At 44.1% G+C, this 288,358-nt stretch overlaps 2 protein-coding genes across 9 annotated transcripts; one reads left to right on the forward strand and one right to left on the reverse strand.

Annotated features, from left to right (window-relative positions):
• The first annotated feature begins 49,307 nt into the window (after positions 1-49,307).
• Positions 49,308-170,200, forward strand: TSPAN18 (tetraspanin 18). Of its 4 annotated transcripts, none has more exons than XM_077180011.1 (10): positions 49,328-49,466; positions 110,620-110,750; positions 143,699-143,778; positions 149,051-149,142; positions 149,890-150,084; positions 155,573-155,647; positions 161,283-161,381; positions 162,597-162,776; positions 165,580-165,663; positions 166,610-170,200. In XM_077180011.1, the coding sequence occupies exons 4-10, from the start codon at positions 149,080-149,082 to the stop codon at positions 166,655-166,657; spliced, it is 744 nt and encodes a 247-aa protein (XP_077036126.1). In that variant the 5' UTR covers positions 49,328-49,466; positions 110,620-110,750; positions 143,699-143,778; positions 149,051-149,079; the 3' UTR covers positions 166,658-170,200. The 4 variants fall into 4 exon arrangements, with proteins under 4 accessions (XP_077036129.1, XP_077036126.1, XP_077036127.1 ...); XM_077180012.1 differs by lacking the exon at positions 49,328-49,466 and adding an exon at positions 49,681-49,995; XM_077180013.1 differs by lacking the exon at positions 49,328-49,466 and adding an exon at positions 74,643-74,732.
• Positions 170,182-194,215, reverse strand: TP53I11 (tumor protein p53 inducible protein 11). 5 transcript variants are annotated; one of them, XM_077180016.1, is made up of 7 exons: positions 194,086-194,215; positions 177,250-177,619; positions 176,654-176,712; positions 176,054-176,102; positions 175,525-175,621; positions 174,876-174,977; positions 170,182-173,958 (listed from the first exon to the last, which is right to left on the reverse strand). In XM_077180016.1, exons 2-7 carry the CDS (start codon positions 177,376-177,378, stop codon positions 173,825-173,827), a joined length of 570 nt encoding a protein of 189 aa, XP_077036131.1. In that variant the 5' UTR covers positions 177,379-177,619; positions 194,086-194,215; the 3' UTR covers positions 170,182-173,824. The 5 variants fall into 5 exon arrangements, with proteins under 5 accessions (XP_077036131.1, XP_054491527.2, XP_077036133.1 ...); XM_054635552.2 differs by lacking the exon at positions 194,086-194,215 and adding an exon at positions 193,813-193,969; XM_077180018.1 differs by lacking the exon at positions 194,086-194,215 and adding an exon at positions 193,573-193,595.
• Positions 194,216-288,358: the final 94,143 nt, after the last annotated feature.

Raw genomic sequence — 288,358 nt, forward strand, 5'->3', positions numbered from 1 at the left:
AAATACACACAGTCAGCAGACCCATGAAATCTACTGTCCAGAAGATTTGTTGCAATGGTTGGAAGTGTCTTAGGAAAGAGTTTTCTGGTGGCAAGTGTGTTGTGGGTTTGGTCTTGGGTCACTGCCCAAGTGCACTGAAGGGACAGCATGAAACTGAAGGTCAGGGAGACCCAAAGCTCTGAGGGTAAGCACCAACAGGGTAGCTGTTCCTATAAAAAAAATAACTTTTATTGCCATTTTCTTTTACTGCAATTTTCCTTTTCTTTTCCAAATTGTGTGTATTAACTCGGAAGAAAGATCACACTGAACACCTGAACTGTCTTCAGTGGCCTTTCCTACCTTTCAGAAAATGACTTCTTTCTTCACCTTGCATGGCTGTGCCTGCAAATCCCATCTTGCACATTCCCATGAGCGTGTTTACAGTGCAATTTCTGCTTGGCAATGAACTGCTATTTTTTCTGCTTCCCCTCCCATCCCCCTGCTCATGTTCTAAGCAGCTGTGAGGTGGGCTGATCCTTCTCAGAAAAAAATCTAGCTGCTGGTCTGTCAAAGGAAGAGAATGAGCTCTCCACACTGCTCTGCATCCCATGGTCCTTTCTTCTTTCCTTTTCCCTTTCCCTTTTCCCATTCATCTCAGCTTACCTTTTTATTTCCCTGTTGCCACCTTAGAAACTGTGGTGCTCTCTCATTTTATTCTCTCCTCACCCATCTTTGTGAGTTGAAGACATCAGAATCACGAAGGAAATTTTTCCAAGTCCAAATAATTATTTTGAGAATGACTGGTAATTTTTTACATATTGGGTTTTTCTAGGGAGATACTTTACAAATATGCTGGGTTTGATTAAAATGGCAGCTCATATCAGAAAAGTGAGAAAGGCACCAGCGCTGTCTGACATTTACCTGGAAGGCAGACATGGAACTTGAAGGTGGATTTACAACATTTCAGGAAGTTTCTTCCAAGTCCTATGCATCTCCCTCTCTAAAATACAAGAAGTGTCAATGATTCCCACATATTAGAAAATGGTTTCCTTACTAGCTGTTGCACATCTGTGATTAGTTTATAAGGGTTTCATTTTGGTCCTAGCTCCTTATCCTACAGTACACTGAAGTGTTTGAGTTGTTTTGTTTTGTGACACTGCCAGTGGCTACAATCTTTATCCACAGAATCTTTCTTGTAGGAGTTCTCACCATTGTGTTTTGCAGTGGATGGCACAGTCTTGGGTGCTACAAGAACTTGCAAAACTACTGGACTAAGACAAGGAAGATGAAGATTGGTGCTCATTAGAAAGCCTCAGGTAACAGTGACTGCAAATGCTCCTCATTAAGGGATGTGTGTTCCTGGATGTCTGGCTTACTCAGTTCCCTTACAGCACAGTTGTGTGCTCCTGGGTGCCATTTCAGTGCTATGATTTACCCTTTTCTCAAAATGTAGATTAATAATGGGATGCTGGCCAGCACACAGGGAAGCAGGCTGAGAGTGGGAAATGGCCAATTAAAGGATCAAAGTCAGGGAAATTAAGCCTTGAGAGGAAAGGGCACAAATAGGGTGGGGTTGGGAAGAGCAGGGTAGTAGTGGCCCTCAGGGGACACACCAGAGTAGGAAATGGGACCAAAATCAAAGCAGCTGAGGGCAAAATGCAACTGCTGTCCCTTATAGGAATTGTCTTGGAAGGGAGAGAAGCAGCACAGGAAGAGAGAAATGGAAAAACTGTGTAATATGTATACCAACTTTGAGAATTGTTTATCTCCTACACCCTCAGTGGCACTCCTGGTGAGCTGGGCTGTGCACACAGAGCTTCCCATGTGGTTCAGCACCTGCATTAGGTGCCTGCAAGCTCCTGCTTCCCTTCTTGGCACTGCTCCACTTCCCCTTACTCTCCTTACTTGCTGCTGGTGCCTGCATCCCTCCTTCACATGGTTCCTCTCTGTCATCTTGCCTCTGCTTTTGAAGTAACAAAACATCCTTACTGATAATTCCCCTGCTTTTGACAAGCTAGATCCTTCATTTTAAAGCCTTAACTATATGTAGATGTTACCCTACTAAACTAAATCAGCTATTTTCAACTTGGTTCAGCATGGCAGTGAGAGCATTCCTACTTTGGACTAGAGGGAGCCTACACTTACGCTGCTGAAGCCAACATGAGGTGGCTTGAACAGCACTGAAATAGGACATTCCAAAGAATGTGCTCATATTGTGCACAGAGTGAAGTTACCCGAGAGACACTCCTGTTGTAAAAGGGTTTTTATGGAAAATTAGATGTTTACAAAACAGGGGAAGTACTGAAATATTTGTTTGGGTTGATTTCCCCCCCCTGAATCATTTAAATGGCAATATGCAAAGCAAAGTAATTTTTCTTGTATGTCACACTGTTTCATTAAGGCACTAACAGAAGACACTTGATCTAGAAATTAAGATAAGTTGCTTCAATCAGTACTAAGTAGCAGGTGCCCTTAGTGATTAAATGTAATAGAGTATTTCCATTATTCTATTAAGCTTTATGTCAGCAGTTGTCATAGTTCCTCTCATGTACTGAAATACTGTGAAAACACGTTCAGAACAACATTTTGAGATCTTGGAATTAATGCTTTCTGAGAGTGTAGACGAATACGATTTTTCTTTTGCATGGAAAATTTACAAAATTTGTGTTGGGTTTATAGCAGATTAAAAACCAGGAACCAAAATATTTTCTTTTCCTGTGAAGGATGAAGTATTAGGTTTAACAATACAGTATATTTCTGACACAGTGTAGGGGTTGTTTTGCTTCTTTATTTGCTATATTATTTGTGAAGAGCACAGAAGTGCCTTTCTCTGAGGAGTGTGCTCTGTACCTGTCTCAGGGTAGTGTGCTCTTTCCCTGCTCTTTGGTGCTTCTCACTTGTATTGAGTGTGTTTGGGATAAAACTAAACCTACTACACAGCAAGATACTTTATTATTTAGGCTAGAAAAGACCTCTAAGACTACCAAGTTCAACCCAGCCCTGCCAAATCCACCATTAAGCCGTGTCCCTTAGTGCCACACCTGCTAAATGCCTCTAGGGATGGAAACTCAGCCACTTTTCTGGGCAGCCTGTTCCAATGCTCGATAACTCATCAGGGAAGATATTTTTCTTGTAATCCAATCTAATCCAAGTACAGGGAGACATCACTGCCCTGGTCCTGCTGGCCACACTGTTACTGATAGAGGCCAGGATGCCATTGGCCTTCTTGGCCACCTGGGCACTGCTGTCAGCCAACCTTCCTAGGCCCTGCTCTGCTGGGCAGCCTTCCAGCCCTGCTTCCCCCAGCCTGTAGCACTGCATGGGGTTGTTGTGACCCAGGGGCAGGACCTGACACTGGGCCTTGTTGAGCTGCACACAGTTGGCCTCAGTCTGTGGATCCAGCCTACCCTGATCTCTCTGCAGAGCTTTCCTCTCCTCTGGCAGATCAGCACTGCCACACAGCTTGGTGTGATTTGTGAACTGAGGGTACACCCAATGCCCTTATCCAGGTTGTTGATAAAGACATTAAACAGGACTGGTCTCACCACTGAGCGCTGGGAACATAACTGTGACTGGCCACCAGATGGATGGAACTGCAGGCATCACCTCCCTTTGGGCCTGGCCATCCAAAGAGATTTGTACCCAGTGAACAGTGAACCCATCCAAGCATAAGCAGCTCATTTCTCCAGGACAATCCTATGGGAAATGGTGTCAAAGGCTTTACTGAGGTCCAGGCAGACAACATCCACAGCCTTTCCCTCTCCTTTTAGACAGTCACCTTAGAAGACCAAGTAAGTCAAACAGGACCTGCCTTAGAGCAGCAGATACAGAAAGAGAAAAGCAATAGAAAAAATACTGATGATTAGGTCAGTACCCTGGGCTTTTAGCTGCCATTTAAATTTAAATATGCACTGCAATGAAGTAAATAGGCCAAATGAGTCTACAGAGTGCTTTGGTGATGTGCAGCCTGAGACATTCATAGCAACATGTCTTTGCAAATGCTGTGGTGTGGCTTCCTGTGGCCAGCCACTGGGAGTGAGTGGCCTCCACACTCCCTCCTCTGTAATGCATTGTGAGGAACAAAATACAGCTGTAAACAATACCCTGAGCTGGGCTGTTGAGGCAACACCAAGGGGGCTCATACCTGGTGCACTGATCTCCCTCAGCCCTCTGAGTCACATAATGTCTATATTTGGTCCTGACAATGTCTTTTCAGGAGATATAATATATTACAGAACCTGACATCTGTAGAATTTCAAGTCTGATCATCTTGTGAGTTAATAATGGACTTTTTTTTTCTTCAAAGTAACAGGAAGGGAGACATAGACAGTAACTTATCTACTTAATTGAAATCTGTGGAGTTCTGGTTTTATTTCTGTCAGCACAATCCCAGGGAAGTCAATCATATGGGACCAAGTGTGCAATTTAATTCTAAAGTATTTGTTACATTCAGGGTGTCTGTGTCCACATGGGGTGGGATCCTACTAATTCAAACTGAAACAGTTTAATTTCTTTCTCAGCTGAACTTTTACTGATTTTAAAAAAGCAAAATTTTCCAGACAACTGGTGCAAGACAGGTGAGGTAGCAATTGTGTAGGAAACGGGGGTGGGATACATCACTCCCACAGCCTCCTTGAGAAGTGGGGAGAAGGGGGAAAGGCTTGTGATAAGACATGAAACTCATTTTGATTCATCTGCTATCAAAACAGTAATGTGATTCTGTTAATTTAGATAAATATCTAAGGGCCTGCTTCTATTCTGGCTTACATCAACTGTATATTATACTAATGTGTAATACATATACGTGGCCAATTCTGAGATAACAGCTGTAGTTTAGTGTCCATTCTGACTTGAATTACTGTTTAGAGAAACATGCTCTTTTCTCAAAAATGTTACTGAAAGAAAGAAATCCACAGGCCAGGAAAAATAGGATTTTCTTGAAAATGTTTCTCATATCTCCAGCTAGGCCCATGCTGACTGAATTCAAGTGGACTGATGGGATCCTAACTGCTGTTCCACATATTCAAAACAAAAAAGCAAATTCAGCAGTCATTTGATGGCAGGAATAAGTTCATATTCCTTTTCCCATACTCCCTCTAAGAAGGCTGGCCTCTGTCAAGAAATGCCTGACTGGGTTAAACAATTCCCTGGCTGTGGTCAGGACAGAGATCATTGACTGAAATACAGGTAACTAAACTGCTGATTTTGCATGGGATTATCTTGTATCAGCTGAAGGACTTTTAATTTGTCTTTCTTGAAACTCCAATAAGTTCTTCTCGATTCATTATTCTGGCTTGCCAATGTGCCTTTGAATAATAACCCTGTCCTGTAACACTGAAATTTGGTACCATCCACAAACTTGCTGAGGTGCATTCTGTCCCAAAGTCCATCTTATTAACACAGACAACACCTGACATAAAAAAAACATCGTCCCCCATATTGATCCCTAGGGACAACCAGTCACCAGGCACGACCTTTTGAGCCCAGACATTCCTTCTGTTTTTCTCTTCATAGTCTACCTATTCAAACAAAATGTCATCAGTTTGATTATGAGGACACCATGGAGACCATGTCAAAGATATTTCTGTACTTCAGCTAAAACAGTATTCACCACTGTCCTCTCATCCACAAGTAAAGCATACAATTTGCTAAAATAGTGGTCCATTCATGACAAAATCCAGTCCTTGGGGAGAAGCAGTGCTGAGCATGTTCCCAGCGTTCCCTGGCTTCTGCCTTCCCTCCAGAGGTCTCCCATGTATGAGATCAGTTCCAGCACATAACTTCATTCTTCCAGTGCCCAAAGCTATACACGAGTTTCCCATGCAGAACTCAGCTTCCACATGCTTTCCTTCTCTTAATAGCAGGAAGGAAGGATGCCAAGAACATGGGAATGTGTGTCCCAGACCACAGTCACACATAGGAAGTTTGCTTTTGGCCTCACTTGATAGCACTTTGTTTCTGTCGAGTCTTTGTGCATAAAGTGAAGATGTTTCAGTGAGCAAAGCATAAATGCTCTGTGTCAACCTGATAATCCCATCTTATTTTGCACACTCAGCTAGGGATGTTTCTCCCTCCCTGCCTCCCTCCCTTTGTTTCCCAGCATCCTGCTAAGTGTCTCTCCCATTTTTCTCTAATGTACTAATCAGTGTGATCTTTACAGAACACACTCAATTATCATTATTGCTAAGGTGTCTGGATGTGCTGATGAAGTTCATGATACTTCTATAGCAGGTTGTATCCAAGCATGCTTTACCCAAAGGTTTTTTAGCTAAGACAAAGGCAAGACAAAATCAGAGCAGTGAAGCAAATTGCACAATATTGTTTAAATCAGGTGCAGAACCAGGATCCACAGATTTAAAATCTGTTTGATCACCTGCTAGATCACAGTTTCTGTAAATCCATGTGGTGGTTGTCCACATGCCTGGGTTGCTTGTCCAGGTGACAGAATGTTTTTTATATTCCTTTAATCCTATGCCCATGCCCCAAAGTTATTCAGCTCTTCCCAACATCTTCCAAACATAAGGTGATTTAATTCACCTCAGAAGAGCACAGGACTTGTGTAAATAAATCTTAATCCCTGTTCTTCCAGCAGATTCTAGAACCCAGGTCCTGTGCATACCAAGTTTTACCTCTGAGCCCTTTTGTTTGCCTTCTCAGTCTTCTGTGCAGTGATTCAATGCCATGAATCTCCATGCTATAAATACCACATTCATCCTCTGGTCTCAGGAAAAGCCGATGCTGAAAATGTATGGAGACTCTGGTGTTTGACAGAGCAATTCCTCTACTACCTGCAGAGGAATGACTTCTCTTGTTTTTCTTGCCAGTACATTTTTCTTCCTTCCAAAATTTAAATTACTATATTCTGCCAAAATTTCCTTCAAGGAAAATCCAAAATATTCATGGTGCAGTGTGATGAATCACCGGAGCTTTTTGCTAAGGTGTGCCCTCTGGATATCTTCCTATAATCCCTACAAAATCACCCTGGATGTGGCAATAAATGCAGCCTGCATTCAGCCACTGAATTGGTGTCCATGGAGCCCTGAGTAAGGGGAGCTGGAGTGCTGGTGCTGAATGTTTACCCTGAGTTGTGGGTTTGGCTTCTGTAGGACCTGGAGGTGGATCCTGGCTGAAGAAAAAAAATGACCCAAGAACATGTCACTGCTGCTACCACAACCTTGATGGGCAGGAAAACAAAAGTGAGCAGGAGACCAGGGTGGCCTTGAAATGCTGAGCAGGGCTTTTGGAAGGAAAGGAGAGGATAAGGTGCTTGGGTTGTTTAAACAGCTGCAATGAATCAGCAGCTCTCTTTCCCCAGTCCTCCCCTTGCTACACAGCAGCCCCTGCTATGCCAAGGAAAACAAGGAAAGCAATCCCAAAAAGTGCAATCTACCATAGCACAGCTGAATCACACTGCGGGACAGAGCCAGCCCTTAAACTAGAGAGTTAGAGATGTTTTCAGATGAAGCCTAACAAGAGCTGCAAAGACTTGTTGCAGGAGCAAAGGAGAACAGGAAGAAGAATGGAGAGGAAAACACTGAAAAGGAAAGGGCCAAACTTGGCTTTGCTGTAAGCAGAGCCAGCTGGGCTAATCACAATGAAAGTTCCTTTCAGCTGTGGCAGGGTGAGATGTGCTGCTGCTGCCACCTGTAACTCGTGGTTCCATAGCTGGTCAGCATCACCAGCTAACAAAGCTGCTGCTAACCAGTGGGGCAGCTTCTTTGTCCTGAGTCTGAACAGCTCTCTGGGACCTTAGAATCTATGGAACCATATCCAGGCCACAGCCAGAAAGTTTGAGACCTTGTAAGAACCACATTTGTTATGGAGAGAGCTCAGGAGCTGCTGTCCCATGTGGATCAAAGCAGTGTTTTGAGGACAATCCCAAATATGAGGGTCCATAGGAAATCTGCACGAGAAGCAGGTGAGTGAAAATTGCTACCACTCAACATGCAGCAGCATTCAGGTTATTGCTACAAGGCATCCAATCCTCACCTGCCCCCCTGCAGCCGCCGGGCTGGGCTGGGCTCTGTGCCTGCCTGTGGCTGGAGCTGCTCGGCCAGTGCCCATTTAAGGGTAGTTACTGCCGGGAGTGCAGTCACTGACTTTGTAATTGCTCAGCTGATGCTGTAATGGTCTCTCTGAGGATTCAGCCCAGCAAACGGTAATGATACAGCTGGCCTGCCTTGCCTGATGGGATCATTTCCACTTTATTATAACTGTGATTTTCAGCTCAATAATTCCAGAGTATTTTTAGGTCCTTTGAGATGAAAAAAATGTGCTGAATTTACAATGTTGGCTTTTTGTTGTTGTTGTTTATTTTGCTTTGTTTTTTGTTTCCTCTTAACTAGTGACCATAAGAAAAATAATTTTCCAAGGAAAGTCAGGCAGGGGCTGCCCACTTGAGCTTTCTTCCTGCTCCCTTTCCCAAAAAGAAGGGAACTCTTAGTAAGCTGTGGAAAGAGGTCAGTTGAAGGGGTCAGTATGTTTTTTGGGATGAACTGGGGGGCCAAGGCATAAAATGAAGAGGATTTTCAGCCAAGACTACCTTCCATTCTGTTGTCTTATGGAAAAAAAAATCTTCTGAGAGAAGTGAAGTGAACTTCACTTGTCTATTTAAAATTAGACCATAAGAATTTCTGACCAGAAGACCTCAGCAGAGAACAGAGTCCTAATTGTCAGCACCAGCACCCATCCCTGTCAGCCTCCAGTTGCTAGAATCACAATAGCCGTGTCCTTCCTCCAGGCCATTTGTGTCCCATGAGCCCCCAAAAGCAAAAGTGAGCTGTTGTCGTTTGGCAGCTCCCAGGGACACTTCTTCCTTCTGGCACACATCAGGGTACCACAACTCTAAATTGGTTTTTTGCACCTGCTTGATGTGGGATAGAGCCATGTCCTGTTACAGCTCGGGGAGGGGGATACAACTGTGAAAGCTGCTTCTCCTTTGTTATGTATGGATCAGCAAGGGATATCCTGTCAATTGTCATTTCTGTGAACGTCTGCTTCATGTTCTGGTATTAAAGCCCAGAGCCTCAGGCATTTATTGGATTTTGTTTAAATGCTTTATTGGATTTTATGAACCTCAGATACACCAGACAGAGCATAGGAGACATGTCATGGTGCTATCCACAATAACCAATTAAAATCCCAGCCGTGTTTTAACTCCATTTTCAGTAAACTATGGAGACACAACCCTCTTCTCTATAGGGTGAACAGAGATCTCATTAACTACATTTAATTGAGAATGGCAGCTAGTGGATTTTATACATTAGGGAGCACTTCTGTAGACATTGCATCTTTCAAATGCATACACTGAAAAATTATAATGAATCCTATGATCAATAAAGAATCATCTTTCTTGTTTCCAGTGTGGTTTCAGTTCCAAGGTTACTTGAATAGACGAGTTTCAGTTAATAAAATTCACATTTTCTTCACCTTACAATATTTTTTACAAACTGACTCCAATTCCTTTCTTTTGGAATCATCTTTTATCAGCTGAGCCTTCAAAAAAACTGAAAAAATTTCTCTTTCTCATCTGCTTCATTTTGAGGATTTCAAAGCTCTCAGGATCTACAGACAAGATTCTTTTTAAGTGTCTGATATGTATGATATTGTGTCTGTGTTAAAGAAAGATTAAAGGAAAGTGAGGTTAGGTGTTTCCCAGTGTGGCACACACAAGGGCAGTGGTTAAGCTGTAAACTAGGCTGTGAAGCCCCAGGACTTGAGTACAGCACTAATAATGACTTGTCTTTCCTACATAATTCATTAGAGATTCCAGAGAAGGTGTGTGAGCTTCTTTACGTTATTGAGTGAGAGAACACAGCAAGAATGTCATTTGAGGTCAGTGATCCACTGACGGCAATGAAAAAGTTGCAGGAAGAGCAGCCATATGGCATGTGTGCTCATATGGAGACAAATACACACAACCCATACACCCACTGACGTGCCTTCCCCTACCTCACTGTGACTCAGCCACCGTAATTCCTTGTGTCACCTTCCCTTGAACACTGTATGAGTGGGAAACAGTGTAAGAGAGTGTATTAGAGACTGTCTGAGATGGTGCAGCCTTTCTTCAATGGACTGTGCTAACCCACTTAATTCTGTGAGAGGCAATCATTGCTTTGGTCATTTCCTACACGGTCTTTAGAGAATCGTTCACCACTGTAGGTCAGCTTCATCCTGTGGGTTATCTCTTCATACATGGATGTTAATTCCCTTTTGAGTGTGATAGCTTTGTAAAGGTAGTTGCACACTTCCTTCAGGACTTTCTAAGCCCCCTTTTGATGTATGTGCAGAGTTTTTAAAACATCTGCTTTTTGACTGAAATGCTCCAGGCTTGGTCTCTGTTTGAAGCTTAATTGTTTTGGAAAGTTTGAAGAAATTCTTTTCTTCTGGTCTTCTTTGTTGTTGTTTTTGGTTTTGGGTTTTTTTAGGTCATGAGAGAATGAATGTCCACTTGAGAATCTAGTAACAGTAATAACAGTATTCCGCTGGGGACGTGCAGGTAGCAGATTCCCTCTAGCAGGGGAAGGATTGGGAGCAGGAGAGCCAAATTGCTCCTTCTACCTCTCTTCCTGGTCTTCTGTGTCCTCACTGACTTCCCACCTCGGAGCAGTGACAGGAGGTGCATTTTGTGCTTAGGAAAGCTGGGGCCAGCGGGGCTCCCTGGCAGGAGAGAGGTGTGAAGTAGCTGCCAGGCTCTCATGCCGTCAGCTCAGTGCCTAATTGTTTGTGTAGCTTTGCCTTTCCCAGTGATCTTCCCCGTGTCCTGTGTTCCTCATGTGGTTTCCATTAAGGTCAGGGTGTGGGGGAGGGGAAGCATGTGAATTACTGCAGTATTTACTCTCACTTATCATTCCAAAGCTCGGAGTGCTCTGAGCTACAGAGGCTGTACAGGCAATGCACAGAAGCAGCGTTGGGTATTAACTGCACCAATTGAAAGGCAGGAATCTGCCTCTTCCATCCCTTCAAAAAGCCCTGACCATCTCCTTTTCTTACTGCAAGCTGCACAGCAATGACTCTAAGGTGCTTGAGGACTAGATCCTCCATCCACCTGAAGGGAACATGATAAGCTGAACAAATAATAAGTAAGGGTACAATTTCCTGGTGGGAGGAATTGAAGCTGCCAGCAGAACTGGCATGAGCTCATCCACAACAGCTCTGATCTCCCTGTCTCCCCTCTGTGTGTGCTCTAGGGCTGGCCTAAGGACTGAACTGTTCAGTGGATTTCTTCCTGAGAGATGAATCTTCTGGTAATCATGGAATCTCTCAGAGTATCTCAGTTGTCACTTGGCCTCATCTTTTGCATAATATTAACGTCTTTCAAGCCTTTACTTCATACAGCACTCACTTAAAATTACTTTCAGGTAGCTCAAGTAGGTTTTCTTTCCTCTCCTTTTCCCTTTCTCCTTTCCATGGGTGAGTATTCCTTGCCTTTAATGCCCATAGTGTGGGTCACTGCCAGAGCAAATTGGCAACTGGCACTGTGGGCCTGCCAACTGGTCACTGCCTTTGTGCTGGAGGTGCTGCAACTGCTGGAGGTGGGAGGATAGTCCTCTCTTGGGATGGGGTCTGATGATCCTCTTCTTAGATGTGGTTCCCAACTGTGTGCCTCTCCAGGTATTTTGGATACTCTTTTGCTAAGCAGAGTTCAGACTAGAAAGGGTACTGAATATAGGTCAGAGATGCAGAGCACCTTGATGCTGACAGATGCTGAGAACACAAAAGCTTGAAAGGGAGATGATTTCAGCCTGGCAGATCCTGGTGGGGTTTGCCTAGACAAATCCTCATGTTTAGTCTTTACTTTGATGGTAGAAAGGACAGCATAATATGTATGAAGCAATTTTCTTTCTGTTACCTGGATAAGTTGCTTTTTGGGGGAGGTTCAACAACTTGCAGGAATGAAAAAACTGCCCAGTGTAAAGATGGCAACAAGGAGGGAAAAGTAGATGAACTGGGAGCTCTTCCAGAGACACCTGAAGAAGTGGTCCAGTCTCTGTGTGTGTTACAAGCCTCTGTAACACAGAGGAGTTGTTCCTAAAGAGTGAATTGTGTCTCCCTCCTGCTTTCTTGGGCAATGGTTACAATGGATCAATTCAGAAACTGGACTATCTCTGCCCAGGCCAGGAAGAGGGAACAAAAATCAAGGAATGGAAGGCAGAAAAGGTCAACTTGTAGTATCTGTACAGGCTAGAAATGAATCATGAGGCAGACATAGCTCCAGCAGTAGCCATGTATCAACTGCTTTATATAATGAACTTCACCTTGTAGTGGCAGGAATATCCTGACATTTCCTTTGGAGCAGTTATGGAAGTCTTCACACTCTAGGGCTAGAGTGATGCAGCATTCTTTGTACAAAGATTAACATAGAAGCTATTCACAAAAATGGCAGCAAGCCCAGAGCAAATTGGTGCTCTGGGTCTGGAGTGCATCTGGGACTTGGCACATCAGTGCTTGTACCCATGAGGTTGGTGTGTGCCAGGGTACCACTGATGGTGGGGTCACAAGTGGCTGCATCACTGGGACTAGATTGTACCTGTAGGTGGCAAAGCCAGCTGCAAGCTGAAATGAGCTATCAGTGTTTTCAGCCTATTCATGGTGCTGGTTTCCAACTGGACTGATTTTGTGTTCTTAACACTTTCTGCAGAACTATGATCCTCAGTGCAATTGCACCCACATGTCTTTTATGTTCTGTGAAAATGACTGTATGTGTAAAAAACAATCAGCTGTAAATAACTTTAGCTGTGAAGGAATGCAGGTGGGTCTCCAACAGGCAGAAAGGACAGTACAAAGTACTGGAGGGATAGAAGCCAGGATGTCTAGGTCCCAGTTTCAGATCTGATTGTGCTATTTCTCTGTTTTTTCAAATAAAGATGCCTGCATGCATCTCTAATAGTTGTAGAACATCAGTCATACAAAAAAAATTATTGCTAAAAATACATTGTTCAGTGAAAATCTGGTTTTAGTTAACATTATAGCTCTGCAAAGCAATCTAATAAAAAAAAACCCTAATAGTCACATTGGGCTAGTGATGCCTGGCTTTCTGCAGTTCTCTCAAAATTGACAAGGTTCTCTGATGTGTGATAACAGGTAAGTAGCTTTCAAAGGTGTTCTTATGGTGGGAGCATTTATAACAATGTTCTCTCCCACAGAGTCTCTGGTATCTCCTAAGTCCCAAGCTCACACTGCAATTTTATTCAGCGCAGGATAGATGCACTTGGCAGGGTTGCTCTCCTACACCCAGATACTGATTTTTTTATTTTTCTGAACTTCCATAAGCTGCATAGCATGTGTACAAAACCCCCTCTTCAATTTGGCTTAAACTAGCCAGCAGAATCAAAGTTTTGCTGGGATGGTAAATGGACAAAAGGACAACTGTGTTTCTTAATCCTTGTTTCCTTAGTAAACCAGGCTAAAAACAACTTTGAATGAAAAATTCCAACCAGCTCCAGTCACTACTTGGCATATCATCAAAAGCTGTTCTGCTGTAGAGAAACAGGACTTCATGGCTTCATGAAGCTTAAAGAATACACTGAAGCCATCACTGTTGTATAGACTATATTGTCTCAGATTCACATTTTTCAGGGTCACGAACAGTAGAATTAAAAGACAATACCTGATAACAGGTTTTTTTCTGGGAATATTTCTGAGTCCTTATTAGTGTGCTGGGATGAAGGTGGGGAGGGATAAAGGGTGCAATTTTATGGTTTTTAATATTCCTGGATACATAGAAAGACACCTGCAATTTGTTAGCAAGTCAGTAAAGGTAGACTAGAAGTTTTGACCTTTTCAGTTAGGAATGAAACCCATAACTAAGCACAGCTTATGGGGAGGATGTGGTGATGGTTTGTCATGGACTGGGCCTGTGCCTTTCAGTATGAGATTCTGCAGTAACCCCAAATTCCACACAAGGCAGCAAAGCCTCGTGTGTGTCTCACACATGATGCATTTTCCTCTTGCATCTCCCGATGAAGATTTGCTTGGTACAGGAGAATCTCAGGGATGAGACATTTGCTTGCAGGTCCAAGCTTTTGTAGGAAAGAGCTGCTTGCACATCATTAGTTTGTGGTAAGCTGAGTGAGCTAAGCCTCATGGTATCCTAATCCTTGTCCAGGAACCACTTGATACAAAGATGGGATCATTTTGTTATTCACCAAAGCTTTTTGTATGTCTTCTTGCAAGTGAAGGCAGACTCAGTGCCCTGTAAGGGACAGTCTGGCACTACCCCAAGCCTAGGCACCCTGACTAAACACTGATTTGGCCAGGAGGGTCTGAGGTGGCTGTTTCAGAGAGTGCTCTGAGCAGCACCTCTGAGCAGCAGCAGAGAGGCAGACTGCAGGCAAACAGGGGCTCTAACAGGGATGGTAGATTGGTGGCTTGTAGAGAATCAATTACATGCACTCATAGCTGCTGTTTGCAGGGGGTAGGCATGCTTGGAAAGATCCTACAACATATTCCTACTTAAGAAGAATAGAAAGGCTTTATACTTAGGTGATTCTGTGGCAGGCCTTTGATTTCTGAAGGAAACACTTCACTAAGTCTTTTGTCTGTGGTGGGTACTGGAATTTTCAAGGATAGTGAACCTTTCAGTGATTTTAGAGATCATCATTATAAGACAGATCTGTAGAGCATACTTTGCCATACAAAATATATACAATCTGTAAGCAGATGCAAAGCAGGTTTCTCACAACCCAACCTTCACCACCACAAGCTGCACAGGAGTTTGTGAGACCCTTGTCAGGTGTTGAAAGCTGAATCAAATGTTCTAGGGCACTCAAAATTTGTGAGATTTTCCAGCATGTTTTAGTGGTAGTTTTTTAAACTTTTAAGTTTTTAAAGCTTTTTATAGAATTGGGAAATCTATCCACATTTTTTGTTTAAGGGACTCCTACCTGCCTATTTCATCCAGTAGGACTAAGAGTTCCATTATCCTGGGAGGAAATGCTAACTATTTTATTCATTCCTTTTTTGGAAGAAATGCACTCTCACTGGAATTCAGTCTATATGCAATTTCTCTGAATCATGATTTGGGAATTTTCTTGTATGAGGTTCCTCTATTATAAGTTTGCTTCAAAAAGAAATGAGGATTAAATGTTGCTGGAGAGAATTAATGACTTTGGACAGAGTTAAATATCATGTTTCTCTGAATTTCCAAAATGTTCCTGAAAGCATTTCAAGCCTTTCAAATGCAACTTTAATATGTCAGTCCAGGAGAAATACAGTAGTTAGGTCATGAACTGCCTTATGCATTGTTCAAAGCAAAGGAAAGGTGTCTTTGTGTTTTACAGACACTGCACATGGGCTGAAGCAGAGTCTGAATTCACCAGCCATCAGGACCTGAAGTTTTAAGCCTCCTGTTTCCAAACCTAAGATGTAATGAAAATTCAGCAGACAGGGAGGTAGTGGAAGTGTGAACTAGCATTTCACCTCTGCAGCTTTGGGATTATGCTTTGACAAGCTCATGGCAGGAGAGTTTGTTTATCTGATCCTCTCAAAGTGTCCTGCTGCTGCAGGCTCCCCACAGACGTACTCACACTGCTTTGCTTCAGTCAGTAACTTTTAGTCCACTGAGACTTTGGACTGGAACAGAAACAAAAGAGCTCAGGACTGAATCTGAAACGAGACAAGACAGGTCTGGCGTGCAGGAAGTCCAGTCCAAGGGCAGGGTCAGTCTGTGTGCACTGGCTGAGCTGAGGCACAGGGTGCAGTGGGCTCTGAACTGGAGCAGTGAAAGCTGTAAGGACCCAATGTGGTTTCAGACCACATTGAAACCACCCTTTCCTTTCATTCATTTGCAATGATGCAAGGTTTTAAATGTGAGTGCAGGGTGCCCCAGCTCCTGGATGGACTTACAGCAGACAGTGGCTCAGCCTCTGCATGTGATTTACAGTATTCTGGGCCAAGAAACAGCTGGTTTGCTGTTTGGATGTTAATCTGATGTCTTGGTCATCTGAGGGTTTTGTGTGTGGTTTCCTGCAAGGCTCAGTCTTTAAATATGGCCACAACTTGTGCAGCCACTGCCATCTTTCCTTGGTTCAGTTCCCTGCTGTTTTCTCCAAGCCTCCCTCAGCAATCCTGTGATGGACACCTCAGGCAATCTCATTGCTCTCAACCTTTTTTGCTCCATTAGAATAAATATTCCTCTAAAGGCACTTCCTTCAGAGGAGCCTTCTCTGCAGTTGCCCTCAGCACTTGCAAAGTCTTCCTTCCTCACACAGGACTTCCTTTTCTATCATTTCCTTTATTTGGGGGAACATCTGGACAACTCCAGCTGTTTCTCTCCATGAGCACTTTGGGAAATGAGGTGATAACCTCAGCCCTTCTTGAGCCTTGAGGTTAGCTGGGGGAGGGTTGCAGGTTAAATTAACAGTCTGCAAAATATTTGAGGTTAAGGGCAGAGAGGCTGAGAACCAGTGAAATTTTCCATCTCACCTGGGCTGTGTCCCTTTCCCCCTGTGCTGCTTGTCAAGCTTCAAGGGAGCACAGCTTGCCTACTTTTTTTGAATTATTTTAATCCTTTGGTAGTGTTAGAAGGGGAGGCTTCTAATTAAAATGGGGCTTTGCACCTGAATTATCCTTTAAGGGCCAGCAGGATGCACTGTGAGAGGGGCAGCACATTCTGGGGGGAAGGCAATACTGAGAGATGGACTTGCTCGGGTGCAAGGCCTCTGGATTTCTCTTAGAGCACCAGTACTAAGGGAAGGGTCTGAAGGGTTACTTGCTGGATAGGAAATGCAAGTTAAAGGAAGTTTCTTTCCCTGTCTATGTCCAAAGTGGAAATAATGTGCATCTGATCCATACTTAGAAAAGACAAAGAGCATTCAACAGCCTGTGTTAGGGCTTTGGGCCTTCTGCTTAGACTTCCTCTTTTGTATGGTAAGAGGTAGTGATGAGCACAATTCAAAGACAATCATGATGAGGGTGAAAGAAGTAGTTTTGGAAGACACCTTTTATATATCTAAGATGTCACCGAAAGCAGAGGAAGAAGGTGACCTATTGTGTGTTTTGTAGTTCCTGACAGCTGTCAGAAATGTATTTCATCTTCTGGAAGTGTAAGGGATAGCATCATCTGTCAGGTGATACCCTGCAGCTCCTCGATATGCAATGTCATTTCTGGAGTGCTGGGAGGTCTGGAAGGAGTCTGGTATGACCTGACCTCATACTCTGCCCCCTTTTAAGGTCATGACCACTGTGCCACTGGTCTCAGGGGGCAGATACTGTGGCAGCATTTTCTGATCCTTGATGCCCTGAGCAGTAGCCACCCCATCTGTCCAGGCTGTTCTTCTTTTGGGAGGCACATGACTCCTGCTATCAAGAATCTGCCTGGAGCAACATCAGACAGGCTGGAAGTGGCCTGCTTTCTCCATGACTAAGGGTACATGTGAGGGAAGACTACTCTGGTTACTTACTTGTCAAAAAAAGGCTTAACAGGTGGCAGTATCCAAATGTCCTTTATAAGCACAGTGAATGACATGACAGTGGTTTTCTCGTGGCCTGTCTATCAATGGGTTGTTACTTTTAAATGGTCAGTGAAAGGTAACTGAGAAAACAAATCACCTGACTGACACTCGCTATGTAGGGAAATTAGATAGCAACCTGCAAATTAAAAGTTCCTTTTCTTTGCCTTTCTGGATCGTTCCTCAATAAAAATTAAGGGGAGAACAAGTCTGTCTGCCATGTCATCCCTCTTACTCCATTTTTTGAGAATCTGGGGTAAGTATTTGTGTTCATAAAACAGAATAATGAGGGTTTAGCGGTGTTGCCAGTCATGATTGTGTGGAACTACAACACACTACTGCTGAATGCCCCTCACAACAATCTGAAACAGATTATGAGAGTATGAGTTGTTTATGGCCCTATGACTTGGAGCCTGCCTTTGAGTTGAAGCACCACTTGTTTATTTGCAACTGGAAGTTCCCTAGGTGTTGGTTGCCACAGACGAGAGAAGAAAGACACAGGCTGGTGAATCCAGGCACATAAAAAATAGGAGCAGAGAGGGTTTTACTGAATCATTGAGAAAGATCTTGCCTTAATTGATGACTCTGCTTCTTTCAGGCCAGTGTTATCATTATGTGAATGCACATGTGAATGCAGTCTAGTTCATAGTTTTGCCATTAATATAACAATTTTTTAATGAGGGTGATCAGCAGGAGGCAGGACAGCAGACGAGATTGGGAAGTTTTTATCTGTAACTTGCCATTTCAAATCCAGTTCAGCTCAGCAGTGACTGGTGGTTATTAGTGTCTTATATTTCTTGGTAGGCCCTGCATGAAATAAATTAGCAAATCCTTCATTCAGTTGCCCCTCAGAAAAACATCACCCATAGCTGACACTAATTAGATGCCTTATGGCAGTCTTGCAGGGAGAGCAAAAACTGGTAGAGACTGTGCTCCCTTTTTCCCTTGAGTTATCAACAGCTTCAGGCACAGAGTCCTTGCAGGTCAGGTTGAGTGTAGAATGGTGACCTGAGCAGTAGCCTGGAAGAACTTATCCTGATGTAGAGTTAAATGAGATTTAGATTTCCCATGCTGCAGTGAGACTAGCACTGCCTTGTAATACACCAAATATTTTGTTTGGCTAGAGAGCTGGCAAGAGGTGCAGCCACCTACTGCTGGTGCCAGCTCTCTGGGAGTCTCTTAATCCAGGAGTAAGTATGTAGATGGTGAGCATCTCTTTCTTCTCCAGGAACCCAGCTGGCTCAAAGTTCCATGAATGAGAGTTATGTGATTTCCAAGGGAGATGAGGATTTCCTATAAGGGCACACAAGTACAGACTCAGATGCTGATAAGAATGCTGCCAGGTTTTGGTTGTTGGAGATTACTCAATGAGGCATGGGAGAGTCCTTCACCTAATAACTGAAAAGGTGGAAGTTTGGAATTAGCTACCAGCAAGTGAAGACCATCCTTTTTTCCTTACAGACACATTTCTCCTCCTGCTTTACCTTGGTGGCTTGTTTATTTCTTTAGTGCCTTTACAGTGCAACTGTGGGATCCCTTGGAAAGTGTCCCACTTACACACCTTTTCCCTAGGATATGAGTCCCAGGGGGAGGCTTCCTGCAGACTGTTTGCTTAGGCACCTGTGTGCTATAATGTATGTCTAATTGAAATTGCATTAATGGTATGATTCCATTACAGCTGAGCAAGATGCTTGCTGCAAGAACGCTCCCAGTGGGCCTTGAATCAGCTGCAATAGATAATTTATAAAGTGCTGTGGATCCACTCAAAGCTCCAGTGTTAAGTACAGGAGACACAGGGCTGTTCATTATTAACACGACATTATGCTTTTTGCTCAGCAAAAAGTCTGGGTCTGGGTTGAGCTGGGCTCTGTTGAAGGTGAGGTTTGGGACTCTCGGTTTGACCAAGCTATTCCTCAGACACTGCCTCTAAGTCTGTGACAGCTTTTGAATTCTCTTTGAAAGGTAACTCATCTCTGCTCTGCCATGGTAGTCTAAGTATTTTGTAGATGCTCTTTGGATTCTCTTGCTTCTCATTGTAATTTTTCTGAAAAGAACCATCACCTGCTTTGAGGTAGCCTGGTGCACAGCCTCCAGGTACTGCACACCTCAGTTTCACTCCTCACTTCCACATTCCTGCATGTATTTCCTAGTCTGCATCCTCCAGAAGCTTTTGCTATCACAAACATTGACTACCAGTGTTCTTACAGCAAGAAAAGGGTGGAGAGAGGAATGGGGTTTTTGCTATGACAGTAGGGTAGGGAAGGGTGTTTACCTTAGTGGTGACTATCCAAACTGAACTATGGTCCTACACTATCAAAGTGTCCAAGTGGGAGGAGGGCAAAAAGTGAAAGAAAGAGGATGCCATCTGCTTCTGAATCTTCAGCTTCCTGTTCCTGTTGCTGTCATGCTTTCTCCCCAGAGCCTGATGTCATCCATGCCTGGTCAACACTGCTCTCTTTGGCAGCTCCCCTGTCTGAAGCATAGCCCCAGCTTCCCTTTGTGGGAAGTTCAAAAACACAGACACAGGCAGCACTTGCTCAAGAGTCAGAGAGTGTGAAAGGGAGAGAGATGAAAAAAAATCTCTAGAGGCAAATTTGCCCTCACTGTGTCTTGCATCCCTTCTCTCCAGAACTCTGTAAGTGTGCCTGTTCCCCTGCACTTTCTGTTATTATTCATTCTAGTGTCCTGTTCTTCAAGACAGCACTGGTAGGAGCTCCTCAAATGGGTGTACTTTATTGAAATGTACAAAGGTATATTAGCAACAACAGCTGCTTCAATTTGGAAATTAAAGCAAAATTCTGTGAAAAAAGGACTTTCCAAAAACGTTCTGCATGCCTTCGTGAGGATGTTCTGGGCTATTAACCCTCTTCTCAACACACTGTAGAAAACATTACATGTTTTAATTTTCTAAAGACAGGAATATTCTTTGCAAAATTCTCACCCTCTTGACCTCTTTGTAATTAGCTGTACTAGCAAGTCATTAGCAATTATTTTTACAACAAAGCTTGAAGTCAGAAGTGGAGAATCAACATGACCTTCTGATTCTCCATTCACCTCTCCTCCACTCCACATGTGTAGTCAGAGCTACCACCAATGTTTTTAGTAATATTTTAATTTTAACTGTGTGTTTGTGAGGAGAAGAAGGGATGTTCTTTTGGCACTGAATCTTCCAAGTCTACGCAGAGCTTTGGGTATCTTGGCAGGAAGATGTGCATTTTTAAGGGGTCACAGATTGAAATTGTCAGCAGACAATTTGCCCTCTAAAAGAAAAAAAACTTAGAAAAAAGTTTTGAGGCTTTTAAAATGACTTTTTCTTTATAAATAGAATGAAAGTACAGGCTTCAGAGCTCAAGAACTGAGATCAGACACACACCAGGAAGCATGGCCTTTTCAGTTATTTATTGAGTTGCATTTTTCATTTGTAGTGCTTGATAGTTGCTCTTTATGAACTTCTTCCTTTCCTCCCACTGTCTCTTCTTCATCTGCCCTTTACACAGCTTGAATACTTGTGGGAGCAGCTGGATGAACAGCTCTAGAAACTTGTAGAGAGAGGGGAATGTGTGCATTTGATGGCTCCAGCAACTGAGAGTCTGATGCAAACTCCACTAGAAGTCAAGGAAAAGAGGAAAGGATTGAAGTAGGGTCAGAGGAACACAGTGCATATCAGGTCTATCAAGACATACACCTGCATCTGCAGAAACCTCTCTGCTGGCCTCCTGACTCCCTCAGGAGATCACTAGGGAGCATGGCTCTATCTCTGTTATATTGGCTGTCTGATGTTGTCTGCTGCTTGGCTGGCCACTTGGATGCTTATCACTTTGGATTTTTTTTTTTAAGGTAATTGGTGGCTTTTGACTTTCTGCTTTGGTTCTTCACATAACCTACCAACACCAGTGGAATGAGCAGTGAAAAATCTCTAAGAAGATAAATGTGGCCCTCCCTTACCACCTGTCCTTGAAAAAAGCCCAGATAGGCTGCTCTGAGCACAAACAGGTTCAGAGGCATTTTCACTCCTCCTGCTGAATTGGTCTTGTTTCCTCTCTCCCATTAAGGTGTGAACATGAGCCAACAGGGAAAGAAAGACAGAGGGTTGAGTGTGGGTCTGCCTGCAGCCCAGAATCCCACCCTGGGAAAATGTCAAACAGCAAAACTGTTTGTCTTCCATTAGATCAAAAGCTGTAACTTCCAGTGGCTCAACTTGAAAAATGCCATCCAAATGCCTTTCTTTGAGTTTTTGTTTGTTTGTTTTGTTTTGTTTTGTTTATGAAGCAGACCTGTCCAAGAGGCTCAGAGTTGCCATGAGTTTCCTGTCAGGACTGCTGCTACACAGCTGGGATCCTAGCAATGCTGATTGCTCCAGCTCAATCAGGGCTCCTTGGCTTCCAGGCTTCCTGCCAGGAAAATCTTTAATATCCCAGCTGGAGCTAGGTATGCCAGGCTCTCAGTTCTGCCCACTGATCAGGTAGACAGGAGAACCTGTGAGGAAACAGGCAGATTTCTGCCAGAAAATTCAATTAAGCAAGTACATTCCCATGAAATAGTTTGATTCTGTTAAACTGGCATTTTTCAAATGGAAAACTGTTCTATCTGAAAGCTTATGTCCAGCTTTGCTCATTAGTGCATCCATCCATGAACAAAAGGTAGGTTGTGCTGGAGACCAATAATTGAAATGCTTAAATCTCTTCCATCAAGAGCAGAACAGAGTAACAATTCAGTGTCTGGTTGTATTTTACCAGTTTAATTTTTTTCTGCAGATATTAAATCTTACAAGCCCCCTGTTAGACAGGGATTAGTGTTCCCATTAGCAGACAAGACTGGACTGAGATAGATAGGGCAAGGAATAACTTGGTCTTTATAGAGAGTCAGTGGAAACTGCAGAAGCATCCAGTTCTGACTGAGTGTTTTTAGAAAAAGGGTCCTTTTCTTTTAAAGGTTCTTCAGGAAGACTTCTCAGGACACTAAGAATTTTGGGTGGTTTTTTTTGACATGGTATTCAGGAAGGGTCTTGCCTCATCCCCTTTACTCAAGGCTGAAATTGTTTGTCACACACTTTCCACGTGAATCACATTTCCATAGTGACTCTCTTTCCATAGTGATTCTCTCAGCTGCCTCTGTCGTTGTTTGCTGTCTTTACACCCTCCAGTGGAACTGGATCACACACTTTTTGTGATAGGCCCAGGGCAAGAATTTGAATGGGAAACAGGAAAGATTCAGCACGTAGCTCCTGTTGACATCCCACACAACACTTCTATCACTGGCTGATTTAAGTGCTTCTTGTTGGTAACTATTGCTTTACACATTACAACTTTGAGAGATTTCTTAATCCATTTCATCCTGATTGATGGAATATTGCATATGAAGTGGATGCAAGACATGGGAGGAAGGACATATGAGAAGGGCCTCAAACTAAATTGCATGTGTGTAATGAAACTGGCTTTATCCTACTACTCAGATTTTGTGCTGCACCAGTTAACAGTGACATATTGATTCCTCACTGCTGCAGAGAACTGAGAGACTGTAGTGTTAAAAGCATCAAGACTCAGCAACGTTGAAGATCTAATTTAGCAGGCTCAAAGGTAAAATGCAAACTCTTCCCTGGGACTGCAAGCAGAGATGAAGAGTGGGACAGCTTCATGATTTAACACCTTGTGATTTTTACATCGATGCAAGCTGCTACCATTCTTACTTAGCATCACCTTACAGTCACTTTGCACCTGATGTAAATGACTGCTGACAACTGATAGTCACACCAGCCATCCAACTATGAGGTTAGTGGGAGTGTGTAGGCAAGTAACAAAAGATTCCCTTTGTTTTCTCCTGTCTGGAGCAGAGTAGAAGATGGACAGAGACACTTCATCTGCAAATAAAATCAGCCTCACTGAACAGTTGCTATTGCTCCTTGAGGACAAAAATCAAAATGGGTTCTGGAGAGAATGATGTTGATTATTTCTAATTAAGATTTATTGGCTTAGTAGTTACAAACACACTACTAGAAATCAAGGCATTTAGTTTGGTACAATTGCATTTTAATTTAGCCCTGCTGCATTTTAAGTGCTCTTTAAGTGGTGCACAGGTTCTGAGTTAGGTTGAATTTCCTAAATAGGATATATCAGCTCAATGCTTTTTAGCAACAAAGCAAAGTTCCTGTTTAGGGAACAGGACTCGGGAACATGTTCATAAAGCTTTATTATTCCTCCTAGAGAGAAGGGATAACCTTCCTTCCCACTTGCTGCTGTTCTTGTACCAAAAGCTGAACAGAAATGTTTTGCCACATTTTTTTTTTTTGCTTTTCCCTTTTCCTGCTTACTTTCTAGGGGACTTGCTTTATAAACAATAATATAATAGGGCTGTGAGGCCTTATACACACAGAGATTGGTCCCAGTGAAGACTATCTCCTCCATATGGCAGCATATGTTTCTGTGCATTTCCTGATAGAGCAGCCCTCTCCCTGTGGCATTTAAGCATGGTATAATTAGCTGTGTACAGCAGCAGAGTGTTGATAAGGTTTTGCTGGAAGAGTGCCATCAGCGTGCCTGTTCTCACTGTTGGTTGCCGTCAGTAACGCTGTCTGCAGAGAACACTCACTGCAGATCTGTGGGCTGCTCCTGCACACCCTGAGCTCTTCCATAATTTTATCATTAGTGCTGCCTAGAGAGCAGTCCTCTGAGTTTTGGATGTTTAACAGGAGACAGGTTCTGGCCTGTGTGTTTAGCTATGTATCTTCTTGATTGCAGTTTGACAGGACTAAGCCCAACTGCAGACTGGCATCACAACTGGTCTACTCCCTGTTCCAGCATACTTGCTCCCTGTTCTCTCCCAGCTTCTCTTAGCAGTACAAGAGTTGGGAAAAAAGGAAAAGTGAAAAAATCCAGGAATATTTCTCCTTAAAAAGTTCAATCCCTTGCAGCTCCCTGCTTTCCCTATAATCAAACCTTCCTGTTGTTTTGCCATTCCATGCAGACAGAAACCAGGGGTTATGGAGGACCATGCAATAACTACCCAGGGTGAGATATGAAAATAAGATACATGTATGTGAAAATAAGCCTGTCTCAGAGAGTACCCAAAAGCAGAGATTCAAAGAAGAATGCAGAAAATGTAGGGTCACCAATCATGACTAGGGCAGGGCAATTTCCATTTTCCTATAAGCAATTATAGCTTGGTTTATAGGATTATAACATCTTTATCCATTTTCTGCTGCTTACAATAACCTTGCATGTCCCATTATCCATGCAAGCATCCTGTTCTGGGTACTTTCAATCTGTTGACTTCTGTGATAATTGTAGAAGTCAATCCCAATAGCTAATAATATGATGGTCAAAATATTTTCTGATCATAAATGTACTGCTTTTGGCTTCCTGTTTCTCAATCTGTAAAATTTCCTTCTGTGCTTACACATTGCTCAGCTTTCAGCAAAGCTGCTGAGGCATGTCTGTAGCTTCTGTGGGGAAGGAGGTAAAGAGTTAGTCCTGAGTTCTGAACCCACAGGTCTCTGCAGCAGAGCACTCTGATGGTTCCCCTGTTTATTCACTTACCAGTAGCCCTGAGTGCTGTGGCTGTGCTCCTCCTGAACCCAAGCTAATTCACAACTTTGATGCCTCAGCTGTGCTGTGCTCTCATTTTTTCAGCTCTGAGGCCATCAGGCAAGGTGTGGGCTGGGTGTCCCCATGCCCATGGGGCATTGATGTCCTGCTGGTGGTCATGACAGACAGCCAAACAGCACCAGCTCCTCAGCTGAATGCTCTTTAGCAACAGAAGTAATGCCAGTTCTTCTGTTCTGCAGATAGTAGGGCTATATAATTTCATACACAGCCATAGCAGGCACCCTGCTCAACAGATATTCTTGCACACTACATTGTCATTGGATTTCCAATGCAGATGGATTTTCAAAAGTAACAAAGGAGCCAGAACTTTGGACTGGGAAAGGAGTTCTCTCTATTCCCCTGCCTTCACTTGAAATATGTCAGGGCCTCCAAAAGAAAGCTAAAGACCCACACTGGTGGTTTCAACTCAGAAGGGCTTACTGAGGCTGAGGAAAGGAAGATTGAGTCCTTGAGGACCATGTAAAATCTATGCAAAATGTGTTTCATTATGCAAAGCGATACAGATTTTAGAACAGAGTCCTTAAATGTATTTTGCTGAGGTACTGGTGACAAAGACAACAGCAGCTCTAGTGTCTGAATGTGTACTGGAAGAGGCTTTTTTTGTGCTATGAGTTTTCTTGTGAGTTTAAAACAACCTGTACATCACACCAGAGCTTGATACCCCAAATAGTCTAGATAGTGTATGGAAGGAGAGTGGCAGGGAGCATATGCCTACTTCTCTGTTTTATTTGTACTCTAATCCTGGGGGAAGCATTTATTTTGACACGTTGCTTGGCTTGAATTTGGAGAAGCTATCAGGTCAAATGGGTGCAGTATTTCAGTTTGTTCTCTGTTTGTTAACATCTTCTGAATAAATCAGCACCCAGGAAGAGCAAGTCTTATTGAATATTTTTTCTGTAGATGTAGATAAATTTGGCCTGACCTTTTGTGGTTTTGCAGTATTAATAATGGTTTCTTCTTTGCTGTGTGTGCAAATGTGAGTCTGACTGCTTCTGTGTTCTCTGTGGTAGGTACATTTGCTGGTGTTGTGTGTTAATCCTGGAGTTTCTGCAATTTTTTTCACTTTATTCCCCAGCCCTTTTGTAACTCTAGAAGCTGAGAAAATTAACTTTTAGAGAAAGTATGGCTGCAGCCTCTATAACAACAGAACAGAAAAAATGGTTGAAAAGAATAAGATACTTCATTTTCTCAGAGGTTGTCAGTTCCTCAGAAAACCCCAGGGGTGCATAAAATTCTGCCTTTTGCTAGCAAAATCACTAAAGAGATGCCTGGGATTTGTGAAGCCAGAACGAAAAAACAGTGTTTTGGGGATTTCTGCTGTGACATTGACTGGAGAGCTCAGGAAAGGCAAGGTCAAGTCCTCCATGTGTCCTGTGGCTGTGAGGCAGGAATGCAGTCTGTGCCCCAGCTCCCACCCTCACTTGTGTTAGTCTGGGCTGCTGGTGTCGAACAGCCACGAGTGCCCAAGCACACTCTACTTGTCCAGCACTCTCTTCCCCACACAGCCTTGCCCCAGAGTGCAGTTGGGTTCCATCTGATGCACGGCCCTTGGTCACACCATGGCAGGCACAGAGGTACAAAGAGATTTCCGGCCTTTCTGACCTGCAGTCTTGGCAGGAAATACACTGGAGGGAAAGATAAAAACAACAAGAGAGCGAGTGAGGTTTTCTCAAGCCAGGGTTTCTCTGCCTTGAATTGCTGCAGATAGAAGAATGGGAGGAAGCAGCCTTTGAGGGCTGCTGGAGAGGCAGGCTTCTATTAATAACCTTGTTTATGTGATCCCAAGGCATTGTTAGAGGAATTTCTGTAGGCTGCAGGTTTCTTCTCTTGTTGCTTAGGATTTACCCACCTCAAGTTTTGACTTTATTCCAAGCAGAGAAATTTTAGAGAGCACTTCTTCGGAAGAGACTGTCTTTATCTCCCCTTTCCCCTACAACCTTTGGTGTCCTCTAAATAGGCATTAAAATCCTCACATTGCCTCATACTTAAACCTTGAAGAGCTTCCCTTTTCAGCCCCAGTCCCAGCTGAGAAGATTCCCTCCTTTCCGCTGCAGAGCAAAGAATGTTGGCATGGAATTGCAAAGCCTTTCCGTGCCAGCTCTTCCCTCACCTGTGCTATTTGCAGGCAAGGTTTCCTTTGAGCCCTCCCTATTTGTTCCCACCATAGCAAGCACTCAGAAAGGAATTGTGGTTGTTTGTTCCACATCCTTGTGAACTGCCATTGTTTGAAGAAGCCTTTGGAAAAAGGTTTGGAGAGTTAAAAAAGAACATTCTGCCAAGTAATTTCTGGCAGTGTAGTAGAGTTGGAAAGAGCTGCTTTTAGGTAGTGATACTGTTTAGTGGGATATATTCTGAAGTATTGAGTTTGGGCCCTCTTTAGCCCTCTCAAAACAAGGCATCTGTGATAAACTACCCTGCTATCGCTTTATTTCCCTTTTTCTGCTCTTTCCCCTTCTCAGAACAATGATATATTCTGCTATTCTGTTATACTCCACTGATTATTACTCTATATGCAAAAAAAAAAAAATAAATTCAGTGGTACACCACCGGATGTTCTAAGCAAGTAAGAGGGTGTCTACAAATCTCAGCTCCTGAGGAGTCTGTGAGTATCCCTTATACCTGCTGCTATCAGACCAGTCCTTTCACACCAGAGCAAGAGGAGTTTTACGCCTTCCCAGAAAGTGACTGAGGGGATGCAGAGGTGCACAGCTGTACTTGAAATGAGCACTTGAATTTGGTAAGAGGTCTGTAATCTTCAAGTTGCTGCTGAAGAACTTTGAACACAGTTGAATGAATTGGAAAAGATGTTTGGTGCTGCTAGGATGGGAGAGCTCTTCTGCAGGGCCTGGAATTTTTTTTAATCTTTGCTTTATATTTTATTGAGATACTTTCTGCATTAAATTAAATGGGCAGCTGCATTTATTCAGACATGCAGCTTCCAGGAGAGGTCCCAAAGTCACAGGAGTTTCTCTCTGCATTAAGATATCTATGTTTAAAGCTAGGCCATCTCAGCAACTTTTAGAGAAATATACTGTATAATTTAACAGAGAACAGAAATGTCACAAAACAAAGAACTATGGTATGAGAGAGAAAGGAAGGAGAGAATATTAAGAAAATCCTTTAAAATAGTACATTTTCCCCAGAGTGAACTAGAGGAAAAGCCCTACAGTATGCTCATAACCCCAGCAACTATGTAAATTTGTGCCACTTTGAGGTCTGCTGGCAGCAGCTTCTTTTCAGTTTTGAAAAACTCAGAGGTCCACAGGCTGACCCAGCTGTTTGAGAATGGAGGCAGGAGCATGTTTATAGGACATATATTAAGTGCATCTGTTGTCTGGTGACCAGGCTTGTACCTGTGGTTTGGTGTAGTGTGAAAGGTGAATCCGTGCAATGTGGACTGCAGCCAGACGTACAAAGTTAGAATCTTCTGCTAAAGCAATTTTTTTATTTTTTTTTTTTTGCCATGCACCTTTAGCTGCAGCCAATGTGAAAGATTTTCAAAGGAAGACAAATATGTCTGAGTGCTGCCCTTGACTCAGTGTAGTGAGTGGGTGGCAGATATCTCAGGAATTCTTCCATGGTGATACTTAAGATTATTTTAGAGTGCACCTGTAAAGCTCTGGGATATCAGAAGTCTCATGTGTGTCCTCTCATGTGCCTCCTAGGAATCCCCCACATCCTAAAGGAGTTGGCTGTCTGAAAGGTTTACAAAAGAGCCCTTCCCCTACAGCCTCTGCAGACCTCAGCCAGAGCAATGTTCTGCTGGGGGTGTGCTTTGTGCCTGGGCCCACAGGGAACCTCTAGGAAAATCCTGCCTTCCCCTGCTAGTAATGAATGAGTGCTGGAGGCACTTTCCTGTAAGTATTGATGCCATGTCCTTTGAAGCTGCAGTTCCCACAGTGCATAAAGGCTGTATCCCTCCCTTTGATGCCAAATGAAGGCTAGGGTCACTGTATTTGACCTCAGTAACTCAAGGTTTGAAATGGAACAAAAAAGAGTCAGTAACCACTCGAAGTGGCCCGTGAGGTTTGATCTTGTGTAATGTAATACTCCATGACAAGAGCTTCGACTGTTGCAGAGGAAGGAGTGTGACATACAACACAGGCAATCTCAGTTCTTCACAGCAGAGAACTGGGGCAAGCATAACTAGAGAGACTCAGAGATAAACATCTCCCCTTATCCCATCTGTAAATCCCTTCAATGTGATGAAATTGCCACTACAGGTCCAGTAGCAGAATGTGCAAAGCCATCTGGCAAAATTAAAATTAGTGGGATTTTCTCCTTTGTGCAAAGAAAATGTCTGTGCACCAAACTCCACAGTGTTTCCAAACTGTTTTACATGGGAGAGGGCTGTAAAGGGCTCCTTCTCCAGCTGAAGGTCTACTAACTAGCAGTGCTGACTTTAATTTCTTGAATAAATCATTCTCATCTGGGTGATGATGCTTCCCTGGACTGTGGCATTATGCCATCTCATTTTCCATAAGCCAGCCTGCAAACACAAAGGCTCTGGATTGCTGGCCAAGTGTTGAACAAGGAGAAAATCAACAGTCTAATGTTGAAATTATTGATATGATTTTAAAGCAGTCTTGTAAATACAGTGGAATTAGTCCTGTCATCTCAGTCAGAGCAATCAAAAGAGTCATTAAAGTTTAATAAAGTTGAGTGATTCTTCTTCTGCTGTAATATTTTCAAATAATTATCCTACTTAAGGTTTAAGCTCCTTGATAGTGTAGAATCTAGGCAAATGTGAGAAGGGCTGAGAAACTCTGAATGCAGTGTTACCTCCTGCTACCTATTCTCTTCTAAACTTTGTACCTTTTATTCCTAATAATAATGTTTTGCTGTACTGAGAGTTACAAGCTTGTTCTTGGGGAACATGTTCAGGAAGCTGCAAAACCCAGATGAGTGCTTGGCCTAAATAGTCTGGGAGCTTACCTCTGCCAGCCCCCCATCACACCATGCCTCCTTGTACCCTCCTGGTGGCAAACATCCAATGCCCAGGATTCCTGGGGAACACTGCAGCCCTGTCACATGCACAGTGGTGCAAAGCAGGTGCTGCCCAGAGCTCTGCAGGTGTGGAAGCCATTCCAGGGACACCTACAGCCTGGGAGAGGAAAGAGCTGCACACCTCAGCTCTCTGCTGCAGCAGATGGCAACAGCCACTGTTGTGGTATGTTCAATGGTTAGATGTTTCCAGAGCCTCAGGCTGCTGCTTTGCTTGGCTGAATTCCTCTTTGTGAATGTTTGCTTTTGAAAGAGAATTATTTAGAAGGGGGAAAATATGGCACAGATAACTACAGTCACCAGAAGAAAGGAGTTTAAAGGCAGGTCCTTACTTCCATCAACAATAAAAAGACTCAGCAGGTTAGCTATTATATCTGTGTATTAAATAAAGGCATTCTCTGTGAGCAGTGTGCACACTTACTTCAGTGCAGCTGATAGACACTCATTAAGCTGTAGTGACTAATTTACTTACAATTGTTTCTCCAAGCCCTAAATAAGAGTCTTGCAAACTGCTAATGCCACACCTTCCTTTCCCTGGCCTAGAAGGAAGGGCTAAGACACCGGTTTATCAGACACAGGAAAAGCAGCCTTGGCTAAACCTGAGTTAAAAAGCACACCTTAGATCACAACTAGGCTTTTTAGCTTTTTCTCAACCCAAATAGGAATTGAGTTCATACAAAATTTTGGTCACGGGGTCAAAATGTACTTTCCAAGTTTTTCTTTCTATGTTATGCATAATCCTTGGTGATGGATCACTAGAAAATGTCCCCATATCTATTTTGCTCTAATGGAGGCTTCCTGCAGAAGGAATCCCATGTGCTTTTTTTTGTGCCCAGGCTGAAATTACATTTGTTGTAAGATGGGCTTTTAAACACTGGAAATCTTTATTGTTTGCTAAGAAATGGCACCAGGCATCTTGATAAAGACTGGACAGCTTATCTTGTTCCTCAGCACCCCTGAGTAAGCAAGATTCAGGCACATGCTCAGACCCTGGAGTACAAATCAGCCTTGCAGTAATGACTCCAGCTACTTTGATAATGATTGTAACACACAAGGGCTAAGGAGTGACTGAAGAGCAGGTGGAGTGGCTTGTTCAGACCCCATCTCAGCCATTCTGCTGTCTGCTGTCACTGAGGCACCAGCCTGGCTGGGTATGATTAACCACTTAGAACTCTTTCTTCACGCTGATGGGAAGTGATTCAGAGCTGCATTTCTCCCCTTTGAGCGAAGTAGAGAAAGTGTGTGGAGAAAACAGGCACCGCCTTGTTGTATTTCCTGATGGCTCCACAAAAATGGAACTGCCTATGAAAAATGTTCTACCAAGAATGAGGGAGGATTTGGCTTCAAATCACCCTGGTAAGGTGCTTTAAATCCCCAAACTAGATGGTCAGATATATCTGGCTTAACCACAGCAGTCAGAGACTCAAATATGAGATGTCTTTCTTTGAGAGCTGTGCATCCACTCTGCTATTCCAGGATTATCTAGGATTGTATTGGACTGATAATGCAGGAAAAACACCATTCTCTTACGTGAGCCATGAGCTTGACCCTTAGCTAGAGAATTTTGCTTTTCACCAGGGAGATGGCATCTTTCCAGGTAGAATGGAAAATCCCTTTCTGGGGAAAACTGGTTCCTCAAATGTCAGACCTTGTGTTAAGACAGAATTAAGACACATCCATGCAGCTCACACAGAAATTAAGCAGCACTAGATTGCAGTTATCTAGCTATCCAACAGTGAATTACATTTGGGTTTGAAAAGCACTGCTTTCAGTGAAAATGGAAGTCTGTTAAGGCAGCCTCTGGACACATGCATTTCTGTATTCCCAGTGCCTAAATGTTGCCATTTCCCACATGGGGATGCTGACATGGCATTAACTTTCTGCAAACATTGCCTGAAATGGCAGTCTGGGGACATTCAGCAAAAGGCTTAGTCTGGGTTATGGAACTGAGTGTGCTGTGCTCTGCTGCTTGAATCAGCAAGAGAAAGGTTTAGGCCCATTGTCCCCACACAATTATTTTTTTCACTTTGTGCAACATGTGATTTTTGGCAACTATATGCAAAATAAAAGCTTTCCAGAGCAGTTTTAGGGTTTTATCTTTATTTTCAAATGTAGGGGGGGAAAAAGCAACAAGCAGCAGAGGATGGTAGTCCAAGATTAAAACTTAGGATCAGCTTCTCCATTCTTATTCTGCAAGGGGATTTGCTGGGTAGCTTGTACCCTTTTACCTTGATTTTCTCCTAGCAGCTCCCATAGTTCTGACTTTGATGCTGTCCCAGCATATTTTTCTTTCTTGTCTCTCACCAGGAGGCAGAGCATTTTGTCAAATGGAGTTTGGTTTTTTTACCTCCATTGAGGGATGGGTAGAAAATGCAGAGTTGGAAGATTCAGCAGGAACAGCAAGCACCAAGCCTTTTCCTCCCTGATAAGCACCATGAAAAGGAAGTAATCTTGACCCTGTAGAAGAATGGCTGCACCATAAAAAGTGCCTGGAAATCCTTGGCCCAGCAGCAGCAGCAGCAAGTAGCATAGAAATATTCCTGCTGTTCACTCAGAACTCCTCCCCATGTGTTCAACTGGCTTTTTCAAAAAGCATACACAGCTCTGTGTGATGCTTGAGAATTTACCCATACAATTCCACAAGAACAGAGACAATTGTACTAGGCCCAATATTTATGTTCCAGGAATAGATGAGAAGAGAGAGTGCTTAGCAGTGCTCCCCATCCCTGCCTCTTCCTGTATCCTTAGCTTCCATATAGTGGTGTCTGTTTATTTGACACAATCCAGAAAATGTAAACAGTTGGTTTAAAATTAGATAGAAAACCTCTAGGGGAATGATGAAATAGAAACATCGTAGATGGCTGCACTTATGATGTATGTTCACTTAGTAAAAGAGGCACAAAGATGAATGCAGTGGCTTGTTTATCACTCACTAAGTGTACGTGAACAACTTGATGAAGTGACACGAGCATGATGTGCCCCTTGCCAGCAGTCAGCTGAGACTGCACCCTCCAGTGTCTCTGCCCAATCAAATGGAGGTTGGAAGTAGATGATCTTTTTTAAGGTCCCGTCCTACCCATCATTATTGTATGATTCAATAACTTTGAGACATTAATTTATTGACAATTAAAATTTAAAATTAATTATTAATTTTGGTAGTGGAAAGCAAAAAATACCAAACATTAAAACAACACCTTCATCTGCTCTTGTTCAGGCTCATCTTCACTCTTTCAGCAAAGAAACTGAAGAAGCCGGTGCTGGGACTGAAGTGATGTCTTGGTCATGAGTTTTTTGTGTGGGTTTTTTTCTTCATCCACTAACCACACCAGAGCCACCCCCACTGGTTGCTAGGTGATATTTTCATTATGTGGAGTCATCATTTTGTGTGAGAAGTGGCCTGAGCAGTGAACCTTTGAGAGAAAAAGCACAGGAAGCTGTGTGCAAGAGATGATAAATCCAGGGAAGTGAAGTAGGGTGGAGACAAGAGGAATATGCCAGTATCATGAAGGGAATGATGACTGGCAAACTTTTCCCAAATTGCCTGTTAGCAGATGTGTAGGATGAACACAGGTGTTTGGATCTACTGAAGAAGATTGAAGATTTACTGATATCTGAACCTTGGATCCCTGGTGGGTACAGTTATCCTCTTACCCTTCTTCAATACCACTTCCTTTTAGCCTGTTTTCAATCCATCCCTCCAAACCTATCACATCCCTGTAACCACCATGATTTCCTTGTCATACTGTATCCCTGTCAGTCTTATCTCTTGACTAGTGCTTCAGCTATAAGATAAGATCTTTGGGATAGGAGGACATGGGTTTTATCAGTGTAATGCAGGGAAGGGTGGCACAATCCACAACTTAAGACTTCTAGAGGATGCAGCACTATAAAGACGAGACTGAATCCAAACTTCCTGTCATTCTGCATCCCTGTATCCACTCATTGGAATCTACCACTCTAGTCCCAAAAATCTTGTCATCTTCAACTGAAAATTCACAAAATCCAAATGTAGTTTATAAATTGAAAGCTTGTGGCAGGGCAGCACTAAGAAAGCAGCCTGCTGAGCTGTGACTGTGCAGATAATGAGAGAAGTGAACCTGGCCCCTTTGTAGCTCCCTTATGCTCTTCTTCCATCCAAACCCCAAAAATGTAATGGCATGTTTGTGGCAAGGAAGTAGTAAATTACTTTTTTTTCCACCCTTAGCTACAAGCTGCAGCAATCAGACCCCTGGGAATTCAGATTTCTTCTCCAACTCAACTGGAAGGATTAATGCAGCAGACTTGAGGGGGTTCCGCTTCAAATCCCAGCTCCCTTGCCTGCCTAATTACTTCCATGTGTATTTGTGCAAGGCTGCATGTTGTCTGGGGTCTGCAGGTGGCACAGTGACCTTTGGGCTGTAGGTGAGCTTTCCATACCTTGCCATATGTTTCATGAATGAGCCAAGCAGTGAGAAAGCAATTGTAAGCATCCACAGCCAAGCAATCTCTCTCTGTACAGTGACTGATGGGTTCTGTTCCTCTAGCCTTGCTTCTCCTTTATGCTTTCTCCAGCTGTGAAAGAAGAAGGAATTTCTGGCCTTAGTTTATAATGTTTAATTAAAAAGAAAACTTTCATGCAAAGATAGCTTGTTTCCACAGCTTTGATGTTGGTGCCTGTGGGAAATACATGAGTTGGAACTGCATTCTGGGAAACAAAATGCAAATGAGCAGCTTCAAGCATTCTTGTGAGTTTTTCAAATCTCAGAACCCAAAGAGCCAGATCAATATATTTTTCCAGTGAATTCTATTGTGCTGGTGCACTTGATGGTATTGCTTTCTTCAGCTTTCTTAAAGGCCTTTGCAGAGGTCTCCTCAGATATATTTTAGTTTGTCCTCAGTGAGGCAGCTGCACTCCTGTGTGTGTGCTCTGTAGGGAATGTTGTGTTTGTAGGGAAAAAGAAGCAGCAGTGGGTGGAATTCTGCCCATAAGTGCTCCTAGGGATTACCCTGTCCCTGGGGAAGCATCAAGCTTTGCAATAATTTCCCAGTTGTTCCTTACTTATGATGGGGTTGGGTAGTGCAACAGAAATTCCTCTTTGGTTTTTGCCCTTTTTCATCTTTGGGAAGTCTGACAGAGAAAAAAAAAAAGGAAAAAAAAAAGGTGAACATGTATTTTGGAGAATATGGAAAACCTGTCAAGGGCTTTTGGGGCAAAGGAAGTGGTTCAAAAGAATGCTTCATCTCAGAAGTTTGGAGTGCTGGCTACTGATTCCAGTGGGACAATTCACATCTGCCACACAGGGATATGTATGTTATGCCTTTTAGGCAGCCTGGAATAGAAAACGTGATAACTTCAAATTTATGTTTCTCAGCAGTTTCTTCAAATATATTCTGCTAAGATTTCTGGTCTAGCTTCACAGGATTTCTCTTTTCACAGTTTTGTTAAACTCACCTACGGCATGTTTTATACATGAAAACAGATGTATAAAGGGAATATGTTCACTGCCTTTGACTCTTCCTGGAATTAATAGTTGCCCCTGGTTTGTCTCCTTCCTGCTGTAAGATTGCCTCCAGGAGGGATAGGGCTGAATGAGGAGGACTGCCCAGTAGGTCAGAGAGAGCTGCCCTCAGTGGGCATTGCCACAGGAGATGGTTCAAGTGTCCTCCTGTCTGAATGGCCATGTGGAGAAAGGTTTTGGGATGGGCTGTGCTAAGAAAGATAGATTTTTTTTTTTCTTAGTGTCTTTGCAGCCCCGATAGCTACCTAGTTGCTGAGCCCTGATTTGAAACTCCTGTGTGTGTGTGTCACTGGTCCTACAGCCTATCTCTGAAAATGTCCTCAGAGCATCACCCAAGAGCTGTCTTCAGGCAAATCACCATTCCCCCAGATCTGATGGCAGTGCTCTTTGAGCCCTCTCACACCTGCACTGGCTCTGATCCTCTTCTGCCAGGCTTTCCCTGGGAACCACCCAAGGAAGGCTGCCTAAGATGTGCTGCCTGACTTAAGCTGTTCTCCATCTGTGTCCCAAGAAAAAGGGCATTTCTGCTGGGGACTGCTGGGTAGGGACAGCCCCCAGCTTCCCTCTGTGTCCATGTCCTGTGAGCTAGCAGGGATTGTGCCTGGTCTCTTCTGGCTAAGAGAAGGTGGAGCATGGGAAATGTATCTGAATAGGAGTCAGGGGTGTCCAGCAATTTCTGACAACCTCAACTCAATGCTTGGTGTTAGAGGAGGGTTCCCAAACAAGTCTGTGCTGTGTATGATGGCAGTAATAGGGGCAGCATCTGTGTCTGTGCCAATCTGCCAGCAAAGAAAACTTCCTTCTCCTCATCACAGCTGGGTTCTTCTTCTGGACAAGTCAGATGGGGAATCCCACTTTGATGTGGGATTTCTTTTTACTGGCATGCATTCTAGGACAGACGTAGCTGACCAGTGGGCCCCAGAAATGGAAGCACTGACAACTTCCCTGTGGTGTAAAGGAAAAATCTTCACATATGGAGTGGCTGAAGTGATTCAGAGCCTTCCAGTCAAGGTGCTGTGGAAGTTATTTATATAACTGCTTTAGGTAGTGGGGCTTGTCCAGACTGCATGTGACAGTATACTGCATCACCTCTGTGCATGGGGAAAATGGAATGAGTCAAGGTTACACAAGCTTTCTTCCTAGGATTTCAGCTGAGGCATTCTTCCCCTTTCCTTTAGAGCTCAGCAGTGGAGACAGTGAGAAAACTGGCCCCAAAAGCACCGTGGAGGCCCTGTAATGGTCTGTTTGATACAGACCCAAATCAGTGCTACTCCTGCTCTGCAGGGTGTCAGGCTCCCCACTCCCCTGCAGACCAGATGGGATCCTGACGATGCCCTGATTGTGTTTGTGGGTAGGCTGAACTGGAGGGAGCAAGCACAGAGAACAGGGTCTGACTAGATTAGGGCTGTTTCAATCCATTTGTTTTCAAATGCACCATGTTTGGTTTGGGCCATGTGGGGTTTGTTTGATAAAGGAAGAACCATCCTAATTGAATTCGCTGGGTCAGTGGCAGTTCACCCGAGGGGGAGGGCAAGGACTCTGCTGGAGGGATCTGCTCTTAGACAGGAAACTGCATGAGCTTGGCTTTTCATCCTGGCAAAACTCATGGGACGTATCCCCCAGGGAGCCTCACGTAACAGTGGGAAGCCCAAGACCACAGAGACTCACTGCATTACAAAGGCCTTTGCCTGATGCAGGAGGATAAAATGAGTTCAGGTTGAGCCTCTGAACTGCGGGTCCAGTTTTGGTCATGAGGAAAGGACCAAAGCTGGCTGAAGAAATCTCCTTAGGCATTTCAGGGCCAGTCCCTTTCCCTTGCAAACCTTCACAAAAGGAGTCTGGGGAGCAGCAGCAGGTCCCCTTCCAGACTCCCTTAGCACAAAGGCTCTGTGTGCCTGCACTAGTTGTGAAGAGAGTGAGGAAGTGAACAGAAAAAAATCAGGCAAATAGGGAAGAAAATAATTTGTCTCTACCACAGACTGGAGATGGGATTAGTACGACTAAAAGCAACAAGTGATGGAAATCATTATTTAAAAAACCCAAACAAATGAGAATAGCATCTTTCATTTATCTGCTGGAAATTGCCACAGGCTATGTTCAAAGGCAAAATCTATAGCTCTGCGTGTGCATTCTAGTGGGGAATATTCCATCTGCCCCAGTAACCTTTCTTAATAGTCCCCACTGGCTTCAGGGGAGGCTGGCAGTGTTCACTGAGCACAGCTCTTGTCTGATGTGATTGCCCTACAAATGGGAGGCGAGTGGAGAAGCAACGGGGAGTCCCTAATTACTTCCACAGAATATAAATCCATGATGGTTTTGACAGCTTCTGGAGCTGAGGGCAGTATCCCACTGCCTGGCACACCTCGTGTCAGAGAACAGCTGGCTGTAGTCCCACCTTCATCAACAGCACCATCAACACCCCAGGAGGAAAGGGCAAAGCAGGAACATGTGAACAGCGTGACACTTGATGGAGAAATTGCCTATTAGCTATAGCAGTTCTGACCTTATGGATCCTGAGGCTCTGACACTACCTGAATTGCAGTGAATAGCTCTGCCTTTCCTGCTTGGCCTGTGATTTGTGCTCATACCTAATGCTCCTGTGAAAGGCATGGCCTCACACGTGTGGAGAGGCTGTCTTGTTATTGTACTATCACACTCGAATGTGAAGATGTTGGTCACCCATTCCTGAGGACTCAGTCTCATTAAAGTGGTGGATAAAATTCATCTTCAGGACAAATCCTGGAAAATGGCATGTCATAAGTCTGTACCCCTTTTTCTCCTCTACAACTGCCCTTTATAGTCATCCTGCTAAAGGAAACAAGCTTTAATGAACACGCCTGATTGATGAGGAAACCCATTGTGAACAGAGAAACAACATTTCCTCCTGCCTGCTTTGGGAGCTGTTACATCTTCCTCAGGTACACTGACATATTCCAGTGCAAATATACAGGTAGCAATAAATTGCTTTGCTGTAGTTTTACCTTTAATTCAAGGAATATGTTATGACAAAGCATTTGTGTCACCTAACAGTGTCTGCAAGTCATTGTTGAGATAAAACTACCGTGTTATAGAATCATAGAATGTTTTGGGTTGGAAGGGACATTAAAGATCATCTCATTCCAACCCTGCTGCCATGGGCAGGGATGCCACCCACTCCACCCACTAGACCAGGTTGCTCGAAGCCCCATCCTGCCTGGTGTTGAACACTTCAATATGTGCAGCAAATGTAGCTGTATGTAACAGGCCAGTATCTATCACAGAATCATAGAATTGTTTAAGATGGAAAAGCCTTTTAAGATCATCATGTCCAAACAAGGCAGCAGCATCAGGCTGGTACCTCCTGTTTGGAGGGCACTTCAGTGCTGTCTCTAGGAGTTGTTTCCAGGTGATAGGATTAATGGTTACTGGAATGTGAATCAGAGTGCTACAGGAAGAGGGTCTTGCCATTGTTCTGAGAAAATTATTTTAGTGACATGTACTCTCCAGATACAGACAAAAATGCTCATGTCATCCATGTATGTAACTGATTTGTTGCTTTTTTTCCTGTAATAAAGGGTTATTGCTAAATTCACTGACCAAAATTATACTGAACTACTGCATCCATGTAGCTTCTTGACTGTGTACATAAATCTCATTTAGAATCACAGAGTTTGGGCACATCTCTAATGTAGTGGAGTGCTTTAGTCTTCACTGAAATGCGGCTTTCTTTGAGCAAATCACAGTAGACCAGCAAAGCAGTGTTAAATGACACTCTGGCAGGAAGTAAAGAGGATAATATTTCACTGAAGGAAAATTGCAGGAAGTCAGTAGAATGTCTGTTATCTTAGCTGGGGCTGGCATTTGGCCTGGTTACTAAAGATAACACCTTTTTTTTTCCTCCAAGACTTGTCACTTGCTGCTTTATGACCAAGTATCTTGATTTACATCTCATTCAGAACACCTCCAGCTGCAGAACATCACCAGTGCCTGGGGGTGTCTCCAGGCTTCTCCACAGCAAACAGAAAGTTGAATTTTTCAGCCCTCAAGATGAGGGACTGGTGTGAGTCTGCTGTTTCCACAGGCAAGAGAAGAGTAGCTGGAAGAAGTGCAACCAAAATTGCAGGCTGAAGAGGTGAGCACGGGGGAACTGGGATTGCTACAACCACTGCTGCCAGAGAGAGAGAGATCCTCCTACCAGCTGAGACAGATCAGGTAGGTAACTGCTGCATCTGCTCTGAATAGCCCTGACTTCTGTCTGAGCAGCCACAGCCACAACCAGCCTGCCTTTGCAGAGCTCCCACAGAAACTAAGCAGGCACCATGGTGTCCCTGAGTACATTGCTGTCCTAGGCAACTCTGTGTTTTCTTATTTCTGTGACTGGCATCACAGTTAAGTTGTGAATTCTCATCTGGCACAAAAGAAGAAAATCACGTTTGACTCATAGCGGTTGTTGAGATCTGGATTTATTTCCCAAGGCCTAGTCAAAGGTAGAAGCTCCTTGATTTCCAGGATCTAATGGGACTGCTATCCCCAGAGGATGAGTACAAAATGTGCACAATGATCAGCTGGATGCTTCTGATAATTTTTAGCAAGAAGAGTAAATAGTTAATTTTCTAAATTGTCGATTATGGAGGGAGGTGTATTTTGTGAAATGCACACTGCCTGTCATGCTGAGCACTAAGCAAATACCACTCTTGCTTCATAAATGGTTGATGCGGTTACCAGGAAAAGTTACTTGTCGAGGGACATGCATTTACTCTACGGTTTGGAAAGTAAAAAGGTTATACCTCCAGCTGATGTTCTTGTAAATCAATTTGTGACCAAGTCCCTGCTGACTTTGACAGGCTGTGATGTGAACCTACAGCTTCTATTGGTGGCTGAGGGAAGTTGTTTCATTTCTACCACAAAAATCTCTACTGACCTTGACAGCAACTGATCTTGGGTGACTGATAACAAAGAGTTTAGAAGTAGATACTTTTCTGTTTGTGTATTTTCGTTCACGATCCTCTTCTGAACTCTTTTCGTCGTTTCCTTGAACTTCTCTCTCTCTGTGTTGCCAAAACGTCATGTGTGCATCTGGGAGGCTTTCCAGCTTGCAATTGCAGAAGTGGGTCAGTCCTCACCCGTGCACATTTACAGTCTTTAGCAGATGCCCAGGCACTCAGCACAGCACTGGGAGAACTTGAGCAGTGCTGTCATAGCCTGTTGCTCTCAGAGGTTCACAGTATTGCCAGCCAGCATTAACTCTTACATTTGTTCTCTATGACTGTCTGTCTACAGAAAGAGATCTTGTAATGATCGCCCAGCTAAGGATGAATTATTAATTTGAGATGCTGAAGGAGATTTGTGTCAGAGCCCAGCTTTGGATGGGTGACTTGCACAGAGCTTAAAAGCATCTCTAGCTCATCCCCCTGCCTCATTCTGCATTCTGTGCCATTTCTCTCACTGCCTCAGGGCAGAATGCTTCAGAAAGTTGGAGTGGGAATATTTTTATTCATCCTGTTACATGAAGTTAATCTCGTGTAGCAAAGCAGCTGTGTAATGTTTTGTATTAAATCTCATGTCTTCCCTTGGGTATGATTAAAATTCAGGTGAAGGGTTTCTTTAATTTTATTTTATTTCCCCCCTCCCAGGGTTCTCAAGAGGCCATTAGGCTTCATTCTTAATAGCTTGCCATCCCCTTGCCTCTGCTCGTCCTGCTGCACACACAACTGCACTTGTCTGACTGATGAAGGGTGAAGGCTCTTTAGTGGCTTGTGCACATGCTGCACATTAGTGAAGACATTTCTAGCTCAGGTGAAGGGATGGCTGCTCCCTGGCACATGGAATAAAGCCTTGGTTGGCAAATTCTCTATTTGCTTGATTATAGCCCTGAAACACAGCAAATCCCAGTTGGAAGGAGACCAGCTGGTCTACCAATACCCTGGGCTTCCCAAAACTATTGCTTCATTTCAGTGGCTGCTTCCAAGAAAGGCAGAGTTCCCATTCTCATCCTTTCTAACATGTCATTATTTTTACTTGCAACAGAGGGATTTGCCCCATATATCAGATTAAAGAGGAAAACCTCTTCTGACTTTTTGTGACCCCCATTCCTTTACTCACTCTCTGCTTTGTGTCTTTACCTGTAGAACCAAAATGAGACTGCCTGGAAGACAACATAGAGACCTGATAATGAGAGAGGGTTATCACAGGGATACACAGGGGAAAGTAAAGAATTAAAGAGCTTCAGAGAACACAACAGGGCTGGGGATACTGAGAGAAAATGTGCCTAGAGAAGTGGAGATGAAAGCAGGAGAGTGAGATGTACTGAAAAGGAGGAAGATAGAAATGTACAGACTGGGTTGTATAATGCACAGCAGGAGCTAACCTGAGGGCTTGCACCACTTCTTCCACTCTGTACCTCTTCTGGAATCACCTTAAAAGCAGTGCTGCAGAAGTGGTTTGGGCAAACTCCTGTTTCCCTCTAAATTTCCTAGTCTTGACTCTGCTGTAGAGGATTTCAAGAAAATCCAGTTAACAATTTCTTCTTAAAGCCTTTAGCTTTCACAGCCACGTCTGCAATTTGGTATCTCAGCCAGGAGGATCAGAAAGTGCCAAAACATGGCATGGAAGGTTGCACAGAGGGCCTGGTTACATCAAGAGGGAAGTGCAGGAAGCTTTAGAGCCTTTGCCAGGCTTTCCACAATTCAAGGGCTTGGTGGATTCAACCTTTTAGTGGACTGTAAGTCTACAGGACTAGTCTTGGTGATCCTTCAAACAGAATCTGGATTCTGAATCCTTCACTGAGGGTAGCTCAGAATACAGGAATCAAGAAGATGGTTCTTTCCTCTTGCTTTGTAAGCTTTTGTGATGTATGTACATTAAGTTAAATGCAGTAGGTGGCTAAGGGCTACTTAGCTAAGAGAATGTGTCCTTGGCATTGTTTTATTGAAATCAGTCCAGTAAAACCATGGGTGAAATTGGCTCCAACATTTAATAAATCCACAGTTTATCTCTTCCTGATAGGAAACAGCAGCTAATAACTCACAATGTTGTTTAAAACATTCGTGGCAGGAATCAGTCAGATAAGTGGCTCCCATAGTTCCAACCTGTGTTCCATGGTGGTCTACAAAAGTTCACATTTTAAAGCTGCAAAATAACATTATTTCTATAGCAGTTGTTCTGACTAATGAGTGCCTAGCCAATGAAAGGATTTTCATCTTCAGATAAAGAAAACTCACACTTGAAGTAACTGACAGAAGTGCAATCAAGTTTTGATCACAGGTTAGGAGCCCTAAATTCTAATAAATCTAATCCAACTGCCCACTTGGCAAAATCACTGCATATTCCTGGCATTCATTTGCTCTCACTTGTAAAAACGGAAGGCTGATTAATTAGTGCCTGGTGAAGGGTTCACAAGGACCATTAATTTTATGACTACATTTTTAAAAATAACTGATCTTGCCCTGGTACCGAGTCAGCCTCAGTCCCGCTATAGAGCATTCAGGAATTCCACAGCTCCCATACCCCACATGGCTGCTCTGTTCACTTACCAGTTCCCTTTTGTTGACAGAAGAGCAGGGCTGCCTTATGCACAAATGCACAAAAGGACTCTTGAGATCGAGGAAAAAAGAAGCAAAACTTGTGCAGTTTAGTTCCTGCCCTCACTGTGTGTATGCTTGGAAGGGGTGTGAATGACAAGTGAAAAGAGGTCTGCAGAGAAGTACTATCTTTTATTATAGAAAGTAGCATATCTGAGAAAAACAACAGAAGCCTCAGGAAACAAAAGAAAGCTGTGTAGTTTTTGACAGTTAACCCAATGAGGTTATAGTAGCATCACCATCCCATCATTGCTTTGTGGTCTTGTCAGGATATGTCATCTCCATTTGTCACTAGAGAACAGTTCAGATCTGGAAAGCTACATCCCACTTAGGGCATGGAATGTGATCATGAAAAATTCTGGGATCGTGTGTCATGTCCAGCAACCTTCACACCATGAAAATTGACTGTCACCACTCCAAGTCATGCAATTTACAGCCTTTCTGAAATTGTTTTACACAGCCATGAATGTTCATCCCAGTGTTTAGGCATTGGGCAGTCCAATTTTCTGGATGCAATAACATTCTATTTTGTGTGATAGTGGGAAAAACATTAGGTCCTTCCATGCCCAAGGTCATTATTTCAGCAGTCTCCCAGCCAACCTGGTAATGCCCATGTAAACTGAGCTCTGCAGAATGGGGATCAGTTTTGCTGCAGACCCCCATGCTACCTCCTTCCACCTGAGGAGGGGGATGCCTGCTTTGGAGTCCTGGTGATGTGCTGTTTTATTTTTATCCTTAACCACGTTACCTGTGCTTCAGCAGAATTTACTTGGATAGGACCTTCTCCCAGTTCCAGGGGAGCTATCACCACTTTTCTGGCTAGGGATTCCTTTCTACATATAGACATTGGAATCCTTTTCTTCAGCTGGCTCTCTGGAGGGAGTCATCTGGGGAGAAGGGAGGCAGTGAAATAGTTTGATGAATGGCATCATCTTACATCCCCCAGGAGGATTCCATATGTTTTTAGCAGATGTTTAACATGTTATGGCAACACAACTGGCTGTGTTGAAACAAATTGCAGGGTGACCATCTAACTGTTGTCAGAAGTGAAGTTTTCAACACTTCCAGCTCCCCCCTGGCAGTTACTGCTGCTTTCTGTAGATACCTGTGAACTACTTACCACATTTTTGACAGGAAAATTGTGAAGAACTTTAACTGTCCAACAAGGTGTTATTTAATTGGAACATCTCAAGGAACAATAAACCCTGAAGCTATTTTTGTTAGTTTACCTATACTTTTTTTTCTTTTTTAAAGGAGAAAGGTGGTTTGTAAAATCTTATGAGAATAAAAATAGCTTCTCCATTTTAGTGTCATCTGGAGCTTTAAAAATGCATTTGAGCCTCCTCCCTTTGTGTTATAAGAGAAATGCAAATGCCAAGAAGAGTCAAAACATTTGAGGATAGATATTTGTATGAGTAAGGCATTTGTCTGTGATCCAGGATCTCCCAGCTCATGTCCAGGAGCTGACACAGACCTCTAGTACTTCTTCAGCTTTCATTCTTCCTGCTTCAATTTCCTGTTTGTAAATGGGGATGACTGTTCCTCTGTGTTTGTCTCTCTTGTCATATTTAAACATGTAAAGAACTGCAATTCCTGGTACAATGGGGATCTCCATTTTGCTTTTTCTTAGTGAAAATTACTAAAAAGTCTGTGAGAAACAGTTAGTTTCCATAAGGTTTCAAGGAGTACAGAAAAATCTCAGCTGCACATTTCAGAGGAAATGTGAATGCTGAGAATTTTCTCAAAATATACATAGTTGGAAATCTTGATGCTTTGGTTTAATCTCCATTTTAGAAAACTTATGGGAAAAAACCCCCAACCAAACAGGGGACAGGATATTTTCTGTTGCTTTTTTTGTTTGTTTGTTTTGTTTTTGTTTTTGGTTGGTTTTTTTTTTCCCCAGTGATTTACAGCTTTACCTGCTGTTAGCTGTGGAAGTGGCTGTCATCGTAAATATGTTCATTTTGCCTTTAAAGTATCTCTTCAATGCTACAGATTAAAATTATTACAAAGAATTCTCTTAATTGAGATTTTTCTGGGCAGAGTCCAAGGGTTTGTTCAGTCATTGCTGCTACAGTTTTGGGTTTAGGCACTGCTGCCAGTTCCTTTGTGTAATCTTACAACTTCAAAGACAAGGAAAGAGGGAGGTGAGCATGAAAGCTTTTAGGAAAATTATGTCTACCTATTTGAGTATCTCAGTGAGCATAAAGTGTTGTTCAGGGGTTAGATAATCTTAAGAATAGCATGTCTCTTGTCCTGGAAGCCTGCTTCCAATCTTGTGGTCTGTGGGTCAGAAAGACATGAGGAGGTGATATGTGAAATAATGACAAAATATGATTTTTCACTTCAGAAAAACATGCATGTATGTTACCATGTGATCAAGTGAATATGAAAACAAAGCTGGGAGAAATAAATCTGTAAATGAATATTCAAAATGCAGTTTAGTTCTTGATTTAAGAAACAAAAACAAAAACAACATGGCAAAGGGAGGGCCTGTGATTTTTTTTTTTTTCCCTCCAGAATGTTAGCTGTTGCTTGGATGAAAATGATTGGGATATGCTGATATTGACAAAGAAACCAACTCATAAACAATTTAGATTCAGTTTTCCCAGCTGAGCCTGGGAAAACAAAACTGGGTTGAAAAATACACTGGCAAGGTTTTAATTATGACTTTAATAATGAAGCTTGAACAAACCTCTCGCTACCAGTACATCAACTGCCCCCTCATGCTGTTTTCCCAAGCCTAATGGAGGGGTCCTGGAAAAGCAGTCTGATGGCAGATGAGAGAACATACTGATCAGTGTAACTTCAGTCAGCACTATAAGTGCTTGACATTTTGGAAAAACAAGATCTCTTACTTTGCTGTCTTCATCTGGGAGCAGGTGATCAGGTTCAGACAGTCAGTTTGTCATCCTAAGCTCTTTGTGGCTGAGACCTTGTTTGTTTTGTGCTCTCAGAAGTGCCATTCAGTTTCATGGCAGAGTTAATAACACTGTGTGATTTCTACTGAGCACAGATTGCTCCTGGAATGTGCTATGGTTATCTGGAAATAGATTGGCATTCAGGTTCCAGCATGCAGATGCCAGAGAGTTTCCTTCTGCCCATCTGTCTAGGCAATGAGCTGGGCTGTGTGTTGTCAGTCCAGCTCTAGGAATCACAGCCAAGCTGGATCAGGGTTGTATTCCTGCTTTATCTGCCTTCACAGCAAATTGAGATAGGCATTAGTAGAAATACTGAGAGAATAAAAGGAAAAGAAAGAGAACAATCTGAAGGCAGAGGAAGCAGGAGGAAAGCTGGGGAGGCCGGGGAAGGAAGGAACAGGGAAACTGTGAAATTGAGAACTAAGATGTGAAGCACAGAGAAGAAAGCTTTCATAAGTAATGAGTGAGTTCTGTGGAGTGAAATTTATCTCAAAATCCATACAGTTACACCTATGATGAACCTGCCATGATTTGTTCATGGTTTCCCAATATTGCAGTTTCTGCTGCTGAAAACTCAAGCCTATCAGAAGGGTAGCAGAGAGGCTATTTGGATTGTGATACATATGATGTAATATTCAAGGGACAGGTCCTTCAGACAGTGGGAGGGCTGCAGCTCTAGGCTCTTCTGAAATGGGAGATAGTGACTTTAGTGTTCTGGGCTAAACCATGGAACTCTTTGCTTGTTCTGATTTCCAGTCAATAACCTATTTATCAGAAAACAAGCAAAACAGCCGTCTCACATGTTGATCTGTGATAAAATTGGCTTTATTCGAGGTTGCTGTTATGCTTTAAGTTCACAGAGGATATACTATATTCTTTACACATAACAAAGAATGTAAACCCCAGCTTTAAATGCAAAACTCGGTTCAGTGCTGGCTGGGATTCACAAAGCAATTCCTTCATGACAGTGAAAGCACTATGAACTCGAGAAGCTAATTTTCAATAGTGGCCTCTCAAATTGCACAGTTGAGCATGTAAGAGCACTATTGTGTCTATGCTAGCATGTGGAAGATTTGAAAGCTGGGGTCACATATAGTTGACTTTTGTTCATTTACAAAACAGTTTCATAGAATCAGGATGGAAAACAGAAAACACATACAAGTCTTTGGATACATCACCCTGCACTTTTTTTTTTTTTTCCAAAATATCAGAATAATGATGTCACTGGAGAGGAAAGGGGTGGCAGTTGTTGGAAAAAATGCCAAGAGTGTTCCTGATGAGGAGAGGATCTTGTCTGTAGAATCTGGGGCTATTTAAAATGGTGGTGTTCCCATCAGGACTAAGCCCAGCCAGTTTAATGGAAACCCTCCAGGTGAGGGCTAAGCATTAGGCCCTAAAACAAAGGTAAGTGTTGGACAGCCAGACAGATGCACACACTCTTTCATGGTTTATTCACTGGTACAGCAAAATTGCTTGGCATGTGGGGTTCTGCAGCAGTCCTGGACAGTGCAAGGGTACATGTGTGAGATTGTTATGGAGGTTGCAGGGGGAGGACCAATGGACCCGATTTGGCAGGTCTGTAGAGCAAAAATGTAATCTTTGCCTGAAAGAGCTATGATCTGCTGCTTAAGGGGCATGACAAACCAGCCTCCTGGAAAATAGCACTGTGAGTCCTTTGCAAAGGAATCAAATAAGGAACAAGGCTATTACCTCGTGTCACACTGTGTCTAATAAAGAAATGGAAATCCCCTACTCTGCCACAAAGACCAAGCAGAGCTAGGATCATGCTGTGTGACACAAATAAATGAATAGCAAAACAGAAATGGAAAAACATGGGCCCAAACATTACAAGAAAATATCAGACCCTGAAATGATTGCCTGTCTTAAGCAATAGACTATAACAAAACATATGCTTCAAATACAGTCTGGTTGTGTAATCTAGTTTTGCCATAACACAGAAATAGATTTGGGACCATAACTGTTACATTCTATGTGTATCTCCCTATTTTTATTTCACATAAGGAAATAAAAAAAAGCCACCGCCAACAAATATCTGCACCTGGGGAGCCTTGTAACTGTTCATTACCAGATATATGGGGCATTAGCAGAGATTATGCAGGGATGCTGGCACATCTATTTTTCCCTTGCATTGCACTGTTAGACATTCCTGTTGTCTCTTGTTCTTCTGCTAAGCTTTGAGGGTGCAAATCTGCATCCCTCATCTTGCAAAGCATCATGAGATAAGCAGGACTTCTTATCAGCACCAGGACACATCTGTATATCACTTGCATGATCTGGCCCTTGTAGGACTGTTCTCTCTGTTGTTATATAAGGATGTAATGTCCAATTTACCAAAGTCCAATTTACTAATCCTGAGCTATTGATTGTTATTAAGAGTAGCAGGGTTACTTCTGCACTCTTTTTACTCTCTCAGTTTCTTTTGCTCCAACCCGGTAAGGACCTTCTAAGTATTAGGAATAGTGAAGAGTAGTTTTCCTAGGGGATAATTGAAATGAATCCCCTTGTGGGTTCCCTTGTCAGATGCTGTTGGACTTGAAATACAGTCAGTCTATGTGCAAGAGCAGTAAAAAAGATGACCTCTTCTAGACAGTTATCTATTTCTATGGAATTTGTAGCTGTCAAATGCTATTGAATTTTTTGACAGGCTCGGAAGTTATTGGTACGCACACACAGCACACACCACACAACGGCACAAGCCTTATTTCCTTAGGCTTTTCCCATGTTGCAAACATGGGCTCTTCCTTTGGTTTGATATGCATTTTGGAAAGGCTTCCCAGTCTCTCGGCGTCATCCTTTGAAGTTTCTCCGGCAGATCTTTGAAGGCATTTCAGCAGCTCTCACTGAGGTAGCGGTACACGAGTGACCTCTCTCCCACCTCCCTGGTCTCCTCATTTTGCGTCCCAAGGATCCCCCCGGTGCATCAGAAGCCCATTGGATGTTACCGGGGTCACCCTGCAGACGAGGAGTAGGCAACTCTCTTTCCCACCGGTGCCTGCTGCCCCCTCAGCGGGCTCAGGGCTGCTCTCGGGTCCCAGGTTAAGCTGCCCCTGGGCCGGAATTCCTGCACCCCGAACGGCCGAGGCACGGTACGGGAGGGACGAGTCACCCCGGGCTGCCCTTGCCGAGGGCACCCGGGAAGTTTTCCGGCCAAGGAGAAGGCAGACGAGAGGCACGGGCGGGAGCGGCGGAGCGCGGGCAGGGGCGCGCCCCGCCGGAGGGGCCGGGGCCGGGGCCGGGCCGGGCGGGGGCGGAGGAGGGGGCACGGCCGGGAGGTGGAGCCGGCTGCGCTGGCGGCTCCGGCGCTCCGCGGCTGCCGGGCACGGGGCGCGCACGGCAGTGGGAGCCCAGCGCTGCCGGGAGCCGCCGCCGCCGCTCGGTCCGGCCGGTCCGTGCCCGGAGCCGCCGCCGCGGGAGTCGCCGCCGGAGCCGCCAGGTAACGGGCGGGGCTCCCCTCTCGCTGCCCGCGGCCCCGGTGCCGCTCCGGCTCGGCGCCCACCGCCCTGCCGTGCCCCGGGGCGCTCGGGGGTGCCACGGGGGGCTGCTCGCCCACCCCGCCGCTGCGCCGTTCCCTCGGGGCGGGGAGGGTGTGCGGGAGTGCCGTGACTGCCCGGGGTGCTGGGCGTGCAAGTTTGTGGGGCTGAGAAGCCAGCCCAGCCCGCCCGCCAGCACCGCCGGCACGGGAGCCGGGGGAGGGCGCCCCGGCTGCCCCAGCCAGCTGAACTCGCCCCGCTGGTAACACCTCTCCGGGGTCGGGCCTCGGGAGCGTCTTGGGGAGCCTCAGAGCCTGTCCTCGGTGTTTCTGTATTCTGCTGCCTCCGCCCGACACCTCTTCCTCCGGGATCCCTCTTACGGTCAAGACGAGCGGAGGAGCCGGGGAGCGCGGGGGCTGTGCCCGGAGCGCCCTGCGCTGCGTCTGTCGCGTGTTGGGGTGTGCCACCGCCCCCGAAATTCGGATGAGGAAGGTGGGACGGTTCCCCGTGCTTTTTACTTCAGCCTGGGCTGGGAGGAATTTTTCCCTTTCACACTTTGCTGATCTTCCATCCCGCTACCCTGGGTCAATGCCCGCTCTTTAATAGAGATTTGTAGCTGCAGCATGTTAGCGAGGTACCACATGGGGGTTTGGTAAGCTGAACTGGGCACTTCAAGTTTTGTCGTAACTTTTGTATTTAAAGGTTGTAGTGAATGAGTAAATAGCATTTTCATGTGTGTTGTACTTGGGTGGTTTTCTGTGAAGTATGTTTGATAATAATTTTTTTTTTCTCTAGCACTTCTCTCAGCAATTAGTAAGCTCGGCCTGATTACTGTTTGTATTTCTATAATAAGAGCAAATTTGGACACAGTTAATAGACTCTAGGCACATAATTCACTGAATAGCCAGTGGCTACCAAAGCTGGTTGGGCAGAAGTGTGCTGGAGACGATTGTGTGCCTGACAGGGTGCATGCTAATTGTGACCATGGGCTCGCCTCGGACTTCTGCTAGTGGGTAAAAAGTTGGAGTTGTTAAAGAGTTGTCTTAATTCAACAGGATGTATGCAAGTGTTTGATGGATTCTACCGGTAAAATGCTTATTTTGATACTCGGTGGTTTTTGTAAGGAGCAGTAGTTGTTCTGTCACAAAACTATAGAAACAGAGCAAACGGTAGGGATGTCATTTGGAGAAATAGGTACATTCTTTATTTTTTTTTGTAATTTGGGGAGAATCTTTCAAATTCGACCGTGTAGCATAATGTAAATATGCGCTTCTTTATCATCTGCTTTCACTGAAGTATTTTTATAGTATGTTAAAATGATTCGAATGTTTGACCCTCCTTGGAAGGCAGTTAATGTTTCTGTATTTGTTGTGGCCGAGGTACAGCTTTTGTTGGCGCAAGCTAAAACACCATGTGATACAGTTGCCACGAATTCAAGCGTAGCGGGGTGAGGAGAAAGGAAGAGCTTTAACTTCTCTGAGATGTTGCAGACTGCCAGCAAAATCCACACAAAATCTCCACCCTTTCTGCAAGGCAGAGCTGTGCCGCAAGTCGCCCGGCTCCCCGCGTTGTGTGCTGTTTAAGCCTGCGAGATGCGCAGGTGAGCGCGGAGTTGCTCCTTGGGGAAGGGGCGGACGGCAGAGCCCGGGGGAGCGGCGATCAGCGGGCCCGGGGCGGCTCGGGTGGCTGATGCTGAGGCTTTCCACGAGAGGGCTTTCTCGCTGTGCCGTGCCAGCCCGGCCGCCCCTCCGCTCGCTCCTCCACACGGACGGGCAGCATGGGCTCGGGGGTGGTTTGCGCTCGCAGGCTGTTTCAGATTTCCTTTGTAAATTATGGGGAAATCCCTTTATTGCCCCTAAGGTGTAAGGATAAGACATCCTGGGAAGAACACCAGTCTTCAGTTTCCAGGCTCCCTTAAAACTCAGAACGATCCCAGCAAGTTAATTTCCCCACAGTGGAAAACCGAGAAGAGGCTGAGTGTGTTTCTCACAAAAGAGGAGAGGGGTTAGAGTGTTCGCATCCTCGTCGCAGATGATGGCAACGAAGTACTCTATCCTGTCGTGATCTCATTTTTGGCTGCTTTAACATCTATTCTACTTCTCAGGGTGGGGCTAGGCAAAAGGGAAACGGGAATCATTGTGTGAGTGAGAAAATGCTATCTGTAAGTCCTTTGCCAAGTTGTCTGTGTGTTAGTTCAAATAATTTCACACGCACAGCGTTGCAGGTCTGTTTTAAAAGGCAGAAAGTGTGTCTGTAACTAGTAATAATATTGCAGTTCATAAAACATGAGAAACATCTGTTACTGTGACTTCAATTTGTTTCTCTCTCCTTGGAATAACCGAGTTGACAGCTCAGTCAGGTTTAATGTCCTGTGCTAAACCTTTGGTCGTGTGTCCCACGGCTAATTGTGACTCACAGAATCAATAAACCCAGCTCCTGCTTCTCTGCAGCGCCTCAGCAGGGGAGTGGGAAGGGCTTCAAATCACAACAGCAGACCACGGGGGACAAATACGGGTTTTTGCAAAGCTAGGCCTATCATGTGCCCTTGCCTCTTTCAGTGCAGCAGAGCTGGCTGGGGTCTCACTATTAGGGCTGAGCAAGTGAGGGAGATGGTCTGCACTGCTCTAGGGGCAGTATTTTCCCTCATAGCACCTTTTGTCTTGCCTTAATCTATCCCAGGTTGAATACTGTAGGCAGTTGAAGCAGAGCCATCTCATGCTTTGATGTGTGTTTATTGGCTTTAGCATCTCATTCCCTTGCCTGTTGTTTTTTGGTTGTTTTTTTTTTTTAAGCTAGGTTGCTCTCTTTGCACCCCACCTCCCCAAACAAAAAGAATTAGAACAGAGGCAAAATGTGAATGAAGTGACTTTGTATTTTTCGTGAATGAGTTTTCTTGCATTGCCCCTGCCTTCCTTGCTGCCTTCTGTAAGATCATTTCATAATTAAAATATTATGACTGTGCTTATGGTAGCCCTTCACTCGTGGCAAGGATCCGAATTTGACGTCAATGAAAAAAATAGTAGTTTCTGGCATAAGGGCAGATGACATTTCATCAGCTAGTGCATGCCCATTTTTTTCAAACCACAGTGCTAAGACCATATGGACAGATAATGAGTTTAAGCTGATAAACAGCTTACAGATTTGCCCAACTAAAGGACTTTCTTCCTAGAAAACACATTTTCCTTTAAAATAAATAATGAAGTTCCTGTGTTTTTATTTAATTATCTTGAGTCCTGTCTGTTCTCACCAGGCTGCAGGAAAACAGGCACAACAGCTCTGGGGACAGAAGCTACTGGATTTATGGGCCTGTAGGTCTTAGAGGAGAGGAAGGACTTGAAAAGAAAAGTTCAGATGCTACAAAATTGAGGCCTGAGGGGCCTGAGGTATCTAAAAAAAGCAGATGGTGGTCCAAGTTGTATTTAAAGAGTTTCCTGAGGTAGTGCATAGTTCTTGACATCTTGAAGATGAGTCATTGCATGAGGTGGTAGTAGGTCTGAGGTCTGTTTGGGAGTTATAATTAAAACAGATGGATATCTATACTCCTTTCTAACCTTGTGAGGCTGCTGAAGCAGTCCTTGTCTGGGAATACTCTTGCGAGACAATCGCTGCTTTTACTTTCTCAAGGATTTTTGACTCATTTCAGTATGATTTGTTTGTTTGTTTAAATTAATAATTGACATCAATAAAATAGATCCATTTTTCTTGGTTTTTACAGGGGGGAAAACCCCACAAGTGGTACACTGAGAGTTGAAAGTGACTTGTTTTGGGAAGGGGTGGTCTTTAGTTGTCACTTTAAAATAATGACTCAAAAGCAAGCAGTGTATTTGCATGAGAGGGCAAAGCCTGTGTGTTTCTCCCTCAAGAGGCATAGAAATGAGCTGTTTCAGATCTGAAAGTGCTCATTCCCTTTTAAGCTGCTTCTTATGTGTTCTCTCCTTTTCTTCCTTTTTTTTTTTCCTCCTGGAAATAATTATTAATTTTAATTGGAAGTGGCAAATGAAGGAAGAAAATAGTTGCACAGAAAAATCAGTACAGACAACTCCATTCTTTGTCATGCTCCTTATTCCTTCTAAAACTTTAATGTTTTGTGTTGTTCTTTCCCTTCACACTGTCCACTTCTCAGCACTGGGAAGATGATTGGGCTTTAATTATATTTCATTTGAATGGAATAAATACAATAATTTCCAGACATCTGGGATGGCATAAGATGATATAAGAATATAGTAAATATATTCTTATATCTTAATTATATTTCATTTGAAAGGAGTAAATATAGTAACTTTCCAGACATCTGGGATGGCATAAGATGATATAAGAATATATCCAGGGCCAGAGCTTAGCTTTCAGATGGTCACTGCTGCCTCACTGGTAACTGATGTGGCAGCCAGATTCTGTTTGGTCCTACCTTAGCTCATGACTGCACAGTTCAGCATTCCACTTGTGTCCATTCCTTCCCCTACACCTACATTTCTGATTTTCTTTTCACTGTTCTTTCAGTCTTGAACTTCCAAACTGGTGAATGAGTTAACCCATACCCTGGGAGTTTCAGGGGACTCAGGTGAATTCAGTGCCCATCAAACAGTCCATGGGTCTCTTCCCCATCCAATCTCTTGTTTTGGAGCATTTAACAGCTGCTTTGCTGTTTATCATTTCTGCATTGGTAAATATCTGTCATGGGCTAATGCAATGTAAATCTTCTGAGACTGAAAGAAGTGGCTATAGGAAGGCAGTGCGTTGATCTTTTTGTGTTAACCACACCATCTGCTAAACCAGTTTGTCAGCATGTTTTCATTTATTTTTGCACAGATAAAATTTAAAGAAACAAGCTATTATAAAGATGTTTTGCTCTTACAATGGGATTTGCTTCTGCACCTCTGCCACCTTCTGTTCTTTACCAATGGGCTGCCCTTCACTGGTCTTCCTCAGAGCTAGAGGCAGAGAGTCTCACCGTCCTTGTGAGCTGTGTGTGTGCAGGGTGTTTTGGATTTGGATTGCCTCTGCAGGTGTCTTGATACAGGAGGCTCTGGGTGACCAAGTGCCTAATCTGAATGCTTCTTTTCTGGTGGACTGATATGCAGCAAATATTGTATGACAATTGAGAGTAGTCATGTGGTGTCAATCTATCCCCACCAAGTTAATTTCAAAGAAAACCATAACCAGTATCTTGTCATTGTCCTCAGAGGTGTTGGAAGTGGGGTTCTGACTGTCATGGGTTTTTAGTAAGGATCTTTTTTCTGCACAGGAATCTCCCTGTCTGTGTAGTCCTTCCAACAAGGACTCCAATGACTGATAAGTCTCCCGGGGTTCTTGTGTTTTAGGCTTTATTTATTCATTTATTGCTATCAGGATCTTCCCTTTGCTATGTATTTACTAAATAAGCCTGGTCTAAAATGGATTTCTTGTTTCTTGAGAAATAAATTAAAATCACTGTAGAAGAGCCAGTTTTTAAACTCAAATGGAGTTCAGATTTTTTTTAGACCAGTCTATCACTTCAGGCAGAAAGAGAGGATGCTTTTTGATGAAATAAGTAGTGCTGAAACTGAATTTCATCTGTGTGCTTGATATGACTTGGTAATCAAAATGTTGCATTATTATGTGAATTAGGGTTTAGGTTTTAGTTTGCTTAGTAGCTCAGCTTCTGATCAACCATGTTTAGTTCATCTCTATTCCTGCTTTTCTTGCCCTCATCTAGTTGGTGCATGGCTGTGTTAGAGAAGGACTTTGTTGGGTCATCTGTGGTGCAGTGTGATCTGCAGTTTGCCCTGATTACTCTTCTGGAAGCAGTATAACCAGTACCCTCCTTACTGCTGTTGCTGTGGTCTTACTGTCAGGAAATAAACCTTACAGTGGTTGTTGGTTCCAGGGAGGTGGAACCAAACCAAACTGCTAATGTGAAAAGTTGTGTAGTACAGCAGAGTTAATAACAGCCCTTATATTTTCTCAGGCTCCTCACTTGAGCTGTAAACAGCTTTAAACACATCTTATGCCATCCCAGATGTCTGGAAAGCCCACAGGACAGAGGGCTGGAATGGGGTATGGGACCGTATGGTGACTTGTTGACTGTGGGTCAGTGGCACAGCTTGGCAGGGGCTCAGGAGCTTAGAGGCCCTGGCTGCAGCTCGGGCTCTGTATATTGTGCATGATTACTGTACTGACTGTTTCTGCAGCTCTGTGCTGCTCCTAAGGCTCAACACTGAAATTGTAATGCTAGCAGCTTTCTTTTCATGGCCCAATGCCCAGTTTGAAGAAGGGTGATTTTGGTCATGTTGTTAGACATACGTATTTATGGCCCTGTTTCATCTGTTGAATTTAATCTGTTGGGGTATTTTTAACATTATTATGGAAACAGTTACTATATTTACTCCTTACAGAAAGCTCAGTGTAAGACAGTCTATGAGGAGAGTGTTCTAGAGTAATAAATATTGCACTAAATTATGATGTCTACACTTCTTCAGGAAAAATGGCCCAAATGAACTGACTGGCATTTTGCCTGTTCATGAGACACGGACCTCACAGGGCACTGAACTGGAACACTCTATGCTGGGAAAGCAATGATAGAGTTTGTTCTTGGCACATCTCATTTTCTTGTGGAGTGAAAATAAACCAGATCTTCCTGTACAGAGGGATCTTGTGCCTGTACTGGACTGATTTCTCAGGCCTGCTGAGAACATGTTTCCCATGGAAGTCTTTGGGACCTGTGGGCATCTTTCAGATGAAGTCCTCAAAACTTGTTGCCAGTATAAATGAGACAATGGGATTTCCACTGAATGGAAATTCAGTGGATTTTGGAATGGGAGTCACTGTCACTGTTGATGTGTTTATTTCTGTGGTAATTTGAAACTGGAATGTGTTTTAATGTTGGTATTGCTGATAAAAATTGATGGAGCATTATGGTGATAATAATGTCTTGGGTACAACATGGACATGTTTGAGAAATGATGGCAAATAAAGGATTGAATGTCTCAGAATATCATTGAGAAGGGTGAACTTTAGATATGATGTATTTTTAAACTGCTGACTGCCTTTTTTTCCTGTTAATGTCAGAGGGGATTCTCAAAGCTGCTTAAGTTGAGACGCTTATTTTGTGTTGATCAACAAAACTTTTCTTTCTGATGGGAATATGGCATGTAACATGAATCTTCTAGAGTTACACTAAGCTGTTTTTCAGAATAAGTTACAGGAAAAACTGAGAGATAATTCTGGAAGTGCTTGAGGCACAATGCTCGAAGCACCAAAAGATCTCTTTGCTTTGGCAGCTTGAGAGTTGACAATGTAATACCTTGCTGATGTGACAAATCACTCTAGGTTCATAGGATTGGAAAAAACCTGCAAAACTGATAAGGATTTCAGCTTACAGTGATGCTTTGTTAATTAGGAACTGTTTTTCTTCTTTTAAATGTTAAGGGAAACATCAGTCAGGAACAGCATTCTGATGCGATTAAGAAAAAAAAAACCAGAGAAGACACAAAACAAAAGAAAAAATCTTGTTAATCCAGCCAGTCTCTTGGAAGTCTTATTCTATCTCCTCACTGTGCTGAAGGGAGCAGAAGGTTTCAGGCTTTTCAGTTTATGTGTTCATATTTTGATACTGCAGTGGGGAAGGTTTGGCAGGAGAAGAGTCAGAGTTAGTTTAAAAACATTAATTTTCTTTGTTAATGCTGCTGCAGATAGTTCCAAGTTTCAGTTTATAGAGGATTTCTTACAGTATTTCTGTAATGTGATGCTCTTTGGGAAGTGCTTTGAAGCTCTGCATTAGCCTTGGGGAGCAGAGGGCTTTGGGAGGGGGGTTGGACTCTCACTCCCAAGCGCTATCACGGATTTTAGTGCTCAGAACTGAGGTGGGTGAATGCCAGCATTCCTAACATCAGCCTGCTGTACACACTCCTTAGCTGTGGGAAAGTTGCATTGCTTTTCTGAGCATCTGTTTCACCAGCTGTGAAAATGAAGACAGTACCCTCAGCAGTGGGTATGATGAACGTTCTTGTTAGCTAATCTTGCTAAAGTGCATTGGAACTGTGAAGCATTGTGGGTTGTTGTTTGAAAGTGTGAAGGTTTAAAATGGTGTAAGCCATGAGCTTGCATCTTTGTTAGGGAAGAGAAGTATCAGCTGGGAGACCTTTGGCAACAGGCAAAAAGGGTTTGTGGGAAAGAGGGGACGTATCCCTGTAATGGAGGGACATGAGTGAGAATTATGCCTCATTCTAACCATTTACACAAAATCTAAATGGATTTATTTGGAGCTTTTTAAAGCACCCGTCCAGGGCTGGATTCTTCCCTAACACCAGTTGCATTTCCTTTTGCTGTTTTTGCAGCCCCCCTCTCCTCCACACATTTGCTTTTTATGATCAAAGCTCCATTCTTTAAAGATATGCCAATGCCTTGTAATAATGCTCAGAAGGTCCCCTATGGACAGCAGTTCTGATTAGACACTGAAGAATTCTTTAATTCTCTTCATACTTATTAATGCTAGGAACATTGTGCTGATAAAAGGTGTGGCTTTTCTTCCTATTGCTGTTACTACTTTTTCTTTGGCTCCCCTCCTCCCCAGACACTGCACTTATTCTCTAAGCTTTCACATTTTCTTGTCTTGTATAAACTTGGTTCCTTGGTTCTTGCTTTCAATTCATTCTTTTATCTTCTACAGCACTCAATGAATGCTTAAAAATAATAAATATTAATAATAGGGCCCTTTGAACCAGCAGGTTCTTTGCAGCTTAAACTCACCTTTCCCTGCTGCTTATCCCCTATTAGAAGTTGCTATAATCTGCAGATTGTAGCTGTAATAAGTTCTGAAGCAGTGGCTGGGTTTGTGACAAGCGTAGGATTATAGCTCCAGGTGGGGAAGTGGCAGCAGGAACAGAGAACCTCAAAGGCACAAATATGTTGTTCCAGTTGAAATATTCTTAGCAATAAAGGAAGAGAAGCCAACAAAATTTAGTGTGGGAATAGAGCTATTTATCTAGGTTTCCATGGAGTGGCAGTGACCTATATAGGGTAATCCTGTACTGCACATCAAAAAATGCTGTGTTTAGAAGTAGAAACACATTCTTTCTGGAGGACACAGTTTAAGAAGACTGCACCTTTGGAGATTCTTTCAAGCCATTTCATAGGAAGTGTCTTAAATCAGCAAGACAAACTATGGGATACATCTGTGGTATTACTGTGTTTACTTTGAATTCCTTGTAGAGACAGGTTTACTACTCCTTAGAGCTACAGTAGAAAAAGAGGCTGTCTGCCCCTGGTGGGTAAAATTGACCACATCACGTACAGTCCAGGCTCCAAAGCTTTTGCCACACACATACAGGCACATGCTCTTTTGGATATCAGCAACATTTTTACAGTCCCAGACTAAGGAATGAATAAAGTAAACATGAACAGAGAGCGCAAGGTTTTCCTACCATACCTCCTTCCCTCTGTTTAACAATGCAAGCTACTGGAGTAGAAGAAAAAGACAGAATCCTGAGTTGGCAGGGCAAATTTTATGAAGCTTTATTTGCTTCTTCTACACCGTGTTGCAGTGGCCCTACTCAGGGGAGACAAGCTGTTCCTAAGCACAGCCTCAGCTGGGTGGGTTAATTCCAGGCTTATGTCTTCAGCAGAAACCAACTGGTTGCTGCTTGAGGCTAGGACTAGCTAGGAGTCTTCAAGGAAACAATTTGCCTGCAGAAGATGCTGATTTACTGAAAGCATTACTGCTTTGTGGGAAAGGATTGGTCTCCACTTGGTTCTCCTTGGGAGAATTTCTTGCATATAGGATAGAATTTCTTAGTCAAAACAGACAGGAGCCAAGTGGTTTGGGGTTTTCACCTATGCTGTCACAAATCCAAAACAGGGTCCTGAAAGCAGGTTTCCTACATGCCAGAAATACCAATCCTAACCACAGAACTGCTGTTCTAGAGCAGATCTGTTTATGTATGAAGAATTCCAAGTTGTATTCCAAGTTTTTGTCCCTACATGAAATAAAAATAAAATATTTTAAATCTCAAAAAATATGGTTCCCTCCAAAAACTGAGTTCCTATCCAGGTGTCCTTGCATCTTCTTCAATGGTCTTTCCTCACTGGTTCTGCAGGTTTTGTCTCTCCTGGATGTGCTCTTATAGAGTGGAGCAAAGAATCCCTGAAGTCCCTGGCAAAGCAATCAGCTTGTCAGTGACAGGAGGGGAAAGACTGACCCTGAAGCACTGCTGGTGTATTTTGTCAGGGTCAAGGCTGTACAAGGATATATAACTCCTAAACCACTGCTGCCTCTGAGGAATATTATTAGAGAATTAACTTGGGCAGCCAAGGAAAATAGAGCTGAACACTGCTGCTATGTTTGGGCCATTGTTATTGGGCAGGGTAGGAAAAATAATGCTTGGGGCAAGAGAGGAGCTTCTTGGAACAGCATGAAACACTCTAGTGCTGATCTGATTGCAGTGAGCCCAGCAAAGGCAAGGCTAGCACATGGTTTCAGTAATAAGCCTCTTTCTTTCAATTTCTTCTTTCCTTGTGTTTTATAGAGAGGAGGAGAAAGTAGTCCTGTCTTGATCCTTTCTTAATTCTCCTAGGAGAGTAAGGAGATAACAGGAAGAAAGTCAAGAGGGGACCTCAGCTGAGCTGGGTGTGTGCTTAGTGAGGGTGTTTGTTCTCTGTGGGGTGCTCTGTTCCACCAAAGACCTGAGCCTGGTTATTCCAGGGCAGCTCAGCTCCCTGAACCATGATGTGCTCTGTCCTGCTTGGCTGCCAAGGGGACCTTTCAGGGGACCCCTCTGTTATAAAAGGTGGGATTGCAAAACTGAGGTGCACACTCCAGTTCTGATTATATGGGAATGCTACTCTGCCTTTACTTCGTATTTTGTTCTTGCCATTTTTAGAAGAGGGAGGGGAAAAGGCTGAAGGTTGAAGCTTCATTGCATAGAGAAAGACAAAACACTCCTCTTAAAGGCAAAAAATTCCGAGCCCTTGCTGTGTACTTGAGGTTTAAATAATGGAAGTTTCCTGTTTTAGGGAAGCCAAATTCATCCTCAGATGGCCTCCACTAGTCTGTTTTAAGAAGACTTGTGTTCACCTTGTGGTGGATGAGGAGTCTGAGCTTGCCCTTTTGGTTTCACCCCTTCTTTTCATTCAAGTTAAATGAGGAGGCATAAGGTGTGTTTACAGCACACAGGAGCAGCAGTGGAAGGCCTGACCTGGTGGAAATCAGAACCAGGATTACCATACAGTTTTTTTGGAAGTAGCATAGCATTTGGATCCACAACAGCCAGCTCTGGAAATCATATAATGTCAAAGCAGTCCTGGATGTGAGATGAGCTCCGCTCCACTGTGTCTGTCTGCAGAGATGCAGACCCCAGATACAGAGTGTTTGAAAGAATAAATTTAAACACCATAAGCCTTGCTTTTATGGTTTGGGGTGGGGGGTTGTTTTTTTTTTTTGGTAATAAACAGGCAATACTTATCGTAAAATATAAGATAACAATAATATCTTAATAAGTTTTTGATAAAAAAAAACTAAGAAAATATTTCTCTTAATCAAGTCTAAGACCTCTAGGGCTAAATGACAGCAGATTTTTGGTCTTGCTTTTAGTTACAGTCATCAAAGGACCCTTTAAAGGAACCTCTAGGAGGCTGATTGCTAAGACTCCACAGATCCCCAGAAAGACAAACTTGTTGTAGTGTGTTTTTATACTTTGTAATACTATGAAGTAGTTTGTTTTGTATCCCCATATTTTTCCCAAATGGTTTATCCCAGACTGTACCCCCCTCCCTTTACCTGTGTTATTCCTCTCCCGGGATGAGATCATCCCCAAACCCCCACCCTGGCTCTCTGTCAGTCACTCAGCATCCCATCCCCTCCATCCAGAAGTTTCGGTCCAAGTCTCGAGTGATCAGCCAGAGGCCAGGGGTCAGCCCCCCAAGCCCTGCCCCATGCGCTGTCCTATATGTCTATCCCCCAGTACCCATCCCTTAGGGTCACTTATTGGTTGGTAAAATGTTCTCTACTTTTGGTTTCCACCTCCCTTTAAGTGTGACCTTGGTACATCTCCCGGCTCTCGGCAGGAGGCCCCTGAGGTGCAGGAGCTCCTTTGGAATCCTAATAAAACCTTGGATTAACCCCTGCAAAGAGTCGGCCCTTTCTCTTCTAACGATGTCTCTGGTGTCTCTTGTGCTGCACAGGCGCCCAGCCCAGATGCCCTCAGTACCCTCGGGGCACACACAGACAGTGTCTCCCTGCCAGCCCAGGTGCCCTCAGTACCCTCGGGGCACACACAGACAGTGTCTCCCTGCCAGCCCAGGTGCCCTCAGTACCCTCGGGGCACACACAGAGAGTGTCTCCCTGCCAGCCCAGGTGCCCTCAGTACCCTCGGGGCACACACAGACAGTGTCTCCCTGCTGTCGGCCGTGTTGGGGCTGCCCCCCAGTGTCTGCCGACTCGGGACTAGCCCAGGGCTCCTGAGAGGCTCCCAGAGAGACTGAGACAAAAGGTAAGCTGCTACCTTTCTTCAGAGCCTTCAACTGTGAACCTGTTCTCTCAATGATAGCTGTAATATGAGGCCTTTTCAAGGACTGCACCTTTTGCCCTATAAAGTCACTTTGCATCTTCTCATCACAGAATGACCTGACTATTTGCATCCATTTCATGTCTAAATTCTGCCCATTTTTAAGTATACCTAAATTATTGGGAAAAGCAACTATTGATGTAAGACTTCACTCTTTCTTCTGAATCAGGGATGGTGAATTGAAAAAAAAATAGGTTAGTCTGAAAATAGTTCCAGCAAGCTGAGGTCTTAGATGTATGATTGAGCCACACTCTACATTTGTCCTGTTGAAATAAAGTCAGGCTGCACTAGGATAGTGAATCTGTTCCCCTTAACTTCCTACAAGATTACATCTGTAGACTGTGCTTTAACAAGAAGCTACAATCTTCACCTGTAATCCTTGATTCTTTATGGAGTGCAACAGTGTGGAGTAGGACCAAACACAGATTTTTTTAAAATAGAATATGATTAAATGTTAGACTGCTTGAATCTGGCTGTCCTGTAGCTTCATAGGTAACTCTTCATAGACAAGATTTGTTTCTTCCTTTCCCCTTTCTGCTGTGCTATCCCTGAGCTTTATTCCTTGAGATGAATTCTGCCTAAGTGAAGCAGAGATTTGTCCAGATACACTAATGTCTAGCAAGGAGGTGGTGAAACAGATGCAGGTAATTTTCTCACCCTTCCAAAAACTGCAAATGTGTTTGAAGGAGGATTTGTGGTGCTGGTAGCATTTGGTGTTGTGTGTGCACCCTGAGATAGAGATCAGAGCTTGGCTGCTGGATAATGAAGCAGAGCAGTGTGCCTGCAGGAACAGATTGGGCAGGCATCTGAACTATCCTAGACTGGCCCACCAGGATGAGTCAGTTGCTCAGAAATTTTCTGGCAGATGCAGCCTCTCTGTTTCATGTCACAGCAATTATCTACCACTTGTTTATTGAGTGTCTGTGTGGTCCACATTATCTGAACCTCTCACAGTTGCAAATGGCTTGTATCCTTGTAGCACCTTTTTGAGGCAGAGAATTCCCATTTTACTGATGTAAGTGAAATCTAAATAACTTGCTGAGGGTACTATGGGAAACCTGTAACACACTAGAAAATAACAGAATAACACCTATCCAAATTTTACTCCTAGGAAAGATAGCTCATGTTTAAAAAATTGGGAGGGAGTATTTCCTGTGTCATAAGAAGATTTTTCCCAGCTAAATTTATCCCTAATAAATGATTTGCTTTGCTGTGCTCTTGGAGCCAAATGTCCCAAGTAACTCAGTGATGTTTCTAAGGCCTTTTCTTCTTTTTGCTGTGTTAATTGTGCATTTACTAAATTTGGATAGGACAACTTTTTCTCTGTAAATGAAGCTCTATTTGTGAGGTGTTTGGAATTTTTTTGCAGGAGGAGGTTAGGGGCAAGGCTTGGTTGATTGGTTTTTTCTCATAGAAAATAAAGAGCTTCTGAAGTTTTAAGGAAAGAATGGAGTTAAGGGTGGGGAAATTTTTACTTCAGCCAAAATAGTCAATATTTCATGGTTTGGAATATGCATTAGAGTGTGGGAGACTACAGGTGGTGGCCCTGAGATCTGAACCTTCTTTTCCTCATAGTGCTCCAGTGCATTCGCTGCTACTCTTTCTTTGGAATGTCAACTTCTTGCCTGTTAAACTTCCTTAGAAGTGTGCTGGGGTTCATAACAAACATTTTCCTCTGAACAGACTGGTTTTTCAGACTGATTTTCCCCTAAAATAGTGTTTGGGAAGAGCATATTATCATGCCTAATAGCCCTTAACAAGTTAGTGACTCCTTGAGTCCTATGCTTTAGTGGTATCTGAGGAGTGATGTGGTCCTGCAGCATCTGCCTGTTTTCACTGCAGCAAACCTAATCAAAGCCACAAAGCGAGATGGCCTCTTTCCCTGCCCCGAGGCGCTCCCGGGTGCTTCCTTGAGAAAGCAATTTGCTTTGGAGTTATTAAAACAGCACATGCTGTAAAAAAAATAACATCCCAGGCACAGGTGGGGAGCTGCTGAGTATTAATGCCAGTTGTGCAGTTCAAAATCACAGCTTTGTTCTCGAGATTTTTTTACACTATTAAAAAATTCAGCCTTGATCTTGATGAGAGCTCGAGTCCCTGAGCTTGAGTGGAATCAGGGTCAAGGTTTTTAATTTGTTCATTCCTCAGAGATGCTGAGCACCTTCTGTGACAGCTGAAATTAGTGGGAGCTGTGTGTGCTCAGCGTTTTGGAAGGAAAACAGCGTGTGCATGTGTTGTGAGCTGTGATGTACAGCAGTATCTAATAAGATGCCCCCTACAGTTGTTTCTTAATTAAGCCCCAGACACCTTACATGGCTTCTCTTGAACTTCAGGACTCTCCTTTTCTTGAGCATATATGAGACTTCTAGCCTGGCAACTCCTTGGAGCTTTCTATTAAGGTATTAAGGGGAGGAAAACCAGTTGGTTACCTCAAGCTGAGGAGGAAATGCTAGACTTGAAGGATTATCTCAGTGCAATGAATTTTAAAGACTTTTTGCTATACATGTGTGGAAAGCTATCAAAATGCTAATGGTTCTGCTGTCTTTTTTAACCCTTTCAATATATGGAGCTGATGGAGAGGAAGTGAGAATGATGATATTCAACTGTAAATGGATGGTTTAGTCAGAAATTAAGTTTTAAGTAGCTTTTCATCTGTTAGCCACTTCTGCCAGTGATAAGGAGGACTGATGCACCCATCATTTGGATAGACGAATTCTGTATGAGCAGTTGAGCCCATCTGCAGGTGTGGTGTAGGCCAGGTACTCCCTGCAACCAGCACCCTACAGGAAAGGCTGAAGAGCTCACATTGGGGCCCCTCCTGCCCCCCACCCACTTTGTAGGACATGCCTGCAGTGCCAAGGACACCTCTGTTGTATGGGAGGTCTGTGCCTGCCACAGCAACTCATCCAGTCATGCACACTCCTGAGGGCCCTGGTTAGGTCTGTGCAGGAGCTGCTGTTCCATTTATTTAAGTTTTTGGCTGAAGTTCTTGACCTGTTAGGAATATCTCATTCAACTCTACCGAGATTCTGTTAAAGTTCTGCTTTGGAACCAGGTAAATACTTGGCTAGCCAATGATATAAGTGGCTGAAATTGTGTATTATTAGGCTCATGAGACTCAGTCATTCCTTTAGCTGTCTTGGAAATATTTTAGAGCAATGGATCTGTCTGTGCTTATCTTTTTAATCAGGACTAGTCAGGCAATTTTAGCCCTCAGGAGAGCCCAAATCATTGAGCTGCAGGGCTATCTAGGCCATTAAGCTTATGGCTTTCAGGTTTCTGTGAACCTGTAATGTTATTTATTTATTATTTTAAGGCATATTTACTGTTAAATAAGAGCTGCCAGCTTATTTCAAATCTTCAAAGCATCAGTCTTTTCCATTTTGCAGCTGAAGTGTTTGGTTGCTCCTGGGGGCAGGAGCAAGGGCAGGCAGTATGGAAAGGACTGCTGCAGAGATTTGTTTGGGCTTGGGACTAAGGAGACACTGGATGGAGCAAGGTAAAGAGAGCAGATAGCAGTGATACACTGTGGAACAGGCTTTTTCTTTCTCATTTGCCATGAGTTTGTTGAGGTGTTGTATAGCTTGGGGCATCCTAAAGTAGATTGGATAGGATATTTGGGAAGCCAGCTTTAGGGAAAGCTGTTTTAATGTGGATTGTTCTAAATAACATGAAAATATGGCTGGTGCATTGTGCACTAAGCATCATGTTGACCATGGTTTCCTGTTTGGTTTCCAGCAAATTTATTACTTTAGTCAGTGTGTGTGTGAGAAGAAATAGCTATTCAGCCCATCTCCTTGTATTTTTCCCCATCCTAGACAGTTACAATTCACTTGCCAATCTCCTGTATATTAAAAGGCTGTTTTCAGTGGACTCTTTTTTCTTTAATTTTTACATTTCTCTCTGGGTGGCTTTAGAAATTGCAAACAATTTTTTTTTTGTGAGAAATTATTCCCCCTGAAATTTTTGTGATCACTGGGAAAAAAATCTCTACCCTTTTCTAATTCTTATTCCTCACAAAAAATGCTTTTTGCTTAATCTTGAAAATTTAAGGTTGCATGAATAAACAGGTGTCACCTAATGTGTCCATAGTTGGTTTGCAGACATGAATTTTAAACTGTGCAACTCTGCATTTTCCATTTGGGTTTTCGTGTGTGTGAAGAGAAGGGAGCTTGAGCTGTATTCTTCCACCACAATCCCTCCTTGCATGCTACAAGATGAAGGTGTTGGCAGTGGGAAAAGCAGGATTTACAGTGGAGTGTAAGTACATGGCACGTCAATGTCACTCCTCTGATTAAGTATGCAGGTAATCTCTGCAGATTAAATGCTAAGTACCAATGCAAAACAAAATCCTCTACTATGTCTGAAGGAATGTGCCATGCAGAGTCAGGCTTTTGGATGAGCCTGTGAAGCAGGTTGTTGGACTAGCCAAAGGGGCAGTGGGATATGCAGGCATGGTCTGTAAAGGGTATTTATTGGAAGGGAACAGGTCACCCTCTTTGATAGGAGGCTTCTGCCTTTTTTTTTTTTTTTCCTTTTACATGCCTGCCTAGTTCTAAAACCATAATTCTCCTTTCTTTTGACTGCATGAGCAAAGAAGGTGTGTGGAAGGCCTGGTTAACAGCAACCACAGTCTTGATCTTGCAAGTTGCCATCTTTCAGAAGTTGGCTGTGGATTCTCTGAAGGTACTAGTCTGTTTCTGAGGTGAGAGGAGTTGTAGGAGACGCCGCCATGACAGTAAACCGGCAAAGTTCCCTGTTTGCTCATACTGGACACATCCTCTCAGAGAAACTGACGTGGTTTAAAGCTTTGGAGTTGTTGTGCTTTAAAAGATTTCAATCTTCAGTGTAGCAGTAATTATTTCCACCAAGAGTCTTTGTGTTCCAGATTCCCAAGACTGAAGATACCTTACCCCAGGACATGTAGCAGCATGATGGGTAGAACACCTTCTGGGAAAGAGAAAGTTCTCAGTTCAAATATTGGCTTGAACTTTAGGCAAAAAGTCTATACAAACCAGTCTGCAGTATTTCAGAAGCCAGGCACTCAGTCAAATTATTTGTTGGATGAGCTGTGGTTGTTGTCCATGTGTGTGGTCTTAGCCCATGGCAAATGAAAGGTAATGCAATTTAACCAAGCTCTATCACTGCTAAATTAAATTACCTCACATCATCCTCAGAAGATGAGCATGCACACGGAGAGTTACCACAGCTCAGCTGATGCCCAGCCTACTGTTACTGCAGTGCACCACAACTTTATTGGGATCTCCACTGGAGAGTCCCAGTGGGCAAGCAACAAGTAATAGCCAGTTGCAAGGAGAAGGGATTATAGCTGTGCCTCCATTTGGAGAGTATAGTCCCTAAATCTCATCACATTTTTAGTTTGGGAAGTTCAGGTGGCTTTTTTTTAGAAGTTGATGGAAAGAAAGGTTTTCACCAATTGCTGTACTTACTAAAAAAAAATAATAATTGTTGTTGGCTCCCTTGCCTGTCCTTTTGCTTGTAACAGGCGGTGGTGCCAAATACATTTTTTGTTCTCTTGGGAATGTGTTTCCTGAAAGATTCCTTTCATCTGCAATGAATTCTTGTGCTTTAAACACAGGAAATATTAATGGTTTTTTTTCAAATATCTGTGAGATCTTCTTTGTAAATGAACAGAAATTGTCCCATTTGATAGCAGATGAAGCAGCAGTCTGTCCTCACTTTCAGTTGCTTTGTCTCTGAGATCAGTATTCCTTGTCTAGGAATACCAAGAGGCACTGAATGATCTGACCTTGCCATGGATGATCCAGCAAGCTTGGCAGCCTGGAGATGTGTCCAATTTGGCTGCCAACACAGGATTTGAAAGGGAATTTCTGTAGGGTGATGTTAGAAAGGACATAGGAATATCTGCTTTGGCTTCTTGACCTTTACACTACTGTTTTGGTTTAGGGCAAATTTGGGAGGAAACCTCCAAAGGGGTTCCTCTAGAAAGCAGATTTAAGTGACCGCTCCCCCAGCTGGTTTGGGAAAAAATTTCCTTGGAGAAAAGTAGGAAAAAACCTATTTATTTAACAGGCAAAGCATTCAGCAGCACAAAAAACAAACAAACAAACAAAAACAACAAAAAAAGAACAATATTAAGCAATAAAAACCTCTTGCCAATCTAAAGAGATGACAAACTCAGAAAGTCCCCTTGGTGGGCTGTAGCTCAGCTCACTCAGTCTGCTATCAGGTGCGAGCTGCTGGTGCTCCTCTGGGTGTTCTGTCCAGAGTAGGTTTAAACAGTTCCAAGAAAAAAGACAACCACAGTCCAGGGAACTTCTCTGTCTCAGGTAGCTAAAAACTAACTAAAAGGAAAGGAGAGCTCTGTCCTGCTGTCTGTCTGTCTGCAGACAGCACAGTCCAGGAGCAGGATGCAGGGAGCAAGTGCAGTTTCTGATAACAAACTCCGCACTTCTTCTTCCCCACTTTCGCTCTTGGAACCAGTCTCAAAGGTGCAAAACTTATTTCTGGGCTAAACAGATGAGTGGGGATACAAGCATCATAAAGACACCCCAGGACTGCTAGGAAGAGACAACTTTAGCAAAAGCCTCTGTAGCCAGTCTGTCAGCTCAGCCTCAGGAGACCATGGCAGGTGATGCCTTTATTCTGGTGGGCCTTGCCTAAGTTTGACCTGACCCCTGGGGCTCGTGGTGAGAGGGTGGCAAGGTGGGCTGTGCCAGCTGCAGAACCTCTAAGAGGCTTGCTCAGGGGAAATGCTGAGTCTCTTGTCCCCAGACTTATCCTGGCAGTGACCCTGATCATGGTGATGACGGGCAGTGCTTTCTGTAGTCCCAGTGGTTGTCATGCGATGGTTTGGTACTGGTGGGGTGATGCTGGCAGCACCACTGCACCTTGATTATGGAGTCAGGGTCACAGGTGCTTCTGTGTCCTTGTGACCTGGTTGTTCATCCTGTTTTCTTCCAAGCCAGGACTGAAATCTCCTGTTATTGACTGATAAAAGCTTTTGTGCTGAAAATTTCCCATTCATGCAATCTCTCAGAAATCATCCCTGTGTGACAAACTCTTTCTAGCTCCAGTCTCTCTTTTGCTGTGATTTTCTGTAAACCAGGGCTGGAATGTGTTTCTTAAACATACATGAAGCTTAGCATCTGTTGTTGGTGACACAGATCATTGCACATGGAAGAATGAATGTGCAAGTTCATGTACAGCCTGCTTTCACTGCACAATGAAGATGTGGGTAAATGGGAATTAGGATTAATACTGGATTTAAGATTCTCATAGCTGGCTGGTAAAAGCCTAATCTCCTCAAAGGCTGCAGGCAGGCTGGCAGCATTCAGCTCAAGGCCAATGTTGTTTGCAAGACCAGAAAGAAATTGAATTTTGATTCTTAGAGTACTTTAATCATAGCCTTTCAAGATAGGGATGGGAAGAGCATATACTATCTCAAATGCAGCCTTTTAATTTCTTTAATGTATGACAGTCACCTAGGCTTCTAGGTCTGATGGACGTTTGACAGTAATATTTTTCATTTCCTTTTGTAAAAGCTTAGGGATTCTGATTGATTTTAGAAATGTATAAATTGCATTCGGAAAGTTGGTATACCAAAGTTTCTGTATAGGCAGAGTGAGATAAATCCAAACAGGGTAGCAAACACTTCCCAGTTTAAAGTGTTAAGAGTGATAAATGTCTTTCAGGTAAGCAGGCTCAGGAGACCATAGAAGTGTGGAGCTCCTGGGTGTGGTGTGGTCAGTGCAGTCCAGTCTGGTTTGTATTTTGCTGTGGTAGAGATGACTGGTGAGAAAGGCGAGAAATGCATTGCTGAGTCTGTGCAGGTCCTAAAATGAATCACTACATTTGACATTAAGGCCCATGTTGAAAAATAACATGTTTTAACATGAAGTGTTGATGCTTCTCCTGTTTAGTGTGGCTGCAATTCTTCTGTGTACCTATTCTTTTCTGAAAGTTGGACATTAAGTTATCTAAATAACTTTTCAGTTAAATCTTGAGGTAGACTTTATGTAGGCTTTGTCCTGCATTGTCAAACAGGACAGAGGTGTGTAGTTTGCCTGTATAGCTACTTCTGATTGCTTGTTCCCAGCTTTCTCTTTGATAGCAGTTTTGATTGGCTCTGCCAGTGATAGCCTGGCAAAGTGTGTCTGCTTTTCTTTTGTTTTAAATCAACAGCCCATCCTGTGGATGGGTCCCCTTTATGGGGGGTATCAAAGATCTCTTCAGTATGATCATGGATGCCACTGTCAGTCAAAAGGGCTCTGAGCCACTGAGGATGGAAGGAGCAGGGATACATTGACTAGATTTGAGTGGAAAGCTTGTGGAGTGCTGCTGATACAATTCAATATCCATGTTGCTAACAAGAATGACTTTTCTGCAGATGATGCAGAAACATGGTGATAAAGGGCCTTTAACTAGACCTGGATTCAGTCTTATCAATTTATTTTTTTTCAAGCCTCTGTATTCAAACTCCACCTAGATAGATTCTTTGGATTTCTCTTTCCTTCTGTGCTGGTCCTCCTTGCTTAGGCTGCTTTTCCTCTCACTGTTGCCTTGTGCAGAACCTGTTATCAAATAATCCTATTACTCTTTTTAGTAATCTCTAAAACACTTACCATCAAGCAGGACATTTTTTCTGAGGTATGAAGTTTCCTTGCATACCTTAAGTCACCTGGCTCTCAGCATGTGAAATTGAGAAGTACACTGAAGGTTGTCCTTTCCAAGGCTCAGGGCCCACACGATGACCTGATTAAAATTTGAAAGACAGTGACTTTATTTAATTTAATAATGCGTGTCTCTGCCCCCATTGTTCTCAGAGTTAAAGGGAGCATCTCAGCCATTAGGCCAGCTGGAATTCAGGTCTCTACGGTGCTCTCAAGTCCCTAAAAGCACAAGCTGGTTGGGGTCATGTTGATGGGAAAATTTCTGCTCTGTTTTGTAACAGCCAGGAAAGTCTTTGGTCTTTCAGTTCTACTCCCTTTACTCTTCAACAGAGATTAATGGTAAGGAGCAGTGGATAGAGAGGGTACCTGGGCAAGCCTGGCATCCAGCAGCAAAGTTCAGTAAAGATGCCTGAGCTCTACCAGCACAAGAAGGTTTATTTCAGTCGGCAAAAGTCATCCAAACTTTCGCTGACTGTAAGAGACCTTATCCCTCTGCAGAAGTCAAACAGCTTGGTTTAAAGCATGCAACAATTCATGGAAGTGCCTTGTGAGCATCTTAAAACTGTTGTTTTGTTCAGTATTATGGCTGGTTGGGAGGTTTGGTCTGTGGTGTTTCTGGAGTGTGGTGGGAGTTGGCAAAAACTGCTTGGAACAGCAGTGTGTAATGAGACAGTGCCATGCTGGGCGAACCTCAGGGATTTTTAAGCCTATAAAAATTCAGGAGAACATGCATTAATGCTATTGCTTGTTGTTGTAGCCTCTAGCAAGCAGATAGGGAGCTATTAAACCTCTCTGAATAGAACTAAGGGTGAAGGGGAATATCTGATAACTTCAGCTGGTATCAGTTGTAAAAATTACTTGGAGGAGAGCAAGCACAGGCATAGCATTTAAAAAAAGAAACAAACAACAGCCAAACCAAACAGAAAAAACCAAACCAATTGGAACAACAAAGCCCTTTCGACACATGTCAGTGTGTGTCCACCAAAAGGGTACAGATTTTCATGCTGGCTGAACTATGCAAGGGGGAAAAAAGTGCCATGCTGACCTGTAGTTGCATCCTACCATGTAGGTTAGGCACTATTTGAAGTCAATGAATTTTTGATTGCTGTTTTGGCCAAAGCCTTGTCATTATAAAAAAGCAGTTGTGCTGGTAGAGATGAATGGGTGTGAATAAACTTGTGTCTTGCTCCTTAGAGGGCCCAGTGATAGAAATGCACCTTATGATTCCACAGCAGCAATTCTTATTATCCACCAATGAGTCCATTCTGTGCTCAGCACTGAGACTGGCAGAGACCCTTTATCAGCACTGAAGCTGCACCTCAAAGCTAAATCTGCTTGGAGCAGATCTCACTGGCGATGCTGTGCTTTTCAAAGCATTTGCAGCCTTGCTTCTGGAAGGCCAGCCAACATCACCATGGCTAGTGCTGCTCCTCCACTTTTTCTTTCAAATTCCCCAGCTGTGGCCAGGAATGCACAGCCCCTGCACCCTGCCAGCCCGGTGTTTTGTTGCAGATGAATGTGGTGGGAAGATCTGTAAACACTGCTGTGTGTTCTGATGGTGAATGTTTGCAAGCTGTTTGCACAGCGTTACTCATTTATCCCCCCAGCCCCTCCAAGATCAGCCTCTGCTTTATCACTCCCGATAAGCTGGTGTGTGATCTGAGGCACAGCCACCAGCCAGAACCAAAGGCAGGCAGGAGTCCCGAGTGCATAGTTTGGGGGCAGCTCGGTTTCTTTCCTGATAAGCCCGAGCCTCTTGCGGCAGTACAGCGCACACTCCTTTTAAACTGTGATCATAATCCTCTTTGCAGCCGGTGCTGCTATCCCCACAGGAAGCATTAGCAATATCACAAAGTGCGGAGACTTCATTGTTTTCCCCTAATCTGCAAAGGGAACTGAGACAGGACAGAGGAAACTTTAACCTATTCCATGCCTCAGTGGCAAATAATTAGTTTCTTACTGAGTGAGAAAACGGGGGAAGCCTCTTAGTTAAGATAAAGTAAGCGCAAGGCTCGCAGGCTTATCTTGCTCTGTGGAATTCGGGAAAGGACATGTCCTTGAATTCGCCTGTCTGGCGTGCCCGGATTTTGTATTTGGGAGTAATGAGTCTATTAGAGCTGCCCTAAGTGATTGCTGGGTATGAGACACCTCTTGCCAGGAAATGCAGTAGCCATGCTTTTGTTTAAGGACCTGAACAAAAGGCTCTGGATGCTTAATAATGTGCAAATTTGGGTGGGTGGGATATAGAGAAGGTTAATAGGGCAGGCTAACAGAGGAGGAGCTGAGTTAGAGAAAGGAGAAGAAGAATGCTGAAGACATGGCAGCAGACAGAGAGAAGCAAAACAGAAAAGGCAGCCCCTTTTTGCCATGTTAAAGTTAACTTAGTCCCCACTGAGATTTTTGGGTAAGTGTAAGCTGTGTCTGATGAAATAATATTTTCAGCCATGGCTGTGTGAGAGGTCACAGTGCAGCTCCGAGGGCAGTCGGTGTGCAAGTCTGAGTGCTGTGTACGTGCTGTCCAGACACTGACCCATCACAAGGTGTGACTGGCTGTGAGGGTGCTTTTGTGGGTGGGAATTCACTTTGGGTCAATGCTTTACCTTTGCAGAACTCATCTTGGCAAGCTGCCTGTCATGAAATTTTTCTTGTCGTGCTTGGGTCTGAGGCTGGGCTGTGCTTTTGTTAAAAAGGAAAAGCTGAAGTGGGGGGAGTTGCCCTGGCCTGGCATGGGGGGCACAGATCTGGAATGGTGAATGGTTTACTTGCACATGTGCTGCCTCTGTGAAAGTCCTTTAATCCAAAAGATGACAAGAGCAAAGAAACAAAAGAAAACACTCTCAAAAATATAACGAGATAAGGATCTGGAGAATTTGCTTTTTATTTTGCTCACGAGTCCCTGGAGACTTCTTCTTTTAAGGGAAGAAATGCAGCTTTCAAGGTCGAGCTTTTTTTTTTTTTTTTTAATATGCTCCCCCAAGCCCTCCCACCCCTCCCTTTTTCTTCAGACTTCAAAGGCAGTCAGCTGAGAGCTTCTTAGGAATGTTACATCTGTTCAGAGTAAACGTGGATTGGTGGAAATTCTTCCTCCAAAGTGTCTGAAATTTGTACACAAATTTTCTTGAGACTGTGGTAAACAAAACACAACCTCAGTGGGGTCAGGGCTGAGTGATGTGCAGTAGTGAAGGGTGGAAATCCAGCAAGTGAGAGTAGTGTTCTGCAGAGGCATTTAATTTAGACACAAGTGGGGTATTTTTCTTGATGCCTTAATAGAAAACAGTTTAATGTCTGTTCCTTTTAATAAAATTGTTTCAGAAATTGAAGCTGTACAAATGGACTGAAATGTGAACGAATACTTGGCCACTCCTCCTCAAACCCTGCTTGTGCTAGCTGTGTACCTGCTGGCATACCTGCCTTATCAGTTTGCTTTCAGTCTTCATCTGTGTATCAAAGAGTGAAATCAAAATTTTGCTTTTTGTGTCTAGTGCTTGGTCCTTCACCAGCTGATCCAAAACCTATTGGCAGTGGAGGGGCCATAGATCAGGGACTTGATATGACACAGAAAATGTCACTAAGCCTGGAGGATACAGCAGCTGGGTGTAGGAACTGGACTTAGTTTAACACTGCTTTGCCTGTTATGGATGGGAATTTATTGCTGATTTTGATGAAAGCTGATGAGTGGCATTGCTGGGAACATTTGGAAATCCTCTCCACAGCAGGACTTATGGACACGGTCAGGTCCCAGACAGCCTTGTGCATAACTGCCTCTTCACATCACAAAAGTATAACTGAACTGTAAATGGTTTTCACACCAATTATTTCCCTCTTGTTTTTGAATAGAACAGGGAGGGGGTTGTTTATCCCATTTCCCTGGTGCAGCTGAAACTCAGAGCAGCAAGCCTGTGCTGAAGCTGTTGTTTCCTCTGCGTTTCCCATAAGGAGGCCAAGGAGTGTGAGATTTGTGATTCAGTGTGTGGCTTTGTCACATGCCTACCCAGGCTGAAGATGATAGAAATCTTGGTGCTATCTCACTTCAGGTTGGGTAAGTATATTATGTTTGTTGCTTTTGTGGGATTTTCTTTTAAATTAGGCTTCTTAAATGAAGAGTAGCAATATTTAAGCTTGTGTGTAAATAAGCAGAGAACCCTCACTTCATCTTGTCTAATCTGTTTAACCTTCATCAACCCAAATATTTACTCTAGGCATTGAATATCTAGGCAGTGTAACTCTGATGCTAAAATTCATGCCCTGAGAATGCTGTAGATTGACTAATCCTGCAGAATTCCCCAAATCCCTGTCTGTATAAATAAACTTCCTATATGAAGGATTATGACTAAATGCCATGAATTCAGATCAGCAAGGCAGAAGTACAGCAGTTGGCCTATTTCTTCTGCTGCTTACTTATGTATTTTTATAAGGTTATTCATCTTAGTCTAAATAGATGTGTAAAGAAAACTGCAAATACTGAAGCACAATGCTGTCATACACTGCGTGAGGAAAGTTTAACCCTCTGCCTTTTACCAGTTTTCAAATCACCATCAGCTTGATTTACCCAGATTGTTGAAATTGTTATTCCTTTTGGGTATCGCATTTCTGGTGAATCTGTGGGGATTTTTTTTGTGTCTTTGACCTATTCCTGCAATTGTGCAATGTAAAGAGTTCATTAAATAGTACCAGCTCCATTGCTGAGGGTGTCCCCACCCCTCCACAGAGCAGAGTCTGCAGCATCTGGATTTACCAGCCTTAAAGCTGACATCTCAGGGCCCGTGTGCCGTGCCCACTGCAGGCAATACTTACAAGACCCCTGTGTAAACCTCTTGGTAAAGGCATGGTGCAAGCAACCTTCTGAGCAGCTAGGCTTCTGTCCTGTTACTGTATTAATTATCTGTCTTTGTGAGATTAAAGTGCAGACTTATTTGGGATCCTTATCTTGGAGAAGTTCTGTTAATATCCCATCATGTTGCCCTGTCTGTTACTGTTCATTGTTCCAGACGTGTGAAGGCAATAAACACTCTGGGGACAGGAGTTAATTTGGCTAATATTAAATGGAATAATTAAAAACAATGAGATCAAGTTACAGAAGTGCAATCAAAACTGTTCATGGAGGATTTCACAACAGTATTGGTCATTAGGTTCATGAGAAGTTAATTTGTACTTTCTGAGAATTTTGAGAGTAGACTTGAAAAAATTAAATAACACAAGAGGCAGCAGGATGGGATTGTTCCCCGTTGGCAGGGAAGGGTCCCAGCCAATTTTACTCTGGTTTTGCTTACAAGATTCTAACAGTTGGAAACTAGAGGGAACAAATTGCTCAGCTGCTGCAATATCGGGAACATGTCTAGCCTGGAACCTGTGCTGTTCATGGTCACTGGGTCCTAACAGATAATTCTCTTTGATGGAAAAGGACTAGCAGGGGAAGAATTTCACCTCACTTTACTTGCCAACAGCTCCATAGGGACTTCCTTCCCTGTCCCATGCTGGGTTAGTCAGAATTTAACAGTGTATCTGGGTAAGAATCACTGCAGTTAGGCCGCTAATCTCATTTCTGCCTCAGATAAGATTGTTATCAGAATAATTGTCTGTTTGCTCCCCCTTCTGAGTCTAATCAGAGTGGATTGTACCTGTACCTCCTGGGGCAGAGGAACTTGGATGTTGATTACTCTCAAAAGAAAGAGAAAATCCTCAGTGTATATTTAATGTAAACTTCACTTTTGTTAGGTGTTCACAGGAAAATCATCTGGAAATAACTTGCTCAGACGTGTCTCGGGCTTTTCACAGCAATATATTTGTTCTGGTTTAGAGTCCAAGTTTAGTCAGGCAAGTGCATGTAGTGCATGATGTGGTGAGTTTTTCAATAGATAATGCTGTGCACCAGCAAAACTGGTATTTTCTCAAGCTCTGGGACAGAGCAAGTTCATGTCTGCAGAGAATGCATACTCTTAGGTGCTCCAGCAAATAAATCTGAACAATTAGTGCTTTTCCCCTTATTTCAAAGCAAATTGCAGGAGTGGGCGGATTTTGCTGGTGGGTATAAAGGAGACTCAAAGATATTAATTTTCATATATCCTTCAAGTTGGGACTAGAACTTGTCTCTTGATGTGCTTACCTGAGGAAATGTGCTGTTTGGTCTCTCTGTAGGAGTGAGCAAACCACAGGTAACACAGCACTCCAGTGAGATACAGAAATGGTGCGTGCTGCCCATGGTACAGGGTGAGAAAACTGAGACCCAGGTGAACCATGGGCTGCTATGGGAGCTGCCAAAGCAGAGCTGTGTGGATAAGGTCTGTGCCAGAGCCACACTGCTAGTGAGTGCTCCTGATTTTTGGTCTGGATTACCATCTCCCAGCTCCAATCACCAGCACTGCAGGGAAAACAAGATGTGGACCAGCCCTTAGTGGTGTTGCTGCTGTAGAGATGATGTCTGGCTTGATCAGACCTGTGTCCCTGGATGGTTTGAAGAATCTCTAGAGCTTTCGAGTGTGGTACCTAAAGCAAGCTCAAAGGGCAAGGGCATGATACTGAAGAGAGTGCTCACAGCTGCTGAACTTGCATGGCTTGTGTGTGAGAACCACTGAAACTGTCTGATTCAATCAGGTTTAAAGGATGTTGAATGAAGCAGGTTCTTTCAGGCACAGGCAAATTTCATTTTGGGGACCTTGAATTTGGTATGGCCACAGCTGCTTCTAGCCTAATGTGTGCTTAGTGTGGATATTCTCTGGAAGTTTTATTGCATACTTTGCTGCTTCCTGCTCCATTAGACTTCAAATCACTGCTTGTAGTGGTAGTTTCATGGCTACAGCATCCCTTTCAGCAGAAACTGTAACCACTTTCCATTTGCTGGATGACTTAACTGATGTTGCACTTCTTTGTACAAAGAGAGAAACAAACTTGCAGAAAGAGAGGGAGATAAAATGAGATGGAAAAGCTGTTTATACCTTTGCCTATATTGCACTGAAGAGATGCCAGAGAGAGTGTTTAGAAAAGTGCTTCTGGAAGTAATACAATGGCATCAGGACAACCAGTAAACAGAGCCTTAGATGTGTAGGATGCTGTGGCCATCCTACTGCCTCCAGAACTCGAGTTTGCATCTCCACACAAAGCTGCAATATTACTTGGACCTAGCTGTGGTGTGTTTGACTTGGCCCTGCTGAACATACCACAGATGTCAGTGTCCAGCAGTAGAGCTTGTGGTCTTGAGGGCCCCTTTGTATGGTTTGTGGCCTCACACTAAGGAATTTATTTTTTTTTACCCCTTTTCCATTACATCTGTTGCTTATGGTTTTTTGGGGTTTTGTTGTTGTTTTTTGTTTTGCATTTATGTTTTGTTTTTTCACTTGAAGCATATTTTTGGCACCCCTTGGTCCTTTAATGGGCTCTCATGTTATCAGACACCACAGCTCTACATACATTAGCTGTGCTTTTTTATCTGGATTTCTTTGTGAGCCATTCATATTCCAGGATCTTGTCTCCAGCTGTTCTTTCTCTGTAATGATCCTGAGGAGAGTGTTGTAATTTACTCAGCTACTTCTGCTGGCAGAGCACTCCGGAGCCATCCCTGATTGGATGCATCTCTGCCCATGTTGTGGTGTTGAGGGTGAAGTTGCACATTAAGGAGCTGTTGGCTGATTTATGAAAAGCATGCTTTTGGAGGCTGGGAGCAGATTTCCCTGGAGGGGCTGGTGAGCTGCAGTCCCTGCCTGCCCCCTTTCTCCAGCCTTAGCCCTGTGCAGTGCCCACAGCTCAGGATATAATCCTGTGTCTGCTCCCTCCCCTCCCTCAGCTCATGGCTCTATCTGCCCTCTTTATCGCTACCCTCCCATCTGGCACCCACTGTTCTGCTTATCCAGTCCATAGTAATGATTTTTGATGCCATAACTTTAAATACCAGTCTATAGCCCCTTCATGATGGGCCTTGGACTGACCCACCAGTTTTCAGAGTGGAGAATCACAGTTACTCTTTAACAAAATTACAAGGCTGGGCTTTGAATCCTTTAAGGTACCTGTCCCTGTCTAATCTGGGCATTCTCTAATGGAGTCTATCCTGAAAATGTATGGAAGTACCTCACTAAACCAAACACTAGCAAAATAAGTGGAGCATGAACCTGTCTTAAGTTACTACTATGGCTTCTGTCAGCTACCATAAAAAGCTTTTCTAGACTCTATTGACAAGAGATGTCACCGAGCTGTCAGGCCCAGACTGACAGCCTGGTCTTGCCATGCTCAGGAGTACAGGATGTGACTGAGGAGTTCCTCTGTCGGAGTTGATCTGAGGACAACTCTCTCCCTTGACGCCTCCAACTGATATGCTGCCTTTCAGTAGCAGTTGGAGATGCTGAGATAGTTGAGAATTCACCATAAACAAGTTCTACTTAGCTATAAGAATAGGCATGCACAGTGTGAATAGGGGTAACAAGTCTTGATAAGCAGGAGTTTTAAGAGAGAATACATAAAGAGATTTATTGTTGAGGCCAACAACAAATCCATGTGGGAAGCATAGTATGAAAGAGCAGAAAATAAAAGAGTAAGAAGAAATATTTTACTTGTATCCTCTTAGATGTGTTGCAGGGAGATTTGTCTCATTTTGTAGGGGTCTTCATTTATCTATGATAATGATCTTTATTTGGTTGGATTAATCGTCAGAGGATCTGTGAGAGCTATGGACAAACTTTATATGCATACACACCATTTCAGTTAAGATGGCTCCAGCTGGGAACTTGGTAGAAGAACTACAGCTGATTTCAGTGAGAGCTGCAGAAGGCACTAGCCTGCTTTTGAAAGAGAACTTCAGAAGAAATCATTTTGTGGAGGTGGGCACTTGAGTCCTACAGCACACTTCCCTCACAGAAGTTGCCTTTTCCCCTTAAAGCATAAAGGTCAGGAGAGAGGAAATACGTTTTTAACTAATTACAGGGAGGCATCAACAGCACATGGGAAAACACAGAGAACAGAAAATGGTTCAGGTGATCTGGGGAGTCAGGATTCCTTTGAAGTGAAGCCAAATGTAAACTTTCTGGTTACAACGTGTCATGGTCTTTCCAGGGCAGAGTTTCTAGCCTTGCTTCTTATTAAGCATATCATGTTGTGAATATTTAAGGCTGGCTTGTGCCTTTGGGTATTTCTCAAATGACAGATGCTAAAGAACCCTCCTTTTTTTTGTTGAATACTAGAAAGGAGCCCAGTTTATCTTGTTTTTCAAGATTTATTTCTCTTCCATTGCTTACAGCAGTTTAGGTCTGTTAGTAGTATCACAGCAGTGGTGGATCACAGCACTGGCAGTATTTGTTCACAGTTTGTTCCTAGTGAATCTCTTGTCCACTTGAGCTCTGTTCCAAGAGAATTGTGGCAGAGGAAATCTAAATGGAGCCCTGTCTTCCTCCTTTATCCTTCTGCAGGGATCATGATTCTGCCATTATAATTAGTGCTGCTCCATAGGTTAAACACCATACTGAGAAGTTTCAGGTGAAGCTCTGGCTTCCCAGAGATAGGAGTGCTGGTAAAATGTGGCTGTGGATCCCAAAAGCATCCAGCTTTGCCTTGGACACAGTTTGTAGGAGAATTCTTCAGTAGTAGGGAGAAGACTGATGCTCTGCCAGACTTCTGAATTAGAAATGCTGGACTAGAAACTCCCCAAGAACCTTTCAGTAAGGTCCCTGATTCCTCCAGTAATTTCTGTGCTCTGTTTTTAGCTCTCGCTGCCTTTGAGACTTGTACCTGAACAAAGACTTTGTTCACCCCATTCAATTGTAAAAATTGGCAGCTCAGTTCCTCATGGCTTTTTGCTTCATATTTGCTGCTGCTTCCCATCAGCAACAGCAGTAAAGTGCCATGGGGTGAAAATCAACACTAATTTGGGAGTTAGATTGCCTGTGTAATAAGCTTCTCTGTTATTCTTTGGCAGGAGCAACAGCTAATATAAATTTTTTACTGTCACTTCTTCATGGGCCGTGTACCAGCGTCAAAGTTAATCCCTCAAAATTATGTTCCATTATAAATCTCTCTTCACAGATGAAGTGAGTGCAATTAGGCAGAGAGGTCCAGAACCATTACCAAACAAAAAAAGCTCTGAAGGACAAAAACAGTCTCCCAGTGCATCACAAAATGATGTAACACCTTGCCAGTGACCTCCAGAAAACAGAAGCTCCTTGGCCACAGTGTTCTTAGGGCTTGGCAGTGAAAATATGTTCTGAGTTGACCAGAACTGAGTCCCACCTTTTTGTAAATATGAGGTGTAGAATCTTAAGAGGAATTTGAAGCAATTTGTGTCAGTTTTCTCTTATTTCTTTTCTTCCAGTAACACACAGAATGTTTAATGTCATTATTCCTGCCTGAGCCCTGGGAATGCAGAAAAGATCATCAAGACCTGAGTAATAGGCTGAAAAAAATCCCCAGCATATTTAATTGGAGATTATTCTTTTGATGTTTGGGTTGATTTTGAGGTTTGTTTTTTATCAGGTTACTCTTGGGTAACCCTCTGTATACAGAACAACTTCCCTGCTTTCATGAATGTCAAAGACTCTCAAGGCTTAAATATACTGGTGTGGTTAAATCACTTTTATTTTTTAAGTTTCATGTTGAATTCTTTTTCATTAGAGAAAGTGAAAATATCCCTTTACTGTAACATTCTGAATACTCTGGGCAGGGCTGTACAATGATGGACTTCTTACACCCAATTTAGAAACCCAGCTTAAAATTTGTGTTTGCTGAAAGATCCTTCTTCCCCCTTTTTATAAGGAGATGATAAGTGCCTTAGTTCTTGGGGGTGAGGTTTGGTTTTCTCTCTTTTTTCTCTCTTTTTTTTCCTTTTTTCCTCTCCTTTTCTCTTTTTTCTCTTTTTTCCCTCTTTTTTTATTTGTCTTTTTTCTTTTTTCATTTTTTGGTTTAGTTTGGGGGGGATTTTGTTTGTTTGTTTTTATTTTGCTTGTTTGTTTGGGTTTTGTGTTGTTTGCTTGGTTTTTGTTATTTTTGTTTGGGTTGTTTTGTTTTCCCTTCTGGAATAATCCTTAAATATATTTAATTAAGGTCCGTTTCTATTCTTAGGGAACACAAGCTCTCTTAGTTCCTGATTGGTTTTTTTGGAGTGCTGAGCAAATGCTATCAAGTTTACATTGAGAATGGCACTGGCTATGCAGAGAAGTGAGGAGTTTGTTCCAAAGTACAGTAGGGAGAGTGCCCTATTAAAAGTCCCACATGTGTGTGGCTACATGCATTATCTACCCTTTTTTAAGTGTGAAGCTTTAGAGACATTGCACATCTGCTATAAAGTCATTCAACTTTATTCAAACTTTTAAGATCAAAAATGATGATAATATTTTGCTTTACTTTCTGTTCACAGCAAACATTCTGAAAGGTCTTACTTTGAGCAATATTTAGTATTTCAGTTTGAATTCGATAGAAATAATTTCAGAAAATCTGCAAAAATGTGTCTGCTTACATGGCAGTTAAACATGAGTTACAATGCCGAGACAAGGATGAGGTAGACATGAGAAGCTGCATCCAGTTTTTGTCATAAAAAGCTCAACACAATAATCTGGTTTGCCAGAGAAAGCTCCTTTATTTTGTTCATATCTGGCCTCTTGAGCAAATGTGGGAAATAAATTTATAAATGAGACTGGCTTGCACATGAAGTACTTACTATTCTGCACATCAGTCATCTGCCATCTTGTTAAATTCAAGTGTACTAAAGGTTTGCTTGGCGTGCTCTTGGCTCTGTTCTATCCTCTTCCATGGCAAGAGGATATGTGTGTCCTCCTCTTAACTTACATAACCTCCAGAGGCTCAAGTCTCCTTCAGGCTGCTGTGTTCTCTGAACTGGGCAAGCAATCATCACTGATCCTTCTTGAGAATCCAGTGGCTGCTCACTCCGAAAAAGCCTCCTTGACTCCTCTTGCTGTGTTTTGTCAAGTACCAGGGGGAGCTTGCAGCAAATGATTACAGCCTGCATCTGCTGTTCTTCTCCACTTTGCCTGTGAGTTTTCTCAAAGTGTTTTCTCCAAGCATGCTAAAATGTCTAAAGAAAGGGTCAAAGTTCTTTATATATTAGAGTAAAATTGGGTTGAAGTTCTTTTTCTGTTAGAGTAAAACAGGGCTGAGGTCACCACCCAGTTCTTACTGTTGTCAATTATGACTTACTGCATCTTTTGTCAGCTACATGTGAGAAAAGTGTAGGGAAACTAAGTGGGGTTTTTGTAGTTGATAAAATCTCCAACTGTGGCACTGAACTACAGAGTAACAAGCCGACTAACAATGCACTGACGTCAGGCTGCCTTGATGTGACTGAGAGAGTTTTTGTCTGCGAAGACAAATACTGGAATAAATCACTAACTGGGTTTTAACAACTGTGGTGGTTTTGGCCTGGTTTCTGAACTTGGAGATAGACAAAGGATTTCAACACAGCATCTCATTTTCAATCTGTTTTGACCAACCAGCAACAGAGTCCTGTACATGCTGGGAGTCTACCAAGACACAAATCTTGACAAGGTCCAAACCAATTAATTACAATTGATAGCTGATGCTGGAATATGGGCCGTGTCAATCACAGGAATGGTTTCCTCCTGCTGCTGTACCAGAACAACTCCAGGCTGCTATTTGGAGTGGCAGAGAGAGTTCAGCTGCCTTCCACACCAGACAGCTTGAGTGGTGAATAGCTTTTGTACACAGAATCCATCGTCTCTCCTGAGGGATGTGACTGTGAAGTAGCTGACTTCTGAAAACAAGCTTTCTGCAGATACTTTTTTCCACCCAACAACAAAGGTCTTGTTTGGGAATGCTTTTTGGCTGCAGTCTTTGTGACCCCCCTGGGAAATGCACTGTGCATTTGACTTGCACTCACCAAAGGAAAAAGTGAAAGTAACACAGCTGTAGTGATTTACTATGAAGTTTTGAAGCTAATTGCCTCATATGTTTAATTAATAACTGACACATTCTGTCCCTCAAAGAGCTTGGAGAACTTCCATCTGGACCCCTAGTGATTACAGCCTGGAAGCCATCCCTGTAATTAAGGAGCAGGCTATAGGAGGCCTGTTCCCATTATGGGCAATTATTGTGCTTGCTACTTTTCCCCTCCTTTCTTACAAAAGGACTCAGAAAATAGGACTCAAAGACTAATCTGACATAAAACCCTGACTAAAGAGGTGCTTTGTGCTACACCATGGTAGAATGATGGGTTATATTTTGGTGCCAGCACTCTTTTTTCCAACAGGCTGTCAGGGGACAGGTTCTCCAAAGAGCAAAATGTGCCTTACACCAAACTGAAGGACACCTTGGTCAATATGAACTGCCAGTGCAAGAGGATTTTTGCAAAGAACCAGGCAACTGAGTATCTCTACTATTACTTCTCTATCTCTCCCTCCCAACTTTAGACTTCCACTAGATTTGACAGCTGCTCATCTGCAGACTCTGGCTAGCTCAGGAGCCCTCAGAGTAGAGGATGCTGTGTCTTTAAGCCTTCCATACAGTGCTGAAATGTTATGACAGAGCATCTCACAGGGGGATGCGGTTTCCATGGCAACCCCACACTGTAAGATAAGCAAACTGGATTATTTTTTTTCCTGAGAGGTTCAAGAGCAAGGAAGGAATGAAGCGATCTGTCAGCAGGCAAGACTTGAAAAGAGGAAACCATGTTCATTAATCCTGTAGCCCTGGCTGCTTTGTGTTTTAATTAGAGAATGTTATTATGGCAGAAATCATGGGTTCCTCACCCTGTTATGGGGTTTTAAGGACTTTTTTGTTTGTTTCTCTTTTTATATCTCCAATTAATAAAGGGCAGGGGGGTGGCTGGGGGGAAGGAGGAGGAAAGAAGATTTACTAAGGCATAAAATGAACTTCTGAAATAAAGAGCCTCAGGATCCCTGTTCCAGAGCTTGTATCCCAAGCCAGATATAGGAGGTAGTGGGAATGAATCTGCTGTTCTCAAACTGAGAGTACATATTAAATTTTTTTTTCTGTCTTCCTGCTGTGTTTAGCAAAAATGGAAATCCCCTACACCCTTGCATCCTGCACATGTAACCATGTGAGTGTGGAGTAAAGTAGGGGAGTTGTGACTTGTTCTTGTCTTCCACAGTCTGCCCAGAGGCATCATACATCAGAGCTATACTGCCTTCCCCTGCCTTGGTTTTGGGGTAGCTGATAACTTTGGGATCACTAGTTACCCCTACATGAGAAATCCTCCACTTCCTGAATGCTGCCACTTGTGAGAATGCAGGGCACTGTGCATGCTGAGAGATGTAAGGACAAGGAGGGGCAATGCTTCAGCCCATCCTGACAAGGCAAGCCCCCACACAAGCTGCAATGGCATCTTAGTAATCAGATAATATCTTGATAGCAGCTAGTGCACCAGCTGGGTAGGAAACTGTGCTGGTCTTGTACATGTGCTGTGCGTAGGAGTTTATTATGGAAAATATTTTGACAACCTTTATTATTTTCAAACACTTGTATGTGTCACCAGAAAATTAGAGTTAAAGTAAATGTTAACCCAACAGCAGTCTTGTCTGCATAGTTTCCATGTCCACCCCTTATGGAGTACTCCCTGCTCCTTTGCAGGGAATAAGAGCCCACTATAAATCTTCATGTGTAATGAAAAGAAAGTTATTCCAATCCTTTAGAAAGCAATATACCGAGAGCATTCATTTCTACTTTCCTATAAGCAGCAGTATCCCAGTCTGGTTTTCAGGGGCTGGTGCTTACGAGGAATTCTTGTAAATGTAGTTCTCCCTACTTTCCTGTCAATGTCTTCTTCAATGTCCTTGAAGAGTTCAGCAAAACAAGGTGCAGAATCAAGAGGGCCAAAGAGCCTCAGAACCATTGTTCTGGATTTGAGTAGCTCCTACCCAAAATAATTTTCTCCTATGGGAATGATCTATGTAGCAGGAACAGTTGTTAGCAAAGTCTGAAGTTGTGGGCCAAGCAAAAATGATACCTTGAGTGGGAATTTAGGGCTAGGGCAGAATGATATTTAGACCTTTGTTGAATGAGCCATCAAATGCTCTCATTGACAATAAGCAGGGTTGCAGGCAGCTTAATTTCTTTGGAGACTGCTCTCTTTATTCCTTTTTTCTGGCTGCATAGACAAATTCAACACTTTGGTGCTGATATCAGCTTTATTTGATGTTTTGAGCTAAGCTGCCCAGAGGTGACTTTTTGGTTGTACTAATAAAGAAACTGCTTGGACAGCTTAGGTCAGTCGTACTTCACTGCCAGCCAGCACCAAGTGGCAGGCTGGGTTTGTGGTCCTGGTGGCTGGGGCAGAGTTGCCAGCACAGCTTTCTCTGCCCCTCACCCCTCCTCTCAGGACCTGCTGGGCCTGCCTGTGCCCTACCAGAAGAACCCCTCACACATCTGCTGCCTAATGGGGGCTTCTCAATTCACACCGCTCTGTGGTCTTCATAATTTGCCTTGGCCTGAGTGTTGTTAAACCCTTGAACACTGCTTGGGTTTGTTGTCCCTTGAGGCACTGCCAGATCTGAATCACTGCCAAACAAAATTATTCCACCTGCTTCTTGGCTCTAAGCATTTAATCACGCAAGCCCAGCAGAGTTTTGTTTAGAGAAGAGAAATAATTGCGGTGCCGCACTGGTTCCCAGCAGAGCCAGCGGTGTCCATGTCACCTGGAGAGCTGGGAGTGAAGGAGTAGCTGCATGCCTTGTTTCTGATGGGAATATTGCTAGGACTGACTCTCCTGGGCCTGCCCCAGCCCTTTTGGTCAAAATTAGTGCCCCTGAGTTTATGGTGGAAGGGAGCAGCTGGAGAGTATTAGGCTCTGCTCCAAGTATGATTTTGAGCAGGCCAGTGCCTCACAGCTAAAGCCAGAGGTTTTAACCGATTATTTGCTGACTCATCACTTCTCCTGGTTTCTTTCCCACACCATTATAGTGCCACACCCCTCTTCCTAGAGATAATGCATTACTTGTGCATCTCAGTAGCTCGTTCTTGGATAATTATTCTAGCTAGTTCTGTTTCACACTCCACTTCTTCTCTCAGTTTTTCTCAGCACCCCAGAGGCATCCAGAAACTGGATTTTTGATGATCCAGATATATCCCTTCCAACTCAGTATATTCTATAATTCTAAAGTAGATAGATTTCTGACCATGATTGAAATACAGTATCTTTTAAATCAACTAATGTTATCCATCTAAGCTTTTTCTTCCTTGACCTGCTTGCCAGCCAGAATTCCTTAAACAAACTCTACAGGAAAAATGCAGGTCCTTAAATTCTTAAGCCTTTCTTTCTTACCTTCTGCTGATGGTCCTGAATTAAGTGTGTGTACCTGCACACCCTAAGGAGCATAGTGCTGTTTTAGGGTCTATCACAGCTGACTTGGAGAAATTTTGCTTACTACTGTTTGCATGCTATCTTAGCCTGGAAGTCATTTAGACTTAGAAATACAGAGTTCTGCTTCTACTAATAAAGAAATGTCTCCAAGAGGCTCATTAGTGGGGCTGCTGGCAGGCACTACTCTGGGTACACAGAGACCAAGCATGTGGTTGCAGAGTGGAGGTGCAGGGATTTCTGGGCAGCCAGAGACCTCTGAGCTCTGTTCAGATGCTCTCTGTACTGTCTTCAGTTCCCCTGGCTGGTAAAAGAATTGCTAAGAGAGAATACACATAAAATACTGTAATCCTGGTGCAGTAAGAGAATGCACAGTCTTGAAGCAAACTTTTCTTTCATATATTTTGTATTTAATTTCAACACATGCCATACTCGTGCATCCTATTTACATTCAGGTCTGTTTTAGACATCCGGCATAATTCAAGAACACTGTAGCTCTGAATGCATGCAATGAAAGTATTTTCATACTCTTTTCTACAAAATAATCCTTGGGTCTGCAGTTTGCCAGTTTGTGGTAGCTTCAAGGCTTTTCCTAGAGTACAGAAGTTTTTGAAAAAGGAAAAATGTCTGGGAGTTGTATTTATGTTCTACAAGTCCTTATAATAAAAGAGCACTAATTTCTTTTAAACCACTCCAAGCAATTTCCCCCAAAACTTCCCTGTCCACAGTAGTTTGTTGAAGCTTGTGTGAATGTATCTATGCTCTTTAACAACACACTAAAGAAATATTTTGGTGCTAGGACAAAGCCAGGACCACAAATTAAATTAGATGAAAACAATTAGGTTGATATGTTTCATGACATAAATGAAAGATGCTTTGGAAAAAACAGAGAGGCAGTATTCCTTCTGGATAAGGCCTCAGCATGAAAATATGAACAGCAAATGAGTTTATTATTGAAGACACGTACATCAAAGCCAACTTGACTGAGAAAGTTTTTGGCCTAACCTACAGTTGTTGTCTTTGCTATTATTAAATGTCATGTGTTGGTGAGTGGCTAAGAAACCAGGATATTTTTCCCATCTAGAGTTTTTAAAATCTGATGTAAATGGTCTTGGTTTCAAAACCCGCTTGATCTTTGCATTAAGCCTGTATGACTTCAGTGAACCCCAGACCTCAGGCTGGCCTCTGCCTGGGGTGACTTTCACTCTTAGAGGGTGATGGTGCAGAGCCACAGTAAGTGGGGAGTCACCAGCTGGAGGAGAGAATGCCCTCAGGGTCTTTGGATTAGAGAAGGTTAGAGAAAAAGAAATAGAGGTAGGTTAGAGAAAAAGAAATAGAGCATTTCCCTAAGACAAATATTTTCTTTTGACTATTCTAGTTGATGGCATTTGTAGGGGGAAAAGGCTTTCTTCAGACAGAGCAGAGACCAAGTGTTTGTCTCTATTGGCCTCTTACTAACATCAGACTGTGGAAGTCTTTGAGACAAGTTTATTTTCTGCAATTAAAAATAATTAAATAAAGCCAGGAACTGATCTTGATTTCCCTGCTGCTAGAGCCTGTCTATGACCCGGACAGAGGTTTTAGATTTAGAAATATTCTGAGACCTTTTTTTCTCAAAAACTGTTCAACTTGAATTTCAATGTCTTTGGGAGGTGCAGTGAGGAAGGGAGCCTGCCCAGTTTCACGCACATTCATTGATTACAGCACTGTAGTGCTCAGCTCTTCCCAGACGTCTAAAATCATTGTAAGTAATTGGGTTAAAGTCAGAATTTATCATACTTAGTTAGCCCAGATCTAATCGTTCTTTCCAGAATTGTTTGCTGAATCGCTTGGCATGTCTAACCTTATCGGCCCCGTTAACTTCTTATCCCCATTTGACAAATCTAATCTGTCTTTACTTCTGCAAGGAGAGAGACAGGAATCATTAGAAACTTCTGTGGCTTGCTGTGCAGCCTGCCAACAGGCATCCCAGAAATGATTGGGAAGATGCTTGCAGCTGCTGGAGAAGATTTGGAAAGGTTTAAGGTTTAATGGGCATGGAAAACAGGGTTTCTTGTCAAGATGGTTTACTCATTTACTCATTTTTATCTATTTTAAAAACAGAAAGTCTGCTAAAGTTAACAAATGTCAGCAGTCAGAGATTGCTACACCGAGCCTAGGACGAAGGGTATAGATGGTGTTTTGTGCCTTTCACAACCCACGCCATTGTATCTTGCTTGAGACACTTTCCTCTAAGCTTATAAAATCACTCTTGGCTCTAGTTATTTTCTGAGAGTATGACTGAACCACTTTACAGGAAAACACTTACAGTGTTGTGCTTGAGTTGCACACTGGGGACCTGAGATTTCCCTTCCTCACAAAGCAGAAGTGACACCACCAAAGCAAACGGAGGCACAGGGTTGTGAAACTGAAGTCAGCAAGCAGAAATCCAGCTTATATTCTCTAGTGTATGCTCATTGCTGGCTATTTTTGCTAGGAGAAATTTTTGTGGAAAGGAGGGCAGGGAGAAGATAGGAATATGCAAGGCCAGAAGGATATGCTTTGAGGATTTTAAGGAGTTTGCAAGCCCATGCTGAAGAGCTAATGTCTGCCACAGCAGAAGAAGTTGGATGTCCTCATCCCCTGTGTGTTTGTGTGCATAATGTTACATAATTCATGTTCTGATGCATAATGCTGTCATTTGCCACCCTGACTTCTTGGCTCACCTTGGTGAGTTGGAGGATGTTGTTACCCTCAGATGGAAAGGAGGCTCATCTTCTGCACACACTGGGCACCTTTAGAGGATAGCTGTCCATGCACTGGGTGTGATGATCAGTAAGTGCTTGATTTGCTACACTGCCAGTTGGGACTCTAACTTTCAGTGTGCTTCAGCCTGCTCAGAAAGGCGAGGGCTTAATGACTGGTTTGGATTTTCCAAAGGGATGTTTGCCCGGATGTGAGCATTTCCCCCGAGATCGCTCGCTCACAATGGAGCTCTGCGTCAGTGCTGGGGCTGGAGGCCCCAGGGATGGAGCCTGGCCAGCAGCACTCGGCCCTTCCCTGCATGACTTGGCATCCAGAGACACTGCCTGCACCCAAATGTAAACCTGAAATCACAATCTGAATGTAGCCTTGAGTTCAGCTCTGTCCCGGGCTGCTGACTCTGCTGGTGGCTGTCCTCTCTCCGGCAGCTGTGGCTGGGCTCGGGCAGCACCCTCTGGTATTTCCTCTGCAGAGATACGGGTGGGGCAGAGGGCCAGAAGTCTCTTCTTTTGCTGCCTAGTGGAGAGTAAAAATAGGGAATACAGTGTGTACCTGCTAAACTACTGCCTATCTCCCCTTTGACTGCACCTATGGAGCATGCCAGGGCTGGGCTATGTCTCTTTTTAACTTTTAAATTGACAATTTCACACTGGTGCGATGTCACGTTGACGTGGCTGCCCACAGGCTCCAAAGGGCATACTACCCTTCCAGGAGATGCTGATGAGGTTAAGAGCCACTCCTCCCAGCCTCTCTAAAGTGCCTGGCAGCACCCATGGTGTTTGTGCCAGGAGAGCAGGCAACAAACACAACTCAGTTCTGCCTAAGCTGGCTAGGGTGAAGTGGCATAAAGCTACAGGAGGGATAGGGCAGTCTTTCAAATTCAGAGGCAACAAATGGGATGCTAGAGAGAAGAGAAATAAGGAATTGCCCATGGAGTAAACCCGGTGTCTTGTGAGAGAGTAAAAACTTCCAGGCTTTTTGAACTTCCTCCAGACCTACTTCTGAATCTTTTCCTTGATCTGAGCTCTCCTTTACACTATGTGTTTGAACAAAGACCAAAGGGGAATAGAAATCTCCTTGCATTGCAGGATACTTTCTTTTTAGTTACTCTGCTATCCCTTTCTGCTCTCCATGAAATAAAGTCATTAGATATTTTGCATCAGAAACGGAGGAATTTCAGTATGTGGGGTTCACAGTCAAGTTGATTCAGCATAGCTGTTAGCTACTCCTGAATGACGGAATGATTTCCACAGAATGGGAACAACTGCTGGCGAAAGAGCCTTTGTGTTCAGGGGGAACAGGAGGTTGTTTGCATTCTGACAGCACCATACTGATGGGTGTTTGTAGCTGTGGTCTGGGCATCCAAAAATTATATCCATAAAGGATAGATCTGATTGTTAGAACCAAGGAAGTGATGGAGAAAATTGTAGCAATGTAGTCAGCTGCTGTGGCTGCATACATGGTTGGATCTCTGCTCCCTCCAGCTCCCTTAAGTGGGAATTGAGGCAGGTTTCCTTTCAGTAATGTTTAAAGCATTTCCCTTGCATTCATTCTTGTGTATACATTATCACAGACTTAACATCTTGGAGAAAAAAACCAGGCCTGTTTATTCCTATCTACCCTATCAGATGAAGGCTTTAGCTCATCCTCATCTGTGGCCAAGAAGAGAGAAGTTTGCTTTTGCAGCATGGCTTGGCACTGGTGTGGCTCACAAAGTGGAGCAAGTCACACTCAATTGCTGGCTGCCATGGGGGACTGACCTGGCTTGTGGGTGTCAGTCAGGTATGAGGCTGCAGCTCAGCACACACAGGCTTTGCACATCAAGGTGTGAGAAATGCTACTCACTTCCAAAAATTTAGAAAGGTTTATTAAAACCTGTGTTTATCAAAAACACAACAGAAGACTGAATAGAGAAAATATTACGGCACTGGGAGCAAAGGATCTTTCTCACCATGTGCTCACCCACACAAAGCATGTTTCGACTTTTAGCCCCTCCCAAAGTTCTGTCTGTTGACTCCTTCTCTGTCCAGTGGTGGAGTCTTCTTCCTTAAATCTTGATTGGAAGTCAGGTGTTGCCATAGTAGCAAGCTGACCCTCCCAAATGTCCCAAATCCAGGCTGTCCCCTGATAACGCAAGGGGCGGTGGGGGGGTAAAACATAACTATAAGTCTATAAAACTTCTCTTAACATATATACATGATATTTGCCTTGTGAGAGTCCACCATCGCATTACTCATCTGTCACAAAGGTCACTACCTTGGCTAAGTCAGCACAAAGTTTCTTTCCATTTACCTTATCCTATCCCCATAAATTAAGATACATTTTCAACTAAATCTACCAAGTTTAGAGTGCCTCATGCCAGCCCTGCAGAGGGTTCCTGTCTCTGCTTTTGTAGCAATCACATTAAAACCAGCACCTCCTTACCAAGTGAGAATCAGAATGCTTCGAGCTCTGCTGGTTCCTCATAAGCTGTGCTCTGTTAGCTCCAAATATTCTTTGAACACTATCTTCTTCAAAGCTGCTTTTCAGGTAGAGTGAGTTGAAAACCAGGAGAGATTACCAGGGGGTGTTTTTTTCCTCTCTCATTTTGAGAGGAAGTATGAATTCAAAATGTTTTGACCAGCTTTGTTTTCATAAAAGAGTCCCTAAATGTAGCTGTGTTCTCTTTAGTATAAGAAAGGTAAAAAGGATGCACTGCTTTGACAGTTATCTATCTGCTGATTGCCACGTGTACCAAGTGTCAGAATGAGATTGATGGCCTTAGAAAATAAATCCACCGGAGGCAGGAAGAGTACCTTCCTTTGCTTTTTTACAATGCTAAGTGTGTGTATTGTCTGTGCTGAGCCAGTGCTGAATAATAATGAGTGACTACAGTTAGTGTCTAAGCTAAGGGAAGCCAGGCCTCCAGCCAGCCTGGGGTTAGGAGCTCTGCTGATTATTCAGTTTGAGCCAGCAATATGCATTTTGCCTAAATGCCTGAGTCTTTTCTTCCCAATTATTTTGAGTTCTAGGAGGGTACATTCTTTTCTGTGGAATTTCTATGAAGTCAAAATGTTAAAATCTAAAACCTGTAAGATTAGTGTTTTAATGCTTTGAGCATGTTTGTTTGTTTGTTTTTAATCTGAGAAGAACTTCTGGCTAGAAAATATCAATTAGACCTGTGATTGGAAAAAAAAGACAATCACTAAAACAAACAAATAACCTCTCCTCCTTCCAACTTGCTTTGTTTTGAAGGGGGTGGAGTGTGACAGGATTTTGAGTCTGTTCAACATCTGAAAATCAGAAACTGAAGGTTTCTTGCAAACTCTTCTTTCCTGTCTACTAGGCCTCTGTTTTTCTAGCCCACACAAGTCCTGCTGTTGTGCTTGTGTCTTATAATAGTGCTCATCTGGTCCATCTCTGGGGTGCCAGTGAATTTGCATCCTGTCATCTAAGGAGATGACTAAGGTAAGGAAGTTCTAATTCCACCTCTCAGATCTCATTTTAGACATCCGTGAAAATGGATCTCTGGCAGTCCAGGATCTGACTGGAGTGGATGGAGGAAAAGGGTCAGGGATTCTGCCTAATCCAGCTCAAAACTCCTGACAGCACCCAATAAAAATGATATCCTGGCTGCTTTTGAAGTTTATTTCCTACTCAAAGCAAGGATTTGTCCATGGTGGCCACTGTCAAGTAAAGAGTTGGAAGTCTGACTCTGTATCCCTGAGTGACTCTGTATTTCATGGCTACTTGGGGTTTTGTTAGTTATCAGCTCTTTATTATCAGTGTTTCATTTTGGAAACAGGATTGACTCCCTGAAATACAAGGCTCCTGTTTCCTTTGGGGAAGGGTGCTTGGTAGGTCTCCATGTGCTGGCAGGTGGGTTTTGGCAGCATGTTTTCCATCCGGATGCTTATGATTTTGAGCAGGTTCATAGCTGCTATTTGTAAAATCCTCTTCTCATTAGGTTAAAGCACTTCAGAGTTTCAGGACCTGCTGCCTTCTTCTCTTATCCCTTATGTCTTTTCCTCCCCAAGCACCTCCTGGTGTCTCTGCACTGTGGTGAATGAGCCCTGTTGCTCTTGCCTGCACCTGGGCGCTGCCCATGTTATCAGCACAAAAGCCTCTGGATGGAGGAGCCCCAAGGAGAACAAGCTGGAGCAAAGATGTGGTGGGAATGTTTTGCTGGACAATCCAGCTGGCTCTTTGGCTTATCCTTGCTTGGTGGACTGAGGTGGCTCCTTCTATTCCTTACCTTGTTGATATCTAATGAGAATTTTTGCTGCTTTGGTTCGAAGGGGCCACTGTTCTGAGAGTTTCCTGACTTGGGCAGAACAAGCTGTGCTTGCACATCTGCTGGGTGCTGTTTTAGCATGGAGAAAAGGAGAGAAAAAACACCCACCTTTTGTTAAGAATGCAACGTAATATTTAGAGTTTTCTCTTCCATCTTATTTCGAGGATTTTATTAGCTTGTAGGAGTTCTGGTGCCCATTGAAGTTTGGAAATAGGATATTATGTTCTGAAAATATAGTATTTTGCTATAAAGTCAGTGTGGCTAAAACACAGAACTTAGAAATAAATTTTTGAGACCTGAATTTCTAGTGGGAAAGGAATTATTTTTGCTTCCTTGCTAGCTGTTTCTGCTGGACTATGAAGACAAATTAAGGTGAGACTAGACCAGCAGAGCTGTAGTGGGAGGAAATGAGAAGACCCTCTTTGATCCCTAATGCTCAATCAAGAAGCATTTGCCAGCACTGTCAAATGAGATTTGTCAAGTCCTAGGTAGAGGCCAGCGAGGCCTAGAACTGAACAAAAGGAGGAGGTTTCATACTATAAATTTGGTTTCAACATATTCAGAGTTAATCTTCCTTTACCTACATAATATGAAGGTTATTAACCTCACTGCAAATGGACCTACTGGGGAGTTAAGAGTCACGTGGACAGGATTACTATGTTTTGAAAAGAATTTGTGCTGGTGACTGTAACATAATAAATGTAATAAGTGCCTCTTTAGATCTTCTATAAGTGGTAAAGAATCATTGATCACGCTGTGGGATGGGGGCTGGGGAGCTTGTTTTTGATGTTTTAGTTCCAAGTCAGAAATGAGAGCTTAGAGTTGTTGATGAAAAGAGCACATAAATTTGTTATTATTATCATTATTATTATTCATTTTTCTGTCTTAAAGAGACCGAGAGGGAGTTGGTGCCAAGGGGTGAGAAATAAATCATTAGCATCTTCACATTTGCACTGCAGATTAATCTGGGGAAATGAGGCTAGTAGTTTTTAAGCCTCTTGCATATTTGCTAGGTGAACTATTTAACTTGATCTCTCCTTTTACTTTTTTTCTAACCAGAGAGTTTCCCATGTACAGATTTAAAAGGTCACAAGGTTAAGCAGAAATCAGAAGCTGATTTATTGCATAAATAACCTTAGCGGGCATTTTGGCCAATGCTGTATTAAAGTTTGTTTTAAATTAGGCTATTTTTTTTCCTTCCACTGAAAGATGTGATTTGATTTTTTTTATATTCCTGCTCCTCTTACCTTGTGCTCGCTTTGCTGAACCTGACAAGGTTCTCAGTGCAAGAATGATTTTCTGATTGTTTCCAAGTAAATGTCCAGCTCGGAGGGCTGGTGGTGGCTGTTGTGACATTACTTTATGCTGCCCTCAGTATTCACACTTGATTTCTCCTGCTGGTCAGTATGTAACAGGTGAATCTTGGAGCTGCAGGAGCGGATGGCAGCTCTGAGCAAGGCAAAGGAAAGTGGTGGCTGTAGCAATACAACACGGAGTGAAAGCTCTGGCTGAGGGAGCTGTGTTGGGTATTTAGAAATACATCTTTAATGGAGACATGAAAAAGAGATCTGACTGCTTGTGAGCACTAGAGATCCCCTAACACGTCTTCCAAAGCAAGAGTCTTAGCCAGAGTATTGGAGGTAATTAGTCAGTCTGCCTGCATTCCTTCTGCAGCCTCAATTAATTATGAGGCTCTCGCTAACTTCTGGATAAAACCATTCTGTAGTGGTGTTAGAGGATGTTAACCAGCTGCCACCTTCAGTTTCCATTGATGCTTTATAAATATAATGTACAAAGGACTTGAAAGCAAGGACTCTTGCTTGAGGGTGCAAGCTCAGCTCCTGCTGATCTCTTCCTTCTTGAGCACTTGGTCTAAGAGGAGGAATACACAATTCTACCTGTACTGGTAGCAAATACAAATGCTACAGCAAGAAAATGCTTTGGTATGCTTCAAGGGGGAAGCTGTTGCTTTTAGTGTTTCATCCTTTATTGACTGAAATATGAACACAGGCCGGCAGAGACATGTAAGCAGATTCAGTGGGAAGAGCTGTACTGCAACACAACTATCAGTGTCAGTTTCTTGGATAAGGTTGACAGGGAAAATAGGTTGGATCTTTTATTAGGTCTATTGATACTGTTGGGGGAGGTGGTCTTTTAAACATGTAAATGTGGTTTCTCATATCTGAAATAGAAGCATCAGGCTTTGAAACTAAATAAGTACATGTTGAGAACACTTTCCCCAAGTTTAGCAAAGTTATGTTAATCACTTAGACCATCTGCTGGAGAAAATGTAGTTGTGAAGCCAGGATAGGTTAGTGGCACATTAGTGAGAGAGGAGATAATAAAATTGTTTGTTGCTCTACGACAGAGTAAAGTTTTTGAGAATTACTTGTTTTTCCTGGTGATGTTACAGATCCTTTTTAGAAGTAAAAAAGATGTTTTGTTCATTTTTTAAAGATAAATTTTCTGTGAGGTTCCAAAATTGTGCTGTATTGGCTTGGTGTTCTCATGACAGCAAAGTTCCTCAGTTTAGCAGGAGGATGAGGTTAGGATCTTACTTGCTTGTAGCCCTGCCTGGGCTGGGAGATCTCCAAGGTTTCCTGGGCAAACTCTGCTCAGCCTCTGCAGCTGGGGAGTGTAAAACAGCTACACTGCTGCTTTATCCTGAGAGGCAGGAGGGCAAGAAGTGTACAGAAGAGTTAAAGTCAATCACCCCAAGAAGTGTGGCTGGCTCCTAATGGCCTGCTGCCTGAGCTTTTCAGCCTGACAGCATCTCTCCTCCTTAAACACGTTGTGAAATGTTGAAAAATGATTTGAATGTCTTTATGACAGTGGCATTTGCTCAGGAGGAGCTGTCTGTTTGTTTAAATACAGCCCCAAAGGAGGTGCTTGTTTTCCTAGGATTTCCTCTAACTGCTGACCGAAACAGGAGAAGAGAGTGTCCAGGGAAGGGACATCACTGAAGCCTGGCTGAGTGCTGGCAGAAGTGTGATTAATCTTGACTAGACAGCTGTGCCAGAGCCTCTTCCAAAGTGCTGGACTGCAAACCAAACACATAGTATGCTTGTGATGACTCTCCTGTCCTTTTCAATTACTTTGTCTCTCTCTCAATTCCAAATACATCAGTCTTGTTTGAAGGCTTCATTACACCCCACTGATGTGCTAATGCAAGTTGTAATCTGTCCTTGTTACAACATTTACTGCCAGTAAAGCTCATGTGGACAAGGAGAGGTACAATTGCAGGGAAAAGCAGTATTTAGCAAAAAGCAGCCATTTTCTTAAGTTGCCCTCTTGCTTTTTGGGAGATATCAAGATACACCTGAGAGCAAGTTCTTCATCTGGTCTAGTACCTGACTTGAAGGGAGCAGTACGGGTGTTTGAGACCACTTGTAGAACATTTGGGGAAATGCAACAAGTCTCACAGTTGTTAACATTTCCCCAAATGTGTAATTCATGGAAGGCTGTGGAGATATGCGGCACTGCTCTGGTGTAACAAGTAGGGATCCAAACTCTTTAGGAGGGGCAGGTGGTAGAACCCCAAATGAATGAAGATACATGACGCAATGTAGAATCCCAAAGCCCTCACATTGTGTGGGAGGGAGGTTGCTTCTGCCCTTCTGCTGCTCTGGTTTCTGTGATTTAGCAAACTGGGTTGTTTAGTCAATGTGATTCATTCCTCTCAGACCATCCACTGCAGTGCTCCTAATTTCAGGTCAAGAGGAAGGAAGCAAAGGCTTCTGTGTGAAACAAAGGATGTCACGTACTGATCTCCATTGTTACAGCAGTAGAGGAACTGCTGGAATAACCAAACAAAGATCAAGTGAAATTCAAAATTGATGAGAGAAGCAGAATGATAAAATAATTTTAAAATGTTGCAAAATCTCTGCAGCAACGTTGGCTCCTGCCATTTTATCACTGAGGTTAAGGAAACCTAGTGTTTTTGCAAGATCTGTGGCTCCAGGAATTCTCCTTTAGAATAAGACCCTTCTAAAAATGTATTTCCTTTTTCTCCTGGAGTAGATCTCATTAAGTTGAACAGGACCAGATTTCCTTGTATTCCATAACCTGCTGTTTTCCTCATGAACTGGGAGGCTCATGAATTTTCCATCCGGAACTGCTGCCATGAACCTGGGGAACTGAGGCTTGTTGGTGACTGCTTGCTGCCTCTCCATGCAGTATTGTGGTAAATTCAACAAATAATTGATTTAACAGTGCAGGAAGGTCACCAATCCTCTTTTTATAGCTGTCATGTACAGCTTGAGATCCCTGTTCTGCAGCTCTTAGCTCTTGGAAAATACTTCACTAGGAGGGCTTGTGGTCTTTTTTTTTCCCAATGGCACAATGGTGGCAAATTAGGTGCTTTAAATTTTTAAAGGAATAAAGAGGGCTGTGCTGAGTATTGAATCGCAGGTCACTGCTCTTCTCCAAATCAAGAGAATGAAATTGTTATCTGGTATGGTCACCTGCAGGAATGAAATTGAATAATGACATTAGTACATTCAAGTACAGATTCATTGACGTCAGATTTTGCTCAAATTTGGTGGGAGCGAATCAGATTACTCAGCCATCAAGTTTCATCATCGTGTCTGCATCACACACTAATGGCTTATGCCTTGGGGATCAGCAGAAGTATAACTAAAGGTACTATTCTAATGTACCTCCTTGGTTATAGAATATAATAACAGAAAGAAAATGCCTTTTCAACCCCTGGTATAATTACTTATGTCTTTTCATGATGAATCATAGATGCTCTTTTGATATCTACACGATAATTTCTAGAATTTTTAAAATGAATTTTTATGTGAGTTCTTCTATTGACAAACTGTCTACAAATAACTTACTGACTTTTCAACTGCACAACTTATTTGAAATTATTCATAGATTGCTTCTTGGTTTGCTGATTGTTTACAGGCAATTCCTTTTTAGTATTCAGCGGCTGGTATTCAAGTGTTCAGCTTCCAGCTGCACAATTCAGTTCGTATTTTGACACATAGGTCACACAATAGTATTTCTGCTCCCTGACTAAATGCGTATAATTCATAGGATCTAGCTTCTTGCACGAATATTTGCATTGAATTACAAAATTCTTATTCTGCAGCCATTCTTTAGCACTTGATTATCATCAGAAACTGAAACAATCCTTTTTAATCTTATTTACAGAGTATTTATGGAAATGCTAATGCACAGTGGACATTTCCATAAATGAACAAATTTGCTGTAAAGCTCCAGCTATGCACTCAGCTGCATTTTTATTAATTTCACTTCTTTGCCCCTCTTCCTGCTATGATCTCAAAATATTAATCATTTAGATATTTATTTTTGGCATATGTGAAATTAAGTAATTTTCTGCAAAATTTATACATATAAATTATTGAGTTATAAACATTCTCTATGGAAACTGCATATAGTGACCTCCACCCTCAGTGATGGGTGCAGAGTGCCCTATATGTGCCCTTCCATCTGATTTTTCAAGACTTTTCCTGTTATATGTTGCTAGAACTCCACAGTTCTGTTTAAAAGCACAATACCATAAAATCAATAGACAAAAAAAAAATCCAACACTAACTGGACCAGCCAGAGCCGTTAAATGAGCAATAGCCAGTTGCTCTTATGGGTCCCAGTCTTTGGTTTGTGGTCCCACAGATCCCTTTTACCCCTGCTGTCCCCAACTGCCCCTTGCTCTGTAGAGATAAAATGATTGCAAATGTGGAGATATTTCAGTCCAAGGATTGCACTGGAAAGCAGAGAGCATGTTTGAAATTCTTGTACACATTTCTAAAATAACATTGAGAAACATGCCCTTCTGCTGTTCAGAGATAAGAGAAGACTGCCCTCGAAGAACTAAGGTGTCCAAAATAAAAAATATCATTGCTGTTTCTTAGTATGGTCCACAAACCATTTTGAAAACACTACTATTATTTTTCTTCACATATTAAAATAACCACAGTGCAAGGCATCTGGCCTCTCTGGATTCTGTTTGCTGTGTGTTCCTACACCTCTCACTGGTCCCTGGGGGTCAGGAGGGTGTTTATTACAAATGAATGTTTAATGTCTGCCTTGGAAAGCTTCTTGTCAGGCTTGGAATTTCTGGTTGCAGTGGAGAAGGGCCCTGTGGAGCATCATCTGGGCCCTGAGAGTAGTTCCTGCATCTTGTTATTGCTTTTAGTGAGGGCTTCCTTGTCTTACTGGTTGCCAGCTCATTTGGCAGAGCTGACACTTTTTTTGATTATTTTGTTTGACCTTCTTCATTTCCAGTTAACCCCTGGTACAGGAGTCCACTGCAGTGAGAGTGAGCTGTGGAGACAGGACAGTCAAAGGAGATCCCTGACTCAGCTGCCCTGGGTTCCAGCAGGACGCTGTGGCAGCTGTTCAGAGGAGACACTGAGAAAGCAAAGCCCAAAGTGATCCAAATAGTTCCTCCACCTGTCTTGCTCCTGAGGTGAGACCCAAGAGGGAAAGAAGTCTTTAGCTGTAGACACTTGTGCCGTAGCATGGCTCTGACTGCTTTTACCTGGGATGGCAGCTGGTGCCTGAACCTTAGCTTTCTTTCCCACCTGCCTTTAATTTAAGTGCAGCTGGTTTCTGCTGTAGCTAGGAGATAGAGTGTTCTGAATGCTCTAGCAGCATGTAAAAACTCTGGCAAGCTCCCTCTGAGGTGTACTTAGGTGAGGGATATGCATGCTACACCTCTCCTTACTGTCTTGAGACTGACATGCTTGTGCCTTGGAGGAGCTGTCTGGTAATTTGCCCGGATGGGCTGGAGCTGTACAAGTGTTGAGAAAGCTTTCAAAGGCTGTGAATCTTGATTGCACCATCCATCGGTGTGAAAGAGCAAGGTTTCACAGCCGACCAAGGCTTTGTCCTTTCTCCCAGTTGCTGTGCTCACTTTCCATGCTTCAAAAAACATTTTTCTGATAGAAAGCTCCTCCATGGTCCTAGCTTGAGCTCTGTGCAGACTGCAGTGCCTTGCCAGCTGGTAGCTAGACATTAGAGCTGACTTAAGTAATCATCTATTATAAGTAGCAGTTTTCCCCTGGTGAGTCAAAGGGAACAAAAGTTTCCCCTTGCAGGAGCTCCCTTTGGCATCTTGCAGCCAAGAGCTGCTTTCTGAGGGCCTTTAAACACCTAACTCCACCCAAAATGAAATACAGCTGTCTGTCCAGAGCAGCTGTCTTAGGAGCTATGCTACAGCTCATCTGGAAGCCTTTTTATGTGCTTGTGTGGCCCAAGAGACCAAGACAAATAATGCAGGGGAGAGTTTTTGTGCAGTTGTTTCCTTGTCATGTTTTCCTGATGGCAATGCCTACCTAATTAGTTGGGATGTTTCCTCCTCTAGATTCTTGTGGAATGCTGCAGTTAAAAGCTAAGTACTAGTAAAAACTCTTTTTGCCAATTATAAGGCCAATAGGCTTATATTAGTTCACACTGCCTTTGCCAAACTGTTTTACAAGTTGTGTTGGTCTTTTCTTTTTCCCTCTCAGTTTCACTGTTTTTAGGCTAGTGCAAAACACTGAATTGCAGATGTGCCCTTTATTGAAGTGCTGAAAAAAATTGAAGCTGAAATTATAGAAAAAAACACAGGGGAAAGTCAGGCAAAAGATAAGGCCATGTTTATTTTCAAGACATACATTTGCAAGGAACTCTGTAATAGAAAAACAGAATGCAGAGTCTTGGTTGGAAGGAATAGCGTTGGGTCCCACTTGTCTGGAGGAAACGTGAGAGTCAGAACCCCTCTTTATTGTTCAGGCTGGTAAAAAGTTGCATTTTGGCTTCTACAGACTATTACATGACCAGGCTTGGAAAGACAGGCATATCAGCATGTGCAGCATTTTGGGAGTACTACTAAAATTGTGGCTAATGAGCAAGGCAGAAGTCCCACCATTTATGTCAGTGACATCTAAAGTTTTGAGAGTGGGACAGATTCTTTTGGTTTCATTTGAAACACTTCCAGAGGGCCAGGTTTTTCAGAAACAGTTAAGTATTTCTTGCCTCAGGAGGCTTGAGCACCCAGACTCAGACATTTGTACTAATGCATCCCCAAACCACTGACCACTTCTAAAACTTTGTGAAGCTAGCCTCTATACATCTGCTTGGGATATGTCTATGGTCCTATTGCAGACAGATTGTTTTGCCCTCAATGGAACTGTAGTTTCTCTTGGCATCCCTTCTTCTCTTGTACTCAAGGCTCAGAATTGCTCCTTCTCTAATTGCCTGAGTCATCCAAAAGGGTATTCACTGACAATAGAGTGTTTTTAGAACAGAAAACATTGTCTCACATTTTAATAAGTGTATTAATAATTGGGAAAGCTAGAGAAAGATGTTTCTTTGCTAACACACTGTGACAGTGAACCAAAGAGCTTGATTTCTGCAGCTTTCAGAGGGGTGGCATCCCATTTCTCCAGTTCTGGGAGATTCTTTGGGATTCATCCAGCATTGTTGCAGAATCTTCAGAGTATTGTGCCATATAATAACAATTGTCCTTGATCTAAACTGCACGAGCAACTCCACACTTGCAACTTCCATTATGCTACACTGTTTTTGATTACTAGCTCTTTAAACAGCTGAATGAGAGGACACAAGAGAAAAACAGTGGGGATGGGTTGGGGGGAAAGTTGGTGATGAAAAACATTTGCAAATAGGGAAAATGCCCTTGTAATGAAAGCTGGTATGAGTCCTTAAAAGCACCATCACCAGAAAATACCAGCAAGAAATTAAAATCTGCCTTCTCCCTAGTCAGTCCATTCTCATGTGCTGTGATTCTCTGAATGCCATGCAACACAAAATGGCTGTAAGGTGCTCAAACAATTGAGCCTCAGCTAAAGAAACAATTACCTCATCCCTATGTTTCTAACATGTGCTGGAGTTGCTAATACACTTACTGATAGTCATGTTTCTTTTGGACCATTGAAAAGTTTTGAAGTTTTGACCATTTTTAACACTAAATTCCAGGAAAAAATTCTGTCAGATTTGTTCTTTCATGAAAGATTGCTGGTCAGAAAGATTGTTGTATTTGTTTTGGGTTTTGGTGTTTTTTTGTTGTTTTTGTTGTGGTTTTTTTGTGAGGCTTTTTTTGTTGGTTTTTTTTTTTGAGTTTTTTTTTGTTTGTTGGTTTGGTTTTGGTTTTTTGATATTTTTAAATGTACAGAGAGTAGAAGGGAAAAAGAAAAACACAGCTCTTATGACAACTTTTTATTGTTTGTTTTCTGGAAGAGGAATAGAATGGATGGATATCTTTGCCTGGTGTTAACTTAGAGTTCTTTATCTTGCACAACTCTTTGTTTGGTTGATTCTGTATGTTCTTCATTCCTTCCAGTTACAGGAAGGAATTTCTGTCATTTATAGGTACCTCTCTGTTATGCAGACAGAGCAAACCCTTCTGAGGCCTTTAAGATTTAAGTTGTTAATAATATTTACATTTTGGCATCTGATTCTTAGTACTTGAAAATCTAGTAGCTATTTCTGTAGGGCTCAGTTCTGCCTTCACTCAGTTTTCTGCCATGGACAGCCCTATTGTTCAATGACAGCATGATTTCCATCCTAGCCAGTTAAACTGTACTTCCATGTGTGGTGTGTGGCTTTGCTGGCTTGCATGTTCCAAGGAAGTTTATTCACTGGTAATTTTTCAAGTTGTTCTAATTTGACTTATGGTGGTGTATTCACACTATACTCTTAAATGATAGCCTTTATTCAGAAGTAAAGCTCAGTAATTTGCAAGAATTAAAACTTTATTGTGGCTTGCTTGTACCTGTGCACAGCCAGAGCTACCCCAGACTCCAGGAAGAAGCAGTTAAGGACAGCACAAGTTTGGACACTGAGGTGATGCAGAAATGATGTAACTTGTGGGCAAGGAGACCTGACCTGCTCAGTGAGGAATATAGAGAAGGATTTGAGGGGACAGGGTGGTTTTCTCCATGTCTTGGAAAATCAACTTTCTTTTCTCTTCGCACTTGGCAATTTGATTTCATGTGCTCATCACCAGTTTCATTACTTTGAAGGACCAAAACCTTTGAAGCATGAGCTAGATGTTGGGAACATGATGAAAATGTCAAGATGTGCTATAGAATGGCTTTGTTGCTGTGGTCAGGAGGATTTAGGGGGAGTAGCAGGCACTGGAATGGAATTTTGCAAGATTTAACTCTTCATTTCAAGAGGATAATGGAACAACATTGCATGTCCTTTTCCATAACTGACTGTGGCTTTCTCTTTGGCCTTTATCACTTGATTATTGGGTTTTGTGTACTTTTTCCTCTTGAAATACTCGTGCTAAGCCCTTTAAAATTATTGTGTTTCAAGAAAAACAATCGGGACTTAAGAGACATTTTTTTTGGGAGTGGGGGAATCTGGAGTTTGTTTAAAGAAAGGGGATCTGAAGAAGATAAAACAGAGATATCAGTTATGCAGAACTAATGACACATTCCAAAGGAGAGTTGAAGGCTATACAACTCCATGAAGTGCTCTATTCTGTTTTAGCTTTTTCACTGGGTAATCTTTTGAAGGACCAGAATCACACACACATGTATTATACATAAAACTCTGTAATACATGAAAGTATATTTGAATCTAACACTGCATGAGGAAGCCCATGGCATTCTCATGGAGCAAGCAAACTACACTAAATTCCCTAGGCAGGAATCAAAGCCTTTCCAAACTAACCTCATTACCAGCAGATGTTTGAATTGCTGTAATAGACATACACCCTTGCTGCACATACAGTGTGTGCTGCCTTGGATATCTGGGGTTTTTTCTCCCCTTAGATGCTCCTGTAATTCTGGGAACATCCTGCCCAAAAATTTCAGTGTTCCTTCCCAGGTGAATCTGAGGAAAAAGCTACAAGAGATAGATGAGAGCCTTTAAAAGGTAGGAGAGAAAACTGCCAGATTGTAGAGCTAATAGAGTGACAGCTTGAGTGTGAAAACCCAAGTGCTGTGCTGCAGTATCCCAGGGTTCAGCCAGCCCTTTATTGAAGGAAAGAGGAGAGAGCTGCAATAGCAAACCTAAATTAACAATTCAGGCTGACAGAAAGCATCATTTCTGAGTCAAACAAGAAAAAAGACTTGAAAAACAGTTAGATTGACAATTGTTTATGCACTACAGATATTTCAAACTCAAGAAAAACTGAGGAAGTACTGATGGTTGTTAAATGATGATTTAAAATTATTTGAAGTAGCTATTAATATTGCAAATGCTTCTGTTAGGCAACCTGCTTCCTTGGGGCAGGTAATTTAATCCTATTGCTCAGAAGTGCAGTTGGTTTCTTCTTCCAATAGGTTTAGGGCACAGAGGGCATTTGAATTAATGAGAGGCAGACATAGTGGGGAAATACTCCATTATCCTTAGCCTTTGGTAAGTCTGGCTAATTAGTGAAACCCTTGAAAGAGATGTCTTTCATTTCCATGCAATTTCAAAATATTTTTTTCATCTGGTGGGGTTATCATGTGTATTGACTGGTAACACATGGGTAATATATGAAACATCTACCTTGGAAGTACCTGCACTAGAGTGGTTCTGAGTTGCTAAGTTGAAAGCCCCATGATTAGGTATATTAAAAAACTTCACAAAACTGCACCTGCCAGCACTTGTTCATTTAAGGGGATTGGGGGGTGGGGGGGATTTGACCTCTTTGGGTGCCAGCTACGAATTCCTTGTGCTTATTTACATCAGAATCCCTAAATCTCCTCGCCGTGAAAATGAGAAGCATCAGTAGCCATCAACTTTGCTCTTAAGGGTGAACTTTACAAGCTGTAAAAGGAACAAATTTGAGTGAAAAACAGGAGAACAGGAAAGGAAGAAACAGTGATCTCCACACTGAAGGAATAAGCTTCAAGACTGAAGTTGTTTTCTTTCCAGTTCATTCACTGGCTTCTTGCCAGGTCTTTACTTCCAATGTCTCTCTGGATTTCTGCTTCCCATCTGTAACAGGGGAAACAGAATTTTTTTCCCTGCTTTTTATTTGTTTAGTCAGCTAGCTTTTTGGGCAGGGAGCTCTTTTATGCTGTACACAGTAAGAAGCTTGGTTCTGTGGGACCAAGGGATTATCACCTCTTGTGATATGAACAGTAACAAAGGGGCAGGAAGATGTGCAAAGGCATGTTTGGGAAAGATGGCCAGTAGTTCACTTTTTTTTTCCCCTTTCTCTTTTGGGGGGAGGGGACAAATTCCTTCGCCTTAGTTGCCAGGGAAGTTGAAGTATTTCTGAAATGTAGCTTTGAATAGTTTGCCACAGTTCAGCATGGTGCACAGTAGGCCACATGGCTTCTTGGTGGTAGGATCCCCAATTGCAGTGGTTACCATGAATATGGTTGCCATTCTTGTAATTGATCCCAGATTGGGTAGTTTTTCCATTTCAGGGTATGGAGAAAAATCTGTATTATTTTGTTAGCATTAAGTAGTAATTGTGAGTGTTAACAGTTGAGCAGGCAGCAGTGTCGGTGGGGAAACTCCTGGGTGAGGGGCTCAGTGCAGTGCTGTGGGTAGATGTGGTGGATTTGGCCAGTGTCTGATCATGTCATTTGATGTGCACCCAGACGTGTGCTGGCTGTTCCCCACAGGATGTTGAAGAACTCTCTCACACACTTGACATACCTAAACTCAGGTTTCAGAGGTGAGTCAGATTAACCTGAGTCATTGGATGTTGTGACCTACAGTCTCCCTGGGCATAATTTCTGTGGGAAAAAATTATTGTGTAAGTAGATATGTACCTTTAATTTTCAGACATTGTCACAAGACTGTTTTCAGCAGGGCAAAATGCATTTTGCCCATAGTCTGGTCTGTAACTGGAGTTGCATCTGGTGCTCCTGGGAATGCCAAATCTCACATCTGATCTGAAATGCCAATGAGCGCATATGAAGCTGTTAATGTTTGTGTGAGGTTTTTTAGTCCTCATTACCAACCTGATAGAAAGATAATTCCTCAGCTGTTGTTCCAACCTGTGGGATTTTATCCACTTAATTAATTTTCTTTCTCGTTAAGAAAAATCTCTTTATGCAACAAGGAGCTGCACTTGACTTGCTTTTCAGAGACCCTTCCCATGTCTGTGTCAAAGGCACAGAGGCTCCAGAAACTGGAGGGTGAGCCCTAGGGGGCAACATGCTTGTGGAGGCTGAGCTTGGAAATGCTGCCTTGTATGCTAAGGGCAAGCTCCTGGAGGGGAGTTAAGTCTGCACAGTGGATCCTGGTTCCTTCCCTGCTCCCCTCTTTTGCTACCACTCAGCAATAAAATGGAAGCTAGTGACATGACCAAAGGATAACAGACCACTTGCTGAATGCCTGCTGAGAGTTTAAAATGCCAGCCTACACCACCGTACCCAACCCTTCAGCATGTCAGCAAGCTGTCTATGTAAATAAATACACATATCAAACAATAAGCAGACGCCTTTTTAACATGCACTGCTTCAGGCTGAGATACTCAGTTCTGGTGCAGCTCATCTCAACATCTGTCAAGCTAATGCCAACTCCACAGCTCCCTTTCACTTGTATTTAATGCACAAAGATTTGTGTTGTGTTAAGTAATGAGGAATTGGCTTGCTTTACATTTGTTTTGGTGTTATTTCTGATGCATAAAATGTTAAATGGGAATGCTTTGTGTTCCTCCTGATGTCTGTGTCAGTGTGTAGTACAAACTCTTGTTGCTTATGCTTGATTAAGTGGCTTTATACAACCATGTGCGTGGCTGTACAAGCATACAAGGAAGAAAAAAATGTCATTTGCAAAATATACCACCACTGGGGCCCCAAGCATAGAAACATTGAGGTGGGGCGAAAGCTGTGACAAGGGTTGGATTTAAAAGAAAATTTTTTTTGGAAACTAAATTCCAGTAGAGTCAGTTGTGCCCCTTAAATCAAACTCAGGAGCCACAGAGTCTAAAGCCTCAGGGGTGTGGGGCTCCGTGCAGTGCTGTGGGAGCAGCACCCGTGAGCTGCTAGTCCAGGTCAGGTCATGTCTAATCCAGGGTCTTGTCTCTGATAGCAGCCAGTGCTGATGAGGGAGAATGTGAGACCGGGGCAACAACCGGGAGAAATTCCACATTGAGCTTTTGTTTATTTTTGTTTTCATATTAAAAATGTATTGAGCCCAGATGATCCATAGACCACTGGGCCTACTCCTCTATTTAAAATTCACCTGCAGGCTAGAGGAGTGTTGGATGCTCTAGTGCTGCTGTCCATCTCTGTCCCTCCACATCAACCTTGGAGAACAAGCCTGCTTTTTATTTCCTTAATTCACATTTCTCTCATGCTACTGCTTTTACTCTGGTGAGATACTAAGGAATCACATTTAAAAAAAAAAAACAACAAACCAGACAGACTCTTTATGCATGAAACAAGTGTTTAAGACAGCTCTCTATCAGACTTTTTTGGAGTCTGCTGAGAGAAAGGAGAATATTTCTGCTTCCCAAGACACTTTCAAGTGGATTAAACAAAGCAGAGGGGATAGGAGAGGCATGATCCTCCACTGGAAAGGAGGATTTATATGACCTGATATATCTTGTGTTTCTTAATGTCCCTTGAATAGAGATGATTGAAATCTCTCATCTGAGCAAGCACACATACATTATTAGTGACAAAAGACAAAATACATTACTAGTGACCCTAAATATATTATAACCCTCTGCTTCTGATCACAGTGGTGCATCATCTGGAATAGTAATAGGGGATGAATGGGGCTTGCTTATATAGATAGGCCTGTTCTTCCATAATGGAAAGGGAAAATTGCTACTAAAGATGCCATTGAATCAAAATTTTGATGACTCTTGGTATGTCTGCCTGGGCCACTTTCCATGTTGCGGTTTCAGACCACTTTACAAACTTGAATAAACTTTTCCCCTCACTATCTTCAAAGGTCAGGAATTAATATTCAATACCTTATGTCTGAAAGGACTAGGACTGTGTGTAACAGGATATGATTTTGTTAGGCAGCAGGCACTTTGTCCTGTGCAGAAGTGTATGGATGTGCATTTTCTGCATACAAGCATTTGCACCTCTCAAATATTTGCCCTTCCCCTTCAAAGAAACCAGGATGTGGCTGGTATGTGTATATTTGAAATGCCAGGTTGTACAGAGCAGAGAAGAGTCTTGTAAACAAACACCCATGGGAGGATGAACCACCCTGAAAGTGCTGAAAGAGTCCACTGGGACACAGGCATGGAGAACATCTACCCAAGTACCATTTGGTGGGCCCTTGCTCTGCTCACTAGACCATGCTGCCCCTCTATTGCATGTAAGCTGAATGTCCAGGGTGCAGAGCACTCCTCACCAATGCCCCTGTGTTCCCACTAAAGCCTCTCTCTCATCCTGGGCAAGTGTGAAATAACACCTTGGTGCTGGGGAGCAGGGAGCTGCTGACAGAGGGCTGATACCCTGTGTGGGGGAGGAATTTCCTTTCATGTGGTCTGGTGTGACATTAGCACTTTCCAGCTGGCTTGTAGGTGGCTTTGTAATCCCTGGATTGACAAGTGGCAGTTCAGCTCAGTATGGCTGTCATCTTCAGACAGCATGACAGAGACAGGGAGCTTGACATGTCCTGCTGCAGCCCTGTCTCAGGGAGGAGTTGCTGTGACAAGACCCTCTCTCCCAGCTTTTCATATCGATCCTGAAGGAGGTGCTAAGTGTTGTGTGATGCAGAGGGGTCAGAGATGGTACCTGATGTTTCACATGGACAGTTGGTGTTGGCCCCGAGATCTGGAGAGGCTAGGCAGGGCAGAGGATTTGGGCTTCAAAAGAAAGCAAATCAACAAGTAGACTAGAGAGGAGAGAATTAATATCATGAAATGGATTTACATGGCGCCATCTTCATATCTGAACTGGAGCTGTCAGGGAGAATGAGATCCAGACTCGCTGCTGTTCTCCAGAGAGGAGCTGCTATGGAAGGATTGCTCAGTTAAAGTGATGGCCCCACCTCTGTGCCCCGTGTCTGGCTGATTTCTGCAAGTAGAAAACAGATGCAATCTGGCACGATCCCTTCTCCTCTCCCACTGACCTTTCATGCCATTCTGCAGGCTCTGATTTACCTTCTTTTGCTTGCCTTATTGCTTTCACCCCTTGAGTATCTGTTGGTGTCTTCCTCCCACCCTTACCTGCCTCCTAACTCCATCACCTTTTTTTTTGATCCTCAATCATTTCTGGCTCCCTCCATTCAGAATAAGTGGTACTTTAGCATCTATCCAGTAGATGAACAGATGTGTGCACCTTTGTTGCCTACAATACAGAAAGGGGGTGTGTGTGTTAAACACTTAACTACCAGTGTTTTATCACACACCACTCCATCCTCTGTTCTGGAACTTGCCTTTTGGGGACTCGCAGCACCTCTTCCTGGGCATGATACTCCTCTGCTGTGCAGAGGAGTAAGAGGGGAAGATGCAGAGCAACTGTGTTGCTTCCTCCTTATTCTGCTAGAAATAGTCCCATCCTCCTATTGCCTTCCAGTCAAAGCCCTTTTCTGGTCAGCCTTATGAACTGGAAAGTAAGGAAGAAGATTTTGCTTTTAGTCCTGACCTTGACAGGGTCTTCATGGTCACTGGGAGATGCTTCCCCTCATTTCCTTCAGGTGTACAAGAAAGAGTTGGTCTTTCCCAAGCAGGAGGAAGTAAAACAAGGTGGCAGTCTTCTCCTCAGGTCCAGTATGTGTCTTATGTATTTTCCTTGCTGTTTCTGACAGGTTGACCAGCCTCGATCACAGCGTTAGAGACCTGAAGCAAGGGTCCTGACAGATGCGTATTCAGTACAGCCTGACTTCTTGAGGAGAACAAGTATTTCCCTGAAAGTCTGTCCCCTCAAAGCAGCACACAGGTAAGGCAGAGAGTGCTTCCAGTGCTCAGGCTCACTTGCACTGGATTGAGCAAATTACTTTTTCCATTCATTTGGCTCAAGAAGGGCTTTGTCACCACTGCCTGCCACGTCTGCAGGGATGAAAGCTTGCAATGTATTTACAGCATGGGGAACGTTTCTCAGCAAAAATGTACTTTCAGAGGATCAAGACGGCCCATATGGTTGAGATAAATATAGGTTAAAAGCGTGGGAGGAATGTGCTGAAAAAAGAAAAATTTGACATATGAGGTATTAATAAAGTAATACTTATATTTTGTATTCTAAAATAATTTTGTATTGAAAATACCTTAATTTAAACAGAAAACTTTTTAAGAAAAAGGAATAAAGGAATGTATGTCGTGGAGAAGGGGTTTAGAAAGAAATTAATTTAATAATGTTGTTTTCAACTCGGAAAGATGTATCAGGTCATCCGTAAGTGGAAAAAAACAAACACAAAAGTCTTGCAGTTCTAATTGCTATGACTCATGGAAACCAGATCTAGAAAAAATTAGGCCCTTTAGTCCAAACTCTTAATCCCCTACTAGTATGTAACATCGTTCCCAGCAGCGTCTACCAGCCCTGATTTAAATGATGGGATTTTCCCTTGTCCCCTTGGGATACTATTGCACAGACTAATAGAATTAATCTGCTTACTTCTCTTTCAACCCCTGACCGCTGCAGACGCAATTAGTAGTAGGTGATGGGGGGATTCTGTTTCCTAGGCTGTATTTTGAAGGCTTAGGGCTGTATTGTGTTAAACCAGACATCGGTTGCAAGTGTGTTTGCATGAGTGTGGCTTATCTGTCAGTACTCATTACAGCCCCATAAACGTCTCTGAACTACATTTCTCAGACTTAGGAGCTTTTCTACAATCGTAACTCAGGATCTGATAAGGGACAGACTAATGTATTTGAATGCCTGTGAGAAAGATAACATGATTGGGAGCTAAAGTGAAATGCAAAGTCATATGCTGCCAGTGCTAGAGACTCGAAGAAGCAATTTACTTCTGTGCTTCTGGAGCATTCTCTGGTCTCTTTGGCTTTTCTCCCAGACAATTTGGTAGGATGAAATTCCTTTTTGCTGTGTGTGGTGCTGCTGGAGGTACTACTGCACCTTTCCATCTGTGAATTTCAGGCTTGTCTTAGATGAATGGTGTGGGCTTCTTCTAATGTTTACTGAAAGGCTCCAGTTAAATAATCAGATACAGTTAAATGAATTTGAGATGGAAAACCATAGCTGGTTGTATTTAGTTAATACAAAGTAGAGCATCTTTCTGTGACATTTCACCTGGGTTTTTTTCCTCATATTTGGAAAAGTTTTATTAGGGAGAACAGAGTTTCTAAGACAGATGAATGCTGGAATGCAGATGACTGAGTTACACCTGGAGACTACAGCAACAGCTGAGCTGTACAAATTCCTTGTGTGGATTCATCCACTTCCAAAGCGATTTAAAAACAAAAAAAATTAGAGCAGGACTCTAATTTTTTAATTAAAAACAACAACAATAGAAAAAGCAACTGCAATATAATTGCCATTGGATGTTTGAATGAGGCTTCAATGTGAAATGGAGCCTGGGGGTCCTGAAAAACTGGAGGCATGTGCCAGCCTTCCACATGGGCTCTGTCCTCTGGCACTTAAAGGAGAAAGTTACAGTCGTGTTCCTCCTCCCTCTCAATAAATCCTGGCTCTAACATGCCATAGCTTTTCTGGAGTATTTCTTCAAACAGAAAGCCTAAATGTAATCTTAGCCACTTAGCCACTGTTGCAATCTTTCATTATCAAGATCAGTTAATTACATTTTTTAAAATCTGACTAAATTGCCTGTTTTTGTCAGGTACAAAATTCTTAAACACTGAAGATTTTAAAGCTTTGATATGCTCAATGAGTCCTGCTCTAATTTTCCCATTGTTTTTAATTACTTGAAACTCTTTTCCAGTTTGGGGCTTGGCTGCTTCACGTGGTTTCGTAATGTGCTTTAAAGCATGGGGAGGTGGAGACTAAAGCCGGGGGTAATGATCCGTAGCACTCTGGATCATCTGCAGCTTATGTTCCCTGTCCCTGCTTTGCCAGGCAAGCTTTACTCCAGTGAAAGTGTCAGTAAGCCCAAGGCAGATAGGCACTGTTCCTTCTCTCCACTTCGCTTTTTCTTTACCCTGAAAGTTTATCTTGTGCTCACCTTTTAAAAGCTTTGCATTAGCTGGGGGGCCGTGAAGTAAAAGGCATGCTTTAAATACAGATGCTGGTGATAGTCCTTTCAAAACTGCATTTCTCAAGCTGGGAGCTATTGACCCCTTTCAGTGCAGTCACAAAGAAATTCAAGAGGAAATGGAGGGTGAGGGCCAGCAGGGAATATATATATATATATATAAAATTTTTTCCCCTAAATTTTCTTCTTACTCCACCCCCTGCCAAGCTGGCTATTGTTTGTGCCTCCACATGGGATACCAGTGGCCACATAAGGAAAATGGCATAATGTTACATTCTTTCTAAAAATCAATTTCTTACAGTTACTTTTTCTTCCACTCTTGCTGAAAGTTGTTCTGTTTTGATGCAAGCTCTAGGCAAAAGGAAAGTACACATGGTAGCTCATGGTATACATGGTATAGCATCTTGGGCTGTGCAAAAGACTTACTTTGTCTCTATTACCTCAGTTCAGGTGATGAGGCAAAGCAGCAAAACGGCAAATTATGAGGTCCAGCTACTATGACAGGAGGAGAGGATGTTGCATTTTCCTGCATTTTTAACTCAGTAATAATGATGTTTGTTTTCTTGCCTTCTTTTTCTTGCTTAAGAGGATGCTCAGGCCATGGGACAGAGGCAGGGAGCACCCCTCTGCACCCCTTTTCATTCACAATCTCCCTTCATACTCATACATGTTTGCAGCTTGCTCTCTGTTGGAAGGCCAATCCCACTGCTGGGGATGAGCACAGCCTGATATCCCAGCAGGCAGATGAAATGCTTGAGCCACAGGAAGCCAGGCTGTGAGCAGCAGTATTTCAGGGGTGAAGTTCTGTGGGTAGCACGGGTCAGTCTAAACATGCACCAGCTCAGGGATAGGACTCCTGAATTTTGGGATTTTTTCCTGGTGCAGCTGTCACTTGTTGATGAACAGAAGCTGCCTGCTTTTTTGAAAAAGTCTGAACTTCAAACACATCCACTTAGCAACTTCTACAAAGGAACAGCTGGAGCAACATGAGCAGAAATAAGGCCGAATCCCCTGACTCCAGAAAGCAGAGGCAGAGCCTGGAGTGGGAAAAGCAGAGGTTTGGGAGCTGGGAAAAAGATAACTCTTGGAGAGGAATGAGTGCATGCTTGTGCATGTGAGCCTAAGACATGGGCACTCTTCCTTTTGCATCCTCCTGTAGCCTCTTGGGATGCAGTTTTTAGTTGTGCTTTCTATTGTTGCTATCACTTCTCGTTCCTTGTGATGCTCTGCTGATTGTCCCCATAAAAATCTGCTGAACAACTGATAATGTTGCAAACTTGTTAAAAATTTAAGTAGAAAAAACCCAACTCCTTCTTAGAAAGAAGAAGCAACAAATTTTGAGGTTCATTTACCACAATTATGTCACAATACTCAATATGTGTTCTGCTGAGGTGTGATTACAGAAGTGGAAAAAGGGAAAGTAGTTCCTATAAACACATTTTTGGGCAGAATATTAATAGTTCAATATTATTATGAGGATTATCAGTGTGTGCAGTGACAATATACACTTTTTTTTCCTTATTAAAATGTTGAACAGTTTGACAACTTTTAAAGATTTTGTGAGAATGGAGTAAGGACTTTTTAAAGGTTCAGAATTTTTATATAAGCCTGTAAATGGAAGCTGCATTGACCAAAAGAATTGGATATCATACTGAGAAAGTTCTAATTTTCTTTAATTTTTCTTTTGACTGTGAATTAAATTGTTTGGAGAAGCTGTGCTACTCTCCAATACCTACAAAATTAGTCTCCAAGAGAATCTTCCTCTATCCTAAATTGTATTTATACTAGAGATAAAGCTGGGGAAGCCTTCTGGGCTTTACTTTGCTCTGAGCTTGGTATAGCAGGGGAATGAGCTCACATAGCTTTCTCTTTATGAAAGGCAATTTGGTGCCTCCTAAATGCTGTCCAGGGTGGTATCAAGAGGAGCTATCACAGCGAGCGGTGTGGAACGATGCGATGCCCCGTGTGCTCGGTTCTCAAATTACCAGTGAGGCGGCAAATGGGTTCTGACATGTACATGGCTGGCATGGGACATCTGAGTTAGCTCTGCACAGATAAATGGGATGCTCCTGGCCCAGCCGTTGTTCCAAGCTCCCTGCAAGCTCCCAGGCCAGGTGTTTTGGTGGCAGCCTGCTTGCACTGTAACTGTCCCAGGAGCTGCCGTGGCCGACGTTTGCTGTGCGCGCTAAGCGGGGAGAGAGGAGCGTTGAGGGTGAGTGCCAGGTCAGCCATGCATCCCAAGTATCTTCTCTGAGGAGCAGAGCTTGTGATCTCAGCTGGGATAGAGGGAGGTTTCAGCTCTTCTGCTGCAGGAGGTGCTCCTCAGGCTGTAAGTGGCTGCTGACAATGTGGCACGGGTTTGCCGCTTCTGTCTCTAATGGCTCTAGAGGACTCAAATGTTGCTAGAACTGATTCTGCCAGCAGTGGGCTGACCTTTTGGGAGGTATTGTCCCAGGGAATTGGAGCTAATCCTTCTGATGCTCACTGTGGGGCATGTGGGGACTTCTTTGGGCTATGCTGTTTCCCTATGAATTTGGGAGCTTGTGTAACCTGGAAACGACCATGATGGAAGAGGAAAGAAATTTTCATTAGAAATATATCTCTAACAGCTCCTGTCACTTAACACTGAATGCTACAGAGTAATTTAAAGCTTGTTTGACTAGCTCTATCATGGGTAAAGTGCTTTGTCAAGGGAAAATGAGGTGTACCCAATGTGACAGGACAGGAAAGCGGAGCTGCCTTTCATTGTTGTGCCGTGTCTGGGTGGAGTGGCTGAGATAGGGTGTCCCTGAGAATGGCAGTGAAGGCTTTGCATTGCTTATTTTGAGACCTACAAAAGTACAGTCGCTTTTGATTTATGCATTTTGAAAATTATTGAGTAAAGCTGGGGACTTAGTTTAAAAGCTGCTAGAACTATTCTCTCACTGTAGAGACTTCTCAGGAAACAGATACATAAGAGGGGTATATGTGCATGTATTTGAAGCTTTTATTCTTGGGATTATGAGTAAGAGCTGGTATCAGTGAAAGGTGATAACTACTAAAATCAGTAATAAGGATAGTATTACACTCTAAGTAGTGAAGTGGTTTTGGGGAATTTTGCATTCAATTATTAGCTCTGTGCCTAGACTGCGTACTGACAGTGAGAAGTAGCTTGATTCCTCTCTGCCTTCCTTCCTCATCTGTATAAAGATGGTAAAATAGCTGATAAGATTTTTCTTGTAGGAAATGTATTTTATTTTGTGTAGAAACCAGCTTTGTGGAACTTTGCATTCCTCTTCATAGAAATCTGGTGATGAAAATGTTTTACTTCTAGAAGGTTTATCTTCCTATTTTTCCCTGTTGTTCTTCCTTTCTGTGACAAAACAGGAACGGGAAGAAAAAAATTAAAGAACTAATCCAGAAATTCCCTTTCCTCCCTTGTAAAACTGCATATCAAAAAATTCTATTCAGCTTACATTAAAAAGACAATAAATTGAAAACTAGTTGATTTTTAAACTTGCAGAGCATCAAAAAGGTTATTATTACTCTCAAGTGCCCTGACCTGTTTTAAAGCTGAGGTTTCTTTCTTGCTTGCATTGATGCATCTATTTAGTCAAAATCTTGAGAGCTGTTTTGAGAGAGGAGCCTACACACAGGTCAGCTGCTGGCCAGGCTTGTGCACAGTAAAGATAATGATAATCTAATGTCTGGTTTGTCCTTTGTAAGATGATTCATGCTCCGGTTACCTTCTAATGGATGGGAGTTGCATCCTTGGCAGACATTACATTTGTTGACAGCTGTTGGCAGATAAAAAAATAGGAGCAGCCTTGGACATGCTTGTGCTGGACATTCAGGGCTGTTCTCCTCAGAAGCAAGGGTCAGCAGAGCTGAGGTGGAGAGGACATGCAGGCATTTTGTGGCTGGATGAGATGGAGGGGGTTATAAAGGCAGTGCTCTGCCTGTATTTTAGTTTCCAGTGCCCAGCACATGGAAGTCTTGAGCTGAACATGTCTGCAGCTGTTCCTGTCCCAAAAACATGGAATAGAGCACACGTATGAGTGGAACAACACCTCCAGCAGCATGTACAAATATATATTTCAAAGTGTATTTAAGCAACATAAAATTCCTTTTTTAATCATCTGTAAAAGGTTTATTTTCAAATGCCCAGTCACTAACGAGGTGCTAATTTTCAGATGGACTTGTAGCACTGTCTTGACATTTCAAATCTTGACATTTCAAAGGATCTGGGAGCATTAACAGGCTTAGTCCCGCCCTGCAGCGTGGCAGGAGCCAGCCCCTGAGCCCAGGAGGGTAGGAGGAAGCTTTTCCTGTGAGCTGGCCTTGTATAATTGCCACCTTGAACTGTTTCTGGCACTTTTCCCCGGTGACTGTTAATGACAGGATATTAGAGTTTGTGGCTATCCAACCCACTGGTTTCCCCATGCTCTGCAGCAGGGTTTTCAGGCTTGGGCATTATTGCTGCTGTCTGGGTAGCTCTTTCTGGTGCTAGAGAGAGAAAGATGGACACCCAGTGCAGTACAGAGAACATGTTTGGCAAGGCAGAATTTGTCACTGACTCCTCAAACTGACCTGGACCATTTATAACATTTCTGGCTGCAAAGTATATCCAAGAGTACATTCCAAGAAAGCTAAAAATAATATCCTCAACCTTAACTTATTTCTCCCACAAGGATTCAGTTAACAAGAAGGAAAGAGTTTGTTCTTTTTTCCCCCCATACTAAAGCACTCAGCTCTCAGAATGGAGCTATAAGTTTATCACAATTATTGGCCTGTGAGTTGGATTCATGTATGGATCACGTTACTGGAAAGTGTAATTATTTGCCAGGACTGCCTTTGCTTTTCCATTTCCCTTTCCATCTCCCAGTTCTGTATGCTATCTGGTAGCAGCACTGAAGGCCAAAGTCTCTCTGAACTGATTGGAACCAGGAGTTGGCATTCTGCTATTCTGGGCCCTTCTGCCAAAAGCCAGTGTTCAAAGTAAAGACTGTAAGTACAGACTACTCACATGAGCACAATTTATGGTTGTTTAAAATACCTGAAGATCAGTACAGCAAAGCTCTGATTCTCCTGGAGACTTAGTGTGACCACACAGTGGAAAATGTTGGGTATATTCCACAAATCATCTCAGGAAACGCGGATAAGTGATGGTGACTTCTAAAAAGCAGAGATGAAATGTTTTCTGTTTTTTGTTTTTTGGGGTTTTTCAAGATGTAGTTGGAAAGAACTAATTTGGAAAAGTGCAAATTAGCTAAATGTAAATCCAGATGTTTAGGACTAGCAATATAAATCCCCAGGGGTACTCAGTAGTCCTGAATATTAGGTGTATAAAGCTAATCTCAAAGTGCTGCCTGAGCTCCTTGGGATCTTGGTCTTTTGCTCTGTGTTTTTTTCTATTGATTAGTAGTAATGACAATTGATGAAAAGTCTGGTGTTATGAAGGTTCTTTTCCTGTGAATAGAAAATCAGCTGTGCATATCAAGTGTGTGAATCACATCTCTGTAGTAGACAATTTTTATGAAAGACAAAAATTGCACAAACTTTTATATCCAAGAATCTTCACAGAGACCATGCATCTTCATAAAATCAAGTTAAAATTAAGTAAATAGATTCAATCAATAGTAGGGCTACATATATATATATATATATATATATATATATATATGTATTTGTTAACATTAAAATATTTACTTCCAGATTTTTTAATGCAATATATTTTTTGTTTAGAAATGCCGAAGCCAATCTTTTTAATATTGAAAAATGAAACCTACATTTTCCTATTAAAATTAGATCCAAACATTTTATAAAAAGAGGCATTGTGTAGTATTTTCTTTGGGGTAGTTGGTGGTTTTTAAGTTAGAAAATGTAAAAAATAAAATTTCATCTTAGATTCAAAAAAACTTTGGGGAATTAATTTGAAGGAATACCTTTGTATTATTTTTGTTTTAGAAAAAAATCTTTATCAGTTCAAACTGAAGTAATTCTTCCCATCTGGTTTGGCCATTTTTTTTTTCTCTTTTTGTCATCCAAAAAACAGAATCTTTTGATCATCTTGCTATGTTCCTTCTGGGTATACTGATGTAGAGTAATTTTCATTTGGTTGGTTTTTTATGATATAAAATTTTTTTTGTGCCCCATTTCTGAAAGAGTTTGGGGCTTGTCTGGCAGGAAAATGATGATTAAGGCATTACTCTTCCTTCTGCTGATGAGTTGCTTTTGTCACTCTTAGTGGCAGGGAGACTGCTCTAGGTTTTCCTGTTCCTAATTTCTCATCCACCTCTGAATTACTGAATACTGTCAGCTGCAATTCAAGGAATAAGGCATGAATTCTCATTGTTGTCATTAAATGTTTTCTTTGCTAATTCTCTTTTATTGTGTCCCAGTGACTTGCAGCTGAGGATTAAAATAACTGCCTTCAGCAGCAGCACTAGGCTCTGTTTGGAACCTCCAAAGGGCATTATTTATCTTCCCTGTATCCCTTGTACTGTGCCTGCCCAGGATGAGCAGCTCTCCCCTCCCCATTCCAAGTGGTTCTGTTACTGAGGAATGTTGGACAGATACCATTATACACACAGTAGAGGTGCCCCCAGATTTGGGGTTTGAGCTTGATTTAAAGGGGAGGAGAAGGGAAGGGAAGGGAAGGGAAGGGAAGGGAAGGGAAGGGAAGGGAAGGGAAGGGAAGGGAAGGGAAGGGAAGGGAAGGGAAGGGAAGGGAAGGGAAGGGAAGGGAAGGGAAGGGAAGGGAAGGGAAGGGAAGGGAAGGGAAGGGAATGTTTGTTTTTTTCAGAAGAGACCCTGGCAGTAGTGCTTTGCAGAACTGTTTTAAATACACTCCTCAGGCAGGGAGGTCTGTGGGTGCAGGCGAGCTGTTCAAGTGTTTCCATGCAGTGCTCAGGGCTTCCGTCCCAGGCACGTACTTCATTATTGCTTCAGGGAAAGGCATTCTGGGAGTCATCAATCAGCATCACTCTGGGCTTCTTCTCAATCAGAGCTCCTCTGATGTGTCTTTCAGTGCTGCTCATTTTGTTTTTAATTTCTGAATGAGGGATCGATTTGCACAAAACAGCACCAGGCAGAAGAGTTGGTTTTGCAGTGGGTAAAAGCATCTGGAGTATTTTCTCCAGAGCACTTAAATGGGTATTTCAAGTTGTAGGTCCTCAAGAAGACAGTGGTGGCAGTGCTTTGCTGAAGTGTGCTCTGAAGACCTCAGTGGTTTCTTAACGAAAGATTAAGTTGTCCCCTTGGATCTTTGCTGTCACCTCTGATCTGGAGCACATCTTGTCTCAGAAAGGACCCCTGTGCTTCAGCTTTACAGTGGTGCCATATCGCTGTCCTACCCCTTTATTTATCCTTCTGTCCTTCCATTTACCATACCTCCAGATTATTTGCTGCAACTCTTCTTGCTTTTGCTGAGGCAGTGTTGCAAAATGGACATATTGGGAAGGGAAAAGCTGTAAAAAAAGATTTACGTGATTCAAGATAGTCTTTATGTACATAAGACTTTGTGGGGAAAAGCTTATCTGATTTAAAAGATAGAAAGCTTTGCCCTTCCTCTGTCAGTGGGTAAACTCAGATTGAAATCCAGGACACCTACCTGGTACACAAGTCCCACTTCACCCTTCTGACTTAAGCAAATTGCTGTAAAATTGATGTAGCTGGCTGGGAAGCCACACCCTGAACTGCGAAGGATGGGAATTGCCTGCCCTGAGTTAATCTCCTCGAGGACATCTGTACAAAGTGCACTTCGGCCATTATTTTCTGATGTTCCATGCCATTGCTCTCAAAGGAGAAAAGAAGGACTGTACTTATTTTTCCCCAAAGTTCAACTGGAGTTGAAGGGAGGTAGTTCTTTACCTCCCTGAATGAGTAACTTTATACTGTGCTGTCTCCTACAATAACAGCTGTCAGTGCTAGAAGGAAAATAAGCTATTTGCCAAGACAGTGAGGCTGTAAAAGTTGGTAAGAGAGAAGGAAAGCTATGGGCAAGGAGCTGAGATTGCAGCAGGAGTCATGAGAATTCCCAGCTCTGAAGAGTGCTCCTGATTTTATCTTTTCATACAGCTCTGGGGGTAGTGTTTGTTTAATGTTTCTAGTCATGGTGAATGAAAGTAAAAATCCTCACTGGATAGTGTATTAGTACTGTGATGATGAGGAAGGTTAGGCTACCTGTTGCATTTGCTGTATAGTGTTGTTGTGTCACAAATTATGTTTATGGCTAAGAACCTCAAATGCTGACACAGAATCAAGTAAGGTAGGAAAGGGCCATTGTGACCCCTTTTTCATCCTAGACACAAGGTTTCTTTGAATTAATCCTGGTTTGGATCAGAGTATCTTCAAGCAGCAATTTGTCATACCTTTTTTATTCATGATCATTGTTCTCTGTATATTTTGCAATTACATAATGTCCATATGGCAGGTTGAAGAATTGTTTGAAAGGCAGCTGAACACTACAGAAGCTCTCTGAGCATATTTATCAGTGGCCTATAGATTTTCTGAGAATTGAAGATGCTTGGGGACCAGGTTTGTCTATAACTTTCTTAGCTCACGGTGTTCTTTGGTCTTTCCTCAAATATGAATTCTTCATCAGACTGTCCCAGTCTCTGTCAACATCAGCTGAAGCTGGAGACTGAGTGGAACAGTGCATGATGAGTAAACCTGCCCAAGGCACTGTGTATGAAATCTGAATGCCACTGGAGTTTATAAATGTGTACATACATAAACTCCAGTGTATGTACATACATCAGTGTACATACTCCCACATATCTCTCTGGCCCAGAAGTTTATCCCTTTACTGGTGAAGAACTTCTTGTGAATATAAGGATTGATGAATCATCTGTTCTCAGCTGATCTTTTCCTCCCACAAACCATCTCTGAAGCCTGGTAATGTGGGTCCATGTCCATTAATCGTGATACTGGTAGGGTCAAAACATGGCTTCAGGAATTGAGACTGCTGCCAATAAGGTGGCTAGTAAATCAGGAAAATTCCTGCAGTAGGAAGAGGTGTACCTAGGTGAGAACATACAGAGCACTGAAAAATAAAGGAGAAGGTCACAGTAAGTTTTATATCTTCCCAGTGAGCAGTGCTGGGAAAGCAGGCAGCTCTAGGGAGACCAGGCAGCCCCAGGGAGACCTTGGAACATGCTTTCATTGACAGAAAGTAGTTTGGCAACTTGTTTTCCTCTCTGCCTTTATTCTTTGAAACTGGAAAAGCTCCTTCTATCCCACACTCCATGAAGTCTGGGGAGGTACCTGTCCCAGCTTCTCCTGTTGTGCATTGCAGAGGTTTGCAGAGCCTCAGAGTTGCCTGTTGCCTGGATACAGGGCAGTCCTACATCTCAGCCCCCCAGCCAGCCCTGCGAAAGCAGAGGTCCTGGGGGGAGAGGTGGGCAAAGTAATCCCTCTGCACTGGGAAGCAGGAGCACAGGGAAGTCCACCTGATGCAGTCTGTAAGCTCAGAGCTTCCTTTTACTTTGCTGCTGTTATTATTATTTATCATTATTATTGATAGGAGGAAAGTGCAGCCCAGCTGCTCGGTGCAGAGATCTGAGGGCTCCCGCAGGGTGAAGCGCTCGGTGCCACTTAGCAAAGCAGCCACTGTGCTGTCTCTGGCGTGTGCACTTTATTTCACATGCTCGTTCTGAGCCTCCTGCTGTTGCTCACACTACAGATGCTGACAAGTAGCCTCCCTGGCAACATGGAATCACAGCCTGTGACTTGAGACCCTGTGAGTATAATACGAAGAAGGCCCTGACTGCTGAATATTTAAAAATAAATTATTTCATCTTAAGCATGAAAATGCTCTTTGCATTTTTGCATTGGTGACAGTGACTGGCCAAGTCATGCATTATTCTTGTGTTCAGAGGGGACTATAATGACTGTAGGGCAAAAGCCTCCTGTCTCCTTTGCTGAGCACATGAAAGCTTATTGATAGGAGGATGCCCTGTTGTACGGCACATAGGTAAATGTCTATAAACTTCACTGGCTGAGAGTAGTCAAAAATAATTTTTAAGTTAGCTAGTTTAAATTTGGGCTATTTCATATTGCAATGAGTTTTGCTGTATACATCTGTAGAGCATTGTGCTATTTCAAACAGCACTTAGGAACTGTGTCAGTAGTGGTAATTAACCTTTAGACTGAGAGAGCATGAAAGATGTCAAATAATGGATCAGGGTCTTCTTGCTCAAAGTACAGTCAATTTTCATGACAGGAGTACTACCTGATCTATGAATATGTACATTCAGCTTTAATATGTGAAAACAAATCAGTGTAATGAAGTGTGTGTGTGGCAGGGAGATGAACACCTGAGCAAAGTGACATGAAAGTTTGACTCATCTTCATCGCTGAAGGAGGATAGCACCAAACTTTGAAGTAATATTAGAAACAAAACTGTTAGAAGTCTGAAAACCTGAAGGGTTTCAAGACAAACAGTAGAAGGTCAGGAAATGTGGAGCCGTTTTTCCTAGGTCTTTAGAAAATCTTATTTATGAAGGAATTTGCATCTCTGCATAACGAGTGTGAATGATTGATGACACAAGCGCATTGTTCTGAGGTTGCAGTCCACACTTTGTGTTTCTATTTACACATGTATGAAGGGTGTCAGGGGATGAGAGATGGGGCTCACTGAGATTCCTTGTGAGGCAATTGTTGAAAAGCTGGGCTGAAGGTGAATGTGCTTTGTCTTGGCTCTGCGTGTGTGTGTATAAATATATATATATACACATACATACATATATATGTATGCAAATATGCACACAAAGCCACTGATTGTCAGTAAATAGCTATTCACAGAAGGCTAGTATCTATTGTAAGTAGAAATGAGAAACCCTTTTCTCTCTACTGAAGGTGAAGTTAGACCTTTTAGACCTATAAATTGCTATACTTTGGTACAGGGGTTTTGTCATATGAATTGTTTATTGCTCTCTTCCTCCCATCTTCATAAATAAATTTCTTATGTGTTTTACCAGATTATTTACTTAGGTAAACCAAGTATATGCTAACCAGGGGTATCAATAAAATTCCATCTCCTAATCAAATCTTAGTATTAATATCCCAACAACCTGTTGGATTAAGCACGTTACACCATATAAATATTTCTGTTTAAAGTGGAAGCCACGCCCCTTTCTCCTCCCTGATTTCTGTTTTTAGAACTAGAGAAAAATATGTGAAAGGCCTGTGTAATATCTGGAAAATTGAAATGGGAGGAGTGAATGTTCACTCTGGTTCCTGCTGAAGTGGAGAGTGGATTAACATTTTTGGGAACCATATTAGTATCAATTAATTTGAAAAAAACGGTGACCAGAATGGAGGTTGAAATTCTTACCTCTGTACACAGATCTGTGTGACTGACAAGGCTGGGCTGAACACCAGTTTTGTTGAGAGTGTAAGGAATTACTCAACTACCTCTACTGGGAAAAAAAAAAAAAAACCATAGATCACAAAATATAGGAGGACAGATAAATAGTAACAGAACTGCAAGAAATTCTGATTGAAAAATTGTTTGAAAGTTCCAAACCAGACTTAGGTATGGCACACCACCTCTTCTTCCAGCCAAATGACAGTAGTAACTGGAATAGAAATTAAATTGTACATGTGCAGTATTGAAACACTGGATTTAAAATAAAACCCCCAAAACAAAACAGAAATAAAAAAACCCCAAACCTGATTTCAAGTTTTGTTTTAAATAGGTGTTGGGAGGTTTTTTTCCCACAGCATAGGCAGGCAGGTCCAAAATCTATAAAAACTTGTACTCTAGTCTCAGATTTTTTGTTTAGTGAATCAGGTACAGTCTCCACTAAAGAGTTCACCATTGCATTGAGCTTTAAATCCTTTGGGCAACTAAAAAGATGATTTTTTTTTTTTTTTAAGGCAGCGCCAAAAGAAGCATAATTATTTTTCTAAGGTTAAACAATTAACCTCTCCTTCTAAATTTAGCACCATCCAAAACTGAAAACTTAAGCTAATGAAAGGGAAATGGTACAGGATTAGTAAACTGCTGTCTTTCCCTCCAGCTGTGGGACATCAAAGATGTATAAACCTTCATGTTCTGTTGCTTTATTGAAAATTCTCTTGTATCCTTCTGAGTGATGTGGAAGGGATGGGATGTTACAGCTGTGTTTTGACAGAGCCTCAGTGCATTTTGCTGGTCTTCCATGACATTGCAGAAGTTTCTTTTGTCTCTTATTGATTTTTATTGTTGTTCTTTTGAGACAATTTTCCTGAAAACAAAAGGTCTTGGTTGCCTTCAGTGTGACTTGTGTGGCAATGATGAGTTTGCAGCAGAGATATCATGTGCATACATTTGGAGTTGGCTTAACTGAATTAATTTTTTTAATGAGTATGACAATGTATCAGCCTAACAGAACCAAAGTCACCCTCAAACCACTGATTAGAGGAAAATAATTAGGATTGAATGATAAATTTAAATTCAACTGCAATTTACAGGAGTGTTTGTTTAAAGAAGAGCCAACAAAAAGAATCTTGGCTCTGAGGATCACCAGGAAAAAGCCTCTTTATATATTATAGCCATGTAGCAACCAACTCCAGAGATGAATTGCTGGAAGTGACATGTCTGATTTATTGCCTACTGCAGCTTTGAGAGTGTTTGCAAACTGAAGTGTTATGGTTAGGATGATTATAATTGGGGTTTATTTTATTTTAGAGAGAGGAAGAAAATAAATATATCTTTGTGGCTCCTGGATGTAGATGACTTCAGTGGTTACTTTTGGTCCTTAAGACAGCCAGGGCTGCAGGCTGTCATGTGCCTTTTCTCTGCAAAGGGAGCTGAGGCTGGGCAGTGGGAGGAGAGCCCCAGCACTGAGGCCCCACTGCAGTGGGACAGCAAAGGGGTGCACAGACACTGGGCTTTGCCAGAGACAGGCAGATCTGGTAGAGCAAAAAAATTACACTGTTACCCTGGTGTGAAGTTCTGAGGGGATACTTGGCCTCCATGCCCCTGGAGAGATGTTCTGCTTCTTCTGGTATATCAGTAGGTCTGCAGCTGGTTTTGTTTCTGCCTCTTATAGCATGGATTTGTCAGTGCACTGGAGTTGGAGAATAACTCTCAATGTCTGGGCAGAGTGGTCTGTATAAGATGCTAAGATCTAACTAGTTAGTTCTTTTATATACTATTCACTGTGTTACTATTGTTCATCCTAAATTCCCCAAATGCTTCCTAACTTGTACACAGTGGAATTCCAAGTGGCCTTTTGAGCAAGGACAGTACAAGACTTGAAAGATAAGGAACTTTAATCTGTGTAGTACATTGCAACTTCTGTAAGTTAGGGTTGTGCAGAAAAGGTGTGTTTTTCATCTAATTTTAGCTCAATAGCCTGGTTGCTTGTGTTCCCTGGTGAGAACGGGGAAGACCAAGAATATCAACCTGAATCTTCTGTCTCCCACATTCCTGCCCCATTGACCATACGTCTGGCTAGTTCAAACAGTCCATCTTGTTTTGATCAAAAGTTCCATCCTAGATTCACAAAAATATCACAAAATTCCTGGGTTTGAGTTTTAAAACAAATTCAAGCAGTAAATGTCTCTTCCAAACCAGAAAGAAATTCTCAGCTCAGACTTAGGCTTCATCTGGAAGATGCAACATGCTCTCAGGAAGTCCATGATATTCCATCATGCAGAATGATAGGTGAAAGTGAGTAGGCATCAGAAAGCAAAAATACAAAGATTTCAAATTAGAAAATGCATCTTAGAGATTGTGTTTTCAGCTTCTGGCTAAGCTGTCTTACAGAAAATATTCAGTTCAAACCTTTTTCAATTGTTTCTGTTTGTGCTGAGAAAAAAGACAGAAAAATCCAGAGAGAGCAAATTCCTTCAGACATGATTCATCTCTTTGTGCTACCTGTATGCCAACATGGGTTTGTGCTTTGCAGAGACCTGGATAAAATTAACTGGATATCCAACACAATCAGAGAACATTCTCACTAAGTAATAATGAAGAGGAGATGAACTATCCTCTCACTGTTCTTGAAACCCTCCTATTTTAATATCCTTCTCATCCTGCTGGCAAGATGCTGAAGCAGCACCAGCCATCCAGTTAAAACACAGAGTAGTCAGATGTTTAAATCAACTCAGATTTCCTTGAACACTTACACGTTATTCACTGCAACTCTTATAAAAATGTCTAGACAAGTCATTGCTTAGGATTCCAGCTCATTTTGTAGCTGCTGCTTTACAACATTCTGATTTTAAAATACAATTTTACAAGTGTTACTTTTACTGACTACATTTTCTTTTTCACTGTGCATTTCTACATGCCAAGAGTATGAGCAGGCTGGAAAAGGGACCAGTGTTGTAACAGGTAATACAGAGCTCTGGCCATTCTTGGTTCTGCTATTGTTAAATATATTCCCTCTGTTTTGGGTGATTGCATATCGTAATGCATATCATGAATATTCAAAATATATTGAAAGCAACTCATTATTTGGGAAGAAACATTCTGTATTTGGTCAGATTGCCTATAGCTAAACTATTTGCTGGTCCTATAGCTCTGGTAAAGAATATTCTATGTTCCTCTTCTGAGAAAAGTTGTGTGGATACAGCAAAGTATCTCTGGTAAATCAGATCTGGCCAAGAAAATGGGAAGGTTTTTACCCTACTGACACTTTCCTCTTTCACAAAGTTTCTTAGTCTGAGGATCCAGCAGTGAAGTGGGTGCTTCAATGCAAGTCATGGACGTGTTGTCAGTGGAGAGTGGGTGAAATGTGGAACCAGAAGAGGAGGGATGTGTACAGGGACTGAGTGTCACAAAAAGAGCAGTGTGAGGGTGCCAGAGTAGGACCTGTCCTGTCCCCTTATTAGAAGTGTTGAGAAAGTTGTGGCAAAGGGGGATGCATCAGAAAGGTGGCTGGCTCTGACCCCATTGCAGAGAGCTCAGATAGTGCCTTCTGTGCTTCATATCCCCTGCTTTCCTCAGCAGTAACTTCCCCATGCTCCCCCCACAAACCTATGAAGAAAAATGGAGGGGAAAATTATTTATTTAAAGTCTAGTACTTTAAATAAAAGTACTTTAAATGCAGTGAAGCTGCATTAATAAGCCTGCATGCCTAGTAGAAGAAAACCCTTCCTAAACATGATGGAAAATAAATCCCCCTGAGTGCTCAGCATCCTGCTTGAGTCACTAATTCCCCAGGGCAGAAAACAAAGCAGGCAAAAAAAGTTTGTTTTCACATAGCAAAGCCAAAACATTTCCATTTCTGATTTAAGATGAGTTGTGGGAGCCATCTCCTCTTTAATGTAACATGGGGCCAGTATAGGTGAGTTGATAAATATACAAATTGATTTATTTCCTCACCCTATAGAGAGCACCTATTCCTTTCTGTGGGACTCATGTCTGCATGTGTTTTTTTTGCTGGAGCTGCCCCAAAGTGCAGGGGGACAGTGTCACCCAGCACTGGGGCACAGGGAGGGTTCAGATGCCTGAGTCACATTTTCCACAAGCACAGCTCCTTGTCTGGCTCCAACAGCCAGCTCCAGTGGGATGTTGTCCTGGTCCTTCCTCTCTTCCTGGCTGCCTGCACAGGCTGTCCCATCACTCCTCTTCTGATGCTTTTTGCCTCTTTGAGACACCTCTGGCAAAGACTTCAACATCCTAAGGTTCCTACAAATAGTATCTGCAACAGAGTACTCCCCTGGTTCCCTGAGGCTTTATAAATACATTCCCAACTAAAGGCAGTTTATAAATCTACTCAGCCACAGAATTGCACGTTTGATGACTATTCTCCACTTATGATGGGATAGGAGAGCAGAGAGTGAGACTTTGCTAGCAAATGGTCCCTGGCTGGAAGCAGTCTGCTAACACTTTTTCTATGAACTACTGCTCAGGGCTTGACCCAGAAGCACAATAGAAGGTGCATGATTATAGCTGTTCTGATTAGGGCTGATAATTGTTCTGTTCTCATTCATAAATGTAATGGTTTGTTAATAAGGTCTGATTTGGGAATATAGCATAGTCTATCAACTGAAGGTGGCATAATGACATTAATAAGGGTAATTGAGGTGCTTCTATGATCTGCTTGCTCTTTGGTTTGTTAATTAGAAATTACTTTTCTTAATATATGATAGAAATAATATTACTTCCCTGTGAAGCCTGGTCATCTTGAAGGAAAAAGAGATGTGTCAGTCTGTGCTGTTAGTATGTTGCTGGAATATCTGTACGGTGGTGAGCACAGGGACATGAACCAGCCTAATATGTGTCAGGTATTGTGTGTCTGTGTTTATATTTTGTATAAATAACATCATGTGCTGTTACTTATGGCTGCATGTGCCTCTTGTTGCAAGACTGGGTGTGTAAGGCTGTCTGGGATCCGTGGGATTGATTAAAGAGCTGTTACAGGAGGAAATGGAAATGAGAGACAGACAGGCTGCTGAGCATTTAACCCTGGAGAAGAACCTTGGCATTTCATCTTCTATCAACGTTTGCCTGTAACTACTATTAGCATTAATTATGGAGATACTTAGTGAACACCCTGTTAGCCCTAATTAGAGCTAATGGAAGATATGTGTGGATGTTAACAGGACAAGAGACAACCAGGCTTCCATTTCTAAGGTTAAATATTCAGTAGCTCCCTCTTAGACATAACCAACATCCTATAATCATGCAGTCAGACTCATCCAAAAGCAGAACAGCTTCTCCTGTCTTTTTTTTCTCTCTCTCTCTCCAATTATGGCCACCTTACACTATTTTTGCTTAAATTAAAGAGCAAACAACAATGTGGCAGTGACCCCAGTTACCTTTACTAATGTAATTATGCTACCTCTCCTCTATTCATAGTGCACCTCAGAATCAGTCTTCATTAGCAAACCATTTGTTGCCCCTTTTACTATCCTTTTAATGAAGGCTAGTAGAGGCACTTAAGTGGAGCTGAAAGGACTTGGCTTTGTTCTGAACAGAGACCTTGTGACAAAGAGCTCAGGGCCTGAGTGCTTGAGTAGGTCGTGCAATATCCAAGGTCTGTAAAGCTCCTATCACTGTGCTATTCTTTGAAGCTGTAAACACCTTCTCCTTGCACCCAGTACCTTTGGTATTTTGAAAACCAAAGTGTTGCTGAAGAATTGAGGCTGCAAAATGTAGAGGTTGTCTCATTACCCTGCTGTTGTGAATGATGGCATTTCCCTGCTGCTAATCTCTGCCCAGCAGGTCAGTGTCCTCATGGAAACTGTCTTTTCAGAACTGGCTTGGAAACCTGTAACCCTCCCTGAGAGCCCTGGGCCTGCCTTGGGTGGTGTCACACTCATTAGGGTAGGATGTTCTCCTCTACAGTCCATTTCCTTTGCCATGGACAAACGTGGTGTTCTCAGGTAATGTACCAGGCAAAAAATGCATTTTTTTTCCATACAATCTATTATATAGTTCTGGAGTTGCCAGTGCCACTTGAATGCTGCATAGTTGCAATCTTATTACCTACAACCTGTAACTCCCAGGTGCTTGCTGGCTGGAGCATCTAGGAAGAAGTTCCTATCACTAGATTGACTGAATATGCTATCAACTGATTTGGAAAATAACATTACAGCTTTGAGAAGAGAAAGGATAAGTTGTGGTGTGTCCTTGACAAAAAATATCCCATCCTTCCCTGGTTTATTGCATAATACTAAAAATAAACACAAAAGTATGTACATATTTCTCTCCTTCTAAGCTACAGACACTACATTTCTCAGTGAGCCAATAAAAATGCCAGTGGCTGCCTTCCTGCAGGATGGTGCCCTGTAAAAGGTACATTGGATAGATGCCAGTGTAAGGCATCCTGAACATGCTTTGGAAGTTTCTTTGTTCACTCTTTACAAGGTCACTTGGGTTTCAGTAGAGCTTAATGCTCTAAGGAAACATGTCACAGGTGTTAATGGGTGCAGTGTGCTCTTAAGAGAAAAGTCATAAAGCAGCATTACCCCAGCCTTCCAGGTTGGTGGCTTTCTCACTTTTGATACATAAAATATATCTGAGGCAGTTCCAAGCATAAGCACATCTGTGCTTGGCCCAGGTGCCACATTTGCCCTTTTGCAGAAAGTGCCCATTGTGAGTGCTGGCTGAGGATCCCACTCACACCTGGGGCTCATCTGGGGCTCAGACAAAGCACCTGACTTCTGGGGCTGAGTGGGAAGTTAATCTCCACTCATGTTTACCTGGAGGATGAGCTGGGGAAAGGTTAGTAGATTTTGATTTTGGCTATTTTGGTGTATTTTCTTTATGTTTCAATCTCTTTTTCCAATTGTGTAGTTATAAGAGCCTGTTTCACTTTGTGGTGGTCACAGAATCTGTTCAGCTTTGTAATTAATGCCACTTTCTTTAATATGTCAAGTAATGTGTTCACAGGTCAGACCTACATGGACTTTTTTTAGTGGCCATGTAAAGCCTGAAGTGCCTGTATTTAAAACAGTGGAGCAAAAAGGCTTTGGTAAAAGGCTGATGGGATTTTTCTTCAGGGTCTGGAGTAAGCGTATTGATTTAGGAGCTCTTGTACATTGTATGAAGTGGACAGATGCAAAGAAACCATATGCTATGTTATGCAGGGTTGCTAGTTAAACTCTTAGCTGCACAGTTAAAGGGGCAATATCCCTACTACAATATGGCTTACTCCAGTTTTTGGGAAAGAATAATTTTTTTTCTGGTGTACCTCCATTTAGATCTTTTAACAAAAAGGATAGATACATCATCTTTAAAAAGGAGAAAAGCACTCACATTATAAAGTTTCTATTAAATTGCTCACTAAGCCTTTAGGTACAGTAGGAAAGAAACTGATGCTGTAAAGGGAACAGAGTCATGACATATCATTTTATTTCAGCTAGAAAAATGTGTCCTTGCTCAGAGCAGAAGCTGCTTCCCTGATGAGGCCGTGGTCTGCTTGTGTGGTTGGGAAAATGAAACACAGTCTGACTGGAGATATTGTCAAACCCATTGAGGTTAAGCACCCTTTGCCCCAGGCGAATTCCCTTGTTTATATGAGTCACTACAGCTAGGCTGGAAAATGCAGGTCTCTAAGCAAAGCTGGGGTAGTAACCACAGGTGGTGACTTAAATCTGCCTTCATGAACTAAATCCTGCATTTTCAATCTTAAAAAAATGAATGTGTAAAGTAAATTCCTCCCTATCTTGCCTATGACTCATATAAATGTATCATACCTCTTGAAGCAGAGATTTAAAGTCTCCAGCCAAAACCTTGCACATCTGTGCCCTAATTAAAATCAGTTTATTTTGTAGGTTAGTAGCTTATACCATACCCATCAGTGTAATATTTTTTTTTATTAAATGGCTGAATGAGATCTGACATTACAGGAATATCCCATCCCAGAATGATTTTTTTTTTTAAAAACCTCTGGACCAAATAGTGGTACAGTTGAAAGGAGTAATTTCAGATTCACTGAGCCAAAAGCAAAGTTTAAGTGGTGACAAAGTCATTATTCTGGGTGTTTGGTATAGATTTAGCAGTATTTCATTGATTTACAGAAATGAATTCCCTGGGTTGGTACTGATAGACTGTAGTTACCTCTGACTACAATTTTTTATCAGAAAAATATCCTGGCTTTTACTTCAAAATACTTTGGAGTCACCTAATTTATTTGTCATCTTCCCAGGATAGCAGGGAAAGCTGCAGATAAGTATTAGCTGAGACACCTGAGCAGTGTGACCCTGGCATAATGGAAAGATAGCATATTATATGAGATGTCATCTCACCAACAAAATGAATTTTAGGAGCTGGTATTTCATACAGGATACATAAAGCGCTTAAATGGAAGCTTACTTGGCACTCACTTTTGTTCTCTCATTCTTTTTGACTCACTGATTTGTTTGGATACTTCTGAGCAAAGTCAGATTTTCTAAATGACAACTCCTATGCAAAAATCAGATGACAAAAAAGATTCATATGGTATTGAGATATGGTAATGATACATGGCTAACAGTGTCAACACCATGCATTGCAGAAGAGAGGGAAACTTAGGAACTAAAAGGTAAAATAGAGCCTCTCAAAATTTGAAGCAGTGGAATGGATTAGGAAGAGAAATACAGACAAACCTCTGCTTTGAGGAGAGGAGGGGGGACAGTCCAGTCAGTCAGGGCAAGGTGTGCCCATGCTTGTTTCAGCTGCTGCAAAACTTTGGGGAAAGGTTGCACATCTCTGTGCGCTCACTCTTTGGGGTTCAAGGGGCTGAAAGGGGAGAACTTGGCTCTGCTGATGGGGAGTGCTCAGCTCCAATGAGTTGCAGCATTTAAACAGCAAAACTGGTGAAGGACAAACGGTGTCAAAGCTATTCTGCAGGGTTTTCCACAGTGGCCCAGCATCATCACCTGCTTTCCCCTGGCCCATAGGGAGTGTGCAGGCTCAGAAAAGGAGCTCAGCCTATCAAAATGATAGATCCCTAAGCACTATCTCCTGCCTCTCGTATTTCTCTGTGCATCTCTGGTACTTCATCTTCCATCTCATCAGAGTCACACTGCACTCACCTCTAGAGCACCTGAGTGCACAGCTTGAAAGGAGGGAGGTTAAGAATGGGCTCAGAGCTGGAGGAGGCTGGTGCAAATAAACAGAAATAATGGAAGGCTGATTTACATGAATGCATCCTGTGTTCAGATTAATGTGCTTCATCCAAAAGATGTAAGAACAAATCTGTTTTTCCAAGCCATGCAAGTAGCTGATCCCTTACCGGGGGAAGTTTTTCACTGCAGCTTTTTTGCTATGATTATGAGACTATTGGAAATGCCTGCTTCAAATTCCTGATTGACACTGTGCTGACTGGAAAAATTTAGTTCCTGAGGTACTTCTGAAGGGACTACATTTTCCATGCCGTATTAGCAACTGGGGCTTCCAGGACACTGATCCTTGATCCCAAATGCCCTGAAGACTCTCCCATCTCTACTGGCCCCCTGGAAGAGCTGGTTCCCACCGTTGTCAATGGGGAACAGCAGGGAGGGTGGTGTGTGCCTGTGGTGCTGAACATGGTATTTCAAAGTGCACTGAGTTGGCAGTGACCCTGCAGATTGTAACCAGGACGCTCAACCCCTGTGATGTGACCTCTCACTGCCTGGGGGCCCTGGTGGTGCTGGTTGGTGTGGGACCTCAGCTGTATTGTGGACAGTGTCCACTTTTAAGAAGATTACAAAGTTTGCTACGTATTCGTCAGAAGATCATTGACTTGGGGTTCTCCCAGTGAGAAATTTCCTGGTATGACCTGTAGAGGAAACTTAAAGGGATTGTCTGTTTGAGGGCTGCAGGAGAGCATTTTTGGAGACATCAGCTCTAAATGTGTATTTCTACAGTTTTAAGCACATTGTTGAGAGGAACGTGGAGTACAAACCATCTGACATTTTGTGGTCCATATGAAGGACCCCACATGGGGTTTTTGTACTTGAACAGTTTTAAAAAATACTAGCAGTCACTCAAAATACTTGTTTTCATCTAAAAATGACAATATTTTGAATATTGTCTTCTGGGTACATTTTTTCCTGTTTTCAGTAGAGGCAGCCTGGCACTCTCATAGGATACCAAACTAAATCTCTGAAACCCCATGGGTGACAGATAAGTGTTGTTGTTAATTATACTAAATACAGGGGGTGGGGGAGGATGAGGAACACCAGCTTGAAATGACTTGCTAATGTCTGTGAGTTTCTGTGAGAGATGTTAGCAGAACTGGAATATAAAAGTGGTTTGAGCACTAGACAGGAGACCACAGAAGCTGTCCAGGACACTTGCTGGGTATCCTGGAGCAAAGCCACATCAGCTTTATAAAGGACACAGCTTCATAAAGGGCTTTCAGACTAATGTGGAAAGCAATCTAAGGCTTAAATGGTATTAATGTTCTGATGCAAGGTGGTTTGTGCATCAGACATGAGGAATGGTAACCACAAATCTTGTAATGAAATTTGTCATAAAATTTATTGTCAAATGTATTTAATTGGCATGACTCCATAATGTTTTCAGAAAGATTCTTCTCCCTGTGCTGACTGCAGGGATGGGAGAAGAAGCTGTTAAATGCTGTGTTTCTTGAGACAACTTTTCTTGTCCTTAATGCAGAGCAACTCTGCAGCCTGCCTAGGAGATTGTCCCCAAAGGCTTGTCTCTCTGTGCTCAGAATAGCTTGAACATCCTGTTGTTTCCTATGTTTTCTCAGCCTTAATCTAGGCTGCTTTGGCTCTTTGCTCTGCAAACCTCATTTTGGTACTTTTAAAATATGGGGGGTTTAGCTGAAATGCAGCATTTCTTTCAAATTGCATGGTGATCAAGAAAAGAGGCATAGAAAAGAGACATAGCAAAGTGTGGGTATAGTGAGCTCCAGCCACTGAAAACTGGTGTGATTTTGCATTCAGAATTCAGCCCAGTCCTGACTGATGTGGAAGTTAGCCTGTGGAGTCCTGTTCCTCATTAAGAGATCTGGTGTTGTTCCCCCTAAGAAGGTTGCCTCGACTTTCAAACTCAGAATTGCCCAGTTGGGTCAGAGTGTGTTTGTGCTTCTTTTGGGTGGGAAGAGGAAGGTACTCATCAGTCCATCTACAAATTGTTTTTGTTCTGATTTAAGGCCATGGGATCAGCTTGTACCTTCATCATTCACTGACACATTTGTAATTGTTCCAGCCCTTCTGATTTGAATTAGAAAAGGTTTCACGTCTTTAGTTTCTAAGTCCCGACTTCCAGTCGGTAAAATAGAAGTGAAGGCTGAGTAAAGCAACCAGAGTATTTCCATAGTTACATTTGCTGCTTCAGTTTTGAGAGAGTCCTTAGGATGCCCTGCGAGTGCATGCCAGTTTTTATGCGTAGGTTTAGTTTTAGTTTAGGTTTAGTTTTTATGTTCCAGGCTTTGCCCCAGGCTATACCCAGGGCTCTTGCAAACCATGCTGGCAGTGAAGTTTCCAGTGCTGCTCTCATGTGTTATTTAGGTTACAATAGAGCTAAAAACCTACTTCACAATCAGAGACTCAATCCTTTCCCCCCAAAGCTCACAAACCTTAAAACAAAGAGTGCCTGGGGAGACTCTCTGGCACTGTATTAAATATCCTTGACGAGAAAAGGTTTCTTACAATTGTGGCCTTCCTAATAGGCACCGTGGGTAGTATCAACACAAAGATATCTGTATTACATGGTTTGACCTGCTTTAACCTCAGCCAGTCTCCTGGAGATTTAGAAAATATCTGTTCCATACAAAGGTCTTGGCTTTCAGGAAAAGTAGAAGCAGTTTGTTTAGAGTCCCAGCTTTGTGAGAGGAGATGTTATGCTTTTTGTGGGTGAAAGTCACCCCACTGAGGTTGTCTGAAAGCCTCTGGATCCATGTCATCAGCACGCAAGCTGCTGATTCTGTTTGCAAAAAATAACTTACTCCCCAAGTCTCTCCACTTAAGACTTTTACATATGCACTGTGCCCAGGGAATAGGGATATTTTGAGAAAGAGGGTATATTGTTCATAGTGTTTCCTTTAGGGGAGAAAAGGTACAGTCTTCTAACTTTTAGTTGTTGTGGAATGCTTGATAAAATCTTAATGAAAACTAGAACCCCAATTTTGCAGGTTTTTACATCCTTCAATTCCCCCTCCCCTGCCCCCTCTTGGAGAAGTTTAAGTCTGTCAGCAATATAAGTGGGATTTAGATCAACCTCTGAGCAGTTAAGTGGTAAGGAGATTTCCATAAGGTTATTTGGTTCCCCTCCCACATATGGAAGGATGAGGTCATGGAGGGGGAAATGTTATAGGGGCGATGGACGCGAGTTCCCCCATACTGGCACCTCAGCAATGTAGAGCTCCTGCCTCCTCAGGTGTCGCCAGCCTATGTTGCCCTTGTTGACCATTTTTCCTGCAGTGTGACAGCTCCAGACTGCAGGGTGGGGTGTGCAGCCATGTCTCAGGGCTGTGTGCCCCACACTGTGCCCGTGGCAGGGCTGAGGTGGGTGCAGCAGGACCCTTGGTGAGAGCTGCCCGCGGGGCTGTTCGTGCTGTCTCAGAACCGCAGCTGCCAGCGCAGGCAGTTTCATTCGGTTTCATTCACCTCTTATTTCTTAATTTCTGCAAGAGCTGAAGCCGCTTGCCTGGGCTGAAGGGCTGCCAGGCTCCCTGTGTCTGATGCTGGGATAGGTGGCTGTGTTGCTATGGCACTGGAGGTGTCTCCAAACCCCACTGTTCTGGCAGCTGAGCCGGCTCCCAGCAGCATGTCCTAATTGCGGCTGTGCAGCAACAAAACAAATATTCGGAGATTTCCATAAAGGCTGTAATCAAAGGAGCATCCCTTGCTTTTTAATATGTGCTGAATGGGTTCATTTGTAAGCTTATTACGACTTCAGAGAGAGAAGCTATTAGGATGATCATTAGCTGCCTGTGCAAATAACAAGGAAAACCGTGGCATGTTCCAAAATAACCCCCTTTTAAAGGTCTGCACTTTCAAATGCATTAACAATAAGCAGCCATGCTGTCTTTCATGTTTACCATGCCATGAGTAAGGACAAAAGAGAAAGGAGAAGGGGACAGTGGACTGCATGCTTTCAAAATACGTTCAGATGGAGAGAAAAATGAGGTGTTAAGAGAGCAGCAAACTCACAAGTATGACATTGTGTGTACTGATGCAGTGTCTGTTATCCATTGGGAAAGCAAAAGCAGCTGGGAGCCAGCCTTTGAGTCTTGGCTCATATCTCACTTGGTCCCTGTACTCCTGTCATCTATGTATGAATTGTGCTTGGGGTCTTTTGTGTGCCTGGAACCTGATGGTTGCTGGAGCACTTAGATTATGTGTCTTATGGAGGAGGAGAGAACATTTAGAAACACGTATGCCAAGATTATGGGATTTATTAACTCTCATTTATTTTCCTACAGAATATCTGAAGCCCTCTCGTGGGCTGTGGCCATGGTTCACTCTCTTAATCTGAAATCAAAAATATGTATAGTAAAAGATGTTGAGTTGTTGGGTGTTCATACCTTAATTGGGGCAGGTGTGGTTTAGATCAGTCACATTTACCTTTCAAACCACATTAGCTGCAATTTTATGTGCTAGAGTAAGTTAAAGGTGCTGATTACAGTGAAACTCAGTTTAAATTTACACATGAAATATTTATGAGATATGTATCAGTTTGACTATAAGCAGGGTAACTTAGACTTCAGGTCTGCCTCTCCTTCCTAGGCCATTTCTCATGTCTTTTGCTGCATTCAAGTTTTCCTGCACATATCACACCTATGCATGTATTTCCTACAATATCCTCTTGTGTTTAAAATCCGTAACACTTTGGGATGCGTTATTATTCTTCTCATTAAAAGCATTTAACAGATGACCAGAAGCAGATAAATAATGTCACTTCTCAGATTTCCAGAAATATTATTTTCTGGATTATTTACTATTATTGAGATTTCTCATTTAAGATCTGCTTTTCTTACAGGATCTTTTTCCTAATCTTTGCTTTCCTAGACTGACTCAACCTGACTAAACTGACTGTTTTGTTTTTATATCTGAGTAAGCTGTTACCTTGAACAGAGAATTTGCTAGTTTTCTGGGGTTTGGGGGGGCCTCTGTCTCGTTTTGGTTTGGTGGAGGGGTTTGTTTGGGTCTTTTTTGTTGTTGTTGTGGTTTTGTTTTTTGGGTTTTTTTGGTTGGTTGGTTGGTTGGGGTTTTTTTGTATAATAGTTAATGCGTTCAAAGTTCTGTTTGGGATTTCTTTTTATAAAGGAATTAAAGTTATTACTTGCCCAATCAGATGATCCTAAATAGTGGGTTAGTTTTTCCACACCTCTACCTTATAAGAAAACACTGAGAATAAACTCAACAAAAAAAAGGTAACCTATTGATCTGCAACTCCGTTCTGCGTTAAAGCAGAGATTTCAAATTCCCTTGCCCATGGCCCCTTCCCTCTGCCTCTGCTCAGACAGTCATGGATTCTTTTTCCTGCTAAGGACATCATCATCATCATCTTTCTGGTAGGACAAAATAAGCCCTGTGGCTTATAGTAATCCCTTTTGGTACCATCCTTACTTTAAAATATTTTTTCTCCTCTGCCTTATTTCCCCGAAGCCTGCAAGTATTGGGAAAATTCTGAAAATATTGAAAATCGTGGTCTGAGGAGGACAAGGTTGCCACAGCAACTGTCCAGTGTTCCTGAGATTTATTCCTGCATCTCTCAAAACCATCATGAATGCCACAAACTGCTGAGGCACTTGCTGCAAACAAAGCAGGGCTATAGGAAAGGAGAACAGAAAAGAGCACTGAGGAGCCAGTTGTAAAGGTGAGATGTGGCAGGCTCAGGGAAAACGTGGCAGGCATTTGGACTTTGTGTTAAATCCCCTCAGTGCCTGCAATGCTGTGCAAGTGCATGGAGTGCTCCGACACGTGACAGTACCTGACATGACAGTGGATAATGTCACTTGGCCTGTGTTGCAGCTCCATGATCCAGTCAGGAGGGTGACATTGATTCCATCTGGAAGGGAAACACTTTCAGAAAGAGGAGGCCAACCCTTTGGGTTTGCAAAATGACAGATTTCTGGGACAGAAGATGCCTGACAAAGAGGGCTGCTTGTCAGCCAGAAGTGATCATCTTTTTCATGGGTTTGGGACTGGTCTCAGTATGGACTAATGAGCAGAGAGCTATATTGGGGGTCAGGAGGTTTAGCACATCCATTACCCTTTTAGCCCTGGTTTTCTCATCTAATAAACAAAACTAATGTTGTTATATTATCAGTGTATATAATCTCCAGGTCATCTGTTTAGAAAGGCAGGCAATCGGTACCATATGGTTCCATTGTACTGCACAGTTAATACAAGGGAAAATCCACCTGTGAGCTATCTGAGAGCTTTTTTTAAAGGAACAGAACTCAAAAGAATTGCAGGCTATCAGATGTTTTGGTTCTGTATGCAGGATCTTCTTTTCTGAGGCAGCTGGTTCCTGTGTGTGAGAAGCTGTACGGAAGAGCCAGATGTGATTACCTATGGAACTTTCCTTGGGAAGGGGCCAAAGTGAGCAAGCAGTTCATGTTTTGAACGGTGCCGTGTGCACATTTGCACCAGCTGAAATGGAGTGGTCTGTGGCCTGAAGCCATGCTGGCACTTCAAACACGTAATCTAGCACTTTTCAAAACATTACAGCATTTAGAATTGGTTCTGCTCTGGGACTTCTGAATTTCCATTCTGAAAGTCTGTGCACGTGTGGGAGATTTTACCTCCATATGATCTCATGTATTCTATGCACACATTGTGCAAAGTTGCAAATATAAAACAGAGGGTAAGAGTTGTATTAGTAACTATGTTGCAAAGTTGGTGTTATTTATTTGAAAATTTAGAGGGGTTCAGTCCAGCCCCCCTTGTCCTCCTGTGTGAGACTGATGTGCTCTTACGCACACAGACTTTTGGTGGCAGAAATGTGCTCTTGTTAACAGCAGTCAAGATGAGATGAGACCCAGCTGCTCTGCTTGTGTAGGAAACTTAGGGTAGTTTTGGAGGCAGCTCCGATTCATTTAAACACTGTCACAAGCCTCATATGTTTTTAGTGTTATCAAAGCCAATCAGGTTACTGTTTGCAGGTATAAGATGCCCCTAAGGGCTTTGCTCACTCAGCTGTACGGAGGAATTAAATGCTCTGAGGCAGTGCAACAGGCTCATTCACTCCAGTGTTGCAAGGCAGTCATGGCTGGTAAATGGGCCCACGTTACAGTGACATTAGCATTTTAATGCAACTAAAGAGGAGGTGGATTGACTCTAATTTAGTATCCAGTTGCAGGGCCTTGTGCAGGTCCCCTCTTGGCTGCTCCACAGGGGCCGATTACAGTTACACAGTGCACTTTGGGATCTAATTGGATTTACATGAAGTAATGTAGTTGTGTCATAGCAACGATTCTGCTGCACATGTGCTATGAGATTCCAGAACAAACAGTTATTTATGTAGGAGCAATAGTTACAGGGTAACGCATGGGGCTGACAGCTTGTGCCAAGGTCCAGCTCTAAATCAAAAAGTGTTTCACCTTTTTTCTGAAGCCACTGCAAGGGAATGAAATTATTCTGATCCAGCTTCCACAGAGATGTTTCTCCTCACCTTTCACTGTGAAAGCACTAACCTGACACAGATATCCAGCAGGACATGACTTCTGGATCAGAAGTCATGATCCAGACATGGATCATGGGGCTGGCATGTGTTTAAGTGTATCTCGACCCTGCAAATGTATTGAGCACAGGAGACTGGCAGAAGCTAGAAGTCCTTGTGACACACAACAGTTTTAAGGGGTTCATCTGGTGGCCCTTCTTCTAATCAACAAGCTGGATTTCTCACAAAGACAGGCCTTGCTTCTTCATCCTGCACACTCCATTAATTTCTCGTTTCACTTGCTGCCTGTTGTCTGTTTCAACCCCTCTCTGTCCCATCCCTCTTTGCTCTGGAGCTCCAGCTGCCTTTCTTGCAGCCTGATGCCAGCAGGAGGCACATGTTTAGCTGCTTTTCCTTTATCAAAGCCGGCTCCTTGATGGGCTGCAATGTGAACGTGAAGAGAAGCCAATGCTCAGCAAGGAGAGTTGATGTGCCAGCCACAGCTGGCCAGCCCAAGGATGAGGCTTAGCCTCAGCTGTTGCTCCTGCTCCCACTGTGCTTCCCCAGAGACTGTAATTAAAGGCATCAGCTTGCTGGAGTCACAATTAGGCATGGTGGGTTTGCACTTTGTGCAATTCTCCCTAATGACAAAATCGTAGCTATTAACCAAAGAGAATCTGTTTGGCAGGGACTTCCTCTCCTTTAAGGCAACAGAGTCAGGTGGATCATTGCTGCTTCTTGGCACTAAATGCAGTCTATCATCCCTTCTGCTGGTACCTACTGAAGCATTTAAACTATTCTTCTCTGAGGTGCAGTAATTTCTTTAAAATATTGTGACTTATGATGGATAAAAAAATAAAACTCCTCTCCCACGCAGACCTCTGAGGGCTCGTAGGAATGTAATTATATGCACACACAGTAGGAGCAGGAATCCTATCATTCTGGTTATTTTCTTAATGATAGGTTTATATAGCACAGTGTCATCTCTGCTTTAAAGTTAGAACCATCTTCTCTTGGCAGCATCTATCCCAAGAAAGTGGCATCACAGGACAGGGCAACCAAAGAAACTGTCTCTCAATCACACTTGCAAAGCACAGGATGAAGCTTCCCTGCACACCACAGCAATAGATACAAAGGTCAGCGTGGGCACTGGGCTCTGACTGACAAACAGGGGCTCTCTGCTGTGAGACACTGTCCCTTGTCCTAGATGTTCCCTCTCTTCAGATCTGCTGAACCTGCTGCAGCCATCCCCCAGGCAGTCCCACAGCACCCTGTGAACTTTAACACTGGTGGAAAAGCTGTACTGACTGGGAGCAGCCCTTGCACCCAGCATTGTGAAGTAGGGCAGCTCAGCCCCTGCTTGACTCATGCCTCCAGCACTTCCCAGCAGAGACAGGTGGATTGGCACGAGATGTTTGTACCCTCCAGGTTTCCAAGGGGAAGCCATCCCAGTCCCTCATCTAGAGATGCAGGTTTACAGTGACAGAGGAAGGACATTAAATGTGAGGGATTCATGCAAAATAAAAGGTCTATGAATATTCATTGTATGTTTTATATTGTAATAGTTTCAGCCACCTTGAAACTGCTTGTTCGCTCCCTGCCAACAACAAACGATAGACTTTTACTCACAGAAGTCTTAATAGCAGGCAATTTTCAAAGGCACATTTACTAATGTTTGTGGGAAACAGATGTTAAATGCACCCACTCCCAGAAATCATGATGAAAAGCTGGCACTGAGAAAGCAGGGAGAGACCCAGGTGACTTATCTGGTGCCTCACAGGGAAGCAGCAGCTCCAGCAAAGCTGCGAATATGCCAAAACCATGTTTGAAGGATGAGTGAGTGAGTTACAGTGCTGAGCCCTATGTGAATATTGGACTCTTATGGCATGGGGTGCTCTCTGAAGAGTGAAAGACTGCTCCTTCCCCACAGGCCCTGCAGTATGGAGTTGGGGCTGCGTCAGATGTGTGGAAAAAGCAATGTAGGAGCGGGTGCCCTGAGAAAGCAAGAGTCAAACATGTGTGCCTTGCACATTAGTCTGTAGTCTCACCTCACCTTTGCCTAGTCAAAGGCTCTCTTTAGCATTATGTGGGCAGAAATTAAAACTTACTGAGAAAACTGTGATTGTGACCTTGAAGACAGTGGCAGCCTGCACCTGAGTCCCTCTGCCTGCACCCATATATCTAATACTTTTGGGTGACCAGGGCTGTGGCTTTGCTGTTCCTCTGTTGCTGCTTCCCAGGCAGTGACAGTGAGGCAGAGGGAGAGGAAATAGTTTGCTCAACTTGGCGTGACAGCTGGCTGGAAGAACGAGGGATAGCACCCAACATTTACGCAGCTGCTCCTAATGGCTGGGCTTCCCAAAGATGCGTTCCATCTTCCTTCCTGCCTTTTCCATTTTCCCAGTAAATGGGCTGTAAAGTCACAGCAGATTAAAGTTTTTCTAAACCTCCTATAAAATATTGAAGGTGCAGCTGGTATTAATCTAGTCCTCTTGTGGTATGAACTGCAGGTGTAATGGGACTATACATTTACATGTGGTCTGTGGGCATTTAAAACACCCCCAAAGATTGTTACAGAGATTCTGAGGAATTGAATCCCTCACTGGGTATTAAAAGCTCTTCATTAGTGCTAATGTACACCAAATTAAGGTGGCAATTAGACTGAGCACTTTCATCAGGATGGTGTGTTTTAATAAATTGCGTATTTAACATGCGTTTTATTGACTTCAGTAATTGTGTATTTTTCTCTTACAGGACAAGCTTGGATACATGGGACACACAGACAATTAAACTCTGGAAGAGACGCTGTGCTTCAAGTCCCAAGATTAGTAAAGGTGAGTGCTGTTAATGGCTTGCTCTGTCTGAACGCCAGGTACTTTCTCTGTATCTCTGTTGGAGCAGCTTAAGGATGGCTATGGCATGCTGGAGGCAATAAGAAATACACAGCTCATCTGCCACTGTGTCACCAGTGAGGTACTGCAGAAAGTGATCCTTCCTTATGAAACTCCTTATGAAACTGCCCCTAATCTCTGTTGCAGCTAGAGGAGAAGACTGTGAGAAAATAATGCTCTGAGAGGATTTTCTGGAAGCCCTTCCTGTTAGGTATGTTCTCTTAGGAGATCCCACCAGAGTTGAATACTGCTTGCAGGTAGTGAACTCAGAAATCCTCTTATGAGAGGTGTACTTGGGAAGGAAGGCAAGCATGCTGAGGCAAGTCTCCATGCCTGCAAGCCAAAGGGTGGCCTGCCACACTGCTGGGGAGGGGACACCATGGAGCAATGCCAAGTGGTGTTGATCCTTTGCCACTGGTGTAGCATAGAGCTTCAGGGATTTTCCCAGTGACACCTTATCTGGGACAGCCTCTAGAAATCAATACATTTACTTGAAAGAGACTCTACTCCATATTTTCTAATACCTTTAAAGGTACCTGGTACTGGTTCTGGAGAACTTCAAACACATCTGCTTTTAGTTGGTGCATTGTGAATGGCTATGAACGTAGGTGTGAGTTGGCATCATTTCCTGCTCCAGCCACAGGCTAATGGCTAATGTTCTGTAGGAAGTACTGCAGAACTGGTTCTGACATTTTAGAGGAAGCAACAGTTCAGCATCAGTTCAGTGGACAAGTTCTTCATGCATGTTGACAGCAGAGATATTTATGTTGAGAGAAGATATACAGAGATCATGTGATAGAAGAGCAGTGACTGAAAAAGTGATTTGCATGAGGGCAAGAGAACCTGTAGACATCTCTCTCAATCTCCGTTATTCTGTGTTTTCTATCAAGTATTTGAGATGGGGAGACTGTGATGAGCAATCAGTCAATCTGTCTGAATTTCTATACTGAAACACAAATTGTCTGCTGTGGCCTGTCAGGGATGGGCAAGGAAAATGGTTCACTCACTTGGTTTCAGTAGAGGGTAGGAGTGACAAAATAGAGAAGATGTGAGGATTGAGACTGGTGAAGATAAGGTGCTCCTGAGAGTTCTGACAGACTGGAACATCCATGAGATGCTCTTGTTCCATTTGCTACCAGGTAACTCAGACACACTTTGGGCAGCTGCTTTGAATAGTCTTTTTATGAAACAAAGTCATCAAACATTGGTAGAGGTGTCCAGAGGGGAATCTCAGTCCTTGGAGATATTCATAATTTAACTAAGGTGACCCTAAGCAGCATGCTCTAACTTTGAAGTTGGATCAGATTTGGAACTGGCCCAGGTTGGAGGCAGTGGGTGCTTGTACTCAGTGAAATCCAGAAGTCTGGTCCAACCTAAGTTTTTCAGTGATTCCTTCTTCAAAGCAAAGGTAAAAAAGCAATCTAAGTGAATCCATGGGTTTCAATCCAGTGTTAAAGGAATATGGGGGTTGAGGGAAATGTCAGTGGCAGCAAAGAGGAAAAATTGGAGGCCTTTTGGAGGGGTGTGGTTGGGCAGCTGCCTTTAGAAATGTGAAGTTCAAGGCAGCTGCAAGGCATGCAAGGCAAATGAAAAAAGGAAGGAAGTGGCTGGAGAACAAAAAAATGCATTGCCTTAAAAACTAGACTTTATTCCTAACTGATTACAGCAGCTGGGCTGTGTTTCCTGGCTACTCTGCTGAGGACTTTTAGCCTCCCCATCCCTTTCCAAGATAAAATTAGTGGGGGATACAGGGGAGAGAGAAATGTAGAATAATGTGCCTTAGAAAAAGCTGAACATTTATAGCTACATTTCAGACAAAAACAAATGCATCTCATGTGTCTCACAGGTCTGAGATGGGACAAGCCAGAGAGAGCATCTGTCAGCCTCTGTCTTCTGCAGTTCTGACTGTTCATGTTTGCTTAGCTTTAAATGTCTCCTGCAGAGAAGAACTTAATCTCTCACAGATCTGGGGCCTGGAGGAGGGGAGTAAAGGTATTTTTAAAAGGTAGATTAGGACATAGGCATTCAGTTCTTATCACACTTGTATCCATGTGTAGTAGGAGTAACTCAGATAATTTGCTCTTTGTGTGTATGGCTTAAAAAGAAAAGTAGAATGAAAGCCCATCCCTGTGAGTCAGGACTGTCCTTTAATGCCAGTTATTTTAGCCATGGAGCCTGTCATCAGGGACTCCAGGTACCTTCAGCTAATTAGCAAAGCTAATTGGAGGCTTGCATTGAGTTCTTTTGATGTGGAAACTGATATGGTTTGTTCTTGGCTTTACCAGCCCAGACCTCACATTATTGCCTCTGAGCTCCATTCGCTCATCCTGAGTGGAAGAAGTTTGGAATCTGAAAGCCTCAGTGAATGTGGTCTTGATCTGAAGCACAGCATAATGAGTAAGGTTGCACTTAGTTATTGCTTGGCTGTGAGAAGTGTAGTGGGTTCAGGAATTACAAATCTGAGCCCAGTACCACTGCTGGGGACAATTTCTTTCCCAAGCAAAGAAGAAGGGAGCCCTTGTTTGTCAAAGCTGAATGTGCATGTGCTCATGCTACTCCCAGGTTTTTGTGACTGACTGGTTCTTCTGGACAGCAGACTTTCCAGAATCTGATTGCTCAATGGATTTATAATCTCCCTTCCCTTCTTATGCCTGGAAAACATTTTAACATACTGAGTGGATGGGCAGGCAGGAGAGATGCAAATAATCATAGCCTATGTTTGTCTTTGTAAATAAAAGTAGACCTCTATTCAGCTCATGTAAATTGGAGCAGTCTCAAGGGAGCTTGCTCACCTTACAGAGGAAGCAGTCCCAGAAAGGAAGGAAATGGAAAGGAAAGTAAGACAGGAACGTGATTTATCAACACTACAAAGCAGTGAGACAGTGTTAGGCTTAGGAGCTGCTTCTTTCTTGAACCACAGGCATTGTTTTTCATATGAGTCACTGTAATGGGGTGTGTGAATTATGCATAGTGTCGCAACAAGGCTAAACTGTTTTGGGTTTTGTTTGGTTTTTGTTGTTTTTTTTTAACAAAATCTACTGTAATATGGATCACACAGGTGGGTGCTTAAGGCAGCAGGACTTTGAAATTTCTGAGATTACTTTAAGACTTTGGCTAATTTACCAAGATTTAGCCATTCTATGTTTCCCTGGAGCACGAATTTTTAGTGTGGTGATGGGAACATCTATGTGACACTAATTGTGGGACTCTTGAAATCCCAGTACCCTATTGATTTGTCTGTGTTTTCATATCCCTCTCTAGTGTCCAAGTCATAGTGGAGCTGAAGGCTCACTTTTCCCACAAAACTGAAGAATTCCCTGCCCAGCTCCTTAGCCTTCTGGACTTCAAGAACCCCTTTTCTCTGTCAGATTTGCAGACATGGCTTTAAACAGTGTCAGGGAGCTGTGGGCATTTCCTGCAGGCACACATCTGAGCTCTGTGCCCTACCCCATCTCCTGTAGTCACCATCTTGTCCTTGAATTTCTCTGGGCAGAACAATTATGTACCAGGGGTATAAGAAAATAAACTTTTTAAAGAAGAAACATTGTCCTCATTCTCAGGTTTAGATTCAGGTTTGTGTTTCTCCAGAAGCAATTCCTCTAGCAAAGAGAGTTCCCTGGGCAGTACCCAGCCAGCAGAGGCACACTGCTGTCCTGCCCCAGGTACAGGGAGCTGCAGAGGGAAAACAACCCACGTGAGCTCCTGTGAAACACCATTTGTGTCTCAGCCTTTCAGCTTTTTCACAAAGAAGGAAGAGATTTGATTTTAATCAAGTGAAAGCAGTATACCAAACACACACTGTGTAACAAAAATCTGTCTCTTACCAGCCCCGTGCTGGGAGCTCTGCCTGCCATGGATTTTCTCTGCTCTTTGGCTAAAGCAGAGCAGTGCCTATGGTCACAGAGGAAAGCATCTCGTGAGGCTCTAGAGCACTCACAGATTTTGTGGTTTAACAAAAACAATGGAGTGAAAGGCAGTTTTATTTCTAGCCTGGAGAAAATCCTGAATAATTTCAGTTTTTTATTTTAAGTGAATTAAATGGCCTTTGCTAACATAGCATATCATTAGATACACGTCTGTTCGGGAATGGAATTTGCAGTGGAGAAAGGGAATGAGATGCATTAAGAAGCATGTGGGCTTTGGGAAGGCTCCTCTGGGGAGCCAAGCAAACCTGTGTCTCTGTGTTTGCAAATGTATGGCTCCATCTGTGCACAGTGCCATGACTGCATCGTTTCAGTGGAAGTTTTACTATTTCATGTATTTATTTGTCTGTCCCTCTAGGGTACTTAGTGATGTACTGGCATATTTGGACACATAGTCACTTCATTACATAAACAGCAAGAAGGAACTTTCCTCCAGTGTAGCCTCACCTGGTCAGGATTTATTGCTGCTCTTCCAACAGAAGCACTGGCCAAGGAGTTTGTTGTCTAAATCAGACACTGAGTTTCAGAACTGGTTAAGATTCCTTAGCATGTTTTCCTGGCCTCAAAAGCTTTCCAACATTGATCCATGGGTTCTTCTTGCAAAGGACCTGTGCAGGGTGGGGCATAGAGCCGCAGGATCTCCCTGTCACAGGAACATCTCACACTGCATGGCAAGCAGGTGCTGTGCCCAGCCTGAGTAACCACATGAGGATGTCCTCCTTGGGCCCTGCCATGTCCTTGCATTGCTGTCATTCCAAGCTCAAGTGTCTACAAGCTTCCCTGAAGCTGTTCATGTTTGTGTGGTGTTCATTCTGTAGAGGGAGATTGTATGGAGATAGCTGTCCCAAATGTCTTTCTGTGTCTTCTAACTGGGCACAGCTTGTTCTGGCTCCTGTTTCAACATGACCTCTTCTCAGCGTGAAATAAACAGGTACATCCAGTGATTCTCAGACTTGACAAGCTTTAAGGAGTGGGGGGAAAAAGTTCTTCATGCTCTTCTAGAGGCATATTTTTTCCCACTATCTCAGTCTGCAAGTAAAGCTAGACCTTTGGTCTCCTGCAACCTTCCCCTTCACTTCTGTGTTTGCCTTCAGACCTTAAAGAACGCAAAGGCACCAGGCAGCAATCATTATCTCTTACTAGCCTGTGCCGTGTTCCCCCTTCAGGTAAGAAAAGAGCTCTTCTCTATAATGAACTCCACAGGGTCTTGGGGGAAATACAAATAGATTGGAGATAGAATTGTGTCATTCCAATAAAAATGAGCGTGCTAAGAAAGTGCTGTTGTTTTGCAGGAGGAATTGGACAAAGGACCCTGAAGACCATGGAGGGAGACTGTCTGAGCTGCATGAAATACCTGATGTTTCTTTTCAATTTCTTTATATTTGTAAGTATTTGGAATTCACATTCTTTTCTGGATCCCTGTTTCCAGCAGCCTGCTGTTGCCCAGCAGGATAGGCTATAGTGTGGTAAAGATGCCACAATACAGAATATCCCCTCTGTTGTGCACTAGTAATCACTGAGTGTTTTGCAGCAACCAAAGATGCCCAAACATTCAGCAAGGCAGCACAGTGGTCACTGTTGTCTGAGTTATTGCTGTCCTTGACAGGGGAAACCACAGGGAAAGCTGTAAATAATGATGCACATAGTTCATTCTTGAATGGCAGAAGAAATTGTTTTCTAGTCCTGGGTGCCCTGCTGAGGTTTTCACTCAGGAGCAGTAATTTCCCTACCACATGTGGAGTCATTCTTAGCTGTTTTTGTTTTTGAAAGGCAGGGTGGGAGTGCCCAGCCACCCTGGCCTCTGTGGCAGTATGGGTCACGTGAGCCCCTTCACTGTCCTCCACAGATGTGGCAGCAGACCAAGGCTGTCCTTCAGCAGTACAGAGGGAGTAAACAGTTGGTAGTGATGTGTCAAGAAAGAAAGGTGCTTTTGCTGCAAATGATTCATTTATTGAGCAAGAGATACTAAGAGCAGCATGTCAGAAGTCACCTGCACAGCATGCCTTTGCAGAAACACAAATTCTCCAAATCAACATCTTTGATCCAAAGATAGCAATGAATCCAGTTTTTCTGCAGCAGTTGTTTTGTGTTGACCTGTCTCCCTCTCTCTCCTGTCCTCGTGCTGTGGCAGCTGGGAGGAGCATGCCTGCTGGGACTCGGAATCTGGGTCATTGTGGATCCCACAGGTTTTCGAGAGATAGTGGCTGCCAACCCCCTGCTCTTCACGGGAGCGTACATCATGCTGGCCATGGGAGCAATGCTCTTCCTGCTGGGCTTCCTGGGCTGCTGTGGTGCCATCCGTGAGAACAAATGCCTCCTGCTCTTTGTAAGTGCCCTTGCAATTTCTGTTGGTCTCTTGGTGCTTCATAGGGGTGACTGGATAGATGATGCTGGGATAAGCACAGGAATGGGTGTCTGCTGTTGTAGTCATTGTTCCTTCACGTGATAAGCAGGCTTAGGATAGTTTTACACACTGCTTCTAATACAGATAATTTGCTTTTTCACCTATATAGATTTGAGCCCAGTCTGGGAATGTATTTTAATCCTTTTAAGCTTTCATTCTAATGGACCCCATTTGGTTGTTCGGTCTTTTTCTACATCTATAAAGTGACCAAAAATGGTCTTTTCTTGGCTACTCAAAACCCACTGTTCCACTTGTAGATTCATTCCTTGAGGGTTCACAACAAAGGAGGGAATGCTGGGGCACAGCCCCTGTGCAAGGGAGCCCCCCATGCCAGCAGAAATGCCCAGCCCAAAACTGCATCACAGCAGTCATTGCTGTCATTGCTGTTCTCAATAGCTGGTCACTCCCTGATACAGCCTACTATGCTCCTAAAATGAACCAGATTTGATACCTTCGGACAAATTTTCCCCTGAATAACAGGATTAAATTTCAGCCCATGGTGGTCATCAATAAGCACAAAGAGCTAAAATAAACCACTTCTGCCCTTGCCCCCCACTCCTCCCAAGTTCTGATGCTGAAGGATTTTCAGCCATTATCTCCTGCTGGAAAGCATTGCCAGTTATGTATTGAAAGACAAAGACCATTAGTTTTCTTTTTCTTTTCCTTTTCTTTTTTTTTTTCTTTTGGTGTGTTTTTTTTTTCTTTGTAAAATGTGGTCTTTTGTTTCTCCCAATGGGTCTGGTGGCACTTTGGGTTTGTTGTGCGTTTTGGTTTGGTTTTTTTTCTTGTTTAAAAATCTCGGTCTTACTCTATTTTTTTAGGCTTGTGTCTTGCACAGCTTTTTCATGGTTCAAAAAAAGGCCTGTCTCTAAACAGGACAGGAAAGTCCTCTTTCTTGAATGCAAACCCATCCTTTTCTAGAGATGAGTGTGGCTTCACTGAGATAAATTCTCTCTGGCCCTTGGCTCCCATATGCCTTGAGTTCATAGCCTGCAAATGAGAGCCCTTTTGGGGAAGCCACTCTGGGTTTGATTTCTAGTGATTCATCTCAGAAGTAAATCAGAAAAACAAATGTAGCACCTGTGAAGCCTGTGGAGATCTGCCCAGAGGAACCTAATAAAATGGAAAGGATAAGGCCCAATGAGCCTGAAGTTACTTCAAAGCCTGTCCTTGTCAGATTAAGAAACTAAAAGTGAAGTTTGATGAGAAATGTTGCTGTAAGTGAAGAGGAGAGTCATATTTTCAGTCTGCTGCACACAGACTGGTGACCTGGCTGGAAAAAGGGAGCTCTGGGCCATGTTCTTTCCTGATATACCAGCATTTACAGATTTGAATGCTTCTCCATGTATTTTAGTTATACTCCAGTACACTCAATTTTGTGGTTATTACTTTTCTTACTCCTAGAGGTAGTTCTGAGCCCTGCTGCTTTATTTATTTACCTTCATTATTATTTTATTTTGAATGAAATGTGAGAAAAATATGAGCTGGAAGTAATGCCCCAGACTAGGAGAAACTCTAAAAGTAATTACTGAATACGGAATTATTGTTCTATTTTGATCCATCAGATTTTCGAGGGCTTTTTGTATCAACACCAACTTAGCTTAACAGCCAGCCATCTCATGGTCAGCAGTGTGAAGCACTTGGATGAGGACCTGGGAGAAGAAATATGTTTCTAACTTCTTTTTTGGGGCCACACCAGCTGATGTTAAAATCAGCTGATCTTAAAACATCTGTGAAACCCAAAGTCTGATAGGAGTAAGTTTTAGACACTGAATAGGCAAAAGATTCATGACTGTATGCCAGAGAGACTGGGAACACTTGCAAAACAGAGAGTGTAAGTCTTTGTGGGGGTGGTACCTGGGGAGAAGTTGCTAGATCAAATCAAGTCCACTTACAAAGTTGTTAAAGAATTGATGAGCCAGAGAGCTGCTTGAGTGAGATTTCAGTGATGCATAATGTATGCCTGAAGCTTTTAGTCCAAATGTAAACAGAAGATAGAAAGGACAAGAGAGAGATGCATGTTCTCTAGGTTCTGGTTTCAGTGTTTGCAAGGACTTTTATTTTTCATTAAGCTGCTTGTATTTTGGTAAAAAGTAACCCCATCACTATGGAACCTAACATGTTGCATTAAGCACAAGGGTGTGAGGATTTCCTGGCATTTGGACCTGACTCACAAAAACAAAAAGGAACAAACAGTGGCCTGCAAAGCAGACATTGAATGACTTGTGCTGAAGGTCCTCTGACTGCAAAACAACACTGTAAAAATCAGAATCCAAAGTACTATTCAATGTACAACATTGTGTACCAAGGGACTGAATTCAGCTTTGTTAAAAGAAGAGCCCATGTTAGCTTCATTTGGCTTAGTTTCAAATGCAGACATCCTGTTTTGCACTCCTGTAAAATGGATGTAGTAGCCTCTCGAATTTCTCAGCATGAGAATGCAGGTCCAGGTCCTTTGAGTTAAAGACAGTTGATGCTTTTTTGGAACAGCAGTTCTGAAACTGGAACATTGGATGAGTTATGAAAAATAAACACAAAGCATTAATTTGTGGAAACTTCTGATAGACCACTTCTGTGAAAACTCCTGTAACCATCACTTGGAGCTGAGGCAAAATTTTTGACCAGTATGAGAGATTCCATTTCTTAGGATGTTCACTTTGGATGTGGGGAGTATCCATGTTCAAATGTCAAGAGTCAAGCCTGAATTTGAATGTGAGGTTATTGTGTCCTGTGCATTAACCAGCTGGCTCCTTTGTGCTGTCACATATCAGTAATCAATTTAATTTTTGGGAGGAAAACACGTTAAGCAGATTATGACCCTTCAAATGCAGAATGGGAGCAAGTTCTGAAACACTGATGATCCATCTTTTTCTCATCAACCCTAATGGCTGCTTGTGAGTTTTTTCCTACTGTAACTTACAAATCTGTAATGCAGAGTGCACAATATAAGTGTAAATCAGTTTGGGAATGATAATGAAGCTTATCACAGATAATCTGGGAATGACTGCTTCCACTTCTGCACAGACCTGTGCTGGAGCTTGGGTGAACATGTGCCTCCCAGTAATCAGTAAATGAAATGCAATTAGCAGGGTGATGGGATTAATCACTTGATCACCACCTTAGACCTTAGTGACTATGCTGAGATCCCTTGATGGATGATGATGTGAATTTGCAAAGCGTCGTTCTTTCTCATCACTTGTTCTTTGCCCTCCTGTGGTGAAATTAAAACAGTCTCTGAGCAGGAAAAAAAAAGAAGCCACACAGAAAACTCCAGCATTAAGAATAAATTAGAGAGTTAACTAGTTCTGTAAAGTCAAGCAACAGCATGCTGTTAAAACCCAAAATCCCTGCTCATCTGACTTTTCTTGTTTTGTCATTTGAGCCCAGGCTCCTTTTCTTTTTTCTCCACTGAAGAAGCAGGAAGACAAATGCGATAGGGTGGTGCATGTGCTTTTCCAGTGGGGAAAAATCACTTAAAGCTCTGATAATTGACAACAAAACAACATTTTGCCTATTCCAAGCAGATAGTTTGAATTCTTTCTCCATTATTGAAGTACACAATGCACAGGCTTTCAGACAGTGTTTATAAATAATTGCTTGGGGATCACAATAGTACTTCTGGCCCTGTCTGCCTGTTTTCTGTTTCAGAAAGACCTTCTATAAACTTCTCTCTCACACACACAAAAATCCAGACTTCTCTTGTGTTTATTTTTACTTGTTGCTTCATCTATCTTCACTGGTAACATGTACCAAGTTTATTACCCTCTACATGATGTGGTCTTACAGGGTTCTCCATTCACTTTTGCCTTTCTCACACAATGCCAAAATCTGAGTTAATGTCTTAACATTTACTCAGCTCTGTAAAATAATCTCAAAGTCTGTGAGCAAATTCTCCTCCGCCTGTTTGAATTTTAGGCAGGCTGATTCAAATGGTAATTTCTCTTTATGGCATTAAGAATGTTAAAAATGTCCACCAAGTTCAGACTTACAGTTACTCAAGTCCATGATTTTCTCTACAAGAATAAATGCTATTTCGGGAGAGAGTATGAATCTATCCACTTTCTGCTCTGCTCCTATAGCTATTCCTCAGCATCAGCATTCATTGTTTTAAGGATGTTAAATGGCGCATCCCTGTTTGTTCTTTTTACTGGTTTGTAATGATTGAAGCAGCATCAAATTAGCACAAGGCATCAGTGTCACTGAGAGCTGGCCACAAGAACAGGCAGAATCTGAAGTGGAAGCCCACAGGAGGCCCATCACTCATCCTGGGCTGGAGACACTCCCCAGTACCTGAGTGTTCTGGGTAGACAAGGTCCCAGGAACAGCACCCACCCAGCAGCATGTCCCCCTCTCTGGGAATGAGACCTCTGAAGTGCATCTGATTTACTTCTTTGGGGTGGGGGGTGAAGGTACAGTGGATCACCCAGGCTTGGTAACCTCACCTAAACGAGGTGCCCTTGGCAAGATTGAAACCCAAACTTTTAAATTGAAGCAGCAGAAGGTTGCAAAGGCAACAGGAAGAAATATAGTTCCAGCTTAGATTGGACAGCCATGTGCCTCTCTGTTTTGCTTTCCTTCCCTTTTTGTAAAATTGTGATGACATAGGTGTAAAGAGTTTTACTTCAACCTGGAGGCCTGTTTCCCTTTTACTATCTTTTAATGTGCAGGCTGTGCTTTCTGTCAAGCCTGCAGCATGCCCTTATCTTAAGGATGTGAATATGCACACTTTGGATACCATACAAGACAGGGATGATACTTGCATAACCAAATTAAATTATTGTGGTGTGTTATCAACTTTCTGTAGAGGTCCTGTGTGGTTAGTACTTCACTCAGTGCAACCCCATTGTGTGGGGGGGATATTAACCAAGGCTAATTTTGTCCTGAAATGAAAACAGTCCATTTTAGGTCATAGCTATAAATATTTGAGGGTATATCCCACTTCCTCCTTCCACACAAGATAAGCTGTGATTATATGACAGTAAAACTGTGTTATTTGTATTGTAATCAGGGGTGTGTGTGTGCATTGACATGTGATACCTGCACTTGTGTCTGGACAGCTTAACCTCTGTGAGCATGTCCACAATTATATAACTTTTCCATCAAAGCAGGCTTTACTGTTTTAACCTGGTGCAGGTTTATCAGGGGATGCTATGGGTTCTGTAACCTTATACACTTTTACTCATTAGAAGCAGGCAAAAGTGTCACAAGCTCCCATGTCCTGTGATGAGGTCAGAGAGGGAATGTGTGTGCTTCAAGTGACTCGCTCATACAGTTTCTTAATTGTCAGGGGGGAAAAAAAGTTTCCTCAGTTATTTTTTCCATCTCTCGGTGATTAGCAAAACTCTGTATTCCTACTACCCATTGCAGACATTTAATGCTATGTTTGTGGTTTCTATCTTCTTTCTTCCAGTTCTTCATGTTTATTTTGTTAATCTTCCTGGCGGAGCTTTCAGCTGCAATCCTGGCTTTTATATTCAGAGAAAATGTAAGTATCTGATGGTGAGCAATCTCTGGACCCCAATGGGGTTATACACAGCTGGAGCAGAGTGTTAGACAGTGGCTGATTTGTCTGTAGAGTGGCTGTTTCAAATATCAGCAAACCTTGTTCATTACTAGCCTGTCTGCAGAACTGCCAGCATGTCAGGGAATGCTAACTAACCTGGTGGTGCAGGATGGGGAGTTTATGGTGACACAGTTATCCCTGAAGTTTTTAGAGCCTTTTAAAGTCTTCCTGACTCCCTTGCAGCCAAACCAGCTGCACATTCCATCAGAGAGAAGTTTTATCATTAAGTCACACTGTAATTAAAAGCAACTGTTTTCCTTTTTCAATATAATATGAACCCATATTATTAATATTAATTGTTGAAAACTCCTGTTTTCCAGACAGAGCTGATGCTTGCTCTGCAGTGCAAAAAAATCTCTTATGAATCTTCTAATCATATTAATTCTTGATCTTCCGTGTTCTGCTGCTCACCAGACTCCTACCAATGTTGCTTGTAAGATATCCCCCCTGACCTACCCTAAGCAAATCCCACCCCACTTATTGCCCTGCTTAGATTTGTCCTTGTCTCCAAAGCTTCATATGATGTAGCCTTTCTCTATTCTTCTGCAATGAATATTGTTATATGGCCATCATCCCTGCCCTGGGCTAGTGGTAAACTTCTATTACAGTAGTAGTAACCACAGTCTCATTTCTTTCTCTAAACAGCAAAGGTCTGTGGACTTTTTTTCATGTTCACACGTATGCAAAGGAGAGCCTGACTGAAGTAGGTCCATCCTTCTTGGAATGATGGCTGTGAAAAAACATTGGCTGGTAGAGGTGGTGCCTAGTGACTGTTAGTATTTATTTTGCTTATTTTGCCCCTGCCAGTAGCAAGAGAACATACAGCACATTTGCTGTACTGAGCGTGAGAGAAATGTGGCAGGAGCAAAGAAGGGCCATGTATAATGATGATTTTCTTAGAGCAGTATATGCTTCTAATTGTATTCATTTTTGATAGAAAAGAATCAAAGCTTAGGAAGCTCACAGCATGAGAGTGTGATATTTGTATAGTAGGATGGGCATGGGAGGAGGTAGTGAGAGGGCTCTCTTCTGTTTATGAGTTGGTGGTCTTTTGTCTTTGCCTCAGATCTGAAGGCAGTGGGGAAGAGATGGCACTCTGCACATAGAATGGGTACCCCATTCCAGTTTAAGCTTTTAGACCATGCCCTTATGGAAACACCTATAAACATATTGCAGTATGGGGGTCTGGTGGTCATTACAGCTCTGCTGTTGGGAGTTTTTAGAGAATTCCTTTGTGACAGAGATGGAGCACAGTCCCTGGGGAGCAGGGGCTGGGCAAGCAGCTCCCAGCTGATGGCTCCTACCTCCCCCCTTCTCTGTGGGAAACTGGTAAAAGGTACAAGAAACTGCCCAGGCTTGCTGCAACTCCTGGGTGCATGGTGACTGCACTTCTGATTGTCCTCCTCCCTTACAGCTTGCTTCTGGGCAAAGCACTGGTACCTTCCACTCCCATGGGAGCCACAGGACATGCAAGACCATGTTATCTTGCAAGATAAGGTCACAGTGGTTATTCTAGACTTCTGTGGCATCTGGCAGTGTTTTGTGAGATAAGATTTGAAGGGGAACAAACTTCTATCTTTCTTGAGCTTGTCTCCTTGTTTGTAGCACCAGCTTCCCACTCTGTCAGAATGATTGACAGGAAGGGATTAAATGAGAAGGAGTGAAGAACGTCAGATCCCAGCATAGCTGGAGATGGCTCTATGCAGAAGTCAAACTTGATCTGAAAGTTCCTGTGGTTTGTTGTCTCCTCAGGTTTCTTCTGGAAAAAATAGTCCTTGTTTTGGTGTTGCTGTATATTGTGGTGGTAGCTCATCTGACTTGGAAGCTACTTGTGGCCAATTTAGCTGCCACCTCTGAGTTAGAGTGAGCTACACAGATGTACAGGGGTGGTCTTTCATTGATCCCATGGTGGGAAGAATACTTCACAGTAGCAATTTAAGGTCAAGAACAGATTTGCTTTTTTCTTTCTTGTGAAATACATTACTTTCAGGGCATGCTGGTGTGATGGCAAATGCACACTTAGCCAATTTAAATTTCTTCTAAGCTTACCAAGCAGGATGCTGTGATGGCTGCTGCACCAGTCCTTATGGCTGTGGCCTCTCCGGGTGTGTAAAATGAGACAAAAGATACACTTTATCTGCTTTACAGATTATGTTCAGTGCAGCTTTCTCTTGTATAGTTTTACACTCAAACCAGCTCCCAGACACTAAATGGGGTTAAATTATTAACAGCTAAGGGAGTGAGAGAAATCAAGAGAGAAAAACAAGGGAGAAAAGAGATGTTTTCTGCTGAGATTTGACATGAGAGGAAGAGTCAGTGAAGCAGAGCAAGGTGGTGGGGTAAGTGAAGATGGTGTTCACAAAGGTGAACTACTGTGATCTGCAAGTCCAGCTGCACTTCCTAAGAGCTATTTAAAAACAGTCTCTGAAGAAGAAGGCTACTGTTAATTAGCCAGGTGATTACCAGAGTTTATCTTCCTTAGAAAAGGAGGTTTTGGGGGTGGAGAACCCTTTATCATCTAGAAGAATCTCCATAAAATAATGACTTTCATGGACACTAGAGAGAGACTCTGAAAGAGCAATAGGAATTGCTCTTTATATGCCATTGGGAGGTCTGGACGGGAAAAACCTTGGAGGGGTATTTGATTCTTAGTGAACTGTCTTAGCAAGCAAGAAAGCAGGATGGTAGGGAACAGAAGAGTCCAGATGTTTGGGTTTTTAGCCGCAGTTCTAACACTTAATAAGAAAGCCACCTTGGACACTAGGGCCTCTATGTCCTCAGACATAAGGCAAAAGCTAAAGAATGTGAACCTTCCTCAGCTGAGCAGACAGAAGGGTCTCAGATGGAAGGCATGGTAGGAGTGGGAAGTGCAGCACTGGTGACTGCACCTCCATGCCCTGTACTGTGCCAGACCCAGCAGAACTCTCCAGGCTGTTGTAGATGGGCAGGAGTGTGTCCTGTTCCCCAAGCAGGCACCATGAAGGCAGCTCCTTGCGCAGCACTCAGTATCCTTGAGCACAGCACAGCATGAGGAGGCTGTGACCTTCCTGGGCAGGGCCAGCATGCCTGTGTTGTGCAGAAATGCCCTCCTTTTTCTAAACCCCTTTTATCTGGCTGCACTAATCCCAGCAAAGCTATTTTTTGAACCAGTGTGACAAAGCAGTCTCACTTCATTCACTGCCATGTAAATGTAGGCATGCATGTGCTGCACTGGAGGCGCCCCGCCCAAAACACAGCTGAACAGCTCCTTATTGTTCGTGGCTGTGGCTGCCACCACTGTGTTGTCAAAGCCTGTGTGAAGCTCTAGTTTTATCAGTAGATCCTGTGCTCCCTTCCAAATGGTTCTTGCCATAGAAGTCCAATGTGCACTGATCTCATCAGGGCCGGTACTTGTTTCAGCTGGAGGGCCATGGGCATGGCAATAGGACTGTATTATTTCATCCTCCTTTGTCAGCAATTTTTTAAAACAGGAATTTTTTTCTTTTTGGCCCCATTCTTCTGAACTTGAGATGCTCAGGATAAGCAGTTTAAGACCAACAAAATGGAATCAGTTATTTTCCTGGCAAGTGTACTCTTCCAGCACTAGGCTTTGTTCTAGGCCAAGTGTTGTAAAAATCACACACAAACTCTGAACAATTTCCTCTAGGATTGCTGCTGTCAAAATAAAGGTTTCACTTTATATTTAAATTACTCTTTTGTTTTAGACCCCAACAAAAGCAGCCGGCTGGGATTATTACCAGCAGTAATATCAGTTTCAAAGTGTGTGCTTCAGGAACAGATGAGCATCAAAAAAATGTGCTGCTGTCTGCAGGGTTGGGTGCTGCCTGGATAAAGTACTCAGAGAAAGGGAAGGAAAGGAGAACACTGAGGACATATTTCAGCATCTTCTAACCTCACCTTCCTTCAGTGCACCAAATTCCCAAAAATGCCATGTCCTCTGGTATTTTAATGTTCAAAAGCAAAAAAATTAGTTAATATCTGTACTGAAAAAGTAATTTAGGAATTAAACGGTATACCTAATTAAAGGTAGTGAGATTGAGCTAATTGCATGATTCAAGCATTTGTGACAAAGTTTTACCCAGTACTGATGTAGTAATTACATTTGGCCTTTGTTTGTATTTGTGAAAGAGAAGTCAATATTAGGTGATATCCAGGGTCTTTTTAAAAGTCGCTACAGGGGTTTTTGTCCTTACATTTTGTAATACAAATGAAACAAACAGTTTTGTGCTCGTGCTTTTGTGCCCACCCATAGAGCTCATACATATGTATGTGTATGTGAGATATTTCACGTTGCATATCAAGAACCTGAAACCAGCTTGTACCAGTCTCTGTTACTGCGTCAGCAGTGCTGTATGAACAACAGGGGGGAATAGAAAGGGTATTTTTCAGGCAGCTTAATTCCTGATCCTACAAATATGCAACATCACAGCAGCGCTGCAGCCAGCCAAGTCCAGCCCCCTTCACTGTGGCTTTTGCAGTGGCAGAAGATTTTGTCTGTGTGGATCACAAATCACAAGACATTTTGGAGAAGGGACCACACAAGTCCAGATCTATTGGGAATGTGAAAGAGGATTTCTTGAAGTTTTTGTCCGGAAGTGACAGAAAGGCAACAAGACTGAACTGGTATGTTCAGTTTAACATGATTATTAGGATTGTATATTCACTATTCCTCCAGAGACTCATCCCAAGTAAATGTAATTTCAAGGTGTCTAACTTCTCAGGAAGACTCTGGAACAAAATTGTTTGTGCATTTAATCTGTTTTACTGTAAATATAGACAGGGGTAAATGAAATTCCAATAATATATATTGTTGACTTTTGGAAAAATGTTTACATTATCTAAATATAAAGAGGGTTTTTTTCTTCATGTATACAGGTTAGTTTAGATAATCAAAGTCATTGTCAAGCAAATAGCATTTTTTTCTGATTCATAAGATGACTAGTTCCTATTAATGAATTGTTTTTACTTTATAGTTTCTATCAAGTTTCATGTTAAGGCATCATTCTGCTTTCTCACATATTGAAGTAAATCCAGAGCAGTTCCCCTATTGTTAGTAGGAAGTTAACTGGTTTGACTGAAAAGTGGAGGGGAAAATCAAGCTTTGCTTGCAGACCTCATGAAGCACATCAAGTGAAAATTCAGTTTGGATGTGGATTTGACAGTCTTTCTAAAATCTGGTTCAGGCATGTTTCAATTTATTAAATACTTTCAAATAGTGCTGAAAATTAAAAAAAAAAAAACCAGCAACAACAAAAAACCCCAAGAAAAACTAAAACCAACCAACATTTAAGTGTAAACATTATTTTAGAAGTACAGATATAGTTTAGTCCCTGACTTTAATGAGTGACAGTTGTATTCAATGGGTACCCTTCACCCTCTACATAGATATGGCTCAGCCAATGGCTTTTCACATGTTTCTTCTCTGAAGTTCGCAAAAAAAAAAGAACAAACCCAAAAAAACAAAGAACGCTCATCATTCACAGAAGGGAGCTTTGGGAAATGTTTGGAAAAGGTGTTGGCAATAGCCTTTACATTTCCACCTGTCTGTGCATTTCAGCTGACCAGAGAGTTCTTCACCAAGGAGCTGAAGAAGCACTACCAGAGGAACAACGACACAGATGTCTTCTCTTCCACCTGGAACTCTGTTATGATCACAGTGAGTCAGACCATGCCAGTCCCATTTTGCCCATGGTCAGTGGCCACCAACAGACTGCTCAGCCCACACCCTCAGCTCTCCCAGGGTCAGCCTGCTTCAGCCATCCTGTCATGTCCAGCCTAGCACCAGGGCTTGTGGTTGAAGGGAGGTGAGACTGGCTGGCAGTCAGTCTTTCTCAAATGGAGCTGCCACCAGTCCTGAGAGAGACACTCCTAGTGACTGCATCAGGGTCACCTGATTTGCCAAAGCCTGAGGCATTGGAGTACTCTCACTTTTCAAATATTGGGCACAGAGAGCAGTGGAGGTGTCTGCAACTGGGTATCACTGCATTTGCTCTGGGCCTTTCACTTTGCAGACTGCTTTGAAATTACACCCAAGAGCAACCAAAAGCTGGCATTAACTTGTGTTTTGTAGTTAACAGCAGCTTAGGCAGGAGTGTGCCTAATGATGTATTTTCACTACAGAAATATTAGCTATCAAAACTGACTTTGCTATTACACCCCTAATTGGGCAGGTTACAGCAGGTCGACTGTCATTGGAACTGCAGTTGTTATTACCTACCACAAGGAATTCAATCTGTGTGTGTGTGTACACATGTGTTAGTGCTCTGTACACCCCACAGTGTATATGTTCAGGAGTGAAAAGCAGGATGTCAGCTTCTGCAGATGAAAAGTCAATTTTAATCTTAAAAGGAAAGGATGATTGCTGCCCTTCATGCTGATTCAGGACTTTAATAAAGACATTTCCTTTTGCTGACTGAAAGGAGACAGAGTATGACTTGAATTCTTAAAAAGCATCTGACTGGAATCCTAAAGAGGACCTTACTCAAATCACCTAGCAGTGCCTTTGAGCAGCTACAATCCTGGCCATTAGCTATGGGGAGAAAGGGTGGTTGGGAGCCTGGGTCGTACTGCTTGGTGATCTCAAGCAAGTCATTCTGGATATGCCCCAAAGCCCTGTGTAGTTTGCAGCAATATTCCCAGTAGCACCTTAGAATCTACAGTATGACATGGAAACACTGGGACTTCATAAAGCTTCAATGAAACAGAAGCTCCAAGGAACAAGCACAACCCACTTCTTTGGAAGCAATAGCTGCTTTGTCCCTGCTTTGACTAAAACTTCGATCCCTACAGGAATAGGTATTAGATTTCTCAAGTCTGCTTTGAGGGAAAAATGTCAATTCTGTCTTCCTTTCTTCTCTGTGCCTCTCTCCAGTTTGCCTGCTGTGGAGTGAATGGACCAGAAGATTTTGAAGATATTCGTCACCTTCCATATTCTTCTTTGGAAAAGGCAACACCAGAGGCTTGCTGCCAGCGAGAGCTCCAGAGCCGGGAGGGGATGTTTGTCAACAAGGAAGCTTGTCTAGAAGGCATTGAGAGGTTTCAGAACCGGCAGGTAAGGGAGGCTGAACACTAGAAGAAGGAGCTTCACGGTGGGCAGAGATGGCTGTAGTGGTCTTGGGTAGCTGGTGAATCTGGCAGGTCCTAACTGTACCTCATATCCTAATTATACTCCTGCTGACAGCTTTTCAAGTGATGGCATATGGCTGATTTTGAAAATCTCCTTTCATTGCATACACTGCTAAGTCCATGTTGTGCTGTATCATCAGAAATACAAATATTTTCCTAAGGGATTGAGAGGCAAGGTGGAAATTCAGATCGAGTTCTGTTGTGTTTACGAAGGTTAGAACTACCTCTGAGAAGTTAATTAGCAAGCTAGCACAGGTCAGGTAGGATGGGATGGAGTTGGCTCTTGCTGCAGGAATGGTTCCAATTTAGTTCACAAAGACTCCTAATCAATATATACAATCAAAATATCAAGGGTTAAAAAGCCACAGAAAACCATGTCTGTTTTCTAAGGAAGAGAATTTGGAAAGCTGAATTTCTCTGCTTCTTTACTCTTTACTGCAGAAAAAGGGCATTTCATATAGCTGTCTTCCAGTACCTGCAGGGAGCCTACAAGAAAGCTGGAGAGACTTTTTACAAGAGTATGTAATGATAGGCCAAGGAGGAATTGCCTTAAACTGTAAGAGTGTAGTTTTAGTCTAGATATTACAGAAGAAATTATTGACTCTGAGAGTGGTGAAAAACAAGTTGTGGATACCTCATCATTAGAAATGTTCACAGCCAGGTTGGATGGGGCTTTGAGCATCCTGGTCTAGTGGCAGTGGTTTGACTGTAGCAGAGGGGTTGGAACCAAGTGATCTTTAAGGTCCTGCCCAGCCCAAACCATTCTATAGTACTAATCTATGATTCTTTTGCCAGGCCTCTCTATTTGGCAATTTTTGCAATACTGGACTATGACAAGGCAGTTCATCCCATTGATGCAGGGTTGAGTTTCCTTCCAATGTCACCAAGAGGTGATGTTTAAGAAACTTTCCAGCAAAGTTCCTGATTGTGTTCACCTCAGCATTAGTTAAACCAAATGAGCTCTGTACTGACCATATATACAGGCCTCCTTCTCCCTCCAGACTAGGGAGTGGTCCTCTTTTCAGCACTTAAGAGCAGATTGAGAAAGAGAGGAAAGGACTTTGGAAGCAGCATGTGAACTGTTCCCTGACTGGCAGCTGGAAAAGGTTGGCAAAGGCACTCTGGGTGAGAGATCATAGCAGACAGCACCATGCTGCTTCTGCCAGGTCTGATTGCTGGGAATAGATGGGGAGGAGAGAGATGACAGACAGCAGGAAGGGAAAGAGAAATGCATTGTGAGAAAGGGGGTTAAAGTTTTCCCTGAGTGGTAATGCTGAAGCTTACCACTTCCGTTGAAAGGGAAGGCTTCCTGCAAGCCCATGTCACCAGAATGTTGGTGGAAGAAGCTGTGTACACAGCTGGTGTCATCCAGCACAGAGTGGTGCACTTTGCAAAACAGGAGAGACAATTCCAAGCAACTGAGAGCTGAATTGCTGGAGCAAAGTCAAGCTCTTGAGCCACCATGCTGGTAGGACAGTGCTGACACTTTTGTGCTTACTCCTGTTTGTAGCCAGCTGAGCAGAGCATGCTGAAGGCTGGGTTAAGGTTGGAGGTCTGGCAAGCACACAAATATTTGTTGCTGAGCTGGATGCTTTTCTCTGAAGATTTGGCTGAAACATGGCTGGAAGAAAGCTGATGCTGAGTGGTCTCATGTTGAGAAGAGCATGGTTTTAACAGCTCAGTTACTGCCCCAGCAGTCTGGGTTCCCCAGGGTGGCCTCATGAATGGATCTTCTCCATGCCCTCCATCACTGTTCACCAGTTGTGCCTCACTCTCTGTGAGCAGGGTGTGGCATGGACACAGGTACATAACTATTGTGCTGTCTTTGCAGTTCCAAGACTTTGGTGGAAGGGAAAAAACCAGGTGATTGAAATATCCTAGCAGTATAGATAGGATTAAATGTATTATGCGTGAAGTATATTCTCAGTGGAGAGGAATCTGCTTTTCATATTGGACAAACTCCAATCTGCTTTTCTCTTTATGTTTGCAGATTTTTTTTTCCTTTATGTTTGCAGAGATTTCCCAGTGGGTTGAAATTTTAGGTTGGGAAAACTGAGGCCAGGGTAAGCTGGTGATTTCCAGAAATATCCTGAAAACTTTGCAAGAAGATCTACCTGCTGTTAATTGTATTAGCAACCATAAATTTAATTAAGGGTGTTGGTGGCTATGCTTCATAAATGGAATAATTGCCATAGTGCATGGCCCTGAGTTCCTAATGAAATTCTTCTTCTATAGCAAGATCAATAGGTGTTCAGCCAGCCTCTCTGGGGGGAAACACAGAGATAAGGTCCTGGGTTGGTAAAGAGTTGCTGGCTGTGAGAGATGAATCAAGAATTTCCTGCTCGGCTTTAAATAAATCATCCTTTTCTCTGGCCAGTCTGGGATGTCTGTCATCTGCAGTGAGTGTCCTTCCCTCTGTGCTTAGTCTCTGCCCTTTGCAGAGGGAGTTCCTCTCTGTGCTGCTCCTCTATGGCCTGCAGGAACTCACAGTTCCTCATGGTCAGTGAGGGGTGTGAACCACTCCCAGCACACTACAGCAACACCTTCCTCTTGCCCTGCACTGTCCCCTGGACCTCTGCCTCCTGTGCCGTGGGGCTGGGTGAGGTGGTGAGAGGGGCCGTGCTGGTGGTGCCTGGTCTGAGAGCACCTCGTGTCCTGGCAAGGGCTCTGCTGTGAGAACACCATAATGTGCTGCTCAGGTGTATCTCACCATGTTTTGTCTTCCCTAGGGCTGCTACACCGTGATCCTGAACTCCTTTGAGACGTACGTGTACCTGGCAGGAGCTCTTGCCATCGGAGTGCTGGCTATTGAGGTACTGACTGTTGTGTGACTGGAACAAAGCAGCGTCAGTAAGGTGCCAGCAGCAAGGCAAACAGGCAGCTGCTCCCCCTCGCCAGGGAAAGCTGCTCTGGCAAAGTGCAAGCAGGCTATCAGCTTGTGGGTTTAATTGCCTGGAAAGAGGCTCCTTGAGCCTTTGACACAAAGGGCAGGGAAATAACCGGTGCCACACGCCTGCAGTGCCACCTCGTGCTGGGCCTGCACAGAGCTTGTGCCCTGCCACGCTGGCCATAGAGGCTTTGGGGATCCGCCACTCTCCACAGGGCCCTGCACAGTCACTGCTCCCACTGCCACAGTGCCCCACCCAGCTGACTACTCTGTCACTTGGTTAATGTGCTCAAACCCTGCCTGTGCTTTAAAACCTGTTTAGAGACTGAAAAGATGGGCTCCAGAGCACTTTCATTGTCCTGCGTTAGTACCCACTTCTTTGGTGATATCTCTGAGGAACAGACATCCACCAGACATGGCTTTAGCCCAGAAATTATGTCCCTGTGGCATTGCAGGGAAAGGCTGGGTACTTTAAAACCCCCCTATCTTGTGCAAAGGAGAGAGATCTGGGCAGAGGCGCAGCGGCCTCCCACAAAGGCTGTGCTGTGCCCGTGCCAGGCAGTAGCAGAGATGTGCAGAGCAGGGACTGTGAATCCTGCACCCCTGTGGCACCAAGGGCAGTTTGGGAATGAAGTCAGGCTGCTGCTGTAGCCACTAACAGTTTGGGGGGCAGGGAGGGGCAGAGGAGTTTTGCCACAGCCTCCCGTGGGTGGTAAGGGTCCCCCTCTCTGCATCACTGACTGCCAGGTAGGAGGAAGCAGTGGGGGTCGTCTCAGGGCCAGGGAGGGCTTTGCTGATCTTCTGGAAGATGCATCTGACATTTATGGTTCTCTGTTTTGTTTCTGCCCTCTTCTTCCCCGTCCTCTTCCCAGCTGTTTGCCATGATCTTCGCTATGTGTCTGTTTCGAGGGATCCAGTAAGAAGTGGCCCATGAACCACCACGTTCCCCACATGCTCAGAAGAAAGAAGGAAAATCTGAAGAAACAAAACCTGAAAACGCCAAAAAAAACTTTATTTTTTCTTAACAAAATGGGACAGGGAGAAAAAAATAAAAAGAAAAAAAGAGGGTTGTAATATATGAATGACCAAAAGGATTGTACTTCAGGGGCTGGAACTTTGAGGTGATGTGCACTACACTGTACACCGGACCCTTGCCCAGAGCCACCCGCAGCAACCGTGGAGCAGGAGCCGAGAGCCACCGATTGCACTAGAGATGGATGGAGCTGGTGGGGGTGAGGGAGGAGCAGCACAGCTGCCTCTCACACCAGGCTGAGCCTACATTCACCACTTCATCGTGTTTTAGACAACAAAGGACCCAAGAACAGACATGCAGGGGCTGCATAAGGCAACAGGTTGGCTTGACTGTCCAGGTGGGTTTGAAACAAGCAGTGGTGGCTTGTCTAAGCAGGTGTAGTCAACATTTGCATGATTCTGGCTTTAATTCCCAGCCACAGGATGAAAACACTCATTCTTCAGTGGAAGCATTGCCCCTATCATGTGAAACTTGTCAGAGATGTCAAGCACTTCAGTGACACTGGCTTTTCTCTGGAACTCCAAGCAGGGGCAGCATGATTTAACTTAGCAATTGGACTCAGCTAAGGCTGCCTGAGGGTCGAGAGTTTGGTGCCTACCTTTCTGTTTTTACTAAGATTTATTGTTCACTGTTGTGAAAGAGACCAAATGGTTCCCTGCTATGTTCCCATCTCCTGGGGAAAAGAATGGCTCTGGTCAAGCATCATTGATACTGTTGCTTTCCTGAGAAGGGAGGATATACTGTGTAAATCTTGTCAGCCTTTGCGTTTCCTCTGATACTTGCAAAAAAATGGTTTGTGGTGCTCTGTTAGCATAAATATTTGCAGTGGTTCCTGCATGCTTTTCCAGCCTTAAGGGGAGGTCCAGACATGGTGCTGGATTGAAGAGGCTGAAGTTTGTCAACCACTCCCATGCTGTTTTCCTGGACTAGTCTGGTGGAATCATTTCTGTTCAGAGAATTTCCCCTGAGATTCTCCCATCAGCTCATGATGAAAGTAATCCAGTCAGAATTGTTTTAGTTGATAGTGTTTCCTCCCTTGAGATAGTTTGGTATTTAATTAACATGTCACCTGCTCAATCATTTGGAAATGAACCTGAGAAAGATGGCTGGGACTGGACCTTGGTCAGAGATTAAGCTCTAGTACGGAGACCCCAGGCAGGATCCAAGAACATCCTGTGTGCAGCCACACTGCTCCAGCTGCTGCTATGGTCATGGATATTGACTTGGACAGGTGACTGGTTTCTCATCTGGAATCATCAATCCATGTTGCCTTAACTGTTCATCTGGTCACTTACTCCCTGACCCCAAACTCATTTTACCTGGGGAATGACAGAAGGGGATGTGGTTTCTTGTTTAGATTAGGTCTTTTTACAGATTTTATAGGCTCAGATTATGGGAGCACTTTTATATAGGCTCAAGTCAGCTCCTCTGAAAGCTGTAATCTCTGGCAAGGAAGGAGCAGAGCATTAAACTTTGTGCCCAGGTTTTTCAGCAGCAGCACGTTCATCCTCTGGCTGTTGCCTTAGATCCCTGGGGCTGTGTCCCTTGAGCTCTCCCGGTGGCACTGCACAGACTACAGGCAAGGAAGGAAAGCAGCAGAAAGCTGAGATCACAACAGACAAACATTATGGCTAAGTATCTAGGTTGGGGAATCAGGATACTAGGGAACAGGAAGGAGGCATTAGGAGCTTTTCCAAGCTTCATTTGAGAACAATTTATTCAATGGCAAGAGAGGGCTGGGCAGGTAGAGCTGCAGCCCCCCCCATGCTGCAGTCAGCATATTCGAGCAACAAAATATGTTGCCAGGGCTGCTGAGCAGCATCAGATGTTACATTAAACTTTCTGGAAATCTGTTCAGAACTATTTCCCTCTGGACCTCCTTGTAATGAGGCATTTTAGCATTAATCTCTGGTCTGTTGTTTAATAAAGAAAAACAGTTGTGTTAGCCAAAACCCAGCAGTATTTGTCCTGGACAGCAGGTGCTGCACTTAAGATAAGAAAAATCTGTTCCATCTACCAGTCTTGTAGAGAATGGGCTGAGCAGAAAGCAAGCTTATCTGTTCTCCTTCTGCCTCAGGAGCTGGTGTCAGTGACTGTTCTGGGACAGCAATTCCCAGGGAAGAAACAAAACTGTCAGCAGAGTTGGTAATTTGGCTGGAGGTGATCGAAAGAAGCAGACCTGCCTCCCCCAGTCTCCAGTTTTTCCTTTCCCTTCAGTTTATTATGGAGAGTTCTCAGGTCAGAGCGTGGCTGGCAAATATCCTTAATTGTGCATGGTGGGTGGCTGAAGGGGAAAAAAGCCTTAAAGCCTTTTCTGCCACCAGTGGCATGGAGAAAAAAACCTGTTAGAGCTGGGGGAACCAGACCAAAGCAGCCAGAGCACTAAGTACTAAATATACATGCCTGAAGTATGATCTTGGCTGGCTTGTTTCTCTTTGGCTTTCCTAATTCTGTACTCATTGCTTTGTCTGTTTTTAGCTTTCTTGCTTTCCCTCTCTCCCTAATGGTAGTCCCCTGTATCTTCAAAAGGATCTCTTCTTCATCTGTTATTCTGGGCTGTGCACAGCTGTTTCTCCTCTTCTACCTTTTCTGATCCCCCACTGCTCTTTGCTGTGTGAAGACTTCAAATCCTCTCTGCAGGATGGCTCATGTGCCACTGGGAACACAGCATAAAAGGCCAGGCAGCAATTCCAAACAAGAACTGGAGATAGCTCTAAAGATATGTGCAAGTCTGAGGGGATCTTTAGCAGTTGGTAACATGCAGAAGGAATTTCCTTGGGGGTATTTAATGAACAAGCAAGCCCAGAAAGCAGACTCCCACTGTATGGCAAAGCATGTAAATTTGTTGGTTTTGTCCCTTGGTTTCGTGGCTGTCCCCTCTGTGGTACAGTAGTTTTCAGAACTGTAGGCAGGAGAAGCAGTTGTATTTTTGTATTTGTTTTTAACAGCTCTGGTGAGTATTTTGGGGCCAGAGGCTCAAGCTGAAGTCACTGCTGGCTGGAGAACTCTGAGCAGGCTGGAGAGCAGAAGGAGCTGCCGTCTCCTTTGCTGTAGCACTGTGACCATGGCCCAAGCACCTTGGAGGGAGTAGTAGAGACCAGCCTGGGCCAGCCCCCAGCCCCTCTCAGCATCTCTGCCTCCTGGTTGCTATTTAATGCTCCAATGACTGTCACAAATGCCTGGGAAAAGGGCTGCGTGTGAAATAATGTTTGAAATATATTTTAAAAAAATGTAAATGTTCTTTTTATTAGATAGTGGAGCTAATTTATCCTGTATTCCCTACTGTAATGCTTTTTTATATTGAAAGGAAATTTTTTTTGGTAATATAAACCAGAACACAAGCCTGAAGCACTCTCTGCACGGTTTTTGTGTGCATTTCTTAAAAAAACCCCAAAAAATAAAAGAAAGATATTGTGACAGTGAAGTGAAACAGCTTTAATTTTCACTATTTGCTTGGTGTTAAGTACAGTCACTTTCTTACCAGAGGAGAAATAAACTCAGTTACAGCAGCTAAAATGAGGTATAAATTGAAGTGTCCTATTCTCCCCTGCACCACCACCCCCCACCCACACCCTCCCAAGTAAAAACCCTTGACCAGAAAAGAGGCCAGCTTAGGACAGACAGAGCCTCTCCTATGTCACCAGCTCCAGTTTGCCAAATATTGGTTAGATGCAAATAAGATGATGTAGGGAGTTATGTGAACGATGAATTTTCTTCACCCTCCAAAGTGAGGGCTCTGTGAATGCAATGGTTTGGGTCCATCCCTGGCAGAGAAAGGGGGTCAGCTTTAAGTCCTGGCCTGTGCCTGTTTAGAGCACAATTCTCTGGGGAACAGACCCCCAGTCCTGCACAGCATTGTACAAATGCAGGAAGTTCAATTGCAGTCTCCCTTGGGAGATGACATCGGTGCAAGGCTCTCTCACAATGTAACAGATAAGGAAGCTGAGGCCTGTGGAGATGGAGTTTTTTTGTCAGTAGATCAGTAGCCGAGCCTGAAGTGACACCTCAGGCTTTTCAATCCCAAATTATGTTCTGAACTGCCACCTGCAGCTGTGATGTCAGCACTTCCACCCTTGGGGACACAGTTCTGCACAAAGGTGTGGCATCCTCCTCCCTTTCTCCCCACCCACAACAGAGTGAAGACAACCAGGTGCAGCTGGTGTTTCTGGCAGTGATGCAGCTGCTCTGCCTGGCCTCCATCCTCAAGCCACCCTAACTCCCTCCCAGGCCTCACCTGCTACACACTCACCACCTCCAGTGGGCCTGGCAATGTTTCTCCTGCAGCACCTTGCTGCTGAGAAGGGACATGCCAGGAACCACAGCTTAGTTGTAGAGGAGGTGTAGAGCTCTGTATTTTCTGCATGGTCCACTTATACCAAGATGGAGAAAGAAGCATCAAAACAATCCAACTTCATGTCTCCACTTTCAGGACTGGGTACCAAGTAGCATGAAATCTTTTAAGTGACCACTCCCCCAGGCTTTGCTCTATGTTAGAGCAAGAAAAGCCATTGACCAGCAAACCTAGAAGTGGAGGACTGTTCCAAGTTTTGCAGAAGCAGCTGCTAATCAGGGAACCAGAAAAATCTAATCTAATCTTATCTTATTTAAAGCTACCCTGGAGAGCTTCCCCCACCCTCCTACCTGATCTAACCATCAAGAAGTCCTTGGAGTACTACTCTCACATAGTGCAGTAACTCATTTCTCTCACCTATGGGATGACATTTTAAGGTACACTAATCAGACTCAAGTCATAACTAAGTTCATGGGACCTGTGGCCAACACAGATGGGAGGCAGCATGAAGAAGACCCCCCCAATTCCTTCTCCTGTAAGACTGCTTTTGCTGTGGTAGGTTTTACTTGTCTGTCCTGGAAACATAATTTCCCACCCCCCCAAAAACCAACCATCAGTCTATGTATACATTCATGTGACACCCCAAAACACAAAGAATCAAGCTTCACGTACCTATACCCACAACTACAGCCAAAGTGCCACACTGAGGCCATTGCAGCTGCCCATGCAGGTGATGCACAGGGGGAGAGCAACAGCCACAGCATGCCATGCTCCAGCTCCTGTGCATGCTGCTCCACTTGGTCTAATTTCTGATCCTCTCCAGCCTGCATTTGATCATTATCTGCCTCACAGGGAAAGGTTTGCCTCTTAGACCCCAACTCTTCCCTCTGAACAGGAACACTCCTCTTAATTAAACGTTTTACTTGCTCAGTATCATTTTTGGATGTGCTGAAAGCAGCTTGACAAGCGTGTATTGTTGTGAGGCTCCAGAGTTTAGCCTGCTGTTGGATGTTGCCTCTCCATTTGATTTACTTATTAAGCAAAAAACTAAGTTACAGTTGTGATGTTTCCTGATTTAACAATTTCCAATATTCTTATGTGTCAGACATTTTGCATGGCCAGTAAGTACAATGCACACAGTGTCCCAAGCTTATGCAGCTGCTTCTAAATGCCAAAAGCACTAACACAACATACAATAACTACCCACTACCTTCTTCTAACTCTACTAAGATATTAAACAGCAATAGCTGTAGATCCCAGTCTTACCAGTGGCTTGAGGACTGTTGTTCACACAAGCAGTCCTGTTCGTGTAGAAATCTTTCTACTGGGATTTTGGAACATCAGCTATATTCCAGGGCGTGCTTTGATCCAGTCAACAGTAGTGCATGAGTAATAAGTCCATATCCTGTACACAGACCTTCTGGCTTTAGTCCCATGGAGAATAAAAAATGCTGCCTCAAGCTGTGGACAGGAATAATCCACAAGGAAAGCACTAGGAAGCAGGGCAGGCAATGCTGTCAAGCCCAGGAGATGTTGGAGAAATTGGCTAGTGAGTACTAAAGCACATTCAGTCTGTCCTTGCCATCAACGCTCCGCTCCTTGCTGTTCTTCATCTCAGTTAAATATTAAATATCTTAATGCTACAAACTTTGGTCCTCTCTTCTCAAGGTCAGAAGAGATGCGATGCAGATATTAGCAGAGTGGGAACAGCATCTCCCACAGCCAGAGTCCACATCAAGAGGCTATTCACTGACCCAAGCATCTGTGCAGATGCTCTTACTGTTACAGTCCTCTGCTCTTACCAGTGCTAACCACAACAGCACTCCAGCTCCTGCTCAACTAAAGCATCAGATAAAGCTACTGCACACCCACCACTGCTACTACCATCAGTAAAGCTTCAACTGTAGGAAGTGTTCTGGGGTGAAGGGGACAGGACCCCAGCCTAGAAACTTCATGAAACACCCCAAACAAGGGGATGTCTTTGTGCTTAATGGGCTATTTCCAATAGCTTCCTTCACTTCTCGCATCTGGTAATTCAAGTTGCTCCACTGTTCCCAGTGCTGTCCCTGCAGAAGGAACAACGAGGGTTCTCCCTCTTGTTTTGCTGTATCATCTCCTGCCAAGCCCTACACAGCATCTGGTGCAAAACTATGAACTACACAAAAATGCACCTCTAGCAGAGAGGAAAGAAGAGCTGTTTGCAAAGCACTGAACTTGACCCCATCCAGCTCCTGGCTACTGGACAGTCAGTACTTGCTAAAAGGGGAAAGGGCTGTAAACCAGGGGAGGTGCAAGGCTTACCAAGTAGAGTAGCCAGATCCTTTGTAGGTTGTCCTACTGCCCTGTCTCCTCAGGGATTTGGTTTCAATATGCTGGCCTTATTTTGTGCTTTGTTCCAGTGGGTTCAGAGCCTGTGATCCCATCAGCCAGTACCCCCTAGAAAACTGGCTTTTTTCCCTGAGCCTGCCAGGCCCATACACTTCCCTGAGCCTTCCTCCCCACTGTTCCTCACCTCCTGCAGAGGGGCTGGGGGGTCCCACTGATGTTGCTCCCCCCATTTCACCTGTCAATGCCACCAGCACTGGGTTACACACTGATTCATGCCGGTAAAGAAAGAAACTACTTTAAAACCAAAAGGGACTAACAAAAAAAAAACAACAAAAAAACCAAAAAGAAAAAAACAAACAAAAAAAAAATTATAATGCAAAATTACCGACACAAACTCCCCCCTCCCACCTTTCCCATAACAAAAAAGCCCAGGAATTAGACTTTCTTGGGACGACGTCCAACTTGGTAATAATAATAAATGCTGATGAGGATGAAGAGGGCTCGGCTGACCAGGAGGAGCACGGCACCTGTGGCTATCCGGCTACTCTCAACCAGGGAGACAGTGGTAACTAGAAAAGAAAGAGAGGGACAAGGCAGAGGTTGGTGATGCTAAACCAAAAGGAGACAAATAGCACAATGCTGTTTTCTGCTGCCCTCTAACGCAGGGCTTTGGCAGGAACTGCTGAGCCTTGCAAGCACAGGAGCTTTCAGCTCAGGCTCATTCACATGCACAGTGAACCCATGGCAGAGGCTCTTCACTAGCTTCTTGTCACAGCCTTGAGGCTTGCCATGGACCCCAGAGCTCTACCTTACAGAAACCCTGCTTTCAAACATTCAGGCAGCCTGAAACAGTCACTCAAGCAGATGTGAGTTTCCATTATGCTCAGGTATTAATCTGGGAGTCAGATCCTCCTGAGTTTGCTTTGTGGCTTGAACTGTGCTGATAAACATTTCTCAATTTTAGGAGCATCTACAAAATATGCACAGTCCACACACATTGCCTCTATTGAATACCTCTCTTTTCTGGCCACGAACACATAGCTCGTATCTAAACCAGCTACACACTGAGCTACGGAGACACACATACAAGAACCCCCTCCATTGTTAAATATAGATAAGCTCCCTAGAAACAAGCTAAATGCTATGCTCTGTTTGGGTAACACTAAACATCCCCCTTTTTAGTGTAGGTTGCTAAAATCTTTTCTTGTTAGACCCTGCATCTAGGGAGCCTGCTCCAGCAATGACCTGTGCTGGCTATGAAGCCCAGGACATTTGCAGGGAGAAAAATTAATGAATTGTCAGAGGGTGATGTTCAAGGAGCAGCTCAGGGCAGAGGCTATTCCATGGGGGAGAAAAGAGGCAAGCAGCTGGCAGGGAACATGCTCCACCACTGCCCTACCCACCGTCCATCCCCACTTCCCACCACGCAGAGTCTTCACACCCTCCTCCTCCTCCTCCTCGTCCCGGCCGGCCCGCGGGCACTCACCCAGGAACTGCACGGTGAAGTAGCAGGCCTCGGCCAGCAGGCTCCAGCGGATGATGGCCTTCTCGGCGGTGTACAGGGCGTTCCACATGATGAGCGCGATGCCTGCGGGCACAGCGGGGCGCGCTGCCCGAGGGCCGGGACAGCGGCCAGGCCGCGCTTCCCGCCCGCCCCGCGCGGTGCCGCTGCAGGACGCGGGTCGGGCCCCTTTCCTTTCCCACACCGCATCTCCAGCTGCCCGCGCCTCCTTGTCCTTCGCCCCCTTCTCCTGAGCCCTTCCCGGGACGCCGCCACCTTCCCATGTCCCCTGCCGCTCCCGTGGAGCCCCAGCTGCGGCCCAGCGCCCCTCCCCGGGCCCCCCTGCAGGCTCCCTTTGCTGGGGTACATGGGGTGATTCCCCAGGGATTCGGAGCATGCACAGCCCTTCTTACCCTACCTGCAGCACACCTGAATCCCTGCTAGGAAAAAGCAGCAGTAGCCAAGCTTTTCAAAGTACCCCTCAGCAATTTCTTTGCTAACAGCAGATGTTCTGCTCTCCAGCTGCAGCAGGTGTCCGGCTGGGCACGGACTTTGTCACCTGCTGCCGTTTTGGCCACCTGTCCCCTTACTCTGTCGGGCAGCGGCATCCCCAGTACAGTGGTACGGCACTCACTGAGGAGGGCTCCACCATAGAGCCGGATGGGAGTCTTGCTGCTCACCGATTCCTCCTCAAAGATGGCATCGAAGAGCTGGTCAGGGAAAGCGAGGGCCTGGCAGAGGTGAGAGAGAAGCTCAGCAACCTGAACTGGCCACCAAAACACGTCCTCTTGGGCAGCAGCGCTCCAGCATCAGGCCCTTGGGGGATTGGAGCCGCTGGCCAGGAAACTGGCAATTAAGGAGGCGCAGAAATATCACCATGTCAACTATCGGCTGCATGGCTGGTTTTTGTGACCAAGGCTGCCATTCCTTGGTTTATGGGCCCTTCTAATGAAAACAGACTTGCAATGGGAACAAACTGGCAAGGACACTGTTGGCAAAGCCCGTTACTGAGACACGGCGAGGGCAAAGGCCTTGCAGGAGAAAGCGGTAGGAGCTGCTGGAGGCAGGGGAGGAACAGAAATGCCAGGGACTGAAGGGCCATGCTGGGGCACCCCTTTAGCAGTCAGGAGCTGGCTCTTGCGAGGACCACGTCCCTCACTCACCATGACAGCAACCCCGGAAAACATGATGGCGGAAACAAGCTGCCAGACCCTGCATGAGAGGGAAGACAGAGAACCCAGCATGAGCTTGGAGGTGACCCCATCACTCATACTTCACAAAGCATTTCTGGCTGCTTGCTCATTCCCCCTTTATCCTTCCCCTATGCACAAGCAAGACAGCCAGAAACGTCCCATGGAAGGACTCAGCTTTCCACATCCCACTAGCTTCAGCCTCAACATGCAGACCAGCCTCCTCCTTCACACCCAAGCAAAGGAGAGAAGTGACCCTGCCAAGAGGATGGTGCAGAGCAGGGTCCCCACAGGACACACCACTCTGTCACACAGTAGAACAGGAGCTCCTTCGGCCCCACACAGCCCTTGTAGTTCTCTGCACATGCAATGAGACAAGAACTTGAGGGCCTCAGGCTCATTAATGGGGGGAAGACTGCAGAGCTAGTCTAGTTCCACAGCTTGCAAGAAGCCCCTGCAGGGAGCAGTGATGCTGGCACAGCAGCAGAGTTGGTGTCAGAAACCAGAGCTGGCAGGGATGCTGTGGCCAAGGGGCCTCAGATGACCTAGCTCCAAGGTGATCCAGTACCTTACCTGAGTCCCAGTGGTTCCCGGACTGCAAACTTGATTTCATTTCCCAGTACTTGGCTAATCTGAAATTCAAATGAAAGGCACAAGCTAAGCAGATCCTTCCCCAGTCTTTAGGCAGTGCTCAGCAGCCCAAAACCACATATCTAATCCCATGTGGGAGTTTATCTCAGAAGGCTGGAAAGAGGAGGAAGACAAAGGATTCAGTTGTGACTTGTTGGTCCCAACACCCGCTTGATTTCCATGAGGAGCTGCAGCCTCTATGCTCCCTTACTGGGATCAGCACCTGCAGCATGCAGCTGAGGAAGGGTCAACACTAACTCCTGTTTCCTCTTACCTATGGAAGAGGGGAACTCACTCCTCACACACATCACCTGCATGCTCCTGATGGCGCACAGGCTCCTGCAGAGCCCTCAGGGTGTTACAGTATCTGTCCTGCTGTCATGTGCACACTGCCCAGAGCTGTTCATGTTCATGTGAACATGCTCACAATGCCTGGCTGTAACTACCCAAACCACATGGATGGGCAAACCCTGGTTTGCCCAGCAGAAGGTCCCTTTTCCACCATTAGTGTACATGGGCTTCCTCTCTGCTGGCCTCACCTTAGAGCGATGGACCTCGCCGTCGTCATCCTCCCCGCCGACGCCCAGGATCTTGCGTGTCTTCAGCCTGCTCACCAGGTCAGTCTGGCTGTGCTTCTTCATCAGCGGCGGGGGCTGCTTCGCCGCCATGGTGCTGGCCCTGCCCCACCAGCCCTTGGCTGCCAGGGGCACAGGGAGGCTGCAGGAAGCGGCTGGCACTGTCACATGAAATTTCACGACGTTTGGGGAAAATAAAACAACCGCCGCCACAAGGTCCTCCTGTTAGGCTGGCAGATGGATCCTCATCCTCACGGGGCAGGGAGCCCTGGCAAACGAGGCCGGCCCCAGTTACAGGTGGCTCATCTCAGAATGATCCTGCTGTCTCCAGGATCTGCCATGGGAAGGGAAAGAAAAAACTCAGAGCAGAGCGGCTTTAGCATGGACATTTAGTTAGAAATGCTTTTGACCTACAAACCATAATCTTGTCTATCCCAGCATGAGGCAGTGCCCAATAGAACCTCTTTGCTGTTTTTCAGATTAGGGGAATTAAGTGTGTCTCAGACTAGGGGAATTAAAATCATTAAGTAATTCTTGGCCTTTTTCCTTTTTCCATTCAATACATCACATTCTTCAGCTGCCGTTTCAGGTCAAACCCCAAACAAGTATCAGTTACTTATTTGTGTGTTCCCCCACTCACATGCTGCAGCCCCCAGGCCGTGCCAGAACAACATATTGGCCCCTGAGCAGAAGAAGCCAGAGGCATGATTTTCCCTGAAGATACTCACTTTGCTTTCAGGGAAATAATGGAAATTTGAAACAGCAAATACTATCTGGGATAAGTAAATACAGACAACGAGACTTGAAAAAGATAACTTCTGCCCTGACATGTGTAAAGCTGCAGGTATTGAGTCCCATGAAATCAGCCTCATCCCACAAACATAAAACCCTGGAAACCCTCAGTTCAGAAAGCCTTTTCTTCCAATTTGTCATCTTTTTATCTTGGCTCAGCTAAACACAAACACTTTTTTCCATTTGCCACTTGGCCCTTCCAGAGACCGACAGAAATTTCCCCCAGGCACCAAGCACAGCTAATCCAGCCCAAGCAAGTGTAGGGCTCATGCCCCAGCTGAGCCTTCCCAGAGCTGCCCCAGGAGGAGACAATTTATGCTGATGTCTAAATATTTCACGAGTCTTTGGAGAGTAGTAAAACGAGGTACAGTTATTTTGGCACTGTGCATACAAATGTTGTGCCAGTGCTTTGCGAGGGATTTCCCTCTCAAAGGAAAACCCTTCCCTGTGGTTGTTCAGACAAGAACAGCCAGTCCTGTCTGCAAGTGCCCAATGTCACTCTTTCTTTAAGGCAAAGTTAAGAGGTCTTGCTGGGATAGTGCAAAAGGTGAGCCCCATGACCAAGGGTTTAATAAGATCCTTTCAGCAGATCAGGCAAAGTGCTTTTCAGTGAGCCAGTTGAGCTACCCAGTGCTTTGGAGGTACTTCTTTTGGATTGTAGCAGGGCTTCTTTGGTCGTGGGTTTTTGCTCTTGTTCCACTGAATAACTAAGCCCAGGTTCCTGGAAAGGCAGCACAAAGCCAGATGCAGCAGTCAGGATCTAGAAATATTTCCAGAATTGGAACAGAATTGGAAAACACCACCACAGCAGGAAGGTAGAATGTATACTCAGGTCTACCTTTGAGGCAGGAAGCTCAAATGGTAGCTGACAGTAGAAAAGTTTGAAAGATTTATCATGTATGGGGTTTGCCAACCTAAATTGTCACAATAAATTGTGTGTATTCAAATCTAGATAATCTGCACACAAAATCCAGGCCAAAGACAGAGCGATGTGTCTAAAAGAAAAGCACAACCTCTTTAACTAGCTACAGTTTTTGCAATTTTTTTCTGCTCCTGGCTGACCCAGACTAACAAGGTTGGATGCTAGGTGGTTTCCCACCAGAAGTGCTGAAACCAGAGAAGACATGTTGCTGTGGCATTTCTAGCCCAGAATTTTCTGATCAAAGCCATCCATTCCAATCGTGAAGCAACAGTCTTGTGGTGAATGCTCCTCTCTCTCTCTCTGAGGCCATCCCACATCTCTGAAGTTAGGGAGGGCCCAAGCAGGAGCATCCTACTGGCTCCCCTCAGGAATAAGAGACCTGAGGCTTGCTGGTCTTGATAGGACTTGGGGCACTGAGTGTGCTGGCCATGCCATCCTGGTACTTCTGGATCTTTCCTGGTTTCTTGCTAGGGGAAGCTTGATGGCCACACCTCCTGCTCTGGCCTCATGGTCAGAAATGCCAGAGGGAGGGAAGGGAGGGAAGGGAGGGAAGGGAGAAAAAAAAAAGTAATAGATAATTTCTCCTGAGAGCAAGAAGCAAAGAAAGGTAGGACTCCATGACTCACCAATGAAGACTGCACTGAATAGCTTTGTGATTACAGAGGCAGTTTAGCAACTGGCTCAAGGCCAAAAGATCAAAATTTGCCTTCATCATTTGTCTCGCCAGTTGCTTTCAGGGCAGGAGCTGGTGGAAATTTATCCACATCATCATTAACACTGCTCTCCCATTAAGAGTTTTCACTAATTTGTGGTAAGCCACTGGCCAAGAGCCGGGACAACACAGGCCAGACACAAATGCCAATAAAACAATCTGGTGCATAAAGCCACACTCCTACAGCACAGCTAAGGCACGGCCCCGCAGTCAGTCCCACATCTCATTACCCCCCAGGCCAGAGACAGAGCCAGCCTAACGGATGCTGAATATTAATGGCTAATGAGCTAATGAATGCAATTAGTGCTAATTCAGTGACATTCAGAGAGAAGATGCTGAGGATTTGAAAACATTATACTTACATTAATGCATCCTGACACACTGACAGTTTAGAGGATCGTTTCTATTAGCCTGTGAGTTTGCAAAGGGAAACCTCCACCTCCTCTTTCTCCTGCGAGTCTCTCCTCCTTAATCCTTTTTCCAAGCATCCCAGGGACTGTGCAGATCAGCCACCATAAACAGGCAATTCCTACTCCCTGCCACAGCTCTCTGTGATGGGCAGTGCCTATGTGCAGCTGAAAGAGGGTTTTTTCTTCCTAGATCTCTTTTCTTTGCAGGCTCCTTTCAGTGTCAGCTCTCTTGCTCAGCTGTTTAGCATACTGCATTCAATTTTGATAGCTACTGCTTAGTGGTGCAAAGAAACCTCGCTGGTGCCACACCAACGATAGCTCAATCTCTCCCACCTCCACAGCTCTTCCCTCCCAGCGTCTGGAGAGGCGAGCTCCGCAGCGTGGGAGAGAGGAGACTCAACTGCACACGCCACGGTGCTGCAGCAGCCAGGGCTGCGCGCCCACCGTGCAGCGCAGAGCCAGACCCTGCCCCGGCAGCACCCGGAGCTCACTGCCTACGGCTCCTGCCAGCCAGAGCCTGACTGCTCGTGGGTGGAAGCTGCCTGCCTGGGAGGACACGGCTCCCCAGGGCCCTGGGAGCAGGGATGCTGCCTACTGCTAAGCTGGATGGCACTGTCATCCACAGTGCAGCCTTTTACCTGACAAAGCAGTGGTGCTTTGAATTAAAGAGGTGGCACTACAGAACTTTTCACTCCAAGGGTTTGGTGGCACTTCCAATCTGCAGGCAGAGGAAGAGAGTATGAAACTAGAGCCAAGCTGGGACGATGAAATGTTTATACATATTAGTTGGACACAGTTTGTTCAGCTCTATCATGTTCAGGCCAGGGAGAGGATTCTTGCTCTCCTGTTTTAGAGTTCCCAGGTGAGTATGTCCAAGACAACTCAACATCTTGAGTCTGCTTTGATTTGTTATACCTAAGAATTATCCAAGAAGGTGCAGTGGATGTCTGCACTGGATGTGGATATCAAGCCCAACAGGGCACTTGCCATGCCTACACTTGCCTTGCCATCTTCTACAGAGCACAGGATGAGAACCAATACTAAGTAGGAAGCAGAGGCAGTGTCCCTTTCCAACACTGGAGGTCTCTGGGAGCAATCTAGCAGAGCCCAGGGGAGTTCCCCAGCACTGCAGCAGCACAAGGATATGTGCATATGAGAGGGGCATCCACCATGGTCACTGTGCTGTAGTGGCCCTCACAAATGGGCTGACACCCACAGCATTTCTCTTGCAAGGGCCCAGCAGCTGTAATGGATTTGTCCAGCTCTTCTGGTGCTCCTCCAGGCTGTGCCAGTTCTGTCTCTGCTGCTGAGGACAGTACCAGGTCCACAGCAGCTACTCTGGACCCCGTACCTCATCAGCCACAGAGCTTTTGAGAAAGCCTGGGCTCAAACACATGCTCACATTAAAGAGGAGAGGCAGTGGAAACACAGGTGGATTAAGGACAGGATCCACAGACCTACCAAGTACCTTGGTCCTTGCAAACATTACACTGTTGCCTAATCCCATGGGACCCAAGACTCCTTTTTTCCCACCACACATGAAGGTTCAGTCTGCTCACTTTTATGTTCTTAAAACGTGTTCATAAACAACCTCAGACACTTCAGGACTCTGAAATCCTGAGACATGAGGTAAATTCTCTATGTCTAACCCAAAAACACACCTGAGAGTCACAAAACATCTTTGTGCATCCTATCTAAATGGCCTAGCAAGAGTTTCCCCTGGAAGCCTGTGGTGCAGCAGACCCTGAGCCAGAACTCCCCATGTCCCATGTAATTACCAAAATATAGCTATTTTCATCCTGTATTTCTGCAACTGCACATCCCAAACCCACAGTGACCAAACCAGCTCCCTGCCTAGATTTCTATCAAGCATGGAGATTTAGACTATTAGAACCTCCCTACCAGCAGCTGGCTGGGAATTAAACTTGATCAAGCCAAAAATAACCTGATGCTCAGGCAGTAAAAACAATTAGCACTCAGCCACCACAGCAGCAGAATACAGCGGCTGCTCCTGCTCTGTCTGGCACAGTCTGTACCCCCTAAGCAACATGGAGACTTCAGATTTCTCACCTGTAACAAGCCAGGTGCACAGGACTCTGTTCCTACATAAACACCAGCCCTTTCAGCACAGAAGGCTCTTTGCAATACCAGCAGGAAGCATGTCTTGACAGAGGCTCATCCCCAGCCCTGCCACAGCCCCTTAAACAACTCTAAAAGGCACAGGGAGCTGCTTCCTCAAGCAACTCTAAAAGGCACAGGGAGACTGTCATCCCTAGGGAATACCTACAAGCCTGGGCAGTAGATTCCCTGCCCCTAAATTATGAAAATGCAAAGCAAGATCCTTAGGTCAAAGGACATCTTTACTGGTGCCTCCATCTTTACTGGCTTTACTGGTGCCTCCAGACCATCTCCCAAACCATCTGCAATGCACCAAGAGCCTCAGGCCCATCTAAAGCTCACCCTTCAGGCTGACCACATCTCATGGCCAGACACCATTGGATGGGCTTTCCAAAGCTGTTTGTGAGAGGTGCAGAGCTGCCTGTGACCACGAAGCCTCCACTTGCAAGGCAGTGGCACCCAGTGCCTACAGCAGCTCTGGCAACCTCAGACCTAATGGATACGGCCAGCATCACCCCTCAACAGGGGACAAGGAGTCCTCTGCAGCCTGCTGGGGAAGAAAGAGTTAACTTGCATTGTTTACTCAGTCACCACTTCATGCAAAAAAGGACATCCAAAGTCTGCTCAGCCTTTTCCATGCATCCTCTCCTCTGTCTGCTTCAGGGTTGCTTTAGCCCAAGCAGGCTCAGCCCCTGCACCCTCCTGCACACTGTTCCTCTGCAGCCCCTGTGTGCAGCAGCTCCTGCCCCCAAGCTCCCTGGGGCTGTACAAACATCCTGCCCCAAGAAGAACCACTGTTGGCTTTATCCCACAGCATCGGGGAGGTACAGCCCATCTCCGGGATTTTATTGCCCATAGGTTTCAAATTTCCTTTTGCAGAGAGCACAGGAAAGTTTCTGTCTGTGTTGCAGGATGTGTTATACAGCAATCAAAACCTGTAAAGTGCTCAGTTCCCCCAGAACAGGATAAAAAAGCTCTGTTGCTCTACTAGTTTCTCAGATGGGAGCTATAATTAAACACAGCAACCTCTCTCCTGCTGGCCTGCCAAGCACCACCTGCAGCAACTCACTGACCCCTCCGTGCAAGCCTGTGCAGCACCTCAGGGGAGAAATGCTTGTCTGCCTCTCACAGCAGCTGGCAGGGCAGCCTGTGACATGCTGCATGTGCTCAGGCTCCCCATGGGTGCCCAGCTGGACACCTGGCCCCACCGTGGCCCCTCTGTACGGGCTCAGGGGGCCGCTGCCATGGGGGACAAACAGATTTCACCCTTCAGCTACCACACACATGCACTCACACCGCATGTGCAAGCCTGGCCACGCCACCCTGCCTTCTCAAGCAGCCCTGGCTGCTGAGGTGTGTTTTGGCTGCAAATACAAAGGATGTAAGGTACAAGCACAACGGTGTACAACAGCTGCTTCAGCAGCTCTCATCTGTGTTACTTACATAAAAGTCCACCCCCTGCATCATCTTCTCTCTGCCACCGAGGCTCTCAGCCCAGCCAGCCACAGCAATCCATCACCTCAAAGCTGCCCTAGCTCTCCCCAAAGGCTCTGGCTGCCCCCTCCCCACCCAGCCCCTTGCTGTCTCAACAGATGGCCACAACCAAGCAGTTAAGTTTCCCAGGAAGCTGGGAGGATGGAGAGAGAGATAGGGAAGTAGGACATACTAGGACATACTAGGATCGGGTACTGTTTTTCTTTAAAGGCATTAAAAGAGGAGAATTCCTCTTTGATTCCCAGCTGCCTTAGACAGGTGTTTGTGAGAGACAGCCCCAGAAGCTTAAGAGGCCATCTGTCCTGCAGACGATTTCTACAGGGAAACATTAGAAGGAAAAATAAAACCCATATGCACACACACAGAAACACACACAAAAAAAACCCAACCCACCCAAGTAAATCAACCCTTGCTACTGAAAAAGAGCAGCTTAAAAAGCTAGGAAAGCCCTTCAACCAAACAGGGTAATACAAGCCAGTTTTACAGGAACTACGATGCAATTGCATTTCATCTCCTCTGCCTTGCACCTGAGGTATAGCAGAGGCTCAAAGGAACTCTATGGAAAGACCCTGGGAGGAGCAGGGAGGAGTCCATACATACAGTGCTTATCCACAACACTGCTGGACACTGAACCTTCACACTAACATGGAGCTTCTTGGCACTTCTTTTCCTGACAACCTCAGACGTCCCCAAATTTTCTTTCTACTGTGCCCCCAAGCACCTGACAAGAGACTTTCATAAATGCTCCGGGAAGCCAATGCTCTTTATTCTCAACAATTCCCTGCACCTCTGTCCTTTTCCAGAACACAAAAGAAAATTGTTAAGAAACTACAATTTGGGACATTAAGTTCCCTGAGCCACATACAGGCACAACATCCATCTGTATACTGTCACTGAAATAGTGATTTCAAAGCCATTTTCAATGAATTCCCTCCCCAAAGACAATAATCTACACCTCCTTAGTTCTCTATCTGCAGTCCTGGGACTTACTCAGCACAATGCAACCACTGTGATTTATTCACTCTCAACATGTCTACAACCATGAAATGGAAGATGAAATTAGCCTGTTCCGCTCCAGAACCGCAAAAGCAGATTCCCAACCAGTTTCATGGACCAATTTGCAGCCCCAGCCTGAGAACAACTCCTGCAGGACAGCCCAACAGCATCAGATTATTTTATTCCATTTGTGTAGAAAACAAAGAGTTTCTCATCTCCATAGTCTGTCATGATATGACCAGATGTGCAGTCTAGGCAAACACAATAGGGAGGAAAAAGGGCAGACGAATAAATTTGCATTAATCAGGAAGATTGCCTTTTGGTCTAGCCAGGATATTTCTTGAGTCCCAGGCACATAGGCACTCATAGGACTCACACCTCTCATTGTACAAGCAATAAAGTTTCCTTCCATGACACAGAAGTTCTGTAGATCCAGCCTGATATGAAATGGCCCAAGCAACTAACAGCCCTGTTATAGAGCATTTCCCATACACATGGTTACATCTTCATCCTGGATAAAATAATAAAGGTTTACTATTTATATAAATACATTTAATTTATAAACAATGTTATATATTAATAAAGCAAATATAAATGTACATATATATACATATAAATATATGTATTTGTACATGAAGGTATGTATATAAATATATATTATATATACACACACACACAAATAAGAGACATGGGTTGATTTGTGTGCACTTACTTTGGGTCCCACTGCATGATCTCTTGACTGATTAATAAAGAGAATTCAGACCACCAGACCAACCATGTATGCTGGCGTTCACATGTATTTTGGTCTCAAGGGTGAGAGGAGCAGCTTGTGCCAGACTCCTTCCTGGGAGATGTCATCTGGAGTCTCAACTCCTGCTTCTAGGTCAACCATTTACTGCCCTGAGGACTGATACCACCTGTGACCTCTCAGCCCTGGACTACCACCTACACACCACTTGGACCCATCCCTGCAGCTTGGGAACACCTTCTCACATCTCCCCTAATAATTTGCCAACATTTCCTGTTCATTTATACACAATTAGAACTCTGGGTTTATTGCTCCCTCATGGCTCCTTAGACATTAAATAAACCCAGACATGCAGACAGGCTCAGGGAGTTGCTTAGCAAAAACATGATGAAGAAGGCCTCCCAACAAAACACATACTTCAACTACTTGATAGCCCATCCCAACTTGGCAAAAATCTCCCTCTGACACCTTAGCAGTTTCTATAGCAACAGGTTACTGCTAAGAATGTCAGATGCAAAATTCCCCATGTTGGGCAAACAGGAGCTAGGAGGACAGATTTAGAAGAGGAAAACTTCTAAATAGCTGCTGCCAGAGCTAGCACAAGCTCTGCTAATTCACAAGTTGGTGGTGAAACAAATTGAAAGAAACTTCTAGCAACCCACTAGAGGGGGAACACGTGGTGCACAGGGACACCTCTGTGGAGCACTGTTCCATAGCATCCCTCAGAACGAGGAGGAGCCATGAGTATCCCCCTCTCCTGCAATGAGGCACTTGAAAGTGAAACCAGCTGTTTTTAGGAACAGAACTACAGCACAACATGCAGAATAGGAAACCTGAAAGCCAAACTATTAGATTACAGGTTAGGCAGTACTGCTGCTCCTTCCATAAAAATCCAGACTGGGTCATTAAACCTCTGAGAGCTTAGTTTTCCCAGATGCATATGAAAAGTAAATCTACCACAGATCATACAGCTTACGTGCAGTAGGGGAGACATCTTACAAACAACAGCCCAGCCACTGTACCCCACCAGTGCCAGGTCGTGACACCTCAGCCTGCACTGTGGACTCCTGAGTCGCACTTGGTTCATTACACAGAACATGTCAGAAGCAGAAATGCCCTTCTTGGCCTGACTAACAACCAGCTTAGCATGAAATTGATTTTTTCTTTCTGTATTCATTCACTGCTGGTGGGAGAAAGCACTGTGGAAAGCTTGGGGTGAACGTCACATAGATACTGCCTTTACGCACACCAGAAACTCTCAGAAGATTCTCGTGGTCACATTAAACACAGATGCAGAAAATCAAAGCAGCCACAGCTCAGCAGAGAGCTGCACAGGGGAGGAAGGCGGAAGGAAGCCCACCACACTAACAACAAGTGATTTTATTTGCCAGTGTGGTTCTCAAGTCAGAGGCTTGAAGAACTCAAAGGCTTTCCCTACGAACATAGCACCCACCCCTCTGGAACTCACCCACCCGACTTTGCTTTTATGTGCTGCTAAGTCAGGGGAAAACTGCATGCAGCCATGTATGTGGATGTGCACGTGTTTGTTTATGCATGAGCTGTCAAGCCCCCAATTATGCACAGATCAACAAGGCCCTTTGAATTCCCCGACTGTGAAGTGCGTGACATTTAATCTGAGCCCTCCTTTCGGATTTCATATCGTGCATTATCAACAATGGCTATTCAGCACACAAGTACCCTTTAGAAAGCTTTCATCAGGAAAAAGAACTCATATAAAGGAGATTGAAAGAGACAATGTCTCCAATGCATGACAGGTTCTCCAGCTTCCGCAAAAGACCAGTGTATGTGTACTGTGAAGAGCACACACAAAGTCAATCTGCCCCCAGCCCAGAGTAAAAGCACTTCATGGGTGGAGAGAATGAAGTTTGGAAGCATCAACTATAACCTGAATCTGTACATCTCGTCTTTTAGGCTCCCTCGGAAATAGGCAGGGTGAGCCAACCCCCAGAGGTGCCCATTCTAGGACAAGATGCATTATCCCCTGCAATGGTTCACCTCTTTCCATATACCACAGGAGGAGTCTGGATGATGAGCATGACTAGCTTTTGATTGCTTTTATATGGATGGACAAGATCAAGATCCTTGCAGAGAACTTTTCACTTCCTGATCCTAGGCAAACCCTGTATGATTTTTGCCCATCTTACAGCATGGAGCCACACTTTGGGATTATGAAAAAGCTGGACAACAACATGCCAGAAGAGGTATGGAGATGCTATGTCCTATAGTCACAGCCACAAAGGACCCACATCAGCCCAAGGAACTAAAGCAAGATGTCTCTTTCCATAGCAGAGAGGAGGCAAAGGGGTGGACACCAGTATGTGGCATGAACAGCCGGGGTGACAAAGGATATCTTGAGAACTGAGAGGTCCTGCAGGAGCTCTCTCCATCTTGCCTGGCACATGCAAGAGAAGTCTTAGGAAAAAAATGTTAAAGGTAGTACTGACTACTTCTTCTCCCTACTTTTGTTTGATTCCTCTACCCCCAGGGACAAGGAGGCAACAGAGAGATTCAGGCAGCCAAATGATGGCAGCATCAGTGCTGACAAATCAAGGTCTCAAGTAACCATGGAAAACACAGCATTGCCAGATGTCTCATCTCTACTATCAAAGGTGGTTTAAGGACCTTCCCTTCTTTTTCAGTTTTAAGTCTCAGACACTTGGGTACAACAAGTTCCAGTAATATCAGAATCATCCATCAGGACTCTGTGTGTGTGTGTGTATACACACACGGTGCCTTGCTACTGTGCTTGTGTTTATATACATCTGTCTACAAACATACAGCACAGATCCTGCTTAGAAGAGCTCATGACATAGAAGTGTCAGGTTTTAGTCAACACCTTCCCTTGTAATGTCATTTCCATGCAGCCAGGGCTCTGAGGGTTTCAGGTTGGCCTCTTCTCCCCCATGTCCTTTGACTAATGACAGGCACTTGGTTTGCATGGTGATGTGATGCAGGGAATAAATTGGCTGGAGGGGATAAGCTCAACTGCTTTATTATTTCTCCATCCATCAACTCTCAATGCATCCTGCTTGTCCAGAGATTTACACAGTGGATGTTGTCACAGTTCATGGAAGGGATTGGAAGAATTTCCGATGGGTTTTTGCCAGCAGACAAGGCAAGAACACCCCAAGGAGAAAACGGTTGCACTGGGCAGAGCAGTAGGGCAGGAGGGTGGAAGGATGCACCATAGGTGCCTGCTGTTCAGAAGCACACCAGATCTCTGGTTAGCACTTACAGAGACTCCACCAGCAATGCTGATATTAAAGTCAGCTAAATTTTACTCTCACTTTACCATGAAAACAACCTGAGAAAACACAGACCGATGGTCTAAATTCTTTGGTCCTGTTCAGTGCAGCCTTTGACTCCTGGTAGATTTCTGCTTTCTGTGGAGTAATGCTTGGATGCTCTTTATTGGTATTGAGCAGCTTCTACATAAACTTTTCTTCCTAGGCCACAAAGAAAATGTTGGGGAAAAGCCAATGCCACCCAACTCCCCTGGATTCAGTATTGTGGTTTTTGAATTTCCCTCTCCCTCTACAAGGAGGCAGCTCATGTTTATACCAAATATATACTTGGAATACACCAAACTTGGAATACACCAAACATCTACCGTGAATGGCATGCCAGGCAGCTAAAATTAAATGTCCAACAGAAAGACTAAGAGGGACTTAAAACCATGGACCTTTAAGATATCTTGTTTCTTCAGAAAATAGCCTGCTTCCTGGAGCTCTGCGTAAGACTGGCAATACAGTCCTCCATTTCCACAACACAGTCCTTCCTGAGGACTCCATAAAACATGGCAGAGTGTCTGCACCCAGGCTGTGCTCCAGCATTGCCCACTCATCTCTCACAGCTTTGCAGCTACACAGTATGGGGCACTAGTGAGGCTGCTGCCTGGCTGGGTGCATGCCATGCACAGCAAGGCAGGGCCAGACAGCCAGGAAGGCTGAACTAAAGGCACCTTCTTGGCTGTCAGGAAGGATGGGAAGCACAGATGTCCGTGGGAATCTGCCTGCTCTTTGTCACATCTATCTCCATCTGCAGCAGCCCTAGCTGGAAGCCCAGAAAGAAACTGCAGCAACCAACAAGGGCTGGGATTATCTTAGGGCTCAGCAGTGGAATTCCTGGAACAACATCTGTTGGCTGAAAGAGCTTCTCAAGTCCTTATAGGACCACAAGCATCCGACACCAGAGGTTTCTGTTTCACTCAGAAGGTGGCGCCACCACAAAAAGTGCTTGTGCTGCCATCGTGGGTTACTGAATGAACAGGTACTCAGACAAAAACACCATCTGAGTCACCCATGAAGTTTCCTGAAGACTTGTGGGTTTTCTCTGCAGGTCTCTTTTTTTGGCTGCTGACACAGACTCAAACTGTTTACTTTCTCAACCCAGGCAGGATACAGCTAAAAACAAGAGGGTTGCAAGCCTTTGTGTGCTGCTCTGCCTGCACCTGCCCCTCTGGGCCATGCAGTCAAAGTGCTGCTGCCTAATTTTAGTACCAAAAGGAGGGATTCCTCCCTCTCTGGTTTGCAGCAGCAGGCAGCTGCAGAGGGGACTGCACACTAATCTCCCTCTAAAATACAGAACCCCTTCAAATAAATAATTAGGTGGCCAGTGTTATCTGACACTCCCCTGTGTGCATCTCCCGCTACACCAACTTATCCTATAATGCCACTCCTCAGGAGACCGGACTAGTGAACCGCGGATTTATTCCTAACTGCTTTTCTCCCCATGCTCTCCTCTGTGCCTTTGACTTAAATTATGTTAATCCAAATCCCTAACAAAAACATCTAGGAAACTCTGCATCAATGGAGCCAGCTACCAGTCCCTATGCTTTAGGCTTCTGATTTTGGCCCCTTAGGTTAAGAAAGTGAGCACATGGTTCCTGACCACCAACATCAGCAGAAGCTGCTCAACCTTCAGCACTAGACCCAACTACAATGGTTTTGATAATTTCCCTGTTTTGGTGATGGATCTCTCCTCCCTAAAATGAGAGCAGCAGTCAGTATAAATCTGCAGCAGAGCTTTCTTACAGACTCTGGTCCTTGATTTTGCCCTGTAAGATGATCTGGGTAAGGGTCCAAACAAAGTCTGATATAAATGAGTCAGGTACAGCCTAGGCAAGGGCTTCGCCATCAAAACCAGAGCACAAATATGCTCAAAAAGTTCTTACTTTGCATACAGAGGGATAGAAAGACATTTACAGATTTAGGTAATTGGAGCATATACCCACTGCTCAGAATGAGGATGAGAGACTTATGCATATTGTGAAACCCAGAAGGAAAGTTTGCTACTGGGGTTTCACCAGAGGCCTGGGAGGCAGAGCTGTGGGGCCAGCACTGTGTGGTGGGCCTTCCAGTAAAACCCTGTGCACATCCAAGCCTCTTCTTGTCCATCTGTCATCCAGGGTCAGCCACACTAACCAGCACCACAGATGGGCACTGAAACACATGGAGATGCACTAAACCTTGCAGATAACACAACTTCACTAACAGAAGAAGACCAAGAAGGCCAGAGAGTCATTTATCATTTGTAAACTCCCAAGAGTGTCTTTGGTTATAGCTGGATTTCTTTTTTAACATCTTTTAGCATCTTGAGCAAGAACTTTTCGAACATGGAGTGAACTCATGCTCACCTGTGATCTCCAGGACAGCACCAAACCCATATTTTCCAAGGGAAGGCAGAAAGCAATGCGAACAGGGAACACCTGGTCGCCTCTTAAGTGTTATTTTTCCTGCTCTGGAAAAAATCCAAATGTATTTTGTGGCCAGCATTGAGTCTTTTCCTCCCAAGACTTATTTTCACATTCCTACATCAAAAATACAAAACCCAGAAGATCTACGTTCTATAAATAATGTCCCAATAGTGCCAAGGTCACCAAGCCGTTCCCTCTGGCACCAGGCCAGAAGTCAAACATAAACAATCTCAACATCTTTCTGGTTCACGTGTGCTTTTATCCTGTGCCAAGGGAAAGCTTGTAGCCAAAAACGTAGCACTAAGAAGACAGACACCCCCACCTCATGCACAGCTCCACCCAGGTCAACACGCAGCCTCCTGGGCAGCCCGGTGGGAAGGCAGCCAGTCCTGCCTGCGTCAGAGGGACGTACACTTTGTGTTCTAATGCCATTTAGCAGTTTTCACCAGAAATTTGGGGGCTTACTGGGCGAGGACCAAGCACACACTTCGCACAGAACATTTCATGATCCAAACAGCTCAAAGTGATATTTGTAACAAGCCTGTGGTACCATCCCTCCCAGCCCCGACTATTCAACATGGTGACCTTCAGAGAGCTGCAGGACCAGTGAACGCCAGCTGCAGATGTACTCCTGGCATTTTGCACGCTTCAGCACTCAATGCTCAATGAGAACAATAGGAAAACATTTCCCTTTGGATCACACCCCAGCTTCCAAGCAGCTCCAAACGGACTGAAAACCTCAGGGGAGGGCATGTCTGTGCCTTGTTCTCCAAGAGATCAATGGCCACCCTAAGCCTCACCTTGCTGTGCATCTTTGGAGATGCTCTTCTGTTCATAACCACTACAATAAAAACTACAGGCCCACAAGCAGAAAGGACCAACTTCTCTTGAGGCTGTAGAGCAGAGCTCACCTTCTCAGCCTCCTGGCTGGGACAAACACCTACCCATGGGAGATCTCCCTTCACCTTGCTCTGCTCTGCAGTTGAAGAACAAGAACACACATATACTAAAGCAACCAAGTGCCCCCTTTTCTCAGCTGCCATCAGTATCCAGCCCCTCACTGCTGAGAGCACCAGGACACCACAGGTTCATGGTGTCCCTCACACTCTGCTGTGCACTCATCAGGTGCATATTTATGCAAACTAGTTGAGACAAGGCTAGGGCTAGTTGAGGTGCTTTCATGCTGAGTCTTAAGACCTTGTTTATTTTGGGGTTTTGCCAAAACCTTTCTTAGGAGATTTCCTCCCTGGGCAGACTCCCCTGCTTGAACTGTAACTACTATTTATTTGTTTAAAAATCACTTTCCTCATCCACAGGCCCTGAATGCCCTTATTCAGCAGACTGTTCTACTGCAGACAGACTTACTGAACAAGTTATTTATGCCAAGTCCAGAATAGCCAGTGCTCTTGCACACTCTGTAGTTTCTCATGGCTAGCTGTGCTAGTGGTACCCTAATGTCAACAAGGCTTTGGTTGCTGCTGGCATTTGTAACTCCCAGCCTTTGCAGACTGAGGGGATTAAATGGTACCAATTTAATCATTAGCAGCCCTGATTCTCAGGCAGCTGCAAGAGGGTCAGGTTCCTTGCTCAGGTAAGAAAAAGGCTCACTGAACTCCAACTCCAAGCAGCGCTGAGGCAGGGCAAGGAGCAGGTGCTGAATAAGGCGCTGCTTCTTGTTCAGCCTGGTTTACTCAGTCGGAGCTGAACTCAACAGAGAAGCCTAATAGCTGCTGCTCTAGACAAAGCTGCCCAGATGGGACAGCCAGACCCTGTAAGAGGCATTGCAGACCGCTCAGCACGCAGGAATGTGCAAGCTCTGGCGGGGATGCATAGCCCGCTGAGAGCTGGCTTTCCTCACCTTCCCCTCTGTGATGGCCGGGGGTCTGTCCCGGCTCCCTCCCGCATCGCGGCTCCCGCCCCCTGCCCTTCTCCCTCCATCCCCCCCAAGCAGCTCGCCGTCCACCATGGCCATGCCCTCCTTGCGGCCAGGGCTCCCGAGCACACCCACGGGATTGCATCCCACGGGGAGCACAGCTGTGCTACCTTCCCTCATCCCACCCCACGCTCAGCCACCGAGGCTGACCCCCTAGCCAGGACTCAGCCTCCCCTTTCAGGCACCTGAAGTACTCATCTGGGGACCGTGGTTCTCCGCGACGCTTCCCGAATGGGCGGAAAGGAACGGAGCACTTCCAGGAAAGAAGTGACATCGGACCCCTGCCTCTGAGTCGAGTAACAGCCAGGGGAAAGCCCTCGTCACAAAGCCAAGGGACCGCCTGCGCGTCACCTCGGCACGGCTGCTGTCCCTCCAACGCTCGGAGCAACCTGCCACCCTCCCACCAGGATACAACGCTCCACCACCTCCTCCTCCACCCATCCTACCCGGATCGGGCACGGTCCCATCGCAGCCAGCACAAGGGCTGATCCCTCTCCTTAAGCCCCTGTCCGTCCGTCGGTCCATCCATCCCTCCCCCGTCCGTGCTGACTGCGAGGGGAAGCGGGGCCGGCTGCCAGCACCGGGCTCCCGCGGGGCGCAGCAGCGGCGTCCGCGCTCCCGTTCCCCGGGACCCCGAGGGGCGGCGGGGAAAGTCCGCGGCGCGGGGGGACGCGCACAGCACTCACCGCCCTAGCGCAGGTCCCGGCGGCGGGGGACAGTCCCGAGGGCTCGGCTCTGCTGCCCCATGGGCAGAGCGGTCCGGGGGCGGCCGCGGCGCCGCGCAGCCCGCAGGCGGCCAGACTGAGCCCGGCCCCCGCGCGGCGCCGCCTTTACCGCGCCCGCCCGCCCCGCCCGCGCCGGCCCACGGCGGGCGGGACCCGCCACCGCCACCGCCACCGCCCGACGGGGTGGCCTCGCCGCCCGGCCCGGGCCGGCCCCGCGCAGCAGCGCTGCGTTACCTGCGGGCTGCGCTGGGTCCCGTGTGCCTTCTGTGCAGGTTACGCGTGGGCCACCTGTGACCGCATCTTGACGCGTGGGAACAAAGAGCGGCGTCCGGGGCCGGGTTCCTGCGGGGGAAGGAGGGGCGGGGGCATTCATGGAAAAAATCCCATGGGAGAAACAAAAGGCTCCTGTCCCACCCGGCCCGTCGGGGAGCTGCCGGAGGGGGTCCCACCGCTTCATGTCCGACGGGTTGGAGCTACCGAGGGTCGGCAGCGGCACTGTCCCGGTCCTTCTCTGCGGTACAAGTGGGGCCTCGATCGTGCTGGTCACGGCCGCGTGGTTTCGAGGACTGCTTTACGATTCCCTGAGAAAGGCAAAAAGGAATAAACGTGGGCGCAGGGGAACACGCACAGTTTTTCCAGGCGCAGCGGAACAGGGGAAGAGCCTGGCTGCAGAGAGAGCTGCAGGGCCAGCTCCCACAGCCAGCCTGGCCCGTGCCTGCTCTGGGGCGAGCCTGACATAACCGGGTCCCTCTGGGAGGATGCTCGGAGACCAAGTCGGGCGTGCCGGCATTCTAATGTTGCAGTTGTCTCAGAGCAGCTAAGATTGTAACGAGAGAGAATGACAGCATGGTAAAGGGCATCACCAGGGGCTATTAGACACAGGGGGGTGGCAAAGGAAATGGCGGCAGCTCTGTCCCTATCCTGATGCAACCCCTTTTTCCAAGGGAGGTTTCTGGTGTGTTTCACGGGTCCACTTTCAAGGTACAGAGGAGGACGATGCCTGTGTGAGGGAAAGGGAGAGGGAGGTACAGAGAGTGGGATTGCGTGGGAACCTTTGAACTCTCTTTAACCCCATGGATAAACCCTAATGGAGAACCGCATCCTCAAACATACAACGTGATGAGGTCATCGCAAACACAAGGGCGTCCTTTGAGAAACTGAAGGCTCATCCACTGGGAACTGGACTGAAATGTACCATTTCACAGAGGCCAAGAAATGAATCCTTGGGAAACAGAACATTTCTTCAGAGGGAATATCTGACATTTCAGTAGCTGGTTTTGCTGCATAACGGGGGAAAATGCTGATTTTTTTTTTTTAATTATTTTTTTTAATCCAAGTTCCAAAACAACTTCAATTCTCCCTTGGAGCTAGCCAAACATTTTACTGTGATAAAGTTCAAAATTTTCAGTGTGATTGTGCCAGAACATGTAAAAGAGATGAAATATTGTACATACTCCATCTGGGCTTTGTGGCATTGAAATATGATAATGAAATACAAAAGCACACAGAACAAAATGGGAAGGCACAGCCGAAACAATCACATTTTACATTATTGAGATGAAATAACTATGATATTGTCAAACAAGGAAAGTCAAAATATGTCATGCTGGCTTTTTTTAAAGAGAAATTTGCATTCAAAGAGATCTCTCAAAATTGATTCGAAGAAGTAATGAGCAGTTTTCCGAGGATAGCTCAGGCTGCTGCATCAGGGTAAGAGTTTCAGAAGTAGTAAACATTTATTTTCAATGTTCGTCACTCAAACAATTGTGTCATCTGATGTCACAAGGAGCTATGGGGTTATTTCTGGCACGTATAAATGTGCTTTTGAAAATATTACCCTCCGCCAAGATTTGAATTCATAAACAAGAGCCAGAGGCCTTCTGCAGCAACTGCATTGTTTGAGGCTGCCTAGATCACCCACCCACCCACCTTTTATTAATTCAGAAGCCTGGTCAAGCCTTTGTCCTCCCTGCTGGGTGTTTCAATGGCAAGACAACTGCCACAGGATGTGCTCTCAGCTCTGCCCCTCTCTCCTCTCTCTTTGATGCTGTTTGCTCAGAGCAGATCGTCACAGCATTAACCCTGGTCTGTGTGACCACATCTGATAAGTAACCTCAGACTTTCAGGCACATTTTTTTCCTGGCTTCCCCAGCAACAAGCAGATGGATGGGTGCAGGCAGATTTCTCCTGACTCCTTGCAGGCGGGCGTGGGGTGCAGCACAGCTCACAGGGGGGTCAGCAGCTCTCTGCAGCAGGAGGCACTTGTGAGAAGATGTACAAAAGGCAGCAGCTGGTCTGCGGGAGCTTTCACCTGCGCCACGCTGCTGGGTTACACGGGCCCAGGCAGGCTTTGGTTTCCCTCCCAGCAGCTTTAGTAAGTGCGCAATCAAAGCCTCGCTGAAGCGGCTCTAGCAGGCACCAGTGGCCTGGGGCTGACATTGACGTGCAGCCTTGCTCTGCAGGACCAAGGAAATCAAGTGGCTCAGAGTCACCAGCTCACTGTGCCCCAGGAGCTTCGGCTGAGGCACTTAATCAGGCAGGAGAGAGGCAAGGATGGAAAACCAGCTCCAAGCAGGACCGGGGGAAAGAAGCAAACCAGAGTGGAGAGGGGAACAAGGAGAGGGCTGCACCTGCCCCTGGATCCCACACAATCCAGCCAGAGCCTGGTGTTTGAACAAAAGGGGAAAAAAAAGTAAAGGAAAAATTTGTGAACTATCATTAAGGAATGTCCTGCGCTTGATAAGAGTCCATGGACAGAGACAGTGACTAACAGAGAGTGGGCCACAGAGAGATGGGGGCTCAGGGGCCCCAGGCAGCAGTGGGGAAGGGAGAGGTTGGTCCAGAGTCCCTCCCAAGCAGTGCTCATGAATATCTGCTGGAGGAGCATCTATAAAGGAGAAGGGTCTAGCAGCCTCCTTCGCTGCGGGGGAGAAAGCCTTTTGTGTAGATCAAAGGCACGGCAGAGCCCTGTTTTTCATAGTCCTGGGCTGGAGAAACACCAGCCTGCATTCTGCATCTCCAAATAGGACAGTTTGTTAAACACGATGCGTCTGAAATGTGCTAAGGCAGCTACACCAGTAGGATTTGTTACATGCAGTGCTGAACACATTAAAATACATTCTGAGAGGATGCAAGGCAGGCTGGAGCACAGAGACTCGGTTCTGTTAGACTGAGTGTGGAGTAAGCCACCGCAATGCTGACGGGGAGGATTTGGTTTTTCCTCAGGCAATACTAAGTCTTATTTTTTCTCCCAGGTCAGCTGGAGCCTTGGAGGGGGCAGATAAAGCTGGTGGGTAGCACTGCCCCCTGCTCTTCCCTGAGGGCCTGGCCCCTTCTGTCATCTTCTCTGGGAGAGCCAAGTCCGGGAATACCCATGAGGGCTATGGGTGGGTGTGTCCTGTTGGTAATGCAGGGAGAGGCAAGAGAGAAAGGGCAGGCTGCTGGGAGGGCCCAGAGCTGGCAGCAGTGGGGTGTGCCCCTCCTCAGATACCCCCTCCTGCGCCCCAGCAAACGAAGGTGGCCCTGTCCAAGGGGCTGGAGCCATCTTCAAGCAAGCCCCCTGCTTACGCAGCACCGGATGGGTGCAGACCTACTTTACTGAACCCTCTTGCAAGGTGTTGGGTGGAAAGGACTTGGAGAGGACAGCGGGTCCCTCTGAGCCCGGGGAAGGGAGGCAGCAGGCTGGCATAGAGCAGGCAGCTGCCTGCAACTTTGAAACAGCCAAAATAATCAATACCCTGTAGGTGTCTCTGGTTTTTTGCTGGCACATCTCGCAGCTCTGGCCGCCTGTCCCCAGGTGTAACCCCAGCTCTGCAGGTCCTGCAAGGTAGCATGTCCCATTTGGGCTAGGATCACTTCTCATGAGAGGAACTAATTCTGCCCCTGGGGCTAGGCTGGGGCATGAAGATGATGACAGGAAACTTTCTTTACCAGGAACAAGACACAAGCTGCTTTCAGAGCAAGGCAGCTTTTTTGTGTTGGAAGGGTATCACAGAGATCTGGTGCAGGGTCTGTGTCCCCAGGCTGCTCTTTGAGGGTGCTGCATAGTCAGATGGACAGGCTTTCAAGGGGAAGAAAGCTGTTGTGAAAATTGTGTTTTCTGATCTGTGAAAAGTGGCAAGGTCTGGAAAGAGGAAAAGTAGGTTCTATATTGGCACAAATTTTTTGCTCTTCTTTCAAGGAAATCTCAAAAACTTGTTTCTAGTCAAGGCATTTTGATTTGGGGCCTGCAAATGGTTGCATTTGAATCTCTATCTTTTAAATAATTTTGTGTATACACAAAGAAGAAGTAGAAAAATTGGCATTGGAATACAAATTTTAAAAACAATATCTGAACATTTTCTCTGAAGCAGAATAAGACATACTCAATGTCTTTGAGAAAATAGCATTTTTAGGAGGAAAAAAACCCACCAAGCCCCACAACAAACTAAAACACAAAAATTAAAGTGAAAAAGCTACTCCCGAATGTCATCTGAAGGAGCCAGAGGGAGCCTTGTGTGTACCCAGTGTCACTAAAAGGGGCTCCAGCTCTTGCACAAGACTCCTGCAGAAGCTTTGCTATTTCAGCAGGTTGGGCACAGACTCCATCCCCTGTAAAAGAAGGTCACATTGGAGCAGAGCAAGATTTTTTTCCTCTTTTTTGTGCTCCTCAGTGGCCTCCCACACCCCTTTGTCTTGCCACCCTTATTTTTCAGAATTCTGAAATGCTTTTTTGCATGTAGCTGCTTTTACCCCCAGCTGCTCGCCTCAGCAACTGGGCTCCTCTGAGCATCCATGAGAATCCTCTTTTCAGTCCTTTTATTCTGCATCTGAGATTGTCTTGTTGTTCATACAGTATGTTGAGATAGCTGCTGACTTCAGTTTTCACCCTTTGGGTTGTCATTTTCTCACACTTGAAAATACTTCCTACAGTTTCCTTTGAAAGATGCTACAGAAAATGTGCTGAGTGGTAAATTTATAAGCTATAAGATCAGGGAGGATGGTTAGACTATGGAGTTCAAGCTCTTCTACCCATGACAGCTTCTTGAGTTTCACAGCCATAACATACTTTGCAGAAGAGCAGTCAGGACTAGCTTTTACCCTAAAGCTGCTTTGCAGTAGTTACCTTCCTGAACACTGGAGGACTAGAGCCAACACACTGTTTGAGCCTGTGTCTCAACCCACAGGTCACCTTGCTTTCCCCCACACAGCCTTCCAGAGGGCACATGGCTGGCAGGGGCAAAAGCCATCCTGTTGTGCATGTCCTACAGGCAGCACCTTGAAACCAGCAGCAAGCCTACAGGGTGGGCACAAAACCTGGTACAACAGGCAACTGAGTGCCTCTCCCCTTCCAGAAACATGTTGTGATGTTTGATCAGCCTTGTGGGAAAAGCATCTAACTTTGCATTGGGGTTTGCTTGGCATCCATCTCTGGTGACCAGAGGTTCCTGTACTGATGGCTTCAAGGACATGGCACATCTGGAAGCAAAGGCTGACACGCTCTCCTCAGCAGTGCTGGGCTTGTGGTGGTGATGCCAATACGTGGAGCTGTTGTGTTGGCTAATGTATAATTTGAAGCTGTTGCACCTCTAAGTTTCTCCGTGTGTTTTTTGGTTTTCTTTTATTTTTTTTTTTTTTTGCCAGCTATCATCTTCCTTAGTCCCAGGATTAGCAGCTTTATGGCTTCTGTATCTAAAGGTCTTACATTCAGTTTTCACAGGAAGCATACATATTTTACATCTCCTATTAATAGATGAGACACCACAGGGTCATCTCCTGGATTAACATTCTGCATTTGTCTCAAGCCTCCCACCCTGGGTAATTTACCTCCCAAACCCTCCTTGGTGCTCAGCAGATGCAAAGCAGCCTGATTTGCTGCAAGAAAAATGAACAAGCCATGTGTGGATATGAAAGAAGTGTGAATGTTGAATGGAGAGAGTTGGTTTTTGAGAGTTGACTCTCGAAGTGTGGCAATGCTAAGAGTCAGCAGATATCATCCCAGCAGGCTTTGTTGCCTGCTGGCAGTCCCAGGTGCTGTGCCAGTGATAGCAGTGCAGTGATTATACCTGGGATTAGATTTCCACATGACTGCCACTTGTAAATGGTCCATAATTATACCTTGGGCTGTGCTTCTTGTGATAGTGAGCAGTGCAGACAGGTGGGCAGCGGGCTGTGCTATGGGGGCTGCAGCTCCTGCCCCTCCATTTCCCTCATGGCCAGAGCCCTGCAGCCACCTCTGGCTCCTCACCCACATCTGGAGGCCACAATGGCTTTATGGGGACTGAGGCTGCTGCAAGGCAGGAAAAGGCATCTGCCATTCTCTCTCCCTGGTGGGGAATGGCAGCAGGGAGAGGAGTGAGCTGCACTCGGGGGCGGCTGCAGCCCCTCTGACATCTTTGGCACCTGCTGTGGCATTTCCTTGGGGAAAGCAAAGTGGAGGGAGAGCTGCCTACAGGAAAAGAGCTGTCTGTGCTTTGTTTTCAGGTACAGGCAAAGGTGAGGCAGAAGACACAGGCAAACTGCCTGTCCTCTGGTAGCTGAGAGGAGCCTGTCTCACACCCTACCCAGTGGGTCTGCTGGCCAAAAACAGGAGGGATGGAGCAGTGGGAAATGGAAAGAGGGCTGTGGAGACCAGTGTTGCAAAAGTGTGAGAACTAATGTGGCAAAGTGGGATTTCCCCTAGACCTGGGCACCACACTGGGGTCTGGTAATGATCTTACCTCCTCTGGAAGGCTGTGAATGTTTCTGAGGGGCTACAACAATAGAAGCTATAGAAGGAACATGCAGAAACAAAGACAGAACTCCCTCCCAGCTCTGTCCTCTTTGATTTGAGCTGGAAAATTAGTGACTAAGCCTTGTTTGGAGCCCTTTCTTCCAAGGTCAGCTGTGCTGTCAGTTGCAGCCATTGCATTCTCTCACTGCAGAGTGGCTGTGCTGCCATGCCAATGAAACCAAGAGTAAGGAGCTTCTCTCCCTGCCTGGACACCCCCATCCATCTCTCAGCCATTTGCTGCTGAAGGTTTCTAGCAGGGAGGGAAAGCTCAGGTGCCAGCTCAGTGGTGGTGTTTTCAAACACTGAGGTAGGGAAGGGGAGCTGCCAGCAGTCACAAGCCCAAGCCGCACCCCAGACCAGCCCCAGTGCTCCCCACACCAGTGCCCTGCATACCCAGCAGCCTGTGCCCTTCATCCTGGATACTCCCAGTCCCTTTTCCTCATTAAAGTAAGCTGATTTAGCTAATGATTACAAAATCCTGTGAGAAGGATGGGTAGGTAATCAACATCAGATGTTGGGGTAGGCACTGCAGCAGTTTTCCACCAAGTATGAGGCTGCATGAGCTTTTTCCTTCTGAATTCTTGCTTCTGGTTGTTTGTTGTCTTTTTTTTTCTTTTGTCACCTTGTGGACTGAGATTTCCTTGGCTTAATCTCTGGCAGAATGTGAGATGCTTCTCCTTTGTGTTAGTTGATTTCCACTGCCAAAGTTCCAGGTCAGAAGGGTGGGAGAAAGAAAGAAGATGCCTTCTCCTTTCTGAAAAGGGCATTGCCTGTCTCTTTTCACAAAGCAGGGAAACAAGGTGCTGTGCTGCTGGGGCCTGGCATGTATGCATAGTGCAGATGGAATGTGTATTCCCCACTTCCCAACAACAGTTAAGCAGCAATTTACTTTTTAAGATGCAAGGTAAAGACTTCAGAGCTTGTTGGTACAAGGATGAGAACAAAAGATTGCAAGAAGACTGAACCAAGTGCTGCTGCCAAGTAGAGGCATCTTAAGAAGGTGTCTCTCATTTTCCCAGGGTGCTTTTCCCAAAAATGCAGGACACCAGCCCAGGTCCTGATAACCAGCCCTCCAACGAGTGACCCCACTACAGCCTCCCTGTAATTCTGCATGGCCCCTTTCTGGAACAGCCCCCATATCTACTAGTTTTCATCTTTTTGCTAAAGAGTAAGTGTATCCCCAGGATCCAGACCAAGTGCATGCCTCATCTTTGAATCCTAGGGTGCTGGTGACTGAGTAGGGGGCTCTGTGCCTCCCACTGGGGTTGACAAGGATGGAGGGAAACACCCATGTGCTCTAACTACAGCTCACCAGCCAGAGAAGCTGTGATGCTCAGGATGTCCTCCCAAGGAGGGAGGAGGCAAAGCCCCTTGGCAGAGCCTCACAACAGGCTTTCCCCCTGCGACCTTAAATGACTGCATGCAGTGTTTGTAGTGCTGCCCGCTGTTCCCTGCGTGCGCGGCGAGGGCTTTGTAATTAATTTATACGAGATGCACAGCCAACCGTACTTGCACAGCATACTACAGATTAAATTCAACATCAAAGAGCAGCTGGGAATGTTTCTTGGCATATATAGGCCACCTAGTTTAACATTTCAGCTGTTTCTGTAGTTAACTGCTTCCGCCCCTGGACAAAGCCAGCTGCCAACAGCTGGAAGGCTCCAGCAGAATGGGCAGAGCATCCACCAGTGACCTCTTTGCCTATGTGGCATTATCAGAGCCACAGCCATGCAGGACAACACCCTGCATGACCACAAAGGTGAATATTCAAAGCAGGAACCTCGCCAGAGCTGTGGCTGGTGGTTTGCTGCAGGTGTGGCTTCCCTGGTCAGCAGCTGTGCCCTTCTCAGAGGCACTCATGTCACTGGTTGTGATCTCTGCCACAGCAGTGCTGCTGCCCAGCAAGCTCCTGCACTCTGCTGAGTTTTTGGTTGGTCACACCAGAAGACCATTGCTGTGTGCCTCTAGCTGCTCCCAACCTGGATACCAGTGCAGCCAGAGCAGGGTTTGCAGACCATCACCCAGAGCATGCCCGCCTCATCTCCTCATCTTGAAAGCTCAAATTCAGGGCTTCCCGCAGGTGACACTAAAGTTTTCAGTGGGGTCACCTTCCAGGGCAGTCACTACTCCACCACTGCCACTGCAGCAGCACCTCAGAGGAACAGTCTCTGCCAGAGGTGGGTGTCCCCTCCTCAGCCACCACTGCTGGTGTGCACCTCCCTGGCCTGTAGCCACTTGCTCTGGGCTGTGGAGCTCCTCTCTCCCAGGTTCTCACTGACACCAAACTCACTCACTCCCAGAAGAAACCAGAATGTGTTCATACACCAGTGAGAGATTTTGTCCTATACTAGTGGTTTATTTAACAAAAGCATAGAAAAAATTCATAAACAGTGAACTAAAGCCAAGGCTTTTTCAGTAACTTCACTGTGGGAAACAGAGCACCTTTGCTTGTTGAAAGCCAAGATTTATATAAAAAAGTGAATTACTCTTCAGTGTCCCTTGCTCTCTGCAGTGCATTGGAGCACCTCCCTGCAAGCAAAATGGTGCTTGTTAGGGTAGGTTGCAACAGGCTGTCCTGCACCTGACTGTAGTATCAGCAGGAAAGATTCTTTTTGGGAAAACACGATGAGTTCCTAGGAAATAACCTGTCCGTGCACCCTGCCATACCCTACTGAGTCAGTGAGCTGGGCAGTGAGGAGCCTCAGGCACCCACAGAAAGCTGCCCACAAGGAATCTGATGCAGGAGGAACCAAAAGAAGGGAAAAACACATGATAAGAAAGTAGGAGTTAGCAGGAGCTGCTCAGGGTCAGCAGGATCCAGGGCTGGTCTTGTGCAGCACCACCCTGAGAGTCTGCTGTGTGTGGGGCACGTGATGGGGACACAGCGCAGTGGCATTCAGCCAGTCCTTTGGGAAGAAGAGCTCTGACCTACTGCCCACAGCCTGGTGCCAGGATTTGCAGGGTCCCACGGCATCAGGCTGAGGTCAGGCAGTGCTGGCTGTGCCAGCTCCCTCTTTCCCTGCTGGCTGGGAGTGTTCAGCAGCACTGTGGCAGAGAACGTTGTGGCTTTGCACGTGGTGGTCACCAAAATGAGGGTGAGTGAGTGGTATGAGCTCAGTCAAGGTAAACAAGGGAAAGCTTAAAAGAGACAAAACATTTACGTAGATCTGCCCTGGTGACAGAGCAGGAACAAAATTAAATTCCTCAACCCTTGGTTCATGGTGTTGGCATTGGATGAGAGGCAGGATCTGATCTTCACACCAAAGGGACAGAGCACTTGGTTCTTCTTCAGTCACTTCTTCCTCTTTCACTGGTAGCCTGGAGGGCCACTTGGGTTTTTTTGTCACCAGGATGCTGGTCTGCCCTCTGCCCTTGCCATGGGGCATCCTGCCTGCCCTGTTGGACACTGATGTGTGTAGCTGAGAGCACTTGGTAGCTCATGGTGGGACCCTGAGGTCACCTTTCCCTCGGGAAGCAGGGCCTTGGTGACCATCTAGCAGGATGGGAATGTTCCACTGCCTGCTACTTATATAAATGTAACGCTTGGCATCTTCGCATATATGCTTTTAATGCCATGAGTGCCTTTGCCAACTCCCACATTTTCCAGTGTGCTGAGTTCTGTTCTCAGTATATTTTGCCAATTTACTAAACATGTTTTCAGTCCCATTAGGGTAAATAGAAAGCTTCCTGCATCTGGCCTCTTCATGTCTCTGGGCACTCTGACAGCTCCCCTCATGCCAGAAGTGAGGCCAGTTCCCAATGCAGCTGTTCCTGGAGCCTCTCAGGGAGCAAGGATAAATAGCAGCATTTCATAGAAGCACAGCGAAGGGAAATGCACCCCTTAAAAGTGGGATTCAAAGTCATGGATAGGTTTGGGGAGAAGAAACTTCGAAGGAAGGAACAAGAATTAATCCAGTTTCTTCATCTGTAAGTGACAGAGACTTTGTCCCATCCGTGTTTGTCCCTGCATCAGGGGTGTGCAGAAACCTCTGAAGCAGCAGGTGTTAACAGCAAGTGAAGCTGTCCATCACAGCTCTGGACCAAAACTGCAGTTTCCTCTGTGCCAAGAGCCAGTCCCAAGCCTATGAACCACTTTGAAGCTAATAGGGGACACAGTAGGATGCTGTCTGCACCAAGTGCTTCTGCCTAAGAGATTTTAACCTGAAGTGATATAGGAAGTAAACAAGCAGCACAAGTCACCTTGCTTTCTAATAATCAAAATTAAGCTTTAAATGCAAAGCAATAGTAATAACAATAGGCAGGCTTGAAATAAGGCTTAGATGTCACCATGTTTTCATCACCCTCTTCCTGAAATTTCTATCCATAGCCAGAAAGGGTCAGTTTTATCAGGATATACTCCACCACAAGAGGCCAAGTCTCTGACAATGTCTGTTGTTCAGGATGAGGTCCAGCTCTCACTTCTAGCCTTGACCTCAGGCAGACTTGGCCTGAATTTTAAGCATCATATTTTTATTCCCCACACAAAGAGCCAGTGGAGTTAAATCTTGTATCAGCTGGCAGCAGGCCCACAGCAAACAGCTTTTCTTTTCAGATCTGGGTCAGCCCCTAGGCCAGGCAGAGCTTGGACATAGTCATGGGTGGCCAGATCTGCAGGGGTCCAGGCAGGGCAAGGCCCCAGCTTCACACACTGCTCCAGTGTATCCTTGTCATCAGGGGTGCCTCTGACTCTTCTCCAATATTTTCCTTGAGAATGAGATGCAAACTGGCTTCAGCCCACACTTCCTGATGAAATTACAATGACATTTTTCCAAAGAAGTGTAAAATATTGTTTCCCTGGGCACTGGGAGATAAATAAGGCCAGGTAGCCAATGAGAAAAATGGCATGAAATTAAAAAAAAAAACCAGCACTATCAGACAGGTGAAAGCCTACTTTATAGAAAATAGTGGGGGCTACTTTGAGTGCAATTAACAGCTTAGAGCTTTACCTTTGTGGGAAGGACATATGGGGAAAAATGTGTTCATCATTTCAATTCAACTTTGCTTATTACAAATGTGAATTCCAGCTTGTGTTTGGGCATAGATCTACCAAGGCTGTGCACTTCCAAAGAACATTTTAAGTAAGTAGAAGCCAATGAATGCTTAGTAGATTTTCTAGGGTCACATCTGACAAATCTCACTCCTTTTATTAAGAAAAGTCTTTCTGGGGAAATAAAAAAGTCCACAATATTCACACTTGATTCCTGAAGTCCAAAGTTATTTGTTCTGGTAACTTCAGCACAGACTAGTGGAAGCACATTAGCTGGGTGCTGAGGAACCTAAACCCCATGCAAGGCTCCCCCAGATCTTTTTAACCCTTATACTCTCTAAGGTAATTTTCTGAGAGCTTCTTTAGCTACTTTCTCCATTCATGCAGAGCTCTTTTTGATTATACAAATCATTTCCTCAGCGTGCTTTATTACAGCGAAGCAGCCTTGCACTTCCTTATTCAGCAGAAGCAGCTCTTGCAAACAGCCCAAACACCTTCCTTTGGCAAAACTCCACACCTGCGTAGCTCTCACTCATCAACAGAGATTTTCTTTGCCCTTTTTGGGCAGCAGACATGCAGCCAGGTCTGCACTGTGACAGCAGCAGCTGTGCCATGAGCAGTGCCCAGGGCTGTGGGCACGTGCCCTGTTCCAGCGTTACTGATGCTCCATGGGTGGCTGCAGGGTATGCAGGGTACTAAGGTAGTCTTAAAAAAATACCCACAGCAAAAGCCCCTATCTGGAGATCTCAGCCTGAGACACCCCCAGATCTAAACAAGACAGGCTTTGGGATAATTGTACCAACTCTTCATCCACTCGAGCGAGCAGAGTTTTGGAGACAGGAGCCCAGCAACAGCACTAACATTGAGGCTGCTGCTCAGGGCAACTCCTGAGAGACATTCCTGCTCTCACTAAAGGATGATTTAAGAAGGAGTGTACAAGTGCATACAGAGGGCACAGAAGGACATATGCCCCTCCCAAAGCTCTACATTCAATTTTGCAGTTTTGTTTTCCCCTCATCTTTTAGTAGGTTTTAACAATGCCTGTACACACGCCTTTAGGTGGACTTGTACCAGTCAAATGACCCCTCTGGATACAAAAAGATCTTTGCTTAATTGGCCAAAAAGCCTCTAGGCTCTCAAGAGAGCCTTTGTCTGTGTTTTAACTAACAGCAGTCACCATGGCATTTTAAGCTATCTAAGGAAATGTGTATCTTAAGGTAAAAAAATGAGTGTTTGAACTGGCTTTGTGAGCATTTGTGAGCATTTGCTGTCTCACATTCTTCTGCACAATGTTCCCAGCATAAACGGTGGGCTCCTGTTTTGCAGACGTGAGCTCATTAGGGCTGATCTAAGCCTCCTGGTGCAAGTGACTGCCAGGTTCCCCAAGGGGACAGCCAGGAGAGTGACAATGAATTAGCTAAAGCCTACCTACTTTAATCCTATAAAAGGAGTCTGGGAGGGGTTTAATGAGATCTAAATTCACACGTGTTGTTTTTCCAGGGTGTGTTGCTTTTGGTGGTGTGGTATCCCAGTATGACAGACCCCCAGTGCTACCACCCTAGCAGAACAGGCTAGGACAAACCACCTAGGGCAAACCACCAAAAAGAGCCTTTTGCTCAAGCTATCCTAAGGACAGAGTGCCATTGTATGGACTGGATGGCTCCAGCACCCCAGGAGCTGGGCTCATCTTGGAGTCAGACCAAGCAAGGAGGTGGCCAGAGCACATCTCTGGAGCTAGAGCAGAAAGGAGGGGATCTGGGACATGGCAGGGGAGCGAGGAGGGACTTTTTTCTCAGGGTGGGGAACAGCTGGATTTTCTCTGCTGCACCTGAAACTGTCTCCTGGAGAAACCAGGACTTGTGGCAAAACCCAGCTGGTGTAGCTGGGCTTGGGTATGCTCCAGGGTGTTCACTTTGGGGGAAAAGAAGACTTTTTTTTCCTGAGGAAACAGAGAGAGGGAGACAGGAAGAAAAATATAAAACAGCTTGAATTCCAATGGGTCCTTGACTTTTAGAAATAGCATAGGTCACATCAGGTTTTTTCACATAAAACAAGAGAGAAAACAATTTCATTCCACTTGTAGTGAGGCATAAGATTATATGGGACTAAATATGTGTGTGGGCAGTTTATTAGCAAATGGAACTGAGCAGAGAAGGTAAACAAACAATCTTGTTTTAGGGAGACTTTGTCATTATATCACTGGTCACAGGCTCCCCAGGGAAGGCAGGCAAGCCTCTAATTGGACTTATGCTGCAATCAGCAGCTGGCAAAGATCCCTGCTCAAGTGTAGGAGAATTGTGAAATTTGGCTTGCTTGAAAAAACGTGCCATTTTGCCTAGTGATGCCAACATCTACGTGGTTTGCAAGTATTTGCTGAGAATTGGTTACCTTGTGGCCAGTGGGACTGCTGCCACAGCCGGGTGGGTCACTGGGTACAGAGGGTTCAGAGAGCTGAGCTGGGCAGAATCCTACCCCCATAAAGTTAAAAAAATGATGGCTCAGTTTCCAGGCAGTTCAGTTGCTGGCAAAAGAGTGCAAAGGAAACACTTATTTCTGCAGGGCTGGTGCTTCAGCCACTTGGGCTACACTGTCACCCAAGAGACTCCATCCCAGGGGCTGCATCCCTATGTGGAAGTGAGAAGGATGGAGGAAGGCAGCCTTGATTTTACAAAGTTTAGGCTGCCGGGGTTTACTTTGGGGATTTTTTTTTTTTGTTTGGTTGGTTTTTGGGTTTTGTTTTGTTTTGTTTTCAGGCATTTAGCCATTGGTTAAAGTGCTCTGACTGGTAGAATGACTTTCCAGACATTTTCCTCTCCACTCCTCTGCAGACCAGCACTGTGGTGACAGGGACACCCATGTGGCTCATGAGCCACTTCTGAGCATCAATGCCTTGCTCCAGCAAAGCAGACTCACTTTCTTTCTCTTAAAAAGTGTATTCATACATCCCAATATGATTTTGATTTTTTTCCACCAAAATGTAACTGTGGTTAAAATTCTGCACCTGACTCTCTATGAGCCCTTTTCCTCCAGCAGATCCACTACCCATCCTACCATCTCCATCTTACATTTAGAAATCTCATTATTCCTTCCTAAGGATACTACTTTGTACTTGTCTTTATTAAAGTGTCTCCTGTTATTTTCAGACTATTTCTTAAACTTATCAAGAGCACTTTGAATTCTAATCTTATCAAATGTGCCTGCAGTCCCTCCCAGATTAATGCCACCTGCAAATTTAATAAGCTTGTTCTCATTCCATCATCTGAGCCATTAATGAAAACATTGAATAACATCTGCTACAGGAATGATCACTGCAAAATCTCAGCTGATGAATCATTCCAACTTGACAATTAAATGTGAGCAGTTTTAAGCTACCCTTATACTCAGTCTATAGAAACTGCCTTTGGGCCATGCTACCCTAAATTGTTTATGAGTCTGTCATAGAAGTCCAATGTCATAAACCTTACTGAAGACACATGACATTGACTGCTTGCTCCTGCCTCATCCACAAACCCTATTAACCTGTCAGGAAAGAAATTGGATCGGGTTGATACAACCTATTCTTGACATATTCCTATTAACTTAAAAGTTTCTCAGCCTTATTATCTAGGTGCTTCAAAAAAATTCTTCAATTATTTGTTTTAGGATTTTTTTTCCAGAAATAGTTCAGCTCATGGCTTTATAATTTTCTGACTTCAGTCACTCCCTCCCTTTATTCAAATGAAACTCTTCTTCTCTGCCTGAGAGCAGGATTTGCAAAAGCTCTCCACGGTGGCCATTATCTTCAGAGAGCTGCCTTAGGTCAATGTTTGCTTTGGGCTTTTGAAAAATCTCTTCTCCATCTGCACAAAAGACTATGAAAACCAGGGGAGATGTTGTTCCTGCACTGCCTTTCTTTAATGCTACTCATTTTTGGGATACAGGAGGACTTTACCCCTTCCCTATTGCTCTAGCAGGAATAGAGATGCTCTGCTGCAAGGGCAGCAAGCCCACTCATTCACCCACCGCTGTGTTCGGAATGTGTGAGCACATTGGCAGGCTCACCAGCTGCGCTCAGGTTCCGCAGAAGCCCATTAAGCTGATTTTAGAGTTACTTTCTTATAACCTAGCTTCTTCTAAAGAGAGCTCCGATGCTGAGAATTAGTAATAGATGATGCCATTTGCATCTTTCAGGAGGACAATGAGAGAAGAATTAACAGCACAGCGATACTGCCAGGTATTATGATGCTAATTTTTCAAATAAAGGGTCAGAGGGCTTCAGGCAGTTATGAAAGGAGGTCTGTCTGTTCTCCCCCGACCTCCCACTCCCCACTGCATTTTAATTGGCATGGAAGCAGAGTACAGGTCGGTGCTGGGGAACACTGGGAAGAAGCAGCAGGCAGATGTGCACGGTGGAGAGGTGAGCCTGCTATGTGCATGTGTCCATCCAAACCTTTTCATGACAGATGTACTCGAGGAAAACCGGTTTGCGTGAGGAGCTTCGGCCATGTGTGAGCAATTGTCCGGACGCCCGGCTGAAAGGAAAGCGCTGTCAGCCAGCGCTGCTGAGGCACAGCAGCTGAGCAGCTCTGACACTGAAAAGCCCCCGGCATATGGGGCGGGCAGCCTCTCCCTTTAACCCCTCCCCAGCCCGACAGATTGGGACGTGAAAGGGAGTCGCTGCTGCAGGCTGAATTGCCGGAGCAGGCGGTGGCTGCCGGCAGCTGTGGGAAGGGATAACCAATCCTTCCGGAGACTTTGCCCCTTGCTGCTGGTGACACTTCAGGTGGTATGGGCGGATGGGGGTACCACCTCCCTGCCGGGCGTTCCTGCTGCTGTGCCCATAGGAACGGGCTTTTCTGCCCCTCTTATCCAGGTGTGCTTCTTTGGCTCGGCATAAATTATTTGCAAGTGGATAAGAGAGGGAATTATAGCGTCTGAACTTTTAGCAGAGTTCCACCCCCTTCTCCAAACTCCTGGGGGCAGCAAGGAGAGCAGCAGGCATGGGATTTTAGTGAATGGTGGGCATTTCTTTGTCGTGGCAGAGCTTGATATCCACTCTTGACCAGGGAGCAAGGATGTGTCTCCCTCAACGCTGGTGTAGGTGAAACTGGTCATTTGGAAGGGCTGAGTACAGAATGAGAATGGGATGTGCAGGCAGTGAAGTGGGAAGGGAAGACTGACTTTGGAGAGGCAGGATGGGTTCAGGGGAAGGTCTGACAAGGTGCAAAACTGGGCAAAGCTGGGGAGTCCATACAGACCTGAGAAGCAGGGGCTGGAGGAGAAACCCACCAAAAAGTGGGAAACAGAGGTCAGCAGGATTGGGGAGGGGGGAAAGATAGGGGAAAAACATTGTGTTGTTTGGAATTAAGCCTTTGGAATACCTTTGTGTTATCCCATCTAGCTTCCAGTGATGCCCATGAAAGCCTTACCCTGTGGCATTGCAGCCCCATCAGTGTCTGCTGGAGGGAGTCACTTTCTAACAGCACTTGCAATTATTGCTGCTGAAAAATGGATTTTCTGCACTCAACTAAAGCCTTATTAAGTTGATATGAATCCGATCCAATAAATGATTCCAAATTAAGTTGGGCAACAGCCTCTGAATGAAAAGTCCAGTTAATGAGGGAGCATTGTATCCAGAGGGTGAGGGGCGGATGGAGGAGGGGGCTGTGCCATGCACAACGGTCTCTCAGTGTCATATTCTGCACAGAGGGGATTTTTATTTATTTGTCTCCTTTTCATTCTGGGATGACACAAAGGAGGAGAAAATAACTCCTTTTCTACTTCAAACTGGAAATCAATGTTGCAGCTGTGCAAGCAGCACCCACCCTGATTTGCCTGAGAGAAAAGCCCCAGTTAAATGAGGGGAGGCTCCCAGCAGCCAACAAATTATATTACGGGGAAGAAGGATTCAAGCCTCTCTTGTCTCATGCCGGTTCATTTACTGAGCAGCATTAACCCTTCTGTCTGCTGCTTTGTTGGTTGGCTTGGAGATATGCCCAGGCAGGCTCCCTGTGTGAGTCTATAGTGACCCCACCCCCAGGAGAGCTTCCCCTCATGGGCTGGAGGGTCACCCATAACCTCTGAATAACCCCAGCATCTGCCACTCTGCCTCATTAGGGTCTGGGAGCTAATGCTGTATGGCCAGCTCACGTGTGCCCTACACTGGTAATTAGCTTTCCAATGGGAGGACTGGGACCAGCTGAGAGGGAAAGAAGATTCATTACTAGCAGTGGGGAGGGAAGGGCTTTCTTTCCATTGCTAACCATGCTGGCTTCCCATAGGATCTGCCTTTAAAATCTTATTTTTGATTTTCTTTTTCTAAGCGGCAAGATGAACCATTGAGATAATTTGTCTCCTGACACTTTCAGCTCTGCCTTTGCCGTGCAATGGGGTATGAGACGCTTAAGGATTTTTTTGGATGAATCAGTAGACCCTGGTATTTCTGCAGAGGAAAGTGTAAGCAAGGTGAATGTTTCTGACAGGTAGATAGCAGCTCCAAGCTGAGGATACAGAGAGATATGAGCTCCTGGGCTAGACAACCTCCCACATCTCAGAAAAAAACCTCCAAGAGCTGGACAAGGAAGAAAGAAAAAGTTAAAAAGTGAACTAAAAATAGAAACAACAGAAGTCCTTACAAATGAAAATAAGTGAGGATATTCTGTGGTTTAAAAAATGAATGAGGATATTGAGAAGTAAAGCACAGAGAGGCATACATTATGGAAATAAACAAAATGAGTCAGGGTTAAAAATAGGTAAATACTGAGAGCAAGCAATGTGTAACATTTACTGACTGCAAGAGCAGGAAGGAATTCAGACCCAAGCAGCAATAAAGTAAGAGCATTTCAGGCAGAGCAATCTCCTGCCACCCCCCCCCCACCCCCACTGCCTCCCAGCTAAGCAGCTTTAGCTGCAGAATGAGACAATCAATGACTTGAAAACATGCAAGACAGAGGAAATGAAAGTGGCCTAACGAGATGAAGGATCAAACGCATTTGGACTTGAACTTAAATGTTACTTGAATTAATAGGATACATCCAGCTCCTCTGTCAGTCCCTAACACTTTTGTTCTCCATTTTATTCTCCTTGGAGGGTAGTTACACAAATCAGTGTAAGGGTAATGGATTACACGTCCGAGGGAAGCATCCCTGGTCCTCCAGTGGCTGAGATGCTGTGCTGCTCCCTCCTTCGCCCCAGGCTGTCTCTAAGCTGGTTGTGTCCCAAGAGGTTCTCCTGGACTCTGAGTCGTTCAGAGCTCTTCCTCTTTGTCTGTGCACTCTCCAAGCTGCAAGTGGAATGGCAAATCATGAGAATTACTGAAACAAGAAAACTTGTCTTCTTGGATTGGGGAACACAATTACATAGCTGCATAAAATGAGGAGGATTAATGCTCATATTTGAAACAGGGAAAACCACAATAACAGGACTGAATTAAAGAAAATTGCTCTGATTTTTGATTTATGAAAGAAAGAATAGCATTTTTCATCTGCCACTCACTTCAGGGATCTTGAGCCTTCTGTTCTGTATTGTCTGTGAGGGATTAAAAAGCCTTTCCATGATATTGAAGATTATTTTCCTTCTTTAAACAGAATTGAAAAAGAAATAAAATCCAGGTGCACCTTTTCTTACAAGAATGGAGTAGGGCACGTTGAGATAGTCTCTGCTATGATTTATATACACCAGTCATGTCTGAGGGGGTGTATGAATAATACCTGCCTTGAAAAGGTTGTGGCACATCCACCTCTCTTGTTATTATTGATCCCAAGGGCAGAAAGGTTTTTTTATTCATTTCTTTAGTATCATAACCTCTGGCTCAAGGATTGGCTTCAGGCAGGGACAGTGCAAGGCAAGGTTGTGATCCCTGAAGGAGGGACCTTTATGATCACCCCAGGCCGCTCATCCAGCTGGGTCCAGAAAAAACCTCTCAGTGCATCACAAGCCTCAAAACATCCTGTGACAGATTAGGACCTTCATTGTGCACGACCAACTTCCTCATGTGTGAGAGACAGATTGTTTTATTGGTAGAAAGCATATAGAGAACCCCAAAAGAGAAGCCCCTTATCACCAGTAGACCATTATAACACACCAGAGGAGATTGCTTGCTCCTTCTGATTACCACCAGTTTAAGCACTTAGTGAAACAGTGAATCAAACAAAAACTTCATGTCTATGTGTGGCCTAATCCTTCTAAGGACATAGAAGTGAAGGATCAGATGAAAATCAGAGTTTGTTCCTGGCTGTCATGGTTACAGACCCAACAGTCCAGCAAGGACTGGGGAAACTCAGCTGCACCAGCTCCTTAGCATGCTCATGGTGTGCAGCACCTTGCAGCAATTGCCCACCATGCTGCCAAACAGGGCCCATGCCCCCACAATAACACTAGAATCACGGGCACCTGCAGGAGTGTACTAGAAACACATCTAAAGCATCAATACCTCTTGTTTCTATCCATCCAACCCTTTATAGCAATGCTTTCCCCACGAAACTAGAGTGACAGGAAAGTGGTGCTCAGGCAAGGCTCCACGCAATTTCCCCCCAGCCTGCACTGACAGACACAGTTTTGTTTTAAGAGGTCCAGATTATTCTGACCATTACAGGTGGTCTTGCAGCAGCATAGCACATGCTCCATGTCATGAAAATCATCATAGAGGGGAACAGTCATTCTCCAGCACAAGATGGGATTGATTATCTGCCAGGAATATTGTGTGAGTTTTCTTCAAGTGACAGAAGAATCTCCATTTTCAAGTCATTTAGTTACAGGCCACTGAATATTTTCCCCTGAGTCCAGGCCATGGTGCCAGGCCAGGTGATGAGTGTCATTGCTGTATCCACCAAGGTGATTGCTGAGTAATGCCCTGAGCTGCCTGGTCTTGCTCATGGTAATAAGCTCCCCTTGGTACATAATACCTTGATAGGTGCAGCCCCTTAAGGCCAATGAGTGCTTCCAAGGCGTCTGTTAAAAAGCTTAAATCCTGCAAATCTGATGGCATGGTTCCCTTCCCAAGAAATGTTTGATTGCACAAAGTCATTATTCTCATTGCCTTTTTAACCCTAAGGGAATTTACACAACACACTGGCCATGGTCCTAATCCTGTGTTTGTAACACCCCAGCTGGAAGCCATGGGGATGGCTGTTTTGTCACAAGACAGAGAAGTGCAATACTGAGGTGGAGACAAAGTGAAAGAGGAGCTGAATGCTGTAGAAGCATGGATCCAGTTGTTTTGAGATCCCTGCTGCCCTGCAAAAGAGCAGCACATTGTGAGATGTACTGGGGTGATGTGTTTTCCATAAATTGCTGTACTTTTCTGACTTATGCTTTTGGGATCATCCAGAAACCCTGCTAGAGACAACAAAACAGAAGGTCCACAGAAAAATAAAAGGTTAGGCAGGACTATATGGCCCCATTAAGATGTTTTTTCCCTTCTTTCTGGGCTCTAGATCATCCTAATTCCACTCTCAGGCAGTGTGAGAGAGCAGCTTGTTCCCAGGCCTTTGGAGAATATGGGCTTGGAAAGAAAACCAAATGTAAGTAAGGGTATCTTTGCACAGGCTGGTTAGGATTCAAAAGCTGATGTCAATGTTTGTCTTGAATTTGGCTGCATTTCCCAGACTGCTGGTGAGTAGTCCGGCATGGTCTCTGCCTTGGCAGAGGGAAGGAGATGATCTCTAGAGGGAGAGGAGATGATCTGGCTTTGTTTCACAGAGATATGACCCAGGCCACCTGGCTCAGCCATTCTGAGGCTCTTCTGCACCCTGTACTGAACATGCAGAGACTGTCACAGGCCAAGAAAGTGGCTCCACCATCCAGCCCCAGCACTGCTGCTGCAATCCCTGCAGGGTGTTCACTCCTGGAGATGCAGCCCTGCTGTATTTGAGGAGAAGGAACATCAGGACCTTTCTCATGGCTGCTTTCCACTCTCTTAACCAGGCAGTGCCAGTCTGAAACCAGTGATTCTGTTAGGGAAAGGAATAGAGAGAGTGTGGGCAAATACTTGAATAAAGCAGAGGATACAGACCAAGTAGATTTTGGTTTCAGTATCACCTTAGCCAAAAATTTGCCATGCAACATGTTGTCAGTTGCATAATTAGTAAGGAGGAGGTTCAAACAGGATCCTTGCTATTTCCCATCTTGACAAAAAGCCCTCAGCAGAACCATGCCTTCAGCTGATCATTGCTTCCTGTCCTGGCAATTCGCTGCCCCCACAGCACATCATCATTCCAGGGCCAAGGAAGGGGTATTTTGCCCATCTTCCCTCCCAGGCTGAGGGATGCCCTGTGCAGCCAGCTTGTGCTTGATTGCTTGAGTCAGTTTGATAGTTCATCTCCCATCCTTGCCATAGAATCTTGTTGTTGCTATGCCTCTTATATTTGTGTTTGTTTTCCTGGAGCCGCTGCCTTCATTGCCAGTTTCTGTTGGCTACACAAATCTGCTCTGTTGGCTGCCAGATCCCATTTGGTCCCCACACAAATGCCAGGGAAGAACTCTGTGCAGCTGCTGTCCCTGTGGACTCACCTGCCACCCCCTGGAGCCACAGCCACACCTGTCAATGGGTGCAGCCTCTGCCCAGGCATGACACCCACCACGCACGGTGGGAAACCCCACTCCCAGTGCCTTCATCCATCAACACCTGCACAGGAGCTTAAAACAACCAGCCATAGTCAGAGCCAGAGATAAAGATGATTCAGCCTTTTGCAGACATCTGAAGTGTGAAATTGGGATGATCTTTTCCCATATGTGAAGCAATGAGCAAGAGCATTTGTGGAGGGAGAGGTAGTACCTGTCACGAGCATCACTCCTACAGATTGGAGAAAACAGCAATCTTTTGCAGGGAGTCTTAAAATTTGAACTCAGATCTAAAAGGCATGTTCATGAGTATCTATTTCTATTATTAACAGAGATGTCAGGGGATGACAATTCATTTCAATAGGTCGGGCTTTCTTCAAGGGGGGGAGGTACTGTAAAATTATTATAACCTGTCCTTTCTGTCATCATCAATGTGCCAAACCTCAGTACATCTGGGTAGCTCCACATAAACACTGCTGAGTCAATCCAGAGATCATATTTGGTCTCTAACAAGTCTGTCTCATTTTCTAATTTTGTGACATAAGCTGGAGTGATGCAGAAGTGGGAAGCAAATATGATGAATATATAAACAAAACAGGGAATATGAGTCAGTTCCAGCATTCAAGTCACTGAAAACAAGGCACTTTCTCTCAGGACTGTGACTTAGGGTTGAGCAAGCTTTGGTGGGCCCTGTGCTGGGGATATGGCTGGTGGAGAAGAACATCTGGGAACCTGCATGTTGGTCCAAAGAGCAGTGGGCTCAGGCCAATGTGACATCTTTAAGGCTCTTTGCCCTGCAGCCATTTGTGCCTACTCTATGGAAAGAAGGACAAGAAATTCATCACCTTTTCAAAGTCTACCACTGGCTTTTCTTTTTTTCCTCCTCCCACAAAATACTCTTTGTGGAACATGTAGTCATGAGCCTCACTAATTGGCTTCATCTCGAGGATAAAGATTTCCTTTCTGGAACCAGTCAGAAAATATACTCCTGGATTTGCTTCTCTAATTTGGAAAAATGACCTTTCCCTTTTCTCAAATTTCTGAGGATGAAAGTTTTCCTACCTAGTCTTGAGGTTTAACATCTTTCAAAGGCTCTTTCTTCTAAAATGTTATAGGACATTTTAATTAAGAGGAGATAATAATCCAGTAAGAACTAAAGCCGGATCCCACTCTCATCTTCAGACCAGCTAATGACTAGCCACCCCCTTTTGTTCATGCCTGCAGGAAGGAAGTCACAGTGTCTGGAAACTGGCAGACCTGAGGCCCTGAGTTCACAGCAGTGAGAGCATCCTTGGCAAAGTAATCTCATTTTCTTGGCTTCCTACTGAAAATTGCAGCCAAAACTTTTAAATATTGTTGCTGCTTGGCTGGTTCTTCTCTCTGACACTTCATTGTCCTTTTCTTCTTATGGTGATCTTTGGTTATGTTTTGGGGTTTTTTCAGGGAGAAATTCTCTCTTGGTGGTTCTTACTATTGCAAAAACTCCTCAATAACATTTTTTTCTCTAGAGAACTGATCAGGGAAGGTTAATTGGTGTTATTTGTGTAGGCCTGCATATAAAATGCTTGCCATGCCTTGACCCTTTTGAATGATTACAGATAGAGGTGCACAGATTATTCTTTAACAACTGCACACAAATTCAAATTTGATTAGGTAAAGATGATTCCAGGCATTTTTCTCATTCAGACACTGGTGACAGTCCTCTAATTTGTACAAGAAATGGGATAATTTTGTATTAATTTTCTGGTTCTTAATTATATAAAGCCTAAATCTGCTATCAGATATAAACCACAAAGCTGAGTGGGTCAGAAGTGTAAATCTGATTGTGCAGGGAAACAGCATATTTAATGGCTTGCAGACAAGTAACTAGCATGTCCAAATCCTCGCGTGGTTATCAAACACGAACCCTTTAATACAGGAACATTTTGTCCCCTCCCTGCCTTGAGGAATGTAAAAAGGCATTTGTATGAGTCTTCATCCCATCCCAAAGCCAAGGGCTGCCCTCTGGTTTTCCTGGGTTCAGGACAGCAAGTCTCCTTCAGTGCCAGGAGCAGAGAAAGCAAAGCTGAATATTATCTATCATTTCACTGCCTCTATGCTTTGTGGCCTCAATGTCAGAAAGCCCATTTAAAGAAGCACATGGGGATCTCTTGCCCATCACTGCCACCCTTGAGACATTGTAGAGCTTTATTGCAGAGGAGTCTAAGCAGACATTGAACCTATCAGCTGCTTCCCCTTGGCTCAGTATACAATTCGTTCATACTGTTCTTTTATTAGTTTGTGGCTGATCCTATCTCTCCACTGAACAGTGCTTCTTTGGTATAAAATTGCTGTCAGCACTGACAGTTAGAATTACCATCCTCCCTTTTTTTGGTTATTTGTATTACTCCACCATTTATTCACCTGTCATGGTTTCCTGATAGTGTATTCATCTCTGGTTTTTGTAAGTCTGCCTATCTTCAGTCCTTTCCCACGATCATCACAACTTATCTTAAGCCAGACTTGAAATCTGTGATGGAACTTAAAATACTTATTTGAAGTCACTTTAATCGTGTTGGTCTGATTCCAAAGGAAAAGAATTAGAAATAAAAAACCCCACACCAAACCCCAGAGCTCACACAATTCCTCTGGTAGTTAGAATTTGAAAGCTAAGCAATCAGAATAACTAACACAGATGTGTCTGACAAAAGTCAGATTGACTTTGTCTGGTGTAGCCCTACAATGCAAAGGGTTAAAAATACACATTCTTGAGTCCAGTGTTAGGGGTTCTAGGCAGAGACACTGGCCAGCCCTCTCTCTACTCCAAGGAGGCCATGTTGTTGTGTTACACAGGGAAATGGAGACTAGCAGAGCTATCCAGGGATGACAGTGAAGAACAGGGTGGGGCTCTTGCAGACCAGGGTGTTCCATGATCCTGCTCTTCCATTTCTCTCTCTTGCAAAACTGTGTGAAAACTCAGTTTGAAAATGCTAAGAGAGGCAAAGAGAAAATTACCCAGGTGGCAAGAAATTAAGAGAAACATGAGGAGAAGAAAAAGCTAGACATGCACAACCTGAATTCTGCACTGTAGAATGATTGCTCAGGGTGAGGAGAGAGACTTGATGGGAGAGATGGGAGTGTATAAACACTTCACAACAGCAGCACTGAAGGAGGGAATTAGTCACACATACAGAAGACAGTAAAACAAAATTAAAGAACTGATGCTGAAGAGATTGATTTTGCATGTTTCCACTGCCAGATTCCCCAGGAGCAGGACAGCAGGACAGCAGGATATGTCCAACCAGCCTGTACAGTGTGAAGTGCAAAGGGCCAGCATAGCCCTGAGAAGCTCCTGGCAGCTCTCCTTGCTGGCAGTGCCTCTGGCTCAATTGCTGACTGGGAGCCATTAGAGGCACAGGGACAATCTCACAATAATTGCATTCTGAGTTGCAGGGAAAGCTGCTTTCCTCTCAATAAACCTGTGTGCAGCTGAGTGTAAACAAAGATAAAGGAGATTATCTGCCTCCAGTTTAGGGAATACAGAGTAAATGGGCTCCTTGTATCTACTCAACAGGTCAGTTTATCCACGTTTCATTTACTACTACACCCTTTAAAACAGAGTAGTGGGGCTCCCTAGGACATGCCCTGGCACTCTGCCCAGAGAAGACCAATCCGTCCATCATTTATCTGCAACACCACATGGGGATTCTGCCTTGGCCTGACTTGGTGCATCTGCCTCAAACAAATCCAGCAGTAGCCCAAGTAATTATTTTCTTTCCCTTTGTCAAATAAATATGCTCCAACATCCATGCTGCAAGTAAACTCCAAGCCACAAAGATTGTATCAGCACCATCATCTGCACCGGAGAGCAGCCTTATTTGTAAATCAGCTTGAGAATTCTGTTAAACCCTTGCTTGCAGCCAGAGATGTTTCCTAGAAAATCATGGGAGCATCAGTAACTGACCATTGTTTGTACCCTGCTAACGTGCTGAGATGGCCCCTTGGTGTGGATGGAACTGGGTGCAATAAAAGCAGAGCACAGAGTAGCAGCTGACACCTGCTCTGGGGAACAGAGGGAAGGCGAGGGGTGAAGCCCTCTGAGCCATACTCACTGCTCCACTGGAGGGTTCCCAGCCATGCTGTGGAACAAGGGGATACCTGTGAGTCACAGCATGGCTGAAACCACCCTGTGCCAGCCCAAAACAGTGATGAAGTGCTTTAATAATTGCTCAGCATCTTCTGTGAATAAGGAAGTGTCAATACATGACTCACGCCACTCTCAATCCCCCCGGCATGGTTTTATTAGCATTTATTGCATACACAGAAAAATGCAATTCAATTCATCAGAGGAAAAAAAGGATGACGTTGATGGGATGCATTTATGATTGGAATTAGTCAGTTAGTTACTTGTAGGCAACACATGTTTTAGTGTTTACACATAAACATTAGTGATTTGGGTTTGATTTTGTTTTGAGGGCATAAAAAAGTCACCCTTTTTTTCCCACTCTGGTGAGATCCCCACCTGGAGTGCGGCATCCAGCTCTAGGGTCCTCAGTACAGGAACAACTTGGACCTGTTGGATTGAATCCAGGGGAATACTATGAAGATGATCAGATGATGGGGCAACTTTGCTGTGAGGACAGGTTGAGAGAGCTGGGATTGTTCAGCCTGGAGAGGAGAGGGCTCCTGTTAGACCTTATCCAAGCTTTACAGTACCTAATAAGGACTACAAGAAAGAAGAGGACAGACATTATTTGCAGGGCCTGTTGTGGTAGGACAAGAGCCAATGGTTTTAAATTGAAAGAGAATCAATTTAGATTAGATATAAGGATGAAGTTTTTTACAATTAGGGTGGTGAAACACTAGAACAAGTTGGTCATAGAGGGTGGTGAGTGACCTCTCCCTGGAAACATTCAAGGTTGGATGGGCCTCTGAGCCACCTGATTTTAGTTGATGTCCCTGCTCATTGCACAGAGCAACAGGGACATTTAAAGGTCCCTACCAACCCAAATCATTCCCATGATTCTATGATTCTCAAGAACACCAAAATCACTGGTTTCCTCTGAAAGCAGATCCTCTCTCTCTACTTCTTTGATATTTAAAAAGTGTATACCAAATTCTGTATATCAAACATCTGCATCCACTGAATGGGGAATTTTGTCCCTGGAAAATGCAGAAGTGTTTCCATTCAGCTGGCAGGGGAACAGCTCAGCCCCATAGCTGCTCACAGGAGAGCAAAGACAGGTCTGCAAGCAAGACTGTGGCCCCTCCTTTTTCAGCTTATCTATTAATGGCAGTGCAGAGCTGCTCTTCATAGTAACAAAAATTTCTGAAACTTCAGAGCAGGGTTTATATCATATAAAAAATCCCAAGTGATCTTTCATGGCAGTTTTGATACATTGCTGCATCAGGTACATCCTATTACCAGACAAGCATGCAGGTAGGAAAAAGATATTTTTGTGCCTTTCCTTGCTTTGTCTTCATCTAAGTGGTCAGTGACAGACGTGTGCTCAAGCTGTATTTAATGAGACTGATCTTTGACTCATCTTGCTTCCCTGGAAAGTTCCTTCCCCATCCCCAAAGCTCTAGGGGCGAGAGGTAACAAACCGTAGCCAGTCTGCTACTAAACGGCAGCTGATTTCCACCAGACAGTCCTATTCATACCCTGATTGTATGGGGATTTTTATCCTTTGAATTAGAGTCTGCTCTGAATAAGCAATGGAAAGTGTTCCAAGAATAGATCATTTACTGTTTCCCCTTTGTCAAAAACTGCCACATGGGGGACAGAGAAGTTAAAAGTAGCAGCAAATTACTCAAAATGTTTGAACAAGAATTACAAGATGTGCCCAGATAATGATATATTTTTTGGTTTGCAGTCTTATTCAGCTCTAGAGCATTAAAATGAGCCTTCTGTGGTGCTTTCCATTTTGGGATGGGCCTCTGTCGGCATGCTGATGAACCCAGGCCTGCTGTGCTGCACCACAGGGGCCATGATCATCCTCACCCTGATCTAACCATCTCAGCTCTTGCTGGGGCCACAGGGCATGGAGAAAGAGCCTGGAGATTGTTTTGGTTGGACCAAAGATAGTGCAGAGTGTGTTCTCTCATGATTATTATTATTCTCAGTCACGTGTTAGAGATCTGACAGCCAGATCTGATGTTATCTAGTCTGAACCACTTGCACAAAGAACAGATTTCTTTCCTATTTGATATGAATGAATTTTAACCCTGAGGGATCTGGAATTGTCTCAGGAAAAAAAAAAAAAGGAGCAATATCAGAACAGGTGCCATTACAATTAAGATCAATCTCCAGACAGAGAGAGGAAGATTATACACTCCTATACAAATAGGGAATGGGACAAGGACTTTTATAGAAATTTAAGATAAGAAAAGTGAGTAACAGTCCCATGTTGCTTCTTTAAACAGAGATTCAGCCTGATCCTTCTCCACAGATGTTTGGTATAAAATGAAATTTGTGTGAAAATAAACCTGCATGCCTGTGTGCGCATTCACGTGTGTCCACATCTGTGTGTGCACAGAGACAGAGTTTCAGCTCTGTACACCTCCAGATCAGCCCCTTCATGCCTAAACCACAGCCTCTCCCTGTGCTTCCAGAGCCTGGAAAGGCCTGTGATAAATGATGGAGAGTCATACAAGGGCTCTATCACTGAAGCATTTACCATCTGGCAATTACTGTTCCCTTGCTTCTCTACAAAGTTCCAGGTGTGAACGCATCAGAGGCAAGTACACCAATGTGCAAAAAGAGACCCTCTCTCACCAGCTTTCATGACCACTTGTTCCAGGAAGGCAGCAAGCTTGCAGGGCTTCCCAGAACATAAAATATTTGGGACTGTTCATGGATGTCCAGGAGCTGTTTCACCCTAAGGGAGTGGCTGTACCCCTTCCCATCTTGTGAAGCACTTTTTGATGGTTATTCTGAGCAGAAACCATACTCCTGATCAAAAGACACAGAGTACTGGTCCTCTTAGTAATAGTGACTTTCATTGGTTTGTTTTGTTTTCTCTAATGGACTCATGAAGCTGCTAGCCCTTCCCTCACTGTACATGGCATCTGACAGGACCAGGCCCTGAACTAAGAGCTCTCTCCACCTGAGGCTTTCTGCTTGCCCTGAATCCTGCTTTCCTTGAGCTGATGTTGGTTTCTGTTCACAACAGAGGAGTTGTTTCCTGTGCAGGAGACCCTAGTGGCAGCCCTGTAGTTCTGTGTATCTCCCTTTTTTAATTATCCCTGAACTTCTGATCTGTATATTCCAAGCCTGCAACTTCAATGCAAATACGGCTGAAATAATCTGCTGTCAGGGTAAGCTGTACCAGATGTATTAGATGGACTGTACCAGTGCATCTAATACAGTTCTTGCCTTGTTCTACTGATGACCCCCTTTTTGTGGGTGATAGGGGTAAAGGACTGTACAAATGGTACCAGCACAGAGCAATCATTTTGCATTTCACATGTATCACACAGCTTTATTTTGCTTTCACTTTTCAGCTGTTATCACAGCATTTATGGAGGAAAGGAAATGTGTGGATGATTTGTGGAGGAACAAAATGTGCCTTGAGTAGTTATGTGGGTTTCCAATGACTGGGGAGCTGTCAAGAAGTCTATTACATGCTGCATGTGAAGCTCTGTAGGGCAGTCAGGTGTAAGTCTTGCCACTGAGATAGGGCTAGGAGGGCTTGGTACACTGCCAAGGTGTGCAGGGTTTGTGTGGCAAGGTTTGGGCAATGGTAGGCCTTCAGACTGCCTTCTGCTGCTGGAAACTTCCCAAAAGATACAACTCCAGCTGGACAAGGCTGAACCTATCCACAATGGTGGTAGTGCCTCTGGATAGCACAGTTAAGAAGGGAACAAAAACCTGTGCAATTGGAACTGCAGCAGGGGAGAGGAGCGAGACTACGTGAGAGGAACAGCCCTGCAAACACCAAGGTCAGTGCAGAAGGATGGGCAGGAGGAGGCATCTGTGTCCCTGAAGCCCATGGAGGTCCATGGTGGAGCAGAGATCCACCTGCAGCCCATGGAGGAGCACCACAGCAGAGCAGTGGATGGGATCAAAGCAGGCTGGGAAGCCTGTGATGGAGCAAACACTGGCAGGGCCTGTGAGTCCATGAAGAGAGGAGTCCTGCTGAAGCAGGTTTGTTGGCAGAACTGTTCCTGAAGGATTGCATCCCATGGAAAGAGACCCATGGTGGAGCAGTTAGTGAAGAATTGGACTGTCTCCCATGGGAGAGACTCCACACTGGAGCAGCAGAAGGGTGTGAGGAGTCTCCTCTCCCTGAGGAGGAAGGAGCTGCAGAGACAACATGTGATGAACTGACCACAGCCACCATTCCCTGTCTTCCTGTGCTGCTGGTGAGGGGTGCAGGAAAGAAGGGGGTTGTGGGGAAGGGAGAGAGAATCAGGAATAAAGTTAATCAATCTCAGGAAGAAGGGAGGAGTGGGGCCAAAGTGTTTTAAGATTTATTTTTAATGTCTTATTACCCCACTCTAATTTAATTGGTAATAAATTATATTAGTTTTCCCCAAGTTGAGTCAGTTTTGCCGTGACAGTAACTGGTGAGTTATCTCTCTCTATCCTTATCTTGCCCCACAAGCCTTTTGTTGTATTTTCTCTTCCCTGTGCAGATGAGGAGGGGAATCATAGACCAGTTGTGGTGAGAACCTGGCATCCAGCTGGGTGAACCCACCACAAAAGGCTCTTTGAGCTTCGTCTTTTAAGAAAAGGTATATGGGGCCTTCTGAATCTGATGTATTTGTAACAAAGCAGCCTGACACCAGAATGGTGTATGGAAGCAAAAAATGTCAAGGTTGCATTTAAAACATAGGATTTCCAATGCTATTCCAGTTACTTTGCATATTTCATATGCATATGTTCTGGGGACATATCTCTCCATGTCAGTCAGCACTTCTGACCCATGGACTAACTCACAGACTTCCTGCAGCTCAAGAAGACCAGGAAGAAGTGAATATATGCAATGGGAAAGTGTGAGACTGCAGGTTTCAGTCACTACACAACCTCTTGCTTTCTAAAATGTGTGATGGATTATGAGAAAGGTACAGTTCAACCCAGTGGGGAAAATATGTGCAAATGATTTGTAATGACTAAGATTTACTTGGGTTGTTTAGTCTTCTCTGCCTTGACTGTATAGTATCATGTATTTTTAAATTTTGTTTGGTTTTGTAGGCAAACAGTATTCCCAGCTTTCTCTTTTAAAATCGCCTTGGGCCAATAACAACTCCCTGGAAATTAAATTGTTTTACTGAGGCTGCTCCAAAAAGCCCACACTGCTCCAGTGTGTGTGTTGCTTCTGATATCGACGTTATGTGACTAAATCGAAAACTTCTACTTCACAAACAACTGGGCTCACAGCTCTGACAGTCCCATTCACAGCCCTCCATGCCAGAGCAACCATCCTGTGTGAGTGCTCAGAGAAAGCAAATCCCATCAGGACAAAACCAGGCCAAGGGAAGTTAATTTAAATGAATATTCAAGAGGCATTTTTTGGCAGTAACAGTCTGTCTTTATTCAAAGGTGAAAGGCTAATTGAAGACGATTAGCTTCAAAAAGCCTTGCCTTACACTGGCATTGCTGCTGCCTTTTTTACCACCCCTGCACCACTTTGTGCACCATTCACTTTCATCACTTTTGTACATAAAAGCAGCTACACTAGTCAGGATAAAAGCCCACTTAATGCTGCCACCCTTCCAGCAACTTTAGCAGGAATTCAGAGGAAATGTGTGCAGGAGAGGCCCAAGCTCACAAGGTAACAGCTTTTAGCTTCATGTAATTTAAACTGCAGGGACTTCCAGTGCTAGAGGTTGAACACAAGTTATTACATTTAATTGCCGTTGCTATTTAATTGCTATTGGTATTCCCACAATGGAAATGGCTTTTATCTTTTAAATAATTTCTGCTTTTGATCAGAATGATGTCCAGTGGCAATGAATTTTGAAGTTTAGTTATTATATGGCATTCGTGCATTTTTCTCATCATTGAGAGAATATAGAATCAGAGAATTATTTATGTCAGAAGGGATGTGTTTAGATTGTCTATCCAACTGCCCACTGGAAGCAGAGCCAGCTTAGATCAGGGTACTTGGGCTGCCTGGTTCCAGATGAGCTTTGAACAGTTCCAGGGGTGAGGATGGATTTTAGCAGTTCCCAAGGCAAGTCTTTCCTATGCAAAAACCATGGTTGTTCCTCCTTTTTGTGCTATTTATATCTAACAGGATGAGCAACAGAAATGCCGGTTTGTGGTTCTCAGAACACCCCTTCAGTTCTGGTTTTGGAAATGGTGCCCTGGTTCCCACACTCTGTTCTTTTATCATCAAAGCAATAATTCTTCAGTAATACAGCAGGAAAATAAACAGCCGTTTTCACATAGTGGCAAGAAAGTAAATAGATAATTTATGAAATAAAGTGTTTGGAAAAGCAGATCTAGACCTCTGTCACACCATAATCAAGGTGTTTATCAGAGTATTAAAGCATACCTATGTGGCAAACTCATTATCATTAGGTTACACTGAGTAGAGCAATGTGTACATCCATAGCATAACAAATTAACAGAGGCACTGCCAGGTTTCTGAGCAGTGAATTCCATGTGATTGCACTCAAAGACCTCCATCAACATCAGATGTGTTATAGGAATACACATGAGCACCAGAGAACTGAATCAAAAAGAATCAAAAAATGGGGATAATTGCTGCCTTTTTTGTGAGGCAGATTGCATTTCAGAAAGAGTACAGAGAAAAAAGAAGAGCTCTATTTAGATAAGGCTAATAATACGCTTCCTGGATTTTGGGCAGGAATGCAAGCATGCACCCTGTTCCATAGATCATAAGCATTTTTGTTATTAATAATGCATTCCAAATTTTTTTGAAAGGACTTCTCTGAGCTTGTGTGTACATAAAAGACTATCTAGATACAGGGAATATATTATCCTAGGGATGACATGTCCAACTGTGCAAAAATAATTCGTGTAGGGCATGAAACCTGTTTTCTGTCATCTTGACGGATGCTACATGACCAAGGTGTTGGATCTGCTCCATGCTATTCACCTGTGCTGGGTGATATAGCAGGCTCTTATGTTTCAGAATTTGGATTATTTCCTCATGAGCAGTGACAGTGTAGGGGTACAGAAAGACCTGTTTGGGTTGTCCTGTAACTGATCTGAACACCAGAAGAAATTAAATGTGCTGTACTGGAATGGCATCACCAAAGTGCTTCTGCTAACTGGATGCAGTGCCTTCAAAAGATAGTCATCCCTGAATGGCTTTGTTTATTATAGGTACTTCGTGGGGATGTGTCTTGGACAGTTGTCCATAAGTGCTGAACAGAAACCTATCTCACACTTTCATGCATGAAATGCACTTTGGTAGGGCAGACAAAACCAGCAGAAAGATCAATTTCCCTGTCTCCAAAGGTAGAGTGGCTGAGCTAGATGGAAAGGTGAGATCATTGCTCTGGGTAAGATCAGGCAAGGCAGCCTGTCACAGCTGATGGCCATCTCCAGCTCACTCCCTCCAGCTCATGCAACGCCTGCTGCTCCTTCTCCCACTTCCATGTCACCAGCACTTGGCATTGCAGTCCAGAAGTGACAAGCTGGTAACACAGAGGCAGGTGTGGATGCTCTGAAAGTTGTAGCTGCAAAACTGTGCCAATATGGCTCAGGGCCCAGAGCTGTTTTCTCCTGAGCTGAAGAGCAGAGAAATCTGACGGCCGTCCCAGTGACTGAGAATTTCAGTATGAGAAAGGATATGGAAACTCTCCCATAAAAGAGTCTGTTTCATCTTTCCCAGAGGTGTCATGACCCTCACATAAATGGGAAGAATCAAACTTTGCAGCACAATATAGCATAAGCACCCCTGTGGACAGTGGCTCATTCAGGAGGTACCTGATGAGTCCCCCCTTGGTGAGGAGTCACGGTCAGTGCATCCCAGTGCATCCCAGTGCTGCTGCTCTCACTGAGCCTGCGGTGCACTCACAGCTGGCAGAGTCCTCGGGGGGCTCTACAATGCCATCAGTGGTCCCTAAAAGCTTTGGGTGGAGCTGGGGGACAAAAGAGGTGCTGAACTTGCAGTGAAAAGCAGAGTAACTCACAAGGCCACAGCTGTACCTGCTCCACCATATGCTTGTGATTGCAGCCAAGGAATACCTGTGTTGGAAAGAACCTCTACACCCAAGGGATTCAGTGGGACATCTCCCTGCTCTTGGTGCTGTTAACCCCAGTGACCACAGCTGCATGGCCAAGTATAAAATCAGTGGGTGTTCCAGTGTGGTATAAAGTTGACAAGACTAAAGACAAGGTGGTTTACATTGATTTTTATGGGGTGGGTGACCAAACCCTGTGCAGACAAGAATGCTGCACGGTAGAGCAGTGGTTGAGAAGAGTAGGGCCATCTGACCCATGAAAGTCTGAGGTTAGATTATCAGTATTAAGTACTGACAGCTCTTGTAGAGGGAGAGGACTGTCTGAGAAAGTTCAGCCCCAAAATGCCAAATTTCTCCTGTCTCACTGGGACATGTTGCACAACTGATAAAAGACAAGATATGATGATCAGATTGCAATACAAAATACACCTTGCAAGCCTCTCAGAGACAAGGAAAAAAGCCCACAAGGCTATCCTGGTTCCCCTGGTTCTGTGCAAGTGAGAACTTTCATCACTATGTCTGGGCTTCATATTAGAACTCATCATTTAAATTAATGTGGAGAAGGAATTGCTGGTTGTCATCACTGACAAAGACAGATAACCTCTAAAGCTATTATTTGTATCAAATACCATCAGTAGTTAATAACATTGGTTTTTTCTGTCTGAGACACTGAGTAGCAGACTGCAATATTTAACAAGATACAGCTAATTGAGCAGCATAGCCTGTATAAAGCTTAAATGCTTTCAGAAACAAAAATGAAATTATATTGGCATCTAAATTTGGCTTAATTGCCTTATCATTAGCTAATATTAGCCACAGTGCTTCTAATATATAAAATCCTATATTAGTACCAAGAAATAAGATCATCTTGTGACTGAGTCTGTACTGCAGTGTGTGTTTTCACTGAGGTGCAAGATATGTTGATGCCACCAAGATAAAATGATGAGAATTTTGTTCAGTTACAGCAAAGAATATTCTGGCTCACAGAAATATAAATAGATGAAACAGAAACAGCATGGAAAATTAACCATGAACAGAGAGGAGAAAAGGGGTTTTAATTCAGTTATTCAGAAAAAGTCCAGTTGCTTTTCTAAAACTTATCTTTTACTTAAGCAGGAGTTATTACCCTCGCTGCAGTCATAAATTAATAAAAGCCCTTCTTATGAAAGTCAAACTGGGCAATGGCATAAATTTAGAGATTCTAAAACATGCTTCATTTTAATACTGCTGGATCAGAGGTCATGCTGTATTATTCAAGTCTCTCTTGGTTTTGCATGTTCCACTCATCTCTCACCTGCCTTGTGGGATGGGTTTATGCTGGGAACTGCTGAAATCCATGCTGTGTGTGTGGGATGATGCTCCACAGCTGTGCTACCATTCCCAGAAATGAATGTGTGGAGTCCACAGGGAACAATGGCCCTGAGAGGACTCAGCTCCTGATGGCATAGCTCTGGCTGCCCCTGGCTCTCAGCAATGCTTCAGGGGTCAGCACAAACAACTTGTAGCAAGCTATGGTAAAAGAAATGGCCAGGTGAATCTTTACTCTCTATTAGTGATCATCTGATGTCCTGGTACAAAACAGTTTATGTCTCTCCCAGATTCTTGTAGTTTTCCAGCTGCAAATTCAACCTTTGCCATAGTACTTGAGAGTATCCTCTTCTGTACAACACACATTCCCTCCTTGGGTTCTGCTGAGCTCCTGGATTAAATCCTGAGTCTCACAAGCTGACTGTGTGCTGTGTGAAAATTACATTTTTTTTCCTGGGTTTTGAATTTACTGAATATCAGCTTCACTGAACATCTTATTTTTCTTCTACAAGAAAGCATTAAGGATTTACTGTTTCTAGCCTGTTCATATTTTATGTAGTGTGTCCTTACAGGTTTTCTCTGCAAACCAGACAGATTCTCTCTTTTCAATCTCTCTTCCTATGAAAGTTTCCCTATGCCTCTAACCACTTTTCATCCTGCTCTTCTATTACTCTATATCACAGCAGTAAACAGCCTTATCCTAATTAAGGCTGAAAGTGCTCTTCTGATTTGTAGCTGAATTTTTCAAAGGCTCAGAAATAGATGTTTATGAATTCAGCCCCACAGATTTGTCATGAATCACAGGGACACAGGACAGTGCTGGAAGTCCAAGCATACAGTCATTAGAGACAGGGGTCATGAGATCCAGGCCCTCTCTGAAAGAAAGGGTTCTGATTTCCTAAAAAAAGGAGATAAGACCCTTATCTCTTTTCCTCCAAAAATGTCAGGAATGGTAGGTCATCTTCCCCTGGAGATGTTCCTGGAAGGATGCACCCGGTGCTTCCAAGGCTGACAAAGACCTGGTTGCTGCTGCATGGAAGGCAAAGGGCACCTTTGGCAGGGTGCAGGATCATGTGCAGGAGGAAGAGCAGTGTTTTCCTGGTGCTGACTCCTCCACCCTCTAGTGCTTCACAGAGAAGACCAGGGTTTGAGGTGGCACAGGCAGGTTTCTGCTGGGGGAAAGCAGAGAGCAGTAGACACCAGGAAAGTGTCTCAGTGTCCACCCAGGGCACTTAGCACCCGCCAGGCTGCCTGCAGAACTGCCCACAACAGCCCTCCCTCTTCTCCTCTGGGTGTGTTGGAACATGGTCTGGAGCAGGATGAGTTTGCTCCTACCCTCAGCCTTACTAGCAGGAAAGGTTTTGGGCAGGGCTGTGCTGAGCAGCCACCACGTAACGCAGTGAAGCAAGGATGGACAAGCTTGATTTTAAAAACTGCACAGATCAGCCCTGCCTTGGCAGGGGTCTGCATGCCAGTGTTCACCTCAGCGTGGCACAGGACTGCAGTGTGATGTTCACTTGTGCCATGAAGTGGCTCACACCAGCACAGAGCTGACATCAGGTGTTAGGAAAGCCAGAGGCAGCAGGTTGCTTTGGGAGCTGTGTCCATCTCCCAGCACCATCACGGTGACTGGGAGGTGGTGCGCTGGCACAGCCATCGAGGTGCCAGTCTGTTGTTGAAGACTTCAGGAGGTTTTTTAACCTTCTGCTACTCAAACCATTGCAAAAACCATTTTTTGTTAGCTGTGTTGGAAGAGCAGAACTGGAAATAAACTTGCCTTCAGCAGATGCTAGTGTGAAAATGCGGAATGTCAAAGCAGGAGTGAGGAGATGCTGGGAGTATCCATGGTTTATACTAATCTCCATAAAAATGAAATCAGTCTGGTAAGTCAGAAAAGAACATGTTGAAGTCCTTGCCTCTTTTTTCCTTTGCTCAAATAGAAAAATCTCTCCTCACTTCTATATGAAATCTTTTAAGTATTTTCTGTGATGTGACATTTCTACTCAAGTTGTAACAAAGGACATTCCTTAATAGCCAGTCTTTGTTGCTTTTGATACATACCGCTTGCAGGGGAACTATTCATTGATTTATTTAGGTTTTTTTTCTCTGAAGAACAGGAGGAAGAATGGCAAATTTTCCCTTTCTCTCCCTCTCCCTGTTTTCAGCCACAATAATGACAAACCCCGAGGTACAAGGAAACTCATCAAGACTAACTCAGCTAATAATTTGTGTGTATTCTTTGACTCAGAATGAAAGGCTTTCATTTAGAAATAATTTCATACATGGTACTGAATAAAGAGAACTCCTCACATCTGCCCTTTGCCGGAATGGTTTCTTTGTGCTGGGATGCTGTGGTTTGTACTTTCTTGGAAAAGCTGGGGTATATTTCCTCTCAGAGCAAAAGATTCTAACACCTATTGTGAGAAACTGTCTGGGGGACCATCACAAGCAGGAGCAGTAGTTTGTAGCTGTTGGGGCCCTCGGCAGAAGAAGCTGTGGTAGCTGTACTTGTGTGTGTACATGTTACACAGTAGGGATCTAAAAAATAGCAGTGCACAAAGCAGGGCCACGTTGGGTCACTCGTTAGCAAGACAATACCAAGAACATGAGGATATTTCTTCTACATGTCCCGTGTCACACTGAACCACAGGCCTGTCTCTGCAAGCTTGGAGGCTGCCAGCCCCACTGAGACTACCAGGTGGGGGAACAAGGAATGAGAACTCAGAAGCAGGAACTTGCTGCCTGTTATTGCAGGTTACAAGGATTTTCATAGTTACTTTATTTGCATAGACCAGTAGACCTACATGGAGTTAGGCCACTTCTGTCACTGTTAAGAAAGAACAACAAAGACAAATTTTAACAACATTTATAAATTTCTGCTGGGTTTCTCCCACCACCCTGGGGTACATGCTTTCTGATCAAAGGTGTTTTTTCCGATGAAGTGGGAGCTTTGCTGTGGTTTGTTGTGGCTGGTGTGGCAGTTTTTAACAACCTTGTGTAACCTGATGTGTTTCTGGGCACAAGAGCACATTCTCTGTCACAGGAGCTGTACTTCAGGAAGCCTGAAGAAGGGTCACCTATTTCAGGGTGTATAGATTTCTCCTATCACTCCATACACCTGACTTCTGTGCCTAGATGCAGTACTGCCTTGCTACATCGTGTCCACCAAATTATTTGATCTCCCTTCTACCTTCTGCAGTTGGTTAGGAAGTTATTTAGCTCAAGACCTCCTGTTTCCTATGCTTGCATAGAGTATCTTGAATACCTGCAGAGAAAATTACAATCAAGAATATATACTAAATTAGAGATAAAATGCCTCCTCTGTCACACAGACGTTGGATGGTGTAGTTGTAAAACAAGAACCTGAAAACAGTTAATTCTGTTATAAGGAATAACTGCCTTCACTTTAATGTTGATTTCTTTCATCCCTGGGGCTTAGGAATTATTTTTCCCTTCTTGCAAGAGTTACTGTAACCTGTCCTTTTTCACATGGAAAGGTGAAGTGGCTGCAGCTTCAGACAAAAAGGCTGTGGAGCCATGGCACTTTCCAGCTGTGCCCATGCACAACGGGCTGCTCTGTCCTCTTTGCTCCAGTTGACAACCTTTCCCATTCTTCTTCTCCAGCATCTCCTGTCTATTTTGATCAGACCAAGCCTGCCTCTTCCTTTTCCTTTAATTGTGCTGAAAAAATGAAAAGCATTTGGCTGGGAAATGTTTCCTCAGAAAGTCAAAAATATGTTTCATAAGCAATACTGAGCTTTTGGCTTCCTGCAGAAAGATCCTGGATAAGATCCTTTTCTCCTGTCTGTCCCCTTAGAGGTGACCTGATGGTAAGGTGCTGCACATGATTTATCCAAAAGTGAGCCACTTCACTTTTCTCTCATCCAGTGACTGATTTACAACAAGAATTTGAGAAAGGATCATTTTACACAGCACATGTCTAGCACCATAGGTCAGCACCACATTTGACAAATTCTCGTCTCCTCCTCTCCTCTTCAAATAAATTTCATTTTAAGATTTTCTGTAAACAACACATTGCTGCCTAGTGAAGGGAGGTAATTAGAGTTGTCTCTTTAGGACATTTTCAGGTTTCTTCTTTGTCATGGAACTGTGTCCATATGAAGATCAAGAAAGGGTGCCTTGATGTCCAGTGTTAGTGTGTCCCAAGGATTATTTTTAAAACTTGTTTGCTTTTGAGGTTATTTTGCTGGGGAACTAAGACCATAATATTGATAATGTATTCCTGAATGAGTAGCTAGAATAGAATTAGGAGATGAAGTTCTTGCCATCATAGTCACTCACTTCACTCCAGTCCAAGCTCTCCATTGTCTTTCTTTGCCCTAGTGGATGTCACAGGATGCTTTTTGTTGGTGGGGACTTAGAAAGGTCATCTGAGCTGACCTCCCCCCTGAAGGGACAGCTGTCTTCACAGTTAGATCAGGCCACCAGGGCTGTGTCCAGCTCAGCTGTGACTCTCTCCAAGGGTGGAAATACTGCAGGCTCCTGGAGCACCCTTTCCAGTGCATGAGCACTTTTACAGGGCAGTCAAAAGAGACTTTGGGCCTTTGGGATGGTCAGTAAGGCAATCTGGAGCACAGGTTATTTTTTCCTCTCTCCTTCCAGTTGTGGGCAGTGACATTGGAAAAAGTAGATGGACCCAGTCTATTAATACACATCTCTGTGGCTGGTATTGCTGCCAAAGAGCTTGTGAAACCTCATGGGACCCCACCTGGACTGCTGCAGCCAGACACAGGAAAGGCGCAGGATGGTTGGAGGGTGGACAGAGTAGGGTCACGATGGTGATTCAAGGACTGGAACACCTGTCCTGTAAAGGCAGGCTGAGAGAGCTGGGGTTGTTCCTCCTGGAGAAGAGAAGGCTCCAGGGAGACTTTATTGCAGCCTTTCAGTACCTAAAGGGGACTCTTAAGAAAGATGGGGACAGACGTTTTGCAGGGTGTGTACTGATAGGACAAGAGGTAATGGTTTTAAACTAAAAGAGACTAAGTTTAGGTCAGATATAAGGAAAACTTTTTTAACAATGGAGGTGGTGAAACACTGTCACAGGTTGCCCAGAGAGGTGCCACATGTTTGGGAGCACTCAAGGCCAGGTTGGATGGGGCTCTGAGCAACCTGACCTAGTTGAAAATGTCCCTGCTCATGGCAGGGCAGTTTGACTAGATGACCTTTAAGGGTCCCTTCCTATCCAAAGTATTCTATGATACTATGGTACAGGGAGATATATTTTTCCTTATATGCAACCAAAATTTCCTTTTTGCAATTTGTCTTCCTTGTTTCTTATGTTTCTACTCAGAGAGGAGGCTGGCTCTGTCTTGCTGCATGAGTTAGCTACAGTCAGCAGTGAGAAACCTCCTGAGGCTACAGCAGCCCAACTTCCTCAATATTTTCTTGCACATCATGCATGGCAGCCTGCCAGTGTCCCCTCAGACGGATCTGCTTTAGCTCAAACACACAGTGTTTGATTTCAGTGTTCCCTGATTTGGAAATAGCTGTTCACACATCATCTGATCTGGAAGCTCAGCTGGAGAAGGATGCAAATCTGTCCCTCTGGGTCTGTTTTCCTAACTTGCAATTGTAAGAGAATACCTGTGACCCTTGAATATCTGTGCCAGTATTTGAGAATTGTTGCCTAGAGCACCCGAGACTTGTTCAAGGACCTGTGTCTATCCTCAGTTATTTATAGGAAAATCAGATATTTCCTCCCCCTGGAAGTGTGGTGTCAGGACAATAACAAGTTAACTGTGTTTCAGGGATGACACTGGGCTAAATTATTTTTGACAGTGCTAGAAGGTGGACAACAGTGGGATATGAATAAAATCTGCAGAGAAAAAGTGTAAGAATAAACTTGCAATACTTTTCTCTGATCTTTGTCCTCCTGGACATTTTTGCCTGAAGAACTATTCTCCAGTGCTTGGATTACTGTCCAGAAAATGCCTCCATCACGTGCTGTCAGTGTAGCCATCCAGGCAATGGGAGCAATACCTGACAGATGGTGAGACCCACTGAAAAAATGGTTTTCCACATGCAAAAAGTGATAAACAGAAGAGTGTGATAACTCACTGAAATGGACACTAGCTGGAGAAGACAAACCAGGAGGAAAGGCTAACCTGCCTGTGAACCAAGAGCTAAAGGAGAAGCACCAGAGCAGGATAGCTTAGAGGCAAAGCATGCTCCTGCACAGCCAGAAGGAGCAAGAAGCCTCTGTCTTCCCTGTTGCAAACAAGTGGTTTGAGAAAGTCCAGACTGAGCACTGGGGCTTCAGCCACCCTCCACAGCCAGTGCAATGGTAGCTAGGGGCAGGAGTGAGGCAAGTGGAGGCAGAGGGAAGGAAGGCTCTGCCTGCCCCCGGTGACAGCAATGCTCCCAGAGGGCAGGCAGAGCCCCTGCTGCCAAAAACAAGTCAGAGGAGGAGAGGGAAATTCTCCAAGGGCTTTTCCAATCCACTGGTGACCCACTGCACTTGATAGCCATGCTAGGTAAGGTGTACCCTGCCCAAAAATGTAATAGGGAAAAGAATCATAGAATCATCATCATAGAATCATAAAATGGTTTGGGTGGGGAGGGGACCTTGAAGATCATCTAGTTCCAAGCCCCCTGCCATGGGCTGGGACACTTTCCACAGACCAAGCTGCTCAGAGTCCCATGCAGCCTGGCCTTCAAAAGGAGAAATGAATGAAAGTTTCTCTATGGTTTATGAAACAGTCACAATGAAAATCAAGTACATATTTCTGTTTGTGCTATCCTGTGTCTCTTTATCCTCACCAACAGTGCTTACCAAAAATAGGTTACTTGCCTTTCCCTGTAAAATAACCTTGGGGTTATATTTTGCCTTGAATTAGGTGACATAACGAAGGAATCATCTCTCTAGCATAGCCTATTTCCCTTCATGCATCTGAGGATTTCCTGCTGGCTGGGGTTGCATTTCCCTGTTTTGTTTGTGCTGTATAAATGTGCAGCTTTATGACATAGGGTTATTTCAGGCAGAAGAAGACATCTCTTCTGCAGGACAGCATTTGTAGCTGTCATTTGGGAGAACCTTTGTGAGCCTCCATTAGGGCTCATAAAGTACTGTAAATCTACATGGCACTAAACACACATTATCAGTTATACTGCTTCTGGATCTTCCCCTCCCTTCCCCAGATTGTTCCATACCCTCTGCACACAGGTTTTATATAAACTGCATTTCCATCTGCTTGGCTTTGTGGACATGTGTCAGACTCCCTTTCCCATGCTGAGTTACAGCTCTCCACTTAGCCCATACACACATCCTGCCTCTTTGTTCTCCATAAGTAAACAACAACAAAAAAAAGAGGCCTCTGATCCATTGACACACCCTCAAATATTTTACAATTTTTCATTGAAACAAGCCCCTGCAATTTCCAAACATTTTCTGCAAATCCAAAAATGCCATCACAAATATTGCTTCACCAACATAGAAATGTTGTGACAACATCAAATAAGAAAAGATTTGATCTTTCCCAGACCAGGAAACAGAGTAATGGCCCATTTGGCTTCTTTCTTTCCTCTACAGATTGTAGGCAAAGGAGACAGAAGGGCCTGGAGATGCTATTTGCTCACTGTGAGAGGTGTTTATTCACTGTTAGTTGATAGATAATTAAGTTAGCTCTGTTTCTCTGCTTCTTCCCTGGGAACTGCCCTGGGAAGTGCTGAGAAAGCTCATATGCTTCAGAGATACAGACAGCCCTGCTAGCAGGAAATTTATCTCCCAGCAAGACTGTTGAATTCAAACAAAAATTACCATGCAGACTGGACAAACTCCCCTGAGTGATGTACCAACAAACCATCAAAACCAGAGCACTGTGCTGAGGGAGAGCAGCACCAAACCCCAGAGCCACAGAGGGGAAAGAAGCAGAGCTCCATCCATGCTGTCAGTCAGTTCTGGGGGCACAAGATGCACTTGGTTGTATCCCTGTGAGTTAGGAGGTGGCCTGCTGCCACCAAAAGCCCCTCCAGTACATCCCAGTGTCGTCCAAACAGGCACAGGGTGCACTGGTGGGTACGATGCCAGTGGAGACTATTACAACATACATGTGCTTTTCTGAGAGTCACCTTCCCCTACTGCTGTGCTGGGAGGGCTGTGAGGATGACACAGCTGTCTACCCCCTTCCTTCTCTCCCACAAATATTCTTTATTTAAAACATCTCCCACATACACATTTATTTAACAATTCTCGTATTAGCAATCACGTGTTTACACTGCACTCCTGTTTCACTGGCACTTGAAGAAATGTTAACCATTGCTTCTACCACCAGCTTGTGGAGGGGTGAGTTCTAATACAGGCTTTTTACCATATTCCCCCCTTGAGGAGCACTGCACAGCTCTCCTCACCTGCCCCAGGCTCTCACACAGGAACCAGGTGTTGGCCAGCTGGCAGTGAGTGGGAGAAATCTCAGCACACAGTGATGCTGAGCACAAACCCCACACAAACAGGAACCCAGTGCTGAGCATAACCCCCGTGACACCAGAGGAGGAGAGTGGCAGATAAACTGTTGTGCGTCTCCCTCCAACAATTCATCCAGGATTATATCACCTTCCAAATCTGATCCAAAGAAAGCACATTGCTGATGGCAGGATATTAGTTCTGTGGATATGCACATTATGAGTTGGCCATATGTGGTGTGAAACCACCTGCCATTCCTTGCTCTGGGAATGAGATCATTAAAAAAAGGGGCGGAGGGAGAGGAAAAGTGCATTTCCTGCAGACATAGCATTGCCTTTCTAAGCATACCAGATGTGTATATCCTGCAAAGAGTCCACAACAGACACCTAACTAGGCCTCCTAACACGAGGTTAAAGAGCACAAAGCCCAGCTTTCCCCATTTTTGGGATCAAAGAGGCAGGGAGGGTTTCTCAGCTCACTCCCTTCCAAGCAGCTTCATGGCCATGTCACTGGGAGAGCCATAGCCATGCTGAGGAAAAATGAGGGGTGTGGTGATCACTGAGATGATCAGATAACAAGGCTATAATGAAGCCTTTTCCATATCCCCTGCCTGGCTCATCCCTTCTCTCAGTGCTCCAGTTTGTGTTGACAGTGAACAGGTGTTTTTAATAATAAACCCAGTAGATTTTTCTGTATTATTTGGCATTAAAGAGTAGGCAGCAGCAGCAGCAGCCTGCTTGGGAAGAATTGCTCCATGCTCTGCCCCTATGGCAGCCCCCAGAGAGTGGGCAGGGCCACCCTGAGCACAAGGACCCCCACCTTGTCCCCAACAGGGCCTTTATTTGTTCCCCCCTGGCATTCCTGCTCCAGTCTTGCCTCCTTTTGCTGTGGGTGCTCAAAAGAAACCTGGGCACTTGCTCCAGTCACCAGGACTGCCTGTGTGTCTTCCAGCTGGGTTACTTTTGCTTTCTTTATCCCTGTCAAGAGGAGGGAGCCTGTGGTGCTTTTGAGCTGTGCTCCAAGAAGCTGCTAAACACCAGGAATCTGGTCTCTTGGGGCTGCCTTGGGAAGGCATTTCTTGGGGTACAGGCAGCATGGCTCAGGCAGGCACCTCCAGGCACTTCACCCTGCTCTGGAGCATGGAGCCACTTGTGGCCAAGGAATCACTGCCCTGCAGGAGTCACTGCTCCTGAGTCACTTCTGCAGGGGAGCAGCCCAGCCTTGGCTGTCCTTGCCATCACTGCCACTGCTCCAATGGACTTTTTCCCTCACTGAAGGGCTAAAGGATGGTGTTTAGCTACTTCCTTCCCTGTTCACAAGCACATGTCCTCTGGGGGCTGGGCATCTAGCTGTGCCTTGCTGATCCCATAGAAACAAGATGATGGTCTCTGTTCAGCTTCCAAAGCATCACACAGGGACGAGTCTGCTCTGTCCTGGTAATTAATTCACGGCAGTGAGAGCTTCTGCACTGCCATTCTCCTCAGTTTGCAGTGTGGGCCCCTTTGAGGCAGCTACAGACAGCCTCCAAGTCCTCATCACCCACACACATCTGTCTCACAAGCCTGTTTTGCAATGGACAAACTGAGGGGCAGACTGGAAGCCACCACCACAATGTTCTGTCTGACTGAGAGCAGTTTACTTGCTACCACAGAGCAAGAGCTGAGCTTTTCCAGCCTGAGCCAAGTGCCAACCACTTTGTGAATGTCATCAAAGGCACTACTGGAGATCTGCAAACCTGCACCTGCATGACATGGTCTGCACCTCTGGGGATGCTGGTCCTGTATCCAAAGGCTTCCTGCTTCCTTTGCTGGCAGTCACTGCTGCAAAACCAGCCTGGTACAAGCTGGGAGAGCTGGGGGCTGTGCTGGCTTGTGTAGGAGCTGGCTGGTGAGAAAGGGGGCGAGCAAAGTGGGTTTTTCCACTGCCAGCCTACATGGAAAATATTTAAAACAGAGAAAGAAAACCCCAAACCACAAACCAGACTGAAAGGAAACAACATGCCCAATAAGGTGGGCTGTTTTGTTTCTTTTTTTTAAGAAATTGAAACTGCACAAATTCAAGAAGGTTGTGCTTTTCACATTTTTTTAGTGTAAACTGGCTGCATCAGCTAACAATTCCTTCTGTGTGACTTGTCACATTTTCCTGCCTTTTCCTTTATGCTGAACAATGCCACTTCTAATTGCTGATACCACATCTCAGCCATGTGAAGAAAAGACATACTTTTTTTTCAGTAGGTTTGTATTTCTCTTGTACCTGGTTTCTTTCCTGTTCTAGGGAAAAATATTTTGTTTAAACTTCAGCATTATGAAATAATCCATTATGTGGTAGAGGAGGTTGCCTCCCAACTGCATTTGGAAACAGAAAGTGATTCTATAATGTGTAAGCAAAAGCCTCATCCTGTTGTAATCTGCTTTACCAGTCCTGTGCCTATCGGCTGCAGAAATGAAGAAATGTAAATATTTGAAGGAGAATGGGGATTCAGAATCTTGGGCTAGAGGTGCAGCTTTCCCAAGTGATTTCCTGCTACATCTTCCCTATCTGAGAGCAGAAAGTGTTCTGTCTCTGGCCACATTCACACCCCTCTGGCCTACCCAGATCCACTCACCTTCCCTGGGAAGGGCAGCTCCCAGGGCTCCCCTGGAAGGGCAGCAGACCCCAGGGGTGCTGGACAGCTGTGTCCTTACCCCTCTGTATGTGTCCATGGTTTGGGGTGAGCTCGGCTGCTGCCCCGCGGCTGCACAAGGCCCAGGCAGCCCTGAGCCCTCCCCACTCTGCAGCTGGGCACTGCCCTCAGCACTGCCTGCCATCCCTTCCAAAACTCAGGCTCCATTCACCCCCTGCTCCTGTGCAGTGCCTGCCTCTCAGAGCAAGCAGCAAAAGCCTGTGAGATGGGGTTTCCCCAAATACTGAGCTTGCATGGCTGCGTCTTCTGCTGCTGCCCCTTGGAGAGGCCACCCCAGAGCAGCTTCTCCAGAGAACACAATTTGAGTCCATCAGAGTGAACAGGGTCACCAGGGGATCACTGGGGCTGCTTTGAAAGGAAAGCAAGAAGGGAGCATTCCCCCTGCAGGCTGGGCTGGACACTTTCTCTCTTTTCCAGCTGCACCAATCTTTCCATGGTGAAGAGGCCCTGCCTGGGGCCCATGTGCCACTTTCCAGGTTTGGCCATCACCTCTCCAAAGAGTAGAGCCCTCCTCCAGGATGCTGTGGATGGCTGTACTGCTCCAGTGGTGCCTGACAGCCCTACCAAAGAGTCAGCAGTGCTGGGAGTTCTGAGGGAAGCTGATTATGCTCTTATTTATTTAGATAAATGTTAAGTAGGCTTGCAGCTGGCGAGAAATGGATGCTGCCTGCTGCACAGGCAGTGTCTCTTGCCTCTGATTTAAGCAAAGTCCTGGAGGACTGAAGGGATAAATATATTTGTTTGACCTAACTCTTCCTCCAAGAACAGTGTGACAAGTGGGTGGTGATTTGGCCATGACTTATCATGGGACATTTGTGCACAGGACTTGGATATGTCTACCAATAAATGGAGCTGGCTCGTCATCATTTTGACTTTAAGGCTTTCCTAACCAGTTCCCTCATTAATAGACCCTGTTACTGGTAGAAAATCCTGTGCAGGTAGGCAGCAGTGTTTTAAAAAATTGCTTGTCTAATGAGACCCAAATGATGTCATGGCAATAGCAGCAGCAATCCTGGATGTGGATTCAGACCTGAAATATTAAATCCCTTTGATGCTCGCGGTTCAGCAGTCAGCACAGTGAATAAATGTTTGTGCCCAGAGCAATGGAAAGGGATGGGGCTGTGATTCATCATGGCAGCACAGAAGTCTCTGGGAAGCTCCATTTGGCCTTCTCATCCCCCCCACCTGAATCTTTCTGGTCTAAGCACTGATGCTGTCAACTCAGTTTAAATTTAAAGTACTTCTGTGCTTCTTTTCAGTAAGGGGCCACTTGTGCTACAGGCTGGCAGGCAGCACATAAAAGGCAGCCTGGGAAGGAAAGGGTGGAGGAGAGGAAGTGTGGCAGGCTCTGTTGATGTAACAGAGGCTTCCTGGGCAGCTCTGTCTCCTGGCAAGGTCTTGCAGCAGGTGAGAGTCCAAAAGAAGCTGAAGGAAGAAAAAAAGCAGGTGAGTCAGTGGGCACATGGAGCCTCGACCACAAAGATAGTAAAAGCACAGTGCACTTAGGGAGGTCTCTCTCCTCCTGCTCTCTCAGCCTGTGGCTCTGACACATCAGTACACCATTACTGGGGGGTATTTTTCTCCTGCACTGTTAAACACCTGCTGTAGATTGTTTGATCCACATCTTCTGTGGGTTACTGGAAGAGGCCTGATAACCACACGAGCAAATAGGCAACTCCTCACAGTAGGACACTCAAGCAAATTGCAGTGTTGACATGCTGCTCACCAAGGAATTGCTCAGGAGCCTCAGGGGAGGAAACAAAACCAGATAAGATGTACCATGAAAAGTAAAGGACTTTGTACACATTTTGGGCTTGGTGAGGTCATGTGCAGTGACCACATCATGACATAACATGTCTTCACCAGCCTGGTTACGAGTTTAGTTTCAAGATGTCACCTGTTACCTGTTACTACGAGGGTTCTCTTACATTATGGTTCAATGTCATGTTGATAATTGGGAACCAGAAGTGATTCTCAAAGACAGTTTGAATCAGACAGCTTGATCCATCCTTCTCCTTACCTCTTTTGCTTCTGGATCCTCAGATTTCACCTGGACAAGTGACAAGTCTCTTCTGTGGACATAGGGTGTCAGGCAAGTAAATGATCAGTTTGCTCATCTTTCACCACAGGCTGACAGCACTGCCTGTGTGGCAGCCTGGGGGGTGGAGGTTTCTGGAACAGCAGCAGATTGCCTCCCATCATGTGTATGAAGTCATGAACAAAAATGTGAGGGTTTTTTCAAAATGAAAAGTTCCTCCAGAAAGGGAAATGTTGGCAAATGCATTTGTTTCTAGCATGGCAAATTGGACAAACTCTGATGTTGGGATGTGATCTGGGAGTGAATGAATGTACATTGGAGCAGGATGTGTGATGCACCAGGTTTACAGGCCGTGAATTGTGGCTGCAGGGTTTCTGTGGGCTAAATTTCCCAGGTGAGGCTATGAATATGAATGAGTCAGTCCCTGGAGCCCTGGAAAAAGTTGAAGGTGACTTTGCAGGCACAAAGGACAAAGTGTACTGACTGCCATTCTGGAGCCTGCTGTTTTGGTACTCCCAGCTTAGTTTGAAGCACAGACTGCCAGAAAGCTGGCAAGAACTTATCACATAGCACTTCCCAGAGTCAGTTTTAGACTCAGAAAAAGTGAAATAAAGATGATAAGATCTGCTGTCTGCCCTGTTGAGGATCAAACTCCAACCATGTTCCAACAAGCTTTTCTAATTTTCACAGCTCTGCAGTATCAGAGATGCTTTTCTAAAGCAAACTACTGAACTGTGCCCAGTGCAACCCACTGCCTGATGTGCAAAGTGGATGAAGTAAATGCACATTACATTTCATTCTGTTTGTAATTAACATGACATTTTATGGTGAGTGAAACTAATTGTCTCCAAAGATATTAGATATGGGAAACATAGTTGACAATTTAATGTGGTAGGACATAAAATTAGTGCATTAGAGCAGGCTAGAGAGGTTTTGATGAACTGATGTCCTGATCCAGTCTGGCAGTAGCTAGGACATGTAAGCATATAAACAAATACCTTGCTCTTGTGGGCAGATGCTCCCTCCTGAGATGGTTTAGAGACACAATTTCCCACTGACAATATTATACAACACTTTCTCTCTTGAGATGCTACATGCCAGGGATTTGCAGCTAAGTTGTGCTACCTAGAGCTAGCTGCACGTATTTTTGCCCTTTCTCAGCTGTTTCACAAGCAGGTTGCCAATACAGTCATTCATCACCTAAGTTACTTCCCCTCTACACCGGTGCAGCCTGCTCCTGCTCTACTGCATCATACAATGCAGTGTTGAATGCACTGAAATGGTGAATCTGTGTCCCACTTATGACTTTGTCCCCTACAGCAAGCAACGCTGAAAAGTTCTTTAAGATCCACCAGCCACTTTATATTTAGCTGTTTATTATTAAGATCTCTGACAGAAGAACAAATTGCATTGTTCACATGAATAATCTCTCCCATAAGGAAGCTCTTTGAACAATGGAGACACAACAAGTGCTGTAATTATATAAACTGCAAACAACCCAATCACATCATATCATTAAATGAAACAATTGTGGCTAAATGACAAAGAGTTGTGTACAGGTGCCTATACCTCAGCATCTACTGAGCATGTCTTTTCCAGAGCTGTTTGAGGTGTTGGAGCCCTGTTTCACACAGCTTGCACCCAATACCATGTTACATGGACCTCAGGTCCCATAACTTGACATGGACAGGGTCTGTCCAGCACGAAGAACAACACAAGATAACCTTGAAGAGATTTATCCACCTTCTTAGTTGGATTTTGCTGGCTGATAGGAATTTAAAGGAGCACAGCACTGCTGTTATTTGGGCCTAATTATATAATTTCAGTCTGGAGTATGTGTATCAATGTGCATCATCTCCACACCTTGACCATATATTTTAGAGTTATGCCAGATAGAGTTATGGCAAGTTCTTTTTAGGAACTTTCTGTACCTAACAGCCCCAAACCCATGTCACCTTGTCTCTATCAGGCATTGGGATATCCATTGTCTCCTCATATATGTTTGTTTCCAGAGTAAACTGATAAATTGTAAGTAGGGAACAGAAGCTCCCATCCATTTAGAGATACTAAATTTGATGCTACCCATCTGTTTGCTCAGAAGAAGCAGGTTTCATGGGTTATTTGCAGCCCATGAGGAGATAGGATTTGCTGAGACCTGGGACAGGCATTATTTTTACCTGAAAATTGCAGAACTGTGACAGGCAAAGCACCATGAGCAGAGCAGAGGATTAAGTAGTTCATTTGTCAGGAACTTGAGCAAACTTGGCACAGGAATAGGATTCAGCTTTGGGAAGCTACCAGAAAAAAATGTTTTACTCTGAAGCTTTTTGAGTTGGAGTAACTAGCTACAAAAGTGAGGAGCAGGAGTGCCTTGCAGTGAGACCAGTGTAGAGTCTGTAGACCAGTGTAGGATAGACCAGAGTCTAAATAGAGTAACTGTTTCATTAGGCCTTGCATTGCAGTAAGGGCCATGTAATTTGTTTTTAATTTATTTTATTTTAATGCTTGCCTATTGCTAAGGGTGACTCGAGGGAATGGCAGGATATCATCTTTCCTTTCTGCTGGGAGCAGTGGCTGAAAGGGGGCTAATGCTCCTCTCCCACAGCTCAGTGCTCTGATGCAAGACCAGAGATCCCCAGGGGCCTGCAGGCTGCTCTCCCACTGATCAGAGAGACCATTTTCTGAGGCATAAATCCCACTGCAAGGTCATCATAAAGCATCTCCAGATTGTAAAGTAGCCCGTTTCCAGTACTGAGGATGATCAATTTTGCATTCACTGTCGGCCTCATAGGACCTCAGGGTACTCTCTGGGCTGGCTGCTCCTGTGGAAAATCTCTAGGGTTTGAATGCATGCTTCATACATATGTACAAAGATAACAGCTGCTTTCCCCAGGCTTTCTTCCTCTCTTTTGTCTATGTAAAATTATCTATCTTCCTGAAGAACTGCAACAAGGAAGAAAATGGCAAATTTAAGTTTCCTTCACATTTTTTAACCTCAGCATAATGTAACTTCCACCAGTGCCTGCTGTGCAGTTGTGAATCTCCTTAATGTGTGTCCTCTGAGTCATGTTAGTTCTTTTGGGATGAATAGAGGAGAATACAGAATTTATACTAATGTGGCCAGGAAATGGGAAAATAATCCATTTCATTTCTAGTTCTCTGATTTTTCCCTGCTCCCTACACAACAGGGAAGGGCTGTCCTTTAGACCACACATTGAAGTCCATGGGGTGTGGATGCTGTTCAGATTCAGGCAGAGATAAGGGCAGTGAGAAATGACAGCCCAGCACCAGCTTTCAGAAAGGGTAGATTTATTTGCAGCCTTAGTGTAACACCAGTGGGGAAGATAACTTTTCTTAAATCTACTCACCTCCTGCCTTGGAAGAAACATCTCAAAGCAGAGGATATGTTCTGTCTTCTCTCACAAACCCAGATGAAAATGCCTGTTCTGGTTTGACCTGGCAGGATGTGCCCCTGCTTTGCAAGCAGGGCCATTAAGAGTTGGATTGCTGGCCACCAAACTCTCTCTGCCTGGGTTAACAGATGGGGCTCTGAGACAATCATTTATTGCTCTTATTTATTCTGAGCTAAATTTGAATGAGCCATCTTTACATAAAAACAAAACTTTGTACTTTGTCCTCTCAACTGCTGCTCTTTAGCATAAAGCCAGGCAATAACACTGCAGTGAGTAGAGCTCAGTCATGCTTTAACTTTGCATAAATCAACAAATCTACAAGGGCCAAGGCTGGCAGCAGACCCAAGGTTTCTCAATATGTGGCTCTCCTTTGCCATTTCCTGCCATTTGGAAAACCTTTTAGCTTTTTCCCTGGTTACAGATATCTCACAGATTTGGGCTCTGGCTCCAGCAAATGTTCCCTTCTCCCAGCTGCTGTAGTAAGTGAAGGTTTCCTCAGCAGCAGCCAGCACAAGAGCTTGTTTTATAATCCAGCATTAGCTCCAGCAGTCACAGTGCTGTGCAAGAAGACATCCAGCCTGGAGCAGCTCATGTCTCTTAAATTAACTTGCCTCCTGGCTCTCCTCCTTCCTTGCCTGGTCTCTGTGCTTTGCTTCCAGTGTTTCTGTACTCCTGTCCCCAGCCCAAGATGCTCTTTCTTGTCAATCTGTGTGTTTCAGTTTCGGTTCAGCATTAGGCACGCTCTGTTTGTCACTGGGGAAGCCTTTGCAGGACGGGTTGCTTCATTTAGAGGAGTCTCCTGGGAGACAGAGATGAGTTTTTTGGGGTTTTTTTTGCTTTCAATATCAAAACTAGCACCACTTGTGCTTTAATTATGTGAAGCAAGCTGGTGAAGAATTTGATACTGACAGATCACAGCTGAAGGCTCCCATTCCAGGCAGAGAAAGCAGTTCTCAGGTATTTGCCTTTTCTCACCTTTCTCAGTGAGCTCAGAATGCAGTTGTGAAATGTATATATTAAATACATGTATATGACAGAGTCACACATATATACATACACACACACACACATATATATTTGACAATCTAGCAACATTAGCATCACCAACCAAAAGAACATGAATATCTAGAGACATGTGGTACTCAACACATTAAAATTCTGATTTTGGAAGACAGGTTTGGGGCACTGGGTTGTCTAAATATGAAACCTATTTAAAGGTTTTTGAAACTTTTGAATTCATCTCCTTGGTAGTGGACAGAAAGCTGCAAAGAGCTCCATGAAGAGCGCCTTTCTTTACTTCTCTCTCCAAAAAATCTTCAGCAGACCACCAGCACATCCCCAGCCAGAACATGGGCTTTGGCTGCTCTCAGCTTGGGCCTCTCAGCTAGAGGCTTCTGAAGACCAGTAATATTCTTACCTAAATTTCTCTTTTTCTCCTTTTCTGCTTCACAGTGACACAAGGAAAAGTGTGATGATAGAAGCAGTGAATGAGAAAAAAAAAAGGTCTTCCCAAAACATCCCAAATAATTCTTCAAGAACACCCCAGATAGGGACGGGCAACAATTAACAGAGGACATAGTTTTCCTCTGGGAAGGCCCAGCCTAGACAAGGATGGCATACAGAATGTCTGCAGAGGGTTGTGTGCTAGCTCTGTGCTAAGCCAAGGCTAGCATGGGCTGGCAGCTGGCACCTATCAGCCTGACCCACATTAGCCTTTCTCAGATACATATCAGGGGCTATTTTCAGTTCCCCAAGCACCTGGGTTATATTTACGCAGCTGCATTTTGCCTCCTGAATGGGTTTATTTGGAGAAAATCTTGTTTTCTAAATGCCCCACAGATTGCAAATACCTGCAGAGAGCAGCTTGCCCAGTACCCTGGCAGCTTTGGCTGTACCTGCAGCAGAGCCCAAAGCTCCTGGCAATGCTTCCTGCAGTGTGCAGGCAGATGAGACCAGTGGGTGCTGGAACCACCACACTGCCTGATGAAACTGTGTAGTGCCACCACAGCAGGAAATTATAGACCCTGCCACTTACTCGGAATTTTTAAAAGGATTAAATTTTTGCATGGATAGGATTTGCATATGAAATGATACTCACTAGGAAATAATTATGAGATAAGGCCATCATTGTGCTTCAAGACGAGGCTGATTTCCATCTGCATCAGAAATCACTGCCTTCCCACTCTTGGAAACGCACTCTGGTGGGTGAGGTGGTGCTTTTTCCCTGGTCATTGAGACAGAGATGGATGTCCTGATCCAGTAAGACCTTTGGCCTGTCTTTAAATAGAAGATAAATCATGTGAGCTCCAGTGCTTTCCTCTAGTTTGGAGGTGAGTACAGCATTAGGTAGTTTTGCATGGTCTCCAGGCTCCCAAGTGCATCAGGACATGTACCCCCTCTGCCACAGACAGTTGGTGCATGAGGAGATAACCCAGGCTGAAAGGCACAGCAGGGGTCACCCCTGGTGCCAAAAGGGCTCAGGCCCCAGCTAAGGATCAGCATCTTAGTCTGGGGAGCTGAGTGGGAAGAGATAAAAGAAATATTCATGGCTGAAAGACTTTGTTTTACAAACTATAAAAGATGCACGAGTTATCACAGAAGCAGAAGCCTTCTACACACACACCCTGGAAGTGTGGGAGACCTCTGCCTGGAGTTTGGACACAAACCCGTGGTCACTTCCATGGGAATTGAGGGAAAGGATCTCCATGTGTGCCCCACCAATCACTGAATCCTAAGTTATACTATTTCTTCACTAGCTGTAACATTAATAGATACCTTTAACCCAGTGCTGTATGTACCTACTAGTAGGTTCATTTCGTCCTTACTCCTGTGTAGTATGTTTGTTTGAATTCTTACATCTGTTAGTTTTATGTCTCTTAAAAAAATAATTCATTTTATAAGGGACCAAATCAGCCATTATTAAAGAACAAGAGTGTGTTTTGGGGTGCTGGCTGCCTCAATAAACCTCCTCCCAGTCACACAGAAAGCTCTGGAGACAGGAATGAGCCACAGACCCCTTGGCTGTGCCAGCAAAGCCCAGCCTGCTGGAACCTGGCTTTTTCTCTATCCCATCATGAAAAACTTTCAGGAGGGTTTGTACAACATAAAATTTCTTCTATTACAGAACAGCAAGTTTCCTCATTTTTTTCCAGCTAGCAGATCAAGAAAGACAGGTAAGAAGAACATAACCCCAGCTGTGAGTACATTTAGAGGTGGCAAAGAGCTTCTCTGCGAGAAGTGGACATGGAAACATTACTCAGCCTGCTGGGAAGAGCACTTCAGCATTGTTACCTTGTTTGCACACTGAGCTCCTGGCAGGGCTTTTAGGCCAGGGCTCTAAAGAAAACAAGCAAACCTCATAGTGTCTCAGCTGAAGTGTAGCAACAGCTTTAATAGACCAGAGAAAATTGTTTTGATCTAGCTGGTTTTCTGTAAACCCTGAAGATCTGGAGATTTTTCTGAAAATAATTGCTTGGAAGCAAAGGAGTATTTGTAGATGTATATTTATGAACCTATGTGGGGGAGATTGGAGATTGGAGAACTGGTGTGCATGCAGGTGCAGCACCCCTCCACAGTGGCACTTGTACGGGGGTATGAGAAGCCCCGGGTGACTCGCAGCCACTGTGGCTGGCTCTGCATCCCAGTCCTGCACCACAGCCTGGTTTCACCAGGGAGAGGGATCAGTCACAGCTCACCCTGGCTATTCAAGGAGCTCATAATGGTTTTCATAAGCTGGCCTTGTTTGCAAAACTCCCAGAAACACTCTGCAAAAACAGTATTAGCTAGGAAGTTAGAAAGGAGAAATATTTACAACCTCCTGCAGGTGAAATGGCATAAAAATACATGTTAAGGCAATGCTGCCATAGTGCATAACCTACACAGTGAGATATTGATACCTGAACCATCACAGCGCTGTGATTAAGAATCACTTTGTCTCCTACAGCCAACAAAAATGTATTAGCAAAGGAAACACACAGGTAATGTCATTATGCAGCAAAGTAATTAAATAACACCCTTCAAAAGCAGAGCAGTCTCAGTGCCTCCTGGCATGCAGACTCCTGCTCCCAGTCACCCTCTCCTCTGGAGCAGCAGGTATCTGCAGGCTCTGCTTTCCCTTGGGAAATGCCAGGCACTTGGGAGCACAGGGCAACCAGAGAGGCAAGGCCCCCTCTCCCCAGCCTGACTCCCCTGATTCAGAGGGCAGAGACATTGGAATGCAAGCCAGGCCCTCTGGGTCTACTTTGGCAAATGCATTCACACTTCTGGCACTGCGGTGCCACCAGGGACTGACTTTGCCAAGCCCACCCCAGGCAGAGCCAGCCACTGATCTCTTGCCTGTCCTTGCTAATGATGGAATGATAGCCAGCTCGATGACTGCATTGATCAGCATTCCCACTTTGATCCCCTTTAGGATCAGAGCCCTGGATATCTTGGGCAGGCACAGCTTCTAGCTGCACCTCTTGGTGATATGCCTTTCCCTTCAGGCTCCGGCATCATGCAGGAAGAACATAAAAAACCTCCCCCTTCTCCCTGGCAGAGGGCTATTGCCTGCCTCTCTCTTGATTCCCAAGATAGCAGCTACCAATGGCTCCCTGGAACAAAGATCTCCACATGTGCTTGCAATGAGCTCTCAAAACAGCACAGATGATGGGGACGTGGGACCAAAGAAACAAAACCTTTTTAGTTCCCCTTGTGTGTTTGCAAATGATTGAAAAAACAGACTCAAAAGAATGCCCAATTCAGCAAAACTTTGAATGGCATGGAATGAGCAATTCCTGGCACAGGCTGTGAATTCCAGGTCTGATTCATGCAAACTTGGAAAAACACTGTGCAATGAGAGCTAGGGAAGGCAAGAGAGCATCACACTGGGCAGTGAGCTGAACAGCAGGGCTGGTTCTTTTGGGTGCTTCACCTCTGCTTTACAGAAACATCAGCTCAGCAATGCTGCCTAAATGTGTGTGAGGGCTGCCTTGCCTTTCTGTTGCAGATCTGATCTGTGCCTTTTCCACAAGGTGCAATTTAGGTAGAAAACGTTTCCAGTTTTTATGCTAGTGGCAATATGAGGAGCAAAGGAATATGGAATTTGGTCCAAATAATTAATTTAGCAATAATAAAAAAAAGAGTATCACTTCTCGTTTGCAGCAGAGCGATTACCATGACAATGCAGTGAGAGGGGCAGAGGGGTAGAACAGCCCTACAAGGCAAAGAGGATCTCTCTCCCTGAGGAGCTTCCCAGCCAGTGAGGGAGCATGCAGATGTGCAGAGAACATGAGACCTGGCTCCCAGCAGAGTGGTTTGGACCATGGTGTCAGCAGCCCTGCTACTCTCTCTGCCACCACTTTTTGGTGATCCTAAGCTGCAAGGACTGGATCCCTGGTCTGCCAAGGGGTGAGTGTCAGGGGATGTGTGGTCAATCTTGTGGTCATCGGGATGGGAACATTTTTTCTCCCAGCATATTGTTCCTGCTCAGAGACAATCAGAACAAGGCCAGGTAAAATTTGCATTCCTCTTAACAAGAAGAAAAGACTTTGGGGAGAGCTGGCTCAGGACCTCATGCCACAGAGGGAATTACCTTGTAGCACTGAGAACGAAGTGCCACGTGTCACTTCTTCACATAGTTGAGATTTTGCTGTTAATCGGGATCTGCCAACAAGCAGTCTGAAAAGAAGTAAAATGGTTAGGATGTCTTTAAAAGAAGAGCAGATCACAGCTTGGCATGAAGCTACTTTTGTTGGCAGTGCATAATTGATGTGAAATAAATTACAAGCCAAAAACCAGAGAAATCAGCCTGTTCTTTAGGGCACTGCCTCTAATGGGGGTTGAACACTTTCTATTTCTGGCTGAATTATTCTGATATGTGAAGCATGACAGATTGAATTGCTGCCCAGCATCTTATTAGGTTTATTTACTCAAAGGCAAAAAGCATGGGAAGACAAGATAATCATACCCAAAGTCTGCCTACCCCTCCCTACTGTCTCCCTCACCTGACAGTGCAGAGGAAAGAATAATTTTATTAGAGATCCATGAGAGAGGTGTGAGAGGCCCTTGGCAGATGGGCTGTCACACTGTGCCACTGTGGCATTGCCAGCAGATTTTCTGTGGCTGTGCCAGAGGCTGGTGGCCCCTGCACAGGGCAGGGGACAGGTAAAGCCCCCTACCCTGTGGTGGGATCCAGGAGGCACAGCCAGGACACTGATGCTCTGCCCTGCTCAGCGACTGGGTCTTGCACACTCTTGGGTAGAACCTGCTGTGCAGTCATCTTTGGGGGAGGCAGACAACAGGGAGGGGGCTGGGAGAATGCCAGCTTTTCTGGCTTTTTCTTGTCTTTGAAAGACATTTCAGATGAAATCCTTTCTAACAGAGACTGCTCCTCTACCCACATCTCCCCATCTGGACAGTCCCCAGGCATTTCGGATACATCCTCACAGCCACTCTCTGAGTATGAAATTACATCTGGATGTGAACCCAGAGATGCCAAAATGGGGAAATATGCTTATTAAAAACATATTTATTACTTTAAAGGAGTCCTCAAGCAGCAATGTTATTAGGCTGTGATATTGCTGTTTGCTCCCTCTTGCCTGTAGTTCTCTTTCAGAAGTTTAAAAAGAACATTTCTTTCCCTACCAGTTTTCTCTTTTGGTTTCACTAAACATTTAATGGTTAGTATGTTTCTATTAATGACTGCACTGTTTTTGAGGAATTCAGCACTGTGATAGGAAAGGTTGTTGTGCAAACTCTCAAGTGATTTTGAGAGTTTTTGCTCTCACAGAGTTTTGTTCCGGGCTGTACCGAAATTAGTTCCTTAAGTTGAAAAGAAGGGATGGTGTTTTTTCTGCTCCATTTAGAACATGTCTAACAGCTCCCCAAGAGACACTCTTGGTAAGGCAGGTCACCCAATCTATGCTTTAATGCACAGATGGATTGCAACAGGACCTGCTCTGTGTGTGTCACCCGTCACAAGAGTGGCAGCCCCAGTCTCTGCTGCACCTCCCCAGCAGAGATGGAGGCAGCAAACAGGACTGTGCATCTGTGCAACCTGCAGCACAGCAGGAAAAGAGCAGGCAAAAATCTGACCCACAGGAAAATGCTGGATGTTTTATGAAACTATTGAAAAATGCTTTCAAATAGTTCATCTCCACTGAAGGCTTGCACTTTTGTGCTGTTTTGACCCCGCTTCTCACACAGTTACTGGAATTCTGTTGTCAGCCTGTGCTCCTGTCTCAGGGAGACGAATGAATTACCAGCGTAACTAAGTTTTCTTCAGTTCTGGGGTTTATGGGCTCAGATCTGTCATTTCATTCCAGCTATGCCCAGCACAGAATTCAAGCCAGCGTGATTTTGGATGAAAGCTAGAAAACAAAGCTGGCTTTTTCCTCTAGCTGTCCTTCAGACCCTCATCCCCTAGCAGATCTCAGGTTGCACTCACTCTATCCTAAGCCAAAACAAATATAATTAAAAACGTTGACCACATAATGAACCAGAAAGAGTAAAGATCTTAACTCTAGCTTGCCCATACCTGAGATAAATGCTTTAAGAACTGGGCTGTCTGGATGCTTCTGTAGAATTTACAAGTCCTGATGTTGGTGGTGTGTTTGGGGGAGCAAGTGGTGTCATGGTTTTGGTTTTTTTGTTTTTGCTTGGGTTTTTGGTGGGGTTGTTTTGTTTGTTCATGTGATTTGTTTTAGTTTTTTGTTTTCACTTTGTTTTAATTTTTAAAGAGCTCTACATTTGATCCTTTGTAAAACTCCTTTCTTTATGGTCAGCTCTAGTGAATAAATCGGATTTCTTCACTATTAAGTTGCAAGAAATACACAAAAGAACAAAAAAAGAGAAAGGTTAAGGTGAGCTGTGAAAAGTAGCAATGTTTTTTGTTTAAAGAGCCCATCTACATCAGTGGATTTGGCACTTCTGGTAAGTTTTATTAACCTAAAGTTTAGAAATGTAAATTTAGAAGCCTATGTTCTAACATTTTGCCCAGCTTGTGTTGGGAATATTCACATTTGTTTCAAAAGCCGTGTCACCCTGACATCAGAGTGCCAGAAGATAATTTGGGAGAAAATGTACTTCTGAGGATCATCTCATCCAAAGCAGGGCAAACTCATGTGGGGTTACTTGCCCTTTGTTCTGCCAAGTTGTGAATATTTCCAGGGATGGAGATTTCACAACTATTTCAACAAGCCAACCTGTTCCAGTGCTGGACTACTTACTACTCTCCTGAAATGACTGCAACAAGAGCTGTGCATTCACCTCCAAAACTCAGCTCCTGTGCTCTGTACGGAAGCCCTGCGTTGAGGATCCACCTCCTGCTTCCTCCCAGGACTCAGGAGGACCAAGTTCCAGGAGACTGACATTACAACACCACCACCAAGCAGGTATCTCAGGTGGTACAGAAGAGGATGTCCCAGTCCACTGGGGCCTCTCAAGGTGCGTATGGGGTGGATGTCCTGGGTGTGGTTTCCTCCCTCCCTGCCCAGCCCCGGAGCTGGTGGAGCTGACTCAGAATCAGGGGCTCTGTGTGTCCCACTGCCAGGGGGGCTCTGTGTTTGGCAGCCACTGAGAGACCTCTGCCTACAGCCAGTTCCACCATCAGATTTCTGGTTTTTTAAAATTTCCTGTGACCCTTCTTCCATTCAGATCAGCTTACTCTATCAGCAGAGAGTGGAAAGCAGCTAATGAACACTATTACAAATTAAGCAAAAGTAAAGTGGGATGCTTCTGAGGGCTCAGGGCAAACCTGCCTTGATTACACCCATAGCCAGCCCAGCCCATCTCCCAAGAATTTATGGAAAAATGTAGCTGCAGAATACTGTCAGTGCCTACCACTTCAGTATGTCTAGCACAATTCAGGCCTCCAGCACACAATGAAGAAGAAAACAAAAGTTGCTTAAAATACTGTGCTCTGGGTGGTCTTCATCTGTTCAGACAGAAGGCATCCAGCTAAGCAACCAAGAAAATGCCCTGCAAATTGCATTTTGCATTGTTCTCTATTTATAGCTAAATATAAGGTCTGAGGGAGGAAATTCCCAAGAGATCAGCACTCTCTGCAATGGGTTTAGCAGTGGCAGCCCTTGTGCCTCATTTTACCACTGTCACAGGCAAAGGCAGCTGATGAACAAACCAGAATCTCAGGATCATGAGCGTTCTTGAATAGTGCCTACAAGCATTTGGGCAGAACAAGAGGAGGAGATGATGCTTTGTGCCTCTGGCACAGGACAATGTCTTCCTCACTAACTGAAACTTCTGAGACCTTCAAAATCTGAAGTTGGGCACAATATATTCAGTGTATTCATATTGCATGCCATAGCCTATCTCAGCATTTGAGCTGAGAAATTGATTTGGGAACAGAAAGGGACCCCTGAGGGTCATTTTCCCAGCTCTGAGTTTCCACAGAATTCTAAATTCAGGCATACTGCCCGCAGAGCATCCAATGAACTCTGTTTCTGAAGGAGGAAAATAAACTGCTCTCTGTAGTTGTTGTCATACAGCTTTGTCTGCAAAGCTAGAGAGGCAAATCTTGAATCATTTGAACAGATTTTTTGACTTAAACTTCCATTTCTATTACATGTTATTTTACCCAGATGGTGGATGACAAGGGAGTGTTGATAACGCAATTTAGACCTGCCATCTATCTCATCATTAATGTCTCCTAGTCTTTCTGATATATTTTAAGAATAGAAGAGATCAAAGAAATGCATATAAGCATGAAGCTAAAAGCACACAAAAGAAAAAAGTTCCACAAAATTATTCTACAACATTTCTGCATTTCTGAATTAGTTCTGAGTGGAACTGCCATACTTGCAAGCAGTTTCATTCACTAGATTTATTGGTTGAATGTGCAAAACAGTGGGGCAGCAAGAGGAAGAAGAAGGCCATCCTATCTAGTTTGACTCTGTGAAAGGCAAAATAGCTGTGGCTATTTGTCTAGATGTCTTTCATATGGACAAAGCAAGATCAAACATAAACCTGATTCATTTTATATTGATGTGCCATCATGTGGGCAGCCAGCCCTTGGGGAATACTGTGCCACCACTTCCCAAAGCTCAGGGTCCAAGCCCTGAATTCAAGTTTTGAGGCTTCCCCCTCACCACTGCCCCCCCACCTCCCCCCCCATTCTGGCACATGTAGACTTAAGACTGTGTTTCAAGCTTGAGAGCTATCTAAGAGGCTGAGTAGAGACAGCCAAAGATATTTCTCCAATGAGGACCTATGCTGCATTTTCATATGCTTTTTATGAGCCTGGAGGATTGCTCTCATCCCAGAACTGCTGCCACTTCGTACACCAGGAAATATTTCTTAATAATTTAACACAGTTAATGCAGCTTTTGTAATAATTGAATGGTATCACATAGGTATCCACCTGAAAATTATATCCACTATGGGTCCACCATTGTACAGTCTAATTGCTCATTAAAGGAAAGAACTGAAGAAAAGCAAGTGCCAGTGATTGGTGATTGTGAGCAGTCAGTGCACAGTTAAAAAAGATTGCTGTCACTGCAGATTAACAGCATTACTAATATCTTATTTCACACAGCATGTGGTGAAGTCTGCTAGCAAATACAATTAAAGCCCACTCTCACCTTCTCCTTTACAATTTACCAATACCAAATATTCTGGTCCTCAATACCTGCACTGGTGATATTGATCATCCCATCAGTCCTCGCAGGAGAGGCAGAGTTACCACTGGCTGAAACTAAGGGTTGTGCCACTGAAATCAGGGAGCAGCTTTGCCTCCTGTATCAAAGGAGAACAACATTTCACCCTGTCTCTCTAAATTCCTGGTGTATTAATGGATGGATGGGCTTATCCCCACCATGGATCAGCCTTTCAGAAACTTCAGTGATATAGTGCTTACAAGCCTCCTGCAAGACCAAAATGTGTCATCCTCTTTGGCTATGGAAGTGGGAACAGAAGGTCTGAGTTTCAGAGCAGAAAGTGGAAGGCACCTGTGCTGTTACTGGCATGGCATCCAGCCTCCTCCCAAAATGATGCCTGACCAAGATCACAAGGATGGCATCATTAACAATGTGTTCAAGCAATCTTAGCAGAAAAACATCTTGCACTGACAATATTGTTTGCTGAGCGCTTTGTTACTGCAATCCTGAGCATATTTAGAAAAGGTTTCCTGTCACCTGACAGTTGAGCAGGCTCTAATCTGCACCTGAATGCTGGAACAGTTCTTGCAACAGACTGAGGGGAAAAGAAAGCAATCAGAGGTGGTGGATCATAAACAGATGTTACCCATCTGAAACTGAAATTGCTGGCAAGAAAGTCTGGCCAGCTTGCTAAGATAGGTGGTCAGGCTGAATTGCCCAGTGCCTTCTGGGTTTAAAATCTGACTCTATAATTATAGAGCAGAAAACAGTGTCTCTTTCAAAATCAACAACAGTCTGTTTTAAAATCATGTGATAAAATTAATTATTCTTTTTCATATCTTTTCTGCCAGAGTCTAATAAGATTACTTGCCTAAGAAACTGCACAGGCACAGGCATGCAGGACCCCACATTTTATGGCACAATATGCACTCCAGTGGGCATTAGGGCTGGAGCCAAGCACTGTGATTGTTAATGCTGCCTTTACTTTTGCTGGACCTAAGAACTGGTCCAGCTCCAAGAAAAACAAACATGTCAGGGTTCATTTGAACCCAGGTAAGAGACTGCCTTGACCTCCACTGCTCTATTTTCTGAAGCAAATGACAGCAGATTCCAAAGAGATTTTCTTTGATTGGTCTTGGTTCAGTCCTGTTCAGTCATCTCTCTGCCTTGAGAAACCTCTCCCTGTGAAGCATTTCTTGCTTTATCACCTCAATCTGTTTCTGTTGCTATGGCTCTCCCAAGGCCCGTTGTGCTGCTTCACTCAGCACGCTCCCTCTCCTCCTTCCTGATGCACTGTAACTTGCCATGGTGCATTTCTCCCTCTACTTTCCTCGAGGTCAATGTTATCTTATGTAAATTCCTTTCATCTTTCAGCTTACCTGGCTCACTGATCTTTGCCAATGCTCCTCTCCAAGGAACATGAGGATTAATGTGTTTGCTGATGGTGCTATTATGAGCTGCTGTGAAATTTATTATCTTTTTTTAAATCAAGACATAATTTTAATGATCAATTTTTTTTTATCAAAGCACCTTCCAAAATTAATGGTTGCAATCCCCTTGTCCATGCTTGGAGCAACCCAGACAGGGAGGAATTGCCCATGGTGAGCAAGCAGCAAGCTGACATATGGTACCAATTTTTAAAGTTGCCTCCTTGCAACTCCACCCCAGCTCGCCGATTTGTGTCGCTTCCCACGCCTTGGCAGAATGTTCAGCACAGCCAAGCTGAAACCTCATTAATCACCTGCTCAGCTGTTGCATCTCCCTGGATGTAAGGAGCTGCTTCAGCACATCTGATCTGCCTGGATTTAAAAATTATGTAGATGATCTCCTCATGCCCCTCCTTTACTCCCACATATACTTATTCCATGCTCTATTGTATCATCCCTCCTGATGGATGTTGTTAGGACTTACAGGGGAGCCTTATTCTTAATACACTGGAAGAGTTGTGCAGCTCTGGAAAGAACAAGAAAAAATGCTTGTTATTTTGGGTGCTGTTTCACAAAAGCCCCTGAAATTGTTGCTCCTTCTGTGCATGTAGCCAAGATCCTAAGGTCTCCTGAAGTTCAGCAAAACACTTGCCCCATCTGCAACCCACAGATGTGTCCAGATGACCTATCCTCTGTGTTCACAGGCTGCCAAAAACTGTTCATCATGAGGAAGTTCAGTATCTACTGGCAATTTAAAGAAGAGTCTTGCCTACTGCAACTGCTGTCTTTGACAGGGGACTTAAAAATGTCATCTTGGGTCTCTCTTGCTGTGACTCTAATGGTAGGGCCCTTCTGTTGCATAAGGATGAGCTGCTTCTCTTCTTCATGCTGCCAAAAAGATCTTGCCCTTTAGGCAGCCATGCAATAAGCCCCTTCTATGTGTTCCCTCTAGGTTCAAGCAGAAGTTTGGCTGCTGGTGGGATGAGGAGAAGGGTCTGGCCCCAGAGTGCTCCTGAAGCCCAACACAGAATTTGTTTCAAGTTCTTCCCCTCTTCTCTCCTCCCATTGCTAGTTCTCAAAGGCTGTCAAATGCTCCAGGGCAGGAAGCAGAATTTAAGGAAAATTTTAATTAAGAAACTAAAGAAAACAGGGCTCCTTAGTGGTAACACACACTGAAGGTGCAGGCGTTTTTTTTTCTAACTACAGTAGCAGTGAGTGCCATTCCTGTAATTATTTTATTCCCATTAAATACAGCATTTGCTGAGCCTGGAGGCTGTGTCTAGGTTGCTGTGATTATCCAGAGCCAGGCCCTGCTGAGCTCTCCAGCTGAAGCAGGCCCAGCATTGCATTGCTCCAGGTTGACAGGCTTGTGCCTGGCTGATGCCTCCCTGTGCAGGCTCCTGGCACAGGCAGGGCTGGCAGCAGGCTGCTGGGCTGCCAGGACTGCACCAGGGAGCCTGGCCTGCTGTGATGCTGTGCTCCATGGGGCTGGGCTGCTGCTGGGGTGAGCCAGGGCTCAGCAGAGGCCATGGGGCTCTCCTGGTTTAGGAGAGCAGAGACATGAAGAGGAGCGGTGTGACGGGAGGGTGAGGCTGGTATCTGAATGAAACCTTCTCTGCACAGCACTGAAAAATGCAGGCAATCTCATGGGAATAGGGGTCCAAAAAGACAAGCACATGCCAAAAAGGAGATGAAGCAGAAGCAGCCTCCATTAATGTTTCCTCAAAGGGAGTGGGAGGATGGGTCCCCCAGGGCAGGTTGGAGTTGCCTTTCTCCAGGGAGATGCATTACTGCCTTCCAAAGCACCAAAGCCAAGACTGCTGCCCACTCACCCATGCTCACACTCTGTTCTGCGTGGGTGGAAAAATTCCTCTGCTTTTTCTTACATTTCCTGGTGCCTGGTAAGTCCCTATGTCAGGGAATTTTGCCATCGGACAGATTTCATTAAACAAGTTCTCTCACATCAGGGCACCCAGAAGGGCACAGAGCTACCGAGTACAAAAGAGCAGAAGCCTCAGCTCCAGAGGCTGTATGTGGGAGAGGAGGCCAGCCCCACTGAGATGGTATTTTCTAACTTTAATCAAACAAGAGGGAAGAGAAATTCTTGCTTAATTCCCAAATATTTAATTCCACAAAAGTAATGGTGCATGTGAGGTTTGTCTGCCTCCTGCACCAGGCACCGTCTTGGTGCAGGAGTACCAAGGCCGAGTGCTTGGAAGCAGCAGCATAGCCACCCTGGCCAGCCCTGCTGCAGCAGCCCTGCCTCTGATGGCATGGGCAGAACAGGGTGGGACATGGTCCTCTGGGAAGGAAAGAGATCAAACCTCTCAAGGATCAGCCTAGGGAAGCCAAAGTAAATGACCTGCATTCATTGGAATGCAAACAAAAAAATGGAGGGCAGCAAAAGAGCAATTCCAAGCTAAGCTGCTGAGTCACTCCTGGAAGGATACACCTCCACAGGAGAGCTGGGCCAGAAAAAAATGTTTTGCTTTTTTTCTCTTCCAGCAGGTAGTGGCTAACATTTGCCAGCAAGAAGGCATCCCCCCAGATAATGCCACAGCCTGAATTCACACAGAGAGTGGAAGCCCAGCTGGGTGGTTTCCCTTTGCAGTAGACTTTTTTAGAACATGGATATTTTTTCACCATTATCATCACTGTTTAGCAAATGCCAGATCTGCTGGAAAGCCTCACAGACAGTTTTGATTCACTCAGGGCCCAGCTCTGTTTCCCAGAACTGTAGCTTCTAGGGACAGAAAATTCAATTTTCTCCATCTGTCGGGCCCAGAAGTGCTTTCTTTGCTACAAAGAATATAGTTTCCCAACATCCAATTGCTTTGTTTCACAAGCTTGAGGTGATGAGTATGACAATGTCCCTGTTTCCCTATGGTCTGCTGCCAACACCTCAGACACATTTGGTTTTGTCTGATCCTAAAGTTGTAGGGGAATAGAACATAAGTAAATAGAGGTAGTATAGAAAGTAATGTCACCCCCTAAAGAGTTGCAGCTGAGCCAATTGTTGAGGATTAGGAGCAGGCCTGACGTTGACAGGCCACAGCTGTAGCCAATCAGAACAGTGTTATAAAAGGGGGGATTGGTTGTGTGAGGGTGGCTGGAGTCAGTTGGCTGCTGTGAGGATGAGGAAGTGCCAGTGCCTAGAGGAGCTGCCTATGAGAAACATCAAGGAGGTATGAAACTCTAGCAATATGGAACCCTTGCCATGTAATGCCAATAGAACTCTTGCACTATAATGGCAACATAAAGTTTCTGACTTTGGGGATGTTCCTGACCTCCTTCAACCAGTGCCTCTCTCATCTGGTGCTAACACCTTCAAGTTATCTATCTCTAATGTTTTTGCATCCACTAAGATTTTAAAGCATTTTCTGGACTCTAATTTATGAGGCTCCCTTGTGGATTGTTAAAATAAAAGGATATCTCAGCTTATCCACAGAAAATTTTGTTCTGTGTCCTACCTCAATCTCAAAGAAATGAGGAGGCCAGCCCTGTCTGGTAGCTGCTGAAATTGATGTGTAAAGACAAACAATTATTTTCCTGAAACTACATTTCCAGGTCAAAAGCAGAGTCTGAGTCCTCTGAATCCTTTGGTCATGTGCTGTTTCTCTGACCCCCACCCCCCCAAGCTCTGGGGAACCTTCTCATTGCTCATGCTAGACATTGATACTCCTCTATTTCCTCACTCTTTGACAAATGGTGCTGATCTCTGGCACTACCCTTGCCCATGTTGCACTTAAATTTGTCCCAGTACCAAGCCTGCTGTTTGCACAGGCCATTCATTAGGGATAAATAGAGCAGGGAGCAATGAGTGTTGCTAACTGCTAATTACAGATCCAAATGATCTTATGCTGCATGTGTGTGTCTGTTTATAGGGCAATTACACTGTAAATAGGATGCAATTAGAGTGATCTGTGCTGGAGGGCTGCACTTGTCTCTGGGTGCTGAACGGAATGGACTCCCAATTGGGGATGCCATTTCCTTTCACTGGAGTTGCCCCCCAAATCAAGATATTGTCAGGTTCTTCAGCTTCAAGCCTGACCACTGAAGGCAATTTTCACAAGTTTGCCTTGTTCTGCTGCCCCTGTGGCAAGCAGATGTCTCAGTAATGCACCGTTTCTACTAACTATCCCCTTGTCTTAGTTTTCCTTCTTCTGTTTCTCTTCTTTTGGCTAGAGCATATGTACTACTCAGAAACATATCACAGCTTTGGGGCAGGGTCCTCCTAAACCAGGATTTTGATGGTAGCCTAAGCAGATGGTGAGTGATTAGGTGATGCCAGGTGTTCACACTTGTTCCCTGCATAAAATGAGTCTGAGTAACAGGTCTTGGTCTGGACAGGGAAAATACAGAGAATGTAGCTGTTGATTCATTGGAACTCTTATGGGAGTGAAAAGTGCTTTACTATCCTGGTTCTTCTTGATGGAATGAAAGAAGTTGTCTATTTCTACAGTGCTCAGGAGCTGCTGGTTGGAGCTCCAAAAAACTGCTTTGGTACAAAAGTTAGGTAACAAGAATAAAGTTGGCCAGGAGTGTTGGGAAGGAAGCATTTCCTGCTGCTGTTTTTTTTTTTTTCTCATGGTTCAATAAGTAAACAAGCCTCAAGTCCCCACAGTTGTCAGTGCAGCACTTTTTACCAGAACTGGCATCTTAAGCAATACAGATGATGTTGGGTCAATAAAATCTCTGCTAAGAATAGCTGTGCAAAGAGGGCTTTGGGCTTTCTGTAACATTTACCTGTGAGCTTCTCACATCCTGTCTACAGAGGTTACTCAAACAAGCACATTGTTGAATACAAAACTCTTTTGGCAAGCAAAACTCAAAATTCAAGTTGGACTTTGGATGCATCAAAAAAATGTGTCAGATGAACTCTGACTGTGAAAACTTCCTGGCTGTTCCTGAGGTTGGATAAAATCATGATGCAGTCTGAAGGGTTTTTGTTTTCCACTCTGAGCTTTTGCTGTATAAATCAGTATCCCAGTTTAGTTTCTAGCACAGTGGTGCTACTGCTGGCAAACTGAGTGGCACTGACATTTGGAAAGCTAACTGTGACAAAAAAATAAATAGGCAAGCATCAATAGTTTTCACCCACAGGTTTCTGGTTTCCCAGAGGAGTCTTTGGGTTGTTCAGTGCAGTCACTTTGATATTGCTTGGCACAAACTGTTCTTTCCTTACCTCCATGAGGAGGAGGACTTCCCAGTTTACAACATCCCTTGAGTCAAAACTAGCCTGGAAGGTCATTCAAAACAAAGATCAGAGCTTAAAAGGCCCTTAGGCAGGTCTATCCCTCACCTCTTTTTCCAAAAAATGTGGAATTCATACCAACATGGGCAAAAGTGTGGTGGACATGCAGGTATTGCTACTTCTTGGGTACATTCATGCTCACCAGGCAAAACGAGTTCGGAGTTTTAGGCTTTTCAACTTTATACCTTAAAATTTAAAAAAAATAAATCAGTTTTTCCCTTGAACCTCTCACCATGTGTGAAAGACCTCTGCTCAAGCAACCTGAATGTCCTTCCCTGTCAGTGGAAATGGGAGTGGGACAATGCTGTGCCCATTTCCTTGTGGTGATCTTGTGGAGGCTTCCACCTTTCCATCTCCCTTCATGGGAAAGCACGTGGGAAGGTGAGAGGTTCCAGCCCTGATAATGACTGTCAGACTGACCTGCATTTGGTCTGCTGAGGAAACAAAATGAAAATGCTTGGCAGGGCACACATAGTCACAGAAAAACCCAAGACTGAAGCAAAACAGCTCTTCTGTGAGATGTGTGAGTGGTGTCCACCTCATTTTTCATTGAAAAAAATACCTGAATTCTGGAGATTTGTCCAAAACCATTTAAAACCCAGAGATGAGCTGCAGAGGTAAGAGGGGCAGGTTGGAGCAGAAAGAGCTGCAGTATGTCTGTGACACTGTTTTCCTCTAAAAAGAGTTCATTCCCTACCATACATTCCTGATGCATTTATCTATTTCCCACAAATATTTGAAGAAAACACATAAAGTAAATCTGGTCTAGATAAAAATGTCATGCAGCTATTTGTGCAGGGCACATGGTCACAGCTCTTCCAAAAACCTTGGAAGGGGGTGTTGAGTGATGTGGACATCATGCTTGCCTGGGAAGAAAAACAATAGCACTCCTACATTCCCACAGTGCAAATATTTGAGAGTCATTAATTGCACAGTTAGAGACTGTCCGTGTTGAGAGTGCCCATGTCAATATGTTTGCAGGACCATTTGGCAAGCATTTAAAAACGGGGGGGGGGAAACCTTTAAAATTAAATCCTGCCAGTAAATGGCTCTTGTAAATTAGCTTAGGCTGTTCTAAGTCTGTTCAGCTTCCCGAGTTTATGACACTAGGGGGGTAGGAAATGCCTAAGAGTTTCTCTGTTTTGGAGATAACTTAAAGGATGTGGATTTGATAGGAAAGGGCAGAACACAGCCATCCTGAAAGTGAAGTCCTGCATAATGAACAAGGGCAGCACCACTTGCACTGCAAAGTGAGAAAGGCACTCCTGTGACACCAAGGAACAGCCGTGCCAGGGGCTCACATCTGGATAGCAAAACCCCTGTTTGGAAATGGCTGGTGGGAAACTCCCTCTAGCCAATATCACCTCTTCAAAATATCTTCTCACAGATTTTCCTTTGCCCTGGCACTGGTGCTGGCAATTGATCATGTCCTGTCTCTCAAGTATTGGTGCTTTGATAATTTTAACTCTTTTAGCAGGTCTATAAATAGTCAAGCAGCTCTGTATTATAGAGGAAATTTTTTATAATCACTAGAAATAGAATGTGATATGAATATGAGTAGTGGTTTACCAGAAATGAGTAACTGTAACAGGCATCTTATGCCATCCTTGCTTTAGTTAAGCTGAGTGGAATATAGGTAATGGACAAATATTGGAGGTGAGAGAAAGAGATGAGTCAAGGTTTTCTGTGAGAAAAATGTCAAAAGATCCAGCTTGCTGGCAAGTACCAGCAGGCATACTCTTCACATTACTTAGACTAGGTAAGATGACAGGAACACACTAAATTAGATCATCTGGAGTTCAAAATTTAGTGTTACTTCTTAAGAACATAAAAAAACAGTCCCACATTAAGGCTGAGTTCCTCTGACTGATGTCCCTGCAGAATTTCTCATCTGCAGTGTCTGATCCCTTTCTAAAACCTGCTTTCTGAGTTAACCAAGACTTCCTTCTTTTGCAAGTATTCACTTTCATGTCTTTACTTGTGATTATTTTCACCTTTCTTATTTTCACTGCTGAGCCACACAGCCTCCCTCTGTCCTGGCTCCCACAGCCCAGCCCAATAACTGGCTGTGTCACACGTGCCCCTCTGCTCCTCAGAGTGCTCTGCTGCTGGACCATTCGCCAATCTTCTACTCACCCGTGTCCATCAAAGCAGCTCTGCCGGAGGTGGCCCACGTGAGCTTCCCTGGCTTTCCAGCCAATGTCTGGGAGTTAACACATCTCTCCTCTTGAATGCCAACTTCCTTGAGGCAGGAGACAGTCTTTAAACACCGAGTCTGAGATGAGCACACAGCTGCATGTCTCTATTCATACAGACATGCCTGTCTGTCAGATACAGATAATTGGATATTTATCCATATATTTGCATGAGAAATCAGAGGAACTGTCTACAGAGGCAGAGCCCTTGCTTTTCAGGGGCTAGCTCAGATCCCTTCTGCCTTTAAAATATCAGCCTCCAGTAGCTTCCTAGACAGTGGCTCTGTACCCAGAGCAGTTACGGCAGTTATGGCTGCAGGTTTGAGCAAAAAGTTAATTATAAACAATAAAGAGAATACAGGAAAGAGCCCTGTGCTTTGTCTTTTTGACATTAGGCAATTACTGCTCAGCTAATTTCAGAGATTTATGCTTTTTTTTTTTCGTTTAGCAGTGTCTGACTGATTTCTCCTTCTGGAACCAGAGAGCATTATTTACCACTTGTATTTACCTTTTATCTCAGGACTCCTCTCTTAAACCTGGTGCTTTGTGGCTGCCTCTGGTACATATGTTTAATAAATATTTAAATTCTGTATGAACTTAATACTCTGTGCACTTAACCTTTTAAAATCATGTTGCTGTCTGAATGCCCCTCCCATGAAGTGCTGGTGGCAAAGTGCCTTATCTCCTCTGAAAGCTTTTTTGACTCCCAGCTGTACTCTCTCTTGTTCTTTAGCCGGGCTTTCAAAGTGACATACACAAATAACCAGCTGCTAGATATTTATGTGGAACATTAGCCCTGCAATTAAAGGAAGAGAAAAAGAAGCTCTGCTTTGGGGTCCTTCAGAGTTTCATTACTGCCTGTTCTACTCCATTACTGCATCTCTTTGAAAAGTGAACAGCATTAGGGGGCCCAGCTGCAAGCAGGTCCCATTGATCACCAGATGCCTAAGGAATTATCCATGCTAAATCAAACAAGTTAAGTTATACTGGAGGTTATAGGTGGCTCCCCAGTCCTATCCACAGCTTCTTCCTTCTGTTCAAATGAGCATGCTGAAAATAAAGGTCCCAGGCTGCAGGAGCAGCCCATCTGCAGATGCTGCATTGTCCTCATCATCCTGCTAGCAGGTTACTTGCTGTCCTAGGCAGGAAAAGGCTGCCATGGTGGTGCCTTCTGGATAAAACTGATCCAAATCCAGACTGTCCTGCCATTTCAGTCTGTATCTATCCTGAACAGGATTTAGCCTGCCAAATTTCAGTCCATGCTGCTGGAAGCACTTTTTAAACATTTATCAGTCAATCCTAAGTTCTTTTGAGCTCAGCAAACAAAGGTGGAAGGAGTGAACTTTGAGGAGCAATTACTAGCAACAAAGTGCAGAGCACAGAAAATCATATATTCTGTCAAGTAACTAGGTAAGACTGTTTTAAAGAAAAAGAATGTAATAATTAGGAGAGTTTTCAAGAATCTTGTGGTAACCATATTTGCTGTGAGGCTGTAGCTGAGGGCACAGGAGTGAACATGTCTCTGAATAATGGTGTATGTTCTGATTTCACAGAAAGCTGTTGTGGGAGAGAGTGTCACTGCTCGGCTCAATACACTGTCCCCAGCTGCTGGGCAACCAGATCTTCCCTCTCCCACCCAAAGGATGCTTGGAAGGCTCAATGAGGGTGGCCTTGTAGCTGTGAGGAGTTCATGGCACCCAGTCAGTGTCAGAAATGCAAATGACACATTTCCTTAGGACACAAGACTTGAGGGTCTGCTACTGCCCACTGTGGTTGACAGAGAAGGGAAGCCAGCACAGAGCTACCTGTGGGGAAGGAAATGTTTTCCTTCCAACCTTCCAGATACTCGCAGCATTCCCGTGATAATTTCATTGTTTCTCTTTCCCATAGGAGGAGAATGGATGATCTTGTTGTGCACAGAGTGAAATATAAGTTTCCTGGTTTCTATTTCTAGCTCTGGATCTAGCTATCTGTCTGATCTCCAAATCAGATACTTATGCTGATCCATAGCACCTCATTTTATCTCTCTGTAAAACAGGAGTGAAAAAGGGCTGCTCTGCAGGGGGATTGTGAGTACTCCCTTTACTGCTTTTAAAGCAAATTTTTATATCACTTTAAAACAATGATATCATTCATATATACATATGAAAATAATTTAATTATCATCAATTTATAATTTGTCAAGAGAGAGCTCATATGGCAAACAAATGCACTCAGCAATCCCCACACCTGCACTTGAGATCTCACATATGCTGATGGAATGCTGTCTGCCTAGATGGAGAAGTAGTTGGTGTTTGGACTCCAAGAGTTTTGCCATATGACAAGATTTAATTAAAATCTGCTTCTGCACATCAGGGTGGCTGTTCCCACCCTGCCAGCATCAGCCCAGGCCACAGTGCTGGTGGCAGAGCTCGCTGACCAGCTTCTTGGCTTCCCTTCCTGCCTTGGTCCAGGGCCAAGACGTCTCCCAAATGCCAGACAGCTGCTGAGGAGGTTCTTGCCTTGCAGCAAGGCTGGAGGCGCTAGCTGGGCTGGCTGCTGAGCTGTGGATGGACAAGCAGAGCTGACAGCACAGCATCAGAAGGTGCTGCCTCATGAAAGCTGAGATATCTTGTGGGAACTCTTTGTATCACTTTTAAGAATAATGCAGATGGAGAAGGGTTTCTTAAGCAATTTTCAGATTTCAGTATGTTTTGATTTTTGTGAACTACCTTGCTGTCTTTTCAAAAGGTTTTAGCTAGTAATTCGCTTAAATTGTGTGCACTTGTAGCAAACCTCTGAGAGTTTGTTAAGAATGAATGTCATGTTTTTAATCCATACTGTGATCTGTGCTAAAATTATGGAGACACAGTATTTTTAAATTTAAAAATGTAATTATCAATTAAAGCTAGTTCTGTGTTAAAATCAGAAAATTGAACAGCTGGGCATTGCCTTTTGACAATAATTTTTGAAAATACATTTTGCTTCAACTTGGAAGTCCAGATCTCCAGCCAGAGCAGCTTCCTCTGTTCCAGGCAGCTCTGTCATCAACTGGTGGGGCTTTCAAAAGTGGGCTTTGAGTATGAGGCTGTAAAAAACCCACAAGTTTTACTTCTACCTGCCTGAGCTACCTTCCTGTCTGCAAAGCATTCTGTGGTGCTTCTAAATCCCTAGTCATTTAGTGGGACATGGAGAGATGAGATATCTAGATGAGAGTGTGGGGAAAAGCTGAAGGAGTTTTTAACAAGTGAGCGTCAGGACAGAAATTGTTCTGTTTGGATTTCCTTCACTTTCTTTCAGAGCTGTTATCTCAAATTTGTGTGTGGAAGGCAAAGCTTCTAATTATACACTGCAAAGAGTGCATTTTTTATAAATAGCACCAATTGTTCTGCTGGGACATTCTCATCTGAATCAGCTCCTCTACAGCTTTGCAGCCTGTCTTCCATGTACAAGGAGAATATTTTTACTAATGAAACGCAAGTGTATCATATATGACACAAAGGCTGAAGCAATACAATAGGATTTGGGATTTTGCAGCCAGCCAACAGCTGTGCCACCCTGAATTCACTTCAGTTCCCTGTAATTCTGCCCCTTTGTCATTCCTGAGTCCCCGGTACAAAGGCCTCTGGAATAGGGTTGTTACTGCCATGAGCAGTCTCACTGCACATGAGAGCATTGCTGCTCTCTGCAAGGCCTCAGTGGGTAAAATTGCTTTGTTTCTTTCTCTGAAGATTGTGTGTAGGGCGCAGAAAGCAGGCAAAAAGCCTGGCTGCACTGCAGTCAGTGTAAGTTACTCCCTCCCTGTGGTCACCAGAGCATCACATCAGCCATGGGGCACACACCCTCCTGCCAGAGTGGGAGCCCATCTGCAGGCACTGAGCCACACTCCCTCCCTGAGAGACCATCCCAGCCTCCTGGCCAGCCACGGCCCAGCTGGGCACTGCCACAGTGGGGCTTGCCTGCAAACAGCCATGGCAAGAGACTGAGTGTGCAGGAGGGGGGACACTAGCCCAGAGGCCACCCGGGACACATGGCCTCCCATGTCCCTGCAGCTGCTGCACCGCCAGACACTGGCTGTGCCTCTGCAGCCGAGGGCAGAGGGGCATGGCCCAGCCTGGGGCCAAGCCCATCTCAAAGCAGCAGGTCCCCAGAGCTGCCCTGGAGAGCCCTGACTCTGCTGGAAAGCCGGATTACCCACTGATGCAGGCCAGTGTCAGAGGCTGTGTTTGTGCAGCAGTGAGTCTGTCATGGAGATGACATCTCCAGCGTGCTTGGGGCGAGCCATTCCCAGGCTGCTCAGTTTGCGACTGCAGCTCAGCCAGAAGCTGTGTTTAATTGCTCAATGTACTGAAACACCCGCCGCTCCCTGCATTATCCACTTGCCCCAGCACTAGAGCTGCCACCTTCTCAAAACAGTAATTTCATGAAGTGAATTGCCTTTCCGTAATTATCTTTTTATGCAATTAATATTTCCTCAGCAAATCACAGATCTCTCTGCCTCCTCGATAGGTAAAGCAGCTAATGAACCCCAGCTGCCAGCCGTGGCTGAATGAGTCACTCTGCTGGAGAAAAAGATATTTCCAGTGCATATTTTCCAGTGCATATTGTCCCCTTGTGCTGCCATTTGCCACTTGCTGCCTTGGTCTGAGGGACCTTGTCTGTCACTCCCACGATGGAGCTGCAGCAGCCCTCCAAACCTGCCAGGTCTGCATGTTCACAGGACTCAGTCCCATCTCCCTGCTCATCCTGACCATCACCTCTGCCTCAGCCATGACTTGTGAGAAAACACTGATGAAGCTCACTCCTTGCCATGAAATAGATGGAGAAGGTGCCTTTTACAAAATGTTAGCCTATTTGACTTCTCTAATGGAGTTTATGAAGTTCAGAGAGCTACTTCATGCCCCAAACATTATGAAATGAAAGCAGTTTTACAGCCTTCTTCATAGAAAACAAACTGAGACATTCCTGGGGCAATTTCTAGGTCATTTTTTAAACATATATGTCAACTTTTTCAGTATGTATGTCCAAGAAATGTTTCAGAACATGCTTCTTTTCTATTCCTTTTGTAGTCTACAAGAGTTAGCTTTACTGACCAACGTCAAAAAGGCCTTTCTGAACTCCCTCTGCCATGATATGTTATCTCTCCTATCTGACAGATCTGATGTGGAAACCTTTACAGTGTACAAATACTTGAAGTGCCTTCCTGCAATGAGTTTTATAAAGAAAATAATAGCACTGAATTTCTTTTGTTGCCATTTACCTGTCTGATTCTACAAGAAGTTGCTTTGAGTCTCCTTTCATCTCTACTGACTAAAGCAAAAGCTTTGCCATCAGTGTGTTGTTTGGTCTTTTTGTTCACTTGCTGTTTCTCCAAACAGAAAGAAATGTGGTTTGGTGGGGGCATATTTGGGGAGATGAAGGCTCCTGGCTTAGCTCAGGAAAACAGTTGTGTACATATCTCAAGAGAGCTGGAAACCTGCAAGAAGCAGACAAGCACAGTGTTTGGGCAGAAAAAGGACAGACAGCCCAAGTGGGATAAACAAAAGCGTCAGAAGTCCTGGGGAAACAAAACAGGGAGCAGACAGCAAAGCAGGACAGGATGGAGACTAAGTGTGGATGGAGAATTTGGGTAAAGCATCACACAGACATTAGCAAAACCCAAGAATGAAATACAGCCAGGAGATGTTTCTTGGAAAGCAATTTAGCAGAAGAAAATCCAGAACAAGGATAAATTAACAACAGAGGGAAAAAAACACCCAAAACTCAAAAAACCCAGTAAAAATCCAAGTATTGATGATTCAAATTCCTTTACTGACTCAGTTTTGCATATTTTTTCTCCTAAGACTGTAGTGTTTCCTCTCCAGAGTAAAAATTGAAGAAAAACACATAAGAAGGAGGTAGCAATGAGCAAGGGGCCCTCAAAATCTACTGAATCATGACATTCATGTGTTGTGGCCTTGATTTCTCACAAGAATGCTCCAGATCTGCCCAGTTGTTAGTCTGAAGCTGTTAGCCATCATTTTAGGCAGTGAGCACAGAAATATCTGTGGATAATTTGTAGATTGTGTTTGTGCATGGAATTAGTGATGAGTCCAGTTACATTGTGGTTTCCCCATTCAGGAAGCTCTCCTACAGATTGTCTCCCTCCCTATAAAAAGTAGGGCTCAGGAGGCCTTGTGATGCCCTCCCCTGGATGCCTTTATTGCTGCCTATTGAACCAAAGACGTGTAAGAAAGACACAGACCATACTTCAGCTTCCTCCTTTTCCCAGCATTGGACAAGATCCAGAGAACAATATAGACTTCTACTTAGAACAGTATAGACTTCTACTTTCCACATGGCTCTTTCAGTAATGTTTCTTCTGGGAGGAGGGAAAATCAACCCACAATTATTACTTTTTAAAATCTTCCTCACGTGAGATCACGGATTTCTGACCTATATTGTGCTTAAGCAAAGAGCTCATTGAAGGGGAATTTTGCCTAGAGTAAGGAGTTCCAGTTTAAGTCTATTAATTATTAATTTATCTATTTATTTATTCAAAACCTCAGGTGAAATGGGAATATCAGCTATTTTCCTTCCTCATGAATGAATTCTTTTGCCTGCGCTCATCTGGCTTTGTATATGTTGCTTCCCAAATAAACATGTCAAAAACTGTGTGTTTGTGGAGGGAGAGTGTCCGACTTTTTGTGAGGCAGGTCAGGGCCCAGTCACATTTACTCTTCTCACACACTGCTTTGTAGAACAAGCTGACAGATAAAATGAAATATTAGCTTCATTTCCTGCAGATCCTTTTTTTTTTTTAAGTTAAGGATGGAAGAGACTGAATTTAGAACAACAAACACCAAAGCTACAGGGATTCTGCCAGTCAAAGAAAATCTTTCACTGCAGCGATTTACTAATTTGGAAGATGTTGTAGAAGATCCTCTTCCATCATGACAGTTCACCTAGAAGCCTGTTCAGTTGCCAAGGTTTGGAGGATGCATCTGTGCCAATCAGTGACAGTCTTGTGTCTTCCCAGCATATTCTGCCTCCCCTGTGCTTCCAGTTACTTGATAACCCAAACCAGTGGCAGCCCATAACCTTCCCTTTTGTGCTGTCCCTCGCATCATCTGCAGCAGGCTGCTGTGTGTCCTACAGCCACTGCAGGGAGGCAAGGCTGGGGCTGGGAAAACAGCCCTGCTCTGTGCTCTAGAGAACAGCCACAGAGAAAGAGCTCAGGTGGGACTGGGAACATGCACTGTGTGACACCTCTGTGAGCTCAGGGCTCCTGCAGAAAGAGCCTCTGCTGTGCCCCTTGCACTGAAGAGAAGAAATGGCTGCTTCTGAGACAGGGCTTCAGGGACTGTTCCAAGCACACAAAATAAAATAAGACCTGCCAAGCACTCAGGTGGGATGTTCAGATGGAACATGTTAATGTTTGATAATTTAGACCCTTGAGATCCACAGACATTTCCTGGGATATGAGAAAGTTATATTCTTGCACTGCTTAGTGTTACCCACTAATGCAGGAAGAGTAAGGAAACCTTGTGTATCTGCCTGAGTGTAACTTGGTTTATTTGTGAGGCAGAAAACCCAGCTTCAGGCTGCTGGCCTTCTGGGAATTGTGAGGTTGCAGACCTCAATGTAAAATAACCCTCATCTCTCTCCTCCAAATCATTTCAGAAACATCATCTGGAATTTCAGCTCAGCATCACATATACTCTTTTTTTTTTGTTCAGGAGGGAACAATTTAGAGCATAGACTTAATTATTTGAGTGCACTATATTTCCTTTCCTGTGAAGGTCTAGATATTGCTGCTGCATAAATACTGCCCCATGGGCTCTTTCTAGAAGCTTCTGGGATTAAGTTATTTTCTTCTTCATGGGGGTTCCCATACTGAGGAAATAAATATGAGATTTCTATCCAGAATCCTTTGCTTTTGCAGATGTTGCATTTTGTTCTTGCAGCTCAGAAGAGAGAAGACAAGAAAGTGTCTATCTCTTTCACTGTGCTGCTGACAGAGCCAGCTCCTCCCTCTCCTCTCCTTGCAATGTCCTGCAATGTTCATTGACACCAAGCCCCACCAACTGCTCCATCAATGAGCTCAATGTGTCCCCATGTTAGAAGAAAAAGGAAGAAACACATTCCTACAGCAAGGGACAGTGGAGAGAGCAGCTACGAGACAGAAAGCGACCTGGCAGCTCGGGCATCACCTCTGATGAGTCTTCTCAGAAAGGATGCAAAGGGTCCCACAAAACATCTCCCAGTGAATTGATTCAAACACTGCAGGGATGGAGGTGCAAATGAAGATAGGAAATGGAAACAGAAATGCAAGGAGAAACAAGGGCTTTTGGAAAGGGAAAAGGAACCTTGCAGAACAGAAAAGGAAGGCTTAAAAACACTCATTAAAGGAGATAGGATAAAATGAAATACAACTGAAAAAACCCAAAAACCCAGAAAATTGGCACCTTTACTGACAACAGGAAAAGGCTCAGGGAGGAAATGAAATGCAGTGCAAATGACAAAAACATGCAAAAACTAACCTCAAAGATGCTGCAAAATCAGGGGAAAAAATCAAGGAGGAAGACGCAACTTTGATGGGGAAGATATTAGAGACATGGCATGGATAGTGAATAAAAAGAAAACCAAACAAAACAAAAAAGAAAAACAAAAAATTCAAAAAATTCTCCAGCAAACTAAGAGCAGCCAAAAGGTAGGCCATATGTCAGCACGTGACAGGACATGAACTAAAGCTTGCCAAAATTACTCTCCATTACACTACTGGGAAAAGGAAGGAACAACTTAAAACACTCTGGAATAGGAAAACCATCAAAGGAATTCCAATTGGAGGAAGAAAAAAAAAATTATGAAATTTAGTGACTACAAGAAAATGGACAAGGATTATATCCAGTGCAGTGCAAAGGACCAAAACAGGCCAAAACTAAGCTCACAGATGCTGCAAAAGCAGGAGAAAATTTCTTTCTTTTTTTCTGTTTTTTTTTTTAAGTATTTATGGCATGTCCCTCATATCTTCACCTCCATGTTTTATCTTCCTCCTTGACTTTTTCTCCTGCTTCTGCAGCATCTGTGAGCTTAATTTTGGCCTGGTTTGGTCCTTTGCAGTGCACTGGATATAATCCCGGTCCATTTTCTCGTAGTCACAAAATTTCCAAATTTTTTTTTTTTCTCTTCCAATTCCAATTTCTTTGATTGTATCTTCATTCCAGAGTTTTTGTAAGTCCTTCCTTTGTCTTTTGGCCTTCAGCGCGGATCAGTTTGGGCAAGCTTTGGTGCATGTCCCTGCACTTGATTGCATATGGCCAGACTTTTGATGGCTTTGAATGTGGGGAAGCCTTTTTTTTCTTTTTCTTTTTTTTTTCTTTTTTAATTATTTATGCGTGGTCCCTCATCTCTTCCCCTCCACATTGTATCTTCCTCCTTGACTTTTTCTCCTGCTTCTGCAGCATACATGAGCTTAGTTTTGGCCTGGTTTGGTCCTTTGCAGTGCACTGGATATAATCCTGGTCCATTTTCTCGTAGTCACAAAATTTCCAAATTTTTTTTTTTTCTCTTCCAATTCCAATTTCTTTGATTGTATCTTCATTCCAGAGTTTTTGTAAGTCCTTCCTTTGTCTTTTGGCCTTCAGCGCGGATCAGTTTGGGCAAGCTTTGGTGCATGTCCCTTCACTTGATTGCATATGGCCAGACTTTTGATGGCTTTGAATGTGGGGAAGCCTTTTTTTTTCTTTTTCTTTTTTTTTTCTTTTAAGTATGCATGCCATGTCCCTCATACCTTCCCCTCCATGTTTTATCTTCCTCCTTGACTTTTTCTCCTGCTTCTGCAGCATCTGTGAGCTTAATTTTGGCCTGGTTTGGTCCTTTGCACTGCAACACATTTCCTCACAGACCCTTTTATGAAGACACTCAATCTCCCAATTTTCTGTGGTTTTTTGGTATTTTTTCAATTGCATTTCATTTGATCCTATCTCCTTTCCAGAGTGTTTGTAGGCCTTTCCTTTTGGGGTCGCAAGATTCCGTTTCCCTTCCCGAAAGGAAATGAAATTTCCTTTCGGGAAGGGAAACGGAATCTTGCGATTTCAATGGGGACCAAGAGGGGAATCTTTGGTGCATGTCCCTGCACCTGATGGCATGCCATGCTTTTGGATGGTTTTAACTTTGGGGAAGAATTTTTTTTTTTAATTATTTTTTTTAAGTATTTATGGCATGTCCCTCATATCTTCCCCTCCACATTGTGTCATCCTCCTTGACTTTTTCTCCTGCTTTTGCAGCATCTGTGAGCTTAATTTTGGCCTGGTTTGGTCCTTTGCAGTGCACTGGATATAATCCCGGTCCATTTTCTCGTAGTCACAAAATTTCCAAATTTTTTTTTTTTTCTCTTCCAATCCAAATTTCTTTGATTGTATCTTCATTCCAGAGTGTTTGTAAGTCCTTCCTTTGTCTTTTGGCCTTCAGCGCGGATCAGTTTGGGCAAGCTTTGGTGCATGTCCCTGCACTTGATTGCATATGGCCAGACTTTTGATGGCTTTGAATGTGGGGAAGCCTTTTTTTTCTTTTTCTTTTTTTTTTCTTTTTTAATTATTTATGCGTGGTCCCTCATCTCTTCCCCTCCACATTGTATCTTCCTCCTTGACTTTTTCTCCTGCTTCTGCAGCATCTGTGAGCTTAGTTTTGGCCTGTTTTGGTTTTTTGCACTGCACTGGATATAATCCCGGTCCATTTTCTCGTAGTCACAAAATTTCCAAAATTTTTTTTTTTTCTCTTCCAATCCAAATTTCTTTGATTGTATCTTCATTCCAGAGTGTTTGTAAGTCCTTCCTTTGTCTTTTGGCCTTCAGCGCGGATCAGTTTGGGCAAGCTTTGGTGCATGTCCCTGCACTTGATTGCATATGGCCAGACTTTTGATGGCTTTGAATGTGGGGAAGCCTTTTTTTTTCTTTTTCTTTTTTTTTTCTTTTAAGTATGCATGCCATGTCCCTCATACCTTCCCCTCCATGTTTTATCTTCCTCCTTGACTTTTTCTCCTGCTTCTGCAGCATACATGAGCTTAATTTTGGCCTGTTTTGGTCCTTTGCAGTGCACTGGATATAATCCCGGTCCATTTTCTCGTAGCACAAAATTTCCAAAATTTTTTTTTTTCTCCTCCAATTCCAATTTCCTTGATTGTATCTTCATTCCAGAGTGTTTGTAAGTCCTTCCTTTCTCTTTTGGCCTTCAGCGCGGATCAGTTTGGGCAAGCTTTGGTGCATGTCCCTGCACTTGATTGCATATGGCCAGACTTTTGATGGCTTTGAATGTGGGGAAGCCTTTTTTTTCCTTTTTTTTTTTTTTTTCTTTTAAGTATGCATGCCATGTCCCTCATACCTTCCCCTCCATGTTTTATCTTCCTCCTTGACTTTTTCTCCTGCTTCTGCAGCATCTGTGAGCTTAATTTTGGCCTGGTTTGGTCCTTTGCACTGCAACACATTTCCTCACAGACCCTTTTATGAAGACACTCAATCTCCCAATTTTCTGTGGTTTTTTGGTATTTTTTCAATTGCATTTCATTTGATCCTATCTCCTTTCCAGAGTGTTTGTAGGCCTTTCCTTTTGGGGTCGCAAGATTCCGTTTCCCTTCCCGAAAGGAAATGAAATTTCCTTTCGGGAAGGGAAACGGAATCTTGCGATTTCAATGGGGACCAAGAGGGGAATCTTTGGTGCATGTCCCTGCACCTGATGGCATGCCATGCTTTTGGATGGTTTTAACTTTGGGGAAGAATTTTTTTTTTTTAATTATTTTTTTTAAGTATTTATGGCATGTCCCTCATATCTTCCCCTCCACATTGTGTCTTCCTCCTTGACTTTTTCTCCTGCTTTTGCAGCATCTGTGAGCTTAATTTTGGCCTGGTTTGGTCCTTTGCAGTGCACTGGATATAATCCCGGTCCATTTTCTCGTAGTCACAAAATTTCCAAAATTTTTTTTTTTTCTCTTCCAATCCAAATTTCTTTGATTGTATCTTCATTCCAGAGTTTTTGTAAGTCCTTCCTTTGTCTTTTGGCCTTCAGCGCGGATCAGTTTGGGCAAGCTTTGGTGCATGTCCCTGCACTTGATTGCATATGGCCAGACTTTTGATGGCTTTGAATGTGGGGAAGCCTTTTTTTTCTTTTTCTTTTTTTTTTCTTTTTTAATTATTTATGCGTGGTCCCTCATCTCTTCCCCTCCACATTGTATCTTCCTCCTTGACTTTTTCTCCTGCTTCTGCAGCATCTGTGAGCTTAGTTTTGGCCTGGTTTGGTTTTTTGCACTGCACTGGATATAATCCCGGTCCATTTTCTCGTAGTCACAAAATTTCCAAAATTTTTTTTTTTCTCTTCCAATCCAAATTTCTTTGATTGTATCTTCATTCCAGAGTGTTTGTAAGTCCTTCCTTTCTCTTTTGGCCTTCAGCGCGGATCAGTTTGGGCAAGCTTTGGTGCATGTCCGTGCACTTGATTGCATATGGCCAGACTTTTGATGGCTTTGAATGTGGGGAAGCCTTTTTTTTTCTTTTTCTTTTTTTTTTCTTTTAAGTATGCATGCCATGTCCCTCATACCTTCCCCTCCATGTTTTATCTTCCTCCTTGACTTTTTCTCCTGCTTCTGCAGCATCTGTGAGCTTAATTTTGGCCTGGTTTGGTCCTTTGCACTGCAACACATTTCCTCACAGACCCTTTTATGAAGACACTCAATCTCCCAATTTTCTGTGGTTTTTTGGTATTTTTTCAATTGCATTTCATTTGATCCTATCTCCTTTCCAGAGTGTTTGTAGGCCTTTCCTTTTGGGGTCGCAAGATTCCGTTTCCCTTCCCGAAAGGAAATGAAATTTCCTTTCGGGAAGGGAAACGGAATCTTGCGATTTCAATGGGGACCAAGAGGGGAATCTTTGGTGCATATCCCTGCACCTGATGGCATGCCATGCTTTTGGATGGTTTTAACTTTGGGGAAGAATTTTTTTTTTTTAATTATTTTTTTTAAGTATTTATGGCATGTCCCTCATATCTTCCCCTCCACATTGTGTCTTCCTCCTTGACTTTTTCTCCTGCTTTTGCAGCATCTGTGAGCTTAATTTTGGCCTGGTTTGGTCCTTTGCAGTGCACTGGATATAATCCCGGTCCATTTTCTCGTAGTCACAAAATTTCCAAATTTTTTTTTTTTCTCTTCCAATTCCAATTTCTTTGATTGTATCTTCATTCCAGAGTGTTTGTAAGTCCTTCCTTTGTCTTTTGGCCTTCAGCGCGGATCAGTTTGGGCAAGCTTTGGTGCATGTCCCTGCACTTGATTGCATATGGCCAGACTTTTGATGGCTTTGAATGTGGGGAAGCCTTTTTTTTTCTTTTTCTTTTTTTTTTCTTTTAAGTATGCATGCCATGTCCCTCATACCTTCCCCTCCATGTTTTATCTTCCTCCTTGACTTTTTCTCCTGCTTTTGCAGCATCTGTGAGCTTAATTTTGGCCTGGTTTGGTCCTTTGCAGTGCACTGGATATAATCCCGGTCCATTTTCTCGTAGTCACAAAATTTCCAAAATTTTTTTTTTTTCTCTTCCAATCCAAATTTCTTTGATTGTATCTTCATTCCAGAGTGTTTGTAAGTCCTTCCTTTGTCTTTTGGCCTTCAGCGCGGATCAGTTTGGGCAAGCTTTGGTGCATGTCCCTGCACTTGATTGCATATGGCCAGACTTTTGATGGCTTTGAATGTGGGGAAGCCTTTTTTTTTCTTTTTCTTTTTCTTTTTTTTTTCTTTTAAGTATGCATGCCATGTCCCTCATACCTTCCCCTCCATGTTTTATCTTCCTTCTTGACTTTTTCTCCTGCTTCTGCAGCATCTGTGAGCTTAATTATGGCCTGGTTTGGTCCTTTGCACTGCAACACATTTCCTCACAGTCCCTTTTATGAAGACACTCAATCTCCCAATTTTCTGTGGTTTTTTGGTATTTTTTCAATTGCATTTCATTTGATCCTATCTCCTTTCCAGAGTGTTTGTAGGCCTTTCCTTTTGGGGTCGCAAGATTCCGTTTCCCTTCCCGAAAGGAAATGAAATTTCCTTTCGGGAAGGGAAACGGAATCTTGCGATTTCAATGGGGACCAAGAGGGGAATCTTTGGTGCATATCCCTGCACCTGATGGCATGCCATGCTTTTGGATGGTTTTAACTTTGGGGAAGAATTTTTTTTTTTAAATTATTTTTTTTAAGTATTTATGGCATGTCCCTCATATCTTCCCCTCCATGTTTTATCTTCCTCCTTGACTTTTTCTCCTGCTTTTGCAGCATCTGTGAGCTTAATTTTGGCCTGGTTTGGTCCTTTGCAGTGCACTGGATATAATCCCGGTCCATTTTCTCGTAGTCACAAAATTTCCAAAATTTTTTTTTTTTCTCCTCCAATCCAAATTTCTTTGATTGTATCTTCATTCCAGAGTGTTTGTAAGTCCTTCCTTTGTCTTTTGGCCTTCAGCGCGGATCAGTTTGGGCAAGCTTTGGTGCATGTCCCTGCACTTGATTGCATATGGCCAGACTTTTGATGGCTTTGAATGTGGGGAAGCCTTTTTTTTTCTTTTTTTTTTTTTTTTCTTTTAAGTATGCATGCCATGTCCCTCATACCTTCCCCTCCATGTTTTATCTTCCTCCTTGACTTTTTCTCCTGCTTCTGCAGCATCTGTGAGCTTAATTTTGGCCTGGTTTGGTCCTTTGCACTGCAACAAATTTCCTCACAGACCCTTTTATGAAGACACTCAATCTCCCAATTTTCTGTGGTTTTTTGGTATTTTTTCAATTGCATTTCATTTGATCCTATCTCCTTTCCAGAGTGTTTGTAGGCCTTTCCTTTTGGGGTCGCAAGATTCCGTTTCCCTTCCCGAAAGGAAATTTCATTTCCTTTCGGGAAGGGAAACGGAATCTTGCGATTTCAATGGGGACCAAGAGGGGAATCTTTGGTGCATGTCCCTGCACCTGATGGCATGCCATGCTTTTGGATGGTTTTAACTTTGGGGAAGAATTTTTTTTTTTAATTATTTTTTTTAAGTATTTATGGCATGTCCCTCATATCTTCCCCTCCACATTGTGTCTTCCTCCTTGACTTTTTCTCCTGCTTTTGCAGCATCTGTGAGCTTAATTTTGGCCTGGTTTGGTCCTTTGCAGTGCACTGGATATAATCCCGGTCCATTTTCTCGTAGTCACAAAATTTCCAAATTTTTTTTTTTTTCTCTTCCAATTCCAATTTCTTTGATTGTATCTTCATTCCAGAGTGTTTGTAAGTCCTTCCTTTGTCTTTTGGCCTTCAGCGCGGATCAGTTTGGGCAAGCTTTGGTGCATGTCCCTGCACTTGATTGCATATGGCCAGACTTTTGATGGCTTTGAATGTGGGGAAGCCTTTTTTTTCTTTTTCTTTTTTTTTTCTTTTTTAATTATTTATGCGTGGTCCCTCATCTCTTCCCCTCCACATTGTATCTTCCTCCTTGACTTTTTCTCCTGCTTCTGCAGCATCTGTGAGCTTAGTTTTGGCCTGTTTTGGTTTTTTGCACTGCACTGGATATAATCCCGGTCCATTTTCTCGTAGTCACAAAATTTCCAAAATTTTTTTTTTTCTCTTCCAATTCCAATTTCTTTGATGGTATCTTCATTCCAGAGTGTTTGTAAGTCCTTCCTTTCTCTTTTGGCCTTCAGCGCGGATCAGTTTGGGCAAGCTTTGGTGCATGTCCCTGCACTTGATTGCATATGGCCAGACTTTTGATGGCTTTGAATGTGGGGAAGCCTTTTTTTTTCTTTTTCTTTTTTTTTTCTTTTAAGTATGCATGCCATGTCCCTCATACCTTCCCCTCCATGTTTTATCTTCCTCCTTGACTTTTTCTCCTGCTTCTGCAGCATCTGTGAGCTTAATTTTGGCCTGTTTTGGTCCTTTGCAGTGCACTGGATATAATCCCGGTCCATTTTCTCGTAGCACAAAATTTCCAAAATTTTTTTTTTTCTCCTCCAATTCCAATTTCCTTGATTGTATCTTCATTCCAGAGTGTTTGTAAGTCCTTCCTTTCTCTTTTGGCCTTCAGCGCGGATCAGTTTGGGCAAGCTTTGGTGCATGTCCCTGCACTTGATTGCATATGGCCAGACTTTTGATGGCTTTGAATGTGGGGAAGCCTTTTTTTTCCTTTTTTTTTTTTTTTTCTTTTAAGTATGCATGCCATGTCCCTCATACCTTCCCCTCCATGTTTTATCTTCCTCCTTGACTTTTTCTCCTGCTTCTGCAGCATCTGTGAGCTTAATTTTGGCCTGGTTTGGTCCTTTGCACTGCAACACATTTCCTCACAGACCCTTTTATGAAGACACTCAATCTCCCAATTTTCTGTGGTTTTTTGGTATTTTTTCAATTGCATTTCATTTGATCCTATCTCCTTTCCAGAGTGTTTGTAGGCCTTTCCTTTTGGGGTCGCAAGATTCCGTTTCCCTTCCCGAAAGGAAATGAAATTTCCTTTCGGGAAGGGAAACGGAATCTTGCGATTTCAATGGGGACCAAGAGGGGAATCTTTGGTGCATGTCCCTGCACCTGATGGCATGCCATGCTTTTGGATGGTTTTAACTTTGGGGAAGAATTTTTTTTTTTTAATTATTTTTTTTAAGTATTTATGGCATGTCCCTCATATCTTCCCCTCCACATTGTGTCTTCCTCCTTGACTTTTTCTCCTGCTTTTGCAGCATCTGTGAGCTTAATTTTGGCCTGGTTTGGTCCTTTGCAGTGCACTGGATATAATCCCGGTCCATTTTCTCGTAGTCACAAAATTTCCAAAATTTTTTTTTTTTCTCTTCCAATCCAAATTTCTTTGATTGTATCTTCATTCCAGAGTTTTTGTAAGTCCTTCCTTTGTCTTTTGGCCTTCAGCGCAGATCAGTTTGGGCAAGCTTTGGTGCATGTCCCTGCACTTGATTGCATATGGCCAGACTTTTGATGGCTTTGAATGTGGGGAAGCCTTTTTTTTCTTTTTCTTTTTTTTTTCTTTTTTAATTATTTATGCGTGGTCCCTCATCTCTTCCCCTCCACATTGTATCTTCCTCCTTGACTTTTTCTCCTGCTTCTGCAGCATCTGTGAGCTTAGTTTTGGCCTGTTTTGGTTTTTTGCGCTGCACTGGATATAATCCCGGTCCATTTTCTCGTAGTCACAAAATTTCCAAAATTTTTTTTTTTTCTCTTCCAATTCCAATTTCTTTGATTGTATCTTCATTCCAGAGTGTTTGTAAGTCCTTCCTTTCTCTTTTGGCCTTCAGCGCGGATCAGTTTGGGCAAGCTTTGGTGCATGTCCCTGCACTTGATTGCATATGGCCAGACTTTTGATGGCTTTGAATGTGGGGAAGCCTTTTTTTTTCTTTTTCTTTTTTTTTTCTTTTAAGTATGCATGCCATGTCCCTCATACCTTCCCCTCCATGTTTTATCTTCCTCCTTGACTTTTTCTCCTGCTTCTGCAGCATACATGAGCTTAATTTTGGCCTGTTTTGGTCCTTTGCAGTGCACTGGATATAATCCCGGTCCATTTTCTCGTAGCACAAAATTTCCAAAATTTTTTTTTTTCTCCTCCAATTCCAATTTCCTTGATTGTATCTTCATTCCAGAGTGTTTGTAAGTCCTTCCTTTCTCTTTTGGCCTTCAGCGCGGATCAGTTTGGGCAAGCTTTGGTGCATGTCCCTGCACTTGATTGCATATGGCCAGACTTTTGATGGCTTTGAATGTGGGGAAGCCTTTTTTTTCCTTTTTTTTTTTTTTTTCTTTTAAGTATGCATGCCATGTCCCTCATACCTTCCCCTCCATGTTTTATCTTCCTCCTTGACTTTTTCTCCTGCTTCTGCAGCATCTGTGAGCTTAATTTTGGCCTGGTTTGGTCCTTTGCACTGCAACACATTTCCTCACAGACCCTTTTATGAAGACACTCAATCTCCCAATTTTCTGTGGTTTTTTGGTATTTTTTCAATTGCATTTCATTTGATCCTATCTCCTTTCCAGAGTGTTTGTAGGCCTTTCCTTTTGGGGTCGCAAGATTCCGTTTCCCTTCCCGAAAGGAAATGAAATTTCCTTTCGGGAAGGGAAACGGAATCTTGCGATTTCAATGGGGACCAAGAGGGGAATCTTTGGTGCATGTCCCTGCACCTGATGGCATGCCATGCTTTTGGATGGTTTTAACTTTGGGGAAGAATTTTTTTTTTTTAATTATTTTTTTTAAGTATTTATGGCATGTCCCTCATATCTTCCCCTCCACATTGTGTCTTCCTCCTTGACTTTTTCTCCTGCTTTTGCAGCATCTGTGAGCTTAATTTTGGCCTGGTTTGGTCCTTTGCAGTGCACTGGATATAATCCCGGTCCATTTTCTCGTAGTCACAAAATTTCCAAAATTTTTTTTTTTTCTCTTCCAATCCAAATTTCTTTGATTGTATCTTCATTCCAGAGTTTTTGTAAGTCCTTCCTTTGTCTTTTGGCCTTCAGCGCGGATCAGTTTGGGCAAGCTTTGGTGCATGTCCCTGCACTTGATTGCATATGGCCAGACTTTTGATGGCTTTGAATGTGGGGAAGCCTTTTTTTTCTTTTTCTTTTTTTTTTCTTTTTTAATTATTTATGCGTGGTCCCTCATCTCTTCCCCTCCACATTGTATCTTCCTCCTTGACTTTTTCTCCTGCTTCTGCAGCATCTGTGAGCTTAGTTTTGGCCTGGTTTGGTCCTTTGCAGTGCACTGGATATAATCCTGGTCCATTTTCTCGTAGTCACAAAATTTCCAAAATTTTTTTTTTCTCTTCCAATTCCAATTTCTTTGATTGTATCTTCATTCCAGAGTGTTTGTAAGTCCTTCCTTTCTCTTTTGGCCTTCAGCGCGGATCAGTTTGGGCAAGCTTTGGTGCATGTCCCTGCACTTGATTGCATATGGCCAGACTTTTGATGGCTTTGAATGTGGGGAAGCCTTTTTTTTTCTTTTTCTTTTTTTTTTCTTTTAAGTATGCATGCCATGTCCCTCATACCTTCCCCTCCATGTTTTATCTTCCTCCTTGACTTTTTCTCCTGCTTCTGCAGCATCTGTGAGCTTAGTTTTGGCCTGTTTTGGTTTTTTGCACTGCACTGGATATAATCCCGGTCCATTTTCTCGTAGTCACAAAATTTCCAAAATTTTTTTTTTTCTCTTCCAATCCAAATTTCTTTGATTGTATCTTCATTCCAGAGTGTTTGTAAGTCCTTCCTTTCTCTTTTGGCCTTCAGCGCGGATCAGTTTGGGCAAGCTTTGGTGCATGTCCGTGCACTTGATTGCATATGGCCAGACTTTTGATGGCTTTGAATGTGGGGAAGCCTTTTTTTTTCTTTTTCTTTTTTTTTTCTTTTAAGTATGCATGCCATGTCCCTCATACCTTCCCCTCCATGTTTTATCTTCCTCCTTGACTTTTTCTCCTGCTTCTGCAGCATCTGTGAGCTTAATTTTGGCCTGGTTTGGTCCTTTGCACTGCAACACATTTCCTCACAGACCCTTTTATGAAGACACTCAATCTCCCAATTTTCTGTGGTTTTTTGGTATTTTTTCAATTGCATTTCATTTGATCCTATCTCCTTTCCAGAGTGTTTGTAGGCCTTTCCTTTTGGGGTCGCAAGATTCCGTTTCCCTTCCCGAAAGGAAATGAAATTTCCTTTCGGGAAGGGAAACGGAATCTTGCGATTTCAATGGGGACCAAGAGGGGAATCTTTGGTGCATGTCCCTGCACCTGATGGCATGCCATGCTTTTGGATGGTTTTAACTTTGGGGAAGAATTTTTTTTTTTTAATTATTTTTTTTAAGTATTTATGGCATGTCCCTCATATCTTCCCCTCCACATTGTGTCTTCCTCCTTGACTTTTTCTCCTGCTTTTGCAGCATCTGTGAGCTTAATTTTGGCCTGGTTTGGTCCTTTGCAGTGCACTGGATATAATCCCGGTCCATTTTCTCGTAGTCACAAAATTTCCAAAATTTTTTTTTTTTCTCTTCCAATCCAAATTTCTTTGATTGTATCTTCATTCCAGAGTTTTTGTAAGTCCTTCCTTTGTCTTTTGGCCTTCAGCGCGGATCAGTTTGGGCAAGCTTTGGTGCATGTCCCTGCACTTGATTGCATATGGCCAGACTTTTGATGGCTTTGAATGTGGGGAAGCCTTTTTTTTCTTTTTCTTTTTTTTTTCTTTTTTAATTATTTATGCGTGGTCCCTCATCTCTTCCCCTCCACATTGTATCTTCCTCCTTGACTTTTTCTCCTGCTTCTGCAGCATCTGTGAGCTTAGTTTTGGCCTGGTTTGGTCCTTTGCAGTGCACTGGATATAATCCTGGTCCATTTTCTCGTAGTCACAAAATTTCCAAATTTTTTTTTTTTCTCCTCCAATTCAAATTTCTTTGATGGTATCTTCATTCCAGAGTGTTTGTAAGTCCTTCCTTTCTCTTTTGGCCTTCAGCGCGGATCAGTTTGGGCAAGCTTTGGTGCATGTCCCTGCACTTGATTGCATATGGCCAGACTTTTGATGGCTTTGAATGTGGGGAAGCCTTTTTTTTTCTTTTTCTTTTTTTTTTCTTTTAAGTATGCATGCCATGTCCCTCATACCTTCCCCTCCATGTTTTATCTTCCTCCTTGACTTTTTCTCCTGCTTCTGCAGCATCTGTGAGCTTAATTTTGGCCTGGTTTGGTCCTTTGCACTGCAACACATTTCCTCACAGACCCTTTTATGAAGACACTCAATCTCCCAATTTTCTGTGGTTTTTTGGTATTTTTTCAATTGCATTTCATTTGATCCTATCTCCTTTCCAGAGTGTTTGTAGGCCTTTCCTTTTGGGGTCGCAAGATTCCGTTTCCCTTCCCGAAAGGAAATGAAATTTCCTTTCGGGAAGGGAAACGGAATCTTGCGATTTCAATGGGGACCAAGAGGGGAATCTTTGGTGCATGTCCCTGCACCTGATGGCATGCCATGCTTTTGGATGGCTTTAACTTTGGGGAAGAATTTTTTTTTTTAATTATTTTTTTTAAGTATTTATGGCATGTCCCTCATATCTTCCCCTCCACATTGTGTCTTCCTCCTTGACTTTTTCTCCTGCTTTTGCAGCATCTGTGAGCTTAATTTTGGCCTGGTTTGGTCCTTTGCAGTGCACTGGATATAATCCCGGTCCATTTTCTCGTAGTCACAAAATTTCCAAAATTTTTTTTTTTTCTCTTCCAATCCAAATTTCTTTGATTGTATCTTCATTCCAGAGTGTTTGTAAGTCCTTCCTTTCTCTTTTGGCCTTCAGCGCGGATCAGTTTGGGCAAGCTTTGGTGCATGTCCCTGCACTTGATTGCATATGGCCAGACTTTTGATGGCTTTGAATGTGGGGAAGCCTTTTTTTTTCTTTTTCTTTTTTTTTTCTTTTAAGTATGCATGCCATGTCCCTCATACCTTCCCCTCCATGTTTTATCTTCCTCCTTGACTTTTTCTCCTGCTTCTGCAGCATCTGTGAGCTTAGTTTTGGCCTGTTTTGGTTTTTTGCACTGCACTGGATATAATCCCGGTCCATTTTCTCGTAGTCACAAAATTTCCAAAATTTTTTTTTTTTCTCCTCCAATTCCAATTTCTTTGATGGTATCTTCATTCCAGAGTGTTTGTAAGTCCTTCCTTTCTCTTTTGGCCTTCAGCGCGGATCAGTTTGGGCAAGCTTTGGTGCATGTCCCTGCACTTGATTGCATATGGCCAGACTTTTGATGGCTTTGAATGTGGGGAAGCCTTTTTTTTTCTTTTTCTTTTTTTTTTCTTTTAAGTATTTATGGCATGTCCCTCATATCTTCCCCTCCACATTGTGTCTTCCTCCTTGACTTTTTCTCCTGCTTTTGCAGCATCTGTGAGCTTAGTTTTGGCCTGGTTTGGTCCTTTGCAGTGCACTGGATATAATCCCGGTCCATTTTCTCGTAGTCACAAAATTTCCAAAATTTTTTTTTTTTCTCTTCCAATTCCAATTTCTTTGATTGTATCTTCATTCCAGAGTGTTTGTAAGTCCTTCCTTTGTCTTTTGGCCTTCAGCGCGGATCAGTTTGGGCAAGCTTTGGTGCATGTCCCTGCACTTGATTGCATATGGCCAGACTTTTGATGGCTTTGAATGTGGGGAAGCCTTTTTTTTTCTTTTTCTTTTTTTTTTCTTTTAAGTATGCATGCCATGTCCCTCATACCTTCCCCTCCATGTTTTATCTTCCTCCTTGACTTTTTCTCCTGCTTCTGCAGCATCTGTGAGCTTAGTTTTGGCCTGTTTTGGTCCTTTGCACTGCACTGGATATAATCCCGGTCCATTTTCTCGTAGTCACGAAATTTCCAAAATTTTTTTTTTTTCTCCTCCAATTCCAATTTCTTTGATTGTATCTTCATTCCAGAGTGTTTGTAAGTCCTTCCTTTCTCTTTTGGCCTTAAGCGCGGATCAGTTTGGGCAAGCTTTGGTGCATGTCCCTGCACTTGATTGCATATGGCCAGACTTTTGATGGCTTTGAATGTGGGGAAGCCTTTTTTTTTCTTTTTCTTTTTTTTTTCTTTTAAGTATGCATGCCATGTCCCTCATACCTTCCCCTCCATGTTTTCTCTTCCTCCTTGACTTTTTCTCCTGCTTCTGCAGCATCTGTGAGCTTAATTTTGGCCTGGTTTGGTCCTTTGCACTGCAACACATTTCCTCACAGACCCTTTTATGAAGACACTCAATCTCCCAATTTTCTGTGGTTTTTTGGTTTTTTTTCAATTGCATTTCATTTGATCCTATCTCCTTTCCAGAGTGTTTGTAGGCCT

This window comes from Agelaius phoeniceus, chromosome 6, assembly GCF_051311805.1.
Source record: "Agelaius phoeniceus isolate bAgePho1 chromosome 6, bAgePho1.hap1, whole genome shotgun sequence".
NCBI lineage: Eukaryota > Metazoa > Chordata > Aves > Passeriformes > Icteridae > Agelaius > Agelaius phoeniceus.

Coding starts and splice junctions, on each gene's coding strand:
- TSPAN18 (XM_077180014.1), top strand. CDS start 149,080: ATGGAGGGAGACTGTCTGAGCTGCATGAAATACCTGATGTTTCTTTTC. Junction 150,085..155,572: donor ACAAATGCCTCCTGCTCTTT/GTAAGTGCCCTT, acceptor TCTTTCTTCCAG/TTCTTCATGTTTATTTTGTT. Junction 161,382..162,596: donor GGAACTCTGTTATGATCACA/GTGAGTCAGACC, acceptor GCCTCTCTCCAG/TTTGCCTGCTGTGGAGTGAA.
- TP53I11 (XM_077180016.1), bottom strand. CDS start 177,378: ATGGCGGCGAAGCAGCCCCCGCCGCTGATGAAGAAGCACAGCCAGACT. Junction 175,622..176,053: donor TTTCCGGGGTTGCTGTCATG/GTGAGTGAGGGA, acceptor CACCTCTGCCAG/GCCCTCGCTTTCCCTGACCA. Junction 174,978..175,524: donor CTATGGTGGAGCCCTCCTCA/GTGAGTGCCGTA, acceptor CTGTGCCCGCAG/GCATCGCGCTCATCATGTGG.